Below are 288358 nucleotides of genomic sequence, written 5' to 3'. Positions count from 1 at the left end.
TTTTTGACGCACATTCTGAAACTATAGACAACTTTAAAAAATGTCTATACCTATGTGGCGGAGTCATCTCTCCAAAAAAATCCTGTATGGGTATTTCGCCACTGCCAGAAAATCTACAAAATAAAATAGTTATTTTTTGTAAACACTGCTGCGTTAATCCACCGGAAACTACTTGTCAGCAGTTAAGTTTATATATAAACAAATTTGCCTAATGAACAAAAAAATGCTTAACGTTTCGGAAAGTTTATCTCTTTCCGTCGTCGGAAGCAAACAAAAATACAAAGCATAAAGAAAAAAGCTATTTAAAACATTTAAAATTCAACTATTCGAGAACACTTTAGTTTTTTTTTAAACAGATACGTCTACAAAAACCGTTGACGTTCTGTTAAAATGGCATTATATCAAGTTAAACTTCAAAATTAACAATTATTAAGGTAAAACCAAAAAGCCTCAAACTTTTTGTATCATTATTTTTAATTTTTAGGTATGTTATGTTCTTTAAAATCAAAGAAGCGATTACCACACATTACTAACATGTACAGATGCATGAGCAATACATTTATCTTTATTAGATTGTATTAAAAAAGCCTCTTTTATTTTTCTTTTAGAGGCTAGCGCTTCTTTCATTATAATTTTGGCGTTGTTGTTTTAGGTTATAGACAACTTTATTTCTATAAACTAAATAAGCGTTTTCCTTCCGTTAAATTTATCTATGAAATTGAGGACAACGAGAGATTACCATTTCTAGATGTATTAGTTATCAGAAATATTAATAATTGCCTGGAATTTGATACACACAAATATATTCTTAATGAATCTTATCATAGTGTGGAACATAAGATGGCTAGTTTAAATTTCATAGCTCATAGATTACTTAGTTTTCCACTTACCAACCAAAAGATATGAAATAGAAAGAAATTATATTAGGAGCCGAGCTGAGTGTAATGGATTTTCCCTTTCATTAGTTGATAAAATAATTAGTTTTATTTAAGTTATCCGTGTTTTAAAAAAAAATAATTTTTAAGACTGTTAATTATACTTTGTATAGTTCAAGTATTAATGGTGCCCGGTGGCGTAGAGGTACAGGCTCTCGTCTACCAATCTCAAGGTGTGGGTTCGATTCCCACACCCGGCATTGCATCAGCCGACTTTTGTATTAAAATAAAAATAGTTTGGGTACCTAGGTCGACTCAGCCTTAAATGGGTACTTGGAATTCACAATCCTGAGGTAATAATAGGCGGTTGAAGCGTAGTGCTAGCCACATTACCTTCCTTGTATACCGAACGACTCTAGTATAGCAAGCAGTACCTTGCTACTCCCAAGGCGTTAAACGCTATATACGGGAGCTATTATTATTATATAGTTCAAGTATTATGTTAATAATTTAAGATTAATAAAACAGATCTCTAATTACTGGCCATTAGATGCATATGAGAGCGTCAAAATAAACAATAAAATAGGGTAGAGCAGATAAATTTTGAAAGATCATTGTATAGATATTCTCTCGGTCTCTAATTACAGGCAATTAGATGCAAATGAGAGCGTCAAAATAAATAAATGTATAGTAAATAAAGATAATATGAACAGTAGTTTCGGTTAAGTTGGTAGTTCAGGACAAAATCATCGAGCATGTCTCACAATTCAAATACCTGGGTATAGATCTGTCGAGCCACCATGATCCAGCGAAGGACTTAAGAAGCCAGATCAACAAAGCGACTGCCATGTTGGGCTGCTTAAGGCAAACAATATGGGCGAACGAATACATGAGATGGGATAGCAAGGTAAAGATATACAAGACTTGTATCAGACCAATCATGACATACGGAATAGAAACCAGAGAGGAAACCAACAAAACGAAGAGCATGCTACGAGTAGCCGAGATGAAAACGCTCAGGACAATAATGGGTCTTTTAGCGTCACTTTATCCCATTATTTATATATTTTTATATATGTCGATATCCTTTATATAATCCAACATAGCCTTGTTATTTTGGTAGGAAAGGGCTTCCTCAGGGTTATCCCCGATACCGTGTTGTCTTCGTTTTAACGCGTTCTTTGGGCATTCAAAGATAATGTGTTTGACAGATATTGGAAGATTACATATTTCACAAATGGGCTGATTCTGTCCTTTAAGGAGGTGTTCATGGGTAAGTTTCGTGTGTCCTAAACGAATTCTAGTGAGCACAACGAAATCTCTTCTAGATAAGTTCACTACATTATTTTCAAAATAGTCCCTTTTGATTTCATGAAGCTTATTATCATTCATGTCTAAGTCCCATTCTAGTTGGATTATATTATCGATCATATGTTTGCCATAATTTTTTAGATCTTGCACGGAGAAAACATATACAAACTAAAATATATAGGAAACGAAATGATACCGTCTGTTGGAAAATTCAGAGGCGCCATGCATCGGGTCGTTACACAACTTATGATACAATTTTATTTTATTTTACAGGAAACTATACATTTTAACTACAGGAAACTATATTGTTTTGTCCACTCTAGCGCCATCTATTAACAATTTTTGGAACGTAGGTAATTTATTTTTTTTTGTACAGAAATAGATGATTTTTGTTCTATTTCCTATTTTTTAATAAGAATAAGTTACTCTAAATGCGACATCGCTCCATTATATCATATTATTCTCAAACAGGTGACGTTTCATTAAAATTAACTTATCCTCATCAAAAAATATGAAATAGATAGAAAAAACAGCTATAGTTAATAAAATAAAATAATTAACTGTGGATATGTTTAATAATAATTATTAGTAATAACTTTATTAAACAAAATAAATAATACAAATTATACAATAAATAAAATTTCTTCTTCAGACGAAGGCTCGCGCGGCATTGCTATACTTAACTTGTTCATATAAATACAATAATAATAATAAATCAATACAATAGCATTAAATAATATAAAAAACTTATTCGAAGCGCGGCGAAAAAACGTGAATTGGGTCAATGGTATCTATGTATAAAAATGCAGACCCACGAATTAGAGCGAAGTAACGCGAAGAATCAAAATACATGCAATTAATCCAATGTAATTTTGGCCGCGCAGGCGCTTCACAAAAGTTTAAAGCATGATGCGCACTTGAGTGAAGCGCGCCGAAGTCGAAGCCATGCGAAGCACTGTTTTTCGCACGCGATGGTTAATTAAGGTTGTTTTAAGCTGACCTTTTTAGTTTTAGTATTATGCGTAGAGAAATATTATCTATGTGACGATTTGATAAAACATTGATTCATAATATTAATAAAAATGCCTTTTCTTCTGCATTTTTCCTCAATTTCTGCCGAGGTGTTGTCTCGTCTCAATTCATTATGATAATTTGGATTCTCAACTTAACTATTGGTAGCCGTCTATAATCATAATGAATGTTTCATCATCCTTGATCTCAGTAACTAAACTGAATTCACAGGTTGTACGATTCTTGTGCTATGCTTGAGATCTGAAACAAATAAATATGTATAATTATGTGACACATCAAATAAACCTCCAAACCTCGAGTATGTTTTATGGGATGAAAAAATTAAAAGTTGATGCCGTTGAAGGGCTCTAAAATCTCAACAGAGATTGGCTATGAACTTTTTATCTTAGTCTTTAAGTTAACACAGGCTTTATTTTTCATAAGAAATAATTATGGCGTTTATATGCCTTTTAATAAGCAGGATTCAAAAACAATTGCTGATAAAGCGAATTTACATTTTTGAGTAGTATGCTCCACTTATTATATTTTTTAATTCTTACCTAACTTGGAAGTAAACTTCTTAAAAAAGGGCTTACAAGAGACAGATCTTACATCACTCACAAAAACTGCATCATCTGCACTCTGGAAGATTTTTTATTTGGGTTATCTGATCCTTTCTATCATTATAGATACAATTTTTCTATCATATTAGATCCTTTCTATCATTATATCTATCATTATAGATACAATTTAAAAAATCTAAAACGATAATTTTAATAAACCAAATTCAGTTTGGCTTCGTAATACATATTAATATTTTTAATAAACTTTGGAATATCTAATAATTGAATCACTCTCTGCCAAATTAAAGTAGCCAGTGTCATAACTTTTTTATTTACAGCTGAATTAAAATATTTTTTTTTTTATAAAGTTGATATGATATTTTTTTTTAAATAATATTCATCTTCATTGCTGAATATTTTGCGACTTTAATTTGGCCCACGGTGTAGGTACCTACCCTTTTCAGTTACTGCTTTTCTCATGTAACATGTCTAATACCAATGAGAGAGTGGTCCACCAACAAGTTCTACAGCAAATGTTTGTCTTTAAATACAGGGTTTGTATCTGGATCGACTTCACTGGATACCAAATTACCAGTAGGTTGATCATCTAAAAGATTATTTTAATTTTATTAGATCAAAATATCTGAAAACGTTCTTTATTTAACTAAATGCATATACTTACCCATATGAACTGGTGTATATAAAAACTCAGTTGGAAGAGAATTAACTTCTAAACCTCTTTTTATTCCAGGTACGATCTTGATTAGAAAAATGTAAATCACAAACTCTATAAATCTTTTAAATATCTTGCTGGTGTTGTATTTTCCATTTTAAGGTTTCGCACTTGATATCACTTTTGAAATAATGTAGGATCGTTCTTCGAGAATGTATGTCTTTTGGAAAACAAATCCATGCATACGCGTACCGCAACAACATACTTATGAAAGGGTTTACGGCCTGATTCCATCATTGTTTTTAATAAAAAGGTATACCAATAAAAAGTTTAAACAATCACTAAAATTTCAGTAAAACTTTTTTCGTTTTTTGACGGTGCATATTATTTGATTAAAACTGACTTGATTTGATTTGAAAAACGCTAAAAGTCATAATATTTTTCCCTCCAGCGCGACCGGTGGTTCGTCACAGAACTAATAAATTTGTGTATAACTGGTTGCGGTGAAAAAGTCCTTTCAAAGATCTCAATTTCAGTTTCCCATATATTTTAGTTTGTATATGGGAGAAAACAAGGTTGGTTTTATGAGGGTTGGGAGTTTTTGCAGCCAAGTAGTCAGCTCTGTCATTGCCAGGAATTCCTATGTGGCTCGGAAACAAAGGAAAGTGACGCTGTAGTAGTTGATATTGGCCTTCTGTAGAAGCATTTTGATTGCCATAACTAGTGGATGGTTGGAGTAGAAAGAGGAGATACTTGAAATGGAACTCAATGAATCGGTAGCCACGACCCATCTCTTATAGCTGGAGGTCAATATATGTTGAATGGTCTTAAATATTACAAAAAGCTCTGCTGAGAATATTCCCGTTATGGGACTTAGTGAGAAACACATTTCTTTATCAAACGTATGAAAAGCCGCTCCAGTGTGCCTATAAGTTTTTGAGCCATTGGTGTAAACCAGTCGATGACTCTTATACTTCGAGTTGATGAGATCTTTGAATTGTGCTCTTATAGTGAGATGTGAGCATTCCTTTTTGTTGTGGACTTTGAGTGATTGGTCAAGCGAGAGTGGGTGCAGACTCCGTGGGGGAAACATTCGAGAGAATGGCGCAATATTGAAAGGAGGAGGCAAATCGATTGACAGTCTTTCCTTTATATCTACATAACGGTGGTGTGATGCTGATTGATACTGTTTATATCTATGTTTGATTTGGGGGTATTGGATATTTTAATAAAATAGCCAGCACTAAGGTAGGTCTCAAAATGAATTTAGCAAAAACTAAATTAATATACAACGAACTAGTAGACTGAAAAGACATTCTAATAAATAACACAAAACTGGAAATTGTAGAACAATATATTTCAGCAGAAGAAACCAACAGAAGAATTAAGTTATAATGGAGTACTTATGGAAGAAACTCAATCTTATTGAAATCTAGAATGCCACTTTATCTAGAGAAGAAAACATTCGGCCAAGGTGTACTACCATCATGACCTATGAATTACCAAGACCTGGACACTTAAGACGAACATTATAAGGAAACGGCAGGTAGAAAAACGCTCAATGGAACGAAATAAGGTGGGGCAGACAAAGAAAAAGAGGTTGGTACGCCCACGTGAGAAGAATGGATGAGAGAAGACTGCCACGAATTGCATTAGAAGGGAAACCAACAGGGAAAAGAGAACCTGGAAGACCACCTAAGAGATGGAAGGACAGCTGGCAGTCCACCTCCCAAGAACTGTTACAGAGGACCCACCAAAATTAACAGATCGCGAGATCTTAAAAATGAATAAGAAGAAGAAGAAGAAGAAGTTTCGGTTACGCTCTATTGGTTTTGTCAGTACCAACCGAGTACCTATTTAACCGCTCCATTTGTAGATAACAGTTTAGTTTTAATCAACTGCTAATGATGCTAACATGGTTAGCGAAATCCCAGTGCTAAAATTAAAGTGTATTGGTATGTTATGGTGATTTAGTGTTTTATTTTACTGTTGTAAAGGCTTCTACTCTGAAATGTTTTCTTTATTAATGTAATTTAAGAAAATATATATCTTTCTTTAATAAAATAGCCAGCACTAACGTAGGTCTCAAAATGAATTTAGCAAAAACTAAATTAATATACAACGCACTAGTAGACAGAAAAGACATTCTAATAAATAACACAAAACTGGAAAATGTAGAACAATATATTTCAGCAGAAGAAACCAACAGAAGAATTAAGTTAGATTGGAGTACTTATGGAAGAAACTCAATCTTATTGAAATCTAGAATGCCACTTTATCTAGAGAAGAAAACATTCGGCCAAGGTGTACTACTACCATTATGACCTATGAATTACCAAGACCTGGACACTTAAGACGAACATTATAAGGAAACGGCAGGTAGCAAAACGCTCAATGGAACGAAATATGTTGGGAATAACCAAGAGAGACCGTAAAAGAATAGAATGGATAAGACAAAAGACCCAGATAATAGATGTCCTAAAAAAAAGAATCAAATCCCTTAAATCCTTAAATGGGAAAGGGCAGGACACTTGGCAAGAAGGACGGACAACAGATGGACCACAAAAATTACAGCACGGTATATCTAAACATAATATAACTAAATATACTAAATATAATATAAAATTAGTACGAATAACTTGGGTCCGCATAGCTAACAATATTCAAAAATGGGCCCAACTACAAAAAGAGTATAGAAAAGTAGTATATGTGAGGGAGGCTACAACATAATTGAAAATGGTTGAATAAGCTGAAAATGATGATGATGATATTAAATTTCATTTAAACTATATATATGTTCTGCACTGAGTTTCTGGCATAATATTGTCAGACATGTAATGCTATTTCATATTATATTAATACATTTCCAAATTGCTTTCTTGACCTCCCGTCTTGATCAATAAAATCTTATTACGAGCTACATACGGTGGGTCCGCAATTACATCGACGAAGTTATCCATCGCGGTTTCCATCCCTTAATAAGGTTTCCATCTGGATGAATATTGAGTTTTGCTTCATATATCGCGACCTCAAGTGACCTCTGGTGGCTCGGAACAGGATTAGAATCTCGGGGGAGCGCGCTGGGGATCCCAGATATCAAATTGAGTTGGGATTGCGGGAAGGACGGCCGCCGGATAAAAATTAACTCCAGAAATTGATATTTTAGGAAAGTATTTTCCTCAATAGAGCTGGATTGAAACGGCACGGCGCCCGGCGTCTGTTGAAATTGGAAGTATAAAACAATTTAAAATTTGTTTGGGTAATTTTATTAAGTTTTTAGGGTAAATCGACTAAAATGTAGTAATAAAATGTTTTATCTATTACAGGTATATAATTAATCCGAAAATTTCACACCAGTACTTTTTTAAAAATTCTTTATGAACACATATTCCTTTGATGTACATACAGGGTGAGTTTTCTACGATGTTCTCTATTCCATTATAATCTTCCTAATTAGTCCCTAATTCCATTATAATCTATTTCAGACAAAAAGTTTTCAGATAAAAGTTGTAGGTAATCACATCCTTAATAAGATTGTGTCCTCCGTTTTTTTTATAAAGCCTGTCATTTTTGACATATGACACAAACTTATTTTTTTTTAAATGCAAACCATAGTTGGCGATGACTTCATAAAAAGCGCCATTTTTTAAGATTTTCAGCGATATAAACTATAATATGTATTTTTCGAAAAATTACTGAGTTATAGCCAATTCTTATCATTTTTTAAACAATTTCACTTAGCCATGGAAACAAGTACAATCGTCGTTGCACTCAGAAATGTGAAACTGTCGCATCCAAACTTATGAATTTTTCAAATGCAGAAAAGCGTGTAGGATTATTGATTCCACTTTTCTTGGCCATACATTTTCGAGGATACGTTGACCGGTGAACGTTACTTATGTTTTTTAGAGAACGGTTTTCAAGACATGTTAGAAAAGTGAAATTTAGATACTTGCGCATCAATAGAGTGGCTCCAACATTACTTTCATTATGACACCCCTACTAAAAGAAATGTTAAAAATTCTTTATATGATAATTATGCAAACTCAAGGATAGGAAGAGGTGAACCATGCAGTTGGTTCAGGCCTCCTCGATCACCTGACCTGCCCATTTTAAATTTTTTTATGCGGTATGGTTGACAACAAGGTTTACAAAAAAAAACTTACGAATTAAGGCGGTACTCGAAGAGGCGGTATGGGAGAAGTTTAATTAACTCGACTGGTCTTTCTGTGAGAATAGCTAGTAATTTAGTTTTAAAAAGATGCATTTATGTACTCAAAACAATTGCGGATTTTTTTAATATTTTCTAAAATAATTTAAAGTATATGTAGTGATATTATTTTTAAGTGTTTGTGTAATGTAAATTGCAAAGAACCTTTTAATAATATATTCTGTCTTTTTATAAGTTATAAATCATAACAAAATAAAAATACTATGCCAACTAAGTGAAATTAGTGAAGAAAGATAAGACTATAACTCAGTAATTTATCGAAAAATGGGTATTATAGCTTATATCGCTGAAAAGCTTAAAAAATAGCGTTTTTTACGAAGTCATGGCCAACTATGATTTCCATTTAAAAAAAACATATGTTTGTGAAATGTCAAAAATGACAAGTTTTAGAAAAAATCATAGAACACAAACTCATTAGGGGTGTGATTATCTACAACTTTTATTTGAAAACTTTTTATCTAAAATAGATTATAATTGAATTAGGGACAATTTTTAAAATAGCCAGTTTGTTTTTTTCGAAATATCTAGAAAGCTATGAAAAGCGCATATTTATGACCCCACAAAACTGCAATTCTTTGCCCATTTAACCGACTCTCTATCTCCAGTATTTTCCGAGATACGCATAGAGAACATCATAGGAAGCCCACCCTCTATATACAATTTACAATAAATTCTCTAACCAGTGTTTCGGTAAAATAACTGATTTTACTCTCTCCAAAGAGTTGTTTTCTTCAAATAACAACATAAACTTCTTTTAATTAGGCCAAATATGGAAAAGAAAAGTGGTTTCTTCGTGTTTTTACATAAATGATATACAACATTATTTGATTTACTTTATAAATATAAAAATGTTTGTTGTTGAATGCTAGTTTTTCGGTTTATTACAAAACTCACAGCTTTCAAATGTAAGTTAATGTTTTATTCAGTTACTAGGGTAATTGGATTACCGAGTCAGCAAAACTTTCTACGCTTAGCTGCTATATGATATACTTTATTTTAAGACTAAATGAAGATTTCGACAGACGGCGAGAGAAACAAATGCAGATAACGTCCCATTTAACCAATCCCATTTAATTTACTAAATATAGTTTCTAATATTTTTTACGTTAACTATGGATGAGTTTATCTATAAATCTATTTTTTTTGGACAGTATAATACTGAGATCACACCTTGTGAACATGTCCAGTTTATGCTATCTTCTTCAGGATTCCTTCTCAAATAGGGCAAACGAAACAAAAACGATAGAAAAAATTAAGATCAAGGTAATTTGATATCTCACACATGCAGGAAAAAAAGTAAGATATAGGAAAAATGTAAAAACATGTAAGAAAAGAGACCAAAATTAGTAACAGTAAGAACTTCAAAATATATGATCAGTTTTCATTTCCGTCATTTGCATATAATTTTTTTTCATAACAGTTTTGGATATGACAACCACTATCTATATATCAACTTTGTCAAACAAATAAGCTTTAAAATCATTAAACGTTTAAAAAATACTTATACGTTACGAGTTATTGAATACATACATATTTTCATCGATAGGTTTATAGCTTCTGAATAACGGTCTAGGTAAAGCATCTGGGATCATTTGCTAGCTCAGAATTAGAGTTATTGGAGTTAAGCAACTAGCATTTTATTGGAGAACATAGTCATATTTATTTCAAACCAATAATCAAGGAGAATATTCGTATAATTTAACAAAATTCCTGTAAATCATTGTAAATAATGAACGAAACATGTAAACAAAAATGGATCACACAAATTGTTGGATAGGTTCAAAATTTCTTCCCTTTTTTTTAAATAATTTAAAGGCCTAAGCTACTAGGACTATCCGACAATTCTCTTCTTAAGTAAATTTTAATGGGCGTGAACATTATTAGTCATTTACTACATAAAAGTGTGTAATTTGGGTGGTATTCCACAAAATTTGCTGGCTATTGAGGAAACAGAAAATGTACAGAAATAAATTGAAAATAATATTTATATTAAACAGCATTATGTCACTTTTTCAAACATCCTTCAAATCCTTCAAATTAACAGCTATTAGTAAGAAGTTTCCCTTCAAATATGAGCACATAGTGCCCATACTGTTTTTTTTAAATAAAATAACTCGATTATTTTTTTCAGATTTATTTTCATAAGATTTTAAAGTAATTGCTTGTCAGTAAAATTTAAAATATATTAATTTCATGCCTTGCATTTCAATAGAACCAACTTATTCTATATGTTTTTTGTAAAATATAATAAATTATTTTGAAATTAAAATGTCGTTGGACAGACAATATCAAACTATTCATGAGCTCAAAAAAATTTGCAAAAATATTTTAACCTCTTGTGGTATTAATATTGAAAATTTTTGAACAAAGACGTATGTCTCAATTCCCGACGTGATAAGCATTGACCAACTACAGCGTGTTTATGCACGTCTTGATTAAGACATCTGCTCTCAGCCAATTTGCCGCGGATCAACGTCCCATTACGGAAAATATACATGCAAATTCCGATCCGTAACCCCGTAGTCTACATATTTAGCTCGAGCGTCGCCATAGTTGGATTTCGCCTCCTCCGAAATCGGATTTAACCGGAAACATGATTAAGTCTTAAGTTATTAAGCGTGTCATCTGCCTGTCTGCCGGTTAATTAACTCGATCTTAACAGCGGAGCAGGTGAAATTTTAATTAATTAATACCCCGGAATAATGTCGCCTGAATTATTTAGCGTTCCGTAACGATGGGATATTGTTAACTTTCCAGACGAGGAAGGAATGAAGTTATCCTTGAGTCGGATGTTTCAGGATTTAATTCACCTTTTCGACATTTACAGAAATTAAGTTTTCTAAACGTAATTACATAATTGATTTCAAACTTTATTTTCGTTATGTTTGAAATACAAGAAAAATACAAAACTAAAAATTAAAAATGCTAGTACCAGAGCTGCAACAAGTCAGTTTTAATAAACTTAAGTCATTTCTAAAATCAAAATGATTTAAGTCTTAAGTCAAATACAACATAAAGTTCAAATTATTTAAGTCTTTGACTTATATCATTTTATTTCAAGTCATTTTTGTAAAGACTTAAATCAATTTAAAGTTATTTAAGTCGGTTTTGTGACTTATGTCTATATTTTTGACTTAAATCATGATTATCTGCAAGTTAAGTCAGAGTAAAATGAATTAAATTAATATACAGGGTGAGTTTCCTAGGATGTTCTCTATGGGTATCTCGGAAACTACTGGAGATAGAAAGTCAGTTAAATGGGGAAAGAATTGCAGTTTTGTGGGGTCATAAATATGCGCTTTTCAGACTTTCGAAAAAGTTCATGGCTTAGTAGATATTTCGAAAAAAACAAATTTTGGCTATTTTAAAAATTGTCCCTAATTCCATTATAATCTATTTTAGACAAAAAGTTTTCAGATAAAAGTTGTAGATAATCACATCCCTAATGAGACTGTGCTCTCCGATTTTTTCTAAAGCCTGTCATTTTTGACATATGACACAAACATATGTTTTTTTAAATGGAAACCATAGATGGCCATGACTTCATAAATACCATCATTTTTAAGCTTTTCAGCGATATAAGCTATAATTTGTTTCTTTCACAAAATTACTGAGTTATAGTCAATTCTTATCTTTCTTGACTAATTTCACTTAGTTAGCCATGGAAACAAGTTCAATCGTCGTTGCTCAGAAATGTGAAATTGTCACATCCAATCTTTGTAAATTAAAATAAACAAAAATTGTAAATACGAGTTTTTCAAATGAATAAAAGCATGTAGGATTATTGGTTCAACTTTTCTTGGCCATACATTTTCGAGAATACGTTGACCGGTGAACGTTACTTATGCTTTTTAGAGAACGGTTTTCAAGACATGTTAGAAAAGTTAAATTTAGATACTCGCGCATTAATAGAGTGGTTCCAACATAACTTTCATTATGACACACCAACCCTCCCCCACAATGTAAGAAATGTTTAAAATTATTTTATTATCATAATTATGTAGACTCAGGGATAGAAAGAGGTGGACCAATTGGATGGGTCTCCTCGGTCACCTGACCTATCCATTTTAATTTTTTTTATGCGGTATGGTTAACTACAAGGTTTACAAAAGAACTTATGAACTTATGAGAGGCACTCGAAGAAGCGGAACAGAAGAAGTTTAATTAAGTCGACCGGTCGTTCTGTGACGAAACCTAGAAATTTAGTTTTAAAAAGATGCATTTATGTACTCAAAACAATTGCGGATTTTTTGAACATTTTCTAAAATAACTTAAAATGTATGTATTGATTATTTTTTTAAGTTTCTAGTTTGTGTAATGTAAATTGTAAAGAGCCGTTTAATAATATATTTTGTCTTTTTATAAGTTATAAATCATAAAAAAATTAAAACACCATTGGAAACCGTTCTATAAAAAACGTAAGTAACTTTCACTGGTCAACGTATCTTGTATGGTTAAGAAAAGTCGAACCTACACGCTTTTCTTCATTTAAAAAAAATATTTACAATTTTTGTTTATTTTAATTTACAAAGATTGGATGTGACAATTTCACATTTCTGAGAGCAACGACAATTGAACTTGTTTCCATGGCTAACTAAGTGAAATTAGTCAAGAAAGATAAGAATTGGCTATAATTCAGGAATTTTGTAAAAGAAACATATTATAGCTTACATCGCTGAAAAGCTTAAAAAATGGCGCTTTTTATGAAGTCATGGCCAACTATGGTTTCCATTAAAAAAAACATATGTTTGTGTCATATGTCAAGAATAACAGGCTTTAGAAAAAATTGGAGAACACAACCTCATTAGAAATATGATTATCTACAACTTTTATCTGAACATTTTTTGTCTAAAATAGATTATAATGGAATTAGGGACAATTTTTAAAATAGCCAAAATTTGTTTTTTTCGAAATATCTAGTAAGCCATGAACTTTTTCATAAATCTAAAAGGCGCATATTTATGACCTCACAAAACTGCAAATCTTTTCCCATTTAACCGACTCTCTATCTCAAGTAGTTTCCGAGATGCCTATAGAGAACATCGTAGGAAACTCACCCTGTATTATATATTAATTATTATAAGTACCTATTTTTAAATGTTAATATTAATTTTGTTGTATTACCGATTTTCTTATTAACTACATATATTATTAATTCATTGTACCTAGATATACATATATAAAACACCTTAAAACAACTTAAAGAACATAAAAACACAACTTGTAATAAAATTAAATTTTGTGGTAATTTGTACAGGATGTCCCATTTTTGTGTTTTACACTCACTTTGACAAGATAAAAATGCATTTAAAACTAGACATGACATTTTTTACTATGACAGTAGCAAGTGTCTGTATTTTTCATCTGCTTCCCGGCTGCCGCTTGACAGTTCAAAAAGAAATGCCGCTGTTAAAAATTATGAAAATATATGAAAACTCTGACTGAAATCTTTTCTAAAATGAGTTAAATCTTTTAAAATATTTAAGCCTTTTTTTAATGACTTAAGTCTTTTTAAATTTCGTAATAAAGATTTAAATCATAAATCATTTTGAAAATGACTTAAACTTTAAGTCTTAAGTCAGCTTCCGAAATATGACTTAAAATCAAATGACATAAGTCTTTAAAATGATTTAAATCAAAACAAGACTTAAGTTTTCTATCAGCTTGCGGCTCTGGCTACTACGGTATATAACTTCGAATACCAGTACACAGTTATCTCGAATAACTAATTAATATTTGTTAAAACACGGTGGACTAGAAATATCGTATAAACGAAAAAAAAACATCATCAATCGATAATAATTTTGGCGAGGTCAATCTCTACTCGCCATTGACATAAAACTTGTCAGAATTAACACTACTATAGAAAGATTAAAAAATGCTAGAATGTTTCTAGACACCCAAACCTATTCCCAGAAAAATATTTTATCTCGAATGTCAAAGTACCTACATCATTTAGAAATAATTTTTACTCAATAAAAAGTTAATTACAACCTTCTTAAGGTCTACTGTCAGTAAGCTCCATTGAAAAACAAAGAAGAGCACGGGCCATATAATGGCGTCTAGGGCTTGACCTCGCCAAAATTATCATCGATAGTCATTCCCAAGCCATTTTTGACACCGTTTTTTTGATCTTTATAGGTAGTTCATTCTTTAAAAAAGACTAGGTATTTCGCCATTGAAACTGATCTAACAACTACAAGATATTTAATACTCTTTTGCCACGGGGTAAAATCTAAACGAAAACCAGCTTGTAATAGTTTTTTTTTCTAAAATAATGAAACGTCAATGGTTTTAATAGAAGAGTAATTACATTTAGACTTCTCTTAATTCTATGCTAGATCTTAATTTTACTTTTTCTTAGCTCACAATGTCCCTTCAGTGATTAGCGATCCAACTGGCTATGTTGGTACTAGGGTTTCCGGAACCATAGCTGTTTCATGTTCCGTTCACCTCATGATCATACCCAAAATGCTGTAGTTTCCTTTCCTTAATCATTGAGAGCAGCTCTTTATCATTGCTTATCCATCAACCTCATCATTTATTAATTTATCTATCCAGGATACATGCAGACATTAAGAAATAAATACCACGACGATACCAGCATACGACGATACCAGTGCATTTCAAAAGCGTTAATGTGGTTTTCCAATGTCTGGATGGAGTGTCCAACTCTCAGAGCCGTAGAGGAATGCTGGAAAAATGTAGCAACGCAGCATACGCATACGCAGTTCGAGGGTTAGATCTCAAATAGTTGAAGAAAATTCTCATGGAAAGGAAAGTACGTCTGGTCTGTTCGAATTAGAACATTAGCAAAGGCTCCTAGATATTTACAGACTATACTTTTTCTTGTCAATCAACTTGTTAATTCTGAGGACTACCATAATGGTGTTATTGTGTGTTATCTCTCATGAAGTCTATCGTTCATGAAATCTACGTTCTGAAGTTGTGAATGTTGCCATATCTGTTAAACGAATATTGATAATAGCCCTTCTAGACTTTAATACCCTTCTTAGCGCTCTCCAGTGCCTCACGAAATGCCGATAGTAATAACACACACACTTCTGCCTAACGCCTTTCCCAATCTCTATTTCATTAGATATTCTGCCATCCAACGTGATTTTTGCCAGCTGATTTTGTATAATTGGGTGATAATGAGCAGACCTTCCTCATCTACACCGGTGGTTCTAAAATAACCTTGGATCTATGGAGTGAAAGATGGAGGCAAAAACTTATACAAAACCTGGCTAAATAGGAGTCATAGAGAAGTGGGTTACGCCCCACGTTACGTGTTACATGAGTTACCCAAGGTTTTTCTGGTCATGGCTGCTTCAGGCATTATTCATTTCGGATGCATATCACTGATAGCCCGGAATGCATATACAATGACAACACAGCGGAACACACCATTTTTAATGCCGGAGATGGACAGCAGAGAGAAAGGAACTTGTGGCGAAGCTATATATAAAAATATAGCACTTATAAAAAATAAAACACTTACCAACCTGGTTCCAGCTATGTTTCAGTCGATCGAATACTGGGACGCTGTGCAGAACTACTTGGAGGCAGTCATACCTATAAAAGAAAAAGAAGCAAGACAGAAGAGAAATAATTAAATCATATTCATACTTACCATATTAAATTTTTTTTTAATATGTTGATTCTTCGCGATGATAGGAGCCCTTGAAGAACTTGGAGGGCAGTTTCTTGATTTACTCGCCAATACCATCTCCACAGTACATACTATATTACGTACTAAAACCGCCACCCCCAAAGTAATACCGAGAGGTGGTCCCAGGCGGAGATATCTTAGGCGGAATGTGAAGGTTTTTACTCGGTAAGGCATACCATCAACCATCCCGACAGTTCCGCATAGTGAGGCGGTCTCTGGTTTGCAGAGTTTCCTCCACAGGAAAAAAAAGTTTAGCGAAAAAATAGAGACTGAATAATGTAGATGTTTAATAGAATTTAGTGGTATTAACGGCATCATTGTTTTATAAAATATCGAAAAAACCTCGGATCTAATAATTATTATAAAAATAATTATAGCAAAATCGATAAAAACTTCCTATTTCTATCAATGCCAGCATATCTTCAAACGTTCCAGATAAAACTTGAGAAACCTTACCTGGAACGTTATTACGTTTCAACAAAGGACTCGTCGTTCTACAACAACGGAATAAAGAGGAAACTTAATAGCAGAAGCTGGCTTTTAAAATAAACATAGACACGCAGAGAACAGACATTTTCTCCTTTTTCTTTCCGGATTATTTGTATCTCACGAGTCCAATAATTCTCACTCTTTTCTTCTTCGTACGTTTCCCTAACCGAACGGTTCGCCCATTCTTGTTCCTTTAATGCAACATTACGACACAATAGAACCCGAATGCATAAATTCTATTTTGAATGTTTGTTTGAGCGCTCCATTGTAACTCTATACAGTTTTACTGATAGAATTGAAGTGAAGGGAAAAGAATACGAAAAAATATAGGGCATTTTAAGATATACCGTGTTTTGCATCCGGAACACGGGACATAGGAAATCCCATGTAAATTTTGAAAAGGACAAATATTATTTCTCCAGATGATTTTATGCAAGAATTTTATTAGACTTTTTTGAAGAGAGGTTAAAGTTGTACTTTCATCTAGAATTTTGTTCTATTTCGAATATGCATCTACTGTTCAATTTGCGAAGCTTGGAACTTTCGTCATAGATTGTCATTCCCTCTTTTATTCATGTTTATCACATTAAATGGAAATTTTGCGTCAAAACGTAAGTCCATTATATTTCTTACATCGTACGATTATTTTTTTCTTTTTACATACGGATTACCTTCATTACGTATGAAGGATCGTACTTCTTTGTCTAATGTGCACAAATAGAAGGCAAACATCGTATTTGTAATACGGATCGCCGACTCCGATAGTTTCCCGTAAATTTTTCGAAGAGGAGTTTTATCACTTTTTCATATTCTTGTGGGATTTTCTGTGATTATTTAGTCATTTGTGATTTTATTTGTGTTTAAAATACCGTTCCGTTTTAGTAAAAAAGAACAACGGCTCATATTAAAAGTTATCGAGTATTCCAAACTCGAAAAAGATGCTGGAAAATACATTTTACCTGTGTCGGCTGTTTACGATGTAATTGGACAACTAGCGAGTTAATATTTCGTAACTAAATCGAAAATATTCACATGTTTTATAGAAGACATCGGAGGCTTTAGGAATTTCATGCTCGACTGGGCAAAGAATAAGTTCCAGAGGAATCGTGAAAGATAAAGAACAAAAAGCAGCAAAACAAGTTACAACATTCGTTTGTCACGTGGAATTCCTGCTTATAAGATCCATGAAAATATTATTAGAGAACGTATTTATTCATTGTATACTGCGGGTAGGCTACAATAAATTTGTTATTGTTTAATATTTTGTTATTAAATTTGTTATTGTTAATTTACAACTCATGGACCAAGTCAGGAAATACGCGAAAAGCAATATGGCGCCGAAAATTATGACGAAAGTTTCAAACTTTGCAAATTGAATAATAGTTATTAAGTTATTTGCAAAAATCTACATTCAAATTACTAAAAAATTATAATACGGCCCAGAGAAAGCTACAATTAAATTACCAGCAAAAATATGATTTTCTTTTTGTCAAATCGATGTCACATTTTTTTTTGTTTACAAGAATTTATAGAATTTGGAAAGGATGGTTATTTTTTTCTGTATTAGAATGATCATCTACAAAAGAATTAGTTGAATGGAGAATAGTATTCGCGAAGTATGACTTGATTGCTGTTAATTCGATCACTCGGAGGTCTCGCTCATATCAGATATATCCACGCTTCACAATACAAAGCTGTTAAGGGGAGAATCTTTAGCATTCCACATATATGTCGTTTTCAGTTCATCTAAATTTCTGTATTTAATATTGTCCATTAAAACTGTTTTTTTTAAAATTCAGATATCTCAAATTGCAATTAAATTTTAATTTTATTTTAAATTTAATTGCAATCTGAGATAGTCATCATTTGTATAGACAAACGATGAAGTTTTTTAGATTAACATTTAATTCGTAGTATTTTTATAGGGCTGCTTCCTGGTCTAAATTTCCTAAATTAAATAAGTTTTGTAATTCTAAACAAAAACTTAAAGTCCTTCTGTCAGTTTGATATTTACTGATTTGTAAATTTATTTTTTACATTCACAAAATTCTTAATAAATACCCCTTTCTTGAATCAGATAAACAACTAAACTAAAATTCTATTTGGAATTATATATCTAAACTTGTGAAGTAATAAAACTTGCTTATTAATTAACCAATATATATTTTCAAAAACACTACATGTTTTGAAAGGAAAGAAGTCAAGGGACACCAAGACCCACGGACTCTTTGTCTTGCGTTGTATTTTTATTGTATTTATTGTATTTAACACGACACTATCACTATCACGACAACAGATGAGTTACATAAAGAAATCATCTTTCAATCATAAATAAATTTCAAAATCAAAAATCGAAGAATAATTCATTTTGTTTTTAAGCTATAATTTATATTTTTGATGATACAAAACTATTTCACTTTTTTCGTAAATATTTTGTTAGACTGATATGAAATTAATGAGACAGAAAAAAAGCAAGACTGTTACTTCAAAAAGAAAAATATATATTCCCTTAACGTATCCATATGATTTTATCGTCGAGCTAAATCTAAATATTTTTCTCATATGTAACGTGGCACAGACGACAGCCCGTCAATCTGGAGAGCGACGTAATTCTGCATTACAAGGAAAATCCGACTAGGACCTCCTCGTCCCAGGAGTGTTTCGCCAGGTTAACGGGCCCAGGAAATGATTAATGAATGGCAAGCATTACAAATTCGCATAATTCATGCATGGCAGCGGAGCCGTATACGCGAAAATTACAGTTCGGTCGCTCTAAGCGAGTTAAATTTGAGCGATATCGACGGCAGCTTTAATAGATTAGGTAACCGAATCTTTGATAAATCTATTAGCAGATAGTTATAGAGGAACAGTCAAAGAAAAAGTTCCATAAAGAACGACACATGACAATTAAATATTTTCAGCTAAGTACGAGTAACACTAGTTTTCCAAAATACGCTAAAAAAGGTTTATTTTGAATTTTGTTCACGCGGTTTGCTAACATAGTTCAGTCATTGTTAGCATCATCAACAGATGTTTATCCGTTACCGACGTTGTAGAATAATGTAACACTAACGATGGCGTGTGGTCCCCTGGATTCCAAGATCATCAGGCGTCATTTTCAGCTTATTCAACTATTTCCAATTATGGTGTAGTCTTCCTTACATTCTCTCTTTATAGTTGAGCCCATTGTTGTCTATTGTTAGCTATGTGGGCTCAAGTTATCCCTGCTAATTTCCTAATATCATGGTCCCATCTCAGGTTCGGTCTTCTTTTAGGTCTCTTATTTCCTCGTTGTCCGTTCTTCTTGCCATATTAGGTTAGGTTAGGTTATCCCCATTGCCATTTGGGAGATTTGACTCTGTGGACGACATCTCCCATACAGCACGTCCAAATTAAATGACGTTTCTACAAGGGAGACACATGAGAAACCAAATATGTTAAAATGACCCTAAGTGTTCATCTAGTTCTAACATATACATATGAGATACACGCAGGTTTATATTGATATAGAATTGTGTGATAGTGTTTACTAGTTGTATACCGTATGCACTCAAGATTCTAAAGAGTTTTTTGTAACGTAACAAATAATTATTAAAATGATGAAATCTGACGTCGGTATATAAGACATACAATGTATAAGTCATATGTATGTGTGATACTTCGTATCATAGTTGTGCCTATAGTACACACCTTGTAAAAATGTGACGTATACACATAATATAAATATCTATATAGACAATTTGTAATAGTTTACTGTTGTGTCTACATTCTAACATGAAATGAAGGTGTGCGCACGCGCGGAGAGCCTCAGCGTAGATACACCGACCAAGTGTATCTTATGTGTCCTCTCTCCTTTCTCGTTTCTAGGAACGGTATGTGTTAGCAGCCATTATTGTTTTATCATTCGGAAGCTCTATATAAATGTTCTGTTTGTGTGTAGTTTAAAAGAGATTTTAAGGTAAGCACAAGTTTTTAATTACCTTGTTATACCTTCCTAAGAGTATTATTAATATTATAGCAGCGACTCTTCCCTTACTCGATACCCAATTTACCAAATTTTGACTCCAATGAATGAAAACTCCAAATATTCTCGTATAATGATAAAGAGGTTAGCTCTGCAATATAATTTTTTTAATTTGGAAATAATAAAAATCTAAATGGACCAGAGAAAGAAAGATTTAAACACTTCAAAGAACTTCTTACACTGATATTCAGTAAGTTATTGATGGATCAATAAACAGATATGTTTAATATTCAATAATCAATTTCATATAAAATTTAAGGGTGAGATTGTTAATCTGGAAATAAAATACAACAAAGTCCAACAGTGCTCGTTGATGCTAACAAACCAACTGCTTGGAGGGAAAAGAAGAGAAAAAAATGACTAAACGAGGTCCACCAAATCATGGCGATATACCAGTGTTTACTATTTTAGTATGTTGTTATACTAGGTATTTATATTTTTAATACATTTTATACAAATTCTGTTCTTTTACAGTGTTTTCTTACTTCTGGTTTCTGCAGTGTAAATAATTATTATTATTGTGTTATTTGCGATATTGCGTTTCATGATATAAGGAAATATAAGAATTTTATTTTTTAACCACTTAATCCATTTTATGGAAGAAAAGTGGTTCATTTAATACAAAACAAAAATGGAACAATTTTAAGGCTACTTCTCTTGAACTTACGATCGAGATACTTTTGGAAAATACAAAGTTTTGCCTTCCTAATTTTCGTTCTAAAAAGATATAATTGGTGTCATTGAATAAATATTTCTTAAAAAAACGAAAAGTTAGGCATCAAAACTTGTATTATTTCCTAAGTTCGTTCATAAGAAGTAGTTTTATCTAGCACAAGATGTATATACGAAGCAAAATACATACGTATACACGCGGTAGTCACAACTGCAATGTGTAAACAGAGTTTAAACGTAATACAAAAGCACTGTGTATCCTACGGCACACTGTGTATCCCTTACTTTGTGTATACGTAAATGCTATACTGTGGCTACATTGTGAGGCGGACGTTTAACCTTTGTGCATACGCGTTGAACTACAATGTGTAAACGTAGCATATTTACATCGGGGGAATTGTGTCACCCTGTGTCTACATCTAATAATGTAAACACATCGTAAATGTGATTTGATGTGCTGTATGGGCTATTACCTGAGTCTTTTGTCGTATCCATTTTATTTTTTTACAATCCTTCTTGGTTATTCCCAGCATATTTCGTTCCAGTGAGCATTATGCGACCTGCATTTTCCTTATGATGTTCGTTTTAACTGTTTAGATTTCGCATGCATAGGTCATGACTGGTAGTACACATTGATTCAATGTTTTCATCTTTAGATAGAGTGGCATTCTAGATTTGAATATGATTGAGTTTCTTCCATAAGTACTCCATGCCAACTTAATTCTTCTGTTGATTTCTGGTAGTAGAGATCTCGAGTTGTGTTAAATTAGTTCTCCCAAACATATATATTCTTTTACTATTTCTATTGTTTGGTTTGCCATTTTCTTAACTTGGTCGATACATCTAACACGTGATCTGCCGCTCGGTCGTCTTCCTTCTACATTTCCCTGTACTATTAATTTTTCTTGGTTGTCTCCCTCACGTCTTGTAGTATGTCCAAAGTATTTCAGTTTTCAACGGCGACATCTTGTGGACAATCTGTCTTTCACTTTCAACTCCTTTAGTATAGATGCATTTGTGCATATTCGTAACATACGTCGCCAGCACCACATTTCAAATGTATCTATTCTTAGTATGTCTGATGTTTTCATCGTCCAGGATTCGGCTCCGTACAGGAAGATTGAGAATATGAGGGATTTACAACATAATCTTCGCGTTTCTTGTAATGTGACGATCTTTCCATATTCTTGTGAGTTTACTTGAGGCCGTCCGCCTTTTTATTTCCTTTTCACATCCTCCTTGGTTACTTAATAGGGATCCCAGGTATACAAATTCCTCTTCGTTTTTACGAGTTGATACCTCTATTGGCTACCATAAGTTTAGTCTTACTGAGATTTATTTCCAGGCCCAGGCGTTTTCTCATTACTCTATCTAACATTACTTTCATTTTTGCCTCTTCTCTCGCCAGTAACGTGGTATCATCTGCGTATAATTTTAATCTTAATGCATTACTCACATACACATGTGCACTTATTAAAGAACCTCCGCTGTAAATATGCTGCCTTAAACAAATTTTTATAATACATAATTATTGTCCAAAGGGTTTTTTATTCTTTAACGGAAAACGGAAGCAAATTTGAAAAAGGACCGAAAGCAAATAAATTACACCTTTCTCGGTCGAAAAAATTCCGTGAACCCGTTAACGGCCAATTTAGAGGCGCTAAATATGGAAAAAACGAGCCGTCGGGCAACGGGTTATCCGCGCGTATAACTGTAAATTATGATATAGGGGATGAATTATAGAAAGTGACCGGTATCCAATTTAAGTTTAGTGTAGAAAAGACGGGGCCGGACCCGTAACGGCCCTCCTGGGGCCCAACTTCATCCCCCATCATTCGAAGCTGCTTTCGGGGAGGCCGGACCGCTTATCCTCCGAGCTGACCCCCAGCTTTTATCCCTTGTTTTAGGCCTCGATATCTGTAGGAGGAAACCTGCATCGGGGTGAGGCGGTATGAAAAATCGAACGAGTTTTTTAATTAGTTTTTTTACGAAGGGTTCAGTCGAAGATTTATTTTCTGCCTGCATATTGATTTTCTGCAAATTTTTTCTCCATTTTGCTTATTTTATATATTTAGAATATCTTATTTTGAAAATTAAAATGTATTATTTCGTCCTTTTGTTACAATAACTTATGTTAACATTTATTTCTTCTTGTGCTTCTTGTAATCGGTCGACATACTGTAAATAGTATCAACTGATGATGATTTTCAGCTATCATACCACCGTACTAGATGAGTCATTCTGTTTTAGCGTTGAGCAAATGCAAGATCATGGGGGTCTTGGTCTTGGCTTAAAGCTTCATTCAGAACCTCGCAATTAGCGGAATAAATTAGTGGTTTCAATTACACTTTACACTTTATACTTTTTAGTTTAGATCATTCACAATGTCTAAAAACACAATTAAAATTAATAGAATAACCTAGCAAAAGCTTGTAGTAATCAGTTGTATCCATAGAGAAAGCCTAATATTTAGTTTATTAAACAATAAACTTGTGGTTTCTAACAACATTCTCTCTTGATCGATGATAGTCAAAAGCCAAAATGACATTCCTCGCTAAAGTATAATTAGTGGAAAAGTCAAAAGTTTCTTAACTTTTCCCACTAATTGAAAATTCCTACCACTAATTTTGACGTTCTGTATGCTTATTATTAGTTTTACTTATTCCATTAATTAAGTTTACTAATTTCTAGATTCGAAGTTCTGAATGAAGCTTAAGTCTTCCTGCAAGACTCTTGCAACAAGTCTTGTCTTACACTTATTACAAATTTTGTCTGATACTTCTTTTTAATAGATTTTGCCATGTACTCGTATAGAAAATCTTTAAAAAATTGTTTTTTCTAATAATCTACAGCAAATGAAATTAAAGAAAGAAACAATATTTGTCTGATGTTTGGTTTGGTTATGTTAGTTATTTTTATTCTTACATATGATACCTGATTACTACACTTACAAATGCTCTATTATTTTAAAATAAAAATACTGCAAAAATATGTTTAAGAAATTACTTGTTGAAGTTTCTCCGTATAATATTAAATAGTCCTGCACATTTATAGTTAATGGTGATGTTTGCACTAGAATTATTTATTTGAACGAAAATAATGGGGAAAACGCAAGACCACAAAAGTCGCAAGAATCTTGCATGTTTGGTCTTAGACTTATGTTAGTTTTGCATTGGTCGGCCTTGGATTTGGTCTTGCAGCTTTAGCGCTGGCGTTGGTCTTGGTTTTGTTTTTGACGAAGATCAAGACCACAATACTAAAACCAGCATCGCTTATCACTATTCTGTTTCGAGAATAATGAAACTTACGAGACATTAAAAGAATCCTATACCAGTAATTTAAGGTACTTACATTAAATTTTAAGTGGATTTTTTCCACACTTATAAGGGAAGGAGAGGACAATTAAACTAAGTAATGAGACATATTAAATAATACTTAGTACGTACAGTTCTTGATAATTTATGTAGGTATACTAGTGTTAAAAAAATGTTTTTTTTTAAAAAGCTAAAAACGGTTTATTTTTTCCTAGATACCCTTGAAGTCAAACCAGAGCGAATCGAAAACAGCCATTGGTATTGGTATCAGGAATTGATCCCGAATCAGGTATTTGCTTATAGTTTCATAAGAGATTTTTAGAATCCTAAGCTGATCCCTCAAAAAAATGGTATCAATGATCTTCATCTTCTTCTTACAGTGCCATGCTTATACAGAGCGTCGGCTACCTCTCGCATATACTTGTGATATGTGTGATTAGTGATTCACAAGTACACGGGACCTACAGTTTATCGCCGAACCCGACCGGCACTATTTGAGAGGCTGTACAGGGTGGGTAAAATTTGACGCTTTTAAAGGGAAACACCCTTTTCTATATGAGATAGACGAAACCTGATATGGGTGTCTGGAGTTCAATTTTTATCAAAAACATGATGGTAAAAACCGCACATCGATATCTGTTACCGTTTTGGAGTTACGAGGTGTTTTTCAAAAATGTGCATTTTTAACAAATCGCTGTAAAAAATAGAAAATTTTCCATAGCAAAAAGGGGCTATGGAAAACATTTCCAAAGCACCTTTTTACGTAGAATCTAATGGTTTAAGTATAATTTTTTAAAAATTAATAATTTAAGAGTTATCAACAGAAAAAATGATTTTTTATTTGGGATGCCCTGTCTAATAAACTAAATGAAAAGAACTTAAAATTACCTTTTCAAAAATATAGCACACTTGATATTTTGTTATAATCATCTTCGAAATACAGACTTTTTAAAAGTTTGCCACTTTTAACTAGTAGGCTTTGGACCCCTTATTGATGATCTGCCGCTAATGGAACTCGAAAACATATTTCTCCAGCAAAACGAGGCACCGCCTCAGAACACTGAAGTTATCAGCTAACTGTTGCGGCCTATTTCGGGAATAATTGATTAGATAACCAAGATCCTAGCCGTCGCGTCGGCCGTCGAGGCCACCGGATTTAGTGCCTATCTATTTTTATCTTTGCGAAAGAATAAAGGTTCTTATTTTTAAATTGCCTGTTTAATCTAGACAAGAATTATAACTACTTAGCGGTTGTGCGAGGCTATCTTTCACCCCCATTGAGTTAATGAGTTAATGAGTTCCACAAGAAATGTTCAAAAACGGTCCCGTCTCTCCATAAAAGAACACGGTCAACATGTCGAACACCTGTAGCAAAATCTCATGTCTTGGTTTGTTATTAATTTTTATTGTTATTAGATATAGTTTAATTGTGTTGATGTTGTTAAATATAGTTTAAAATCTTATAAAATTCAAATTCTCTCATTGCAAATATTATTTTCGTTTTAATTGCTGCTCACAGTTACAATTTTTTTGCATTACAGGCGCCGCGGTTCAAAGCCTACTTATTCAAAGTGGGCGAATTTTTAAAAACTCTATATCTCGAAGAGGAACCGAGCAAAATATCAAGTATGTTATATTTTTGGAAAGGTAATTTTAAATTATTTTCAATGAATTAAAAATATACAGGGTCTCCCATATAAAGAAATAAAATCTTCTGTTGATAATTCGTAAATTATTAATTTTAAAAAAAAATATACTTAAACCATTAAATACTACGTAAAAAGGTGCTTTGGAAATATTTTCATAAAAATACAAAATTTTCCATAGCAAAAAAGTTACAGCAATTTGTTAAAAATGCACATTTTTGAAAAACACCCCGTAACTCATAAACGGTAACAGATATAGACGTGCGGTCATATTGTTTTTGATAAAAATTGAGCTCCAGGCACCGATATTAGTTTTCGTCTATCTCCTGTAGAAAAGAATGTTTCCCCTTAAAAGCGTCCAATTTGACCCACCCTGTACAAGGCCAACATACTTAAGGTGGTTTGCCATTGCCTTCCTTGAGATGGAGGCTCGCTGTTTGCTTTATTTAGATAAATAAATATTGTTATTTAAATAAATAAAGCGAACTGGCTGGGGATCGAATTCAGTACCTCCCGCTCCATAAATCAACACACTACTGCTGGAGCTACGACCGGCTAAAATCATCAATCATCACTGAGTTACAACTCATGGAAGGGGGGACCCAATAGATCTATAAGGTCGCGGTAATTAACTTCCCCATCCTATGCAATTCACATATAGATCTACGTTCACAACATGCAACAATTGACATGGTAAATGTAACCTACATCTTTATGCTACCTGGTACTTATTTCTTTAAATTTATGGCAAAAATAAAAGAAAGCAGATTGCGTAAAATGCTTTCTTCTCTTATTTATACTCAGGTTTCAGACTTAAAAATCGACAAGCGTAAAAAAGAGACAGAGGTTGAAAAGTGGATGTAGCAATTGTCTCTCACGTCCAATAGTGACAGAGTTTCATATTTCCCGGACGGCTGAGGACGGCGCACACTTTCGGAATGTATAATTCGTCCGGAGAATTGCACCGCACACTCCCGGAATCGCAACTTCTGACAAATGTCAAGATTTTCTTAATTTTCCATCTTGAGATGTACGTGAGTTGGGACGGAATTTCCCGGCTGTGAATAGGAAGGCGTTTGTTCTACCTTATCTATGTAAATTTGGTTTGGAGTTTTGTTCTATTTATAAATTATAGATATATGTATAAACATTTTTTCATTTTTTTTAAATTCGTAAATAGGCAATAAAATTAGAGAAAGTAGCAGTGACTTTTTTTTACGTCACTTCCTGACCGTTGCTCCTGATACAGAATCAGTTTCCTTCCTCTACTAATTTAATGTTATTTCTTAGGAAATAAAAACAAACCTAAATTTTATCATTCCTTTCTTAATCATCTTTAGTCGTAACAGACTGGAACTTGTTACAGAAAAACTTTTTATTAAAATTAATTATCATTTCAATTTTTTTATGAATTTTAAAATTTTGATCACTCACACACTGCTGTTTAAAAGTCTAGTATTTAATATTTTACGACTCTTAAATGATTATATCCATTTACAATTTTCTTGTTGCCAAATTTTATTGATACTTTTTTTTATGTTCTGCAATGTCCTAATGTATTAATGTACTAATTTTAATGACGCAATTTTTTTTGAATTGTATGATTTGTATTGTATGATATTTTTTATTATTTGTACATTTTTTGTGCTTTTGTTTGTTTTGTAAATGCTTTGTCGATGAAGCTATTTTAGCTTTTTGTACACTAAAGCGTTGTTTATTATTATTATTTCTGATCTGGCGTTATAGCTCCATTCAGAACCTCGACATTAGTGGAACAAATTAGTGGTTCCAATTAGCGTAGAAGTTTGTTTCTTTAATTTCAATGTAAGCATTCAGAACGTCAAAAATAGTGGTAAACATTTTCAATTAGTAGAAAAAGTTATCAAACTTTTAACTTTTCCTCTAATTATATTTCAAAATTTGCGAGAAATGTCATTTTGGCCTTTGATTATCTTCCGTCAAGAGAAATTGTGGTTAGAAACCAAAAGTTTATTGTTTTATAAGCTAAATATTAGGCTTTCTCTATGGATACAACTAACCAACGCAAGCTGTTGATAGGATATTCTATTAATTATAATTGTGTTTTTTAAACAGTGTGAATGATAGTAAACTATAAAGTATAGAGTGTAATTGAAACCAGTAATTTATTCCACTAATTGCGGGGTTCTGAATGAAGCTTAATTTTCAATTAGTAGCAAAAGTTAACAAGCTTGATATAAACCCAAGTTGACCTATGTATATTTAAGACTTAACAATAAGTTGAAATTATTTCTGATTTAACTAAAAGTACTGGTGTACATTTTATAAATATTTGGTAATCTAAAAAATCAAGCTTGTATATAACAAAAATGTATATCAAGAATTTACAACTTTCAGAAACACCTCACTGTAGAATTGAGCAATAAATTCTTTCTCTCTTCCATTCTTCTTTATTGCTCAATTCTACAAGAGAAACGTTTGCTCAGCATGTAAAAAACCATACCATAACGTGGTATACTGATACTGATCCAAAACCAAAGCAGGGACAGGGATAAGAGTATTTCGTTCAAAAACTAAATACTCCGAACCAATGTGCACCTACTTCAGCATCCTTCAGGCGGAAATCTATGCTATCGAAAGATACGTACAATTTATCTTAGATAGGAACTATCGAAAACAGGAAATAGTCATCTTATCCGATCAAATAGTATTAGTCAAGCAGCACTAAAAGCGATCACAGAGCAGAACCTTTCTGCTTTCCACGCGGAAACCAGCTTAAAGCGGAACTAAAGACCAAACCAAACCTGGAGGACTTCATCCGTAATCTAAAATGGGAATCTTCCAACGGTCTAAGACTCTCGAAAAAAATCCTCAGAACTTACGACCGAGAAAAATCAAAGATTTTGCTTGATTTAAGTAAAAACAATCTTCGGATTGTCACGGAATTTCTAACAGAACACTGTTTCGTCAACACCTCATTGGATTGAAGATAAGAAAAACGGCGGATGCAGATCCTGTTCCCAGTATTTAGTCACGGTATGTGGACTTTCGCCTATAGAAAATAGTAGTTGGAGACCGAAACATATATGTCACTTTATGCCAGCGAATTGATTCAGACCATTGATAGGTTCATATTCTGCTCAAACGCGATTATGAGACTTAAAAGATATAAACTATAAAATAAAATTAAGAATCAGAATCGGTCTTTCCAAGAAAATTAGTCACCCAAGTTGCCCATCTTCAATACGTGCCGCCTAATTCAATTCGTCTCCTCTATCCTATATCCTTCGGATGTAGTGACTTTATGCTACTCGATATATGTCCATTCTTGTCTTTCTTGTGCTTGTTGCGCTGCTTCGGAAAGAAAGTAACCGGTAATGCACTCTATCTGATCTGATCTCTTGCCTTCCAGCTTGCCAAGTCAAGATTGAACGAGTCGTTCATTTAAATGAGTATTAAAAATGAATCGTGAGATTCGATACACTGCTTAGAATACGGTTCGCTCAATTGAATTGTGTCCAGCACGATGTTATATTATTTTTTAATTGAAAAACGGCAGACACACTATACAGGGTCCGGCAATAGTGCGTCGGGCATCTGTAGCTCCTAGAATAAAAAACTTGAGAATTTTGTTTAAGTGAGAACCTAAAGTATGTGCCAGGATGTATTTCAAGAAAATATTTTAACTTCCATAGGGTGGCTCAAAAAAGTGTGAGTGGACCTTGATGATTTTTTTTAAATGGAATACACTGTATATTATTGCATTTTTGGCTTCCTTTCAGATCACTTTACATAGCCCTAAGATATGAATAAATATATTTTGATAGTTTCAGAGATATTAGAAAAATAAATAAAAAATATGTATTTTTCAGCCCTTCTTAAAAAAATTATTAAAAATACAAGAACTGTCCTGAAATAAAAACTATATTAGGTATTTACTTTAGATGGTCTGTACTTACTTTGCTATAAATATGAAAATCGTAAATTATACAGAATGCTCAAAATTCTGCGCAAAACTTTCTAAAATATAAAATAATTTTTCCTCGTTTTTTTAAATGGAACACCCTGTATATTATTTTTTCAATAGACGGAGAATTAAAAAATGAACATTTTTTGTATTTAGAGTATTTCAAAATTTTTAACAGTTTCGCAGATATTTGCGGTTTTATATTTCATATGGAATTTTCCACAGTAAATTTTTATCAAAGTCACCCAATGATTTTTCTCTCGTATTTTACCATTGAAAGCGCCATATGAAATAATACTGCGCGTATCTGCGAAACCGTTCAAAATTTTAAAATACTCTAAATACAAAAAATGTTCATTTTTAACTCTCCATCTAATAAAAAAATAATATACAGGGTGTTCCATTTAAAATAACAAAGAAAAATTATTTTATATTTTAGAAAGTTTGGCGTAGAATATTGAACATCCTGTATGATATACGATTACCATATTTATAACAAAGTAAGAACAGACTAACTAAAGTAAATACCTAATATAGTTTTGATTTCAGAACAGTTCTTGTATTTTTAATAATTTTTTTAAGAAGGGCTGATAAATACATATTTTTTATTTATTTTTTAATATCTCTGAAACTATCGAAATATATTTATTCATATCTTAGTGTTTCGTAAAGTGATCTGAAAGGAAGCCAAAAATGCAATTATATACAGGGTTCCATTTAAAAAAAATCATCCAGGTCCACTCACACTTTTTTGAGCCACCCTATAGAAGTTAAAATATTTTCCTGAAATACATCCTGGTACATACTTTAGGTTTGAACTTAAACAAAATTCTCAAGTGTTTTATTCTAGGAGCTACAGATGCCTGACGCACTATTGCCGGACCCTGTAAACAGAAACTACAACTACAGATTACTATTGTTGTCACGACATATACACATAATGCAGCCAGTCATACATGCATATATACCGAATTATCTGGTTATCTACCCACGTATTCATAAAATTTGAACGAATGAGTCGTAAAAAAGATCGTTCGTTTCTACAACTTGTTCGATCAAAGAGTCGTGATAATTGATTCATTGCCTACAATACGGTTCGCTCAATTGAATCGTGGCCAGCACGGATCCATAAAATTTGAACGATGAGCACTAAAAAAAGTCGTAAGAATTGAATCGGATCACAATGGGACTAGTTCGTTTCTACGGCGCGGCGGTGATATAGGCCTAGAGAGAGTCGGGTACCAATATTTAGTCTTGACAAAAGCCTTACCTTATATTACAAACATCATGGACATAAAATGCAAACGATAAGAAAGTTATTTACAAGAAAAAAAGTTATTTATACTGTGCTTAGTACGGGAGTATCTGTAATGCATTTAATTTTCACGTTAATATTTATGTTAAAATAATATTTACCGACTCTAAACCATTAAATGTCGGACTAAACGGCGAAATCGTGTTTTTATACAACAAATAAATATTGTTGGCCTCTGCTCAATATGATTTATTTTCTTTTTCTGGTCCCCTTAAGTAATTGTCCGACTGAATTATCGCCGGTAGTGCCAGTTACAATTCTTGTTTTTATGAAACGTAAATTGTACATGTAATCGTAGGAGTCGAGAAGTTGAATCGTCTGATTCGATTCACTAAAAAGAATCGTAGTGCCCATCACTAGAGCCTAGTGATGATGTTAGTCAAAAATAAAATAGCTGGGGCTGCAAGTATAATATCATCATCAATCGACCATATTTTGTCAACTTGTAGACAAATTTTAATTTGAAGTAGATAATATGAAAACTAAAATTTTCTGAAAAGTTAAAAACAGAAAAATTGACAACCTTTTCAGTGGTTGTGATGCATCTTATAAAGCCATCATTTAATTTTTTCAAGAAAACTTCCAAAAAATAAAAAAAATTGAGCTGTATTTAAGAAATATCCTCTGAAACAATAGAAATTTCATTCCCTCAAGAAAAAAAGAACACACATCGTTGCGACGAAAGTTAAACAAGTCAAAATGTTCCCCCTTTTTGCGTATTTCAATCTATACGTTTCCCCAATGCACGTCTTTACCTACATTTATTCCATTCCTTCGCAGAGAGAAATTCGCTCAGGCAGCCCTTCGAATTTCCACGTCATTCTTTTCTTTTTCCGAGCATTATGTCAATTTGCTTAATATCGTTTGTATGGATTTTCCGATGAATTTATAACTTTAAAATCTGCAAACATTGGGGTTTTGACTTTCGGCTTTTGCCGCGTTCGCGAATGTCTCCATACGTATAAATGTTTAATAAGGTAAAAGTAGAGAATGTTATTTTTCAACGTTTTAAACTGAAATGTAACATTCTGATTACCCGAAGCATAATTACATATTAGATAGAAAAAAAATAGTGTGAGCACTATGTGCTCATATTTGAAGTGAAACTTCTTACTAACAGCTATTAGTTGAAGGATTTGAAGGATACATATATTTTATGAATGCTTTTTATAAACTTCAAAAAAATTAGATTAATATATAAAACCGTATACTATTCTAGCTTTATAATTTTATGTTTTTTTTTATTTTTATTAAAAAACGATAATTCTATCTCTCGGCCGGAGAGCCTGGCATCTATCTCTGACTACTATTAACTGCTACTAAATCAACAATTTGTTTTGTGTGGTGTGTGGTCTGTATTTGTTTAAATGTTTTATTTATTATTCATTTTGGGGATTTATTTTTAAATTAATGTTAATCGTTAGGCAAACTCATAGAATATGTATTTCTTTTGAATAATCAAAATTGTCACTCTAAATTTTACATACCCAAATTATCACTCTAAAGCGCTGGCTTTTTTAGACAGATGTCACTTGTCCTACCATTATTCAATTCACTATTTGAATTCTCAGAATCTTAAAATAAATAAAATTTTAATCAATCATAATTGTTTATCTCCATCATTTACCGGATTAATAATACAGAAATTACAGTTCAATTACAAATACTTTATTAAATATAGTGATTTACAGTAATTTTATTAAATTATACGAATATTCTCGTTGATTGGTTAGAAATAAATATGACAGTCTCCTCCATTGAAAATGTGAGTTACTAACTCTAAATCCTATTTCTGAGCTGGCAAATGAGCTAGATAAATTACCTAGAGCGTTATTCAGCAGCTACAAACCTATCGATGAAAATATGCATGAACATTTACTTACTAGCTCAAAAGGTTGGTACAATATCAAGTTTATTATAGTGATTTTCTTAGCCGCATATGGCACATATCGTTACCCAGTGTTGCCACAAGCTTATTTTTCATCGGGGTAGATTATCACGAGATAGCGGAGTTAAATTGTTTTACAAAGGTGTAGACCTACCCCGAATGAGGTAGCTGTGGCAACACTGACGCTACCACTTCATTCAGAACCGAGTGTCATGGCCTTGAATTTTTACTTCCAACGCGCGTAAAGAAGTTTCACTTCAAAAATATTAATTTAATTTAATCAAATATGTGTATTTATTGTTGATTTATTACACGTTTGATTAGTTTTTATTTACTAACATCTATGCAATGGTTCATATGAAGCAATTAAGCGAAATATCATGTTAAGAATAATTAAGGATTAATCTATATACAGCGACCAGCGACATAAACATCTTATTCGATAGTTAAGCAGCTTTAAGAGCGATCAACTCAGTAACCATCAATTGGCAGTTGGAAACCCATCCTTAACCTGGAATGGGAATTCTCCAAAGGTCTAAGACCAGGGGTGGATGGGCAATATGGGAAAACGGGAAAATTTCCTGTGGGCCGGCCGGTCCCGATCAGAGCTCAAAAAAAATTGGATTAGCAAAATTTAAATGGTTAATCTTCTAACTAAAGTGACGTAAGATTCTTAGAGACTCTATAACTAACTAATCAATTTCCATCAGTATTATCGCCAATTGCTTTGTTGTAAAATAACTATTTTGTAAGATGTCTTTCTCTGAGACACTTGAAATTTTAATAAACATCTGTTGTTTGTTTGGTTTGAAAATGTTTACTATACAAGATGACTTTATAAGTGCAAATATTTTCAGGGCTGGTAGATCTCAATAAAAGAAACATAATATATTATCTTTACCGTGTTTCAAATAAGTCCAACCGAGTTATTAAAATTTGAAAATTAAAAAAAAGACTTATTTTTTAAAAAAAAATTGAGCCACCCTAATTTTTCGGTATTCGTATCTCCTTAGTGCCGTAATATCAGAGATTAAGAAACTAAAACTATACCGTGGGAAAATTTCCGGTTAACAGGAAGTTCTAAAAAGTTTTCTAAAATATACAGGAAAATTTCAAAGAAAATGCTCGATTTTTAACATCGAAAGGTCGAAATATACCACCCCTGAAAATATTTGCACTTATTTAAGGCTCACCCTGTATAGTTTTACCACGATTCTTGTATTAATAACTGGTGACTGGCAGCAGAAAAAAGAATGAATATCATTAGGTAAATTTAAATAGTCTCGATCTAAGTGTATACTAAGAATACGGTAACGTAGATTTACAACTGGGGGCCTCGGTGCAATATTTTTTTGAAAAAGCTGCGACACGAGCTCCCCTTTGTAAAAAGATTGACGAATTTGACGCGAACTCTGCGGTTGACAGTGAAAAGTGGTGATGACTAGCTCTATGCTTGAGAACTAAAAGCCAAGTCTAAACTGTTGTTTAAAATGTTGCTAAAATTAATTTACTAAAAATTACTGGACAGAAGAGAAGAGTTAAATAAGGTTTAATCTAGATTAGATAATAAAATATTAATATGTCTGGAAAATCCAAATATTCTTATTATGGACTGTAACATAGCATTACCTCAGAACACGTATTTATATCCACTGCCTAGGTCTAGGTCTTTTTCGTATGAGTCATGGTATTGTCATACAAGATGCCAAATGTAGAAAAGTATACAGGAAAAGTGATAAGAACTAATATAATAACCTAAAAAATGCGGCTGTTTTAATGGCGACCCTGGTTCATTCAGTTAAAAACACGTATACACGACGAGGCTACTGCTCTATCAGAAAAGAGAGAATTTCTTTCTACAATGTGTAAGAAAATATATACCTGAAAAATTAAAAATAATATATTTCATAGAGGATTGGTCCAGCTGAACTGAATGAATCAGGAAGTCTTAAAGTTTCTCAAAATCGTAGCCTATTCAAGATCAAATTACCGTTATCGATAATGGAAATAAACCAGCAGAATCCTGTAAATTTTATCTTTCTGAAAATTTGACCAAGACAATTTCATTTTTTTTTTAAACCGGAGGAGGCAAAAGAGCTTTTTACGCACGAGCGAAAAACACCCTTATATATTAATAAATAAAATATGTTTCTCCTTTTGGTCATTTTGTTTTTGTGGATTTGGGCCGGTTGCCTGTTATTCCCGGGCCGGTTTCCACTTCCCCATCCACCCCTGTCTAAGACACTCGAAGATATTTCTCAGGCCGATAATAATCAACGAGAATAATCAAATATTTTTCTGGCTTTAAGTAAGAACAATATTCGAATTGTCGCCAGGTTTTATCAAGACACTGTTTCCTCAATGAACTTCTCTGTATTGAAGCTAAGAAACAACGGCGAATGCAGATTCTGTGGGGAAAAGGAGAAACACCAGAACACCTCATCACTGAGTGGGCCTGGGCGACAGCCATTCCAGCCATAAACTTTGGAAAAACTGATATCCCAGATGGACAACAAACCTCTGTAAAACCGTCTCAGATACTGCATTTTCAAATCAAAGCCTTGAAATTGTGTGATGTGTTAATACACAATATTTGTATTAGGTCCCGGTGATTAACTTCCTCCCTTCCATACAATTTACAATCTCCACATGACTAATTATTTCATTTAGCTACATTAGTATACTATTTTATTTAGTGTAAAATACTACTATTAAGTTTTCTTTAGAACTATATAACTAGACCTGGTGTATCACAACCACAATAATTATGAAGTGAAATCGGTGTGCTTATTTCTTATTTTTCCTGTTCTTATATTTTAATAATTATTAGTCATAGTTTTGGTTCGTTTTTTGTACGTCTTTTAGTCCGACATTTAATAGTCGGTAATATTATTTTAACAAAAATATTAACGTGAAAATTAAATACCTTACAGATACTCCCGTACTAAGCACAGTATACGTAAGTTTTTTCTTGTAAATAACTTTCTTATGATTTGCATTTTATACCCATGATGTTTGTTTAGGGCCGTTGTTCAAGTCTAAATATTGGTACGTGCACTTGCGTCTATATAACCGCCGCCGCCAGCGCCGCGCTGTAGAAAGGAACGATCGCATTGTGATCCGATTCAATTCTCACGATTCTTTTTTACGGCTCATCGTTCAAATCTTATGGATCCTTGCTGACCACAATTCAATTGAACGAACCATATTGTAACCAATGAATCAATTTTCATGACTCTTTGAATACACGATCACATTGTGATCCGATCGAATTCTCACGATTCTTTTTTACAGCTCATCGTTCAAATGTTATGGATCCATGCTGTCCACGATTCAATTGAACGAACCATATTGCCAGCAATGAATCGAGTCTCACGATTCATTTTGAATACTCGTTCAAGTGACCGACTCGTTCAATCTTTGCCCACCATGATTCATGGGAAATTTTGAGATCTATAGGGAAAAGGGAAATTTTAACGCAAAACATTCGTGGGAAATTCTAATTTTATGTATTATTCGTAAAAATATAGTTGTCGTATGTGCATTTGAGTAAATTATTATACACATTTTCGGTTAGCATGAGACATTATTCTTGTACCCGTTCCTCTTGAATACATGGTGAATTTTAAAAATGTGAAAATATTTCTAGGGATGGTATATTTCAATCCCAGGAATAGATGTATGAGATTGAGTTTGGAATATTTTTACATTATTAGTTAAAAGTTAAAACCCATAATATCTGTATTGTGTTAACAACACTCTAGTGGATTTTAGAACTCGTGGAAATTTTCGAAAAAGGCAAATTTTGACAATCTCCGTAGGAAATTATATTTGAAAAAAATTGCAACACAATTGCCTGAATCTCTTGAATTAATTAAAAATTTTTGTAACTTAACCTAACCATAAACTAGAATATATTGTCTTATTACTACCTATATACTACCTCATAACCATGAAATAATATTGGAACGCTCTCTTCGTCTCGAAGCAAAAAATGAATTTATAAGCGAAACTTCAGCCGAGTATAAAGGTTTATTTTAGGACCTTTTATAATGCTGTTTATGGCTTTTTTCAATGCGTTTTATTTTTCCCATTCTTTGCTTTTTTACTTTTCCTGCGAGCATTTAAATAATTGAGTCACAGCTCCCCGAGGCCGTAAACTCAGCTCGGCTTTAAATGTTTAATGGTGAAAAATATAAAAATTCGAAACTTCTTCTCCTTATTGAGTTCTATTGTTTTGTTAGCGCGCAGAATGTGGGATCAGATTTAAATATTTACGAAAAATATCGGAAAGAATTTTGTAGATGCAAATAAAGGTCATTTTGCTTCTCTGTCTTCTTTGATAAAATAATTCTTAATGATATAAAGAAATATTTTTTGTTTTTAAGAGATATAAATGTTAAATGAGTTTTTATACAACTAGAATATACAGGGTGATCCGAACTGTATTCCGCAGCTTCGGCAGCATATTTTGGAGATAAAAATGAGTAATAAATGTATGTCCTTAAATGCTTAGTTTCGGAGATACAGGGTGTTGAAATTTCATTTTTATTTCGATTTTTTCCAAATAATTTTTAAAGTAGCGTCAATATTTGGATGAAAATTGGTGTCTGGAAGTATTTTAGCATGAGAAATTTGATTTTGATGTCAATATGACTCTTACTTGTAGAGGGCGCCACCTACATATTTTTAACTGGTTTGAAGAGTAATAACTTTTCGTCCGAACCTGTATAAAACTACTGAGTAAAAAAATATACATTTACGATGTTTTTTACGTAAAAAAAGTATCTTGATAAAAATTGCTACGAGTAATAGTTTTCGAGATATTTGGAATCGAAATTATCAATACCTGTCATCGTTGACATAAAAAGTTGACTAAATAGTTATTAGACTGAAATCGTAAATTTGAAATGTTTTTGTGCCAAAAGTTCAACAGATACCGTTTTATCATCATTTTTTCGAAGAAAAATTTATGATTAATTTATGAAAAAACTAGCGTGTACCAGGGTCTTCGTTTGCGTCGAATTAATCAGTTGTAATGGTGATGAAAAAGCAAAGCAAGAATTTCCATTAACATACAAACTGAATAAAATTTTCTCACATTTATGTCAGCATGAGAAAAAAACAATATGGCGATATTATTATATAACTTGGTAATATTTGAGGGGTAGTTTCATCTCGTTGGAATTTGACTTTCGAAAAATCCACCAACCAAAAATAAGCTTTTTATGTCAAGCAGTTTAAGCAGAATCATGGTTAATCAATTACCCAACTTTTTGAAACACCCTGTATGATTTTTTAAAAAAATTCAAAATATGTAAAAAAACAAATAAACTATGCTTGTCCAAGCGTTTTCCCGAAAGACTAACCGTTTTTTAAATAACAAATATTGTAATATTTGAAGAGCGTTTTCACCCTCTTGGAATTTGAGATTCGAGAAACCCTCCTTATCGAACCTCTACACCACACAGTCAATCCGTTTGTCAAAAATCATCTTTAAACGTCAAGCAGTTTAAGCAGAATCGTGATTACTCAATGGTCATATTTTATGAAACACACTGTATAAATATATAAAAAATCTTAAAATATGTAAAACAACAAAATAAAATACACGTGTTTAAGAGTTTTTCTGAAAAACTTAGCGGTTTTTAAATAAAAAATATTTTAATATTTGAGGGATAGTTTCACCCCTTTAGAATTCGAGTTTCGAAAAATCCCTTCTTACCGAACCTCTACACCCTAAAGTCAATCTGTTTTCCAAAAATCAGCTTTTTACGTCAAGCGCTTTAAGCAGGATCGTGATTAATCAATGGCCAGATTTTTCGAAACACCCTGTATACATTTTTAAAAAATCTTAAAATATGTAAAAAACAAAATAAAATATACGTGTTTAAGCGTTTTTTCGGAAACTTGACCGTTTTTTAAAAAAAAAATATTGTAATATTTGAGAGGTGGTTTCGCCCTCTTGGAACTGGAATTTCGAAAAATCCTTTCTTATCGAACCTCTACACCCTAGAATAAACCTGTATGCCAAAATTAAGCTTCTTACATTGAGTGGTTTAAGCAGGATCGTGATTAATCAGTATGTCAGTCACTTAAGGATTTTATATATTAGTATAGATAAAAAGTTTACAAATTTATAATTTTAGTCAAATAACTATCTACTCAACATGTTTATTTTTTGTCAATAACGACATGTATTGACTGTTCTTATTCTAAATAAGTGATATTTAAGTGATTTTATACAGGAACGGACGAAAAGTTATTACACTTCAAAACAGTTGAAATACATGTAGGTGGCGCACCCTATAAACAAGTCATATTGACACCAAAATCAATTCAATCATCAGAATATGCTCTCGAAGTTTCCGGAATACAGTTCGGACCACCCTGTATATTGTATCATATTAAGGTTTCTCTACAGAACTAATAAACTATATTTGGCAAGTATGCTAAAGACCAGGCACAATCGTGGTATTTCAATTAATATTTGTGTATTTTTACATTATTACGATATTGATGAGTATAATTTATAATATACATTTTTAGAATTGAGATTTAAGATAACATAAATTGATTGCTTTATTTCATTTTTATAACATTTATAAACATTACTCAGTTGATTTCAATATGGGCTTAAAACTGCCTGTTTCGTTCATTGCGAGATAATTTATGCCTATCAGTAATATAAATTCAATTTCAACAATAATTGGTTTAAATCCAGAATTAAAAATTTAACAATAAGCTGGGATTTAATTTCTAATTTATTAATTTCGAAAGGAAAGTTAGAATAGGTGTAATATCTGTCAAATTATTTAATAGTTACTGTAATTTATGCTAAGTAACAAGTTTTAGATTAACATTATTAACCTACTATTTCTGCAATTTTGTAAACTAGGACTGAGGGGATGGAGTACAATAATTACGTTTAGCTATGTTGACATAAGATTTTAAATATAATAGATCCGGTGAATCGTATATTCACAAGTTGTGAAGATGAAAATAAATTCTGGTTTATTCTTTTCCTATTATGTATAACTTTTTTAAGCGTTTTAGAGATTCGTTGAGTCTAGTCTTTTGTATATCAATACTGTAAATGATAATGTCTAAAGCTTTGTCATTTGATCGTAAATTATCTAATGCAGCTGAACTTTTACAATATTTTTGTTTAATCCTATACACCTTTTTTTGCTAACTTCATATTGATAAATTTTAAACAAAATATTGAATTCAATAGCGTTGAAAGTCAATTATACCAAAAATTCTTTTGTAAATTTGATAGATTGTTTTCACAGTTTAATTTTACCATTATGTAATTTTTAATGAAAAATTAGATCAGCATTATATACAGGGTGAGTCTTAAATAAGTACAAATATTTTCAAGACTAGTAGATCTCGATAAAAGAAACATATTTTATCTTTACCGTTTTTAAAAAAATAACCATGATTTTTGCTCATATTTTTAGAACCACAGGTTTTTTTCTGCGTTTTATTTTTTGTAAATTTAACCTACTATCTATACTGCCATAATATCGAGATATTACTTTATTAACTAAAAATTTAAAAAATTAAAAGGTGAAAAGGTGTCCAAATCGTATTTTTAATCATATCTCAATTTTTACAAATAGAACATGGTAGTGGCTCATTAGCATATTTGGAAAAAGCATTTTTTATTAATAATTTGGTACTTATACTAATAATTAACAATTGGTATTTCGAGTTAAATTATTTTCGTCATACTATATTGTTATATTATTATAACATAAGCAAAATCAGAATGGAAAAGATGCATATAACGTCCGCCGGACGTTATCATAACGGCCGGCGGCCGTTAAGTTTCTAAGGTAATCGTAACGTCTGTCACCTGCAACAATGACTATTTATTGTCAGTTGGACTTTTCAAAAATTGGGAAAATAGACCATAGCGAGATGTCGCGAGAAATTCCGTTGGAAATACAGGAGGAAGCGGCTGCGGCTACTCAAAATTTACTTCCGACTATAACCAGAGAGAGATATCAGCAGGAATATGACAATTTTTTGAAGTGGCGGCAGGATAGAAGTATAAACAGCGTAAATGAAGCGGTATTGCTGGCTTATGCTAAATGAATGTCTGAAATGTATTCTCCTACATCACTGTGGACAAAGATATCCATGCTGAAGCTTGCGTTGAGAGTATATGAAAACATCGACATATCAAGGTAAAAAGCCATTATATTCTTCGATATTTAATCATACTCATCTAAATTATATTTGTTCATAGATTTGGTAAACTGTTCATGTTTCTGAGGCGCAAAAACGAAGGTTATTCACCAAAAAAAGCCAAAGTTCTGTCGGAGAATGACATAAATAATTTTCTACTGGATGCCGATGATTACACCTGGTTACTCGAAAAATTGTATTGGTGCTTGCTATTCTTGGAGCTTGTAGGCGCAGCGAGCTTTGGTCACTCACAGTTGATGATTTCGAAGATTCGGAGAAAAATATTCTTGTCTCATTAAGAAATACTAAAAATAAGAAAGATAGGAAATTTCTTATTCCAAAACGGGCCTTCCGTTTGATGCCTATGGTTTATACAAAAATACATCAACCTGCGTCCTCGTAACTTTGACAATCCAAAATTTTTCATTGGTTACAAGAAAGGCAAGTGTGTTAAGCAAATCGTCGGTATACATACCATCGGGAGCGTACCGCAGAAAATTGCAAAATTTTGAACTTGGAGAATCCAGAACGTTATACAGGGCATTCATTTCGTAGATCATCAGCAACCATGCTCGCCGAAAATGGTGGTGATTTACTATCGCTAAAGGAGCTAGGAGGATGGGAGTCTTCAACAGTGGCAGAAACTTACATAGAAAAAATCAGTTTCAAAAGAATGAAAATAACAAATCAACTTTTTCATGATAGCTCCAAAAATAATGTGTCTTTAGTGGATACAAATATTTGCCATTCTTCAGTAGCATCATCTTCTTCTATAAAATCTGTAAATCCCTGGGAAGGATTACAGATTTCTAAGAACAACAAGTGCACTTTTAATTTCCATGTTCATTATCATGAAAAATGAATTTTAGTATAAGACATTATGTATTTTTTATCCTTACTTGTGTTATTGTTCAATAAAATTTGTTATTAAATAGTAGTGTTTATTGCTCTAAAAAATCTGCAGTATGACGAAAAATCTAGAACGCAACACGGCCGATAACAAATAACGGCCTTGGCTGCTTATGATCCTCGGCTATCGCCTCGGATCACAAACTTCAGCCCGGCCGTTATTTGTTGTTTATCGGCCTTATTACGTTAATAACTATATTATAAACCGCATGTTACAATTTCAAATAAGCCACATGCGAAACATGATGTGTCATTCTATTCAGTGTGTCATTTTCTATCGAATAAAGTAAAAAATACCGAGGGTGCCATTTAAAAATTAAAAGTTGTAGTCATTTCCGGTGAAACAGAAAGTGATCACAAACAATTGAATACGTCAATCAATCCCAATTTATGTCATATACTATCATACCAAATCTCGTTTTTTATCTGAAAAAATAAAAATATTATAGAGGTGAGCCACTTTTGAGACGTATCTGATATATAACACCAAGGATTACAGAAAAAAATCCGCGAAGGAAAATTTACATTATGCTATACAGGATATTTTTAATATCGCTACTAAAATCGGAATATTTTAAATGCTATATCTTGATTTTTTAAAATACACAATGTATATATTATTTTTCGTTTAGATGCAGAATTAAAAAATAAAAAAAAATTGTATAAAAAAAGCGTGTTCCTAAATCTTTAGTCGTTTTGCAGATATTCGCTGTATTACATTACATATGGTGTTTTCAACGGTAAAATACCAGACAAAGATCATGTTAGGTTGCTTTGATAAAAATTCACTGTTAGAGAGGTTTGTATAACACAATTGTACTTCCTCGCACTAATGGGCCACCCTCTATAGGGAATTTCAAGAGATGAAAAAAAAAAGAAAAGAAAGGAGAGAGGTTAAAGCTAGTAATTTTAAGATTTAGATTCATCTGACCGAAGCTTGTGTAAAATTTCAAAATTAAAACAATGTCAGTGGATGGAGATATTTTATTTCGTATACATTTCACAATTAATAAATAAATCAATATGAGAGCCAAACTTAACGATATTCTTATAGTATTATTTTATATTTGACGAGCCTCGTTTGCATTGCAAATCGACTTTTAATTTTGCTATTTATCCCCTCAAAATAACGGTACAAAGTTCGTTCCGGAGAAAGAGCCAGCCGAGCAGAGCCGCGAAAGAAACAGATCAGGTTTCTTAAAAGCTGTAAGCCAATTAGGTATTTAATTGGGCAAATTGCTTAAGAGCATTACCAGAATTTCCCGTCTTGACGCTTACAAATTTACATAACCGTGTTTTAATATTACGCACTTAATGGAGACAAGATTAAACGAATTTAGTTTAATTAGAGGCGGTTTTCTATGCTTCGGAGGAAAGTGGATTATTTAATAATATTCAATTACTTGTCTAAGTAAAGTTTGATTAAATTTAGAGAATTCAGTAGAGACCTTTGAAGCAAATAATTTATTTCTCAATAAGCATATTTTATCCAACAGCTACTACTTATACAGACATTACTCACATGTATACATGCATTTAAAATAAATAATAAGACACGCGTGAGTTTTTGAAGTTATAACAAACTACTGTGTTATAACTTCAAAGCCACACCATTTTAAAGAAATTATTAAGCTTTATTCATAAATAATTCAATTATTTATTTCAATTAAAATTAACATTAAATGAAAATGATATTTTTTGTAGATTCAGAAATTGTAAAACCTTGTATGCCTCCAGATGCTGTCCCTCAACTGCTTGAAATAGGCTCTGTCATTACAACTGCTCGTTCTGGAACACTTACAGCACCTTGAATCTTTTTCGCAATCTCTATTTTATTTTTGATGGACTTTTTGATACATCCTTCCGCAACCGTTGCAGATCGCCATCCTCCGTATCTTTTTAACGTTGTCATGTTCACTCCTGCATTTGCCAGTAATGTAGCGGATGATCTTCTCATACAATGGCCAGTGTATTGCTCAGGATGTTGTATGCCCAAGTACTTGCGGAAGATCTTCCTGAATCATTTTTCTTTAAAATATGACTTGCGGGTTGATAAATCACTATTTTATCGCTAAAAAATCGCGATTTATCTAAGTGACGTCTTAATGTCAATGCTATTTATTATTTACAAAAAAACAAAACGCACATCTATATTGCATAGTAATATAAACGCACCCTGATAATTTATTAATTCGCAACAATGAAAGTAGAACTGGTAGATCCTTTTAAATCAACTATTCTTTAGAGATTGGACATGAAACAGTTCTGCTGTTGGATAAAATTTTGTATGGCACTTGCGTGTTATAACATATAAGTCACTTGAGAAAATTAGCCTAAACATTCCCCGGCGTGACTTATATGTAAAATAACACACTAATACCATAAATAACTAATTATTTTATTATTATATTTTATTTTTAATTTTTTTCTGTTTCATTGGCCACACTGTCATTCCTTTCGAGATATTTGCAGAACACAACTATTTACAGATACTTAGACTTTAGTTAGAGTGGAGCAAAACCCTTTTTGTTTTGACGCTCAGAAACTCTGTACTTTTTTTTGTTCAAATCAAAATTAAACGAGATAGGATGTTTAGAAGCTAGGGGATGAGAGTAGAAATTAAAAAAATATATATAAGCTGCTGAAAAATTCATATATTTAATATTTATATTCAATTTGTTTGGACTTGAAGTTCAATTAAGATTTTTTAAAATTCACCTCGAAAAGGAGTGAAAAATATAAGTGTTTTTTTCCAAATTTCAGAGAAACGGTAAGGACTTTGAAAAAAATGTCTCTATAAAAGCTGCCCCCTAGCTTCTATCCCTATCTCGGTTAATTTTGATTTGAGCAAAAAAGTAGACCATTTTTATGTAAAATTGGACACTCTATAATTTTTATTTGAACTTTTTTTTCTAATCCTTACTGTTTCTCCGAAATTTCGAAAAACTTGTTTTATTTATTTATTTCACCCCTTCTCAAGGGCAAATTTAAAAAAAAATCTTTCACAACTCGTTTTAGATATTTCAAAGTAACTTCAAAAATTCAAGTTCAAAACCAAAACTTCTTATTTGAAGGCCTATTTTCTTGGACTATATTCCCTTTCTTTTCTGGATATTTCGGGAAAACAACTATTTACATATACTTAGACATTAGATATACCACAGAACACTTTATGTTTTGGTCTTTAGAAAAACCATAACCGTGTTTTAATATTACACAGTTAATGGAGAAATGATTATGGAAATTGAGTTTAATGAGACGGCGTGGCAGCTTTTAGTTCTTGGTGAGAAAGTTGTTTATTTAATAATATAATATTACTTGTTTAAGTAAAGCTTGCTTCATCTAATCTATATTTCAGTTTATACAGGGTGAGTCTTAAATAAGTGCAAATATTTCTAGGGGTAGTGTATTTCGACCCCAGAAACATGATTTTGAGGTTTTTTCCCGAATTTTTTTTTTGGAAATGTGGAATTTTTTGAAAAGATTTTTGGTTTTTTTTTAGTGATAGTAGAAATTTGAAAAGTTTTTTTAGTTATGAAAACATAATTTCTTGATAATATGACAATATAGGTACTAGATTAAATTTACAAGAAAGAAAACCGAGAAAAGAACCAGTGGTTCGTAAAATTTAACCCTGCAGTACACGCGGCGGTTCTGTTAGACCCTCAGTGTTTGTTTATTTTATCTGGAGCGAACAAAAGCAGAGCCACGTCCCTTGAGCTATCTTCCCAGAAGAAGTGGCTACAGCTATCAGTATAGTATTGACCGTTGTGGTGTATAGATGTTTGCAAATGTTAATACAAATTATCTAAGTGATACCCACGTGTTGCCAGGTAACTTTTCATAAAATTAATCGTTACATTCTATAATGCAGTTGATCAAATGTGTTCTGCTGACTCTCTATAATGTGGCTTAGGGTTACTAAAAGATGGCCAATAGTCTTCAGTATCTTGAATATTGCCGGTATAAATAGTCAAATTATTAATACTGGGAATCAAATTTTCGCTTTTTTGCGTACACTCTCTAATGAGTTATTATCTGAACACCCTCAACGCAGACAGGCAAATAGAACAGGACTACTAGGTCTATTACAGATGGAATAAGCAGAATCTTCCCACTTCAAGAATGCTCTAATGCCGGGACGAACGCTGATAGAAGAAAATTATGTGATCATTGCAAAACAATCAAAAAGAAAAGACACAAAAATTTTCCTGTCATTTCTGTAATAAAAGATTATGTTTAAAACATTCTAATACTATTTGTCAAACTGATTGCTATAAACATATAACTTTAATTTTGAAAGTGATTGTGGCAGTTAATCATGTGAAAAATATAAGCTATTTGAAAATTTTTATAAACATTATATACTTACATATGAACTTAAAAATAGTGATGTTTCATTAGAATATTCTTTACTTTTTTTCACTTATTCAATAATATTTACAATATGAAATGATGTTTCAGTTTACAGTCACTCAATTTTTAATTTACAAACAATAAGTATCTCTCAGATAACCCGTTTACCTGCGGTACATTTTAGCCCGCGTGTACTGCAGGGTTTTAAGTAAATATCATTTTTTTTGGAAATATAGTAAAATAACTCAGTTATTTTGGACTCGGCAAAGAGACAATATGTCCTTTGTCGAGATCTACCAGCCCTGAAAATATTTCTATTTATTTAAGACTCATATGCAGTCTTTTTAAACTTCCTTCTCTTTCTTTGATATCGCTAGCTTTTATTATATTCTTGATTATCTCTTATGTAACTTTTATACATAAGAATAAGCAGGATACCTTTTTACCGTAACATATGGCATTTTAGCTTGACAACAGTCAGTAATTCAACCGGTCAAAACGTCGTTACAAAATTTAATAAAGATGATGCAAACTCCAAATCAAAGTCCTAATGAAATTTTAATTTAAAGGAACTGCATCAAAAATTTAACACTTTATATTTACCTATTATAATATAACCTAAAGTACTAATAATTTGTAACTATGGTAACTTCTTAGTATATTACTCTTTCTATTGACCTGTTTTCATTAATTATATCATTCAAACCGCTTGAACTTTGTGCATCTCGGAAGTAACACGACCCAGATACCGTTATGAACATATGTCGCGACAACAACTTCATTTCCACTATTCCGGCATAAACTCATAATCCGACGGAAACTTGGCTCGTTCCGGACTTCCGGTCTCCGGGCGATCGTAAAAGTTCGTCTAAACAGCGGAACTGTCATCGAGAACTCGCGAACGCGTCCATTTGTATTCTAATATTTCGTTATTTGGTTCTTGGCGAGATGGCCTCGGGGAATCCCTACGGGAGTGATGGAGGCGCGAGTTATATTTCACTATAAATATGAAAATTATTAACCCAGGGAGGCGACATATGTAAAAGAACTGTGTTTCTATGATTGAGTATTCTTGGGTTTGTTATACAGGGTGGCGCACCTCATTCGCCTCGGTTGATTATACGGAAACGGAATGATGTAGAAACAAAATATTTTATGGGTATATGTGGGGAGGCAATGTGCACAATTTAAAATTGTTTGGTGTTTCGGAACTAAGATCAATACCAAAGTTATGTTTTTTCTTATGAAACACTTGGTGTTTTATTTAATTTTTGGATTCTTGAGCCCAAAAAAAGGTATTTATTATAATGGTTAAATATGTCTAAAATCTTTGGTTTTTGAAATATTTAAATATATTTAAATTTGCATGCTACAATAGAATAGATTATTAACACCCGGTACATTACTTTTCAGGATTAATTATTGTGCTGGGTTTAAAGGTAGAGAAATAAACTTTACAGAAAAATGTTATTGCTTCCTTAAATTTATACAGGGGTATCAAAAATTGCTGGTCTATTTTAAATATTTATTTTACATAAAAACTTCGTTATTCAAATACAACACCCTGTATTTTTTTAAATAAATCGAAACAGATTCAACTGCACTTTCAAACTATATTAGGGTTAACTATACATATTTAGTTCATATTTTGAAGAAAGAGCAATTTTTCAATAAAATGGCAGCCAAGAGGGCAAGTTTCTAGTGATAGTTAGTAGCTATTTTCAAAATCGAAATTAGTTTATGTACTTATTTAAATTTTTACCAGTTTACTTTTATTTAATTTACCTACAACAGTTTAATAAATAATATTTATTAAATATGTATTCATTATTCTATTAAGAAAAACAAAGAAGTAAATCTTTGATTTATTTTACGATGACTTAGGTCCTATTTTGCTTTGTTTCGTAGCTATAGGGTGTTAAAATCTTAATAATCTTTCGATTTATTTTTTATTTCTTCCCAAGTACATTTAGTGATTCGAATGAAATTTTGAGGGTAAAAATTACTATAAGCTAAAATAGTGTCGATTAATTCATCTGGGACGCGCATAGAATTATCAATAGAATATTTAAAAAAAGCATGTGCGCGACTGATTTTTTTTTATTTTGATATCAGAATGTGTGTAATCCCTGTAATGCCAATAAAATGTTATGTCTTGATATTTTGTCGAATTCGGCTTCCTTGATGAGATAAACGCAACTTTATTAATCACAATTAATAAAATAACTCACCCTTGATAACGGTCAGTGACTCACAGGCCGAAATGTGTAAAAGTTCAAAATTAAAGAGTGCCACTCAAAAAAGATATTTTGTTTATAATTTATATCTTTATCTACTACTTTCAAGCGGGCAACCGCGCAGCTACGTAGAAACACCGGTTCTCGATAGATCACCGAAGTTAAGCGACGTAAGGCGATACTAGTGGATGGACGGGTGACCGCTTTTTTTTAGATTTAAGAGGTGAAGGGGGAAACCTGCAACAAGTACTCGCCTGGGAAAACCTACTATATGCCAGACGAGTTATGTGGGATTTTTACCTCAGTAAAACCTAACCTACACCTCTGTCCTCTCTCCAGGAACGTTCTTTCCCCGGCGGCACTCTTTGTAAATACTACTTCGCCGGGGCGTTCTTATTTGGTGTTACTGCTGTCTATTCTTCGTAGGTGGTGCGAAGATCCTTGAGTATAGTCTCAGCATACTCCGCTACCTTGTTCCATGCCGATTGACTCTTCAGCATGTAGTCCACTATATTTTCTGGGCTGATGGACAAGCCTAGATTTCTCTCGAGTTCCGTCCTTATCTCCTCGTATAGAGGGCATCGGAAGAACACGTGCTCAGCATCTTCGGTCACCACGCGGTAATGGTGACAGTTCGGGGAGTCACTTCTCTTGAATCTGTGCAAGTATGCTCGAAAGCATCCATGCCCAGTTAAGAGTTGGGTGATGTAGAATTGAACTTCCCCGTGCACACGGGTGATCCATTTGATGACATCCAGGATTAGTCGATGTGTCCACCGACCTTTAGTCGAACTGTCCCATCTCACTTGCCAGAGTCGCTGCTTGGCTTTCTTCTTATGGTGTTGCCGCTGGCGTTCTCCCGCCAAGAATTCGATAGGCAGGCATGATGCCACTACACTCACTGCATCCTGTGATACCGTCCGATATGCTGACGCCACTCTGATCGCTGAGAGTCGGTGGACTGATATCATTGTCCTGCGATATGTTTTTAGTTCCAGCGATTCTGACCACACCGGTGCTCCGTATAGTAGGACGGAGGTAACTACTGTTGCAAGTAATCGTCTGACGGTGATGGTCTCCATTTTCTTCCGGCTACTAACTAGGAGTGCTTCAGTCTTATGCTCCGCCAGCGACAGGTCTGCCGATTGCATCCACTGTCTTATCCTCCTGATGGTGATGTAGAATGCAGCTTCCAACTCCTCCAAGTATTACGCGACAAGGACTACCGCCACGTCGTCCTCGAAAGCCACGAGTGTTGTGTTCGCCAGTAATTCAAGGTGGAGCAGCCCGTCGTACATAACATTCCACAAGAGTAGCCCTAGGACAGAGCCCTGAGGGACCCCTCCCGTGACCCCATGCACCGCTGCTCCCTGCTCCGTCTCGTAAAGCAGAAGTCGATCGCTGAAATATGGTCTGACCATCCTTCGTAGGTAGTAGGGTACACCCATGTGCTCGAGAGCCTCCAAAATGCGATCCCAGCGGGCTGAGTTGAACGCGTTCTTGATGTCCAAGGTGACGATGAGGCAATAATTTTTGGAACCGCCTTTCCATCTCTTTCCTGAGATGGCTTCCTTTGCGATGTTCGTGGCGAGTTCCAGTACGGGAGACTGTCTGGAAACTCTGTCGTGCTGTTGTTCCATGGTAAGAGTGTAAAAATCTATTGACACACACTACTCATTCACGCTGGTTCAAGGTCGGATGAGATCGGATATCTCGTGACTAAAGGTGCCCATTCACATACAGTTCTCCGGCAGTTCAGAACTGTCGATTTGTATATCGTCAGTTAAAATTTCTACATACACATACAGGCCGTCGACAGGTCTGAATTTGTAGATTATTTAAATGTCACGGCCGACTGAATTGTATGGTGAAAGATCGACAGTTTTAATCGTACGTTCCCATCATTGAAAAGTTGGAAGTTTTGAATTATCAAGATGAGCGATTTAAGTAATAATACGACTCTTTTAACCGATTTTATTGATTTGTATTGACAATTACCCTGCCTGTGGAAAATTAAAAGTAAAATTTATTCAAACAGACAGGAAAAACTTAAGTATATGAAAAACTGCTGGAATTTTATAAAACTGTTGATAAAAATGTTGATAAAATGTGCCTTCCGAAAGGAACTTAAAAAAGTCAAAGCGTTCAGGTGAAGCTTTTCCTTTGATATTAAGGGCTTAACCATCATTAAAAGTTCATTAAAACATGTGTCATCCATTCAGCGTTAATTTTTAAGGTCATCTGTTGCACTAGTTGTTAATTTTTGCACTAAATTCATATGAGATACTATATCACGTTATAACAACCAATCTTTCATCCAAAAACGCTTTTTTTGTCTTTGTAATTGGCTCTTACAATAACAAAAGCACGAGAAGTGCCTGTAGCTTTTTTCTCCTAGCGTTATTATTTAAAAACATTTTTCATTTCAGAGACTGTCAAAAAGATCATTCGATTAAAACTAGTGATGGGAAAAACCGATTAATTTCAATAATCGAGTACTCGAGTATCAAGCGATTGCAATAACCGAGTGATCACTCGAGCAATATATCATTCGTATTTAAAAATATGGTTTTCACCCATCACATGTTGTAAGTACTCGTTAACGCCAAGCGCCAATCAGTAAGTTGCGTGCGCAGGGCACATATTCTTTCGGTAATGGACGGCAAGTAGTAAGCGACGAGCGATTCGCTTGATCGCTTGATTTAGTTTATTTCGAAGCATTGTCGATGTACAACGGGATTTGGTATGTTAGTATATGACATAAATTAGGATTGATTGACATATTCAACTGTTTTCGGTCACTTCCGGTTTCACCGGAAATGACTACAACTTATGATTTTTAAATGCACCCTCGGTATTTTTTTACGTTATTCGGTAGAAAATGACACTCTGAATAGAATCACATATCACATGTCAACTTTTGACATTTTCGCATATTGTTTACTTGAAATTGTAACATGCGGTTCATAACGACAATTTCACTTGAAGTACCAAGTGTGTGGTATCAAATTATTCGTAAAAAAATCTTTTTCTAAATATGCTAATGAGCTCGTTTTACTTCAATCATTTCATTTGAAAAAAATTGAGATATTATCAAAAGTACGATTTGGGTATCTTTTAACCGGCCAGGACAAGACACTAAAAATATTAGACGATAAAATCTATTTTTCCAAGACTCCTTGATTAAAAATTAGTGTTTTTAACACAGACATGGCACACTAGATTGAGATTTAAAATACAATTCGTTTTTGAGCAAATATGTCTAAAGTTGACATATGATACGTCATTCTATTTAGAATGTCATTTTCTATCGAATAACGTAAAAAATACCGAGGGTGTCATTTAAAAATCAAAAATTGTAGTCATTTCCGGTGAAACAGGAAGTGACAGAAAACAATTATTGACGTCAATCAATCCTAATTTATGTCATATACTAACATACCAAATTTCATTTTTTTATCTAAAAAAATAAAAAAGTTATAGCGTGAGCCACTTATGAGACGCACCCGGTATATACGGCGTCGTATAAATTTGCTACCTGCAATGTATGTAGAAAATTCACTAGATTTTTATCGAGTAGGTCACATTAAAATCGGGTTTCAATTTATTTCATTCCAGGATCGCTTGCGTTCGTCGCTTGGTACTCGTCACTTGCATCGCTCGTTCATAATCGAGCGATGTCGCTCATATTCTGATTTTACACCCACGAATCGAATATAAATTATTACTGGGTATAATTTCGGACAAGTCGGTTATTTCAGTAATCGAGTAGGTTAGGTTAATCGAGTAGTTATCCCATCACTAACTAAAACTGACGATATGTTTGTGCGCGTGGTGAAAGCACAGTTTTCCTGCAGTTCAAAAACTGGAAGTCCCAAAACTGAAGATCACATCGTTCGACGTAACTGCATTGTGAATGACCTGAGAAAGTTTAGATCTTCAGTTCGGATCGTACAGTCCTAGGACTGCCGGCAAACTGGATCTGAATTGCCGAGTACCGCGGTTCGGATTCCGCGTAAACAATGTAGGCCCCGCCCCGTCCAGATTAGACCTAGCAGCAAAAAGAAGACGTTACCACTTAAAATTTACTTTTACTTTGCTTTCAAACAAACCTAACGAAAATATTTTTGTATTTGGCTTTATCTTGTAGTTGGATAGATCTGATTTCTGCCGTACGGAATTTTAAAATCCGGTTGAAATAAACCAAGCCTATACACATCATACATGTATAGAATGAGATTGACGGAAGACGTTGAAAGATTAATCTGATTTGAAAGTGAAGAAAATGGCTATCCGCCCATGCAGAAAATAAAAATAAAAAACTAAAATATCTGAATATACAGGGTGTCACAGAAATGAGTGCAGATATTTTAAGGGGTGGTAGATCTGGTCAAAATAAACATATTTCCTCTTTACCATTTTTAAAATAAATTGAAAATAACCGAGTTATGTAACTTTGAAAATTTAAAAAATTAATCGCAACATTTTGAGAACCGCCGGCAGATATCGCCAACTACATACAATTACCCGGATCAAGCCCGGATTTCATTTAATTCGACGCACTGTGTTGCCATAGGGACAAGAAAGTATATGTTAAAAGTAAGTCATAAAATAACAACACCTGAGGAGTTTGCAGAGATGCAATACATTTTTATGATTGTGATATTATTACATAAAATAAATTAAAAGTTAAATGTTTAATAATGTGTTAAAAAAGTTAAATCAAAAAACTTACCCAACATTAAAAAAGATACTTATGACAGATCGATGTAACTGTGACAGTTCTCTTTTTCGATATACACTTAACTAAAATACACTTCACTGTGCTGCTTTACTTGTACATGCTATTATAATAACTACTAAAATAACAGTCCCAATTTTTAACACATTATTTTCATATAGGCCTCATCACAATTTGAACCACTGATTTACAAAACACCTTGAAAAGCACATATTACTTTGAATACCTTTCTGAATGAATAAATGTTGAGAATTATTGTCGCTTACCGCCACTTTCCGAACTATTTTCAATCTAAGAAAATTCATGTTTCACTCAACAATTTTAAATACGTATTTTGTTTTTTCGCTATTTTTTCTATGTATTTCAACAATTCCATCGACAGCCCAACCGTCGCGTCGGCCGTCAGCCAAGAGAGCGGCGCATCACTGGTAACTGCTCCTTTGTCGCGCCGCCGTGTCGAGCTTGCGTCATGCGAGGTTGCCGTAGTTTCAACAATTTCAAATTCAAGACACTCGAAGCAATCAAATTCTTATTAAATTTTAAAAATAAAACAGAAAAACATGAAAGGAAACAAACAAAACACAAATGAATTGGTTATTGATAAGGTCACAAAAAAGAAATTTCTAAAATGTTTATCGTAATTCAAAATTCAATACATCGAAAACAGCCCGACGAATAATCAATTCATTTTTGTTTTGTTTATTTCCTTTCATGTTTCTTTGTTTTATTTTTAAAATTTAATACGAATTTGATTGCTTCGAATGTCTTGAATTTGAAATTGTTGTAACTACGGCAACGTTGCTTAACATCGTCGTTTGACGCAAGCCCGCCACGACGGCGCGGCGACTCAAAGGACCAGTTCACACGCGGCAGTTCTTGGCTGACGGTTAGGCTGTCGATGGAATTGTCGAAATACATCGAAAAAATAACGAAAAAACAAAATACGTTGTCAATAATTGTTGAGCGAAACATGTATTTTCTTAGATCGAAAGTAGTTCGTAAAGTGGCGATAAGAGACAATAATTCTCAACATTTATTCATTCAGAAAGGTATTCAAAGTAATGTGCGCTTTTCAAGGTGTTTTGTAAAACAGTGGTTCAAATAAAATAGAGAAACATGAAAGAAAACAAAACAAAAATGAATCGATTATTCGTTGGGCTGTTTTCTAAATTTCTTGAATTGAATTCTAAATTACGATAAACATTTTAGGGATTTCTTTTTATGATCTGATTGTGAATAATATGAATCATTTTATTAAATTTATTCCAAAATAAAGTTATTTTGCAACATAACAAAAATTTTCGTAAACGTCATAAACATAATGTTTTAGTTAATTTTCGGTGGTTTTTGTTAAGTTTTCATTGAAAGGGTAAGTACTAAAAATAATTAATGTTTTTTTCTATAATTATTAATAATGAGCACTTATAGAAGATTAAATTTAACATTCCTAATTTTTTGAGTAGAAATTTGTCTATGAATTTATAAATGTAGAACTATGTTCCGCCGAACTATGTAGAATGTGGATAACATAGTAGATTGCAACACTGCAAGGTTTAGATACACCGTAGGGAAATCTCAGGTGAATAAACAAGTGGCACTAAAAGGTTTTTTCAAATTTCCCGGAAGATGTCAAGAAAAATTTTAAATTTTCAACATTTTTTTTTCGCAAAAAAACCTCATAGGCGTGTTTCTGGGGTTGAACTATACTACCAGTTAAAATATTTGCACTTATTTCTGGGACACCCTGTATAACTATACAGAAAATACTGTTTTTTTACAGAGAAATCTATTAAAACCATTGGACATTCCGTTAAAATTACATATTTTTATAAATTTTAATAATATGCCGTTATATACAGGAATAAAATATCATATTCTGATTTTACACCCACGAATCAAATATAAATTATTACTGGGTATAATTTCGGTAAAATAAAACCCTGATATCTGGCACATTCTCTGACATGCGGTTTTTAAAAATCGATTTTTTATTCTCCGAAGGATCTAATTCCAAACAAATAATTTTCCATTTAGACAGCTCTCTGTTTAACGTGCGTTCCCCCGAGAAAAACTGTTAAAAACTTTTTGCCTTCTGCTCTCTTCACCCAGAAAACTGTCTTATGGCAGCAAATTATATTTTTGCGTCAAATTAACGGAAGGGACGTAGCGAAAAAAAAGAACAGCGGCGGATTTAAATATTTTTAGCGATATCTTTTTGAAATAAATGGACTATATCTGTTTCGGGATTTATTTCATATTATGAATATTTTGGTTTGCTTTTAGATGTAAGTAAGAGTAATAGTAAGAGTAAGGGGGGGGTAATCACTGCGACCTTAAAGATCTATTGCTTTTAGATGCTTCTGCATTTTTATATTTGAAAAGTGTTTGATATCTCTAAATACAAATTCCGCATGGTCCAATGATAACTATGTTACAATAGACAAGACACAATTTTATATTGTCCAATATATATACATTGCGAGTGTCCTAAATAATTGCAAATATTTTCGGGGGTGGTAGATCTCGATTAAAGATTTTTCTCTTTACCGTTTTTCAAATAAGTCCAAAATAAACGAGTTATTTAAGAAATAAAAATTAAAAAAATGGTTTTAATTTTGAAAATTTTGACAGCCACCGAATTTTTTTCTGTATTTGTTCCTCTAATTTTAATCTACTACCGATGGTTGCGACGGTTTTAAGATATATTACATGCTACTCAAAGGCGCGTTTCTTGTTTAATGGTGTCTGCCAGTAGCACTTTTATCGCACACAATAAATAGAAAAAGTTTACCTCTGATATTTAAATAGGATATAATGCAATTAAGTTATTATTTATTATATTCTTACTGTGCAAGTATCTTTTCACTGCTTTATCTTTCCACAACACAGAGAATAGAAATCTTCTCATTTTTTTAAGCACTCACGAAACGTACGCACTTATTGAAAATAACTATAATAATGGCGTAACTAGTATTTCTGCACTTTACAATACAATTTATGGGTGTTTTGTTAACATCTTTTTTGAATTTTTTACCCCCTTTCTCTTGGCAATTTTTTAATTGTTTGTGGCATTTTCTCGCAAACGATTAGAAATATCATCATTATTCATGTAGTCAGTGACAATGTTGCATGACTTCTAGTGCCGTAACCATGGCAATATCATAGAATAAAAAATTACATCGTGAGAAAATTTACGATAAACAAACAAAGTTCTAAAAAGTTTTCTAAAATACACAGAAAAATTTAAAAACAACGAACGATTTTAAACATCTTTTTTGTGAAAACCCCCGAAAATATTTGCACTTATATCTCATTCTAATTGTTGATACCGGCAGACTGCAAAAAATACTGTCAAGTACCACTTTTCTTTAACGTCTTTTTATGTTTCAAGGACTAATCTGTCTGATCCCTACTCATTTTACGCCGATTTTGAACCACGAATCTGAGTCTTAATATGTATGATATCTACAAACTTGTGAAGCGAGTGTCTAAATTAACTCTTACTCCAGCCCAGACTGGAGATCCAACTCCATCCAGGCTGTAATCAAAGTGTTGTCAAATGGGTTGTAAAAAATTTAATTATATTATTTTGTCTTCAATAGCATATTAATTTAAAACTCTATTCTATGTAAAATTTAAAAAATCAATAAGTTTGTGTAAACACATTAATAAATATACAGGGTTTTATTTTCAGCCCCTTACAATAGAATTAGCATTTCGTTTTTACTATAATTAATCCTTTTTTCAGAACCAGTTTCCAATAAGTTTTACTTAAATTCAAGATATTGACATTCATTTCCATGAGAAAAAAAAAGAAAAAAAAAGAAAGTAAATACATCTGTATATTTTATGTAGTTAGATATTAATGAAAGTAACACCCTTGATTAAGGGTAACACCAAAACATCTAAAAGGCTGAGCGCTCTTTTCGCATTAGATGTAAGCAGTTGTTCACTTACAACCATTTAATTTTAATTATATTTTTAAATGTTTTATAATTTAGAAATATCTGTAATTACCTGTGGTAAAAATATTATACTTGGACGATAATTAGAACTTAGTTACAAGAATTTAATACGCAAGAAAAAGAAACTAAAAATTATCCTAAAGCTTCTAGATAAGATGGATAATATATTTAAGATGGATTTAGCAAATGGATAAAAAAATAGAATAATTTAATATATAATAAGTTTTGGAGCCTCAAGATGCTGTTCTATTTTACTTGACAGGAGAAGTCTTGGTGATCTCTTACTATATCCGAGAAAATTAGTATCTAGAAGGTGCATGACATTCTTGATAAAAGTTGTTGAATGAATATTGACGCTTGATAGACACATTGACACGTCTTTTTAGTTTATATACAATTACTTAACAATAATTATTCAAAATTAATGAGATTTCTAATAATATTAAATTTAATGTCATATAAGCACAAAACGAATAAAAACTTAGGCTTAACAGGGAAAAGCTAGTTAAAATTACACAATATAAAGTATTTTTAAATTTGAATACTTTGTATATCGAAAATTAAATTGAATAAGAGAAAATATATTACAGTTTCCTTTCTAAAACTAATTAAAAATAACCAACAACAATATTTTACAGCACCTAAGAAACACCCAGTAATATACTGTCATACGTAATTTATTTTGGGAAACTAAACCATGGTTTTCGGGAAGTTAGGCAACCTAAAGGGTATTTGTGGGCTAATGTTGGTCATGAAACTTCGTAGTTATGAAGAAAAAAGGCTAATAATTGTAACCTACATCATATATTTTTGGAGCAATTTGGAGCATTTTGTATTAGCTTACATAAAATGTGATTTTAGATTAAGGAGTTCTTAATTACATCATGGTCTTTATTGATTTTTTTATGGTACCAGGGAAGTTAAAACTAGAATTACCATGAGGGAAAACAGTTCAAAACATTGTACTTTCTCAGAGTACCATCAGTTTTTAACTAATTTATCACCAACGTTAAACGCACTAATTTTATTTAATCAAAATTTAATCAAAATATTTTAGCTTCAGCTAATAATTTTATAAGCTCGAACATTTCTTATCAGTACTCGTGCCTACTTTACCGGGTGCGGTCTCAAAAGTGGCTCATCCCCTATAACTTTTTTATATTTTCACATAAGAAAACAGATTTGGTATGTTAGTTAATGACGTAAATTAGGATTGGTTGACGTATTCAATTGTTTTTGGTCACTTCCTGTTTCACCAAAAATGACTAAAACTTTTGATTTTTAAATGTAACCGATTGATAGAAACGACAGTCTGAATAGAATGATATATCATATGTCAACTTTTGACATTTTCGCATAAGGTTTATTTGAAATTGCAACATGCGATTCATAACGACAATTTGACACGAAATACAAAGTAAGTGGTACCAAATTATTCCTAAAAAAATGTTTTTCTCCAAATATGCTCATTAGTCACCCTTGTTTCATTTGAAAAAATTGGGATATGATTAAAAAACGATTTGAACATCTTTTAACCGGCCAGGACAAGACACAAAAAATATTAGATGATAAAATCTATTTTTCTAAGACTCCTTATATCATTTACAATTTACATTTACATATCATATAGGTACATTTCCTAATAAGTAGGAAACATTTTATAGACTAAATGTTGAAATATTATTACGATAGTTATAAAATGCACGAATTTAAGTTCTGAAGATGATATTCGCTTTAAAATAATTAAATTTATTTTTAATACGGTCCTGTATTCGAAACGCTTTTAAGAGTGTCGCTGTTTACTATGTAAAGAAACGAAAAACTTTGAACAAGACGCCTTTTCTTCTTTTTTTTCTCTCTGTCTTGGAATACAATGTCCGCTTTTCTAAAGCATACTGGAAAAATATTACATTCATTATTCATGTTTTCATTTTCTTATACCGCTCGATTTTTTCTGCCTTCATTTCTCACTTTTAATAATAAGATTTAATTTTGGTTAGAACTTGATAAAAAATGTCGTTATTGTATTTATTTTGTTAATTAAATAGGAAAATGCAATTTAGAAAATACATCTCTTGGCCATTTTAGATTTAGACCAGATACTTTAAAGATAATACCTGTATAAATTATATTATTATATTATAAAAATCTTAAAATATGTAAAACAACAAAATAAAATATACGCGTTTAAGAGTTTTTCCAAAAAACTCAATGGTTTTCTCACCGATTTTAAATAAAAAATATTTTATTATTTGAGGGATAGTTTCACCTCCTTAGAATTCGAGTTTCGAAAAATCCCTTCTTATCAAACTTCTACACCCTAAAGTCAATCTGTTTTCCAAAAATCAGCTTTTTACGTCAAGCGCTTTAAGCAGGATCGTGATTAATCAATGACCAGATTTTTCGAAACACCCTGTACACATTTTTAAAAAATCTTAAAATATGTAAATCAATAAAATAAAATATACGTGTTTAAGCGTTTTTTCGAAAACTTGACCGTTTTTTAAATAAAAAAATATTGTAATAAATTATTTGTATACTTATCGAACCTCTACACCCTAGAATCAACCTGTATGCCAAAATTGAGCTTCTTCGGTTGAGTGGTTTGAGCAGGATCGTGATTAATCAGTATGTCAGTCACTTAAGGATTTTATACATATAGGATTAGTATAGACTAGTCGCCTGGTCTTCAAAGTGGCCCAAGTTGTTATTTTTTGTAAATCTAAGTTGATGGCAATCACTTTTCTTCACATTAGTGCAGCGGCAATTTTTTTTTTATTTTTGACAAATTTGGGATTTAGACGTCGCGTTGTCATGACTAATTTCCCAACTCAATTATACATTGGGGGGGCGGGAGTATCCCCCCATCACCCCCATAGCTTCACCACTGCTGGGAGAATTTTCAGGTCAGGGGCTTGGGACACCCTCAAAAAGAAAATTCCACTTCTCCAACTCCCAGTGGATGACATATCAAGAATTTTCAACTTTAAGAAACACCTCTCTGTAGTATTGAATAATAAAAAGGATTGGAAGGGAGAAACGTTTGCTCAGCATGCAAAAGACCATACCATAATGTGGTATACTGATGCTTCCAAAACCAAAGCAGGGACAGGGATAGGAGCATTTAGGCCGAAATCTAAACACTCTGAATCAATGGGCACCTACCCCAGCATCCTTCAGGTAAACCAACTAAAAGCGGAACTGAAGAACCTGAAAGACTTCATCCGTAACCTGGAATGGGAGTCTTCCTACGGTCTAAGACATTCGAAAAAGTTCCTCAGAACTTATGACCGAGAAAAAACACCAGAAGACCTTATCACTGAGTGAGCCGAGAACTTTCGTGTCATAAACTTTGATACGGCTGATGTAAAGGATGGAAAGCTGGCTTCTGTGGAACCGTCTCAGATAATGGCTTTTGTTAAAGCCCTGAGACTTTATGAGTTATAACTTATAACTCGTTATAACTCAAGAAAGGGGAACACACAATAGATCTGTAAGGTCGCGGTGGTTAACTCCACTCCTAAACATTCTACATTTTACATCTCATAACATTTCCTAGATCCCAATTGTGAGAGTCGAATTTGAAACACCTGTATAGTAAATAATTACTATTTTTTATATGTATTAGAAAATTTATTATGCATAAGTAAATTGTTTCGATACCTATTGTATGATTAAATTTTATTATCAAGAGGGCATTGTCTTTGATACCGTATTATAGAAAAAAAGGCGTCCAGTTACCTTGGGAATGACGATCGATGACATTCCCCATATAATTTTACATAAGTATAAAATCACAGCGATCTTCATTTCATAGCCATCGCCGTTTTTTTATCATATTGTAGTCAAAAATATATAATGAAACTAGCCCAGAGAATTATTGTTAACCTCTCATCATGCGCATTCCGCTTGACTATTAAACTTTTCGCTCACCCTGTATCTACTTAAATGCATCAACTGTTCTTGTTACAATGATTACTAAAATGTAAATTGTATATTTAAATAATGTAAAACGTTTATCAAAAGATAGGAGTATGATTAATATTACTAAATTTGTGGTAGCTCATCGCGCTGACTAACTAAATAAAACATTTTTAACAGTTAATGTGCTCGACAATGTCGATCACAACGCCTGTTGTTTTTGTGATTTTTATTATTGTTAAAGTAGTCAACGGAGAAGGTAAGAAATAAAAATATTAGTTAAATATACGTTTCATCCTAAAAAAACACATATATAAAATTTCACATTATATTATACAATTTGGTATGTTTATTAATTAAATGCGGTTAAGACTATTTTTAGACATCTTAAAATAACTGTTCGTTCATTAACTGTTCCCTTCATAAATAGATCTCGCATGTTTTTAAGGTTGCCTATTTAACTACACTAATATACCGGGTGAAACAACTTTGCCGGTTCCCTTATACAATTTTACATCGAGGTACGAATTGATTGTGCCTGACCATGGAATTCTGAAGTTGAGAACGAATGAAGAAATTACATTGATATGTCCAGGCGTGAGGAATTATTTTACAAATTTTTATTCAAGTAAGTTAAATCTAAATGTGTTCACTAAATTAAACAATACAGGGTGTCATTGAAATGGTGTAAAAAAATCGGGGGGTGATAGTACTCCTAGAAATAATAATAATATATAATAATAAGAATCTTTATTTCTCAAGTCATACAATTTTTTTATACATCCTATATTAAATAATATAGAATTAACCTAATTAATACAAATACTGTAAGCTGCTAGACGTAATTTGTTTAATAAATACATACCGTTTGAACTGCAGTGACTGCATTTTTTTCCAATTCTAGGACTGCATAAAATAAAGTATTTAATTAATAATAAAAAAGCAACGGTATATATTTTCATTTGCTTGTTATAGTTGTTTTTTTAAATTCACAACATTAATAAAAATATATTCATCCTAATTCCAACTCAAGAAATAAACTGAAACCCCAGAAGTCCGTAAACTTGTACGGGGGAGTCTATCAAAGTATCTGTGTCAATAAATAAATGTTTGAAATAAATAAGTATCTGTGCTAAAATACAATAATAAACGAATACTAAATATACAAGTAACGTACACGTCAGATTAAAGAAAAAATATATATGCATTTAATTACAAGTAAAGAACAACAAAAAAACAAAATGATCAACTTAATGTTATACCATAAAATATAAATACAATTTTCCATAGTACATGAGTGTTAAAATAATACAAAAAAAAATGCACAAAATACGTGGAAAAAAAAGTAATATATATATCATCAATAATTTTATCTAATTCTAGTTATACAAAAAAACAAATAAAACTTCTAGTACTTATAAATACTTGACTGAGATCCTGATCTCAAACGTCTTGCTGTTATCTGATCAGGAATTTTTTGAATAGTCTTAGATTTGTTCATAGGTGTTACACTAAAAATTACACTATTGTTTTCTTTGTTGTTTTTTTTGGTGATTGCCTCACTATGCTGTTGTGTCCTCTCGCTCTTGTATTCTTCTCCTAGTAATTCTTTTTGTAGTAGTTTTATTTCACTTATAGGAGCTGGAGTTGAGGGTGCGCTGTTGTTAGTTCTTTGTTCTAGTTATGGTTCTAGTTCCTCTGAATTTTGTTTCAAGTCCTCTACAGTATACGATCTATCTTCTATGTACAGTTTATTTCCCTTAATGTAGGATTTGTTGATAGGATTTTCTCTTGCCTTCTTTAAATGGCTTCTCAAGATTTTGTTTTCTTCTCGTTGTATTACAGTAAGGTCTTGTGAGATTGACACACCAGTGTTTTTTAATTTTCTACACTGTCTAAGAACTATATAGATAGATATAAATTCTACTTTAACTACACTCTTTGATTCATTTAAGTTATAATAATTGTTAAGGTCCGCGACTTGTAGATCTATATCTAGGAGCTCACCAAGTTTTTGGCAAGTTTCTGCTGGTGTGTTTTTGTCACTGCTTTCCAATCCAAAAACCAATATATTATTCTTCCTCGTAATACGATCAAGCATCTCTATTCTGTTCTGCAGGCTTGTATTTTCCTTTTCTAAATACTTGATTCTGTTATTTGCCGTTTCAATCTGCAACAATATTCTCGCTTCTAGGGCTTCTATAGTTGACTTTATTTCGATTCTGCTTTGTACAATTTCTTCCTTTATAACTTTTAATGCTTGCTGAATTTCATATGCCATTATAAAATTAATGCAATATGTATAATTTATACTTGTAAATAAATATTTAAAAATCGATCACTGTGTGCGACCTACTTCTTAGACTGATGACTCAACACACATCTACACTGTACGACGATACTTAATAGACTGTGTAAAAAATAGTAAAAAAAGTTCCTATAAGTATAGGGCGGAAAATGCATATTAAGGGAGTTAGGGGCACTGAAAGGGCGAATTTAAAAAACGGTTGTTTTGAAATTGTAGGCTTAAAAAATTTCGAAAAAAAAATCCTCTGTCATAAATTTTGACCCTAAATCAAATGGTGATACTGAAAAATTATTTGGAAAAGCGGAAAGGGTAGTTTTTACAAGGGTAGGGGGTTGTTTCGTAAATAACTTTTCTGAGGTTATTTTTTTTGTAACGTGGGTTTATTTTTTGAAAACTACATACTTTTTCTTACAAAAAAGGTACTCTTGTTGCACAACGCCCAGACCGATGGTTTTCGAGAAAATTGAAGGCAAAGAGTTTGCTCTGATGGGTTGCTAACTGGTTGCTTGTTTTGTTTCAACATAAACTTATGAAAGTTATGGCGGTTCAAAAGTAACCAAGTAGTTATCGAATAATTATTTGAAAAATTAAAATTTCATGATTTTTAAAACATCTTATTGCTTTAAAAAAACGAAATAATCCAATTACCAAAATTCCTTATTAAAATAATGCATTCCTTAATTCATTCATAGTAAATGTTCAAAGTGACCACCATTTATTTCAATGCAGACATCTGATCTTCTCCACGATCTGCGTACCCTGTGGAATATCCTTGGCGTTGTCCGAATTTGATTGGAACAGTCAATAATGCGTTGCCGTAGTTGCTTTTTAGTATTAATCGGCACTAAGAAAACCAAATTTTTTTTAAAACCAAAAAAAATTATTTCGTTTTTAAAGCGATAAGATGTTTTAAAAATCATGAAATTTATGATTTTCCAATTAATTATTTAATAACTACTTGGTTACTTTTGAACCGCCATAACTTTTTTTATTAACTAAGTTTATGTTGATTGACCAGTTAGCAACCCATCAGAGCAAACTCTTTGCCTTCAATTTTCTCGAAAACCATCGCTCTGGGCGATATGAAACAAGGATAGCTTTTTTTTGTACGAAAAAGTATGTAGTTTTCAAAAAATAAGCCCACGTTGCAAAAAAAATAACCTCAAAAAAGTTATTCGCGAAACAATCCCCTACCCTTGCAAAAACTACCCTTTCCGCTTTTCCGAATAATTTTCCAGTATCACCATTTGATTTAGAGTCAAAATTTATGGCAGAGGATTTTTTTTCCTAATTTTATCTCGTTTTTTAAGCCTACAATTTCAAAACAACCGTTTTTTAAATTTACCCTTTCAGTGCCCCTAACTCTTTTAATACGCATTTTCCACCCTATACTTATAGGAACTTTTTTTACTATTTTTAGGAGTACTATCACCCCCCGATTCTTTACACCATTTCAATGACACCTTGTATACAGCAGATTTATTTAAGAAAGCAAGATACAAATAAGTAGAATTATTTTATTAGATATTTTTTTATTGATAAAAAGGATATACAATCTTAGTAAACCGTAAAGCTTCCTTCAGAACCTCCCAATTAGTGGTCTCAATTAGCGTAGAAGTTTGTTTCTTTAATTTTAATGTAATCATTCGTCAAAAATGACGAATGATGAACGTCAAAATTAGTGGTAGACATTTTCAATTAGTAGAAAATGTTATCAAACTTTTAACTTTTCCTTCTTTTATACTTCAAAATTTGCGAGAAATGTCATTTTGGCCCTTGATTATTTTCCGTCAAGAGAAATTGTAATTAGAAATCAAAAGTTGATTGTTTTATAAGCTAAATATTAGGCTTTCTCTATGGATACAACTGACTAACGCAAGCTAGGATATTCTATTAATTTTAATTGTGTCTTTTAAACATTGTGAATAATCGTAAACTAAAAAGTATAAAGTGTAATTGAAACCACTAATTTATTCCACTAATTACGAGGTTCTGAATGAAGCCTTAATGTACTAGTTAATATTAAAGTATTTTTTTTACTTGTAATACAATTATTACGAATTAACAAAAATGCAGAGATTTTACCAAGAATATAAATTACATAGAAGTTGAAGTAAAGTTTTTTTTAATTTGTGTCCATATGTCTTAACTACTACTGATTATATTTATTGATTATATCTACTCATTATATTATATTTTTCAGGAAATTCAAATATAACGTCCGTAACTTGTGTTGATGGCAATACTGTTAAAATTCACAGAAATGAAGAGCACTTTCAAGATATTCGATGTAAAAAATCTGTCAAAGGAGATGTTTTGAAAACGTCTCACAAATGTAGCAATGGATATGGAAAAATTTATAAAATCGGATACCAGATAAAAAGAACAAATTTTATATCATTAATAACGTTATGTCATGTTTCTCCAATTGGTACAACCCTATATACGGAACATGTAGTGGATGGAAAAAACCTAAAATGTAAGTTTAAGTTCCATAAATAAACATAAACTGGTTTTTAGCAGTGTTTAAAAAAATGACTAAAACTTTTCGAAGTACGGTTTCCCATTTTTATACACGATGGCGCACCTCATTCCCCTCGGTTAATTCTACAAAAACGGAAAGATATGGAAGCAATAGTATATTGTTTTATTAGGAATAAAAATGACACTTTTTTGGCGAGGCTGTACATTTGACATACAGCCGAGGCACAAAAACTCGTTTTTACTCCGAATAGAACATGCTATTTTTCATTTTTCAAACGCGACAAATACTTTTTTAAGCAATTAAAATGTTCCAAATAATACAATAATATTTAAAAGTCATAGCTTGTATGTAATTATATATCGAGAAACTATGGTTAGGCTCGCTGAATTTGACACTTTATGTCAGTTTAATAATATATTTTCGTACTTTTATGCTTAGGCGTATAAGTGCCTTACTTTTATGCCTAGGCGTTAAAATGACTTTTTTATATTGTCAATCATGTCGCAAAAATTAATACTTTTGTGACGGTTGAAAAAAATATTTTATGGGTATATGTGGGAAGACAATAATGTACATAATTTAAAATTATTTTGCAATGTACAGGGTGTGTCAGAACTAAGATTCGTACCAATATTTTTTCTTATGGAACACCCGGCATTTTATTTAATTTTTGGATTCTTCGATCAAAAATAACGCATTTATTATAAGGAAGCCAAACTTTTACTAAAAAAATTGATTCCTTAAAATTTGCGTCCTTAAATGTACCTATACTGTGAATATTCATTTTACATACAATCTTCGTTATTTCAAACGCAACACTCTGTATTTTTTAAAATAAGTCGAAGCAAATTTAAATGCTCTTTCAAACTATATTAGGGTTTCCTGTACCTGTCTGGCTCAGATTTTAAATAAAGAGCGATCAGTAAAATGGCCACCAAGAGGGCTGATGTCGTCATTGAACTTTTCTAGCGACAGTACCTGTTTTCAAAATCGAAATTAGTTTGACAATTTAAATTTATAGCAGTATACTTTTATTTAAAATACCTAAAAAAGTATAAAATAATATATAATAAGTATTTACTACTTTATCAAGAAAAACGAAGAAGTAATTCTTTGATATATACTTGTATTCATTTAAAACTTCCCAATATGGCGGACTTCAGTATGGGAGGCTTAAAAAACGAAAATCTCTAGACTGGAATCGACTGTAGTTCAAATCGTTCAAATTAATAATCTGTGGTAAAGCTAATTGAAATCTGACACTTGGCTGACTGACGTTTACGGTTCCTTTTTCTAAATATTTTCATTATTTTTGGAGTTTTTATTTACAAATTCTACTTGGTTTTGTTCTTTTATTTAACCTGCAGCCTGCAGTACTAATTATATAGTTATAAATAATCTTTTCACCGATCGAGAAATGAGGAATAGGCTGGAAGATATTCAAAATGTGTAAAACGCTTAAAAACGTATTAGAAAGCATTGACTCGTCCACAAATTCGTGAAAATAAATTAGTCCAGATGTTTGTAAAAAGGTCTCTAATTATTTGGAGAAGTTTCCTCGTATCAGTAATTTTCAGGTTTGTAATATGTATATGATAATAAATAGATTAAAACTTATATTTCAGGAAACAGCGCGGGCATTACAGATTGTTGTAAATCAGTTTTAAAATATAAACAGGTTTAAAAGTTGAGTTAGTAGAGAAGATCTACTAATAACGTAATAAAGGTAAATAATGTTGGTAATGGGACCAAAGATCAAATAACACTTGAAATAGATAATATGTATATTGCATTGTTTTTATATTTCTTGAAATATATATATTTTTTACTTTACAGGATACACAAAGAATAATAAAAACTACAGTTACTCACTAAAAGTACTTAAGGTGTAAGTACTTAAGGTTTGTAATAGATGTAGTTAGAATATCAAACACCAAACCAAACCAAAAATTATGTTTTATTTTACTGGTATTCCTCACATTTGAAAGGAAAGTCATTTCATAAATAAGCAGAAGGACATCGTATAGTACACTCTATATTAATAATTCTTTTTTATCCTATATTTGTTACTTGACGCATCATTTACTAGGTATAAAATTTAGTACTGATTCCAAACCTTATAGTTGTGGTTGTGCTAAACAAACATTTCTGGCTTTCCTGACAGGAGTGTGACACAAATTTAATAAAGGTATAATGTGGATAATGTTCTGATTATTACAGTTTGCATGGATGACTGTTTTTGTATGTTGTTATTTTTAATAAAGTATATTTAATGAGTTTTTGAGTATTTCTTTTTCCCTCAGAGCATTGTGTTCTAATCTTTATATATAAATTTTCATAAATTAGGTATATCTACAAAATTTATTACCTTATAACTGTTTGCTAAAGACTTTGTAGTTGATACAGTTTAACAGTATATAAAAGAACTATTTAAATAAGATGTTTGAAAATATATAGGTAGCTGTTTTTGCACACATCAATTCAATTTGTGATTAACTGTACTGAAATAAAAACAAATTAAGAGAAATGGGGTGATCTATCAACTATAACATGAAACGCATATTATCCTATTTCCAAGTCTTCTATTAATTTTACTTTTAAACAGCTATAATTATTCAATAATCTTGATAATTCTAGGAACTCTCAGATATCGTCAAAACATGAAAACAAAAATTCACTTTCTACAGTTCTTACGCCCCTTTAACTAAAATATAAGAAACGGGAGTTAATATTCTCACTGAGAAAGTTTATAAAATACCTTTAAGTAAAATCTCTTCGGATCTGCGGTAAAATGCCTTTATTCTTATTAAATAATTTCAATAATCTATGTTTTTATTTATGATTTATGACAACCACCTAGTAATCTAACTTTAACGTCAACTTGACAATCCTGAAAAATGTTATTGTTAACCAAAGAGTAAATCAATTTCTGAATTCGCTAACGCCAACTTATTTTTCGTTAAAAAAAAATTACCAATTTTCGTAACTAGGTCGGCCATATTGAGGAACTTTTAAAAGAATTGTACTATATATTAGGATGACTTGTAGATATATTTGATTTTCTATAAAAGAGCCAATTAAGACAAATTTATTTTCTTCACTTCCAACAACACGTTTCTGCCTAATAGGTTTTTCATATACCACACATCAGTTCTGCGAAATAGGAAAAGTAGTTTTTCGAAGGAACACTTATCAAGAAAATTTCTATTTGGATATCTTAACATAACATAAACCCTTCAGGCCAACAAGCAATTTTTTTCACAAAATAAAATCACTATTAACATATTCATTCCTTCCGCCAGCAGATACTGCTTCATTTTTCTTGAAAAAATTATTGTAGATAAATTAAATAAAAGTAGGCTGTTATAAATTTAAATAAAGTCCATAAACTAATGTCGATTTAGAAAATAGCTACTGTCACTAGAAAATTGCCATGGCAACACCAGCCATCAGCCATCTTGATTGCCATTTTAATGAAAAATTGATTGAAAAATTATATTGAAAATATACTAAAGTTTTTAAACATATTTAACCCTTATAATAAGTACCTTTATAGGTCCAAGAATCCAAAAATAAAATAAAATACCGGGTGTTCCATAAGGAAAAAGATAACTTTGATATGGATCTTAATTCTGAAACACCCTGTTCATTTCAAAACCATTTTAAATTATGCAAATTGCTTCCCCGCATATACCCATATATAAAATTTGTTCTTTCCGTTTTTGTATAATCAATCGAACCGAATGACGTGTACCACCCTGTATAATAAAGATTAATTAATTTTTCTATAATATTTTTTTTTAATTTATATTGATCCGTTAATACTTGGATGTTTGTTTTATTTATTTATGTTTGTAGTAAAAATAAGATATGATGATATGTTACAATATAATATATAATATACAGGGTCCGGCAATAGTACGTCGGGCAGCTGTAGCTCCTAGAATAAAAAACTTGGGAATTTTGTTTAAGTGCAAACCTAGAGTATGTACTAGGATGTATTTCAGGAAAATATTTTAACTTCTATAGGGTGGCTCAAAAAAGTGTGAGAGGATCGGGATGATTTTTTTTAAATGGAACAAACACCCTGTATATTATTGCATTTTGGCTTCCTTTCAGATCACTTTACATAAACCTAAGACATGAGTAAATATATTTCGATAATTTCAGAGATATTAATAAATAAATAAAAATTATATATTTTTCAGCCTTTCTTAAAAAAATTATTAATAATACAAGAACTGTCCTGAAATCAAAACTGCATTAGAGATTTACTTTAAATAGTCTGTACTTACTTTGCTATAAATATGGAAATCGTAAATCATACAGGATGTTCAAAATTCTACGCCAAACTTTCCAAAATATACAATAATTTTTCTTTGTTTTTTTTTAAATGGGACACCCTGTATATTATTTTTTCAATAGATGGAGAATTAAAAAATTAACATTTCTATTTAGAGTATTTCAAAATTTTTAACAGTTTCGCAGATATTCCTGGTTTTGTATTTCATATGGCCATTTTCCACAGTAAATTTTTATCAAAGCCACCCAATGATTTTTCTCTCGTATTTTACCATTGAAAGCGCCATATGAAATAATGCTGCGTGTATCCGGAAAACTATTAAAAATTTTGAAATACTTTAAATATAAAAAATGTTCATTTTTTAATTCTTCATCAAATAAAAAAATAATATACAGGGTGTTCCATTAAAAAAAACGAAGTAAAATTATTTTATATTTTTGAAAGTTTGGCGTAAAATATTGAACATCCTGTATGATTTACTATTACTATATTTATAGCAAAGTAAGAAGAGACCATTTAAAGTAAATATCTAATATGGTTTTGATTTCAGAACGGTTCTTGTATTTTTAATATTTTTTTTAAGAGGGGTTGAAAAATATATATTTTTGATTTATTTTTTAATATCTCTGAAACTAATTGAAATAGATTTACTCATATCTTAGGATTATGTAAAGTGATCTGAAAGGAAGCCAAAAATGCAATAATATACAGGGTATTCCATTTAAAAAAAGTCATCCAGATCCACTCACACTTTTTTGAGCCACCTTATAGAAGTTTAAATATTTTCCGGAAATACATCCTGGTACATACTTTAGGTTTGCACTTAAACAAAATTCTCAAGTTTTTTATTCTAGGAGCTACAGATGCCCGACCCACTATTGCCGGACCCTGTATAATATGATAAAAAATGTTGTGTATGATATTGCAAAGTACGGACATAAGTATTTTTAATATTTTATTTATCCTATTTTGTTCTGTTGATATTTCTTCTTTAGTCTTTCATTATCTTTATATCAATTTTAGCAGCTATTATATACGAATATGATCACTAAAGAAAAACTTGTATTAATTTTTAGGGTTCCGTACCTCAAAAGTGAAAAACGGAACCCTTATAGGAACGTTTATTAATACTTATAGGATTACTTTGTTGTCTTCCCTCTGTCAATGTGTATGGCGCAAAAACGTATATTTCGACGCTCTCAAGGGAATCGAAATTCATAGGGTATTTTCCGTTGGATTTTCCTAGAACTAAATTTGTCAAGTAATACCGTCTTATACTAGAAGTATAGGGAAAAATTTGAAAAGGATACATTTGTAATTAAAACATAAAAAATATAGTCTTAACTAAAGTTCGTAATCAATAATCGAGGTTAATCAACGGTATGCGCGGTTATAATTATTGTATGGGTGACCAAATCTTTTTGTACATTTTTCTAAACTTTTACTAATTGGTACTAAAGAGGGACATCTGAAAGTAATATGTAAGATATATTTTCAATTAAATCACAAAAAAATCTGGATCTTGATGCAAGGAACGGCGGCGTTCCAAAGTTTGAATTGAGTTAATCGTGTCATGTAGGGTATCCTATGAAAGGGCACATTCTTAAAGAGATTATTAATTATTTGTATGATGTATGTATATAGTATTTTATTTATGACAAAGAAAAAAAACGGTATGGAACCCTCGGTAGGCGAGTCCAACTCGCACTTGTCATGTTTTTATAGTGTAGTATGAAACAGTACTATTTTGTTTTTAACAATAATTGATTGATGCTTCTATTTTAGATTCTTCTTTCTCTTTACGACCTGACTTCAGTACAGATGGTCTAAATGTTAGCATTCCAGCATCTCTGTCTTACAAAAAAGTGGCACAAAAATCGATGTTTAGCAAACTATTGAATTCGTCTATTCTCGCAGGACATTACATCAACGAAAATTCGTTTCTTGCCCGTGGACATTTAACACCCCAAGCGGATTTTCTACTTGCAAGTTCACAGTACTCTACCTATTTTTATATCAACGTGGCCCCGCAATGGTAAGTAAAAATGTATTATTATTTTTACTTCCGACATGCAAAATAGTTGACATGAATACTCATACTCCACACATACTCAGTTCCTATGCGTCTTTTTAGATTTTAGATTGTATGGGAGAGGGAAGTTGATTACAGAAAGGGTTCTGCATAGGCAGATTCTTGAGTGATATTTTTTCTAGCTGGGTTAGCTCTTTTTTGATAGCTATTCAATTATTATCAAATAATTTGTGTGAATGGGATGGTCTATCTGGTCCGGCGTGACTACAGGGTCGGCTCCCACTGGTGTATTTGAACCAAGTTTTCTTAAAAGGCTCTAGGCTTTCCTGCTGGAGTGTTTAAAGTCCACATTGACAACAGTTTGAGACCATCTCTCTCGTCGATTAGTATGAAAACTTCACAGAATTTCATCCGCGAGTTCTAGATCTTCATTATGGATGATTGCTTTACAGAATCGGCTGTAATTGTGCTGCTTCGGGGGACCCAGTGCAGAGTTTTATTTAGTATTTGTAGAAATTTCTCGCAATCGGCTTTGTTAAAATTCCATCTTGGATACCTATTGTAACTAGTCCTGGTCTGTGTTAGCTATGAATTCAGCCAGGACCTGTCTTTCTGAAGCAAGGGGACATTTCCTGTTTTCCTCGTAAAATAATAAAGGTTAGAATTGGAGTCTTTGCGCTATACAGCGGATCAGACTGTGCCCGGTTGCTTAGCATCGCGAACAAGATAAAGATTATTATCTTTTACCCAGTTAGTTATTTCGATTCCAGCCTCGTCATCACTATTGAGGACCCATGCTGTGCCACTGTTGAAACCGCCAATGTACACAGCAGGGTGATTTTTGTCGGTACGAGTCGAGCTGCCGCTAGCCATGTCATACTTGGTGGATTATATACACTGGTGGTTATGGTAAGAGAGTGAATATTGACGACAATCCTATGGATGTGGCCAATGCAGTCAGATGATAATAGTGAGGCATTCTTTATAGAGTTGTTAACGTATGTGGCTAATCCATAGGTTCGGTGGTATAGGTATCCGATGTATCAAGGAATGTTTCCTCTTATTTTGAAATTGCTCCTGACTATCCATGTGAGTTTCCTGCAGGGTCACAACATCGACGTCAATGTCAGTCAATAATTTAGAAAGGCATTTACATTTGCCAAATACAGAATGACAGACCGCGACGGAATGGCTAATTAATTGTGCCAGATTTTAAGCGTTAACTACGGTACACCATGAAGAGGATCTTGAACCATAAAATCACTGTTCTTTGCACTAGATGCAAAAGCAGTGATTTTTGTATGACTGTGTACTGCTATTTCTCTAACCGACAGAATCTGCACATGACTTCGTCTGCCTATACCATCAGATTTATATGATCTTGTCATGTAAAAAAGTAAACCAACTATCTTTTTGACAATTTTCCAGTCTTTGCTTATCAAATCTGCCATAACTTTTTCGTCTTCAACCTGGTTAGTTGTTTTGACATTCTAGGGAGTTGTTTTGGCCACGCACACATATTTTTTATTATGTTTGCAGCACCATAAAAGACTTCTGGTGTGACGAATAGAATTGATAGATTTATTTGGCCATTTTATCTGCCTTTCCATTACTCAGGTTACCCTAAATGTATATAAACTATATATAAGTACAAGTTTTTTTGTCTATCTGTAGAAACTATATCCGTGTTCTAACCCTAGAATATATACTGGGTGGTCCGAACTGTATTTCGGAAACTTCGGCAGCATATTCTGTAGATAAAAATAAGTAAAAAAGTTCGTATAAATGTATGTCCTAAAATACTTAGTTTCGGAGATACAGGGTGTAGAAATTTCCTTTTTATTTAGATTTTTTCTAAATAATTTCTGAAGTAACAGCAATATTTGAATGAAAACTGGTGTCTGGGAGTTTTTTGACATGAGAAATTTGATTTTGATGTCAATATGGCTCCTACTGGTAGAGGGCGCCACCTACATCTGTTCTAACTGTTTTGAAGTTTAATAACTTTTTGCCCGTACCTGTATAAAACTACCGAGAGAAAAAATATACATCTCTGTGTATTTTTACGTAAAAAATATATCTTTGTAAAAATCGCTACGAGCAACCGTTCTCAAGATATTTAGAATGGAAATAGTCAATACATACCATTAATGACGAAAAATAAACACGTTTAGTAGATAGTTATTTCACTGAAATAATAAATTTGGAAAAATTTTTATTTTTTTTCTGCAAAAAATGATGATAAAACAGTTTTTGTTGAACATTTGGTGCAAAAACATTTCAAATTTATGATCTCAGTCTAGTAACTATTTAGTCAACATGTTTAATTTATGTCAGTGATGACAGGTATTGATAATTTCGATTCCAAATATCTCTAAAACCATTACTCGTAGCGATTTTTACCAAGAGACCTTTATTACGTAAAAAGCGTTGCAAATGTATATTTTCATTACTCAATAGTTTTATACAGGTACGGACGATAAGTTATTACTCTTCAAACCAGTTAAAAAATATGTACGTGGCGCCCTCTACAAGTAGGAGTCATATTGACATCAAAATCAAATTTCTCATGTCAAAAAACTTCCAGACACCAATTTTAATCCAAATATTGACGTTACTGCAGAAATTATTTGGAAAAAATCGAAATAAAATGGAACTTCTACACCCTCTATCTCCGAAACTAAGCATTTTTGGACATATATCTATACGAACATTTTTACTTATTTTTATCTGCAGAATATACTGCCGAAGTTTTCGGAATACAGTTCGGACCACCCTGTATACTTACGTGGATGTGGATAAGTAAATCACTACGGAAACTGTTGCCAACATATCAACGACTTCCATTTATCTTTTTTTTTGTTGCGCGGTGCTTCTACTCAACTGCTCAGGACCTATCGTCCGGGCGCCAAATTTGAACATTAATTTTAAAAATTTAATTTGTAAAATGCTTATATTTGAACAATAAATTGAATGTTTAATGTCACAAAAATTAAATTATATAAAAAATACATTTAGCCACTCCGTACGAATATCAATATTCTTAGGAAATCTAACCAGAAAGTATGCATGTGCTTTAATACGAGTATAAATAAAAGAACAACTGAAAAATTTACTTGCCTATGAAAAAATAATTTCGGGACCTTTATATTAGAACTTTCACACACTAAACACTTTCTAGTCATTTTTACGAGTATTTAGAAAGTCCAACAAAAAAAAATAGAAATATAATTGCACAAACTTAACCTCTCACTGAGCACACTTGCATCCTTGGCTATATAAAAGCGGTCGATAAAAGAGTAATTAATACAATTTTTAAATTGAAAAACGCAAAAAACAAGCGTCGTTATACAATGGAAATAAGATTATGACATATGATTATGACAAGATTATGACAATATGATGACAATGAAAAGTTGGTTTCCATAACAATGTAGAATTTGTACTTTCTAAACCGTATAAAATTGTGATTATTTTGGAAATACATGCAACTGTTAATACTCATGCTCAAAGTAAGGTCCTCGAGAAAGACAAACCTATTGAACGTTTCATAAGTGCAATTAAGAAGGTTTGAAAATGGCATGCCGCTAAACTTATGGCGTTGATTTATCCACGTAAGTATATATGATCTAGGGTTCTAACAATGTTGTCGTGCATACCGATTTTGTTAAAACTTTCACAGTGCATAACTCAAGTTATTCACGAAAGATATATGAAAAATTTGAATGTTCTTTATATTTTGTTCCATAATAATATGTAGTTCAGATATTATTTATTTAATTGCTTGAATTAAAATTGTTAATAAAAATTGTTAATTAATTGTTAAAATTAAAATTATCATTTTTGTACAAACCAAACCAAATTAAATTTCAACTATTGTTTTAGGCAAACTATCAATAACGGAAATTGGAAAAGCGTAGAATCTGTTGTACGAACATTGTCACGGACTTACGGTGATTTAACAGTATATACAGGAACACACGATATCCTAACATACGAGAACAATCATAGAATTGAAACGAGAATTTATCTTGCATTAAACGAGATATTACCAGTCCCAAAATATTTTTGGAAAATTGCTTACGATCCGAAGAGTAGAAAAGGAATCGCCTTTGTGATTAAAAATGATCCATTTACAGAGATTTCCAATAATTTCTGTACAGATATTTGTACAACTGCTGGATATAGGAATTCCGCTTGGAAGAGTAGATCTGGTGGTTATGTTTGGTGTTGTGATGTGAAAGAATTTAGAAACATAGTCCATATACCTCCACTTATTCTGAGTGGAAATGGTATACTGACAAACAATCTGTTCAAGCTAGCTAAGGCATTATTCACACAGAATGACAATCAGTAGGTATAGTTATTTTTTAACATTATAATAATTATAGTATTGTATAGTATTTATACTTATATCACTTGCATAAGTAGGTATATATTTAGTTGTGTTGTTATTAGTACCATCAATTTCATTTAAAGCAGACAAGCCGTATATATTTATTTATATTTGCCGCAAATTTATATTTGAAATTATTGTTGTCTCAGTTGAATTATTTATAGTATTATCTGGTATTTTTTAAAGTGTATACTTATTTACTATAGTTTTTAACTGACAAAAAGAGTAAGGGTACAAAGTTTAGGAAGAAATAAATTGTTGGCTTTGTAGATACTAATCAGTTTCAGAAAATAAATGAATTATTGTTTATTTATTTTAATTTTTATTCAAACCAAATCAAAAACATTTTTATTTAACAAATCATTGCATTTGTATTGTTTGTTTTTTATTGCGATTTTTTTTCATTAATTTCTTGATAAATAGCAGTGATCACTGATCAGTGCATCATTGGTCGCGTTCATCAGGACGTAGCGCTACCGCAGCGATCACTAATTTTCTGCTGAACGCGCCGATTAGTTGTGAGCGCTCTGGGATCAGTCGCCATTTTTTCCATCAGATTTAAAATACGCTACGCTACCGATGCATGATGGATTAAACGTCACATACGCCAAATGTCACAAAATGTTTTGGAAAACGAAAACAAACCATTTTGTTTATTGTTCTCGGTTGACTAATCCACTCGATTTGTGCCAAAAAAGAGTGAAAACAATTTAATATGCTTTGACTTAGATTATTTAATATGACTTAGACTATATGCATTACTTATGATTTGTAGACCTTAGACAAGGAAAGAGAGTTCCTTGTCTAAGGGATGCTAAAAAGTGCGTTCAGCAGGACAACCAATCGATGGCACATCGCTCACTGATCAACTTGTCTTGATGAACGCGACCATTATTATATGAGATATCCTATTAATATTATAAACGCGAAAGTTTGATGTTTGTATGTATGCAATGGATGTTTGTTACTTTTTGACGCAAAAACTGCTGAATGGATTTTAATGAAACTTTACAATAATATAGCTTATACATCAAAATATCATAACAGGGGCCGGCAATAGTGCGTCGGGCCTCTGTAGCTCCTAGAATAAAAAACTTTAGAATTTTGTTTAAGTGCAAACCTAAAGTATGTACCAGGAGATATTTCCGGAAAATATTTTAACTTCTATAGGGTGGCTCAAAAAAGTGTGAGTGGATTTGGATGATTTTTTTTAAATAGAACACCCTGTATATTGTTGCATATTTGGCTTCCTCTCCGATCACTTTACATAATCCTAAGATATGAGTAAATCTATTTCGATGGTTCCAGAGATATTAAAAAATAAATCAAAAATATATATTTTTCAGCCCTTCTTAAAAAAATTATTAAAAATACAAGAACTGTTCTGAAATCAAAACTATAATAGGTATTTACTTTAGATGTTATGTTCTTACTTTGCTATAAATATGGTAATCGTAAATCATATAGGATGTTCAATATTCTACGCCAAACTTTCTAAAATATAAAATAATTTTTCTTCGTTTTTTTAAATGGAACGCCCTGTATATTATTTTTTTATTAGATGGAGAATTAAAAAATGAACACTTTTTGTATTTAGTTTTGCGGATACACGTATTATTGTTTCATATGGCGCTTTCAATGATAAAATACTAGAGAAAAATCATAGGGTGGCTTTGATAAAAATTTACTGTGGAAAATGCCATATGAAATATAAAACCGGGAATATCTGCGAAACCGTTAAAAATTTTGAAATACTCTAAATACAAATGTTCATTTGTTAATTCTCCATCTATTGAAAAAATAATATGCATGCAGCTATTTAAAAAAACGAGGAAAAAATATTTTATATTTTAGAAAGTTTGGCGTAGAATATTGAACATTCTGTATGATTTACGATTTCCATATTTATAGCAAAGTAAGTACAGACTATCTAAAGTAAATATCTAATATAGTTTTCATTTCAGAACAGTTCTTGTACTATTAATAATTTTTTTAAGAAATATATTTATTCATGTATTAGGATTATGTAAAGTGATCTGAAAGGAAGCCAAAAATGAAATTATATACAGTGTGTTCTATTTAAAAGAAAATCATCCCGATCCACTCACACTTTTTTGAGCCACCCTATAGAAGTTAAAATATTTTCCTGAAATACATCCTAGTACATATTTTAGGTTTGCACTTAATCAAAATTTCCAAGTTTTTTATTTTAGGAGCTACATATACCCGAGGCACTATTGCCGGACCCTGTATAGGCTATACTTTATAAAGATATTGTGTGAATTGTCCAATATATAACGATAAAGTTAAAAAATAGCATCTCATTGTCTTGTCCCCGACTGTATAGTGTCGTGGCCAAGAAATTGCACCAAGACGTATCACGATGCCGGATGGGACTACCATGTCCCTCACACCAGGAACCTCCTACTGGCTGTGGTTATGTTTCACGGGCAGAGGGTGTGGTCTTGGGTTAATCGCTCGGACCAGGAGGAGATACCTCACCAAAAACCCCTCACCAAAAATCTAAATCCTATGATGGCGGGAACAACTCAAAGGGATGCGTGGCTAGATAGAAGGCTAGCCTCTACTGGTCTCAACCTTGGGACACCAGGGGGCAACCCATTGTATTCTCGTCTTCCTTGCTTCTATATACGGGGCTCTGTAGAAGTGGACCTACTAACACTTGCGGTGCAATAAAATTGATTTCAAATCCAAGGAAGCAATAGAGAAAGTATAAAAATATCCTCTGTTTTAGATTCGGGACAATGGAGATAGATCCTCCAGCCTCCACCTTACGGGTACCTCAATTGGAGACAAGCTCCTCAACTGTGAAGGGCACGGAGGGCTAAACCCCAACCTTGGAAGGCTGTATACCCTCGTAGGAGGTAGATACTCACTCCTCGAAAGATGAACATCTGTTGTTAGAGGAGGATGGGAAATAGCCTGTCGCCCCGACAACAGGAAGATCCCCATGTATAATGAGTTATAGACTGTATGATGAGCTATAACTCAAGAAAGGGGGACACATTAGATATTTAAGGTCACGGTGATTAACTCATCCTCCTTACTCATTCTATACTGTCAAACGTCTTTACCCAAGGTGAATGCCGCTGCTTTAGAATACACAAAAAAGTATACTATAGTCGGCCCAAAGACTCTGAGAAGATTTCGACAGATGACACCTAAAAAACGACAGAAAATACAATCCTGTGAATTAAAGTGATAGACACAAAACTGTCACTGTCAGAGATCCTTAAATTATTGATATAAAAATTATTGATATAAATAACCCCTACTCTATCATAAGTTTCTGAAGTAAAAATTCGGATTAAAAATAATTCGGAAACTTAAATCAAAGTTTAATATATAGTTTGAGAAATGTTAGGGGTTCAAGTTTTCAGATACCAATCTACTTTTAAAAAATATTTTTTATTGATTAGTTTTGTGTGTTTAAAAACTTCCAGGGTCGGACTGGTTCCCAATTAAAACAGTTTATTTATTTTTAAGTAGATTGAAATGAACAGAAAACAGAAAAAGTGAAGTCATTTTTTTTTCTGAAGTTTTCCCTAAAATTATGAATGGAATTTTCGAAAAAAGAGTTAATAAAAAGAATGAGGGTAGCGATACCTCTATTAATTTTTGTCCAAAAAGGCTTCAAAAAATCCTATATGGGTTTTTCGTCACTGCAAGAAAATCTACAAAATAAAGTAGTTATTTTTTGTAAATACATCTGCGTTAATCCAAACGGAAACTACTTGTCAGAAGTTAGATATACAGATATACAAATTTGCCTAACGAACAAAAAATGCTTAACGTTTCGTAAAGTTTATCTCTTTCCGTCGTCGGAAGCAAAAAAATACAAAGAATAAAGAAAAAAACTATTTAAAATATTTAAATGCAACTATTCGAGAACACTAGTTTTTTTTATAACAGATACGTCTATAAAAACCGTTGACGTTCTGTTAAAATGACATTATATCAAGTTAAGCTTTAAAATTAACAATTACTACCTGACAACAATTACCTTAATAAGGTAAAACCAAAAAGCCCCAAACTTTCTGTATTATTATTTACAGATGCATGAGCAATACATTTATTTTTATTAGATTGTATTAAAAAAGCCTCTGTTATATTTATTTTAGAGGCTATCGCTTCTTTTATTATAATTTTGGCGTTACCCTTAAATGTTCGAATTAAAGAACATAAAGATAAGAACATAAGAAAGGGAGATTTTCACAAATCTAAGATTTGTCAGCATTCATGGGACACAGGGCACAGAATAAATTTTAATAACGCCAAAATTATAATGAAAGAAGCGATAGCCTCTAAAAGAAAAATAAAAGAGTCCTTTTTACTACAATCTAATAAAAATAAATGCATTGCTCATGCTTCTGTAGATGTTAGTAATATATGGCAATCGCTTCTTTGATTTTAAAGAATATAACATACGCAAAAATTAAAAATAATCATTATTTCATTAAAGTTAATTATTAGTTATTAGTTCATATTAATCCAATATGAACTAAATATACCTGATACCACTCAAAATAAGACAACAAAGAAGTTCATATTTTCGTTTTCCCCACGTTCCCGTTGCGAAATTCCCGACTTTCATCAAGAAAATCGGGCGACTTTTCGTCAGAGTTCTCCCTTCTCCACTTTGTGGTGTTATCCTGTCTCCTGCAATAAAGGAATAAATCGGGTTTTATGGTTTTACGGTCCTGCTGAACCGGGAGCGGTTAAATTGGCCGGAATAAAGCGTTCGTCAGTTAATCGGGCGCATTATTCATCTCGCGGCTTTTGTCAAATAAACCGTCATGATTATTTGTCAGGCGCGTTGCTTGTAAAACAGGCCTCTTTTTGGCTTTCTTTGTTTTTTTGAATAAAATTATGTACATTTTTTTACGCTGCCAGTATTTATATTACCAGAGGACTGGCCAATGTATGTTTTCTAATAATACAATTCAGTACTAGGTACGAGTCATGAAGACCTATGCATGCGAATCCTGGATACTTAAAACGGACATCATAATAAAAACTGCAGGTTGCACACTTGACGATAATATCGCTTATAGATCAGAATAACACATAGGCTATAATTTATAAAGATATTGTGTGAATTGTCCAAAATATTACGATAATGTTGAAAAATAACACACGGCTACTTAAAAACAAAGCTACTTAGTGAGATGGAGGACGGGTTTACTTGAAAGCGATAACAAACAACACTTGGTTTTTGACAATACAAAATTATTGAGTTTTTGAGCTGTCAGAGGCCCGTATTTAGGAGGAGGGGCCAAATTTTAAATTTTAATTATCATATTAAACTGAAAATTTGCATGCGTATATGGAAGCTAAGACAATGTAAATTTATCGTATTGTTGATCTGATATAGGGCCGTATTAAAAAGACGATGAACTTTATTTTTCCAAGGCTCCTTGATTAAACTAAATTTAAATTAATTTGTTTTTAACACAGCCATGGCACTTCGTATTGGAATTCTACATCCCCAGAGTCAAATCCCTCAAATGGCAATGGACAGAAGACCTGACAAGAAGAACGTATAACAGATGAACCACAAAAATTACAGCATGGTACCTATAGTGTGTACCTAGAAATTAAGAGGCCTAGAAGAACACTAAACCTGAGATGGAACCATGATATTAGGAAATTAGCAGGGATAACTTGGGCCCGCATAGCCAATAATAGTCAACAATGGGCCCAACTACGAAGAGAGTATGTAAGGGAGGCTACACCATAATTGTAAATGGTTGAATAGGCTGAAAATGATGATGATGATGATGATGATGATGATGATGATGATAAATACAATTCAAATGTTTTATCTGTGAAAGGGTATTACAATCTATTTTAATAAATTACAACTACGGGTATTACAATCGGACTTCCTAACTGGCTTGTTGGTGTATCAGCACCAGGAAGATGCTCTCCCATAAAGCAAATTTCATAAATTGACATTTGATTTATTTGACCGAACTTCATTCTGAAATTATTGCATGATCCTTATCAAACAACTTAATAAATAAAGACTTTAAAGTACTGAAAAGCAGAAAAATTGGGAAGAGAGGTCTAAGGAAGTTAATTTTAATTTCCAGATATTTAAAATCGAAATATAGTGAACTTATTCCACTATAAGGGTGGCGCCTCTCATACGCCGCGGAAGTTCCAAGGAGAACGGTAGTTTATATCGAAATTAAATTTTGGCAGCATATGTAGGTTAACTGAAAGCATTTTATAAAAATATATATAATTATACAGGGTGTCACTAAAAAAGTTACACATCAAAGTTTTTCCTAATGGAACACTCTATATATTAATTGATTTTCGGATTCTAGGAAAAAAATAAAGGTGAGTTTTATCAAAGAAGCATATACCTAAAATCTAACGATTTTGACATATTTCACATTTTGTGAAAAAAGAGTAAATTTTAAATTTCGATAATAGCGTCCTAAATTTTAGTTCACCTTGTATAGACTGATATTTAATTACAGTAACCATTGTATGCTAAACCAAATTGAAATTTGACCCGAAAAGTTATACAGGGTGAGACAAAATTAGTATGGAACGTTAGTCGCTTTTAAAAGCAATTGTAATGATGATAAAGCAAAGCAAGAATTTCCATTAACATACAAACTGGATAAAATTTTCTCACATTTATGTCAGCATGAGAAAAATTATGGCGATATTCGTTGGAATTTGATTTTCGAAAAATCCGTTTGCCAAAAATAAACTTTTTATGTCAAGCAGTTTAAGCAGAATCGTGGTTAAGAAATTACCCAACTTTTTGGAACACCCTGTATGATTTTTTTAAAAAATTTCAAAATATGTAAAAAAAAACAAATAAATTATGCTTGTTCAAGCGTTTTCCCGAAAGACTAACCGTTTTTTAAATAACAAATATTGTAATATTTGAGGGAGGTTTTTTTGGACGCTCTTGGAATTTGAGATTCGAGAAACCCCTCCTTATCGAACCTCTACATCCCACAGTCAATCCGTTTGCCAAAAATCAGCTTTAAATGTCAAGCAGTTTAAGCAGAATCGTGATAATAAATAATTTTATAAAAAATCTTAAAATATGTAAAACAACAAAATAAAACATACGTGTTTAAGAGTTTTTCCGAAAAACTCACCGGTTTTGAAATAAAAAATATTTTAATATTTCAAGGGATACTTTCACCCCCTTAGAATTCGAGTTTCGAAAAATCCCTTCTTATCGAACCTCTACACCCTAAAATCAATCTGTTTTCCAAAAATCAGCTTTTTACGTAAAGCTCTTTAAGCAGGATCGTGATTAATGAATGACCAGATTTTTCAAAACACCCTGTATACATTTTTAAAAAAATTTAAAATATGTAAAAAAAACAAAAAAAATATACGTGTTTAAGCGTTTTTTCGGAAACTTGACCGTTTTTTAAATAAAAAATATTGTAATATTTGATGGGTGGTTTCACCCTCTTGAAACTGGAATTTCGAAAAATCCCTTCTTATCGAACCTCTACACCCTAGAATCAACCTGTATGCCAAAATTGAGCTTCTTACGTTGAGTGGTTTGAGCAGGATCGTGATTAATCAGTATGTCAGTCACTTAAGGATTTTATACATATATTAGTATAGATGGAACTGGATAATATACTGGGTGTATATTATTCCGGTGTTTAATGGGAAATTTATATATTCTCAAAATATTATTAAGGTTTCCTACCCCTCAGACAAAGATTTTCCTAGATATATTTTAATTTTTATGATTTTGCGTCAGTAGATCTTTATTATTTGAAAAAATCTAGGGGTGGCTGTGATATACCTTTTGTTAATTTAACAAAAAATAAACATTGCAGAGTAAAATACTCAACGATAATAAAAAGATACACGTTTAAAAGCTATTTTAATTATTACACAATAAAAACCAGATATAAACCTATAATTATGTGACAAAAATTAGCTAGATAAAATTAAATGCTCAAAATGCTTCCTTTCCTGTGAACTGCATAAAATAATTGTCTTTTCATAAGGATCTTTTCATTTTAAAAGGCATATGTGGACGTTTACCTCCAAAAACAGCTACAATAATTTCTCTCATGTTGTCGACAATAGTTGGTCGAGCTTTTTAAACACTGTCTTTATCATATCACCAGAAAAAAACCAGCCTAGATAAAATCAGGAACTTTTAAGTAAAAAAGTAGAAAAAAGACTCAAAGTCTCGGTCTCAACGTTTATATAATGTTAAACTATTACACGTGTTTCGCTCATACGAGCATCATCAGACCTAACAAGAAAGGACCTAAATAAATAACAAATAATAAAAAGGTGGTCGTAACTTACAAATACAATTAAAATTAATCCAAACACACCTTCACATTTTACACTCACGTTCACATTTTAATTTTAATTGTATTTGTAAGTTACGACGACCTTCTTATTATTCGTTATTTATTTAGGTTCTTTCTTGTTAGGTCTGATGATGCTCGTATGAGCGAAACACATGTAACAGTTTAACAATATATAAATGTTGAGATCGAGACTTTGAGTTTTTTTTCTACTTTTTTAATTTAAACCAGGTCTCTTTGAGAAGAATGGACGCCTTCTTTAAAAAAGCTTTTAAGTATTCTATTAATTTGTGAAAGCACACTGCATTCACCAACTTATAGAATCATATCAATTCTCTCTGATGTTGGATAAGTTTGGCATTTTCGGCAAATTTCTGAGAATTTTTTTTTGTGTTTTAACTGACACAAAATGATAACTAGTTGTTAAAGTTATAAATAAAAAGATCTACCTAGATCAAATCATGTAAATAAAAATATCTAGAAAAATCTTTGTTTGAGAGATAAGCAACCTTAATAGTATTTTGAAGACATGAATTCTCCATTGAATATTGGAATAATATACTGGGTGTTCCATTTAAAATAAAAGAGTAACATGCTTTTAAAGGTGACCAATGTTCAATATTAATTTTGACTCACCCTGTATAACTTTTTGGATCAAGTTTTAATTTGATTTAAAGTAAAATAGTTAATTTAACTACATATTAGGCTATACCGGGTAAATTCCAACTTAGGTAGCTTTTATTGTAATTTAAAAATTGTTCTTTATTTCTAGAAAATGTTAAATATCTCAAAAACCTTACATTTTAGTACTATACTTCTCTTAGAAAACTCACCTTTATTTTTCTCCCAGAATCCGAAAATCAACTAATATATAGGGTGTTCCATTACAAAAAACACAACTTTGATATGTAACTTTTTTTGGGGACACCTTGTAGAACTCTCTATATTTTTAAAAAGTGCTCTGAATTAACCTACATATGCTCACAAAATTTCATTTCAATACAAACTGTCATTGTCCTTGGAGTCTCCGCCGCGTATGGGAGGCGCCACCCTGTACAGACTAAATAAAATTTCTTAGCTTTACAGTTTATTCCGCCAGCTTTTCTAACATTTTATGAAGAGGTTGGTGCTTTTGTGGATGACTTTTTAGATATTGAAAATAATGACAACTGAAATGCATTTTATGATCATTTATTAACAATACAATATATTATTTTATGCAAAAGCTTATCCACTTCAAGTTTTTCAAAAAATGTCCAAAAACTTGAAAACCGTTAAATAAACATTTGCGTCTGTTATATTTTTAGTTACATATTTTCAAACATTTTGTTGACAGGTTTTGTTCCTGACAAAAATTTAACGTTTAGTATAAAATTATGCTAAACATCAGATATTGGAAACACATCACCATTACTTAAAGGTGAAATTTATTTTGTGAAGTATATTCCACCCCATTGTGAGTTAACTAAACTTATTTAAAATGGGGTTAGATACTTTCTAATTTTATTAAAATACCATGCAAAAGGCAACAAATGCCATTTAAGTTTCTTATGTAAAAATGTATTTATAAAATTGTTACAATCTGTTAATTATTTCCAGCAGCCTGAATTCTACAATTCTAGGTGACTAAAAAAAGAGTTTTTCTACGATCATGCAAAAAGTTGTTTTTTTTACATTCTCTACTGTACTAAAAGTCAAATGTTTTACACTAGTGCAAAAAACACCTTGACATTATTAACGACGAGTTTACCTAAAGAGAAAAAAATTGTAAATTTTTGTAAAAATTTGTCAAATCCTGGAAGGCAAACCAAGAACGTACTGGACCCCTCGTAGTAACTTTCTGGAAAAGAGTTTTAACTGAAGAACAAGAACCCGAGATCTCCACGATAGAAATAAGAGAATGAGTTTGAATAAAATTCAAAAGACTACTGGAAATGAAGTTTGTCCATCAAATACCTTAGCGAATTGTTCAAACTGCTACATTAAAATTAAAATCAACTCAAAAAAAAGTTATTAAAAAAAGTAAAAATAATTTGTTGACAGTGTTGTCATTGTTAGTGGTAATATTATGCTGCAAATTACTGTAAAAACTTTTTAATAAACATTTAAATAAGAATTTCAATTCGATCGTAGAAAAAATGTCGTGTGCAACATGTGCAAAAAGCACATTTGAAGCTCTCAGCATGATTGCAGAACTGCAAAACCCATGCGTCGTGCAACAAATATGTCCTTTTTGCATTAGTTACACAAATAACTATTTTTTCTCTCTAAAAGAATGGTCTCTGTTTTGTGATTGTGGTTCGTTTGGGTGTTATAACTGATGTGTGTAATTTTCCAATATTTTGTGTGATTTTTCAATAATGTGCGTAGATCATTGATATTTTAAAAATATATTACTTTCTAAATCATGATTTATTCTGACTTAGAAACAACCTACCATTAGTTTCTATTTATGTGAAAATAATATTTGTTCCAAATAGAACATTCATTTTTGAAACAAATATTAAATTTGTTATTTATACTAAAAGACCGCGGATTAGAAATGAAAATAAAATAAATCCGCATTTTCGGTTATTTTGTTCATTTTCTTATTGAGAAAAACTAATTAAAATATACTGATAGTATTTACTGCAAATAATATTAGGTCCATATAACGATATAAAATATATTTTTGAATGTTTTTTGGAAAAATATATTTTGATGCTACGATAATTACTACTCTATTTACATTTATTTATCTCTACTGTATATCTGCAATATACATATATTATATTTAAGAATTTTTATTTTCATCTAAATAATATCGCTAAATTTTATAATAAATATTATTTAGCAAGATCAGTTATGACCTAGATATCATTTGGACCCAGAGCGGCATCTCTTACTTAAAAGCTGTACCCTAAGCCTCAATCAGAGATCCAAAAATCAATAGCTTCGTATCGACTTTGTGCTAGAATAAGCAGAAATTTACTTATTTTTCTTACAGTGGTAATATTTGTATGAAAGAAATCTTTAATATATAATAGAATTCTATAAAATTAGCTTTTACATAGCGAGCCAAATATATTTTTAAATGTTTGGAAATATATGGTATTTTGTTATTATATCCTGATTATTTGTCTTTGATTTATTATTAGTTTTAGAAGTAAATTTCAATATAAGTAATGAAGATGTAAGTTCTTTTAATATTTTAAGCAAAAATATTTTGTTACAGAAATTATTTAAATTAATATTATTTTGTCATTACTTAAGTTATAGAATTCTTATAGGTATAGAGTTAAAGAGTTAAGTTGTCCAAAAAAACTCCAATAGAACCAATAAAATCTTGAACAATTTTTCTCTTCTTACTGTAGCCGATACACACTTTTTTTGGTCTAAATGAATGTAATGTTATGACTGGATATTATTTCTATAAATAATAATAAACTGACTAGGTATAGCCTACGCAACCACTCAGATTTCAACACATGACATCTAAGAAATGACAGAAAATAAAATTACTTTTGAATTAAAATGACAGGCACAACTGCCACTATCATAGATTCTCTCGTTGGATAGACTACAGAACCCACGTTTGACAATTCCCAGTTGCTGTGGTAAGATATCAGTACTAGGTTTGTATTAGGAGATCCACTTTTGGGTATAATAACAAAAAGGAAAATTGACATGTATCCAGATCTGAATAAACCGATAAGGAGATCTCATGATGGGTAGTATCCTTGTAGTATTTTACGTTCATATACAGGGTCCGGCAATAATGCGTCGGGCATCTGTAGGTCCTAGAATAAAAAAACTTGGCAATTTTGTTTAAGGGTAAACTTAAAGTATATGCAAGCATGTATTTCAGGAAAATATTTTAACTTCTATAGGATGGCTCAAAAAAGTGTGAGTGGATCGGAATGATTTTTTTAAACGGAACACCCTGTATATTATTGCATTTTTGACTTCCTTTCAGATCACTTTACATTATCCTAAGATATGAATAAATATATTTCGATAGTTTCAGAGATATTAATAAATAAATAAAAAAATATATTTTTGAACCTTCATTAAAAAAAATATTACAAATTTAATGACTGTTCTGAAATCAAAACTATATTAGGTGGTACTACTTTAGATTATACTTAACATTGCTATAAATATCGTAATCTCTTGAATCATACAGGATGTTCAAAATTCTACGCCAAACTATCTAAAATATAAAATAATTTTTCTTTATTTTTTTAGATGGAGAATTAAAAAATGATTTTTTTTTGTATTTAAAGTACATATTTCAACATTTTTAATGGTTTCGCAGATACACGAAGTATTATTTCATATGTCTCTCTCAATGTTAAAATACGAGAGAAAAATCATTGGGTGTGGCTTTGATAAAAATTTACTATAGAAAATGAGATATGAAATATAAAACGCGAATATCTGTGAAACCGTTAAAAATTTTGAAATACTCTACAAAAAGTGTTGATTTTTTAATTCTCCATACATTGAAAAAATAATATACAGGGTGTTCCATTTAAAAAAACGAAGAAAAATTATTTTATATTTTAGAAAGTTTGGCGTAAAAGTTTGAACATCCTGTATGATATACGATTACCATATTTATAGTAAAGTAAGCACAGACCATCTAAATTAAATATCTAATATAGTTTTGATTTTAGGACAGTTCTTGTATTTTTAATAATTTTTTTAAGAAAGGCTAAAAAATATATATTTTTTATTTATTTATTAATAACTCTGAAACTATCTGATATATTTACTCATATCTTAGCTTAGGATTATGTAAAGTGATATGAAAAGAAGCCAAAAATGCAATAATATACAGGATGTTCCTTTAAAAAAATCATCCCGATCCACTCACACTTTTTTGAGACACCCTATAGAAGTTAAAATATTTTCTTGGAATACATCCTAAAACATACTTTAGATTTGCTCTTAAACAAAATTCTAAGTTTGTTATTCTAGGAGCTACAGATGCCCGACGCACTATTGCCGGACCCTGTATAAAGGATGATAAAGAAAATGAAAGCAATGTTATTATAAAAAATATATTTTTGACATATAATTTCAATAGTACATTTTTTGCCTTACAACTACAATCTACTATCAAGCAGAATGTTATAAAATCATTTTTACATAAAATTAATATCTTATCGTTGATCGAAATCTTAATCTATTTATGTCATTATTTGTTTATAGAAACCAGGTCGTGGTTGTAGCATATATCTTATTAATAAAAAATATCTTTGACAGTTGCATCAACAGTAAAATAAAACACTAATTCACTACAATACACCAAAAACACTTTACTTTTGTACTGGACGCGCGTTCTGCTGACCATGTAAGTTTTGCTAACCATGCAAAAGTAAGTTTAATCTATGATTAGGTCAGCAGTTAAGGTCTAAGTATTGTGGTGAATTAGTGTTTTATTTTGCTGTTCTAACACCAAAGGTTCCAACACTCAACTGTAATAAAGTTGCATCAATTAAAAATACCAGATTTTATTACAATACTTATTTTCATACTAGATTTTTATTAGGTTAAAGGATTAAAAAAGAGACATAAATATCCTAAATTTATCCTATTTTTTTCATACCACAGCTTATTCACTGTCAGCTAGTCATCTTCGCTAGCTTTTGAATAACCGCGTCTTCTCGTACACATAATGCAGACAGTCCGAGAACTAATTTCGATAGATTTTATAAAGGGATCTTCAATGGGGTTCAAAGTCCGACGTTACATAGCAAAAGATGAACGAATATCTAGTACTAGCTTCTAGCTGCTTTCTGTAACTTACTATCCGAAAAATTACGAAATTACAGGTAATGCATTGAAAGCAATCCAATTCGTAATGAAGTTAAAAAAGAGAATCATTAAAAAAGGTCAATTGAAACCAAATCAATTAAAACTTATTCGTGCAACTTCGTGCCGAATGAATTAGTCAGTTTGGTTAGGTTAGTGGTCCGAACTGTATTCTGGAAACTTCGGCAGCATATTCTGCAGATAAAAATAAGTAAAAAAGTTCATATAAATCTATGTCCTAAAATGCTTATTTTCGGAGATACAGGGCGTAGAAGTTTCATTGTTATTTAGTTTTTTTCCAAATAATTTCTGAAGTAACGTCAATATTTGGATGAAGGTCCAAATGATGGATGGGCATTTTTTGACATGGGAAATCTGATTTTGATGTCAATATGACTCCTACTTGTAGAGGGCGCTCCTACTTGTAGAAGGTAGAAATCGCTACGAGTAATAGTTCTCGAGATATTTGGAATCGAAATTATCAATACCCTGTCGTCATTAACATAAATTAAACATGTTGACTAAATGAAATCACAAATTTGAAATGTTTTTGTGTCAAAAGTTCCACAGAAACTGTTTTATCTTCATTTTTTTGAAGAAACATTTATGATTAATTTTAAAAAATTTAAACTTTCCAAAATTATCATTTCAGTTAAATAACTATCTACTCTCTCGACATGTTTATATTTTGTCAATAATGACATGTTTTGACTATTTCCATTCTAAATCTCTTAAAAATGGTTGCTCGTAACGATTATTACCAAAAGATATTTTTTACGTAAAAAATCACCGAAATATATATTTTTCACACAGTAGCTTTATACAGGTACGGACGAAAAGTTATTACTGTTCAAAACAGTTAAACACATGTAGGTGGCGCCCCCTATAAACTGTCAAAAAAAAACCAGACACCAATTTTCATCTAAATTTTGACGTTGCTTCAGAAATTATTTGAAAAATAATCGAAATAAAAATGAAACTTCTACACCCTGTATTTTCGAAACTAAGCATTTTAGGACATACATTAATAACTTTTTTACTTATTTTTATCTGCAGATTATGCTCCGGAATACAGTTCAGACCACCCTGTATATCTAGGTAGAAACACAACGTTATATAGTGATCGTAAGTCGACTGGCTGATCAATGAATAAGCTGTGCTTCTTAGCAAGTTTAAAATTTTATAATTTCAATATTTTTATATTTCTTAAACTTGTATTTCTACCAATAGGTATACATTATCAGTATAAAATATGCTTGCTGTTTATTATAACAACTATTTTATTACGTATTGTTTACTCCTGTTTTTTACCTTACTATTACTTTACTTACTTATGATTCTAGGTATAACACTAATTATAACACTGGCTAAAATCCTTGTTTCATTTAGCGTTTGCATTTTACGTGAAATGTTTATTTTTTAAAGAAAATAAAATTATTATTTATATAATTAAGAATAATATTTACTATAATATAAACGATGAAATTAATAGATCTTTAATGTTATCATTAAACTTAAGACATATCTTATATTCTAAACTATCAGTCAAGTATAACACCTATTTAGTTTAAAGAAAAAATAATTAAAATAATAAAAAAATCTATTCTTTACACATAAAGATTTCCGTTATTGGCGCTATTTACTTTTTGAGCTATATGTTTGGAACTCTGTAACAAAAAATATAGGAACATGGAAAACACGAAATTACAATATTTGTGAATGACAGTATTACGGGCTGAATGAAATGTTACTTCCTAGGTAATCGCCATTTTAGCAATGATTTATTGCTTAGTAATCCTGAGAATAGGATGTTCAAATGCCTATTTTTGGCATCATTATTTTAATTTAGTCCCTACTGAAAAAGAAAATGATCAACTCAGGGCTAAAAGTGTTTCTCCCATGTCTTTCTCTTTCTGTAGTAACCTGGCTTTGTGTTTCTTTTCTGGTAATAGCTTAGCTAATTTTCTTTTTGATTTGGAAATTTTCTTCTCGGGTGGAATTTCAATAACGTCTCCTTGATCGTAACTTGGTACTATTATTTTCTGTTGAGTACTGTCATTATCCAGCATTGCAAGCCTTTCCAGAATATTTCTTGGTCGACTGTTTACATCTTTTGATATATTTATTTTTTCTTGAGGAGGTTGTTCGTTGTTTTCAGTGGGATTTTCAGCCTTAGCGAGGGTACTTGTTCTAGTACCGTTTTTATTCATGTATACCACAACATATTGCGAGTATTGACGATCTGGTGTAGTATTGATATCGGCAAAGTCTTTGAAGTTCTCGAATTGTGCATGTTGACCTGTAACATAAAAAAATATATTTGAAGTAAGTTATTAAAGTAATTAGAGTAGTACTGATGTACCTGCTTTGGGATTACTTGGGTAGAAATAAGATGGACGTCCGTGACCGTTGCGGAAATACGAACTAAAGTCGTCAAAGCCATTTTCGCTGTCGTAGTTGCTTTTCTCAGCGTAGAATGTACCGCCCTGAATAACTCCAAAATTGCCATCACCTAAACAAATGTTTCAATGTTACGTTGAATGTGGTAGACAATTATTCGGTATTAAAACTAAAAGAATTTCGGACTTCCATTGTCTTTATATATTTTGCTTACACAACATTTCTCAAGGAATGTCTCTCTTTCTTTTTTCATTCTTCAAGGTTCACACTTGATAACGGTCAGTGATATTTCTGACCGAAACGTCGTGTATGCAAAATAAATAAAAACAAGGGAAGTCCCAAGTTCTTTTAGTTTTAAATGTTTCAATTCTAAAATACGAACACAAATATTCTGTATTAGAATATATTTTTTCAAGAATCTCTTTCAATATTATATTTTTATCATATACAGGGTGGCGCACCTCATTCGCCTCGGTTGATTATACGAAAACAGAAAGATGTAGAAACAACATTTTTTATGGGTATATGTGGGGAGGCAATGTGCATTATTTTGAAATGTACAGGGTGTGTCAGAACTAAGATCCATACCAAAGTTATATTTTTTCTTATGGAACACCCGGTATTTTATTTAATTTTTGGATTCTTCGGCATAAAATAAGACATTTATTATTTTAAGGTTTAATATATCTAAAAGATATTTAAACATATTTAAATATACATGCTATAATAAAAAAGTTTGTCAACACCTTGTACATTAGTTTTCAGAATTAATTCTTGTGGTGACTTTCAAGCCAGAGAAATAAACTTTACTAAAAAATTTGATTGCTTACTTAAATGTATCAAAAATTGCTTAAAAAAAGGGTATCAAAAATTGCTTCTTCTTCTTACAGTGTCATACTCTATACAGAGCGACGGCTACCTCTCGCATGTACTTGTGATGTGTCATCAGGGTTTCACAAGTACACGGGAGCTACAGTTTATCGCCGAATCCGAACGGCACTATTTGAGAGGCTGTACAAGGCAAATATACTCAAGGAGGTTTGCCATTGCCTTCCTTGAGATGGCGGCTCGTTGGTCGCTCTATTTAGATAAATCAATATTTTTATTTAAATAAATAAAGCGACAGTACTGGCTGAGGATCGAATTCAGTACCATCCCATCCTTAAATGTATAGAGGGGTATCAAAAATTGCTAATCTATTTTAAATATTTATTTTACATAAAACCTTCGTTATTTCAAATGCAATACTATGTATTTTTTTTTTAAATAAGTCGAAGCAGATTTAAATGCTCTTCCAAACTACATTAGGGTTTCCTAAAACTATCTGGTTCAGATTTTGAATAAAAAGGAATTATTCAATAAAATGGCAATCAAGATGGCTGGTGTCGCCATGGTAATTTGCTAGTGACTAATGGTAATAGTACTAATAATAAGTAAGTAGCTATTTTCAAAATCGACATTAATTTATTGACTTTATTTAAATTAAATACCATACATAGTGTTGTATTTGAAATAACGATGTTTTTATGTAAAATAAATATTTAAAATAGACCAGCAATTTTTGATACCCCTCTATACATCTAAGAAAGCAACATTTTTTAGTAAAGTTTACTTGTCTGGCTTCAAAGTCAGCACAAGAATTAACTTTGAAAAGTAATGTACAGGGTGTGAACAAACTTTTTTTATTATAGCATGCATATTTAAATATCTTTAAATATCTCAGAAACCAAGGCATTTAAACATATTAAACCCTTATAATAAATGCTTTATTTTATGCGCAAGAATCAAAAAATGACAGAAAATATCAGGGGTTCCATAAGAAAAAATATAACTTTGGTATGTATCTTAGTTCTATCACACCCTGTACGTATGAAAATAATTTTAAATTATGCACATTGCCTCTCTACATATACCCATACAACATTTTGTTTCTACATCTTTCTGTTTTCATATAATCAACCGAGGCGAATGAGGTACGCCACCCTGTATAATTTTATCACAAAAAATACCATAGAGTAGATAGATAATTCTATACTGTTTTAACCATGCTTTAACTTAAAGAGATACCGCATTTTCACTAAAACTATATTCATTGTTAAGACAAAATATATACCATTTTATATATTATATAATAGAGAAGACCCAGAAGTTCTCGTGGGAGAAGTATAAAAGGCGCTTTAAGATATGAAAAATCGAAAACACCAGGGAACGACGGAATAACAGCTGAAATACTTAAGTACGCTGGTAGGAGAACTTGGAAAATCCTAGCAAATATATACACCACTGTCTAAGGAGAAAACATATACCACAAGACTGGAATAGTGCCAACATAATTCTAATTCATAAGAAAGACATCATACACTATAGACCAATAATTCTGTAACAGTAACATACAAGATATTTACAAAAATAATAAACAACAGAATGCTAGACGCTGCACAACCGCGAGAACAAGCAGGCTTTAGAAGTTGCTTCAGCACGATTGATCACATACACACACTAAGCGAATCATCCGAATAAAAGTATACGAACTTGCACTAGCCAAAGCCTTTATAGACTTTGGGAAGGCTTTCGACTCGATATATTCTAAGGCAATAATAGAAGCCCTAGCGAAACAAGGTATTGACAGGCTTTATATATAAACTCTCGCCAATATATACAAAGAAGCCAAAGCAAGAGTAATGCTATATAAAACAACCCCGGAGTTCCCAACTGGCAAAGAAGTACGACAGGGGACGCGATATCCCCAAAGCTGTTTACACCACCACTAGAAGAAATCTTCCGTCAACTGGACTGGACCAACAAAGGATTAAAAATAGACGGACAACCTTAACCATCTAAGATTCGCTGATGACAGTCCTATTTGCTAATAGTCCTGACAAACTACAAGCCCAAATTAATGAACGAAATACAGCCAGTAATAAAGTGGGTCCCAAAATTAATTTAACAAAAACTAAAGTAATATACAAAAAGCTAGTAGACAGAAAAGTTATTCAAATAAATAACACTACAGCAGAAATAGTAGAAGAATACATATATTTGGGACAATTAATACTCTCCTCGGAATCTCTGCTACCAGATATCAATAGAAGAATTAAGTTAGCATAGAGTACTTATGGAAGAAATTAATCATATTCAAATCTAGAATGCCACTCTAACTAAAGAAGAAAACATTCAGCCAATGTGTATCACCAGTTATGACCATGCGAAACCTGGACACTTAAAACGGACATCATAAGAAAACTGCAATTCGCACAACGCTCAATGGAACGAAATATGCTGGGAATAACCAAGAGAGACCGTAAAAATAGAGTGGATATGACAAAAGACTAAGGTAATACAAGTCACCCACAGAATCAAATCCCTCAAATGACAATGGGCAGGACACCTGTCAAGAAAAACGGACAACAGATGAACCACAAAAATTACAGCATGGTACCCACGAGGAATTAAGAGACCTAGAAGAAGACCAAACCCAAACCTGAGACCGAACCTGAGATAGAATCATGATATTAGGAAATTAGCTGAGATAACTTGGGCCAGCCTAGCCAACAATAGACAACAATGGGCTCAGCTACAAAGAGAGTCTCTAAATATGTGAGGGAGGCTACACCATAATTGGAAATGGTTGAATAAGCTGAAAATTATGATGATGATATATTACATAAAATAAGAGAATATATTATGAAACCTATAGTATTATAATCCTTCAAATATAGATTAAGAGAATGATTAGGGCCGTACAATTTTGTTTTAATTGGAAACTTACCAAAAAAACATATAAGTAAAGTATGTCTACTGGATCTGTGTCTATGAAAGGAATTTACTACAAAACACATTTAAATAAACAGCAATATATTTTATAGATCGCTACCTATATACACGTGGTAGAAAGTAAAGATTTCAGTTAATGCACTGTGTAAACTGTGGCATCATCAGATTCAGATCCTACTTGAAATATGGTTTCAGACAATTGATTTTAAATAGGTTTCTTGAATTTTCACAAAACTTTAAGTACGTAATATCTAATTTACGGCGTCTAAAATTAGAAAATTCTAACAATCTTCTTTTGTGATATCCTCAAAAGTTTTCGCTATAAAGGCTACCAAAGTGCAAGCGTTTAAAACTTTACATCTTTATAACACAACATCTTTAAAAATACGAATTGACGCCTCACAGTAGTTATCGTGTCGTTTCCTCTTGTTATTACGTCATACCTGTATGAAAGCACCATTCTGATCGCCTTTTCCAAAAAATCTTAAAGTGTTGCACTGACTATTCTCACTAATTCTAGTGTTCCTATTAATTTTCTTAAATTTAAAGTCAATATTTGCACGGCACATTAGGTTTCGAGAAGTATTATTTTCGCTAGGTTTGTCACTTTTATTTAAACTTGAATATTGGCACAAAAATATTTTACGAAATTCATATCGCACAGGCTTGGAAAAGCATCGCTTTGTAATCCAATTTGTATTTGTTAATTGTGAAAACTGTTTTATTCATTCATCACATTTGCTATCGAAAGTATCTTATCGCAAAAGTTTACATTGCACAAGAACTTCGAATTTATCACTTTCAATTTGTATTTTTAACAGTTTATAATCATCGTACAAAGTATCAAGTAACTTAATTACTTCTTCTTCCTTCATTTTGTGTACTAGTAATAGCCAGTAAACATTTCTTAGCACAAAAAAATATAACCTCAAAACATTCATAAACCATGCGAACTTTAATGTGGTTAATTATTGCACTGGTATTTGGAAAGGCTTACAGCGCATATATAGGCCTACAAACTCCAGCGCGATACCAAACGCACCTTGTCTGTATTGCGCTGGTGTTTGGAAGATCTCGATATAAGAAACATATTTTTTATTTATCGTTTTTCAAATAAGTCCAGAATAACGGAGTTATTTTATTTCGAAAATGTCAAACAAAATTATTTTTGCTAAAATTTTGAACCACTGGATCTTTTCCGGATTTTCTTTCTTGTAAATTGAATCTAATACCTATGTTGTCATATTAACAAGAAATTATGTTTTTTAACTAAAAACTAAAAGAATTCCCAAAAACATTTTCAAAAAATTTCGAGTTTTCAAATTTTTTTTCGCGGAAAAAATCTCATAGGCGTGTTTCTGGAGTTGAAATATTCTACCAGTTAAAATACACTTATTTCTAGGACTCCCTGTATATACACTTATTTCTGGGAAACCCTGTATATTACACTCAGTATGTCCCCCTGTATATTACAGTCAGTATGTTATAAGAGGAAAAACTTTTTTATTATTGACTTTTTGAAAGAAATGCGTTCTTCAGAAGAATTTTTGCTTGTTGTAAAATGGCGTTTATAATTTTCTAAATATCCATACCGTTTTAGAAAAAATAAAAAAAAAACATAAAAATGTAGTTTTTTAATGTAATTTTTTCCCCAAAAAAATCCTAAAAAAATTAAAAGTCCTAAAAATTAAAAGACTATGGTAATATCATTTCGATTTCATTTTTTGATAGATTGTTATACATAATTAATTTTGATTAACGTCATATTTTTTGATGTTAAAGTATCACATTTTCCGATACTATTATCACCCTTTTCGTAGCATTGGACTAAATAAATTTTGTGCTTCTTTAACATTTTAAAACAGCAAAAAATATATTGGCGACTTATAATTGTATTTTATATAGAAATAGAACACGATTTTGAAAATGAAAATTTCAAACGGAGGTAAATTGACTTATAATGAATTGGGTTTAAACCATTGTTTTCATTTAAAACAATCACCAATCTCCACGGGAGAGAGACAATTCCCACAGATAACATCCAAAATTTGACAGAAGAAAAAACAATGAAAAGTAACTGCTACTGTCATATAAACTACTCAAAACAATTATCGCATATTTTCTAAAAAAGAATGATAATTTGGAAAGCAACTTGAAATCGAATCCGAACTCTTATCGTCGAATCCGAACGGCACTATTTGAGAGGCTGTACAAGACAAATATACTCAAGGTGGTTTGCCATTGCCTTCCTTGAGGTGGCGGCTCGTTGGGCGCTCTATTTAGATAAATCAATATTTTTATTTAAATAAAGCGACCGTACTGGCTGAGGATCGAACCCAGTACCATCCCATGTCTCGCACCGCAGATCAACACACTACTGCTTGCGCTACGGCCAGCCACCGGTTTTGGATACAGTAAAGGAAAATTCAAAACAGTAAGCCTACGAGCTGACATGCAATTTTTAGGCGACGAACTAGGTGGAAGTTGTAAAAGTGAACACAATACATACTTATGGAGCCGATCGGCAGACTATTTGATTTCATGTGAGCGTGGCTTCATAAGAATATGTTGGTTAACAATCTGCAAGTAAACAGTCGGCCTTTTTCTGGGTGCTTTTTTCAGCAGCATCCAAGGGAACGAAAAAGCCGATGAGCTAACTAGGCAAGGATCATCGGCATTCTATCTTGGTCTATCTGCGGAGAATATCCAAATGAATGGCCCGTAGTGCACTAAAACTCTGGATCAGAAAAAACCAGAATATCCACTGGAGAACGAGGCAGGGGCACAAACAGAGCAAGGCCTTTATCCAAGGACCTAGCTCTAAAACCACAAAGGGACTGCTAATGCTTAGCAGGAATAAAGTTCGGATTATAACAGGACATCTGGCTGTCAAGTGTTATGTTTATGTTATCAGCGAGGCTCTGTATTTCCGAAGTCAATTGGAAGTACTGATACTCTTAATTCCCTTGTCCCTACAATGCCGATAAAGGCGCCAACAAAGACAGTGCCGAAATTATTATTATATTTTCGAGTTCCAATCTATTCCAACTGACTTCAGGTGTACCTGAACATGCTCAACTTGTAACAATGCAATCTTTGCTGCAGACTAAAGATCCTGAAACATCGGAGCACATAATATGTCACAGCGAGGCTCTGGATCACAAGCGACATTTTTTATTGGGACAGCAAGGCTAGAACTTGAGAAACTATGCTCCCATCCTATCCGTAAGGACCTTCATAAATTGGTGTAGGTTACAGTGATAGGAGAATGGGTGTAGACAGAGAAGGGGGACAAATACAATAGGCCTCACAGGTTGCAGTGTTTCCAGAAGGGCCCCTTATTATTGAAAAAAATTGTCGGCCGACTAAAAATTGCCTGTCATCTAATTATCCCCAAAAAACTCTCAAGAGGAACACAGAAATGCATGATTCAATTAAAAATATTTAATAATAACTATTTTTCAAATATGCGACAGTAGTTTTGAGTAGTGTATTAATTATTTTCTCGTGGAACAAATAACAATATACCCCATTTACAATTTAACCTAAAATATAAATTTAACTCAGATGTAAACAACAGACATTTTGCTAAATAGTTTGCTTTAATTTCTGTGTGATTATTGCTATCCCTATAACAAGTGTGTGCTACCAGTAACTACTAATGGCTCAGAAACGTGGACCTTCACTTGGCAAATAGTGATCAAATTAAGAATCTGCCAGAGACCTAATAAAAGAATGTGTCTGTATCGCTAATCGCTATCTGATAATCAAACTAAATGTGAACATACAATATATAACTGAAGTGACAGATGTGAACGAGAGAGATGAAGAGCAAAAATGGGACTGCGATGAAGACAGTGGAACAGCAAGAGAACAAGGGGAAGACCTATTGCACGCTGGTTATGATGACATCAAAAAGGCAGCTGGATTAGCGTGGATGAGATTTGTCCAAGACAGAACAATATGGAGAGCACTAAGGGAGACCAATGCTTAACTCTGGTTAGCCTGTTTTGCGCTAAGATCAGTTTCTAAGGAGCTTAACTTATCAACCTCTAGAATAGTCTATTATGCCCTTTTTGAGTCACATCTTCGTTATGCCCTTCCATGCTGAGGTACTTGCTGCGCAACAAAATTTGATCGTATTTTCAGGCTTCAAAAGAGAGCAGTTCGATATTTATTGGGACTGAACAGTAGAACTCACTGCCAGAATATCTTTAAAAATTTCAAAATACCGACTCTTCCTTCTTTATTCATTTTTGAATCCGTTTGCTTAATCCGCAAGCACATATCTGCTATTCCCGAAAGGCCATCCCATAACTATCCACTTAGGAATGCGGAGCCCGATCTTTATCTGCCAACCCCGAGCTCAGAACTAGTTAAAGGCTCAATTCTGTACAATGCCAAAAAAATGTACAATCATCTGCCTTTGAATATCAAGTCGCTTTCATTCTTTCCCGCATTTCGCGAAGGTCTGAAATTATTGTGATTGCTTTGTCGATGAAGCTGTTTTGGCTTTTTGCACAATAAAGCGTTAATATATGCCCAGCGTATCTACAATATGGTAATCAATATTGGATGAGATCTCAAACTGGGATATTTTAAATTTTTATATCTTTAATAAGCTAGGTTGGTTAACAGGACAATGGTAATCCAGGAATCAAGGAAAGCACGTAAGATGCCTGATGGGTGTTCAATTATGTAACTTTCAAGATAGGACATCAAGATACAAATGGATGCAGAAATCTTGTTTTAGTCCTTTAATTAACAGTTAAATCGAAAAATTAGAGAGTTATAAAGGTACGACAAAACGACACAATATTTGCTTGTAATTTAACATGCATTCGTTATTTCACAAGACCGCAATAGATTAGCGATAAAAACAAGCGGTTCTCGAAGATTCTACATGCGGAAACGATTCTCCGCCGTGTTATAACACATCTTACACGAAACTAAATCGGGCGAGTAAGACGGATTAGGTAACAAATATTCTTCCAATTGATACGTGCGATAAGGGGAACGTCGTCGTCTGTTTCTAAACTGGATCGTTCGTGTCACGATTATTACATTGTCAAAACGTTTCTCGTGACTTAAAGTAAAAAAAATAATGTACGCTTTGACTAACCTAACAAAGATGCCAACTTGTCGTTCGACGCTTGAGTTGCTGGTTCCTCTTTGGCTTTGAGACCCTTGTTATAGGTGGCGTACTTGCCTTCTGGGTTAAAACGGACGTTCTGTTGGAAGGCTGGGTCATTTCTCTGACTATATGCGCCTAAAGGAAATGCGAATTAATAAGTCATGAAGTACTTAAAATAATTAGCCACTAGGGATTCCATAATCTTGTTACGGATTTTGTCAACAAAATTAAATCAGTATATAAGTAACAATCAATCTGTAACTTCATCAGTCAATTACACCAACTTAATTTGAACTTTAACAGGGTGAATGGCCATGAATAGCCACGGCCATGGTACGATAAACGTTTATGGAGAATCGGTTATAGTTTTCTTTTTAAATTTAGATTTTTGTATTAAGGTTCCTGCTCTATATTATGTGTAAATGATTTTCAACGTTACACTGTTGCCGCTTCCCACTAAAAGTAGTAGCATCTTATTGTTATTTTAAATGGAAAACTCAGTATATTATTATATTTTCTGAAACTACTGTCATATCTCATAATTTTTCTAATATATTAACCTATACCTATGTCTAATAGTTTTCGAAATATAAAATTACATGTGTAAAATTGACAAAAACATTAAAGTTCACGGAACCCTCACGTAAAACATACAGAGTGTTCCATTTAAATTAAACAAGTTATTGCCGTTTACTTCTAGTAATTATTTAATATAAATTTTTGGACATTCTGTATAAGGTAGTATAATTTTTATTGTTGCAACACAATATCTGATAAATAAATAATCTTCAGAAAATATCTAGTATTAAAAACTTTGATACCCTTGGAGAAATGAAGCCTTAAATTTTTTACTGCAATTTCACAAAATTGAAAATAATTAAAAAACGGAAAGATTTAAGTGTGATAAACCTTAATCAAATTTACCTTTATTTCAATCGTAGAATCTATAAATAGAATAATATACAGGGTGTTCCATTTAAAAGAATACTACTATAGTATTTTTTACTTATTTGGGACAATCTGTATCTTGCAAAATTATTTTTAAATTGTAGCTCTAACAGTCCTTCAACAAAACTTACAATTTGTAAAGATATAGTCATTTAGCTACAATACTCCGTGTCGTATGTGGTGAACACAGTGAATATAGTTTTTATTAAACAATATTTTCTTAAATTGAGCCATCTGTTTTTTGACACAAAATATAAAAACTATAGCAAAACTAATTGTATGACAAATATGATTTATTTCATTAGTAATTTAATCCCATTTTTATTTCAAATGAATTCGGGTCCCTAGTATACTTCAGTCAAGTATAATTGAAAATGTGATTTTTGAAAAAAAATTGAGCTGGCCGGTTTTTGCAACAAACCCGTCAATTGAAACCATGACAAATATTCAAACTTTATAAGTATCAATTAGAGTTTACTTGCTAAATTTCTAAAATTGTCATGGTAACAAAACTCTTGAAATGAAGCTATAATGATAAACTTATTAATTTATATATCGGCCCTATTTAAAAAAACGAAAATTTTAGGTATATAAGAACATGATGTATATTATTGATGGGTAGAATTTAAAATAACGAAGATTCAAGCAATTGTATAAAAAGGGAAAATAAAAATATTTTTTTACTCTCCATGTGTAATATCTGATTATAATGAAAATTAATTAATTCAAAAAATTATGAGATATGAAAGTAGTGTCCAAAAATGTAATAATATATCGAACACTCTATTTAAATTAACCATAACAAAGATGCTACCACTTTCCACATGATACGGCAACATTGTAAAGCACAAAACATTTTAAATAGAAGGAGTAGGTGCTTTTATATTGAAAATTGAAATCAAGAGTCTAGCCAGGAATTTCTTTGGGGTGCGGCAAACCCGAAGGCAACTCCAAAAATCGTAATACAAAGTACAGGGTGGGTGAAATTGGACGCTTTTAAACGGAAACACCCTTTCCTATAGGAGATAGACGAAAACTAATATCGGTGTGTGGAGCTCAATTTTTATCAAAAACATGATGCTGAAAACCGCACATCGATATCTGTTACCTGTTACCGTTTCGGAGGTACGGGGCGTTTTTCAAAAATGTGCATTTTTAACTAATGGCTGTAACTTTTTTGCTATGGAAAATTTTGTATTTTTACGAAAACATTTCCAAAGCACCTTTATACGTAGAATTTAACGGTTTAAGTATATTTTTTTTTAAATTAAGAATTTAAGAATTATCAACTGAAACTTTGTTTTTTTTTTATATGGGACGCCCTGTATATTTGTAATTCATTGAAAAGAATTTAAAATTAAGTTTCAAAAAATATAGCACTCTTGATATTTGGCTCGATTCCTATTCGAGATATAGGGTTTATAAAAATTCGCCCACTTCGAATAAGTAGGCTTTGAACGGCTCCGGCTGTAATGCAAAAAAAAATTACCGGTGAGAAGCAATTAAAGCGAAAATAATATTTGCATTGAGAAATGCGGAATTTAAACTATATTTAAACAACATCAACACATTTAAACTATATCTAATAACAATAAAAATAAATAGCAAACCGAGACATGAGATTTTGCTTCAGGTGTTCGACATATCGACCGTCTTCTGTTGTCCAGACGGGACCGTTACTGAACATTAAATAAAATAAATAAAATAAAATTTCTCGCGGCATTCATTAACTCAGTGGGAGTGAAAGATACCCTCGCATAACTGCTAAGTACATACTTCTAATTTACTTCTAATTCTTGTCTAGATTATACTTGCAATTTACAAATAAGAACCTTTATTTTTCGGCAAAGATATTCATAGGATTAGATCCATGCACTAAGTCCTGCGGCCTCGACGGCCAACGGCTGGGATCTTGGTTAGCTATTTAATTATTCTCGAAATTGGCTGCAGCGTTCCCAGGCGGTGCCTCGCTTTGCTAGAAAAATATGTTTTCGAGTTCCATTAGGAGCAGATCATCAATAAAGGGATCCAAAAGCCTACTAGTTAAAAGTGGCGAACTTTTAAAAATTCTGTATTTCGAAGGGGATTATAACAAAATATCAAGTGTGCTATATTTTTGGAAAGAAATAATTTTAAATTCTTTTCATTTAACTAAAAATATATAGGGTGTCCCAAATAAGAAATCAATTTTTCTGTTGATAACTCCTAAATTATTAATTTTAAAAAAAGTATACTTAAACCGTTAAATTCTTCGTGAAAAGTTGCTTTGAAAATGTATTCATAGAAATACAAAATTTTCCATAGCAAAAAAGTTATTGCGATTTGTTAAAAATGCACATTTTTGAAAAACACCCCGTAACTCCGAAACGGTAACAAATATCGATGTGCGGTTTCCACCATCATGTTTATAATAAAAATTGAGCTCCAGACACCAATATTAGTTTTCGCCTATCTCCTATAGAAAAGGGTATTTCCCTTTAAAAGCGTCCAATTTGACCGACCCTGTACTTATTAAATAATTGTTTTATTTAAACACTTCAATACATAGTTACAGTAATAAGCAGAATTGCTTTTGGCAGTATTAAGTTTACCGTTGACTCAACACAATATATACATATTTTCTCTTGAGGTAGGAGGCAAGTGTCCCACCCTGCCCCATGGTAGCTACGGCCACGGCCACGGTTAAAATCCAAATTTCCAAAAAAATCCTATTACAGGTTCTTCATAAACGTCTAACGTAGGTACTATCGCCGTGAATCACTCTATATAAATAACTTGTCTAACAATAAAACAAAATATATTTTACTGCAAATTAAATTCAGCCCAAGAAATCCAGAACAATGCGTCTATCAGTATTTGCAAGTTAAATTTAGACATTTATATGTGAGTTTATTTATTACCTTCTTGCTGTGGGTACGTATTGTAGACGAATGGTCTGGAATGGCCTGACGGTTGGTGATCATACGTCTCATACGATCGGGCAAAAGATGGAAACCTAAAAAGAGAATCGTTTATTACTAAACAATATCCAATTATATCGTTAGACTGTTTAGTTGCAGTTTCGTTTTGGTAGTTAGCAGAGTAAACATAGCAAAATGCATCAAATAAAAAAATAGGTATCTACCAAATAATACAACTCAAAAGACGATTGCTATGAGACGAGAATCTTTTACCGGGTGAGTCTTAAATAAGTGCAAATATTTTTTGGGGTGGTATATTTCGATCCCAGAAATACTTCTAAGAGGTTTTTTTCGTGAATTTTTTTTGAAAATTTGGAATTTTTATTTAAAAACATATCTTCATATTATGGCAACATAGATAGTAGATTAAATTTACAAAAAAGAAACCCCAGAAAAAAAAACAGTGATTCTCAAAATATGCGCAAAAAATCACTTTTCTTGAATTTTCAAATTAAAATAACTTGATTATTTTAGACTTATTTGAAAAACGGTAAAGAGAAAAATATGTTTCTTTTATGGAGATCTACTAGACCTGTAAATATTTGCACTTATTTTAGACCCACCCTGTACAGTATGTCCCCGGATTCTCTTTACACGAGGAAGCACTCTATTATTGACATTTTGAGAAATATGTATTCTTCATAAAAAAAAATTTCTTGTTTTAAAATGGTTAATCCCGCTTATACTTTTCCAAATTTCCATACCGTTTCAGAGAAAATGAAAAAAAACATGAAAATAAGATTGAATGTAGCCCTAAAAATCAAAGCGTCTTTCTATGGTAATATAATTTCTATTTCATTCTTTGATAGATGATTATTATTAATTTTGATTAACGTCATATTTTCTGCTGTTCTTAAAGTATCACATTTTCCGATAACTATGATTACCCTATCAGCAAAGCAGCATTGAACCAAATAAATTTTGTGCTTTTTTAACATTTTAAAGCAGCAAAGAATATGACGTTAATTAAAATTCTATCAATAACAATCTATGAGAGAAAGAAAACTGTTTAAAATGGACTTATATAACCACAGAAACGCGTTTTGATTTTTAGAACTTAAAAATTCAACTATATTTTCATGTTTTCTTTTAATATATAAAACGATATGGAAATTTAGAAAATTATAGAAGGAATTAACCATTTTAGAACAAACAAACATTTTTATGAAGACTGCATTTTTTTCAAAATGTGGATAAAAAAGGCTTTCCTCTTATAAAAACTATCCGGGGACATACTGTATGTTGACATAGTTAACCTGAACGATGGAAATCCCATGTGAATTTTAAAAATAATGACAAATAATTTTTTTATGAAATATGTGAAAGACGAGGTGAAAGAATTCATTATAAATAAGAAAAAATAGTTTTATAGTTACGAAAACTTAAAACTAAATAATTACGGTGTCGTGTTAACTCTGTGTTTTATCTGTGTAATTTTTATGATATTTGTCAAAACGTGACACGAGTGTTATATTTTAGATCTTCTCTAACATGTTATGGAGAACATTTATTAATCATGTATGGGGAAATTTACTTGGGATTTACTACGAGTCGCCGGTGATACACGATATATTAAAATAGTTGGCAAAAAATGCTGATTGACAAGTCTATCTTTACATTAAATTGCTCTACATAAATCTAAAAATTACATTTATGAGTCCGTAAAGAAACGTAAAACTAAAAAATATTGTAAGTGTTCTTGATCATAAAACTTTTAGATCATATTATGTTACAACTTACTATGTTTCAGTTTTACGTTGGGGCGTCCAAATATACAGGAAGGTCTAGTTGTACCGAGTGCGTCTCAAAAGTGGTTCATCCTTATACCTTTTTAATTTTTTCAGATAAAAAAACGAGATTTGGTATGTTAGTATATAACATAAATTATTATTGATTGACGTATTCAATTATTGTTTCTGATCACTTCCTGTTTCACCGGAAATTACTAAAACTTTTGATTTTTAAACGGCAACCTCGGTATATTTCTACTTTATTCAATAGAAAATGACACTCTGAATAGAATAACATATTATATGTCAACTTTAGACATTTTCGCATATGGTTTATTTGAAATTGCAACATGCGATTTCATCGATAATTTGACTCGAAATGCCAAGTCATGTGGTACTAAATTATTCATAAAAAATACTTTTTCCAATTATGTTAATGAGCCACCATCGTTCCACTTGAAAAAATTGAGATATGATTAAAAATACAATTTGGGCATCTTTTAACCGGCTAGGACAAGACACTAAAAACATTAGACGATCAAATCTATTTTCCAAGGCTCCTTGATTGAAAATTAGGGTTTTTAACACAGCCACTCTAGATTGAAATTTAAAATACAATTTTGTTTTAAGGGAAAATGTCGAAAATTGACATATGATCAGACATGATAATCACATTGTATTCAGAGTATTATTTTCTATCGAATAAAGTAAAAAAAAATCCGAGGGTTCCATTTTAAAGTTCAATCAAAAAATCTAAAGTTGTAGTCATTTCCTAATTTTTCCTAATTTAATCCTAATTTATGTCATATACTATCATACCAAATCTCGTTTTTTTTATCTTAAAAAATAAAAAAGTTATAGAAGTAGGCCACTTTTGAAACGCACCCGCTATAAACAACGCATCTTGTTTTTTAAATTGTGACAAATTCCAGTAGTGATACAAGAATATTCTAAATAATGGAACAATTCAAGGCAAAGGAAATATCCTTCTTAAAACGGAACGGATTGGTGTAAAATAAATGTCCTGTCCCAGACATACTAATTACCCGAAACTTAAAAGTTTAACCTTTGCAAATTCAGTCGCATAGTAAATTGCCATTAAAGGTTGCAAAGGAAAAAAAAACATTTGTACCACAACCGAAATGTAGGTACCAGCTGATTGCAAAAACTCGCATGTCCCAACTTTCTTGACAAAATGACGAAAGCGCATAAATTTTACAGTCGGTGAAGCGAAGAAGGAATCATGATCGGTTTGTTAATTCATACCTTGGTCTTTGGCGTACCGACCAGTTCATTCATCACGATAAATATATACTTGATGTGTAAAACAACGTCTAAAATATAGTTTTTTTTTTAATAAAAGTTACCTTCAGTCACGAAATTAATTAATATAGTATGTCTCCGGATTGTCTTTCCAAGAGGAAACACTTTTCTATTATTGACATTTTGAGAGAAAATGCCTTCTTCATAAAAAGTTTAGCTTTTTATGGAGATTATTTAGAAAGAGTAGATTCCCATACCGATTTAGAGAATTTAAAAAAAAACATGAAAATATAGTTTTATACCGGGTGCGTCTCAAAAGTGGCTCACCCCCTATAACTTTTTTATTTCTTCAGATAAAACAACGAGATTTGGTATGTTAGTATATGACATAAATTAGAATTGATTGACGTATTCAATTGTTTTTGGTCACTTCATGTTTTACCGGAAATGACTACAACTTTTGATTTTTAAATGACACCCTCGGTATTTTTTTACTTTATTCGATAGAAAATGACATTCTAAATAGAATGACATATCATATGTCAACATTTGACATTCTCGCTTAATAAAAAATAGTATTTTACAATTGAATCTAGAGTGCCATGACTATGTTAAAAACACTAAATCTTAATCAAGGAGGCTTGGAAAAACAGATTTGATGTTGAATGTTTTAGTGTCTTGTCCTGGCCAGTTAGAAAATGCTCAAATCGTATTTTTAATTATATCTCAATTTTTTCATTTTGATTGACTCATTAGCATATTTGGAGCAAATTTTCGTTACGAACTGCAAGTTATATTTTCAAATACACTATATGCGAAAATATCAGAAGTTGACATATGCTATGTCATTCTATTCAGAGTGACATTTTCTATCGAATAAAGTAAAAAAATCCTGGGGGTGCCATTTAAAAATCAAAAGTTGTAGTCATTTCCGGTGAAACAGGAAGTGACCGAAAACAATTGAATACGTCAATCAATCCTAATTTATGTCATATACTAACATATCAAATCTCGTTTTTTTGAAAAAATAAAAAAGTTATAGGGGTGAGCCACTTTTGAGACGCACCCGGTATAGAATTTGTTTCCTGATATATTGTTATTGATAGAATTTTAATTAACGTTATATTTTTTGCTGTATTAAATTTACACTCGCCGGCACGAAAAACCTTAAATGTTTGATGTATTTTGGTTTAAAATTTAATATATTTTGTTATTATTATTTATTTATTTATTTATTTATTTAGCGTATGACATATTAAGACACAAAGTACAACTTAACAAGTATAGCTAGAGACGTGAGAAATATAAAATAAGAGACGCCCCTCGATGCGCAGTGGACAGCACACAAATTTGCTTTAATCAGATTTGTCGTAGCGTAACTGCATCTCTCTTCCGCCGAATGCGGATTTTAGATTTTTCTCTCTATCGTGTGCGCGACCGGTGCTATCCCCAAGTCTCTTCCTATATTTGTCAAACTGTACGTATATGACAAAAAGAAAAAAAATTACAAACGAACATTTAACAAATTTATATTATTATATTGTATATATGTATATGTATATATTGATTCAAAAAAAGTGCAAAGCTAGTTCGCCTCCCCGTGGTGCACCCTGGATAACTCTAAATACTTTGTTACTAGTTGAAGCCTGGCGCATCCGCCACGATATCAGGAAAAAAAATACTTTTTATTTTTTTTTAATTAAACGAAAAACAAAAAATCCGGCGACGACAGTTTTTAGAAGAGCCAATTAGCTATCTTTTAGTAAAAAAAGCAACTTTCTAAAGCAAGTCGTTACTTCAGTAGAGTCGACACTGATAAACATTAGCATTTTATACAGGGTGTCCCAGAAATAAGTGCAAATATTTTAAGGGGTGGTAGATCTCGATAAAAGAAACAGATTTTGTCTTTATCGTTTTTCAAATAAGTCCAAAATAACGGAGTTATTTTACTGTAATTACTGTAACGCAGTTACTGTAAATTTACTGTAAATTACTGTAACGCAGTTACTACTTGAAAATTTCCAAAAAAAATTATTTTTTGCTAAAATTTTGAGAACCACTGGATCTTTTCTGGATTTTCTTTCTTGTAAATTTAATCTAATACCTATGTTTTCATATTATCAAGAAATTATGTTTTTAAGTAAAAATTAAAAAAAAAATCCAAAAAAATTTTCAAAAAATTTCGAATTTTCAAAATTTTTTTTTCGCGGAAAAAAAAACTCAGGCGTGTTTCTGGGGTTGTACCAGTTAAAATATTTGCACTTATTTCTGGGACACCCTGTATATGTAGATAATGGGCCAATTTTAATGAAGGCCTTTTATAAGCAATTTGTAGCTAAATTGTTTAACTTTTTGGTATCTCTTTCTAAATTGAAAATGAAAGCTTCCATCTATCAATTATACTAGGGAAAACAAAATTGATAGATTTTTTGGTGAAAGTTTAAGACACCCTGTGGAATATGTTAACAAAGCAAGGAATTTAAAAAACATTTTATCATTTAGGTACGCCCTTTTGCGATCGTTTGTTTTTTGATTCATCTCAATAGCTTTAATTTTGTTGGAGATATTCGTTTTTAAATGAGACAGTAACAAGTTACAGCAATTCTGCCATTGATTTTGGGTCCTCATCAACACACTAATAAAATAGTGTTTATTGTTTTTGTAATATCACTGTGATTGAAAAGTCGTATTATTATTGTTTATTGACGTTTACTCTAGTAGATATAGTTTTACTCTAGTAGATATAGTTCTGAAGTTTCGGCTATTGCTGCTTTAATTGATCATGGTAGGGATCAACTTTTGAACTTAACACAACATCTGCTAGAGAAACTGTCTAACAGACAATAATAAAAATACGATTTTTTAAAAATAGTGACATTACATAAATCATAAACACCATTTTATAGGTCTGTTGACTAGGACCAAAAACAAAGGAATGGTTTTAATGTAAAAAATACTAAAAAATGTAGTATTTTCTTCAAAAGCAAATATCTCCTAAAAAAATCTCAATAGCTGAATATCTGCAAGCTATTGAGATGAATAAAAAACCAACTATGGAGAAAATATGCACCTAGATGATAAAATGGTTTTAATTTAGCAGATGAAACTTGGTTAGTATATACACGGTGGGTCAAAACTAGATGCAGTGTTTTTCTGTACATGTTTCAAATAGCACACCTTGTGTTTTATGTCATGTAATATGAATACAGCTTTTATGAACAACTGTATATTTCCAAAATCGATATTTATGGAATATAATTTTTCATTTTTTAAATGGCGAAGCGAATAGGAAGTAATGTGTTTATTCCTTGCCATTCGCTGCTTTTACAAAATATGCATCTAACTAATAGAAGTGAAATACCAATTTGCTACTAAAATTGAGCATTAGCTAATAATAAGTCTTAATTAAACTCATAATTAATTTTCATTTGACGGCATTAGAAAATATTATTTATTAAGTCGATGTTGTTTTAATAGGAAAATATTGGAGAGATTAATATTTCTATAAATATTGGAGAGGAAATCTAATGTAGGAAAAGTTCTGAAAATCGCAAGAAACAAATTTGAAAAATAGATAACAATTTTATCAAAAATAAATTTTCTCTTTCTAACTAACTTTACTTTTATAAAACAGAGCATGCAACAGACATATTATATTAAATTATTTTAAAATTACCATTAGCTAACAGTGCTAAATGGATTATTTGACATTGTTAGATAAAATAAGATTAACTTATATTTAGAATCAATTTCTGGATATCACTTACCATTGCTCACTACTGTCTTGTGGTTGATAGCTGGATGAGGCACCTTCGTGATCCTCTAATGGTTCCATATACATGTCTGAATCGTCATCTGCAGCACGGGAAATTACAGATTCTGAAATATAAACAAACACTGTAAAATATTGAACTGAATTATTACTCAGTTGAATAAATTGAAATTTTTATATAATAATTCCATGCATGAATATATAATACGATTTTTAATATATTTATGAAAATACATTACACATTTTTATAATAGACAAATTAATTGATTTGTATGCCCAGTAATATTTTTTTATTAAATAATTGTTTAAATTATTATTATTTTCATAAATAATCATGAGCAACACAAAAAATTCGGGTAGCATCCTCGGGTAGCATTAAAACAATGTCATGTTAATAACGTATAAGTAATTAAAAGCATTTATGAAGTTATTTTAAAGGTCATCTGTGCTTCAGTGATATTTATTAAATAAAAATTAAAATGTTTAAGGATGATATTTTATAATCAAGAATATTCATAGTATAGCTCCCCTATCTAAAGTAGAACATACCGCGTCATCAATGGTATGACTAAATTATATAGATTTTTTCGCCACAACTTTTTTATTTAAAGTCTTTTTTTATTCATCGATTGATACATACTAATGCATGTTCTCGTATCGATAAACTTCATTCATAATATATAATAAATAATCATACACAAGTTTTCAGCTATTAAAATTCAATTTGGCAACACCATAGTTGTTCAAGATTTACAAGATAAAACATTTTTGCTTTTTATATTTTCACGTTCTGTGTCAAAAAGTCTGTGCTTTTTGGTATATCAAGTAGGATAAAAATTCTGTACGATAGAATATACAAAATCCATGATTTTTGAAATTTACATCAAAAATGATAATGTAAGCTTTTACGAGCTAGTATATTTGACATACATAATACACAGTAAATTAAGGACCTACATGATTTTGGTGTAAATAGAAATACTTTTCCACCTAACACTTTTTCTTTTTATAAGGGTTGTTCACCACATACGACACGGAATATTGTAGCTAAACGATTAGATTTTTATAAATTGTAAGTTTTGGGTTCGTTGAAGGACTATTAGAGCTACAATTTAAAAATATTTTTACAAGATACAGAGTGTACCAAATAAGTAAAAAATATTATAGTTATATTTTTTTAAATGGAACACCCTGTATATTATTCTATTTTTGGATTCTACGATTGAAATAAAGGTAAATTTCATTAAGGTTTATCACACTTAAACCTTACCGTTATTTAAATATTTTCAATTTTATGAAATTGCAGTAAAAATTTTAAGGCTTTATTTCTCCAAGGGTATCAAAGTTTTTAATACTAAATATTTACTGACGATTATTTATTGATCAGATATTGTGTTGCAATAATAAAAATTTTACTACCTTATACAGAGTGTCCAAAAAGTATATTAAATAATTACTAGCTTTAAACGGCAATAACTTGTTTAATTTAAATAGAACATCCTATATATTTTAAGTGAATCAGATGCATAATATAATTGTCTATCAAATTGTATTATACCATTTTTACCCATCTCTTCAAGTTTTCGTAGAAAATGCATTTTCTCATAATTTAGACCTCATTTATCACTATACCCATGGAATATTGACATTTCAGATTTTTTTAAAGCAACATATATGTACAAAATGTATTGCAAGCCCATTGGTATACAAAAAAAACTATTTAAATCTTTGTGAAAGAGTATACCAATTAAATATACATATCCATTATTTATTTATATATTATTAGTTTTAGTTTAATTAATAAAGTATTCTAAATAAATGTGTGTGTGAATTTGGCTCAGAATCAATATAATAATAAGTTATGAAGATGAACGTTTCTGTTTTTATAAATAAGCATTCGTCAAAAAATGAAATAAAATGTATAAAGTGTTACTTTTTACCACACTGTCTAATACACATACAAAATTGAGTTTTTGAGTATTTGGAGCAAATATTATTAATCAATGTAAACAGTCAATTAATGTAGTTTGAATGCTGGGATCATATTAATTGGTCCTTGTTAACAAAAAATATTTAAACAATTTTTTTTTATTTTTTTAATGAAATAAGCGAACTATATAGACAATATTAGTATCTATACTCTTTGAAAATTTGTTACATCTTTAAAAATAATCTAAAATGTCAATATTTCATGGGTATAGTGATAAATGAGGTCTAAATTATAAGAAAATGCATTTTCTACAAAAACTTGAAGAGATAGGTAAAAAATGGTATAATGCAATTTGATAGACAATTACATTGTGCATGTGATTCATGTAAAATATATAGGGTGTTCCATTTAAATTAAACAAGTTATTGCCGTTTAAAGCTAGTAATTATTTAATATAAATTTTTGAACACTCTGTATAAGGTAGTAAAATTTTTATTATAGCAACACAATATCTGATCAATAAATAATCTTCAGTAAATATTTAGTATTAAAAACTTTGATACCCTTGGAGAAATAAAGCCTTAAAATTTTTAGTGCAATTTCATAAAATTGAAAATATTTCAAAAACGGTAAGGTTTAAGTGTGATAAACCTTTTTAAATGGAACAGGGTGTTCCATTTAAAAAAATAAAAATATAATATTTTTAACTTATTTGGGACACTCTGTATCTCGTAAAAATATTTTTAAATTCTAGCTCTAATAGTCCTTCAACGAACCCAGAACTTACAATTTGTAAAAATCTAATCGTTTAGCTACCATACTCCGTGTCGTATGTGGTGAACAACCCTGTATAAACATCCTGAAACTACCCCAATGATATCTTCAAATTTTAAAGAATGGATTATACAGGGTGACACACGATTCTGAATTAGGATTTTCGTAGGTTTTTAAGCGACGTTTCTCAGAGTAGTGTCGATAGGATTATAAAAACACATAAGTTTCATTCTTGTAAATTGGAACTACATCAAGATCTAAATGGCTTTATCAATAGAATGAATTTCGCAATGCATATGCTGAATACAGTTCATGAAGATTGGAACATTTAACTAAAATCTTATTTTCCGATGTAGCTACCTTTAAAAGTAATGGATTAGTAAATAAACGTAATATTCATTATTGTATGACAGAAAACCTACAGCTACACTGTGTAGATATGATTGACACATTTAATGATTAATGCCTATTATTTAAATCTTATCTTATATTTTCAAAAAATTACGACTTTCTTAGTAAATATTTATTTTAGGTATTGCATGCCTTAGTTTGCTTAATAAAACAAAACTCTGTTCGAAGGATACTAAATATAGAGCGTTCCATTTAAAATAGTAAAATAGAAGAAAAGAACAAGATTGCAAAGTTTGGTAGACTGAATTTTGAAAAAGATACTATTATACAGTACTTCCTGTTAAAATTTTTAAAATTCTCCGAATTTATAATTTTGAGAGAACTTTTAATAAACAGTAAATTTAGTTTAAAAAAGGTTATATTTTAAAAAACTACTTCCGCAATAGTGTATGATATGATATTTTTGGAATGGAAACTTAATGGTAAATTCACCGAGCTAGAAAATATATAGTTTTCCATTTAAAATATACAGTTTTAGTTTAAAAATATTTTTGAATCAGCCTGTATGGTGCCAAAAATGTTTTCAAAATTGAAAAATCACAAACCAAAAACCAAATGGGATACGCATATAAATCGTTTAAAAAAAAGAAAACGCCAGAACAATTGCCACACTCCTAAAACTTAAAAACATAATACCACAAAATATGAAGAAACCAATATATCAAACAATATTTTCATCAAGAAATATATATTTAATTAATATGTGGAGTAATGCAACGGAAAACACCTAAACATGCTACAAAGATAACAAAATAAAATACTAAAAATAATATTTAACCTAGATAAACTAACACCAACAGAAGAAGTATACCAAAAAACAAAAGAACCAAACATAAGACAATTAATAAAATATCATAATATATTACTTCTACACAAAATCAAAAATAAATTATTAAAAACAAATATTTCTTTAAAAACTAACAAACACACTTACGAAACTAGTAGAAAATCAGGCATCAGAACAGCCAAGAGAATCCAAAAAAAAACTTACAACAAAACTCTAACAACAGAAACTACCACAATATATAATATGTTACCAAAAGAATTAACACAATTAAATTATAGAAAATTTAAGAAAAAAATTAAAATATAGTATAAACGTAGACGACATAGACCAATTTGTTAAAAAAGAACAATGCCTTCGATACCACCTGCCCAGGGAGAGTCTTAAAAATATTCAAACTGTTGCAGATCAAGGAGGACACAACCAACAACTGTCACGAAGATAAAGCTTACTAAATAATATTTTTGAATTGTAATATTTCAAAACAGTTGTATATATTTAATTAAATATATACTATTATTATATTATTAATACAAAACATTTTCTGAAGTCTGGGTTACCCTGTATTAGCTCTGTAATAAAATCAAACTGTAAATAAATTTAGAGTTTATTTACATTTTACCTGTATATTTTCGATCAAAACAAATCAATGTATATGGTTGCATGGTTAGTCAACCTTTTATATACAGGGTCCGGCAATAGTGCGTCGGGCATCTGTAGTTCCTAGAATAAAAAACTTGAGAATTTTGTTTAGTGCAAACCTACAGTATGTACCAAGATGTATTTCAGGAAAATATTTTAACTTCTATAGGGTGGCTCAAAAAAGTGTGAGTGGACCTGGATGATTTTTTTTAATTTGTTCCGTTTAAAAAAACAAAGAAAAAATATTTTATATTTTAGAAGGTTTGGCGTAGAATATTGAACATCCTGTATGATTTACGATTACCATATTTATAGAAAAGTAAAAACAGACCATCTAAAGTAAATACCTAATATACTTTTGATTTCAGAACAGTTCCTCTATTTTTAATAATTTTTTTAAGAAGGGCTGAAAAATATATATTTTTTATTTATTTTTTAATATCACTGAAACTATCGGAATATATTTATTCATATCTTAAGGTTATGTAAAGTGATCTGAAAGGAAGCCAAAAATGCAATAACATACAGGGTATTCCATTTAAAAAAAATCATCCAGGCCTACTCACACTTTTTTGAGCCACCCTATAGAAGTTTACATATTTTCCTGAAATACATCCTGGTACATACTTTAGGTTTGCACTTAAACAAAATTCTTAAGTTTTTTATTCTAGGAGCTACAGATGCCCGACGCACTATTGGCGGACCCTGTATATGCTACTGTAAATGTCCGAAATGCTGTGAAATCTAGGATAAGCGCGCTAAACCTACTAAAAGCATTAACTAATTAGGTTAGCCTGGTTATTTGGAGAGTTTTATGCATTGGTTAGCGTGGTTATTTGGGGGGTGTTAATGCATTGGTTAGGTGGTTACTTGGTGGGGTTGGTTGGTTTTTACTACCACTTGCTTTTGGTAAATCCTAGGTTTTACCGCATTTTGGACATTTACAGTAACATATATATAATCTATGGTTTCATCTTATGAAGTTAAAATTGTTAATCAAATTAAGAGTTAGATAAATAGATACCATGGGTAGGATTATATTTACATCAAGTTTATAAATACCACGCAGGATATTGCTACGTGCATCCATTATCAACTTTCACATCATATTTATTTTCTAGATTACTAGGATAGAGACTCGCACGAGAATTGATACACACAAAAGATAATCTCTAGAAATAAGATCAACTTGTGATTACGTAAAATTATATTAATGCACGTATATATCGTAGACATTATCATCATAAAGTTGCTCTCAACTAACAGTCTATTGTGTCGAAATTTGCTATTGTTTGTTTAAAATTATATTACTGTAACAATTGTTCCGATAATAAGAAGATTTAGAGATATATTTCAGTGGGTTTAACGAAAAAGTTTTGATAAATTAATAGCTTTACAATTTCTACAGAGTATACCATGTCATAATAAAACCGCTCCACAGAACCCCATTTAATTGTTTTCTTTTCGAATAAATTGATTCTTTTTAATATAAATTGAATGACATTTTGGTACAATAATAATATACTTTATTTTAGCAAACCTGATATTTTTCATTAAAAAACAATTTGTAGAATGTAGAATATTTGGGAGGGAGGTTAATCACTGCGACCTTCTTCAATCTGCAACCATCTTCCTTTTTTGAGTTGTAACGAGATATAACCCATCATAGAATCTCAGGGCTTTGACAAAAGCCAGTATCTGAGACGGCTTCACAGAGGCTATAGCTCTCCATATCATAACATCAAACTGTTAAGCAGAGATGTGCAAATGCAAGACCAAGACTGCATTGGTCTTGATCTTAACCTTGCAGTCTAAGAAGTAGTATAGATCTTGCAGCAAGACTCTTGCAAGTGTATGTTTGTTAATATATTTTTACTGAAGGCACCTTCTACATTGAAAATCTTTCAACAAATACCTTTTAAGTAATTTAAAGCTAATTAAATTTTAAAGATAGAAATAAACTTGATGAAAATGTTAATTATTGTCATTATTTATGTATTGAATCAACATTGCTTCCTTTAAAATTTTATAAAAATTCGAACCTTTAACAACATGTTGACCAAACAACATACGCCCATTATACAACTTAGCAAAACCTAGTTAAACCAACACACACACTATTAAACTTGCTGATCCATTGCTCCATTATCCAATAAGTCGCCCATCATGCTCTCTAGTGAGTGGCCCGCTTTAGGTGTTTTCTGTTTAAATATCAACATTCATTAAAATCAAAGTGAATAGACTTATTTACTACCAAATTGTGTAAAGTCTTCCACGAGAAGGTACACAACAGTGACAGTTGTTGTCTATCATTTTAATTCAGAAATAAATTATATTTTTTGTTGATTTTATTTGTATGGCGGACATTATTAGTAATTATAATATCAAAATTAATTAAGCTACAGGGTAAAAGAAAATTATCATGGAAAATTTTCCATTTCATATTCCTTGAGCCAAAATTGGCCTACTTTATAAATATAAAATAAAATTGCAAATAGAATTAAACCTCAATCAATGAGGTACTGTTCATGCAGAGAATGAGTTGCAAAAACACTGAACCCATTGCCAATGTTAACACCGTGTCAGTAACCTAGATAAGTCGATGAAATTTAAGCATTGCATTTTATATCTACCTAAATTCAAAGGTTCTATTCATATTTATGTTTCGTAGATAATATTTATAAATATATTTTACATTATTGTTTTTTTCTTATCTAACAGAATCATCTCCAAACTCTCCAAAACATCCTGTTAGATATAATTAAAACACATTTAACATTAACTTATATTAGCAATTTGTGTAAATAATACTTAGAAAAAGGGTTTTATGACAATCAAGAAAGATCCAGTGAATGTGAACAGCTGCTGGACAGTAGGCAGCCTGAAGAAGACACAAACACACAACAGGTCATGGATACTGTACTAAACTGTGCAAAAAAAATAGGGGGCCCACATCGGCGTAACAAAGATAATAAACTGACTGATGAGTTGAAAGTACTCCTCAAGAGAAGAAGAAAAATGAAAATCGAGAGCCCAGCATACATAGAATAGAATACACAGAATTATGTAAAATACTAAGAAAGAGGATTGCAGAAGACATTAAAAACTAGAATGAAAAACTTTTACAAGCTACAATCGAACACAGGAAAAGCTATAAGACGGCTAAGAAATCCCTCATGATCGGAAAGAGGCAGCTAATCGCATTAATACACAAGAACATCAGAATAACAGACAAAAACAAAATAATAAGCCTGGTAAAAAAGGCGCTACAAAATATAAAAAATGGAAAAGCAGCAGGGAACGACGGAATAACAGCAGAAATATTAAGTACGCCGGTAGGAGAACTTGGAAAATCCTAGCCAATACCAGCCTGTTGTTTAAGGAGCAACCAAAAAAAACCAAACCAAAACATATACCGCAAGGCAAAAATAATAAACACCAGAATGCAAAACACGTTAGAAGCTGCACAACCACGAGAAAAAGCAGGCTTTAGAAGCGACTTCTGCACTCGATTGATCACATACATACACTAAGAGAAATTATCAGCCATATCCTAAGCAATAATAGAAGCCCTAGCGAAACAAGGTATAGACAGGGGTATTGACAGGCCTTATATTGAAACTTTCGCCAATATATACAAAGAAGTCACAGCAAGAGTATAATGATCTATAAAACAACCCCAAACTTCCCAACTGGCAAAAGAGCACGACAGGGAGACGCGATATATCCAAAGCTGTTTACAGCAACACTAAAAGAAGTCTTCCGTCAACTGGACTGGACCAACAAAGGATTGAAAATAGATGGAGAATATACTAACAAACCAAGATTCGCTGATGACAGCCTTAATTGCCAATAGTCCTGAAGAACTACAAGCACAGATTAATGAACTAAATACAGCCAGCAATAAAGTAGGTCTCAAAATGAATTAGCAAAAACTAAAGTAATGTACAGGGTGAGTCAACGATAGAGTAAAGTCCATTATCTCATTTGTTTCGAGGTTTACAAAAAAATATTAAATATAAAAGTTATAGGGAAGGTTAGGATACACATATTAAAATTATTATAGAGTATACAGGGTGCTTCAAAAAAGTGTGGTGGATATAACATATGTTTTTTTAAATGCAACACCCTATTTTTTATTTTATTTTTAGATTCTGTCTAAAATTTCATAACTTTTTTATATATATATTGTTATATACTTAAAATTAATAGATTTTGTAATATTTAAATTTGTTTAAACAAATGTCAAATTGCAGTGTTATAAAAAATTGTCAGTGGTACCATTGTTTCTGAAGTTGGAATACCAAAATTTGGTATGAGAGTTTTATAAAGATGAAAAAAAAGAGATATGTAAAGATATTTTAGTTAAATGCTACAGGGTGTTCAAAATATACTTATAAATTTCAACTACTTAAAATTAAAAAATCTCAGATTTTTTAAATGGTACACCCTATATATTTTCATTTTTTCTGATAGATTTTGCAAAGCTCTTTTATTAAATATGTTATATACCTATTTTTAATAGTTTGCGATTTATTCCAATTTTTTTCTATTTTTACCATATCTTTAATACAATTAGGTACGCTATAACATCAGAGTTGCCATGACAAAAAATAATAATGATCAAAATTTCATATGTCTGTTAAGCAAGTTAAGAACAAAACGTGAATTTTAGTTTACTTTGTTGTAATAAGTATAAATGGTAGAGGTAAAGATAATAGTTTTACAGATTTTCCTGAAAATGAATTAGTCAATGTGACTGATATACACGAACAAACCAAGATAAACATATTTTTTTGGCTCAGTACTATATATTATATAGTACTTTGCTAAGTACTATAAGAATAGATGTAGATTATCTAGAAAACATTTTCATATTATATTATATTATTTTCAGTGTGTAATGGGACGGTTTCGCAGCTGTAATATTGGCTTTATGAAATGAATTATAAACCAGAATTACTACGAGAAAAATACTTTACTGTATGACTGTATGACGAAAAAAACTCCTATATCGGTAGTCGTCAATAATTAGATAATCTAGTTAGTATAACCCTAATCTGTGGCTATTAGCCCCGACGGAAAATCCAAGTGTTATCTTTCATAATATAGAAATACACCAAGAAATTCACGATTACGATTTTAGTTGATTTGAGTAAATTTAATTAATTTTAACTAATAATAACAATTATTGCAATTAATTATTAAACTACTTGTTAAAGATAAGTTGTAAATACTTTCGTTTTGTCACGGCAACTATGATGTTATAGCGTAATTGTATTAAAAATTAGTGTAAAAATAGAAAAAATTGGAATAAATCGTAAACTATTAAAAATAGTTATATGACATACTTAATAAAAGTTGAAGAGCTTTGCAAAATCTATCAGAAAAAATGAAAATATATAGGGTGTACCATTTGAAAAATTTGAGATTTTTTAATTTTAAGTAGTTGAAATTCATAAATATATTTTGAACACCCTGTAGCATTTAACTAAAATATCTTTACATATATCCCTTTTTTCATCTTTAGAAAACTCTCATACCAAATTTTGGTACTGCAACTCCAGAAACAATGGTACCACTGACAATCTTTTATCACACTACAATTTACCATTTGTTTAAACAAATTTAAATATTACAAAAACTATTAATTTTAGGTATATAACATTATATAAAAAAAAGTTATGGAATTTTACGCAGAATCTTAACCTTCCCTATAACTTTTATATTAAATAGGGTGTTGCATTTAAAAAAATATATGTTATATCCGCCACACTTTTTTGAAGCACCCTGTATACTCTACAATAATTTTAAAATGTGTATCTTAACCTTCCCTATAACTTTTATATTAAACATTTTTTTGTAAACCTCGAAACAAATGAGATAATGGACTTTACTCTATCGTTGACTCACCCTGTACAATGAACTAGTAGACAGAAAAGTCATTACAATAAATAACACAATACATCTCAAACTAATACACAGCTCGGGATTTCTACTACCAGAAATCAACCGAAGAATTAAGTTAGCATGGAGTACTTATGGAAGAAACTCAATCATATTCAAATCTAGAATGCCACTTTATTTAAAGTAGTAATCAAAACAATCGACCAATGTGTATTACCTATGCATGCGAAACCTGGGTACTTAAAACGGACATTATAAGGAAAATGCGGGTCGCACAACGCTCAATGGAACGAAATATGCTGGGAATCACCAAAAAAGACGGTAAAAGAATAGAATGGATACGACTAAAGACTCAGGTAATAGATGTCATCCACAGAATCAAATCCCTCATTTGGCAATGGCCAGGGCATCTGTCCTTCTGGACGGACAACAGATGGACCAGAAAAATTACAGCATGGTACCCACGAGGAATAGGTTCACCACTTCTAGGTCTCTTTATTGAGACCAAAACAGACCAAACCTGAGATGGGATCGTGATATAGGAAATTAGTAGGGATAACTTGGGCCCCAATAGCCAACAATAGACTACAATGGGTCAAACTACAAAGAGAGTATCTAAATATGTGAGGGACGCTACACCATAATTGGATACGGTTGAATAAGCTGAAAATGATGATGATGATGATGCAGTGAAGACTCTCATTTATATTAACTGTCTTAAATATATACGTTCCTGTGGTGCTAATTAGGGAAATAATTTTTCGTTGCCTTACGTCCAATCAAAGCAATGGAAGAAACCATTTGTGGAGTAGTTTTAAAATAAATAGTAATACAATTAAAATTAAATTAACAATCAGATCGATGTGATCAGATTCGAGTAACTTCTCAGTTACTCGAATCTGATCGACTCGAAAGGCTCAGTTCATCGCGGTCATCGCCAGGTGGTGTCACTAATGACCAGCAATGACAAGACTGATATAAAAAAGTATACAGAAGATAACGGTTAGTTAGTGAATTTGTAAGTATCAAGAGTCAGTTAGTAACACAGTTGCTTAGTTAGAGTCTTGTAGTGTTGGTTATAGTCACGTATGAAGCTTCTGTATAAATTCATAAAAACATGGGACTTGGAATTTCCGCATTTAATTTAATTGTTATTGCTTGATATTTTCTAATCAATAAATAGATGTTTTATATAACATGCTGTTTTATTATAGCGGCCTTAGCCGTAAAGTCTTAAGACTATATCGCGACAGCATAGAGTTTAGCATGTGTTACTAAGGAAATTTATTCATTAAAAAAATATTTTTGTGGCTTTGTCATATTTGCCATACAGGAGGTTATACATTTTACAATGTCTGCTCTTTAGTGTAGAAGTTAGCGCAACCAAGTAAAGTAAGAGCATCTAATGAAGAGAATTAATTTGATTTTAATATCTATGCCCCTACATATCCTTTATTATAATTTTACACCCACAAAGTAGCACGATCCTAGCATAAAATATTGTTTTGGTATGTTAATATTTCCTGTACCTCATAAAGCAAGTAAGCTTCGAGCAGTGCAGCAAATAGTACAAAAAACAGAAATAATCAAAGTTTATTGTGACGATTGAGGGCAAGGTAAATAGCATAAAGGTTTAACATGTGTGTAAACAACGCAATTTAAAATAGCGATGTAATTAATATTTTTTTAAAGGATATTATTACTGAAGAACCGCGAGACTAAATTTAAATATTACCATATTCATTTTATATGATTTATCAGATTTATATATGTGTTTATTTTATTTTATTCGTGTAACATTTTGGTTATTATTGCGTTTATGTGATTTTGTGCCTTTTAACTATATTTTTCTTGTTAGTAATATGTGTTTTAACTATATTTTTTTGTCAAATTACTGTTCTTCTAATCTCGAATATCATTTATCATATTATCATCTGTGTAAGGATGTTATTTTCATATTTTTCTAATACATGTTCTGAATCGCAATCGAATCGAATTCTAGTTGTCTCTAAATATTTTGACTGTTGAAACTATGGATGCGACATCAGTTCAAATATTGACATCTGTCTCTTATGTATTAACTATATTACTATATCTATACTTAAATCAGTTTTCAACTGTTTTGTATTTTCCTAATCTCCGGCCAGCAATGCTAGTGTTTCCATAGTTTGTCTCTCTGCCAGTGATCTTCTCTTCTTCTAATGAATCAGTACCTTTCAAGTCATATTCATGGCAGCGCTCTCCATTATAGTGGACAGCAAACTGCAGGAGAGAGGATTGGGCATTAGATACAGATACGACGGCGGTCTGTTAAACATAAAAACACTCAGGGCAAGAACACGTACAAAATTCATCACAGAACTTCAATACGCTGATGACTGTGCTCTAAATGCAAGCACGTTACACCAATTACAAGAAATGTTGAACACATATACCTGGGCATACGAGGCTTTGGGTCTTAAGCTAAACATCGACAAAACCAAAATTATGTACACTCCCCCGGAACATCACAACAATGCTATAAAAATCGAAGAAATATTGGAATATGTGGCGGAATTCAATTACCTCGGCATGCGGCAGTTTGATTTCGGAAAAGGTCAACATAGACTCTGAAATTCAGCACAGGATTAGCAGCTCCTCAAGAACATTCTGGAAATTAAAAGACAGGGTTTTCTACAATCATGACTTGAGAACAAAAACGAAACTTCAGTGTACCGAGCAATTATAATCCCGACCATATTATATGGGAGCGAAACCTAGGTGCCGTACCGCCGACACATGAACACATTAAACAAGTTGCAACAGAGACACCTTAAGAATCCGGTGGTTCCATCTTGTCTCAAACGTATCGGTCCTTGAAAAAGCTAACTTCGATAGTATTGAAGTCATGGTTACAAAATCCTGCTTAAGATGGGCTGGTCACGTATGCAGAATGCAAGAAAACTGACTATCTACAAATTCATTTACCCACTAGTAGATATAAAAAGCATTTTTGGTAAACTCTGTCTCAAATAGTTTCTGAAAAATAAAATTAATTTTCTTAAAAAGGTCCGATTAAATTAATATCTCCGAAATTAAAGTTCCAAGAAAAGTCGTAATATATCTAGAAATTCATTTACCCACTAGTAGATATAAAAAGCATTTTTGGTAAACTCTGTCTCAAATAGTTTCTGAAAAATAAAATTAATTTTCTTAAAAAGGTCCGATTAAATTAATATCTCCGAAACTAAAGTTCCAAGAAAAGTCATAATATATCTACAAATTCATTTACCTACTAGTAGATATAAAAAGCATTTTTGGTAAACTCTGTCTCAAATAGTTTCTGAAAAATAAAATTAATTTTCTTAAAAAGGTCCTTTTCTTGAAAAGGTACAAGGACATTTTCATGAGTGGGAAGAAGCAGCTCACAATGGAACTCAATGGAGAAGAATTGTAAACTCAGTTAACAGCGACAGCCAAAAAGTAAAGAGGCAACACAAAGCAATGAGATTTTTGAATGCCCGGAGTGCGGTAGGCAGATAACATTACGTATCGGGCTTTTCAGTCACAGAAAAGCTCATGAAAAAAAACGCCTTGCGTGACCATCTTCTGATGTGTGTCGAATACTCGCCAGCGAGTAATGGCAGTATGTATGTATGTACCTTTTAAGTTTCTTCTCCTTTATAAACGTTAGAACACACATCTCAATATCCATTCTTCTTTTTACCTCTTCATTTTTTATTAATCTATCCTACTTAAGATTGATTTTCATGCATCCGTTGTCCGACGATACGATTATACGATATTAATTTTATTGGTTGAATTGAAAGGCTTCGATTGGTTAACCGTTTCTAACCAATCGAAGTGTTTAAATTCAACCAATAAAATTAATGTCGTATCAACGTGTCGTCGGATAACGGATGCATGAAAATTAAGCTTTACTCCACAGCTTATTCAATATTCCATCTCGGTTGCAATGATTTGAATATTCTCGTTTGACCTGATCTATTTTGTATTTTTTCTTCTGTTGTACTTGTTTCTGTTGTAATTTTAGACTAAAAAAACTATTATTAAATACCAAGAGAAGATTTTACAAAATAGGATATATATGGCAAGAGCTAGTTTTATTTTAAAAAAATTAACTTACTGGTTAAATTATCACTGAGGGCGCCGAGACAACCATTTGTGCGATACACTTTGGTACGACTGATATCGGAGATGGACGGCTAACCTCTATAAAACCGGCTTAGATACTAGCTGTTGTCAAAGCCCTGAGACTGTATGATAAGTTATAACTCAAGAAAGGGAAGCAAAATTAGGATAGCCAACTTTCAAAATAAAAAATATAGGACGAGGGGGTAAAAAAGCGCTACAGGTGAAACATTTTTTGAAACCTTGCTCAAATATCAAGAATTTACCCAAAAATTATGTAAACATTATTCCGAATCAGAAGGTCCATAATTTATAAGTCCAAAAGTTATAAATTGATGAGTAACATTGTAAGGCACTTTATCATCTGTAGTGTAACACTAGTGTTCGAATCCACTGGTTATCACTCGCGTCCGATTTTTTATAAATGACAGACGGTGACGCGACGTGGTTCCACTCACACGCGAAAGGATAATGAATTGAAGACGGCCCGGCGTTATATATTCCGGGAAAGGGTCTGGATCGACACAATTTTTTGTTTGGCTTTAAAATGCGTGGCTCCACCTTACGGCGAGAGAGTGAACTACATAGTGATCTAAGAGGAAGAGGCGGGAAATATAATCTACAATCTACATCTGACACAAATTGAAATTATTTTTTGTAAAACTTAATTATGTTAGGACCGTTTATTCGTGCTTGCAGAATTGTCGCAGAAGACAATAGTAAAGAATAAAATTAGTTTAGTAAAATTCAAGTACTCGTAAACTGTTTTTTTGCAACCATCTTCCGCAGCCATATCTGTTAAATAATCTCCATTTTTATATTCTCTTAGTATTCTGAGTTCTGAGTATTTTTATCACCACTTATTTATTAGATTAAGTAGGTACGCCTGCCATGTGTTAATATTTTTACATTTATCTAATGCTATGCATTTTGAAAAAAAAACTACGGTAATCAGGGTCAATATTACTGACACAAAACAAACCGTATAAAGAGATGAGTCGAGCGCGGACAAGGTTACGATCTTTCGCCAGCGCCGTTTAATGTGCATTTTGCAACGAGATTCCCAAACGTAGCAGAAGGTCACAATTCCGTTTGCTCTATCCATTTGATATTATGGTAATAAGATCAAGCCACAACAACTGCATTGAATAAATCCGCATTAATCGTGCATTCGCTTTAGGTTAAAAGTCAATAATATTGACAAGTAGTTCCAGATCATTAAAAAACATATCTTCTTTTTAAAGGTTTTCTTTTTTACTTCATCGGATTAGTACTTGGATATTTTCAAATATTTTCCTTCTATTTGTATTGTATTTTCCTTTTTTTCAAATATTTTCCTTGTATTGTAGTAAGTACCATTTTTAACACCTTCACAGATTCATGTCCATACAGGGTTAATCACCTCAGCACACGATTAGATTTTTAGAAATTGTTAGTAGCGGGATCATTGGAGGATTACTAAAGCTACAATTTAAAATTATGTTCAAAAGGTACAGAGTGTCCAAAATATATAAAAAATATCAAAGTTGTATTTTTTAAACACCTTGTATATTATTACATTTTTAGTTTCTACGATTAAAATAAAAGTAATTTTGATTGAAGTTTTTAACAAATTAACACCATTTTCACCTATCCCTTCAAAATTTCGTAAACAATGCTTTTTCTTATAATTTAGACCTCATTTATATACCCATGGAATATTGACGTTTTAGATATGAGTAAAAATGAGTTCTAAATTATATAAAAATGCATTTTCTACGACCATATTATATATAACCTAGGGAGAAAGGGAGAAAAAACGTATTTTAGGCCCCAATTTTAAACATTTCATTTAAAACAATGACCCTAAATGTCATTAAAAGGAAGAAAGGTAATTTATAACTACACAACATATTATAAATATTTAATATTTGCTTCAAGAGATATACATTCTTGAGCCGGTTTCTGCACCTTATTAAATCATTTCCATGAGAGTTGTGATTCCATCAGCTGCAATTCTTTATAATGCTTTATATCTTAACCGTGTTCATAATAACGATATATTAGAAATATTAGATTTATTTTAATTGTTTTTTTTTTGTTTGGATTTGGTATAAATATTTACTTATTTAAAACAATTAATAATCTTCTTAATCAAAGTAGAAAATCAAAATCTACGTGAACATTTTTTGTGTTTAGAGTATTTCAACATTTTTAACGGTTTCGCAGAGATTCGCGGTTTTATATTTCATATGCCATTTTCCACAGTAAAATTTTATTAAAGCCACCCAATGATTTTTCTCTCGTATTATACTGTTGAGCCATATGAAATAATACTGCGTATATCAACGAAATAATTAAAAATTTTGAAATACTTTAAATACAAAAAATGTTCATTTTTCCATATAATAAAAAAATAAAATACATGGTGTTTGTGCCATTTAAAAAAAAATCAAAGAAAAATTATTTTATAATTTAGAAAGTTTGGCGTAGAATTTTGAACACCCTGTATAATTCAAGATTACGATATTTATAGAAAAGTAAGAATAGACTATGTAAAGTAAATACCTAAGATAGTTTTGATTTTAGGACAGTTCTTGTATTTGTATTTTTTTAAGGGACGTTGAAAAATATATATTTTATTTATTTATTAAATTATCGAAATATATCTACTCATATCTTAGGATTATGCAAAATGATATGAAAAGAAGCCAAAAATGCAATAATATACATAGCGTTCCATTTAAAAGAATCATCCCGATCCACTCACACTTTTTTGAGCCACCCTGTAGAAGTTAAAATATTTTCCTGAAATACATCGTCATACATACTTTAGGTGTGCATATTTTTGGTTTACACTTAAACAAAATTCCCAAGCTTTTTATTCTAGGAGCTTCAGATGCCCGATACACTATTGCTCTCTATATGATCCAAAAAATGGATCTAAGTACGTATAAAAAAAGGTCAAGGCTTGTGTTGTGAATGCTGGTGCTGGTGAAACTCGGATACTGAAAAACCAGCGAAGATGACCAGCTGGTACTGAATAAGCTGTGATTAAAAATTTTAGGTTATTCGGTAATCTGTAGATCAGAATCCTTCAAAGCTTAAAAGATTAATATATGTTAAATCCGCTATCTACAATCTTAACTTTCTTTTAATAAACGTGTTATCGGTCGATATGCGTGCGGAATGCCACCACAAGAAAGGACATTACATAATTAAGAAATTATGACAAAAATGTGATAAATAGTGCATGAAATTAGTCGGTGTCCAGGCTAACCGCAGTGTAGACAATGAGTCACTCCAAATATCGGCCGCATGCAAATTTTCCAGTAAAGCAGACGTAATTTTTCTTTTTTGTAACAGGCTGGTCAAACAAACGGATTTGGAAACGCATTCTATCTTGTGTGGGAACGCAAAAGCGTAAAACCAGCCATAAATAGGAACAATTGTATTTTATTTTATTGTGTTTTTCTTTTCAATAGCGCTATAATTTATCGGGACGAAAGTGGATAATTTTTAACGTAGGATGAAATGGAATAAATCAGCGAAACAACAGTTACTGTTTGCAAATTTCTTCGGATTTTATCGAAATAGATCAATCAAGAGTCGTTTAGTAAATAGGCAACAATTGAGTTAAAAGCCGATACTCAAACGTGGTAATAGCATTTCATTATTTACAACGCATTGCTGCACAAATTTATGCAAAATAAATTTATAACAAAACATCAATTGAATACTAATTTTGTATTAATAAATGCTAAGTAATTTTAATGTATGCAAAAGCCTATTGCGAGGAAATGTTTTCTAAATAACATAAGATTTAATTACTAATAAAACAATTAATTGTTTAAGAGTTGCTAAATAATTGATAATACATTATACAGGGTGAGTTTCCCACGATGTTCTCTATGGGTATCTCGGAAACTACTGGAGATAGAGAGTCGGTTAAATGGGGAAAGAATTGCAGTTTTGTGGGGTCATAAATATGCGCCTTTCAGATTTTTGAAAAAGTTCATGGCTTACTAGATATTTTGAAAAAAACAAATTTCGGCTATTTTAAAAATTGTCCCTAATTCCATTATAAGCTATTTTAGACAAAAAGTTTTCAGATAAAAGTTGTAGATAATCACATTCTTAATGAGACTGTATCCTCCGTTTTTTTCTAAAGCCAGTCATTTTTGACATATGACACAAACATAGGTTTTTTTAAATGGAAACCATAGTTGGCCATGGCTTCATAAAAAGCTCCATTTTTTAAGCTATTCAGCGATATAAGCTATAATATGTTTTCTTCGAAAAATTACTGAGTTATAGCCAATTCTTCTCATTTTTAAACAATTTCACTTAGTTAGCCATGGAAACAAGTTTAATCGTCTTTGCTCTCATAAATGTGAAGCTGTCACATCCAAACTTTGCAAATTAAAATAAATACAAATTGTAAATATGAATTTTTCAAATAAAGAAAAGCGTGTAGGATTATTGGTTCAATTTTTCTTGGCCATACATTTTCGAGGATATGTTGACCGGTGAATGTTAGAAAAGTTAAATTTAGTTATAGCCAATTCTTATCTTTCTTGGCTAATTTCATTTAGATTGCATGTTATTCTTATTCTGTTATGATTTATAACTTATAAAAAGTCAGAATATATTACTAAATGGTTCTTTACAATTTACATTACACAAACTAAAACTTAAAAAAATAATATCACTACATACACTTTAAGTTATTTTAAAAAGTGTTCAAAAAATCCGCCATTGTTTTGAGTTGCATGTTTTTAAAATTGAATTATTACCCATTCTCACAGAAGGACCGGTCGACTTAATCAAACTTCTCTCGTACCGCCACTTCGAGTGCCTCTCTTAATTCATAAGTTCCTTTGTAAACCTTATTGTTAACTATACCGCATAAAAAATTCTAAAATGGATAGGTCAGGTGATCGAGGAGGCCCGTGCAATTAGTCCACCTCTATTAATACATTTATTTTATTATGGGGGGTGGGGGGTGGTGTGTCATAATGAAAGTCATGTTGGAACCACTCTATTGATGCGCGATCACACGCGATCTACACGCTTTTCTTCATTTTAAAAATTCATATTTACAATATTCGTTTATTTTAACTTGCAAAGTTTGGATGTGACAGCTTCACATTTCTGAGAGCAATGTCGATTGAACTTGTTTCCATGGCTACCTAAGTGAAATTGTCTAAAATTATAAGAATTCAGAAATTATAAGAACTTCAGAAACTCAGTAATTTTTCGAAGAAAAGATATTATAGCTTATATCACTAAAAAGCTTAAAAAATGGCACTTTTTATGAAGTCGTGGCCAACTATTTAAAAGTTTCCATTTAAAAAAACCTATGTTTGTGTCATATGTCAGAAATGACAGGCTTTAGAAAAAAACGGAGAGCACAGTCTCATTAGGGATGTGATTATCTAAAACTTTTATCTGAAAACTTTTTATCTAAAATAGCTTATAATGGAATTAGGGACAATTTTTAAAATAGCCGAAATTTGTTTTTTTCGAAATATCTAGTAAGCCATGAACTTTTTCAAAAATCTGAAAGGCGCATATTTATGACCCCACAAAACTGCAATTCTTTCCCCATTTAGTCGACTTTCTATCTCCAGTAGTTTCCGAGATACCCATAGAGAGCATCGTAGGAAACTCACCCTGTATATTATATTTGTAGAAACATTTGTATTATAACATATATTTGTAGAAACTTACAATAATTATATTGTACTACACTCGAAAGAGAAGGATAGTTCTTAAGCACAGCCCAGTGGCATCATCAGGTTTTTTCTATACTTACGCTTTTTGTCAAACAATAATATTGTCAAATAATAATATTTTTTAAATGGAAATCGTAGTTGGCGAATGAATTTCAAAAAATGCCTATAAAAACACCTATTTCCAGCATTTTTAGAAATAGATACCCACAACGTATTTTTTAAGCTGCATAGCAAACTATAATTTTCATTTAATAAAAGTTATATCTACCACGCTTTTTTGGAGCACCTTGTATGTTAAAAAAACTGAATTGTGTAAGTTAATATTGCCTAAAACTTTTTTATTTAACATTTTTTTGTAAATCTTGAAACAACCGAGATAATGGACTTTATTATTGACTCACACTGTAGAGGGTGTTCCATTTTCGTGTGTTTTACTGAGTTTCTCGATTATGAGTAGGTAGAGGCGGTTTTCAACTTTAGTTTCATAAAAATGTAGCAACTTTGAAACCCTTATCTTTTTACCGCTGCTCATAAACGAGAAACCCTGTAAAACACACAAAAATCGGACAACCTGTACAGGGTGAGTCAACGATTCATTATTTTAATTAACGGTTGAACTAATACCAGTTTCGAAAAGACAACTTTCTTATACTTAGACTGGTATCTAAGAACAAAACAGATAATTTATTATTAACATCATCTTCAATGAAATCAAGTATTTTATTGGCACTATAAACCATCTAACACTTAAATTATATAAGTTGCTATATCTTTCTGAGATATACGGTAACTGGAAAGTTAGTTCTTCGATGAAAATATCTAAGGCCAAGATTTTCACGAAAGCTTTAAAAGCCTTGCTACATAAATCAAGGCATCTTCTAATAATTTATAAAATAAATGATACCTAATGGCTTTCCTTACTGGGTACTAACGGTCACTGGGTACATTGGTATTCAACGCTCAATGGAACGAAATATGCTGCGAATAATCAGAAAAGACCAGAAAAAAATAGAGCGGACAAAAGACCCTGGTAAAAGAGGTCATCCACAGAATCAACTCCCTCAAGTGGCAATGGGCAGGAAATCTTGCAAAAAGGACGGACAACAGATGGATCACAAAAATTACAGAATGGTACCCACGAGGAATTAACAGACCTAGAAGAAGACCGAACCTGAAATGGAACCATGATATTAGGAAATTAGCAGGGACAACTTGGACCAGCATAGCCAACAATAGGCAGCAAAATAAAAACACTAAATCACCACAATACACCAAAACACTTTTACTTTTACACTGGACGCGCGTTTCGCTAACCATGTTAGCATCATCAGCAGATGATTATAAACTAAAGTACAATCTACAAGTTGAGCGTTTATATACTCGCTCAGTGGACACCGAGTGGGCGTGGCAAAATCTAGCCAACCGAGTCAGAGCCCACTGAGCGTAACAGTTAGATTTCCGCCACTAGAGTAGTAGGAACAAAGAACTTGAAGGAATTGGACCGTTGTCTCTGTTCATACCATCTTTACATTTATTAATTCTGATGCTTTCATATGCATCTAATTGCCTGTAATTTGAGACTTGTTTAATTAATTCTAAATTATTAAGATCTATACAATGTTCTTTATCAACAATATGTTCGGCAACGCAAGATTTATCCGGTCTACCATATCTTATCTGAGCTAAATGTTCTTTAAATCTAGTTAATATTGATCTTCTAGTTTGCCCAACATATTTCTGATTACACGGGTATTTATGAAAAGTTTCTGATTACACGGGTATTTGTTGTAAAGAAATTTCATAAATACCCGACCTTTCCAGCGGAGGTGTTTTATCCTTTGGATTACCTAATAATTGTTGTAATTTATTATTAGCACTATAAACAAGTTTATAATTGACATTCTTAAAAATTCCTTTTAGACCACGGGATAACTCTCTATCAAACGGTATCGAAAAATATTTAGACGTATCTTTCTCCACTTGAAAAGTCGAATTTTCAGAAATCATTAACCTATACCTACGTTTTCTAATTAATTTATCAACTAGTGAAGGAGAATATCCATTACACTCAGCTACATTCCTAATGTAATCTCTTTCTATTTCATATCTTTCGTTGGACAGTGGGAAACTAAGTAATGTATGAACTAAGAAATTTAAACTAGCCATTTTATGTTCAACATTATGATGTGATTCATTAGGAATATATCTGCGTGTGGTCGTATTTTTCCTATAGATATCAAATTCCAGGCAATTATTAGTATTTCTAATAACTAATACATCTAGAAATGGTAATCTGTCGTTGTTCTAAATATCATGCGTAAATTTAATGGATGGAAAACGATTATTTAACTTAGAAATAAAATTATCTATGGTGTCTGAATGTGTGTCAAAAACAGCAAAAATATCATCCACATACCTAAACCATACTCTTGGAAAATACTCAAACTGATTCCTAGCCTCCACTTCAAACCTGCTCATGAATAAATTAGCCAAAAATGGAGACAATGGATTACCCATTGCTGTACCTTCCCGCTGTTCAAAAAAGTTGTTATTAAATTGAAAACAATTTTGTTTCATACATAACGATGTAAGCTCAATATATTCAATCACAGTTTTGTTGTCGAGACCATTTGCGTTCAGTAATTCCTTCAAGGAGCCTAAAGTATATGTGGAATTGGAACACTTGGGAACAACGAAGATACATCAAAGGAGACCAAAATTTCACCTCATGCAATGTTATATCTTTGATTTTGTTAATGAATTCAATATTATTTTTAACTGAGAAAGAAAGTTCATGATCAGGTAAATTTTCGAACTCCCTTGATAACCATTTTGCCAAATTATAAGTCGGAGAACCTACAGCTGAAACATTGGGCGCATAGACTTGCGAAATACGAACATCAATAACTCTATTTTCAGAATTATTAATTAAAAAAATTGGCGCCGGGAGGCACGTATAGCCGCCCATACTAAAATATGTTAATATCTCGAAAACTGCGACTTTGACTGATTTTGACTATTTTGTTGCTTTTGAATATATTACTAATTTTGTTGCAAATATTATTCCTAATCTTAATTTGAAAACCGCGTTTCGCTAGCTACTGTAATTTTGGAGTTACGATTATTTTAAATTTTTAACCCCCTACTATACCCCCTTACCAACCCCCACCCCCACCAAAAACTAATGGCCAGATTCTCGGGTGCCACAGTATTTCTGTGCCAAATTTAGTTAAAATCGGTTCAGCGGTTTTTGAGTTATCGTGTTACAGACGGACAGACAGACAGACAGACAGACACCACGAAAATATTTTGTATTTAGGTCATTCATGACCCAAATAACTCATTTTGAGTGAAATTAAAAAAAGCTTTTTTTTTGCCAATCCTAATAGCCTACCATACCTTGGTATGGTCGGCTAAAAATGTGCTAAGAGTATTTGTAACAGTATTTGTACTGAAGTTAATAGCTCTCATCCTGCTGTAACAGTGTATAACCAAATAGATTTGCTAACTTGTTATATATGATGCAGAAACGAATAAGCGTAAAACCAAGGAATTATGTTTATTGTCTAATTTTATTGTGTTTTAATTTCCATTTGACTGATCTGTTTGGCCTATTGTTAATTAAATGGGGATTCCCATTTTTTTAAATTTAGGAATAATTCTATTAAAATCAGCGAAACAGTTCGCAAATCAGTTATTTTTGCAATGTTCCGCGAAATATATTGAAATAAACAAATAATAACAATCGTTAGTAAAAATATAAAAAATGGAATTATTTGGTTGTATTCCCAGTAAAATTATCCTTAGCGATTTCAAACGTATTGCTTACCTGCAGATCTTCATGTCAGGAGTATTAAATTTCTTGTTTTTATATCGAAAACAACAAATTGAATAATGATTGGATATCAGGAAGGGATAAGTAATACTGAACACGCAACTTAGTTGCGATATTAAATGTAATAAAGGTATGCAAACAGGCATTACAAGATAATTGAATTTTTTTTTGGTAAAATTTTAATAAGCAGTTTGTAATTTCAGCTACAAGTTAATATTGCAGTGAAATTTGTAGGAAAAATCTACTGACATGTATTTTGCTCAGTTTTTATTATGGTAAATTTCAGAAAATGTAATGAAATTATGTTGTGGAATTTTATACCATTTTATTATAAGTGTTTCAAATTGATGTCAGAAAACAAACAAATAGTTTTAACGCTAACCATAAAATATTATGAAAAATTTTGACAGAGATTTAACATTAATTTAGAATATGTTGTTTGTGGGGATGTACCGCCAAAAACCATATCAATGTTATACAGACATTTCAAAATACGACACTTAGAAGAATAGTTGATTAACTATATTACCAACAAACAGATCTATAGGAATCTAGAAATTGATGAAGGTATGTACTAATTTACCATAAATACAGAATTAGAAAATTTGTAAAATTTTTCCAAATGGTTGGCGTTAGCACCATAAATGTATCTATATATTATACACGAAAGCTATACAAATAGATTTTTTAAACATCTAGCCAAAACTATTACAAATCCAATGATCGAAAAAAGGTTGCTCAACCAAAAAATACCAATAAAACTAAGACTTCAGGTGAATATTGAAAGAAACTCTGGTACGCTAAACAACAGCTGAAGGTGACTAGAAAAATTATGTCAAACCGCCTGCACCCATATATAGAAAAAATCCTTCCAGAATCGCAAACGGGTTTTCGTACCAACCGCGGCACCGTCGATTCCATATTTTCCATCCGCCAACTACAGGAAAAAGTAAAAGAGCAGCAGTCTAAACTTTATGTTGCATTCATCGATCTAACAAAAGCCTTCGACTCTGTAAACAGAGATGCGCTTTGGGCAATTATGGAAAAGTTCGGAGTACCCAACAAATTTCTTACAGTGTGTAAAAGCCTCCATAACAACAAGTCAAGAGTGTCACATCATGGATCACTGAGCGACCCATTCCTAACAAATGGAGGATAAATCCTATATTTGCATAACGGCCTTAGCGCCTCTCCTATTCAATATATTCATGGCAGCGCTCTCCATTATAGTGGACAGCAAACTGCAGGAGAGAGGATTGGGCATTAGACACAGATACGATGGCGGTCTGCTCAACATAAAAAAACACGTACAAAATTCATCACTTCAATACGCTGATGACTGCGCTCTAGTTGCAAACACAGTACAACAATTACAAGAAATGTTGAACACATATACCTGTGCATACGAGGCTTTGGGCCTTAAGCTAAACATCGAAAATCATGTGCACTCCCCCGGAAGATTACAGCAATGCTATAAAAATCGGAGAAGAACTATTGGAATATGTGGCGGAATTCAGTTACCTCGGCAGTTTGATTTCGGAAAAGGCCAATATTGACTCTGAAATTCAGCATAGGATTAGCAGCGCTTCAAGAGCATTCTGGAAATTAAAAGACAGGGTTTTCTACAATCATGACTTGTGTACAAAAACGAGACTTGCAGTGTACCGAGCAATTATAATCCCCACCATGTTATACGGGAGTGAAACCTGGGTGCCGTACCCCGCCGACACATGAACGCGTTAAACAAGTTGCAACAGATACACCTTAGACAACTCTTAAGAATCCGGTGGTTCCATCATGTCTCAAACGTATCGGTCCTTGGAAAAGCTAACTGCGAGAGTATTGAAGTCATGGTTACAAAATCCCGCTTAAGATGGGCTGGTCACGTATGCAAAATGCAAGAAAACCGCCTACCAAAATCTCTGCTTTACGGTGAGCTTGTAGACGGTAAGATGAGGCCGGGTGGACAACTGACAAGGTACAAGGACATTTTCCACGAAAACTTAAAGGGGATTAACATGCAGAATGAGTTGAAAGAAGCAGCTCACAATAAAACTCAATGGAGAAGAGTTGTAAATTCAGTTAACAGCGACAACCAAAAAGTAAAGAGGCAACAAAGCAATGAGATTTTTGAATATCCGAGTGCGGTAGGCAGATAACATCACGTATCGGGCTTTTCAGTCACAGAAAAGCTCATGAAAGAAAACGCCTTGTGTGACCATCTTCTGATGTGTGTCGAATACTCGTCAGCGAGTAATGGCTGTATGTATGTATGTATGTATATGTATGTATGAAGGTGACTAGAGTGACTAGAAATAAATCTTTGCTCTATGTGCTCTTGCAAAAGAAAAAGAAACTTCGAGTATCTCTGTTTAGATTAAATCCATTTGTCTACAGTTCTCAAGCAAAATATGTTTAAATTGCTGAGAGTATAAAAATATGTAAAAATATTACTTTTTTATGTTTACAACGTGTTTTTTTAAATAATGTTTGACGATACACAAATGTTTCTACTATGTATAGATATTTTTAACGAACTCACACATGTAAACTCATAATAATATACAGGGTGGTCCGAACTGTATTCCGGAAACTTCGGCAGCATATTCTGCAGATAAAAATAAGTAAAAAAGTTCGTATAAATGTATATCCTAAAATGCTTAGTTTCGGAGATACAGGCTGTAGAAGTTTCATTTTTATTTCGATTTTTTCCAAATAATTTCTAATTTCTGAAGTAATGTCAATATTTGGATGGAAATTGGTGTCTGGGAGTTTTTTAACATGAGAAATTTGATTTTGGTGTCCATATGTTTCCTACTTGTAGAGGGCGCCACCTACATATTTTTTAACTGGTTTGAAGATTAGTATCTTTTAGTCCGTACCTGTATAAAACTACTGAGTAAAAAATATACATTTACGTCGTTTTCTACATAAAAAAGGTCTCTTGGTAAAAATTACTACGAGTAATGGTTTTCGAGATATTTGGAATCATCAATATCTGTCATCATTGACATAAATTATACATGTTAACTAAATAGTTATTAGACTGAAATCATAAATTTGAAATGTTCTTGTGCTAAAAGTTCAACAGAAACTGTTTTATCGTCTTTTTTTGCAGAAAAATTTATGATTAATTTAAAAAAATAATTCCCAAATTTATTATTTTCAGTGAAATAACTATCTACTCAACGTGTTTATTTTTCGTCAATAATGACATGTCTTGACTATTTCCATTCTAAATATCTTGAAAACGGTTGCTGGTAGCGATTTTTACAAAGAGATATTTTTTTACGTTGAAAGTCACAGAGATGTATATTTTTATACTCGGTAGTTTTATACAGGTACGGGCAAAAAGTTATTACGGTTCAAAACAGTCAAAACACATGTATATGGCGCCCTCTACTAGTAGGAGTCATATTGACATCAAAATCAAATTCCTCATGTCAAAAAACTCCCAGACACCAATTTTCATCCAAATATTGATGTTACTTTAGAAATTATTTAGAAAAAATCGAAATAAAAATGAAACTTCTACACCCTGTATCTTTGAAACTAAGCACTTTAGGACATACATTTATACGAACATGCTTTATTTTTTATCATAAAAACTATTACAGGTAGGTATAGGTTAGTATAATAGAAAAATTGTGAGATACGAAAGTAGTCTCCAAAAATGTAATAGTATACTGGGTGTTCTATTTAAAATAAGAAAGATGCTACCACTTTTCGTATTACACTGTAATGCTGAAAATATTTTAAAAAGATGGAGCAGGTGTCTTTATGTAAAAATCCAAATTTTTCAAAAAAAATCTATCACCGGTTCTCCATAAACGCCTAACGTGCCCATTGCCGTGAATCACCTTATTTACACAGTGATGAATATTGTGGATAAATTTCTGATATTATACTGGTATATTCCTGGTATTAGACCGGGTATTTACACTGCATTCGTCTCCTTTTATAAAATTTAGGGTGTTTATCTAATAATAGATACCCAGATTTTATCAAACCTTTCATCATATTTTTTTCTGATCAGAATAAAGTCCATTCGATTTAACGGAACGCTTTTTTCAAACTATGAAATCATTTAGGTACACATAATAGTTATACCACTTGAAAATAACGTCAATATTCATTAAATCATTCAGAAAAATCAATAATTTAATTTAATTTGTTCAAATATTTAGTAATATATCTACTAGTAAGTAAAATCTTTTGATAGATGTTATACAGATATCCGTAGCAAGTTTATTATCAGCAATTATTCTAAATGATTTGCAACACTACAGTTAAATATTCGCGTTTTATAAAGGCCCAATAAACATCATCCGTTGCAAAACTTTTATATATTTACGCCGCCTATCCAACTAAACAGTTTTATTATGCTCACAGAGACATAAATTTCTAGTGTAGTGAATTGTCAAAGAGGTCATTCTTTGAGCGATAATAACTACCATAAGTCTTTGGTTCTTCTCCTTGAAGAAGCAACGTACCGTACGTTAACTCGTCACGATGACTTCCCAGATAATTTTCATAGGAAAATTACGAAATTAAATAACGCGTACTGTAATTTTTCACAGAGTTTTTGTTTCTATCTATCTATATTAATATATAAAATCTTTAAGTGACTGACTCACTGATTAATCACGATCCTGCTCAAATCACTCAACGTAAGAAGATTTTTTAAAAATGTATACAGGATGTTTCGAAAAATCTGGTCATTGATTAATCACGATCCTGCTTAAAGCGCTTGACGTAAAATGCTGATTTTTAGAAAACCGATTGACTTTAGGGTGTAGAGGTTCGATAAGAAGGGATTTTTCAAAACTCGAATTTTAAGGGGGTGAAACCACCCCTCAAATATTAGAATATTTTTTATTTAAAAACCGGTGAGTTTTTCGGAAAAACTCTCAAACACGTTTATTTTATTTTGTTGTTTTACATATTTTAAGATTTTTTGAAAATTTATACAGGGTGTTTCATAAAATATGACCATTGAGTAATCACGATTCTGCTTAAACTGCTTGACGTTTAAAGCTGATTTTTGGCAAACGGATTGACTGTGGGGAGTGTGGGGTCTAGAGGTTCGATAAGGAGGGGTTTCTCGAATCTCAAATTCCAAGAGGGTGAAAACGCCCCTCAAATCTATACTAATATATAAAATCCTTATCCAGTTTGTATGTTAATGGAAATTCTTGCTTTGTTTTATCATCACCATTACAAATGATTAATTCGACGCGAACGAAGTCGCGGGTACACGGTAGTATTTTTATAAATGCTAGAAAATGATAAAACATAACAGTTAAGACTGAAGATGAATGAAGAATTTTACAGTGATTACTATGGTTTTATTTATTTAATAGTTACTTATTTAACAAGCATATAGTTTTATTTTCATTACGATAATTCCAAATTATAAAAGTTTCAGTCAAGTTTTAATACATATTATTAATATACATGTGCATTTGGAACACAAACATGTAATTTAGAATTTTTCGAATTTTTGGAATTTTTCGAAAAAAAAATCCATTTTTTTTCGAAAAATTCCAAATTTTCAAAAAAAAAATTCGCGAAAAAAAACATCATAAACGTGTTTCTGGGGTCGAAACATACCATCCCTAAATATATTTGCACTTATTTAAGACCCGCCCTGTATAGTCTTTAGTGATATCATCTTTATTTTGTTAAAAACAGCTCTTCTTAATTAAAATTGTTAATCCTTAGACTAAAACAACTAAAGATAGTACCACACGTTGAGAAATCTTTGTTAAGTAAAATTTATAATTTGCTAGAGAGGATGAAGAACCTATAAAAAATAGAAGCAACGCTGGCGTGAGTAGAGTAACATTGAAGGACATTACGATCACGATTCAACTAGAACGTTTAGAAAAAATTAAAGTACTTGTCTTATTTATATACCTAGAGAATCCCGATTTTTTTATAGGAAATAGTTTAATATGTAAAAGAGTGGCTGTAAGAAATAGTATTGGGTTTCTTTATTTTAACTACAATTTAAATTAGATAATTGAAATTATGGATTGCTTGTACGTTATTAATAATGAAACATTTTGTAAATTATAGACTAATTAAGATTTCCGGATACCTAGTAGTTTGGTTGTGGTTTCTTTCAAGGTCCAATAGATCTGAAAATTCCTAACAAGGATATTGTAGGCATGCATTAGAGTTTAGATTGTAAATTATTCAAATTACGATAATTAGTCAATTAGTTATATAAATAAAAGATAATTGAATATTTTTTAGGAATACACATATGATTTTTTTGTTTTAATAAAAATAATACATTTCAGTTTTCAGAGGTTAGGGTGGAAAAAATTAGTAACCAACCAATCTCAGCGGGAATGTGTAGAAAATGATCTCCTATTTAACCCATCAAAGTCCCATTCAATCCCAATTATCTTAAATATATCCATTTTTTTGTAGAAAATGAGATGTTTCCATATCTGATATTTTCGTTATTAAATAATAATTAAAACATTTCTATTAAAATTAGAAATATATTTTTTAGCAATATTAAATATGTAGAACAAACCTACAAATTGTTGAATCTACCCTGCATATACCAGGTGCGTCTAAAAAGTTGCCCACCCCTATAACTTTTTTATTTTTATAGATAAAAAAAGAGATTTGGTATGTTAGTATATGACATAAATTAGGATTGATTGATGTTCAATTCTTTTCGGCCACTTCCTGTTTCACCGGAAATGACTACAACTTTTGATTTTTAAATGGCGCCCTCGGTATTTTTTATTTTACTTGATAAAAAATGACAATCTGAATAGAATGGCATATCATATGGCAACTTTTGATATTTTCGCTTAAAACAAAATTGTATTTTAAATTTCAATCTAGAGTGCCATGTCTGTGTTAAAAAACACTCATTTTTAATCGAGGAGCCTCCTTGGAAAAATTATTGGATTTGATCGTCTAATGTTTCGTGTCTTGTTCTGGCCGGTTAGAAAATGCCCAAATCGTATTTTTAATCGTATCTCAATTTTTTTCAAATGGAACAAGGCATTCATTAGCATATTTAGTAAAAGCATTTTTTACAAATAATTTGATATTACACACTTGGTATTTCGAGTCAAATTGTCGTTATGAACCGCATGTTTTAATTTCAAATAAACCATAGGCCAAAATGTCAAAAGTTGACATATGATATGTCAATCAATTCAGAGTGTCATTTTCTATCGAATAAATTAACAAAATACCGATGGTGCCAAAAATCAAAAGTTGTCATTTCCAGTGAAAGAGAAAGTAATCCTAAACAATTGAATACCCCGTTAATCAATCCTAATTTACGTCATAGACTACTATACCAAATCTCGTTCTGTAATCTTAAAAAATAAAAAAGTTAAGGAGTGAGCCACTTTTGAGACGCACCCGGTATTTTTACGTTTTAAAAAATTTAAACGGAATTGATGAATCGAAATTTATTAACCGGAAGCAGGGTTCGGAAAACTACATGTTACTTTTAAAAACTACATAAACTACATTACATTTAGTTAATGTAGTTTATGTAGAGGGTGTAGTTTCCCAAGTAGCATCTATCTGACTTCGAACTAAATCTGACCTGAAGCGACGTCAGACTTTGTGCAAATTTAGGTCGGGTGCTGGTGATACGACCGGTGACGTCGCTTTCCTATTAAAAGCGACGTCGTTGGATCCGAGTCGGTAAATCCAACCATCTGTCGACGTACAAAATAACAACGTACCATATTTATTAATTTCCCAACGTCGTTCCCACGTTGGCTTGCACGACGTACATATACTTGAACTAGCCCGACGTCTACCCGTTGTCCGAATAGGATACGTCTCACTGATAATCCCTACAGTAACGTCCAATTATATTTTGTTGTATTTTATGTTCATATTTATAACCTAATTTACGTATCTCTATTTACGTCCGTAAATACAACCCATTAAGTAGTATTTGCGACCTAATGAACATCATGAATATAACCTAATAACAAGTTTTTACAAAAGTAAACATACTTAATTTACGCCTAAAAAACACTAAAAAGGCAGTTAGACATTCATCTACATTTTACAGAAAGAGGTCGAGGCTTTTGCAAAATAATAATAGTAGTAGTGATGTCTTGCCTGCACCCACGAATGCTTTTTATCCGGAAGAGATGCTACATTACACTGGTGCATCTTAATTTCATTTTTTAGCTTAGGAAACCAGCAGACCCCATCCTCCTCCCACATGTGAGATACTGGTTCCAATTCTTATAAATTTTGTATATATACTATCTTAAAAAAGTGGTTGCCCATTTTTTTAAGGAGAAAACAAAAACTAAAATATAGTTGCACAAATCCACAAATCACTGATACGCAAAGTGAGGTTACGTGGCGTACGTTGGAATTATATACGTCATAATACGATTGCCGGTCGTTCTGTTTGATGACTTCGATCGTGTGAGACGACTAATGTTGGAGACCCGGTCGGAATTGGTATATTGGTAGTTCATATTAAGTTGGACACAGAAATCCGCCATTCTTAACAAGTATCAAATAGTCAGCCATTTTAAAATCGTTTTTTGTTTTTAAAATTTATATTCACATTTCGATTTCTAGTAGAATAATATTGATAAGGTTGAGTTTGGGGAGAACCACAGTACAGTTTTATGATTAAACCAGCTAGAAAATTAAAAAAATATTTTGCGAGTTACTTTTTTATAGATATTTTTATTTCATAAATCTACCTAATTTTGAAGGCGCTCGTTGTTTTCCGGAGTATTTTAATCTGATATATAAAAAAAGTGACTTCCGTTGACAAAACTGATGTCTGGATTAATGATCCAGAATTATTATAATATGAAATTAGATAGGCACTTATAGTTATATTCGAGGAGTGATTATGAATCCATTTGTAATTAGGTAGTTTGGTTAGGTTTTTATGTATTCTTGGTACCGAATATGAAACCAGACGTAACGTAAGTGCTTAGCGACGAATTTTAAGTGACTAAAGTCCAACGTAATATGACGTTGGTAATTGGTAGGATTACATTCCCTATTAGGTCAGATACCGACGTCGAAGCGACCCGAATCTGTATTCCCCATTTAGGTGCAAACAAGGATCGTCAGGCGGTCGAACCGACGTTGGTACCCGACGTCGGGTTTATTGAACGCGACGTATACCCGACGTTAGATAACGTCCAAATTCTACTTGGGTTATGTAACCTATGTATGTAACTTTCAAATATCAAAGGTTACATAAACTACACCCTCTAAACATATAATGTAAGTATTTGAGAAAACAGAAGAAATATGACTTTAAATATACCCATTCATATCATATTATTTAGACCTCTTATACAAAGGAAAATTTATACATATTACAGAGCATATTATAAATCAGATTAAAAAATATTTCTACAATGCCTTGACAAAGTATTAACTAGGCGATTAAAATCTTATAAATATTTTTCATATTTGTACTTTGGTTGTGTTAAAATGTTTTGAGTTTTCGTATTTTATAATAATAATGTGTTATCCATTATATTCTGTTTATTTTATGAATTTATAATTCTTTAATTAAATAAAAAGCCTATGCATTACATGTTTTTTTTATGTAGTTAATGAACGGGAAAAGACATAGTTTTTGAAGAAAAACTACACGTAGTTAATCAGGTAAATTACGTCTTATTAACTACTTCCGAACCCTGACCGGATGTCAGCTATATTAAGCCATCATAGCGCTCTATCTGAATTTGTTGATATGCTGCTTTCTTAATATTCTTATTCAAAAGTTCTTACTCATTCAATACTGTAAATTCTCAAGGGCAATCCAAAATTTTTTTAACGAAGTGTCGAAAAAAAACGACACATGTCAATGACGGTTATTTTATGTTATCATTTAAATTCAGAGATAAATTGAATTTTCTCTAATTTTTTACTTGATTCTAGATCCGATACTCCAGGGCATATTTTTTCCATTTTTTGCAAAGATCACAACATCACTATTCCTGAATGCATGCCACTTCGAAATGTCACCTGAGAATTAATTGCCCCATCAATGAATAATACACTCATCAAACTAGACAAAAAAAGCTCCCCTCCATCTTTAATAAAAGTGTAATTTTACGGTATTATTCAAGATCTATCTCCAGATAATATAATATACACGGACAGTTCCAAATTCTCCCAGGCAGCAGGATGGGCCGTATTACATAACAATATGTCTTATAAATATCGCTTACTTCCTACCACCAGCATCCTTTCTGCCGAACTTTTTGCTATTAAGGAATCACTAAGAATAATCTCCAACCTGCCTCCTTCCAAATGGGTGATATGTTCAGATTCACTAAATGCATTACAATGCCTAAACAAATTATTACTCTTCAATATCTAAAGGTTCAACTGTGGATCTAGTATGGATTCCTAGCCATGTGGGTATAAGAGGTAATGAAGATGCTGATAAGATTGCTAAGACAATGATGGAGATTTTATACCACTTGCATTTTCTCTGAACTTAAATTTATACATATTTCCACAATAAAAAGTGGTATCCAGGCAGAGTGGGAAGTAACCGGAGATTCAAATAAGCTATATGAATGTAAACCTCAGTTCTTTCAAGTTTCTGTAGCTCGGTCACTGTCCAGAAGTGAGGAAGTCATTTGGAATCGGCTCAGGTTGGGTCACTGCCATTTCTCCCATTCTTTCCTTTTAAAAGGCGATCCCCCGCCTAACTGCTCTCATTGTGGCAACCAATTAACAATGTACCACCTCCTAATAGAATGTCCCTCCTTCAATAACTTAAGACAATCATTTGGTCTGAATGGCGATCTGGCTTCCGTTCTTGATGCTAATAACCTACATTCTTTGTTCCAATTTAATAAGGCATCGGGTTTGGGTTCATTAATATAGTTTAATTTGACTTTAATTTGACCAATGCCGCTAAATGGCCCAGCAGCTGATGCGGCTTATATAAAATCCTTCTTCTTCTTCTTCTAATCCTCGTTGGACCACAAATACGAAAAAAAATCTCACGATTTGAGTTTTTGCAACCGTAAAAAAACTCGTTAATGAGTTTACTTAATTTTTTCACCAAAATACTTTTCTAACCGCAGGTTGCGTCTGAGGCTTGCCGTAACCCGCACCCGCAATCGAACCAACCCATCTCGCTACGATTTGTTCCCATCGTGGTTGCCTATTCATTAAATCTGAAGTATAGGGATGTCCAACAATATCGATTTATAAAAAAAGTATCGATATAAATATCAATACTTTTTTTAATGTGTAAAAATATTGTTTTATTCTCAATATGGAGTAGTAGACCCAGTTTTTAGGTATACTGGGTGTTTCAAAAAACATGTGTCATCTCTCGTGGGGAGATTCCTCACGTAAAAATAAGATTTATTTTTCATATTAACATAGGTCTGATTCTGCTTTGTTTCGTAATTACAGGGTGTTAAAGTCTTAATAATTTTTCGATTTATTATAATTTTCTTCCAAGTACTTTAAGTGACTCGAATGAAAGTTTGATTAGGTAAAAACTGCTATAAGTGCTACATATTTTAATGCTAACAAAGTGTGATAAAGGCAATTTTATTAATCACAATAAATAAAATTAAAATAAAAATAAAATTAATAAATTATATATTTTACCTAATTTATTATTAAATCTTATTACTGTTAGTTAATATTACTATTAGTCCAACCTACAGCAATTTCAAATAAAAAAGTAATGATGTTTAAGATAATTACAAAAAATTTAATTTTAAAAAGTTTTAGCATCCTGTAACTCTATGCATGTTCATACCCATATTTATAGGAGCTTTTTTTCATATTTTTTAATGAGGAATCAATGAGTACTTATTTAAAACTTTCGCAAGTTAATGATATTAATTTTTTTTAAAGGTTGCTATTAGACTTGGATCAAAGCAAATTAATAAAATTGCGTTTATCTCATCAAAGAGGCCAAAATCGACAAAATATCAAGAGACAACTTTTATTCGGCATTAAAGTGCTATTTTCGATTAAGTGTTATTTTCATATTTAAGTACACTATTTCGCTAACAAGAGAAAAAAAAGTCAGTGGCGTACAAGCTTTTTTTAGAAAATAATTCCAGTGATAACCCATATGCACGTCTTTGGTGAATGTGTTGACACTTTTTAGCTTTAAAATATGTCGCATTTATAGTAACGTTTACCCTCAAAATTTCATTCGAAACGCTAAAAGTACTTTGAAGAAAATTAAAATAAATCGAGAAAAATATTAAGACTTTAACACCATGTAGCTACGAAACAAAGCAGAATCGGACCTATGTTGATATGAAAAATAAATTTTATTTTTACGTGAGGAATGCGCACATGTCACACGAGATATGGCACATGTTTTTTGAAACACCCTGTATAATAAAATTATAAGAGAATTTCTTCAACTACTAATATAGAAATTAATTCCACACTGTGTTCGTCATAATGGGGAACAACCAGTTCTCACTATCGGTTTTGGAGCCCTACTTCATCATCAGCTGATCTTGGGTTGATTTCACAAAATAACGATCACAGCGCAGAGTATCTAAATAATTAAAGTTCACCGAAAAATAGACTAGTTTTATTAAATTAATTACATTGTTACTTGAACAACTATTTTATAAACGTTTTCTACGTAGAACCTTCGATTGAAATGTATATATAAAAGTGCAAGACCTGTAAGTCTTGTACCAAGACGAAGAATAAGACCGTACTCTGCAAGACCAAGACCAAGACCACTTCTTATCTGCAAGACCAAGACCAAGGTGAGTCTTGGTTTGTTCTTGCATTTACCCATCACTAATGCTGCACATCTTTCCACATTTGTTTTAAATCGTAGACAATTAATTGTTACATTATGAAATAAAGTATCTTCTTGATTGAACCTATATTCATCTATCGATATTTTTTTCTTAAAATGACCATTCCTTGTTCTCATCGCGTTTCTTCTATTCATTAAATCTTAAGTAACGATAACGAAGACTTTAAGATCGTTCCTGACTCGTGACGCTCAACGTGATTTTGCATCAAACAAAGAAACAGATCGAAAAATCTTGTTGCTTTGTCGTGGATCCTTTTTAAGGTGTGTGTGGATTGTGGTTGCGGGAACGTTTCCACTCAAGCCTCGATCGACAAAGAATTTATTCAGACTTTACATGCATCGGCTGCAAGTGGTTGATTATGAGTCAGCTTTTATAGATTAAAAGATATAAAGATAAATAAGATTTGATTATGTCCAGATCTGCAAGCCTGTTTTATAACTTGGAAGAATTTTATTAACAAGTAGAACTATAAATATGTAAATAAGATATTTTATTTGCTATGTTTACACATTCTACGAATATTATTAAAAATTAACTTCTGGTTATTTTCTTCACAATCCTTATACTTTTAGCGATTTTTGTACCTCCCGATATATCTCTATAGCTCCCGATTTCTAGATCTTTCGGACATATGTTGCGAACTTTCTAAAGTGTGCCTTTGTTATTGGGATTTTATACTGATTGCGTCCGCGCGCGTTTAAACGCGATATAAAAATCAACGAGCCAAACTCACCTGTTTGCGGAGAGCCATTACACCAAGAATCAGAAAATTAACAGGATATGAGAAAATACAACCACAGCTCCATCCAGTGGCGGGTACAGAGGGGGGTCCATCGAGCCCGGTCCCCCCCTAAAACCTCTAAATTGTGTTAAATATTAGGCTTTTGGGTTAAAAATGGCGCCCTAAAAAGCATATTTTACATTACTTTTTATTTTGGGTTTGGTTTGTGGGTTTGGTTAAAATAAATTCCTGTCATTTAATGCCAATAGGCGAAGGCACTTTTATAAAAGGCTGTCGTTGTAGCTACTGTGGTCGAAAAATAAACCTTCTAATAAAACTTCTTCTTATTCAACCATTTCTAATTATGGTGGAGCTTTCCTCACATATTGAGATACTCTCCTTGCTGATGAGCCCATTGTCGTCTATGGTTGCATATGCGGGCCCAAGTTATCCCTGCTAATCATGGTCCTATCTCAGATTCTCTTTTTCTAGGTCTCTTAATTTCTCGTGGATACCATGACGTAATTTTCGTGGTCTATCCTTTCTGTCAGGTGTCCTGCCCATTGCCACTTGAGGGATTTGATTCTGTGGATGACATGCGGGCCCACGTTATCCCTCCTAATTTCCTAATATCATGGTCCCATCTTAGGTCTTCTTCAAGGTCTCTTAATTCCTCTTGGGTACCATGCTGTAATCTTTGTGTCTCACTTGTTGTCCGTCCTTCTTGCCCAGTGCCCTGTCCATTGCCACTTGAGGGCAATGCTAATTGATTCTGTGGATGACATCTATTACCTGGGTCTTTTGTCATATCCACCACTTTTTTGATAACCGTCTTTCTTGGTTATTCTCAGCATATTTCGTTCCATTGACTGTTGTGCGTCTTGCAGTTTCCTTAAATCATTCTTATACTGTCCGCTTTAAGGTTTATTCTCATTCTACCTTCCATTTCTATTCCATATCCATTCCATATCCGTTCCGTATTTTTTATTGTATTGACGCTATACGTAAGCTTCCGTTCCATATCAGTTCCATACCTTTTATTGTACGATTTATATCTTTACGAAAGTTTTATTTTAAAAATTTGTATCTTTTGAAAAAGGTAATAGATTTAATTAAGAGGTGAAAGAATAAATAAATATCAGGAAAATTTTAACAAAGTTGGTACAAATGTAAGAACATAACAACGCTGTTTCCGATACGCTTCAGTCCGTACGCCAAAAAAATGTATAGAAGAAATGTATAGGGAAACGGAACGGATAGTGTGCATTGTCCTATTCATTTTCATGATATAATTGTCCTATTCATTTACATGATTTATGTAAACGGAAGGAAAACGGAAGAGAGCTGATATGGAAGGTATAGTAAGAATCAACCTTTAAGTGTCCAGGTTTTGCATACATAGCTATTCTTAATATTTACAGTGTATACCTACTTATATAAATTAGATATTATTACGTCCGGATCGATACGAATTCACGGATCACTTTCCGAAATCGATGCTGATGATGAGGATCCTGTTGAATATCGACCCTTATCCGCGAAACAGCATTGCATAACTATTATCTGAAAAACAATCTTACTATCTTAAAAATATCTGTTAAATGCCGATCATTTTGATTCTAGCATGAAGTAATCCCTATGCGGTAGTTTTGATGGAGTACCTCTTTGATAGAGTACCTCTCTCTACCAAATAAATAGAACAGCTAAGATCAGGTGATTAGTATATGGTAAAACGCAAACATCAGATTTCCTTAAACTTTTGAGCGCGGATTACTTCATGCAAAAATGTAGTTAAATTAAAATTATAGATCTGCAGAACTGAAACCTGGCAGTAGGTCCATTGAACTTGATGTAACTCTGAATCCGACTCTTTTAAAATACAGGATCTATCTATCTCTAATATAAGTAAAAATTCATCTATTAGTCTTACAAGGTATATACTGAAGATGTAATTTGCCCATATTTAAATAAATATCATCTAACACTAAGTTATGAAAATTTTCCACTATTGGCTAATTATTGGAACACAATATATGTAAAATTAGAGCAAAAGCCTAAGAAGTAATAAATATGACTGGACACTATTATATCAATGTACCTAATTTCAGTAAGCATATGCGAATAAATCAGAGCATCCTTGAAGTATATAGCGGAATTATTCATTATTCCTATAAACTACGCGATTTATAAAACAAATGTTATTTGGTTTAAATAAAACAATAGTTCAGATGCATCAGATAACAAAATCTAGAATTATTGCACATCAATGAATTTAAAATTCATTGAGCATATGGCAAACGACATACACAAAAGTGTAACGGCAAATTTAAATACAAACGCGACACTTTCCACCGGTACTACGTCACGTCCTAGTCGGAATATTTATGAAACCAGCGGTTGTCTGTAGGGATGCACGATTCTTCCAATACTATCGATCTTTTGTATCGATGTAGTTTTGTAATCTATCTACTAAAAATTCGATCTACTAGAAAAGTCGACATTTTGGCAATTTTATATTACACATATCCTTCAATTAAAGCAAAATTTTCTTTTTGTATAAAATTTCAAATTTTCATGAAATTTAAATCGATCCTATAGAACGTCTAAAAATATTTTTTTTTCAAACGTCGCAAAAGTATTAATTTTTGCGACGTTTGCGTAAAAAAGTAATTTTAATAAAAGGCATAAAAGTAAAGCACTTTTACGCCTAAGCACAAAAATACGAAAATATATTATTAAACTGGCATATAGTGTCAAATTCAACGAGCGAAACCATAGTTTCTTGATATATAATTACATACAAGGCACTACTTTTAATGTGGCCAAAGTAAACGCCAACAGTCATGGGGATCTACCAATCATAGTTGTTTCAAGAGCAAAATCGAACCCTAACCACGACTCCATAATAAAATCTACAATAATAACGTAGACATTTTTATGTACAGGGGTAATTTGTGGTACAGGGTGGCGCCTCTCATACGCCGCGGAAGCTCCAAGGAGAACGATAGTTTATATCAAAATGAAATTTTGGCAGCATTTGTAGGTTAACTAAAAACATTTTATAAAAATATATAGGTTATACAGGGTGTCCCCAAAAAAAGTTACACATCAAAGTTGTGATTTTTCTAATGGAACACTCTATATATTAATTGGTTTTTGGATTCTAGGAAAAAAATAAAGGTGAGTTTTATTAAAGAAGCATATACCTAAAATCTAAGGATTTTGACATATTTCACATTTTGTGAAAATGAAGAGTAAATTTTAAATTTCGTTAACAGCTACCTAAATTTTAGTTGACTTTGTATAGCCTAATATTTAATTACCGTAACCATTGTATGTTAAACCAAATTGAAATTTAACCCGAAAAGTTATACAGGGTGAGACAAAATTAATATGGAACATTAGTCACTTTTATAAGCAAGTTACTCCTTTATTTTAAATAGAACACCCAGTATATTTTTCCGGTGTTCAATGGGGAATTTATGTATCTTCAAAATATTATTAAGGTTGCCTACCCCTCAGATAAAGATTTTCCTAGATATTTTAATTTTTATGATTTTGCGTCAGTAGATCTTTAATATTTGAAAAAATCTAGGGTGGCTGTGTGTGACCTTTTGTTAATTAAAAAAAAATTAAAGATTAAAGAGTAAAATACTCAATGGTAATAAAAAGATACACGTTTAAACATATTTTAATTATCACAGAATTAAAACTAGATATAAATCTATAATAATGTAACAAAAATTAGCTAGATGAAATTAAATGCTCAAAATGCTTCCTTTCCTGTTTACTGCATAAAATGATTTTATTTTCAAAAGATATTTTCATATTATTTAAAAGGCATACGTGGAATTCTACTTCAAAAAACACCCACAATCATTGGTCTCATATTGTCGACAATAGTTGGTCGAGTTTTGTAAACACTATTTTGAACATATCCCCATAAAAAAGAGACTAGATAAAATCAGGAGCATTTAAGTATTCTATTAATTGGTGAATGCACACTGCATTCGCCAACTAATATAATCATATCAATTCTCTCTGAAGTTTGCATTTTCGGCAAACTTCTGAGAAATTTTTTTGTTTTAACTGACACAAAATGATAACTAGAGGTTAAGGTTGGACTAATTAGACAGCTATGTTGAAGTAACGTCAGACATATCACAGCCACCTAGATTTTATCAAATAATAAAGTTCAACTCAGATGAAATCATGTAAATGAAAATATCTAGGAAAATATTTGTTTGAGGGGTGGGCAACCTTAATAGTATTTTGAAGAGACATGAATTATCCATTGCATATCGGAATAATATACTGTGTGTTCCATTTAAAATAAAAGAGTAACATGCTTTTAAAGGTGACCAATGTTCAATATTAATTTTGTCTCACCCTGTATAACTTTTTGGATCAAGTATTAATTTGATATAAAGTACAATAGTTAATTTAACTACATATTAGGCTATACCGGGTAAATTCTAATTTAGGTAGCTTTTATTGTAATTTAAAAATTGTTCTTTATTTCTAGAAAATGTTAAATATGTCAAAAACCTTACATATTAGTCATATACTTCTCTTATAAAACTCACCTTTATTTTTCCCACAGAATCCGAAAATCAATTAATATATAGGGTGTTCCATTACAAAAAACACAACATTGATATTTTTTTTTTGGGGACACCCTGTAGAACTCTCTATATTTTTAAAAAGTGCTCTGAATTAACCTACATATGCCCACAAAATTTCATTTCAATACAAAGTGTCGTTCTCCTTGGAGCCTCCGCGGCGTATGAGAGGCGCCACCCTGTATATAGACAATTTTTAACAATAGAGTTTTTTTTTGAATTCATTTTTTAAGTGTCAAGCAGGTGACAAGATAACAGATAAACTCACAACTGACCTCAGATAAAAAAGCTTTTAATTAATTGGACTCGTGTAAAAAACGTGAGACAGTTCTGCTCGAGCCAAGAACAGGCGTACCAGTAAAACTGTCATCAGTGTAAACGACATAGTCAAGCGTAGCGCCAGTAATGAGGTGGACTACCGGTGGGACTGGCGCCAGCTACTTGATACGTGTAAATCTTCCTTAAAAATGACTTTTTGTGCCTCGTCTGTAGGTCAACCATGCCTCGCTACGAGAAGTGTCATTTTTACTCCTAATACAATAATATATTATTAAAGTCAGACATAAAAGTCAAGGCACTATAAAATAAGCACATAAGTACGAAAATGTCTTATTAAACTGACATAACGTGTGAAATTCAACGAGCGTAACCATAGTTTCTCGATATAGAATTACTTACAAGGTATTACTTTTAAATATTTTTATATTATTTGCAACGTTTGAAATTGTTAATAAATTATTTGTGACGTTTGAGAAAAATAGCATGTTCTATTCGGAGCAAAAATGAAAAAAAAAATGACTTTTCGTGCCTCTCAACAAAAACTATCAATTTTTACTCCTAATAAAACCATATACTATTATGTCTAAATACCTGTACAAAAATGATCATAACATTAAATTTGTCCACGTAGTTGGATCAATTTTATTGATACCCTATAACTCAAGTGCAAACTAAGATACCTACTAATGGATCCAGTAGATACCCAATGGCTTGAAATTTACCGTAATGAAACATCCATTGGACACTTTTCATCATCATCATCATCATTCTCAGCTTATTCAACCATTTCTAATTATGATGTAGCCTCCCTCACATATACTCTCATACACTATACACTACATACTCTCTACATATTTATTCCTTCTATACACTACATAATCTCTATGTAGTTGGACCTATTGTTGTCTATATGGGCCCAAGTTATCCCTGCTAATTTCTTAATAGAAACATTTCTGAAAACATACTTTTGGCTTTGACTTGAAAACGGACTACTTGGGCTTGGCAAAAAAATTGTCTTAATAGTCCCAAATACACATGTAGAATGTATGGGAAGGATTTAATCGGCGCGATCTTACAGATCTATTTTGTCCCCCTTCCTTAAGTTGTAACGAGTTATAACTCATCAGAAGTTAAACATACAATAGTGGACGAGATAAAGAACAGACAACTCATTTGGTACGGGTATGTCCAAAGAATGACAGAAATAAGAATTCCAAAGCAAATTTTAAACTGGAAACCTGCAGGTAGAACAAAACCGGGTAGACCCGGAAACCGGTGCATGGAGAGACAAACAGACATTGAGAGATGGCATCGGAAGGCGTAGATGAACCGTTTTAAACCGATTAATATATATAACTCATCAGACAATTTCAGGGCTTTGACAAAAGCCAGTATTTGAAACGGTTTTACAGAGGGTAGTTCTCCATTTCCGATATCGGTCGTACCAAACTTCATGGCACGAATGGTTGTCGTCTCGGCGCACTCGGTGATGAGGTGTTCTGGTGTTCCTCATAGAATCTGCATTCGCCATTGTTTCTTAGCTTCAATTTACTGAGGTGTTTATTGAGGAGTCAGTGTCTTGTTAGAAATACCATGACGATCCGAAGATTGTTCTTCCTTAAATCAAGGAAAAACTTTAAAGTTTCTCGATAGTAAGTTCTAAGAAATTTCTTTGAGTGCCTTAGACCGTTGGACGATTCCTATTCCAGGTTACGGATGGAGTCTTTCAGTTTTCTGATTTCAACTTTAAGTTCCCAAATACACATCTCTGAACCATGTTTCTTTATAAATTCCTGAATATGTCTCATTATTACAATAACTTCTCGTTTAGTATTATGTAGCAATACTAAACTGTCAAAGCTAGGTTCTTGTTTTAAAATGCCATCAATATACTGAACTAAATCATAGCGAATATTGAATTAGTATCAACAAACTAAAGTAATATACCTGGCGTCTCAAAAGTGGCTCACCCCTATAACTTTTTTTCAGATAAAAAAAACAGATTTGGTATGTTAGTATATGACATAAATTAGGATTGGTTGACGTATTCAGTTGTTTTCGGTCACTTCCTATTTCACCGGAAATGAATTGACATTTTGATTTTTAAATGGCATCTTCGGTATTTTCTTACTTTATTCGATAAAAATGACACACTGAATAGAATAACATACCATAGTCAACTTTTGACGTTCTTGTTTAAAAAATCGTATTTTAAATTTCAATCTAGAGTGTCACGGCCGTGTTAAAAACACTAATTTTTTAATCAAGAAGCCTCAAGAGATATAGGTTCGATCGTCTAATATTTATCGTCTCTTGTTCTGGCCGGTTATAAGATGCCCAAATATTAATTACTATTAATTTTTTATGATATCTCATTTTTTTCCAATGGAACGAGGGTGGCTCATTACCATATTTAGAAAAATGGCATTTCTTACGAATAATTTATTTTTCTTAAACTTGGTATTTCGAGTCAAATTGTCGTTATATTTATGGCCAGTAAATTGAAATTTAAAATGCTATTTTTTTAACTGAAAATGTCATTAATTGGCATATGACATATCACTCTATTCAGAATGTCATTCTCTATCTAACAAAGTAAAAAAAAAATGAGGGTGCCATTTAAAAATCAAAAGTTGTAGTAATTTCCGGTGAAACAGGATGTGACCGAAAATAGTTGAATACGCCAATCAATCTTACAATACATCTGCTGGATCTGTGTCTATGAAAGGAATGCGGACAAAAAACATTTAAATAAACAGCAATATATTTTATACGTCGATTTGACGAGTGCGTCACCGCAAATCGCTCCGCCCACTCATTTTATTGGCTACTTGCAAATTTGTTGAATTTTTATTGATGAGACGCGTCGTCTGTTTTTTTACGAAAAACATCGAGAGAATATCGTTTCCCCTCTCACGGATACCCCGTAGCTACAGAACAGACAGACGTACTGTATTTTATGTCATTATACTAATATACGAAATCTCGTTTTTCTATCTCAAAAAATAATTAAAGAAACCAAAGAAATATATTGGTGTGTCAGTCTATGTGTTTGTTTAATATTGAATAGATGTTTTGGTAGTTGCTGTGTTAAAATGTAAATTATAAGTTGTTTTTATTACGTCCAAGTTATAATGTAAGTTTTAAATCTTTCTATTTTTTGATGTTTACTAGTGATGTATTTTACTTTGTAGAACATGTTTTGATAAAGATCTAATATAGATCGAAACGTAAACTTTGATAATGTGTTTCACTGCAGAATAAAAAAATAAACAAATTTATATACGGACGATAACCCCAAGAACCAATTTTCAAAAAATATATGTATCTTGTCCGAAGAATGGTATATTCCAAAAAGAAAATAATTAAATAGTTATAAATATTTATAGGGGTGAGTCACTTTTGAGACGTACCCGGTATAGTATCGATACTCAGGAAAATCGTATGGTATCACGCATCTCTAGTAGTGTGTGGTGGCGTTTCATGAACTGTCCACATCTGAATTTCAATGAGGAACCGAAATGATGCAACATGGATATTTATTCCTCTTGTAATGCCTTCCATCTTCTTTTTTTAAGAAACCGATATAATGTAATAAATTCTTTTTGGTAAAGTGATAAAGAAAAATTGAAATTAAGCAACCGACGAGTGAGGACGGTTTAAAGTGAAACCAGCCAACGGAGATAACATCGTTGTATAAGAGATATTTTCGTGTTCATTGGATATTTAAATCGTATCGAGAAAAAATATGAGTTTTCGTTGGTGTTGTATGAAATATTATCACTTTCAGAGAATGTACAGGATAAAATATATTTCCACGTACGAAAAAATAATGTGACAGAGAAGCAGTGGTGCATCCAAAGATTGAGTCTGGGAGGGGTAGTGGAAGTATTTAAGTAAAGTACTTGATTTAAATTAAATTTGCGCCGAAAGGTATTGTGACTGTGCAGAATAAACTTGGATTGGTCTGGATTTACATTTTGATTGATATTATTAATTTATTTTGTGACAATTTTATTATATTTATTATACCACATTTTAACTTATTATAAATTTCTACCCGGGAAATGACACCCATTACACCTCCCATATATCCGCTCCTGCATAGATGTTATAGTATATTATAGTTAAAACAAAATGGTTTATAATATACTGCCACAATACTGAGTACATTATAATACAGACATGTTCAGAACATAAACTTAGAAATACTGTCAAATACCCCTAAAATTGTTAGCAGATATAATATGTTTTTTTAGTGGCGAATAAACATAACTTATTTTAAACATATTTTCTACATTAACAGAAAATTATATATATTCAAAATTCCCTCTTACTTTCAAATATATACCAGAGTAGTAGTATATTAGTGGTGAATTTCAAAAGCACATTTTACGTATACTTTATCTGAAAAACATTCACCACTATACACGTTTCGGCAATAGTGCGTCGGGCATCTGCTAAGCTCCTAGAAGGAAGCCAAAAATGTAAAAATATACAGGGTGTCTCATTTAAAAAAATTATCCCGATTCACTCACACTTTTTTGAGCCACTCTGTAGAAGTTAAAATATTTTCCTGAAATACAACCTAGTACATACTTTAGGTATGCACTTAAACAACATTTCCAGGTTTTTTATTGTACTAGCTACAGATGTCCGACGCACTATTGCCGGACCCTATATTTGGTATATTAAAATATACACTCCTATGTGTTCAAAATACAAATGAACTTAAAATAACTTACAAACCTATACTGGGGTAGTAATGTAGAGGGCGAATTTAATTTTGACTATATCTGAAAAGGGTTTTTTTTATAAATTTGTAATATTAAAAAGAACTTTTTTATACAGGGTCCGGCAATAGTGCGTCGGGCATCCGTAGCTCCTAGAATAAATAACTTGGGAATTTTGTTTAAGTGTTAATCTAAAGTATGTACAAGGTTGTATTTCAGGAAAATATTTTAACTTCTATATAAAGGCTCAAAAAAGTGTTAGTGGATCGGGATGATTTCTTTTAAATGGAACACCCTGTATATTATTGCATTTTTGACTTCCTTTCAGGTCACTTTACATAATCCTAAGATATGAATAAATATATTTCAATAATTTCAAAGATATTAATAAATAAATAAAAAATATATATTTTTCAATCTTCATTAAAAAAATTATTACAAATACAAGAACTGTCCTGAAATTAAAATATATACTAGGTATTTGCTTTAGATGGTGATACTTATTTTACTATAAATATCGTAATCATAAATCATACAGGATGTTCAAAATTCTATGCCAAACTTTCCAAAATGTAAAATACTTTTTCTTCGTTTTTTTTTAAATGGAACACCCTGTATATTATATTTAAAAAGAGTATTTCAGAAATGTTGACGGTTTCGCAGATATTCGCGATTTTATATTTCATATGGCATTTTTCACAGTAAATTTTTACCAAAGCCACCCAATGATTTTTCTCTCGTATTTTACCATTGAAAGCGTCAAATGAAATAATAGTGCGTGTATCTGCAAAACCATTAAAAAATTTGAAATACTTTAAATACAAAAAATGTTCGTTTTTTAACTCTCCATCTAATAAAAAAATAATATACAAGGTGTTCCATTTAAAAAAAAACAAAGAAAAATTATTTTGTATTTTAGAAAGTTTGGCGTAGAATTTTGAACATCCTGTATGATTTACGATTATCATATTTATAGCAAAGTAAGAACAGACCATCTAAAGTAAATACCTAATACAGTTTTGATTTCAGAACAGTTCTTGTATTTTTAATTATATTTTAGGAAGGGCTGAAAAATATATATTTTTTATTTATTTATTAATATCTCTGAAACTATCAAAATATATTTACTCATATCTTAGGATGATGTAAAGTGCTCTGAAAGGAAGCCAAAAAATGCAATAATATACAGGGTGTTCCATTTAAAAAAAGTCATCTAGATACACTCACACTTTTTTGAGCCACCCTATATAAGTTAAAATATTTTCCTAAAATATATCCTACTACATACTTTAGGTTTGCACTTAAGTAAAATTCTTATTTTTTTTATACTAGGAATTACAGATGCCCGACGCACTATTGCTGGACCCTCAGTGGCGGATTTAAAATTTATGAGGCCCTACGCTAATAATTTCTGGGGCCCCTACGCCTTAAGTCGAGTTATTAAAAAACATAATATTTTTTTTTCAAACTTTAACACCCTTACTAAAATACTTACCTTAAACTGTAACTGTAATTTTACTTTGAAAAGTAAAATAAAACTAATGTTCTTTTAAAATTTATTAAAATCTAAAATAAAATTAAAATGAAACAAAATAAAAAAAATACGTAAATATGTATAGGAACAATACGCGAGAACAAAATCAAAATTTTCATCAAAAAATAAAAATCATTTTTTCTAATAATAACAAATGATTGAGTTTTAAAACTACAAAAATATAAGTTACTAATGTGTGTAACATACCAACATATATAACAAATAACATACCGAATGTATAAAGATGAAATTAGAAAAAAAAATCGCTAAAACAAATTCTTTTTTCTAATTTTTATATCGGCAAATTGCCGTATCGCGTCATCGTAACTTATTTTTTATGTCAAATCACTTTCTATTGAAAGTATACCCAAATATTGTAATCTTTTTTCTGTCATTGTAGTCCTATATTTATTTTATATTATTGTTAATTTCGAGAAGGAACGCTCGGCTTTGCAACTTGTTACGGGAAGCGTTAAAAATATTTTAAGTGCGGTGTATAAATTGGGGAAAACATCTATCATTTCCTTACTATAAATGATGAATACATTGTTAAACAATTTGAAGTGGCTTCAGGGTTTGTTATTTTTAAATATTGTTTAAACCATGTCTTTGGTTTAAACTGAATGGCTTCACTAACGAGTTCGTCTTCAAGATCATCATGTTAATATTCTATAAGTTTTTTAAGGCATTCCTCATCAGTATTGTCTTTTTTTAAATATCCCCTATATCGAATAAATATTTAAACTTAATTGTCATTTTTGCATAGACAGAACTTCGACGGTGTAAGTCGGTTATTAAAAAATATAAGAGCCTGTTGATAATTTCAACTCTAAATTTTGCTTTTCCAATAAAGATAGGGGTCTGAGTTTCCTTATTGGTTAGCAATATTTTTTTTTTGTTTGTTAGATGTTAGATTCAGCAAATTCTTTTTCAACATCTTCGCTTAATTATTTTGCATTTGCTTCTAATTTATCAGTTTCTAGCTCAGATTTATTTCTAATATCTTGTAAAAACTGCTCTTAAAAAATTTAATAAATGGTTCTGGTCTTTCTTGTGGTTAATTCTTCAATAGTATGTTTATTGATCTTTCTTGAAAACCATGTTAAAATTGAAATCTTGTGACCTTTACTTTCCTGGTGCATATCCAGTATTCGCAAAATATTAGACCAATTGTTAAGTTCGGTTTTAAGCTTTGATTGTACATTTGAGAACAATTTACAAGCTATACAAAAAAACATTCCACTGCTTGGTGAGTAACAAAGCCATTTTCTTTTTATCTGTCGTCCGTTTTTTAGAGCCTTTGAAAAATAACTATTGGAAAAACGTCTTTTGTGCTTTTCACATGTAATTTCAGATTTAGGATATCTAATATTATAGTCATAATTTTGAAAATATGTAAAATCTTTAACTAGACACAGTTTAATCAAATAGGAATCAATACACTCCGGCCATAAAGCTAAGTCTTGATACTTTTCAAAAGTTGTATCCAATTCAACAAATGATTTGACGCAATGTTCCAATTTTTCTTCATTTTCGGTTGCCTTGGAAATACTAGATTGGCAGGTCTCTGTTTCAGCAGTAGGATCATTTTCATTGTGATTTTTTGTACTTGGCTGGCAAGTAGTTTTTTCCCTGGGAAAATGTTTAATGTTTTTTTTTGTAATAATACTAATAATAAATATAATATTTTTTTTGTATTGTTTATTTGGTAAGGTTTTTAGTTTAACCCTTAACTGCTAATATCTATTTTTCTTTTCCGTACGATGACATGGAGTCTTATCAGACCCCCAACCAAACTAGGTGTTTTTAATTTTTTTTCTAAAAAAAGTGTTAAAAAGTTTTTTTTAATATAAATATAATATATGAAATAAATTAATGAAAAGTAGGGCCCCTGCGGGGCCCTCAAGAATTGCGGGGCCCTACGCTACAGCGTACATAGCGTATAGGTAAATCCGCCCCTGTGGACCCTGTCTACTTTCCATATTTTTAAAAATATTAGTATACAGGGTGAGTTTCCTACGATATTCTCTATGGGTATTTCGGAAACTACTGGAGATAGAGAGTCGGTTAAATGGGGAAAGATTTGCAGTTTTGTGGGGTCATAAATATTCGCCTTTCAGATTTTTGAAAAAGTTCACGGCTTACTAGATATTTCGAAAAAAACAAATTTCGGCTATTTTAAAAATTGTCTCTAATTCCATTATAAGCTATTTTAGACAAAAAGTTTTCAGATAAAAGTTGTAGATAATCACATCCTTAATGAGACCATGTTTTCCGTTTTTTTTTCTAAAGCCTGTCATTTTTGATATATGACACAAACATATGTTTTTTTTAAATGGAAACCATAGTTGGCCATGACTTCATAAAAAGCGCCATTTTTTAAGCTTTTTAGTGATATAAGCTATAATATATTTTCTTCGAAAAATTACTGAGTTATAGCCAATTTTAATCATTTTTAAACAATTTCACTTAGTTAGCCATGGAAACAAGTTCAATCGCTGTTGCTCTCAGAAATGTTAAGCTGTCACACCCAAACTTTGTAAATTATAATAAACAAAAATTGTAAATATGAATTTTTCAAATGAAGAAAAGCGTGTAGATACCCGCGCATCAATAGAGTGGTTCCAACATGACGTTCAGTGTAATAACTAAGTAATAACTATAATATAAGAACTTATGAATTAAGAGAGGCACTCGAAGTGGCGGTACGAGAAAAGTTTATTAAGTCGACCGGTCCTTCTGTGAGAATAAGTAGTAATTCAGTTTTAAAAAGATGCAACTCAAAACAATGGCGGATTTTTGGAACATTTTCTAAAATAACTTAAAGTGTATGTAGTGATATAATTTTTTTAAGTTTTAGTTTGTGTAATGTAAATTGTTAAGAACTGTTTAGTAATATATTCTGACTTTTTATAAGTTATAAATCATAACAGAATAAGAATACCATGCAATCTAAGTGAAATTAGTCAAGAAAGATAAGAATTGGCTATAACTAAATTTAACTTTTCTAACATGTCTAGAAAACCGTTCTTTAAAAAACGTAACATTCACCGGTCAACGTATCCTCGAAAATGTATGGCCAAGAAAAGTTGAACCAATAATCCTACACGCTTTTCTTAATTTGAAAAATTCATATTTACAATTTTTGTTTATTTTAATATACAAAGATTGGATGTGACAGCTTCACATTTATGAGAGCAAAGACGATTAATCTTGTTTCCATGGCTAACTAAGTGAAATTGTTTAAAAATGATAAGAATTGGCTATAACTCAGTAATTTTTCGAAGAAAACATATTATAACTTATATCGCTAAAAAGCTTAAAAAATGGCGCTTTTTATGAAATCATGGCCAACTATGGTTTCCATTTAAAAAAAAAACGTAAAAAATATGTTTGTGTTATATATCAAAAATGACAGGCTTTAGAAAAAAAACGGAGGACACGGTCTCATTAAGAATGTGATTATCTACAACTTTTATCTGAAAACTTTTTGTCTAAAATAGCTTATAATGGAATTAGAGACAATTTTTAAAATAGCCAAAATTTGTTTTTTTCGAAATATCTAGTAAGCCATGAACTTTTTCAAAAATCTGAAAGGCGAATATTTATGACCCCACAAAACTGCAATTCTTTTCCCATTTAACCGACTCTCTAGCTCCAGTAGTTTCCGAGATACCAATAGAGAACATCGTAGGAAACTCACCCTGTATATTTTTGAACCATAAACAGCACGAAATAATAAAGCTTTGAGTTATGCTCGTACGATAAAAAATCAGTTTATGGCTTTTCCCTCTTCAAGGGACAATAGATCTGTAGGTCGCTGTGACTAACCCTCTCTCACTCATTCTACATTCTATCCATCTTTAGACTATTTTTGGTGGATCATTGACGATTTAAAAAACTCCATGAAAAGTGAACTATGTACGTAGGTGGCTATGTGTAGATACGTCACAGTTTACTTCACAGAGAAGAATTATATCAGTATTTCTATGTCAATTATATTCCCTTAACTAGATTCTTTATTGTTAAGACGCTGTATACGTGCTATTAACGCATTACTATTTTTTATTTATATGCTCTACTTCTCAATGAAAGTCGATTGTATGTAAAAACTTGCAAATTTTACCACCTCATGAAGTATGCGAGGGTAAACTGTCTTTCTTTATATGAATTATTGGATACATATGCATATTCTGTACTGCGTTGAGGTCACCCACTTAATTTATGAATAACAAGAATTACTTAATGATTTATAATTTATAACGTTTCTGATAAATATCGTGTTTTTACTGAATAAATATTTATATAAATGATACCTGATACAATGTTTCAACTATAACAGTTTTTAAAGTTCAAACCAAAGTATGATTTGAAATGGGACGCACAATAAAAAATTTTAAAATTGTAACTCCAGAATTACAGTAGCTAGCGAAACGCGGTTTTCAAATTAAGATTAGGAATAATATTTGCAACAAAATTTGTAATAACATCAAAATCAGTCAAAGTCGCAGTTTTCGAGATATTAACATATTTTAGTATGGGCGGCTATACGTGCCTCCCGGCACCAATTTTTTTAGTTAATATTCGGTGTCTTCTTTTTTTGTCAGGAACCATTTGGGACGGGTAGCATTTGGAAATATGAGTGATATTTTCAAGGATAAAAAGGTGCCCATCAACCTAAAGAAAAAGGCTTACGACAGCTGCATCCTACCTGTGCTTACGTACGGCTTAGAGACTATGGCAATTATGTCACCATGAGGGAAAAAATGCGGAACTTACGTCAAAAAACAAAACTAATAGATGTGGTTAAAAGAGGGGCAAGTCTGAAATGGCAATGGATCGGACTTGTAGCAAGGCAGGGTCCAGACCGATGGCCTCAAAAAGTCATTCTACGGAGACCTAGGGGACAACAAGAAGTGTGGGCCGACCAAAAAAGAGATGGACCGATTACGTCAGAACAGGGGCGGGAAGAGAATGGATAAGATTGGCTAGAGATCGCAAAGCATGGAAAAACCTAGAAGAGGCCTATATCCAACACCGGATGGAACCAGGCTGAGAAAGAAGATTCGGTGTCAATACCCTGCACTCAGGTTCAGGGAAAACTGGTAATTAGTCTCAGAAATAAGTTAATTGCTTTAATACAGAAATTTGTTAAAAACAGATTTCAGTTAATTCAAAAATGATTCGTTGGTATTCAAAAATTATTCGTTGGATTTCTGTTTTTGACTATTTTCAATATTGGACTGATGTACAAAAACATAGAAAAATTAGATATTAAATGCTCACTATTCATTAAAAGGAAAATTGTTATAAGCTTTAATCATCTTATAAGAAAATTCTTATAAGATGGTTAAAGAAAAACATATTAGAAGGCCAAGACAGAAAAAAATAGAATTGGATATTTTTCATTTCCGGGATTTGTTTTACAACTGAAAAAATAGTTTTATGTTAATAAATAACCTATTCCAATATTAATGTGGTGCTTTGTCTCTACCTACATTTCAGCTTATTACTATTATGCCTTTATTGACATTGACAAAAGCTTTCGGAATAAATAAATGCCTATTTTTTTAAAATAAATATGCAGTGTTCAAATATGTGTAGGTTAACTCAAGTTACCTACTTTAATATATTTTTATTTATTTTTTATTGTATATAATATTACTATGTAGGTAGACATTTAAAATATATTATAAAAAGTATACAAGAGCTGTTTTGTATTCATTGTGTGACATTTATAAATACGATGTGTGACATTAAAAGATCTAATCAATTTAAAGAATTATGGGAAAGTTAAAAAATAATACATTGGCATTAAAACACCTATACCACCTAGTAATATAGACTTTACACAATTGCAATGGTTAGTATTGTTCAGAAAAGCATTCCTTATACAGAACAATGGAATCTCCTCAATAATGAGGATGTCATTACTAAGTACCATCTTAAAGATGCCATGCAATAATTCCAAATACAGCTCGATGAAGTATTTTATAAATTACTTATCTAATTTTGAAATTTAAAGATTGTGTTAGTTGACTAGCCAGGTGTTACTTTACAGGCGTAAATAAATTTATGTGTATTATTCAACCCCATATAACAACAGCCATTTATAATTTACAAATATTCTTAAATTATTTATAGCATTTTATTCAACGGATGAAAAGTTATATAAGTTGTGGTCTTATTTTGGTCTGCCGATTTGTTCTCATAAAACATATGAATATACATGGTATGATATATATTTGTTAAAAGAAACATGAAAAACAAATATGAAATCTGAAATATTCAATTATTTATGACAATATGCATATGGTTTTCGACTATCTGTATCTCTACTTAGTATGGAATTTAATTCAATGCAAAAATGTGTTTTATTCGTTTTTGGAATAAAATTATTCTTCAATGTCAAAGGTAGATTTGAAGTAGAAGGGGCTAATTACCTAATAGATAGGCAGGTGTAACAAAAAAGTACTAAACACAAATCTAGAAAATGCCTGCAAAATGCCACAAAGCAGATTCCGATAGAAGAAACAACGAGGAAAGCAATAAATCGGTAGGAAGTCAAAAACTAACACTTTATGACGTCATAAAAACCAATTAGCAGAAAAGTTAAGAAAGGAGGTGGCAATATGATTCAGGGATGTTCTCGTTGTTTTAATCTGCTATTTGTAGGTTGGTATCCTCAGTATTGTTAGTTAGTATTTTGGCGATAAAGAGTTGGCAAGTGTCCCAGTCACTTAATCATTCTATTATCCTCAAAATTTTGTAGTCATACTAAATGCCTGATACACGACCTTGAATGACGGCCGTGAGACGGACGTGACGCGCGAGCTAGCGAGAGGAAAAGTAACCCAAAGTTGCCGTAGTAAAACGATTTAACCCTGCTATCTCGTGATAATCTACCCCGATGGACAATAAGCTTGTGGCAACACTGGGTAACGATCTGTGCTATACGCGGCTAAGAAAATCACTATAATATACTTGATACTGTACTAAACTTGATTTGTATCAGTGGTCTGGTTGTGTGCTAAGAAGTAAATTTTTATGCATATTTTTATCGATAGGTTTATTGCTTCTGAATAACGATCTAGGTAAAGCATCTAGCTCATTTGCCAGCTCAGAATTAGAATTTAGAGTTAGTAACTCGCATTTTCATTGGAGGGCACTGTCATATTTATTTCAAAGCATTATTCAACGAGAATTTTCGTATAATTTAATAAAATTACTGTAAATCACTATAAATAATTAATTGTTTGTAATTGAACTGTAATTTCTGTATTATTTATCCGGTAAATGATGGAGATAAACAATTGTGATTGATTAAAATTTTATTTTAAGATGAAAATTTTGTTAACAATATTCTGAGCTGTGATTCTGAAAATTCGAATAATGAATCGAATAATGACAAGACAACTGACACCTGTCTAAAAAAGACACCGATTTAGAGTGACAATTTAGTTATGTAAAATTTAGAGTGACAATTTTGATTATGCAAAACAAATACATATTCTATGAGTTTACTGGTTGCCTAGCGATTAACATTAATTTAAAAATAAATTCCCAACATGAATAATGAACAAAACATTTAAAGAAAAACAGACCACAGACCACACAAAAGAAATTGTTGGTTAGTAGCATTAAGTAGTAGCCAGAGATATAGATGTAATAGTATTTTGGTTTAATGGCCACAGCTGCCAGGACTATCCGGCCGGATGATAGAATTATCGTTTTTAATAAAATTAAAAAAAAACATTATAAAATTATAAAACTAGAATACTATGCGGTTTTATATTAACTAATTGAAGTTTATAAAAAGCATTCGTAAAAAAACATATATTCTTCAAATTCTTCAATTTAATAGATATTAGTAAGAAGTTTCACTTCAAAAATATGCGCACATAAGGCACACACAATTTTTTTTATAAAAATAAACAATTTTGAATAGTATGTGATATTGCCGCTATCTTAATCATCAAACAGAGCAAAAGGAAATTATTAACCATATGGACACGAAATCACGTGTGTTTGCATCGGAAACCGTCTTTAATTTTTAAAATTATATACTTATAATCCAACATGATTGTCATATTCATACACTTTGCAATAAACTCCGTATTAGCAGTGGTGACGCTAGAACTTTTTTGGGGGGGGGGGAGACAAGCAATTTTCCCAACTTCCTACTTTTTTTAGAGGCCATAATACATGTAATAATGTATCGTGATAGGAATAAAAACCCTTGTTTTAAAAAAAATGTTTTATTAATTTAAAATTTAAATGTAACATTATTGAACATTAGAACATGACAACTCTAAAATTAAGGTAAAATCGTACCATCCTTAATATTTTATTTAATAAATAGCGTGTACCAGCGACTTCGTTTGCGTCGAATTGATCATTTGTGATGGTGATGATGAAGCAAAGCAAGCATTTCCATTAACATACAAACTGGATAAAATTTTCTCACATTTATGTCAGCATGAGAAAAAACAATATGGCGATATTATTATATAACTTGGTAGTATTTGAGGGGTAGTTTCATCTCGTTGGAATTTGACTTTCGAAAAATCCGTTTGCCAAAAATAAGCTTTTTACGTCAAGCCGTTTAAGCAGAATCGTGGTTAAGAAATTACCCAACTTTTTGGAACACCCTGTATGATATTTTAAAAAATTTCAAAATATGTAAAAGAAACAAATAAATTATGCTTGTCCAAGGGTTTTCCCGAAAGACTAACCGTTTTTTAAATAACAAATATTGTAATATTTGAGGGGCGTTTTCACCCTCTTGGAATTTGAGATTCGAGAAATCCCTCCTTATCGAACCTCTACACCCCACAGTCAATCCGTTTGCCAAAAATCAGCTTTAAACGTCAAGCATTTTAAGCAGGATAGTGATTACTCAATGGTCATATTTTATGAAACACCCTGTTTAAATTATATTATTATATTATAAAAATCTTTAAATATGTAAAACAACAAAATAAAATATACGTGTTTCAGCGTTTTATCGGAAACTTGACCGTTTTTTAAATAGAAAATATTGTAATATTTGAGGGGTGGTTTCACCCTCTTGGAACTGGAATTTCGAAAAATCCCTTCTTATCGAACCTCTACACCCTAGAATCAACCTGTATGACAAAATTGAGCTTCTTACGTTGAGTGGTTTGAGCAGGATCGTGATTAATCAGTATGTCAGTCACTTAAGGATTTTATATATTAGTATATGTAGATATCGATCCAATATGTCATATTCATAGACTTTGCAATAAACTCCGTATTAGTCGATGTAAAACAATTTCATTAGGCTCATTAATTAGTCATGCATTTTAGAAAACATGGCTAAATTTTTCGTAACAAATCGATTTAAACATGCAGTATCATTATTTTACGGCCTGCATACCACTTGTAGTAAAATTTCATTTTTGAACAACCTGTGAAAACAGATGCGCGAGTATACCTAAATACTCCAAATGAATTTAACTTTCTCTTAAGAATAATAACTTAGGGTAGCAGCTACCGCTTCCTGAAATTCTTGTCATTAGACGAATGTTTTGCTTTGAACAGCTGATGCGTTTTAAACAAAAATGGTCTACTATTTTCTACTACCATCTCCGGTTAATAATATTATTGCCAACATCTGACTAATGGTTATCTAAATTTCTTGGACGGATGGAGTCAAAAATCAGAAAGTTTTAATAAGAATGTGTAATTGAATTCTCTCGAAAGCAGAAAATTGGAATTCTTGTGATAATTTTTACGTGATTGAAGATACTAGTTGATAAAACGTATCACAGAAGGCAAGTTTGTAAGCTGAAGACGAGTATGGTGAAGAATAATTTCTTGTTTGTCAAATCTTCGGGGGTGGTTTCCAAAGATAGGAGGTTTCAAAACATAGATATTATGATCAGTATCTTCCAAATTAGATGCGGATTCAGGTTATATCTAGGTTATACCTAAGTTATATCTAACTATGTTTCTGCCGTATTTTGGTTCTCTTCAGAGAACCAAGATACGGAGATCAAACGCAGGATCCATTTGGCATGGGTAGCATTTGGAAATATGAGCGATGTTTTCAAGGATAAAAAGGTGCTTATCAACCTAAAGAAAAAGGCTTACACAGCTGCATTCTACCTGTACTTACGTATGGCTTAGAGACTATGGTAATTACTCGAAAAACAGCAGAACAACTACGAGTAGCAGAAAGAGCCATGGATGAATCATGTTGGGAGTCACCATTAGGGAAAAAATACGGAACACCCACATACGTCAAAAAACAAAATTAATAGATGTCGTTAAAAGAGTGGCAAGTCTAAAGTGGCAATGGATAGGACATGTGGCAAGACAGGATCCAGACCGATGGCCCCAAAAGGTCGTCCTATGGGGGAACAACAAGAAGTGTGGGCCGACCAAAAAAGAGATGAGTCGATGACGTCAGGGCAGTGGCGGGAAGACAATGGATAAGATTGGCTAGAGATCGTGAAGCCTGGAAAAACCTAGAAGAGGCCTATATCCAACACTGGATGGAACTAAGCTGAGAAAGAAGATGTTTCTGCCCACTTGAACTTATCTAAAATTATCAAATCTTAATGGTTTGTCATAAGTAGTATTTCTTTTCTTAGCGTTGATTTTTTTAAGTTTTACTAAATATAATGAAAGATTATATATGACAAAATTCAATTCAGAAGAAATTTAATTTATATCTCACTAATACAATGATTGTAAAATAAACAAATATATTTTAATGCCTATAAGAATTTAGGATTATAAATACTAAGAGATATTTTAATCTAGATGGTGATAGTAGGAGTTCTTTTGATCTGGCTATCATTATGTAATGAGCTGCACTAATGCAGGTGTATGACAGAGAAATATGACTCTTAATTTTCAAATAGTATGCCTACAAGAAAACCGTTTAAGCTATTTTACTAAGCAATATGGTAAATGTATAGCAATTTATAAAAATGTTTAAATGTAATTATTATATAATATTTGATTAAGCAAAGCATTTCAAATTTTCATTTATCTATCATTAATTTTCCTTATTTCATATCCGTATGTCTTCAGTATCAGTTAAAAAAATGTTATATGCGTTCTGTGGGAAATTTCAATGTGTCTACTGAAAAGTTAATAAGACAACGATTTCAATAATTTATTGTCTATCAGCATGATGCGTCAAAATTTGGATTTATAAAATATGACTGAAACACATACAGTATGTCCCCGGATTGTCTTTAGAAGAGGAAAAGCTTTTTTATTATTGAGATTTTTTTGAGAAAAATGCATTCTTCATAAAATTTTTTGCAAATTTCCATACCGTTTTAGAGAAAATAAAAAAAAACATGAAAATATGGTTCAAGTCCTAATATTCAAAATGCGTTTCTATGGCAATGTAATTTCGTTTTTATTCTTTAATAGATTGTTATTGACTGAATTTTAATTAACGTCATAATTTTTGTTGTTTTAAAATGTTAAAGAAGCACCACATTTATATAGTTCAATGCTACAGAAAGTGTGACAATAGTTATCGGAGAATGTGATACTTTAACAAAAGCAAAAACTATGACTTTATACAAAATTAATAATAACCATCTTATCAAAGATTTAAATCTAAATTATGTTACCATAGAAACGCCTTTTGACTTTTAGGACTTTGAAGAGTACAAACCATTTTAGAACAAGCAAAAATTTTAATGAAGAATGCATTTTTCTCAAAATGTCAATAATTAAAATGTTTTTCCTCTCCGGGAATCCGGGAACATACAGTATATTCTGTTTTTTAAAAATCTGGTTAGAATTACTTAGGAAGAGATATTACAAAATTAAATTATTTATTTATTTTTTTCTATACTTAGTTTGTACTAAACTTCACTCTTGTCATTATAGAACATTTATTGCATGATTAATTAATCTTTCCATGTCTGTCAGACAGACAGACCACAAAAAAGACACTGAATGATATACATATCTGACAAATGAAAAAACTGACAAATGAGCCATAACAGCCAGCTTTTTTACGCTTGTCAATTTTGTGACTATGGAAGAATTAGGAAGAAATATATGTAGAAAAAGTAGTAGATGAATACATTATACAACAAAGAAATTATACACTATTTTTTATTTCAGGTAATTAACAGAATAATAGAATTTGTATAAAGAGCATTCGGGTGTAATCCCATCGTCCTGAATGCTACTCTGTCTAAAGAAAATAGTCATTGATCACTCGATACCACCAGTCATGACATATGGCTATAACTTAATACAAGAATTTATACAGAAATATACAGTCCGGTTGATATGGTACATATTGTATTTCGATCAAGTACACTTGGATGCTGTGCGTGTCTCATCAGTTCTACGCTAGTTGAATCGTATCCACTGTTTCATGAAACTCAAGTTGAAAAACCTCTCAGCATTCAATTAAGTAGTCTGGCTGCCAGCTTACTTTGTCCAAGAGTGAACCTCTCTTTTTCTCTCTGTCTTTATTTCTATAAGAGGAATGTACTGGTCAAATGATGTATGTAGTTTGTTTCCATAATTCCATGTCTTGTGCTTCGTGTACCAGCATGGGCAGTGGCTTGTGGGCGAGCTTTGATAGCTGATCTATCCATCGGGTTGGCGAGCGGCCTCTCGGTCTTTTTCCTGGAATCCTGCCCTGTATAATGGGTATTTCCATACAATCAGTATCCCTCCTCATAGTGTGACCGAAATATTTAAGCATATGTGACTTGAACTATTTAAGCAATCGTGAGAAGATGAGAGACGTTCTGTGATGTTCAGTTCTTAGATTATAGATTCGTCGCCATCTTAGTTGCGTCATTTTTTTTTCTTTCTGCCTGTATTATCGTCCAGGAAATACTAGGCAGTGAACAAGACCCTTTTTAACTGTTTTGATGTTTTTGTCTCGCCATATCTTTGAGAGTTTTCGAACTGCCACCCTAGAGAAAGTAGGCTGGCTGCCAGCTTACTTTGTCCAAGTATGAATAAAGAACAAAAAAACAGAAAATGGACTAACAGGGAGACCATTTGAAGAACAATCAGTTGCCAGGTAACGAGGAGTAATATCTAACTTCAGGGGTTCAGCTTTGTATTATGTTTCTAGATTTTAGGCTTTTTCCCATAGATTGTTCCCATAGATGAACATGCAGAGAGTATTAGCACTACGAGTATATGTATAAATTTTTTTTTTAACTTTGCATAGAAGGTTTTATAGTTTGATCAAGCTCGAAATATTTTTATATATCATCGATTACGTAAAGATTTTTTTTTATAATAAACAACGAAAACAGACTCCAGAAAGAACAACACAGCAAAATTAAACGCACGTGAATGAAAAATCCGGCTTTCTCTTATACAATCGAAGTAATAGTCGTTGCATTAAAGAAGGTAAAATTTATTGAATTTTCCTCACATTTAAATCTGAAAAAGGCAAAAACATCGGACGGTAGACTCTGTAAACGCGCACGTTTATAGGGATTAGATTTGGCGAGAGAAATGAAACGCATGTCGTACACCATTAGGCAACGATTAATTACAAACAGCTTCGTTCAGTGATAATCCATTCGCTACCGAACATAATGTACGCCTATTTGTAGTTTATGTTTACTTAACTAAATCTACACGGAACAAATTATTATTAATTTGATTGGAACAAATAATGGCAATGGTAATTGGTTGTGTGTTTCTAATCGAAAATAACTAATTGACTTTTTCTTTCAAACTAACGAACAGGCTGGGTTACAGCAGAATATTGAGATAGGCCAAATAAGTAAACTATCAATTATACAGAGTGTCAAAAAAGAGCGTATCTAACACGGTGGGTGATTCTACAGATAACAATAAAATAAAAGTTCTTATAAACCAATGACTAAAGAATCCAAGGACAAATGACACCCGAGAGCAAATTGTGACGATGACACCAAACAGTGCCGTGGCACATATTTTTCTTAACCTAGCTGTTATTATATTTTTTAATGCAATAAGGAAGCAATATTTATATTTTTTAATAATTGTTTTGACTACGCCTATGGTGTATCATCCTAATTAATTACGAAAAAAACGTATTAAAATGTTAACAAAAGGTACAAAACTAGTATCGACGTATAGCACATATCAAGTACATATAGATGTTAATTGAAATTGAAGAATAATTATCGAATTCAATTAGAAAACGCTAAAAAGTTGGAGTGGACTGTTTATTTACCTATGAAACGTAACTCCTGGCTCTTTCTTATCGCTGCTGCTTTTACACTTGAAAGCTGAACAACTAATCACCATTGTAATAAAGTTTATACAAAGTTTACTACACACAAACTATTAAAAATCGCTAAAATTGTCGCTGGTGACCAAATGATGACTCATTGTTTGCCACCAAAACAAAAAAAAAAAGGTCACAAATTCTCCTGCAGCCCGTATAGGGGCGTTACATGTCCTTATATTCTTTAGTCATTGTTATAAACATATACCCTAAAATGCTTCCTGAAAAATTTACAGCCCTCGAAAGGTTAAATAAAAATAATATATTTTGTTTATTTTTAACAACACTGGTAAACCGTTTTTCTTGAAATTTGGTACTGTTATACACATTTTAACTCCAAAGCGAATGGCGATAGTGTAAAATTCCGTAACAGCCCTGAAAAGGGTAGAGAGTACCCATCCATTAGGGTAGAGAGTACTACTGGTGGTACTTCTTTTACCCTTATAGATACAGTAATTTCAACAAATGACAATTAAAGCTAGGATTTTTTTATGTAAAAAAGGTGCTCTTACTTTCGTCAATGTTTGGATGAACATAGGTTTGGTTGTAGGAGTTTTTTGACATAAGAAATTTGATTTTGATGTGACTTTGAATTCTACTTCTAGAGTGCACCACCTACATATTTTTTAACTGGTTTGAAGAATAATAACTTTTCGTCCGTACCTGTATAAAACTGCCGAGTAAAAAAAAACTACATCTGCGACATTTTTACATAAAAAAGGTATTTTGGTAAAAATCGCTACGAGTAATGGTTCTCGAGATATTTGGAATCGAAATTATCAATACTAGTCACCATTGACATAAATTAAACATGTTGCCTAAGTAGTAATTAGACAAATGATAAATTTGAAATATTTTATGGCAAAAGTTCAACAGAAACTGTTTTATGATCATATTTTTGATGAAAAATTTATGATTAATTTAAAAAATAAAAAGTTACCAAATTTATCATTTCAGTCAAATAACTATCCACTCAACATGTTTATTTTTTGTCAATAATGAACATGAATTGACTATGTCCATTCCAAATATCTTGAGAACGGTTGCTCGTAGCAATATTTACCAAGAGGAATTTTTACGTAAAAAATTACGAAAATGTATATTTTTTCACTCTATAATTTTATACAGGTACGGACGAGAGAGAAAAGTTATTACTCTTCAAAACAGTTAAAACACATGTAAGTGGCGCCTCCTACAAATAGGAGTACTTATTTTGGAGTCATATTGACATCAAAATAAAATTTCTTATGTCAAAAAACTACTAGGTAACAATTTTCATCCAAATATTGACATTGATATTGTTACTTCAGAAACTATTTGGACAAAATCGAAATACAAAATGAAATTTCTACACCCTGTATCTCCGAAACTAAGCATTTTAGGACATACATTTATACGAACTTGTTTACTTATTTTTATCTGCAAGATATGCTTGTATACAGGGAGAGTTTTAAAGAAGTGCAAATATTTTTAGGGGTAATATATTTCGACCCCAGAAACACGATTATGAGTTTTTTTTTTCGCGAAATTCTTTTTTGAAAATTTGGAATTTAAAAAAAAATCATTTTCTTTTTAATTTTTAGTTAAAAAATACTATTTGTTGATAATATGGCAACGTAGGTAGTAGATTAAAGTTACAAGAAAGAAAACCCAGAAAAGATCCAGTGGTTTTCAAAATTTTAAGATTTTTTTTTAAGTAAAACAACTCGGTTATTTTGGAATTTGCACTTATTTAAGACCGACCCTGTATTTTCTATTCAATTTATACATACCAGTTTGTAGATATTGAATTTAGAGAGACTCACCTGAAATAAGAAAAAATAATTAATAAAAAATTCAATAGATTTCAAGAAAAAGTAATAATTAAAAATTAGTAAATAATTTGATTCACTATCACAAAATTTTCATAAACATGACTGTCTGTCCGTCTGTATAGTAATTATCGTAGCGTATCCAACTTTGAAGGGTGGGACTGTGTGCACCGTCGCTCACATAGCTTACCCAACAAATTTGTTCGCGATCGGACTACATCAAGTTTTGACGTTTCTTACGTCAAAATCAACTGTCACAGAGAGACGTGTCGTACACGGTCAAGTTGGCCTTGGTCCAGTCTATCGACATACCAAATTTTATTTAAATCGGATGATTTTTTCGCCATTGACGATGGATTTTCATAGTACAAGGAACTAGTGATGGGAATACCGGTTCCACATGAGTCGCGTTACAATAGCGACCGTTCCAGAAAAATACCGCGATTTTGTAACCGAGGTTACAAACTTCCAAAATGTTGCGGTCTAACCTAACTAAATGTTTATTGGTCTAACCTAACCTTAAAAATAGATATAAACAATAAGACTTATATAAATGTATAAAAGCAAATAAAATATTTTTATTTTATTTTATTTCCTTTTGCGTTTCATCTTTCAAACAACACTGTTTTATACCATGCCTAGTACATACTAAAAATCGCTATTCCGAAAGTAACGTAGCGACGGACGGGAGCACCAACGCCAATAGTAACCTACCAAATCGCAACAGGCAAAACCGAAACCCTAGAAGCGCTCCAGCGACTGCTGGAACGAAGTACGTGGCCGCCGAGGTCGAGCGTCGATAATCAGTTACAGCAGTTCTTCTGTTCGCGACAGGGAACTAAAACTCTAGGAGCGCGACGGCTGGAGCGAAGTAGGACGCCGCCGAGGTCGACCGTCGATGCCCAGTTACAGCAGTTACTTCTGTTCGCGACAGGGAACTACAACTCTAGGAGCGCGACGGCTGGAGCGAACACGTCCCGATCGAGATCGCGCGGCTCTACGAACATACCAGTTCCAGATACTACTGGTGGCGACCGACGAAATCGCGACGGCTGGAGCTAAACACGTCGCTATGCTATGCGGTTACTACGGTTCGAGCTAACTTCAATTGCGATTATAAATAGTTTATTTGCAAATTATAAATAATTTATAATTTTGTCGTCATTATGATCGTCGTTCTTCAGTAACAGGTTCCTGATTCGTTGTGGAGCGCGACACGACGTTACAAAAAAATACGGCTCCAAAATCGCGTTACTCAAATACCGACACATCACTACAAGGAACGTCGTCAAAATATCACGAAAAGATATCTCTTCGAGCCTTAATATAAATATCGGTGTAACTTCCTTAATTTCTCTCAAGCTGTGCAAAAATAACATATTTAAATTTATATTAAGAGAGGCACTTTTTCGCACTTAATTAATACCAAGATCATATCATAATTGTAGCAATCGAGATTCCAATCTTACAATATTAGCCTTGTTATGGCTTAATTATCGTAGCAATATAGTAGTTAAAACGTCTAGTAATCGAATGCTTAATTATAATATTTAATAAATTATTGATAATTATGGTTAATAAAACTGAAACATTATACATTATCACTGTCAAGAAGAAAGAATGCTTAAAATTGTTTATAGGTACTAATTGAGATATAATAAGAGTAGTTGAAAGTATAAAACAAAATGATTTCAAGCTTTCCTATCCAGCAAAATTGAACATGTAACGCGAAATTAATAATTATTGCTTTATAATTAGTACTGCTTTTACGTATGTACTATACCAATATTAAAGAATGATGCCAAGAACCTGACTTATGTAGATTGCATAAGGAACAGGAAGTGGTATCATCAAGAATAATACCTAGTTGTGATATCTTAAAGCTATAATAGGAAAGCGAATTACGTTTTAACTAATAGGTATGGCCGATTTAAGTTGTATGCAATCAATTTACTTTAGTTTTAACTAGCGGTTATCGGGAATAAAATCTAGCCAATCAGGAACTGAACTGACTAGATTTAACTAGCCTGATTGCCTGTTTGTGTAGCATAGATACCATAAAAAACGAACTTAACCAAATCACAACAAATTCTTCGAAATTATTCTATGCAATAAAGATAAGACTATGCATCTACAAATACATCTACAGCTGTTACTGGTTTGAAGCTCTTTTCCTTAATTATTTTATTTCAAGACTTAGCCGACATAAGAAAGTAAAAAACAATAAATGGCCGAATCAACATAAGTGGTACGTCTAATTGAAATATCGTGTACATATCTTTAAACTATTTGAAGAAATAATTGGGAATAAGGAAATATTCGTTAAAAACAAGTACAGATTTAATGGATGCATTAAAGCAAACAATGACTTTCACAATTGCATATTTTCTGTTGCAGAAACCCTTAAGGTCCAATTATATGATACTATTGCTTTGCGTTCCCATATTTATAAGCTTTAAAGGCGTACACCTTCTATAAACGGTTATTTGACAAGACCATCTGTAGGTACATAAGGAAGAGGAAGTGCCATCTGGTTAAAATGCCTTGAAGATATGGAATGCTTAATGTAACCTATTCGGTATTGTTAAGTACTAGTTATGTTCTCTCATCTTCAATAATATAATTGTTTTTGTGTGCCAAACTATGAAATATAAATCTTAATGTGCACATTGTTTTTTACTTGTTAAAGTAAATGGTTCTAAAGATTTACGCAAAAGCTTATGCTTACTAAGTTATACGTACTTGATTAGAAAAAATAGCAGCTTAAAAGTGAGTGAATATTATTTTTAATTTATTTATTGTTATATTTTGATTATATCTTATTTCATAAAATTAATATCTATTCCAGGTTTGATCATAAGAAATGTTAAAGTAATTTTACATTATAATAAAATGTTAATAATTAATAATTGATATATTTTACCAATACTATCAATGTTATATTTGTCATTTTGAATTCTTTCTGATAGTCCTCCTCCTTCCTATTACTCTATAAGATTATGGTGACATTATCATATACGTATTACTTTTTACAAATATACTCAGCCTAATCTCCAAAAAGTGAAGCCCAAACAGTGAAAGAACAATATGGAATTCTGCATAAGTCTATTTCACTCGGATATTCATTTAACTGAGCATGCCTCACCTGAAGAAGTTTTCATTGGTCGATGTTTTTAAAGGGAAGTCGTTGACTGACATTTCCCCTAACCTTCAATTTTATTTATATTTTTATTATTTATAACACATTATCATGGAGTTGGAAAAATATCAAAAAATAGTTGGAAACAATAAACTAAACAAAATCACTCTTTTACGCGCACAAATAAAAAGTAATACAAACAGAACTAAAACAACAATCAATCGGAGTTTGGCGCAATCGCAGTTCAATCCATATCCGGGTGAAATAGACTTATGCAGTTTTAATATGGAGCTGGGTTATGTTGTCTTTTTCTTACGGCACAGAAATTGCACACGGGGTTAAATAGGGAACCCTGAGTATATTTGTAAAAAGTAATACGTATATGGACATTATGATATCGCATTTATTGTGTCCCTCCATGTTGTTCTGTCTTGCGTAGCTGTACTGGCTTCGTGCAGACTTTGACCTATTATCGTCTTCATTTGGTCCACCCAACGGTTTGGGATCTCCCTCAAGGACGTTTCCCGTTCACTTTTCCCTCCACAATTAGATTTTCTAGGCCATTGGTGTTCCTGTAGTGTTGCCCAAGACAAGAATTCTTGTCTTGAAAATCAATTTCTTGTCTTGTCTTGAAATTCAAGACAAGAAATTTTTAAAGTCTTGTCTTGCAGATTTCTTGAATGGCAAAGTTTTGTCTTGTCTTGCAAGACCCTTGAAATTTCTTGTCTTGAAAAATTTTACATTCTAACAAAAAGTAATAATATTTCTATATTTTATTTCATAGAAAGCGTCGTGTACAAAATGTAATACGGAAAAATGAACAACGATGCTAATTTTAGCAAAAAAAATCTTAACGGACCGCAAACGAACTACGTCAACCAGGGTTCGGAAGTAGTTAATTAAGACGAAATTTACCTGATTAACTACGTGTAGTTTTTCTTCAAAAACTACGTCTTTTCCCGTTCATTAACTACATGAAAACTACGTTAATAAACATGTATTGATATTATGAATAATTTTCATTTGTATGAGGTGTAATAGAGATAAAATGATGTAAATATTATATTTAAAGCCATATTTCTTCTTTTCTCAAACCTTTGATATTTGAAAGTTACATACATAGGTTACATAAACTACACCCTCTACATAAACTACATGTAATGTAGTTTATGTAGTTTTTAAAAGTAACATGTAGTTTTCCGAACCCTGACGTCAACTCGCCCGTTTGACGAAACAGGAGCCATTACCAAATAAAAGCTGAATAAGAATAAGTAAGGTGATTTATGGGTTTTGGGTTATTATTTCGTACCTAAACTTCTGCTTTAACTAAAATAATACCAATTACCAATATACGGTTTGTTGCCTCGACTTTATTTCATTTCATTCTCAACTTTAAAACACTGGTTATGATGAACGCTGGTCAATATTAATGCCGGGTTTATACAACATTTGTATAAGTCGTAATCATAATCACAATCTTAATCATCGTCATAATCACAACGCAATTTTGATGTGCGTTTATAAAACGTTTTCATAATTATAATTTTTATATCAGTGAAGTTAGGTAACATAATTAAAGACTAAGTTCATAGTAGATGTCAACAGGTTTAGATATAAGAAGTGGATAGTTTAACTTTTATGATTATGACTATGATTGTGATTACGAATATGTAAATGTTGTATAAACCCGGCATAACTTGCACAAAGACCTAATTATCACTTAAAAAAAATGTATCATTTTTAACTTTCAAGAAATCTTGAATTCAAGAAATCTTGCAAGACTCTTGAAATTTCTTGCATATTAAAGTCTTGTCTTGTCTTGAAATTCAAAACAAGAAATTTTGATAGTCTTGTCTTGAATTTCTTGCAAGAGTCTTGGTCTTGCAAGACTTTTTCAAGACTCTTGTGGAACACTAATTTTAAGTATGACTGATTTATTGATATCGACAGTCTAGATTCGATATTCAGTTGTTCGAGTATTGAAATGTTTGTACGGTGAGCTGTGTACGGTATTCGCGGCATCCGTAAAATTCTGATAAGCACGACAAGAAAAATAAATGTTAAATATAAAGGGTGACCCAGGTTTCCGAAAAAGCTCTACAGGGTGTTTCAAAGAACATGTGCCATACCTTGTGGGGAGATTCCTCACGTAAAAATAAGATTTATTTTTCATATCAACATAGGTCTGATTTTGGTTTGTTTCGTAGCTACAGGGTGTTAAAATCCTAGTTTTTTCCATTTATTCTAATATTTTTCCATGTGCCTTTAGTGGTTCGAATGATATTTTGAGGGTAAAAGTTACTATAACTGCTACATATTTTGATGCTAAAAAAGTATCCACAGATTCATCAGAGACGTCCATATGGGTTATCACTGGAATATATTTCGAAAAAAAAACATGTACACCATTGACTTTCTTTTCTTTTGATAGCAAAATGCCAATTAAAAGTTGAATTTTAATATTTTGTCGATTTCGATCTCCTGGATGAGATAAATGCAATTTTATTAATCACAATTAATAAAATTGAAATAAAAATATTAATAAATAATTTATTTTATCTAATTTATTATAACATATTATTACTATTAGCTATTATTGGGTATTCCAGCCTACTGCAAATTCAAATAAAAGTATAATGGTATTTAATCATCAACCTAATTTTAAAATTCCTTCCTATACCAATGTTTATAGAAACTTTTTTTCATATTTTTTATGAGAAATCAATGAGTACTTATTTAAAACTTTCGCAAGTTAATGTTATTAAAAGTTTTTAAAAGTTGCTATAAGACTTGGAATAAGACAAATTAGTAAAATTGCGTTTAGCTTATCAAGGTAGCCGAAATCAACAAAATATCAAGGGACAATTTTTAATCGGCTTTAAACGGTCACTATTTCGCTAACAAAAAAAATGTCAGCGGGGTAACTGATTTATTTAGAAAAATAATCCATTGTTAACTCATATGCACGTCCCTGGTGAATATGTCGACACTTTTTAGCATTCAAATATATCGCATACACAGTAACTTTTGTCCTCAAAATGTCATTCGAATCGCTAAAAGTACCTGAAAGAAAATTATAATAAATGGAAAAAGTATTAATACTTTAACACCCTGTAGCTACGAAAAATGGAGAATCGGATCTATGTTGATATGAAACAAAAATATTTTTTGTGAGGATCTCCCCACGAGAGATGGCACAGGTTTCTGGAAACACCCTGTATAATAGGTTTTTGGTTTGTGATTTTCATTTCAATTTTTTACATATTTTTACAACGGTTATATTTCAAAAACCACTCGGTATAGTATATAACATTTTGATATTTTTGGAACAGAAATTTAATAGGAAATCACACTAAGCTAAAAAAATATTATAGTATTCCATTTAAAAATATATAACTTTAGTTTGAAAATATGTTTGAAACACCATGTATGAATTTTTTTTAATTGAAAATTAGTAAATTGCGATAAAAGAAGTGAATAATCTACATTTTTTTATTAAATAAGTATTATTTTTTAGATTTACGCATATAAGGCAGAGCAAGAACGATTGTAACAGCTCACACAAGACTGTTTGAATGACGATGACGAATTAACTACTTAACATGACGATGACAAGGAAGAAGGAAAAGTGGATATTATAGAAAAACAAGGGCCGGAGATAAATTCTGATTGTGATAGGTGGAAAAACAGACTACTAGGTGGAACTCCTTACTCTCGTGTAGAGTGTCACAATTTCGTATGTTTTGAGCACACGCAAATGTTCTGTAATCACTGTTCTACGGATTGATTTTTTCATTATTATTATTTTTTTGAATAATATCTATTACTAGCATGTACTAGCGACTTCGTTCGCGTCGAATTAATCATTAGTATTTATATGGTGATGATAAAGCAAAGCAAGAATTTCTATTAACATACAAACTGGATAAAATTTTCTCACATTTATGTCAGCATGAGAAAAAACAATATGGCGATATTATTATATAACTTGGTAATATTTGAGGGGTAGTTTCATCTCGTTGGAATTTGACTTTCGAAAAATCCGTTTGCCAAAAATAAGCTTTTTACGTCAAGCAGTTTAAGCAGAATCGTGGTTAAGAAATTACCCAACTTTTTGGAACACCCTGTATATTTTTTTAAAAAATTTCAAAATATGTAAAAAAACTGAATAAATTATTCTTGTCCAAGCGTTTTCCCGACAGACTAACCGTTTTTTAAATAACAAATATTGTAATATTTGAGGGGCGTTTTCACCCTCTTGGAATTTGAGATTCGAGAAACTTCCCCTTATCGAATCTCTACACCCCACAGTTAATAAGTTTGCCAAAAATCAGCTTTAAACGTTAAGCAGTTTAAGCAGAATCGTGATTACTCAATGGTCATATTTTATGAAACACCCTGTATAAAGTTATAAAAATCTTAAAATATGTAAAACAACAAAATAAAATATACGTATTTAAGAGTTTTTCCGAAAAACTCACCGGTTTTTAAATAAAAAATATTTTAATATTTTAGGGATAGTTTCACCCCTTAGAATTCGAATTTCGAAAAATCCCTTCTTTTTGAACCTCTACACCCTATCAATCTGTTTTCCAAAAATCAGCTTTTTACGTCAAGAGCTTTAAGTAGGATCGTATTTCTGATTAATCAATGACCAGATTTTTCAAAACACCCTGTATACATTTTTAAAAAATCTTAAAATATGTAAAAAAACAAAATAAAATATACGTGTTTAAGCGTTTTTTTGGAAACTTGACCGTTTTTTAAATAAAAAATATTGTAATATTTGAGGGGTGGTTTCACCCTCTTGGAACCGGAATTTCGAAAAATCCCTTCTTATCGAACCTCTACACCCTGGAATCAACCTGTATGCCAAAACTGAGCTTCTTACGTTGAGTGCTTTGAGCAGGATCGTGATTAATCAGTATGTCAGTCACTTAAGGATTTTATATATTAGTATAGATTTCGTCTTTTTGTGTGTTTTATATATTATATACTTTATGTTTGCTATGTGTAATGAAGCAAGTCAATAAATAATTTTAAATTTGTCATATTATTTTACGTCTTTATAGCACTAGCAATGCTTAAGACCTCTTGAAATTCGCATGCGGACTCAGAGTCCGCGCGCGGCCTTTCATGTAAAAAATAAAGCGCGACCGCCGAAAGGAAAAAATTAAACAAAGCAACTTCGAAGACTTTACTTGTAAAAATAATTAATTAAACTTTGTAAGCTGAAAACAGCGGGTATCTATATCGTTTTTATTTTGTTATGATGAGATATGCTATTATGAATTATAGATATAGAAATAAAAAAACATTGCATTTTCATAAATAAAAATCTATAAATCTTTAAATAAATTAAATTTAGCGAATAAATCTTTCTAATTTATTGATTTATTATAATAATTAACATTATATCATTTGTTATATTGTAATATTTGCCTAGTTATATTATGCTTTTATGCTTTTCCCAAATATTTTTTTTTTGAGGAAGAGGGAAAAAATCTTGCATAAGACACCGTTGGGTAGTGTCGGATTCCTACCGACTAAAAAAACCCTCCTCGCATTCCAACGCTCTATCCAGCTGGAAACCGCTTGCGCATTACTTCAGCTGGAAGGCCGTCTATGCGGTTAGGCCCCGCATTCTATTTCCTTTGGTTTCTATTATTTCTCGAATGCATCTCTATGTAATTTTCCATGATGTTTCACCGCTTAGCAGCCCTTGCATCATATGTTTAGCATTAGAGACTTGTCTACCACTGTCCCGTTGGAATGACTCTCTAAACTGCTTCCATTCATTGCAGAGGAATAGTGTGTGTTCGACACTGTCAACTTCCTTGTAATACATACACAAATTTGAGGTGGATCTCTCCCTTTTATACAAAGAGTTGTTAAAGCCGTGCCCTGTCAATGCCTGAGTTAGGAAATAGTCCGTCTCTCCAAAGCTTCTGTCTAACCAGGTATTAATGTCTGGTATGAGATCATGTGTCCATCTACCATATCTATCTAGATCATCCTTTTACCATTCAATCATCAGTATGCTTCTTACCTCCAGTTTTGGTGTCTTTTTGCATCTCTCTCTTCTCTCCTCTACAAGTAGGTGAATAGGCGGCACCTCGGATATGACATTTAATGCTTCAGCGGTTCTATATGCACTGCAGATCTTGAGGTTCAGTTTACGGTGTATAGCTTTAAGTTTTTGCCTTATATATACTGGTGCGGCATATAACAGTTAAGAGTGTGCTACACAGGCTAGGATTCTATGTTTGAAAACAAGTGGCCCTCCTATATAGGCATCAGCCTACCCAGTGCGGTCAAAGTTCTTTCCGCCTTTCGTATAACTTGATTTATATGCTCGCCGAATGTAAGCTTTGAATCAAGCCAAACTCCAAGGTATCTTATTGCATTCTTTGGTGAAATTGTTGTACCGAGAAGCTTAAATGTTGTTCGCAAATATATAGACACTGATTTGTCTGTGGATAAAATCATTTCATGGTTGGATAAAGTGTACCTTTAGATAATTTAGATAAGAAAAACGGAAAAAATTGCAAGCTATATCTCAAATCACTCCAAGTCTGTCAAATTGGTAAATAATCACATTAAGTAACGGATATTTACAGTATCTTAAATAATGTTTTTTTTCTAGAGCATAGCTAATTTATATAAATGAAGGTATATCAAGTGCTATCGAAAAGAGAGACACATTTTGAAACATACCAGAATGAGGAAATTTTGAAAGTGTTTGCTTAAATAATAACTACATGTTTGTTTATGTTAAGTTACAAATTGTAAGGCCTTAATACCATTAAATACTTGAATGTACGTGATTATACGTAGCTATTATATTCATTAATAATAAGCAGCACCAATTATGATATAATATTAGATAGGAAAGCGAACTGAATGCGAAAATTGCAAACACAAAGGAAGTTGTTCTTTCGGTCATCGATAATTTTCAGTTAATAATCGTTGCAAAATATTATAGTCCAGGAGGCAGTGATTTTTTTGTACTTATTTACGCAGTCGGTAAATGTACAGGGTGGTCCGAACTGTATTCCGGAAACTTCGGCAGCATATTCTGCAGATAAAAATAAGTAAAAATTTCGTATAAATGTATGTCCTAAAATGCGTAGTTTAGGAGATACAGGTAGAAGTTTCATATTTATTTCGATTTTTTCGAATCATTTCGGAAGTAACGTCAATATTTGGATGAAAATTGGTGTCTGGGAGTTTTTTGGCATGAGAAATTTGATTTTAATGTCAGTATGACTCCTACTTGTAGAGGGCGCCACCTACATATTTTTTAACTGGTTTTAAAAGTAGTAACTTTTCGTCCGTACTTGTATAAAATTACTGAGCAAAAAAATATACATTTCAGACGTCTTTTACGTAAGAAAAGTCTCTTGGTAAAAATTGCTACGAGTAATCGTTCTCGAGATATTTGGAATCGAAATTATCAATACCTGTCATCATTGACATAAATTAAGCATGTTGACTCAACAGTTATTACAATGAAATCATAAATTTGAAATGTTTTTATGCCAAATGTTCAACAAAAACTGTTTTATCATAATTTTTTCGTAGAAAAATTTATGATAATTTTTTTTATCATTTCTACGAAAAAATTATGATTCATTTAAAAAAATAAAAAAATTCCCAAATTTATTATTTCAGTCAAGTAATTATCTACTCAACATTTTTATTTTTTGTCAATATAATGACATGTATTGACTATTTCCATTCTAAATATCTTGAGAACGGATACTCGTAGCTATTTTTACCAAGTATATTTTTTCACTCAGTGGTTTTATACAGGTACGCACGAAAAGTTATTATTCTTTAAAACAGTTAAAACACATGTATGTGGCGCCCCTTACAAATTGGAGTCATATTGGTGACATTAAATGACAATTTGTGAGTCTGACTAAAATTTTCGGATGGGTTTACTAGATAAAAAGTGAATCATTATTATGAATTAATGGAAATAACAATCTGGTACATTCCAATTGAAGGAAGGTAAGTCTGGCTGAAAATTTGCGGTAGAAAAATTTGACTGATTTTTGAAACCTAACCTTTATTTCCCCATGCTTCTTCTTCTTCTTTCTTCTCAAACTCTCCTTTTCAGGAGAGAGTTGCGTTGCCTAGGCTACCAGGGCCATTCTGGCAAAGTACTTTTCTGCTTTTCTTTTTTCTGTGTAGTCACGTTTTATGGACCTTCACTGATTTATCTTTCTTAACGACTAACTTGCGGTTAGTTTTTCTCTTGATTATAAGGTTAATGTTAGGCTTGTTATTAGTAAATATTTAGAGTTTTTTAATTACTTACTAAATTACTAACATTCAAAAACAAAGCGATTTGTTTTATGTGTTCTGTCTTGTTGAATTTGAAAAGGATGTCGTGCAGGGAAATCGGTTTTTGCTCTATCTCATTTTTGAAATCGATAACCCTTATTTTCCCCATGCTTAAAATTTAACGTATCATATAATACTATCATAAACTATAATCAAAAGCAAGTGTGGCTGATTTAGGAAATTGGCAAATGAGTCTGGCGGTATCTGGAAAATAGCAAAAATTAAGAAATTTTTGCTCTTATTTTCCCGGACTTTAAAATCTATCACATGTAAATAATACTATAATTTTATAGAAAATACACCTCTACCATTTACAATCACGAAAGCCCCGTCAGACTCACAAGTCAGGTTGTACATTTCGTATTGTTAAATGTGAAAATTTTTGACACTCTGCAATTTCGGGATTTTCAATACAGCAAAATCGAAAAACTTTACTCTTAATTTCAAAAATTGCTCTAGATCCAAACAAATGCATGTAATGAAAAGTTTAGGACAAGTCACCTTGACCAGATTTTTATTGTTATAACTATTTGAAAAACTAAGGGACATATAAAAGAATGTCAAGAGTTGTCGATTCTGTACAGAATTAAATTTCCTACAACAAATATTTGACATTTATTAATACAACTTTCTTATATCTCTAATAATTACAAAGTTATTAGCGAATGATGTTTTTTGATGGACGGACGGACTAAAACCTTGTTTTTGAATTACTGGTGTCAAAACGTTGAGAATAGTGTTTTTGGTCATAGTCAATTTTCGCTTTAAACCAATATTTTTTTTACCATAAATTATGAAAAGTAAAAACATGTAGAGATGAATTGAACATGCCCAATTTAGCGCGCCTGACGAGCGTTGGACGAGTCTAGCAAGGCTTTCGGGATGTTCCATATGAGCCAGACTATTATTATTTGCAGCAGTAATCTATACTGATATATAAAATCCTTAGGTAACCTCACTGATTAATCACGATCCTGCTCAAACCACTCAACGTAAGAAGCTCAGTTTTGGCATACAGGTTGATTCTAGGGTGTAGAGGTTCGATAAGAAGGGATTTTTCGAAATTCCAGTTCCAATGGGGTGAAACCACCCCTCAAATATTACAATATTACAATATTTTTTATTTAAAAAACGGTCAAGTTTCCAAAACCGCTCAAACGCGTATATTTTATTTTGTTTTTTACATATTTTAAGATTTTTTAAAAATGTATACAGGGTGTTTCGAAAAATCTGGTCATTGATTAATCACGATCCTGTTTAAAGCGCTTGACGTAAAAAGCTGATTTTTGGAAAACGGATTGACTTTAGGGTGTAGAGGTTCGATAAGAAGGGATTTTTTGAAACTCGAATTTTAAGGGGGTGAAACCACCCCTCAAATATTAGAATATTTTTTATTTAACCGGTGAGTTTTTCGGAAAAACTCTTAAACACGTATATGTTATTTTGTAGTTTTACATATTTTAAGATTTTTTAAACATTTATACAGGGTCTTTCATAAAATATGACCATTGAGTAATCACGATTCTGCTTAAACTGTTTGACGTTTAAAGCTCATTTTTGGTAAACGGATTAACTGTGGGGTGTAGAGGTTCAATAAGGGGAGGTTTCTCGAATCTCAAATTCCAAGAGGGTGAAAACGCCCCTCAAATATTACAATATTTGTTATTTAAACTATAATATGTTACATTATATATAATACGGTTAGTCTTTCGGGAAAATGCTTGGACACGCATAATTTATTTTGTTTTTTTTTACATGTTTTGATTTTTTTTAAAAAAAATTCTACAGGGTGTTTTCATGTATGGTGTATCATCTGACAAATTTTAGGAATACGAAAATAAGGACAATGGTTTCAATCATTTTCATTCAATTTTTTACCTGGCAGGCATATTACCGTTTCTCACAAATTAGCCAGACTATTTTTTTTTAACTACACGACATCTCCTACAAATAGAACTATTTTTATAGCTTGAAAAAAAGGGCAATATATTTGTACTTTCTAACGCATTCGGAAACCTTCCCCCTCCTGCATATGTATATAAAATTTGCTCACCAAATAATTCTATCGGTGTTTGCTGACTGGAAAAATTAGTACAGAAAATATTCACTGCCTCCTGGACTATTAGTACACTGACCTCGTTGTAATTTACATTGCAATTTTTATTTTCGTAATTAATTAAATTTTTCACAAAAGAACATATTTAGTGTAAATTAATTGTAATTAAACAGAGAGAGTTATTTTATATTCAATTGAATCTGACGAAAGGAAAAAATCAAGCTCCGTAGTTCGTGAAAGGTCTGCTCTTATTATCCGGTTCTTTTTATTTAGAATTAGTTTTCAATAATATTTCAGGTGGAAAAATGTTTTGTAATAAATTATGGAACGGCAGAGTGTATAATTTGAATTAAATAAGATCAAAAACACTTTTGCGAATAAGATCACTTTTACCATGTTAATTATTGCCAGTTAGATAATGTGATGTAGAACGTACGTAAGCGATATTAAGTCTTCAAATAATGAAAGGCATAAACGATTTATTACACTCCATTTCTTATCCTAAATTATATTTATCATTATGCTTGTAAGATTCATATGATATTTATATTATGTAATAGACCCGCATCAATATTAAAACATAAATAGATTACCTTATATGGGAGAAAATTTTCCATGTATAATATATTTTATGCAGAAAACGGTGGCTAATAATAAAAGAGGGAACGCCGAATGTAACTCGGCAACTGTTAATGGTAGAGCTTAAGGGCTCGAACTCACTGACAACCAGGTCGTAACGACCTGGCCGTCGGCTGGCCGGATGTATTGCGTTTTTAGCTGCAGCCAGATGAACGACCAGTTTCAACAGAGTTGTCAAATCTAACAATTTTTTACGTTTTACCAATTAGAAAATATTGTTTCAGAAATGTTAAAATATCCGAGTTAACTAAAAAGCGAAGTTGCTATTCACAACAAACAAAAAGCGTTGTGTACGCACGACCGACAAAAAGGGAGATATTCTGTTTCTTTTTTCTACTGATATGGCGCCCTTATCGACTTTAGAAGTAAACATATTAGGGCCATCGTAAAAAAAGATCGTCAGACACTGGCTCTAAATATAAGCAGGTAGAAAGTTTAGCTTCCAGTTATTTCAATGTTTACAATATAACGAAGAATCTACAACAGTAATTACTTCTATTTTTATGAACGTTTAAGTTACTTTCTTAATTTTTTTTTCAAAACAATTTACCTAGTAGAAATATAGTCTAATGAACCCTGTTAAGTTACAGTCGTCCTCCTTGTACATGACTACAATACAACTAAAAAAAAACTAATTTAATAAAAAAAACAAGTGGTTGTAGAAAAACTTTAAATATTATTTTTTTTTAATTTTTTAAACATCGAAACTTAAAGGTATAATAACAGGTATCATACCAACCATAAATAGAAGGTATGTCATATAAAAATGTTTTGAGTTTTTACTAGAATCGACCCTTGATAAAAAAAAGGGATTAGATTTAAGTTTACCTTTGATCCAGTCTGTATACTATTTCTTTGGATTTTCTACACGTGTGCAAAAACTACACTAAAACACTATATCTTATAGAAAATAAAATATTGTGCCTTGAATTTGAGGGATTTCATCTGAAAAATTATTAATTTGGAAGAAAACCGGCAACAAGCGGCAGAAAATAATAATATTTCCGTGCAGTCTTCTGGTCGCAACGACCAACGGACGGCCAGGACGTTAGTGTGCGCTATATCATTTGATTTAATAGTTTTAGAGGTAGCTGCGGCCTGGCCGGTGCGACCTGGTCGTCAGTGTGTTCGACCCCTAAGAGTCCATTTCACTAGTACGAAAAAGTAGCAAAATAAGTGTTCGGCATTTAACGTTTTATGTAAAATTGGCTTGGTATCTTTATACAATTGTAGAAGGAAATTAAAGATAAAGGACTCTACTATAAATGTATTATAGCATATTTTTAGAGAACTTCTTTATTTTTAAGATTTTGATGATCAAACATCAACAAAATATTCCTTATGTTGGGACCAAATTTTCTTAAAAATGAAGACATAATTTAAAATTCTGTTACAATACGGAAATAGATTCAAGTTTTTTGATTGCAGTGATATATAATTTATATGGTTTTGTAACAAATTGCTCGCTATTTTATGGTAAATTCTGAAGCTCTGCAAACCTTAATGAAGCCTTAACCAAAGCACGTGTGTTTGGAATTTTGGGTGTGGCTTAACACGACAGGATCGGGCTGAGCCTTCGGCAGATTTCTGAAATATAATATATATTTCCTTCGGCCACACACCCGCTTTACCCGACCGCCGAGAGCGACACCAAAGTACAGCGTAATAAACTTTTAAGTTGTCAACTTATGATTTTATAAACGTCAAATTGTATTTTCTGTACATTAGTATTTTGCCTATTCGAACAAATTTTTGGAGATACAAACCGTAGGTACTATAACGTGCTGGTGTAAATAGCACAATAAATAACATTTGCCTGATTTTGTATTGTTACCTGTTCAGTTTTAATTTAAAAATATATGCAATTTTTTTTAAAATAAAAATTGGCTTGTCCAAAATTGTCCAAATTTGGCATATGTATTCAGAATACCTTTAAAAAATCTAATCTCGACTTTGTTGTAAACTAACAATAGGGGAGCCAATATTTGGACATTTAAAAATAAAAAAAAAAGTTTTTCGAAAAATGTGCCATCAGCAGTTTACCAATAGCTGAAGAAGTGTGATACTGGGATGGAAGGCACATATTTCTTATGGAATATAAAATTACTAGCGTGTACCAGCGACTTCGTTCGCGTCGAACTAATCATTTGTAATTTGTAATGGTGATGATAAAGCAAAGCAAGAATTTCCATTAACATACAAACTGGATAAAATTTTCTCACATTTATGTCAGCATTAGAAAAACAATATGGCTATATTATTATATAACTTGGGAATATTTGAGAGGTAGTTTCGTCTCGTTGGAATTTGACTTTCGAAAAATTTTTTGTTTGTCAAAAATAAGCTTTTTACGTCAAGCAGTTTAAGCAGAATCGTGGTTAAGAAATTACCCAACTTTTTGAAACACCCTGTATGATTTTTTAAAAAATTTCAAAATATTTAAAAAAACAAAATAAATTATGCGTGTCTTCCCGAAAGACTAACCCCGAAAGACTAACCCCGAAAACGTTTTCCCGAAAGGCTAACCGTTTTTTAAATAACAAATATTGTAATATTTGAGGGGTGGTTTCACCCTCTTGGAACTAGAATATCGAAAAATCCCTTCTTATCCAACCTCTACACCCTAGAATCAACCTGTATGCCAAAATTGAGCTTTTTACGTTTGAGCAGGATCGTGATTAATCAGTATATTAGTCACTTAAGGATTTTGTATATCAGTATAGATTTATGCTAAAAAATACTTAAATTATCAAGATGAAACAATAACAAACACATTTTATTGCAATTTTTGAAGGTGAAAGAATGTGTTCATCGGCAGTTTACTTATAGCTGAAGAATGATACTAGGGTCCAAGCCGTAATTTTTTTTATGAATTATGATTATTTATATTAAAAAAGTTAAACTACGAAAATCAAAACACATACCATCAAAGTTGATGGTATGTGTTTTGAAGTTGTGCATTTACACTTCACCAACAGTTGGAGAAATGTGATACTGGGGTGGAAGTTGCTCCGAACTACTTTATTTTAAATGGAACTGAAACCACCTATAAACAAATACTAAAATTTATCCTTAATAGATCTTAGTATCCTACGTTATTTAAACATTAACAATAGGTAACAGTAAGTGCTTTGTGTCTCTTGTACTCTCTGTATTCTTTCACCGCAACTCATACGTAAATGTTAGGGAGATTGCATGTCCGATAACAATACGCAGGATGACACGAATTATGGTAGAAAGTTTAAAAATTTATCACTTATTCCCAATATATTTCTGCCTTACAGAATACGTTTACGTAAGTTGTTTTTAAAAAGATTAAACGAATTGTTCTTTGATTTAGTGTAGTTTTAAAAATGCAGTTTCAGTTTAAACTACAGCTTATTCAGAACCAGCTGGCTATCTCCGCTTCTAGCGTCGGATTAAGTGGCCGATATGTAACATATACATATGTTACATAGAATATATTATGTCACATAGATTATATTATGTCACATAGAATATGTCGCATTTTTTTCTCCTCGACTTATGGTTAGCGATTCACTCCTAGTATAAACACCGACAGAAGACTTCGTTTTCCGCTGGGGTATTACTGTTAATTACTGAGAACAATTGTCATAATGTTATATCTAGACATATTAAATCATTTTATCTTTCTTTTTGTTTTTCTCCATCTCGCGATGGAGGGAGATAGAGGGTACTGACCACGGACGCATACGAATATACGGAAGGGTAATGGAGTTAATTAACCCTCTTAGGGTATTAACCCCATTGTGATGGTTTTATTTTAATTCATGATTGATTTTACGATATATATGTGGCATAAAATAAAACTATTATAGAAGAAATTAATAATACCCATAAAAATAGACAATCCAGGCCAATTCAAGTTTATTTTTTTCCCAAAATCACAATATTACAATTCTGTCAACGTAAATTTAATCTAAATCTGGTACTTTACTTAAATAATACTTTTTTTAGTTTTTTTTTTCAAGAAATATTCAATTATATTTATACCGATAATTGAGGCTACAAGCGCAAAAACGGCCTAATCCCAAAAACCCTGTTTTGAGAAAACTTAGAATAAAGTTTAGTGACAATAACGCCGTCCCGACTGTTCTTAGGGAACCCTAGAAAAAAACACAGGACTTGGTCCTAATGCACAAAGAAGAAGAAGAAGAAGACAATAACGCTATTAATTTAATTTTCAAACAATATCTTGATATTTTGCTGCAAATATTTGCCTAAAGAACTAATGAATTAAATTTAGACATAAGTATATTATGTATAATAAAATATCGATTACTAAAAAAAATCTGGATTAGTCCGTTTTTCTTTATGAATTTATTCTCAAAGGTAGAAGGCCAATATTAACAATTGCATGGAAACTATTAATGAAGCAAATTTTGTAGTTTAAAACTTTTATTTTTATTTAGATACAAAATAAATATCATAAGCTGAATACACACGAACAGCTTTATCAGCCGAATTGCAGAAATTGTAACGAAAAATCTGCTAGAAATTTTAATTTTGGCAGATAAATTGCTGACAAATAATTTGGGACGATAAAATTTCGTCTAGTACACTAACACAGCGATTAAAATGGCAGACAAGTCTTTTGCGAATTATCAACAACCTCACAACGATAGTTAGGGTTGCTATCTTTCAAAATAAAAAATAGAGGACGAGAGGGTAAAAAAGAGGCACAGACGAAACATTTTTTGAAACCTCGCCCAAATGTCTAGATTTCCTAAAAAGATATGTAAACGGTATGCGATTGATGGACTTTCTTAAATTTTTAAAAATATTTATACTCAAAAGCTGTTAAAACAAACCCCGAAACAAACCATTTTCAACAAAACATTTTTTTCAGAACAAGCTAAAAAAATTAAGTAAACATAAAATAGTTAAACATGTTTATCGGTTCCACAAATATTTATTATTCGTAAATATTTCTCCATTTTCTTTTCTGTACAGGGTGGGTCAAATTCGACGCTTTTAAATGGAAACACCCTTTTCTATAGGAGATAGACAAAAACTAATATCGGTGTCTGGAGCTCAATTTTTATCAAAAACATGATGGTGAAAACCGCACATCGATATCTGTTACCGTTTCGGAGTTACGGGGTGTTTTTCAAAACTATGCATTTTTAACAAATCGCTGTAACTTTTTTGCTATGGAAAATTTTGTATTTCTATGAAAACATTTCCAAAGCACCTTTTTACGTAGAATTTAATGGTTTAAGTCTAATTTTTTTTTAAATTAATAATTTAAGAGTTATCAACAGAAATAATGATTTTTTATTTGGGACACCCTCTATATTTTTAATTAACTGAAAATAATTTAAAATTACCTTTCCAAAAATATAGCACACTTGATATTTTGTTATAATGCCCTTCAAAATACAGAATTTTTAAAAGTTCGCCACTTTTAACTAGTAGGCTTTGGACCCCTTATTGATGATATGCCCTTAATGGAACTCGAAAACATATTTTTCCAGCAAGATACACCGCCTCTGAACGCTGAAGTTATCAGCAAATTTTTGCAGCCAATTTCAAAAATAATTGAATAACTAACCAAGATCCCAGCCGTTGGCCGTCGAGGCCGCCTGACTTAATGCCCATGGATCTAATCCTATGGATATATTTGCGGAATAATAAAGGTTCCTTATTCTTCCGTATAATCTAGACAAGAATTAGAAATACTTAGCAGTTATGAGAGAGTTTCTTTCACCCCCACTGAGTTAATGAATTCCGTCTGTCCATAACAGAAGACGGTCGATATGTTGAACACCTGTAGCAAAATCTCATATCTTGGTTTGCTATTTATTTTTATTGTTATTAGATATAGTTTAAATGCGTTGGTGTTGGGTAAGTATATTTTAAATTGTTATAAAATTCTGCATCTCTTATAGCAAATATTATTATTTTCGTTTTAATTGATGCTCGCAGCTAGAATTTTTTTGCATTACAGCCCGTGCCCTTCAAAGCCTACTTATTTAAAGCGAGCGAATTTTTATATACTCTATTTCTCGAAGAGGAATCGAGCAAAATATCAAGTGTGTTATATTTTTGGAAAGGTAATTTTAAATTCTTTTCAATAAATTAAAGATATACAGGGTGTCCCATATAAAAAATCAAATTTTCTGTTGATAATTCGTAAATTATTAATTTAAAAAAAATTATACTGAAACCATTAAATTCTACGTAAAAAGGTGCTTTGGAAATGTTTTCATAAAAATACAAAATTTTCCATCACAAAAAAGTTACAGCGATTTGTTAGAAATGCATATTTTTGAAAAACACCCCGTAACTCCGAAACGGTAACAGATATCGATATGCGGTTTTCACCATCATAGTTTTGATGAAAATTAAGCTACAGACACCGATATTAGTTTTCGTCTATCTCCTATAGAAAAGGGTGTTTCCATTTAAAAGCGTCGAATTTGACCCACCCTGTACAAACGAGTGGGAGTAGCCAAAGAGACAAATTTACAATTTTTAAAGTACTGTGGCGATAGACGAATGTTCTTTAGATCTTGAGTTTGGTATGTAAAAAACAGGACTTTTTCAAAACGTGAGAGAAAAGAAGACAGTGAGATTAAAAAGAGGACTGTCCTCTGGAATAGAGGATGACAACCCTAACGATAATAAATGTTGAAAAGTATCTTCATCCATGCATAGGTAGTTATTTGAAATCATCAAGCTCATCTTTTTGCAGCTGCTTTATAAGCGGCATAAGGTGTAATTTTTTTCTCAGTAACTATGTTTTAACCCATTTGGTCTGTTTTTTATTCCCTCGGCATCATTTTATAACAACTTAACCAATCATTCCAATAAATACAACGTTTTATAAATCAATTTTTCATTCATTGTAGACTGATTGAAAATATAGTACATCTACAAGTAACAATTAAAACGCTCAGATTTTTTGAAATTCCGAAAGATCAACGATTACCTACAGATAAATCGTACCAAATTTAAGGATAAATCTTTGAACGACACAGACGCAACGAATAAACACTCAGATTAAACTTTGCATTAGTGTCATCCCTGTCTGATTTTGTCATTTGTCATTTGTCTGATTGATTTGTCTTAACGATTTATCTAACAACTATTTGGTACAATTTATTACTCCCAATAAGTGTGTATTCAGCTATTCAGCTCAAATTTGCGAGTTTGTGAAATAGGCCGTTTTTGCGCTGGTAGCCTCAATTAAAATCTGCATATCTTCGTCGTAACTTTTGACATAAATGTTTCTACGCAAAATGTAAAAATTCTCGAAACATAGTCTGAACTATTAGGTGAAACTTGGAACGATAGAACAAAGACTCGCATATACCATCGAAACACAATAGATTTAAATCTCAACAAATTTGTAATTATAATGATTACTTATTTGAATGTAGGTCAATGCAAAATAACGATTTTTTGCAACGGCGGCACTGGAAATCGGGCACTTCGTACGGGAGCCGAGACGTTTTGAAATTTTGTTTACAAAATTACCTTTTTTTTCAGCGCGTTTCACGCCGAGTAATTCTAATTTGTAGAACAAAGCGGGGAGGTTGCCGAATTTACGCGGCTTACTTAACGCATTGTTGATTAATATTCCGAATTATTTGTTTTAGAATTTACCAGACGTGTAGAAACCGCACAAATTGCGCGGAAGAATTGAAGCGTGAGACGGAGATGATAAGTAATGTTTGTATTGTCTATACCATTATTTTATTAGTTTAATTTACTATGAAAAATAATTTAAAAAAGACATAGTAACTGATACTGTAGAGCACAACCGCAAAATAAGTGACCAACATTCAAGACTGCAATAACCAGGCAGCTCCATTTTAATAAATTTGTGAGAAATCGAAAAAGAGCTGCTCGATTGTTGCTGCAAACCCAGAGCAAGGCAGCTACAACTAACGTCGCTGTTGAGAGAACTGATTGTAGGAGGAAACGATCGGTCAATTTTTTAAAGGGTAATTCATTAAAAATCTCATTTTCGAAAAAAAAAGAGGAGCTGTCTGGTTATTGCAGCCACCCTTCAATTGTGACCAAAAGTTGCAGGAATCATACTGGGGTAGCTAGAGAGAGCTAGAACGAGAATTGAAACTACAGTGTTTAAAATTATTCCTCGGCATAAAAATAAATAACAATCTTTCAAAGGTCAACTGGCAGTATAGGCGCCATTAGAAAAAAAAAGAAGATTACGGACTTGTGTGTCTGGAAACGTTCCCTCCTGTTTTAATCTTCCTTTAATAAAGTTTATGTCACTTTTTAGTAAATGACGTCTAGACATTGACATCATCAAAATTATCATAGATTGTCATTCCCCAGCCGTCTTTGAAGCCGTTTTTTTTCGATCATACAGTATTTAACATAAAACTGTGTCAACATTTTATAAACCGGCGTGTTTGCTCCAGTGTAATTTATATAATATAATGTAGCAAATAAGTAGTTTCAAAATAAGGAAAAAATATTACAACAAAACAGTGCTAAATTTAACATGATAATCCTTAAATCGTGCTATCTGTTTTATTTTGAAACATATCTAATCCGCTTTCAAGAAATTAGTTAAAACATATCGTAATATTAAAAAACAATTTGATCTATACATAGTTAAAAGGATTAATTTTTATATACATTTTAAGATACCAATAAATAATTTATTGAATATTTATGAACAACACTGTTCTTAATCAGTATTACTTAAAGTTACTTAAGATTTTTGCCAGGCTTCTTCGTTTAAATTATATCATTCTATTTTTACGTGATAATTATTAGGTTCTGGTAAATTTCGTAATTATCTTTATCCAATGACACTTCCAGAACGTTAAAAATACAAATATTGCCTTATAAAACCTTAAGAAGTAGTGATATGGAGCAGATAATTGGAAAATCGACTAAGGAATTTGCTATTCCCGAACATCGAGACGTACCTGTGCGTCGTGGACTACTCCAAGGCGTCAGATAAGGTAAAATGGAATAAACTCTGGATTATTTTACTATAAATGGGCACTCTACATCGCCTCATTTATTTGGCCAAAACGAGAACAACAATGCTAAAATCAGAGCTAATAACACGATATCGAGTAATTTCAAAAGCACCGCAGGTGTGAGACAAAGATGTATACTCTCTATACTGAATATATCATGCGTCCAGTACGAGAAGAATGGAACGGTAGAATATCCGTGGGGGGCAGGAGGATAAATAATTGTAATCTGAGATACGAGGATGATACTGTTATTATAGCCGCCAGCAAAGGAGAATTGCAGGAAGTCATGGCTGTACTATGTTCTCTTAGTGAAGAATACGACTAGGGACTAAACATATGGAAAACCAAGAAGATGATTGTTGATCGCCACCGCAACAACCAGCCTGATGTCCGAACCGTTGCTGGATACGAGGTTGTGAGCCAGTTCAATTATTTAGGTTCCATGATAGCAAACTCTTGAGGATACGAGGCTGAAATCAGGCGCACCATTGATTGGTGAGGAATTCAACAACAAAACTGACTAAAATATGGAAGGCTACAGCAATCATACGAGAAACTAAACTGCGTATTGCGAACTCCCTCATTTTCCCCACAGCTATGTATGGCTCTGAAACCTGGACACTAAAGGAAAGTGATAAACAAAGAATAAACTCCTTGGAGATATACCCATATCGACGACTGCTGCGAATACCATGGACGGCTCATCGAACAAGCATTTCCATTATTGAAGAATTATAAATTGAGACACGTCTGGACACAAAATTAAATCAGTAAATCCTGCGATATTTTGGTAATATTGCCAGGAGTGGCACTTGGAGAGACTAGACAATGGAGAGACTAGACTGATAGTGGAGGGGAAGGTAGAGGGAAGACGATCACGTGGAAGGTCACCTAAGAGGTGGGTAGACCAAGTCAAAACCTCAATCTCTCACCGTATCAATCAGAGATTCCATTCTAGGATTAAACCTGGCCTACCATAACCAATTCACTGGAGACACCTTATCAGAGAGAGCTATTGCCATCCTTTCTCACAATTGGGTTAGCTGGTGGTTAGACAAGGTTTTTTCATTTGCGAATAGAGATATCTATCGATTTAATAGAGATGCAACTTATAAGAAGTTATCGACTAAATCACAACTAATTTCAATATTTGCTAATACATAACAGTATGTACTTAGTATGATAATAAAATTCACTTTTGCTCTCTAGACAAATGAGCAACTTTTGTATTATTATTTTTTCTCTCGTTGAGTCGTATTGACAAAGATGAAATAACCTACTTTTCACTTACGTTATGCAAATCGAAAAATTCGAATTAGTAATACCGCAGCATAATATACTGTAGCAATAGCTTGGAGTTATCAATTTCACCGCGTGTTATCTTGAAATAGCCAACCGCAAAAAATCAAATTAGAAAAAATTACGTACTATTCAGTTAGCATTGTCTGTTATACATATTAATCATGATTCTACTGTGCTTATGACGGATTAATATGGAGAACGTATTACATAACGAAAGAAGAAATTAACAACTTTCTTTTTATTGTATTGAAAATAAGAGTAGTTCCGCGCGTAGCCGGTTTTTCGAGATACCGGAGGTTAGTTCCAGCGAGTTCGGACGTATAGAGAATGCGTGTATATTTTATATTAAATATAGGGTAACGCTTGAGGGTGCATCCACACTATCCTAAAAACGGCGTATCGGCGTAACGACCTTGAATCGATTTCCAGTAATTCTATTGGCTGAAAAAATCATCTGTCAGAAATTTTATCTGTCATATTCATCTGTCAAAAATTTCAGCCAATAGAATTACTGGAAATCAATTCAAGGTCGTTACGCAATTACGCCGATACGCCTTTTTTAGGATAGTGTGGATGCACCCTGAATGAACTTATATTGTATTATTATAAAATTAGACTCAAAAATATACCATCTAACTATACGAATTTCAAAGGAACATATTTTCTCATAATATCTATATTATTAATCATTTATGATTTGTTCATTACTGATTCATTATCCAAGGTTTATCGACACTAAGTGAAAACTCAGAAATTTAATGTAACAAGCCAATTTGTATTATGCCACTGTGCCAACATCTTTATAGAGAGTTATGTAATATCATTGTTCATATTAGATTTACAGTCTGTCAAGAAATCCCTCATGACCAGAAAGAAGGAAGAAGTGTTAACATATAACATCAGAATAACAGACAAAAACGAAATAATAAGCTAACAAAGTTCTACAGCGACCTATATAAAGCCCCAGAAAACGTACACGAAGAAGAAATACTGCCATTACCACAAGACGACGACCCAGAGGTTTTCGTGGGAGAAGTAGAAAAGGCGCTTCAAGATATGAAAAATAGAAAAGCAGCAGGGAACGACGGAATAACAACTAAAATAATTTAAGAACGCTGGCGCTGGTAGGAGAACTTGGAAAATTCTAGCAAATAAACCAACGCTGTCTAAGGAGAACGGACATCATAAGGAAACTGCATGTCTCACAACGGTCAATGGAACTGTTGGTCTATGGAATATGCTGGGAATAACCAAGAGAGACCGTAAAAAATAGAGTGGATACGACAAAAGACCCAGGAAATAGATATCATCCACAGATTGAAATCCCTCAAAAGGCAATGGGCAGGACACCTGGTGAGAAGAACGGACACCAGATGCACCACAAAAATTACAGCATTGTACCCACGAGAAATTAAGAGACCTAGAAAAAGACCGAACCTGAGATGGGACCATGCTGTTAGGAAATTAACAGGGATAACTTGGGTCCGCATAGCCAACAATAGACTACAATGGGCCTAACTACAAAGAGAGTATGTGAGCTGAAAATAATGATAATGATAATGACAGTCTGTCAAATAATAATAATCTTTCATAAAAATTTTAGTCTTCAGTCTTCAGTTCTTCTTCTTCAGCCTCTTCTTAACGAAGATTCGCGTTATCTACAGCAAATTCTTCCAGTCCTTCTACTATCCTGACTAGTGCACATAGTGTTTTTGAAAAAACTGCAGTTTAGTGTTTATTTAGGGTTTTTTTGCACTTTTCAAAGCTTTCAAATATACGAATTATTGAATTGAAAAAAAAAATACTCTCAGATAGATTTTTTAGTAAATTTTATGCTCTACTGTAAAATTTATTCTATCGTAAACCGTGTCAAAGTTATGGTATTTTTAATGGAAAAATATTTTTTTACGTGTTACTTAAATGGAAAACTTTGAATTTTCATCGACACCTTTTAAAATTGAGCTAAAAATCCTGCTTTCCGGGGATATTTTTTTCTCGGTTATTAGGTTCATTTTAACCCATAAATTCGATAGGTTAGTTTTTTGGCTCACCCTAATATATCTTTATGTATATTTTTAGCCGACCATACCAACAGGTATGGTAGGCTATTAAGATCGACAAAAAAAGTTTTTTTTAATTTCACTCAAAATGAGTTATTTGGGTTATAAATGACCTAAATACAAAATATTTACATGGTGTATGTCTGTCTGTCCGTCTGTAACACGATAACTCTAAAACGGCTAAACCGATTTTAACCAAATTTGGCACAAAACTACTGTGGCACCCGAGAATCTGGCCATTAGTTTTTGGTGGGGGTGGGGGGTTGGTAAGAGGGTATGGGAAGGGGTTAAACATTTTAAAAAATCGTAACTCCAAAATTACAGTAGCTAGCGAAACGCGGTTTTCAATTTAAGATTAGGAATAATATTTGGAACAAAATTTGTAATAACATCAAAATCAGTCAAAGTCGCAGTTTTTGAGACAAAAAAAAAATGGAAAAATTCCTTTACTTTGAAACTAAAAGAACTGCCTACCAACTTTTTATTAACATATTTTAGTATGGGCGGCTATACGTGCCTCCCGGCGCCAATTTTTTAATTTAATGTAGATTTTCTCATTGAATAGAACTGGTATAGTTCAAAATATCAGAAAAATATATTATTTTCGAAATAGGATCTGGAAACTTCCTATTCTTTTATAGTTTTTCTTCATATTAGCTATTCATTTTCGACGTTGGAAATTTCATGTCTAATTAAACTAATGAAAAAGAAGAAATTTAGTTTTAAAAAAAGAAAAAGAAGGCATTTAGTTTAAACTAATTGAAATAAATTTAATTTACTTTTAAATAATGACGTCTACGGCTTGGCATTGCAAAATTATCAACGATTGTCATTCCCCAACTGTCTCTATTTTTGATGGAATGATATTTATGTAACTTGGTGATACCTATTTATCAGTTATTTGTCCAACTCTAAACTAAATTAACAAAATTAATTTTTCATTCAGAACATCGCAATTAGTGGAATAAATTCGTGGTTTCAATTACACTTTATACATTTTAGTTTACGATCATTCACAATGCCTAAAAGACACAATTAATGCTGTATTCCGTTGCAGAACCAGACCTGTAAACTACGATAAAGAGCGGTTCCTTAAAAACATCGGTTTGATACATAACGGTTTGGTAAAATACTGGAAAAGTCAAATGTTGACGTTTTCTAAATTTCAATACCTCTATTATAAAATTTATCTTTTATGCATTTTTAATGTACCTATTCTCTGCTTTTACGTTTGCTTCTTCTTTTCAATGGAGTTTAATATTGAAAAGTACTTTATTAGTAGACTGTTAAACTCGTTAGACAGCTCAAGTGAAGAGTTGCTGGTCCAATATTAAAACAGATCAATAATAAATAAACAAATCTAATGAATATTTATATGTTTATGGCTTACAAAACATTCACGATTACTTGTTGTCTTGTTTTTCATGTTTTGTTTAAATGTTCCTGACTTTAAGAAACAATGGCTGCATTAAATAGTCCTAAAAAATCATTCTATTGAGTTAATGAAATGTATTTACCTTTACTGCCTACCTCCATTGTTTTTGGATGTAAATACAAAATATTATTACAAATTTTAGAAATTAAATGAGAATTTCACTCGAACTTCCAATATTTGCTTGATTTCAGTCACATAAATGACATTGATTGACAAACAACGTTGTGACAAACAATTGATTGACAGTTATAACCGAATTTTTCAGAAACCGTGTTCCGTAATATGAAAACTTTCAGGAAACCGATAGAAACGGAAGATAAAACCATAACCAAGGTAAGCAACGGAATACAACCTAAAATTAACAGGATATCCTAGCAACAGCTTGCGGTAATCAGTTGTATCCATGATACAAAGAATACAAGGTATGATATTGCGCAGGTTGGTCACTACGTCACAGGTGATAAACGACACCATTGGTCGCCAAGCTCCGCGCGCCAATTTCAAATTGTCAAACAGATGACACAATAGCTTTATTCGGGTTCTTGTTATTACCGATTCTGAACCGTCCTAGAACTGTGATGCGTATGCGCAGAAAGAAATATGAAGACGTTATTTCATTTGCGCATGCGCTGCAGAGTTGTAGGACGGTTCAGAATCGGTAATAACAAGAACCCGAAAATAAACGTAAAAATAATTTTTCAAATGTCAAGCTCGTTTACTTGACCTAACTTTTGGGGTTATGTCCTAATTTTTCCATATTTTAGGTCTTTTTTTATTAGTGGCAATTGAACAATATGGATATATTTTGTGGCGTATATATATGGCGTATGACGTCACAGGTGGTATGCGCAAACTTACCGAAATTGGAGCCACTATCGATCATACCTTGTTTTCTTTGTACCATGAGTTGTATCCATAGAGAAAGCCTAATATTTGACTTATAAAATAATAAACTTTTGATATCTAACTACATTTTCTCTTGACGAATGGTAATCGAAGGCAAAAAATACATTATAAGTATAATTAGTGGAAAAGTCAAAAATTTGTTAACTTTTTGCACTAATTGAAAATTCCTACCACTAATTTTGACGTTCTTTGAGGAACAAACTTCTACGCTAATTGAAACCACTAATTGCGAGTTTCTGAATGAAACTTAACACTAAATAAACAATAATTTATTTAATTGTTATTTCCACACATTTTATGTGATTTAAATTAGAATTTTAACCTTATAAAACAAAACAAAATAAACCTGAAAACTATAGGTACTAAGTGCGAGAATAAATTTTAATTAACAAGCACCTAACAAAATAAATGTCAAGTTTATTAATGTACATTACAGTTTCACCTATACGGTAACTAACGTAAGTTAAAATAGAACCAAACTCCGAGTAAAGTAATGGTCTAGCAGTAAAAATATTTCTTTCAAGAATATAAATCTTTCTATATTAGTATATAATGTGATGTTAGAGGTGACTTGGTAATTAAAGAGGTTAATTATTATTATTACTAACTGAAATTAGGTATATTTTTTATGCTTAATGACACACATTTTTTCCAGTTCATGCCAGCAGTTGTTGTAATCCTCTGTGAACTTATATCAATTGCAGCACTTTTACTGGTTATTTTATATTTTTTTAATCTACGACAATGTCATTATGACACATTTAACATTGTCACTTGGATGTCATTATGGCTTTCATAATAGCACTAGTGCTATTATGAATTCATAATAACACGCAAATTTTAAAATAAGAAACAAGCAAAAAAAAGTACCTAAATACGTTTATTTATTGTAAACATTAATTATAATATCAGTACAATTGGTTAAATTAATTCCAGACGATGACAGGTGAGTTGAATTTTTAGAAAGTAAATTTATTTCCTGAGTGCTTGAACTTGTTGAAGACCCATCATTGCCAGAAATGTTACACAAAATATTACATGACACTTTTTTTTGAAACATTTTTTGTATTTTTTTTAATTTTGAGTTAGAAAACACAATAGCTTTATAATATGGCAACATAGGTAGTAGATTCAATTTACCAGAAAGATAACCCAGAAAAGATCCAGTTGTTCTCAAAATTTCCACAGTAAACTTTTATCAAAGCCACCCAATAGTTTTTCTCTCGTACCTATTTTACCGTTGAAAGACCCATACGGTGAGTATATGTGACACCGTAAAAAAATTTGGAATATTTTAAATACAAAAAATGTTTATTTTAATTCTCCATTTAAAAAATATACAGCGTGTTCTATTTAGAAAAAACGAAGTAAAATTATTTTATATTTTAGAAAGTTTGCCGTAGAATTTTGAATACTCTGTATGATTTAAGATTACGATATTTATAGCAAAGTAAGTATAGACCATCTAAAGTCTATTAGATGGTCTATACTTACTTTTTTAAACTATTGTAGGTTACAAACTACAATAGTTTTGATTCCAAGACAGTTCTTGTATTTGTAAAAAAAAAATTAAGAAAAGCTGAGAAATATACAGGGTTGTCCGAACTGTATTCCGGAAACTTCGGCAGCATATAAAAACAAGTAAAAAAGTTCGTATAAATGTAGGTCCTAAAATACTTAGATAGAGGGATACAGGGTGTTGATGAGCGATATAGGGAGGATATACAGGGTCTTGAAGTTTCATTTTTATTTCGATTTTTTTCAAATAATTTCTTAAATAATGTCAATATTTGTATGAAAATTGGTGTCTGGGAGTTTTTGACATAATAAATTTGATTTTGATGTCATTATGACACCTACTTGTAGAGGGTGCCACCTACATATATTTAACTGGTTTGAACAGTAATAACTTTTCGTCCGTACCTGTATAAAACTACTGAGTAAAAAAATATTTATTTACGACGTTTTTTACGTAAAAAAGTCTCTTGGTAAAAATCGCTACGAGTAATGGTTTTCGAGATATTAGGAATCGAAATTATCAATACCTGTCATCATTGACATAAATTAAACACGTTGACTAAATAGTTATTAGAGTGAAATCATAAATTCTAGTTTTTGTGTCAAAAGTTCAACAGAAACTGTTTTATAATCACTTTTTCGAAGAAAAAAAACTATTAATTTAAGAAAATAAAAATTTCCCAAATTTATCATTTCAGTCAAATAACTATCTACACAACATGTTTATTTTTTGTCAATAATGAGATGTATTGACTGTTCCCATTCTAAATATCTTGAGAACGGTTGCTCATAGCGATTTTTACCAAGAAACATTTTTACGTTGAAAATCACGGAAATATATATTTTTTCACTCAGTAGTTTTATACAGGTACGGACGAAAAGTTATTACTCTTCAAAACAGTTAAAATACATGTAGGTGGCGCCCCCTACAAAGAGGAGGCATATTGACATCAAAATCAAATTTCTCATGTCAAAAAACTCCCAGACACCAATTTTCATCCAAATATTGACGTTACTTCAGAAATTATTTAAAAAAAATCGAAATAAAAATGAAACTTCTACACCCTGTATCTCCGAAACTAAGCATTTTAGGACATACATTTATACGAACTTTTACATATTTTTATCTGCAGAATATGCTGCCGAAAGTTTCCGAAATACAATTCGGACCACTGCCTGTATTTTTTTATTTTTAATATCTCCGAAACTATTGAAATATATTTACTCATACCTTAAGATTATGTAAGTTGATCTGAAAAGAAGCCAAAAATGCAACAATATACAGGTTGTTCCATTTAGAAAAAATCATCCCGATCCAGTCACACTTTTTTGAGCCACCCTGTCGAAGTTAAAATATTTTCCTGAAATACATCCTAGTAGGTACATACTTTAGCTTTTCACTTAAAGAAAATTCCCAAGTTTTTTATTCTAGGAGATACAGTTGCCCGACGCACTATTGCCGAACCCTGTATAACATTATATACAAAAAAAGTTAAAGAATTTTACGTAGAATCTAAAAATAAAATAAAAAATAGGGGATTGTATTTAAAAAATATACGTTATATCCCCTACACGTTTTTTGGAGCACTCTGTATACTTAAAAATAATATTAAATTGTGTATCTCAACATTCCATAAAACTTTTCTATTTTTAACATTTCTTTCTAATTTTCCAAATAAACGAGATAAAACACTTTATGCTATCGTTAACTCACCCTATACAATAAGTAGTTTTCTTATAAGTTAATATTAATTTAAATTTTATTATGTAACTGCGATATCAGTCCAAACCTAGCCTTAGCTTGGAATCTCCTTCAGCTATGGACGGCAGCCGGTTCACAAATTTTGAAAAGTTGGCCAGCCCTTGTTTTCGTGTCTTAGCAACGGAGACAAATGAAAATCGGGACCTGTCAGTTTTCGATGCAACAGTTTAATAAGTGCGGCTTTTCGGTCTTTTTATCGTGGATTATTTTATTGTTTAGTGTAGAAAACTTCGCGGGCGGTGGTGAAATTTTGTGAAATATGAATTTAGGTGAACTGCTTTTGACTTTTTTTTACTTATCGTGTTGTGCGTGTTTCAGTATGGATGCTGTTACTAAAAAAATGTGAGTAATTTAGAGATATTATTTATTATACAATTTTCGATATTGAGGGTATATTTTTGTAGTTTTTTAATCAGTTGTAAAGCCATTTTTATATAGTAATCAGTAGTAAAGCCAGTAAAAAAAAGCTTGATTGTTTACGTAATAGATTTTTATATACATAGGTATTTTATTTATTCTTAGGCCTAGATTTTTATATACATTTTTATGTATTTTTGATGGTTTCTATTACTTTACCAAACTTTAGATAATGAAAATTCAGTAAAATATTGAGGTTTAGTCAACATTACTTATACAAGGTATATATACAGGATGACAAAATGGCCATTGTTCAGAAAAGAAAATAAATTTTATATTTGAGATTTTAACTATTTTTTTACTAAAATTGCAGGCAATATATTTCGTATATTTTAAAAAGATTTTTATAGATGTACAGGGTGTCCCATTTTCGTATGTTTTGTACTAAAATTTTGCACCTAGAGGAATATAAAAAATACGTTTTATGTATTCTATTCCAGTAACAATACATACCTAGCTGTTTAATAAAAGATTTAGGTAGCTACTCTGTTTTTTACACAATTACACTATACAGAGTATTCCAGGGTGTTAAAAATTTAAGAAGAAATTAGTTTTTCCTAATATCTTCGAGAACCATTCCAGATATTTTTTATGAAATTTGGTACCTGTCTTTTTACCATTAAGGTACATTTTTCGATGAAAAATATATCTACAAATTTTCACCAGTGGCGTTCATACCCCGTGTCGACTTTTTTAAGGAAGCAATAGTATACCAAGATTTTTATTAAAATAATTTTTTTTTCAAGGTGCCTGGTGGCGTAGAGGTACAGCTCTCGTTTACCAATATCAAGGTTATAGGTTCGAATCCTACAGCCGGAATTTGATCAGCCGACTGTTTTTTAATAAAATAAAAATAGTTTGGGTACCTAGGTCGACACAGCCTTAGATGAGTACTTGGGATTCACAATCCTGAGGTAAATAATAGGCAGTTGAAGCGTAGTGGTAGCCACATGCCACATTACCTTCCTTGTATACCGAACGGCTCTAGCATGGTAAGCTGTACCTTGCTACTCCCAAGGCGTTAAATGCTATATACGGGAGCTATTATTATTAATATTATAAAAAATATTTTTAAAGTCCCCATTCATTATAGAATAAATTATATTTCTTGGCATTTAAAATCAGCCAGATAAAAACCTTTTTAATGTATGGCAAAGTTTCTAAAATCTGCTATGTGGCTTTTTGTAGGTATGTAAAATTTGTTTTGTCTTTTTTCGTACAAACGCCACTGGTAAAAATTTTAAAAAATATTTTTCATCGAAAAATGGGCTCAACTTTCGTTTAGCTGAAACCTGTTATATAAAAAATGAGTTTATATATGCGTTCTAGAAGGCGTTAGGAGTACAAATATACAAAAAATTTCCTGCGGAAATGCGTCATTTTCATTTTTCGGACTTTAGTATAGCCGAAATCTGTTACATCAAAACTAGTCTTCGGGGTGTGTTTTAGACATTTTTCTAAACATAAAACCGCAAAAAAGTGGCTGCGGAAATTTTTTATTTTTATTTTACATAAAAAAATGCTTTGACTTGAAAAAATCATTGGATCATGCAGTTTTCTTTTAATAATTAACTGTGATTTTGCAAAAATATTAGATTGGTTAGCATTTGGGTTGCTTTGGTTAGATTTTCTTTGTGGAGGGTGTTAAGCTGTGGTTTTTATATTTTAATAATTAACTGTGATTTTGCAAAAATATTATTAGATTGGTTAGGATTTGGGTTGTTTTGGTTAGCCTTCCTTTGTGGAGGGTGCTAAGCTGTGGTTTTTATATTTTAATAATTAACTGTGATGTTGCAAAAATATTATTAGATTGGTTAGGATTTGGGTTGTTTTGGTTAGCCTTCCTTTGTGGAGGGTGCTAAGCTGTGGTTTTTATATTTTAATAATTAACTGTGATTTTGTAAAAATATTATTACGTTGGTTAGCATTTTAGACACTTCTAAATGATTTTTTTTATTCAAAAGTGATAAAAAGATAATTTTTTATGTATTTATGCTTACAAAAATGGAAAATGAAAAATCAAGCATTTCCGCAGGAAATTTTTTATTTTTCTGAGTGTGTAAACGCTTCTAAAAGGCAAAAATATATTTATTTTACTGATTTCAGCTATTCTAAAATCTATTAAATTTCCTCAGAAAATGGATACAGTTGATTTCCGCAGGAAAATTTTTGTGTTTATTTGTTCAGATTTAATTATGTAATAAAAAATGGGGGCATCCATTTAAAATAAGAAAGTTGCTGTCAACTTCCGGTATTTCCGGAAGTGCCGCCATATTGAAAATATTTTTAATCGATAGATCTCGTTGTGAAACAATGATGTGCAAAAAATCTCCGATCTAGATATTATAGTTCTCTAGAAACTTCTAATGCACGCTGAGTCTAGGACACCCTGTATACCATAAATATGTGTATACACCATATGTATGAAAATTATTACAAATAGCTTCATTTAATTTAACGGTTGTCAAATAAAAGTTAAAACGATTTTGCACGATCCAAATCGGTTTCCGGCTACTGTTGGCTACTTGCATGGTCTTTATAACGTCGTATTAAAAACATGATTACATAAAAACGCATAATTATAGTGATTATTACCATTAAGTCATATAGAGTTATTATAGTTATTAGTAAAACGAATGGCAAATGCATATTGCCTAATCGATTAAACCATCCAGCTTGAATTAAATTTATAGGTACTATAATTCAACTATTAAGGAATAAATACGCAGTTCTTCCGCTACAAAAAAGTTTTAAGATCTCATTTAAATGTCAGTGATTTTAGTTAGTATCTATGGAGGCACCTAGTTGGGATTTTTCATATTTTGGGGATTTTTCATTTTTTACTCATTTCATATAAATTGAAATACAACAATTATTGATGCTTTTGAGACTGCCAGAACTGCATTGATCGGAATTTTGATGATCGGTGAGGGTGTCACTCTTAAAAAGAAGAAGAAGAAGAAATTTGAGTAGCTAATTTGACTAACTTTGAAGTCAATAATCTATAAGTCATAATTATTCGATATGTTGGCACTAAAAAGTAAAAGTCATGCTTTATCTACAACGAAGATACAGGAGTCTAAAACTGCCATGAATTGCTTCGAGAAAAGGATAAAGGATGGTACGGCTGTGCTCCACTTGGCGGAGGCACTACCGTACCCTCAGATCATCATTGTTATCATCATCATTCTACTCCTAAAGTCCGATGCTTGCCAGAGGCTTTTTTAAACCTTTGAAATTTTTTTAAACCTTTGAATTTTTTTAAACCTTTGAAATGTTTTACCATCATTTCAATCATAACCTTCTCTTTAAAAAGAAGAAATATCGTAACATTCACGATACGATTGTGGTGAGGTGATCTTCACGAAGTGCCTCAAGATTCGGTTAATGTTACATTGCATACCATAGATTAAAAGTTTTTTCATAAAGGGCCTTGACATATTCTCTCGCTCTATTATTTTACACATAATTGTTTAAGTTTTGTAATATGATCAAGATTTTCATATACAGATCAGCCGGTTGATCAGCCATTACAGCAAAAACGCGACAATAACAGTTTTTTAAGGGTCTTTAGTTAAAACTCTAAATAATAATACCTCCTAGTAATAATAGTTAATACTAAGTATCATGTATCCGCTGTTATTTACTATTAAAATATAAAGCAGATTTTCAACTGAATGTATTGCTTTGCAAAATAAACGACTGTATTTTTAGCGACTAATTTATTTTACTTTCTAAGTCCGTTCATAATTTCTTCTTTCTAAATTCCGCAATATGTTTTTGTTTGGAATGAATGGAGTATAACAAATTTTATACACCTTTCTCTACGATTTGAACTTGATATGAATCCTGTATTACAGAAAAACACTTAAAAAGCATAAGGAACGTGTTTATTCATTTTTATTTTCGGAGTTAATATCCACTTACAAACTATTATTTCGGTAAAGATGTTATATTTTATTTTTCTTTATAATTAATAGAGTTGAGGTTGGAACCTTTGGCGTTACAACAAAGCAATGTAAAACACTAGTTCACCACATACAGCAATTTATTTCGCTAATCATGTTGATGATGCTAAAATGGTTTGCAAAACATGCGTCCTGTTTTCAAAATAAAGTACTCTGACGTAAAATAGTAAATTAGTGTTTTCTTTAATTAATCTACTTACAAGTAGGTATGTTTTTTTCTAACATTTTAAGGGTTTCTCGAATTTTAAACTTTTAGGATGATAAAATTAAATCATTACTGCTACTAAATACATAAAGGGAAATTAAAACAACTTTCGGTGCACGTCATCAATGACACCATGCGTCGTCTTATGGAGTTTGCTGGTGGTCGTATTATGATGTGCAATCAAAGTTATTTTAATTTCCCATCAGTAAAAATGGTGGAGCTTAAAATTCGAGATTTTTTTTTTCAAACGTTACAAAAGTATTAATTTTTGCGACGTGAATGACAATATAAAAAAGTAATTTTAACGCCTAGCCATAAAAGTAAAGCACTTTTACGCCTAAGCATAAAAGTACGAAAATATATTATTAAATTGACATAAAGTGTCAGATTCAACGAGCGTAACCATAGTTTCTCGATATATAATTACATACAAGGCATGACTTTTAAATATTTTTATATTATTTGGAATGTTTGAAATTGTTTAAAAAAATATTTGTGGCGTTTGATGATTTTTTGTGCCTCGGCTGTATGTCAAACATATAGCCTCGCCGCAAAAAGTGTCATTTTTACTCCTAATATAACAATATACTATTTTTTGGAAAAAAATTGTATGTCTGGAGACGGTTCTATCCTTTTTTAATCTTTCTAATCTAATTACTGTTTGATTTTGAAATTTTATGTCAATTGTCAATTGTTAGTAAGTGACGTCTAAAGATTAACTTCTCCAAAATTATCATCGATTGGCATTGCCAGCCGTGTTTGACGCCGTTTTTTTCGATCATACGGTATTAACAGAGAGATGAGTATTTATTTTATTATGATGGTAACGGAGGAGAACGTGCCATTACTCTCTTAATTAAATTTTTGAAATAGAACCGTAAAGCACAAAAGTTCAAAATATTCAATAACCCCGCATGATTTATCTGTAATTAGCTATTTTTGTACAAGAATAAATTCATTAAAAATAATTGCTATTTTTAATTAAAAAATAAATGGCTTAGCTTATTACTAGTACCATGCCAATAAGAATATTGATATTAAGTTAGTTATGATATTTCTATTTTTTTTTTCATTAAAAGAAACTAACAAAGAAAAATCTCTTTAAAAAATGCAAAAGATAATCATAGGATCATAAATAAAGATAAAATAATTTATAAATAAGATAATTTTCTGATCGGTTTTTCCGAACATAATTTAAATTATTTTAATATGCCCTGTATTTCTCCAGTGGCTCACCTCTATAACTCTTTATATTTTCAGATAAAAAAACGAGATTGGATATTTTTATATATGACATAAATTAGGATTGATTGACGTATTCAATTGCTTACAGTCATTTCCTGTTTCATCGGAAATGCCTACAAATTTTGATTTTTAAATGGCACCCTCGGTATTTTTTTATTTTATTCGATAGAAAATGACACTGAATTTCATGACATAGTTGACATCATATGCCAACTTTTGACACTTTTGCTTGTACTTTAAATTCCAATCTTGAGTTCCATGGCTGTGTATATATAAAATATACTAGCGTGTACCAGCGACTTCGTTCGCGTCGAATTAATCATTTGTAATGGTGATGATAAAGCAAAGCAAGAATTTCCATTATCATACAAACTGGATAAAATTTTCTCACATTATGTCAGCATAACTTGGTAATAATTGAGGGGTAGTTTCATCTCGTTGGAATTTGACTTTCGAAAAATCCGTTTGCCAAAAATAAGTTTTTTACGTCAAGCAGTTTAAGCAGAATCGTGGTTAAGAAATTACCCAACTTTTTGGAACACCCTGTATGATTTTTTAAAAAATTTCAACATATAAATTATGCTTGCCCAAGCGTTTTCCCGAAAGACTAACCGTTTTTTAAAAAACAAATATTGTAATATTTGAGGGGCGTTTTAACCGTCTTGGAATTTGAGATTCGAGAAACCCCTCCTTATCGAACCTCTACACCTTACAGTCAATCCGTTTTCCAAAAATCAGCTTTTTACGTCAAGCGCTTTAAGCAGGATCGTGATTAATCAATGATCAGATTTTTTCGGAACACCCTGTATACATTTTTAAAAAATCTTAAAATATGTAAAAAAAACAAAACAAAATATACGTGTTTAAGCGTCTTGTCGGAAAATTAACTGTTTTTTAAATAAAAAAATATCGTAATATTTGAGGGGTGGTTTCACCCCCTTGGAACTAAAATTTCGAAAAATCCATTCTTATCGAACCTCTACACCCTAGAATTAACATGTATGACAAAATTGAGCTTCTTACGTTGAGTAGTTTGAACAGGATCATGATTAATCAGTGAGTCAGTCACTTAAGGATTTTGTATATTAGTATAGATTTTATCGCAAAATAAAAACACTAAATCACCACAATACACCAAAACACTTTTACTTTTACACTGGACGCGCGTTTCGCTAACCATGTTAGCATCATCAGCAGATGATTACAAACTAAGTTATAATATATACTAGTTTATAATCATCTGCTGATGATGTTAACATGGTTAGCGAAACGCGCGTCCAGTGTAAAAGTAAAAGTGTTTTGGTGTATTGTGGTGATTTAGTGTTTTTATTTTGCTGTATAACACCAAAGGTTCCAACCCTCAACTGTAATAGATTTTATCGTCTAATGATTTTCGTGTCTTGTCCTGGACGGTTAAAAGATACCCAAATCGTATTTTTAATCATATCTCAATTTTTTCAAATGGATCGAGGGTGGGCTCAGTAGCATATTTGGTAAAAGCATTTTTACGAATAATTTGGTACCAGACACATGGTATTTCGAGTCAAATTGTCGTTATGAATCGTATGGTACAATTTCAAATAAACCATATGCGAAAATTTTAAAAGTTGACATGATATGTCATTCTATTCAGTGTGTCATTTTCTATCGAATAAAATAGAAAAGAGTTTTCTATGGAATCAGTCTTGATTTATGTCATATTATAAGGTACTAAATGTGATTTTTTTATCTGAAAAAATAAAAAAAGTTTTTGGATTGAGTCACTTTTGAGATACTCCGAATCAATGAGCACCTACCCCAGCATCATTCAGGCAGAAATCTACACTATCGAAGGATGCGTACAATTTATCTTAGATAGGAATTATCGAAAACGGTAAATGGCCATCTTATCCGATAGTTAAGCAGCACTAAACGCGATCAACTCAGTAACCATCAATTCGAAGTTGGTCAAACAATGCCTAAAGAAGCTGAACAAATTAGGCAAACTACAGATTGGTTTTTAGTGGGTATGACTCGGGTGAGAGGTGACTCTGGCTGTAAATGGCTTTTCCCATCTTTAAAAAAATTAGGCAAAGTCCTCCTACTCTGTGTACCCGGTCACCAAGGCATAGAAGGCAAAGAAAAAACAAATGATCTAGCTAGAAAAGGAGCGAACACACCACTAACTGGACCAGAACCGTTCTGTTTTCCAAGCGGAAACTAACTAAAAGCGGAACTGAAGAAACTGGAAGACTCCATTCGTAACCTGGAATGGAAGTCCTCCAACGGTCTAAGGCACTCGAAAAAGTTCCTCAGAAATTACGACCGAGAAAAATCAAAGATTTTCCTTCTTTTAAGTAAACAAAATTTTCGGATTGTCAAGGGGTTTCTAACAGGACACTGTCTCCTCAACGAACACCTCAGTAGGCTGAAGCTGAGAAACAACGACGAATGCAGATTCGGTGGAGAAAATGGGGAAACACCAGAACACCTTATCACTGAGTGCGCCGAGACGACGACCGTTCGTGCCATGAATTTTGGTACGGCTGATGTCGAGGAGCTAGCCTCTGTGGAGCCGTCTAAGATACTGGCTTTTGTTAAAGCCCTGAGACTGTATGATGGTACACTATCTATTGCACAGATCTATTGTACACAATAGATCTATAAGGTCGCAGTGATTAACCCCCCTCCTAAACATTCAACATTCTACATCCGGAATATTTTTAAATAACCAAAATGTTTTATCTCAAGTTTTTGTTTTCTCTGAACCACACAACGAAAACACCAGGTTTTCTCTTTCAAAATTCCCACAAATATATTTTATTAACAGATTTTTTCTATAAATAAATATAATACCTATTAAATTAATTCAGTATGATACATTAAATATCCTTTAATCGCAAAGTCAGTCTATTAATTTTCATTTTACGCATGAAACGTTTGCGTTAGCAACCTGTTGCACTATCGGAAGGTTTAATTTCTGCATATATTTCCTTTATTGTTACGTTATACGCACTGCGGAATGTTAGTGAGCTATAAAGTAATAATTGTTAGAGCAACTCAAGCATAGTAGGCAAGTTCGAAACAGTAGTATATTAAAAGAAACGTACTTTTTATTCTAATTAGCGATCATATACGTTTATATTAGCCCATAAAAAATCATTTGCGCATATTTCATTGGCTCGTGCTACGTTTTCCTTTTTAGGTTATTAAATGAGGTACTAGTGTACTAATTGTTTGAATTAAATTTCTTGTATAGAATTAAACTCTCACATTAAATACCTCAATGTTCTAGAACAGTTTAGTATTAATACCGTATGATCGAGAAAAAAAACGGCGTCAAAGACCAGAGGTCAATCTCCAGGCGTCAATTTTTACTTTATATGATAAAAATTCACATAAGACTTGTCAAAAATTAACTTTTATAAAATAAAAAAAAAACTATGGAAAAATTAAAATAGGATAGAACGTTTCCAGACACACAAATCTATTTCTAATTTCCTTTCCTCGAATTTTAAACTACACCACTTAAAAATAATAATGTTTACTCTACTACTTATAAATTACAACCTTCTTAAGTTGTTATAACTGAGATAGTTAGGTTGTGGTATAAGAAGAAATTAAAGATCAAATACCATACGATGGAAAAAACGGCGTCAGAGTTCCCATATAAATTTATATATAAATATAAATCCATATTTCAAAACTTTGAATAAAAACATGATAATAATAATAGCTCCCGTATATAGCGTTTAACGCCTTGGGAGTAGCAAGGTACAGCTTGCTATACTAGAGCCGTTCGGTATACAAGGAAGGTAATGTGGCTAGGACTATGCTTCAACCGCCTATTATTACCTCAGGATTGTGAATCCCAAGTACTCATTTAAGGCTGAGTCGACCTAGGTACCCAAACTATTTTTATTTTAATAAAAATAGTTGGCTGATGAAATGCCGGGTGTGGGAATCGAACCCACACCTTGAGATTGGTAGACGATAGCCTGTACCTCCACGCCACCGGGCACCAGAATATGCCTTATATGACCGGAAAAGAAGTGAGGATATAAGGGAAACATATGAAGTACAGGATGTAGTAAGATCAGCCCCGGATCTACAATTTTTTTGAACCGGGGCAAAAAATCGTCAGTAGCGCCCCCGCTCTCCAGCGTTTGCAATAAATTAATTTAAAAACTTACAAATATCTAGATATAGGTAGGCATTTTTCGTAAACGGGTCAGAATGAGTCGTTAAGCTTCATTCAGAACTTCCGAATTAGTGGAATAAATTAGTTGTGTCAATCATCGTAGAAGTTTGTTCCTTTAATTTCAATGTAAGCATTCAGTACGTCTAAATTAGTGGTAGTCATTTTCAATTAGTAGAAAAAGTAAACAAACTTTTGACTTTTCCACTAATTATACTTCAAATTTTGCGGGAAATGTCATTTTGGCCATTGATTAGCATCCGTCAAGAGAAATCGTGGTTAGAAATCAAAAGTTTATTGTTTTATAAGCTAAACATTTGGCTTTCTTTATGGATACAACTGACTACCGCAAGCTGTTGCTAGGATATTATATTAATTTTAATTGTATTTTTTAAACATTGTGAATGATCGTAGACTAAAAAGTAAAATGTGTAATTAATTGAAATCGCTAATTTATTCCACTAATTGCGAATGAAACTTTAGAATGTGTTCAAAAACTAACTGGGCGTTTTAAAATAAAATGAATACTTGATAGAAAAACGTCAGGTACATACTAGGCGCTTTGTGGAGCAATTTTTTTGATTTTCAACCATATTATATTATGATTTTGGCGCCCCCTGGCACTGGCGCCCGGGGCAGGTGCCCCGGTTGGCCCCCCTCTTAAATCCGGGGCTGAGTAAGATGGGTAAGAAACAGGAGAAGAGAGTGGGGAGACCATGTGGATAGGATGCCAAACGATCGGTAAGCTAAAATTGCTAAGGAGAAGATACCCAACACGCCTCGACCGCCGGGACGACCACCTATAAGATGTATGAAAGCTGGTCTTCATCATCCCAACTGTTCTTAGTGAAAAAGCCAGAACTTGGTCCTAACGTACGAAGAAGAAGAAGAATAAAAACATATCAAAAAACTTAAGTGTAGCACGATGGGGACCTAATATGGCTGACTTAAATTCCGATTTGTCAGTGCCATTCTAATTTTATTTCAAACGTTTATAAATATAATGTAGGACTAAATATATGGTTATTTTATTTTACGTTGTCAATAAATGTTATAGTAGTTGTTAAAATTGTTATAAAAATACAGTGTGTCCACGGATTGTCTTAACTATACTTAAACTTGTTTATTTTCGATTTTTCGAAATAAAAAGTCATTCTTCGTAACTTTTTTTGCTTGAAATAAAAAAATCCGTTTTGAAATAAAATTCGTTGAATTAAAAAAAAATCCGTTTTAAGTTTATTTTTAATATCAAATATTTTAGTTACTAAAACTCGTATAAAAAAATTATTTAGCATTTCAAATTGTTTTTTAATGCTCTTTCATTTTAATGTTTCAAAAAAGTCTGATCGGGAATTTTAAATTTTTCATATCTCCAATTTTACTTTTTTTAAGCTCCCTGTATATTAAAATTTATATTTCGCAACTTCAATCATATCTAAATAACATGCAAAAAAAGTTACGAAGAATGATTTTTTTTCGAAAAATCGAAAATGAACAAGTTTACAAATATAGTTAAGACAATCCGTGGACACACTGTATACTGTGTATACATACTGTGTATTTCTAGAAGAAATTAATATGTTACAATAAAAGGCGTTATAAAAATGACGTTATAATACAAATATCAGATAAAATACCGTATAATCGAAAAAATATGGCGTCAGCGATGGCTATGAAATGAACATCGCTGTCATTTTATATGTAAAATTATTTGGGGAATGTCATCAGTAGTCATTTCCAAGCCAACTGGACGCCGTTTTTTTCCTATCATACGGTAGAATTAGTGAATTCTTATTGAATTTCAGGAGCAATTAGTTTCCTACCACATAACGTGTCATATTATTTCCCTAAATTTTGACCGATACGCAACACTACACAATTGCACAACCAACTGTTTTACAGTCTTTTTCTTTAATGCTCAGTAATGTCACTGTTAATTTAAATTCTGACATAATATTCTTCTAGATTTATGATCATAAATAAAACGAATTGTGTATAATAAATAATAAATATCATAAAATAAAACTCACTGAAGGTTAATAATTCCACAAAATTTCAAATCGAATTCACATACAACTGTCAAAGACGTGTCATCTATGAATACATGGTTAAGATGAAAAAAAAAAAATTTAAAATTCAAAATTGTTCATGATTAAACATCAACAAAAAAGTCGTTTACCGCATATAGGGCTCTCTCCAGTAAGTATAATTTCAGAGCTTTGCGAAATGCGGGAATGAATGAAACTGACTTGATATTCAAAGGCAAATGATTGTACATTTTTTTGGCATTGTACAGTATTGAGCCCTTAACTACTTCTGAGCTCGGGGTTGGCAGATAAAGATCGTGCTCCGCATTCCCAAGTGGATAGTTGTGAGATGGCCTTTCCGGAATAGCAGATATGTGCTGATATATTATTTTTTACAAAGTTACTATTATTTACAATTACTACTATTTATTACAATTTTATTCTTTTTAGTTAAAGTCGTCATTAATAATGTCAAGGCGTTTTTTGCACTAGTACAAGAAGTAAGTTACTTTGTGCACTAGTCAAAAATTTGACTTTTAAAACAGTAAAAAATAGCCACTTTTTGCACGATCGTAGAAATAAGTAGTTGACTATTATATAAAATCCGCAGCTAATGTAAAATAAAGTTGTAAACAAAACGTAATTTTATGATCAATCAATTTAAGTGTATTTTTATGTGCATTATTGTGCATACCCTTTATCCATATTTTATCTATTTCTTCAGTTCAGTAACTGGTTTTATATATTTTTAAACTAACTATTCTCGTTAAACTAATTCGATGCGCTGCAATAAATACCACTTATTGATAGGCTTAGGATCGGCCAACATTATACCAAGTCATCAATTGATTTAATTTTACGCATGAACAGTTAGTATTGGCAACCTGTTACCCAATCGGAAGGTTTTTCTGTATCTATTTCCTTTATTGTTACGCGAGATGCAATGTGGAATGTTAGTTAGGTATAAAATAAAAACTATAAACTTATTTGCCACAAATTAGATCAAACTGTGCTTTTTTATTTTAACGAAAAAGCAGTCCTAGAGGAAGGTTTGCTCTATTGGTTTACATAAAAAGCATTTTCACCATAATGAGCTAGGTCGTGCGACAATTTACGTTTCAAGGAAACAAATGAGATGCTAATTATCAATTTGTTCAATGACTATTCACCGACTGGCATAGAATTAAACTATGATATAACATGACGATATCTGTGACGTATTTAATGCAGCCAGTATTTCTAATAGTTACAATTGATAAGTCAATTTTCTTAAAGAATTATTCGTAAATGAATTATAAAGATTTTTGTACCAAATCCATGGAGTTGGATTCACTTTCTCTTTGAAGTCATGAGAATACTCTATATGTGAATGTTCGGATATCACAGTCGTATGTTATGACTGATAGTATCAACTAATAGAAAACTCTTTGATTGAAATTGCATTCTCAACTTAATAATGATCGAATTCTATTCGAGTGCTCTCCATTCCCATTTTAGTCTTCTCTATTTTCCGAAAGTAGTGATCAAGGGTTGGGCAAATTGCCTCAAGTATATGTAGTCATCTACTTCTAAGATGAGATATTACTGATTGCAATTTTCTGAATGACAAAATAAAAACTAAATCACCATAATACACCAAAACACTTTTACTTTTACGCTGGACCTGCGTTTTGCTAATCAGGTTGGCATCATCAACAGATGATTAAAACTAAACTAATATCTACAAATTGAGTGTCTATGTACAATCAAGCGTAACAGTTAATTAGCGAAAATAGAGCAGTATGAACAAAGAACTGGAAGGAATGGTGCCATTATCTTCTGTTCATATTATCTTTACATTTATTAATTTTGATGTTCTCATATGCATCTATTTGCCTGTAATTTGAGACTTGTTTAATTAATTTTAAATTATTAATATCTATACAATGTTGTTTATCAATAATATGTTCAGAAACGCAAGATTTATCCTGTCTACCATATCTTATCTGAGCTATATGATTTTTAAATCTAGTCAATATTGATCTTCTAGTTTGCTCAACATATTTTTGATTACAATCTTTACACGAAATATCAAAAATACCCGACCAGATGTGTTTTATCTTTAGGATTACCTAATAATTGTTGTAATTTATTGTTAGCACTATACACAAGTTTATAACATATATATTTATAGTTTTAAAAATTCTTTTTCAACCACGGGATAACTCTTTATCGAACGGTATTGAAAAATATTTTGTGGTATCTTTCTTCACTTGAAAAGTCGAATTTTCAGCAATGGCAAACTTATACCTACGTTTTCTAATTATTTTTTCTATTTTATACCTTTCGTTGATAAGTGGAAAACTAAGTAATCTATGAACTAAGAAATTTAAACTAGCCATCTTATGTTCAACACTATGATATGACTATACTGGGTGCTACAAATTCGAGGTACGAGCATTGGTATCTCGGAAACCGTAATAGATATGAAGATGGTTAAATTGGGGCAAAGTTGCACCTTGGGATGTTTACCAAGATGCCATCAAAAAAGTTTTAAAAATTTCAGGGATTGCTAAGTTTTTTGGAAAAAACTGATTTTTTTTAAAATCAATTTTATTTTTTCCTGTCGTTATTTTTAGAAAATCAAAAAACTAATTGCACATTCTCATAGCCACTTTATTAGGGATACCTGATAGTATTTTTAGATTTTCAAATAAGCTGATAGTTTGAGATACAGAAGCTAACGTAATTTTTTTAAATACGTATCTGCATTTTTTATTTCAGGTTTGGAAAGAACTCGGTCTCCTGAATACTATGATTTGCCACACTTAATATTTATTTGTTTCGGACATTTAAACACAATTTATTTAAACTAATTTCAAGTCCGGCTCTAAATTCAATCTATTCATCGTTACAATATTGATAAGCTTTCAAACTTAACAATGACGTGAGGTAAAACATTGAATACGGAAACTCAAATGCAATAAAATAATAAAAAATTATATAAAATAAATAATATAAATATAATATAAACAATCAAAACATTTACAATAAATATTATAAAATTGTAACGTTTTTAGTTCGTTACATGATTTTTTTATATATAATATATGATGTCTGGCCTATCATCACCGGATTCCCTCTCGTTCAGGCCGGATAGTTTATTTGACGCGTAATTTTTAGTGCGGCGTTACATGGTCCGTTTTTGCGGCATCCCGTTGCAGGATGCCGCAGAAACGGATCGTGGCCTCCAATTATACGATCCTGCAAAAACGGATTGCGGGACCTTCGTGCAGCTACTACGCACATTTTGATATTGTGTGGCAGAGGCGAAGGAACTATGTCCCTTTCAAAATTAAACATTGTTCTATTACTTGAAGCTGTACATTTATTACGAGAGCCGAAATGCCGTAAAACCTGGGTTCATCCTCTTAATTCCGTACGCGAAAGAAGACGAAGATTTGAAAATTTTATTCTAAAATTCGAAAGTAGGTACAATGATAAATTCTTTGGCTACTATCGGATATCTCAAAAATCTTTTGATGTATTGCTTGAAATATTGAGACCCAGCATCACGAAACAAAACACGACAATGAGGATTCACCCATGCCCTTTGTCGTGCATCTTTGTTGGAATATTCAGGGTTTGATTTGTCCCAAGGGGCAGGTAGCCCACGAATTACCTTGATAAATTGGTCCGTATCAAACATATTTTGCTTTTCGCGATCAAAGCTGCATACCGCAGAAACGTACCGTGCTACAGTTTACATTCAACTGACTGTGCCGTCACCAAGGTTCCCGCATCCCGCAATCCTGCATTGCGGCAGCATGTCGCCGCACATCCCGCAAAAACGGATGGTGTTACATCTGCCATGCCATCTCATGCGATATTGCCATACCGCAAAACGGGACCCGCAGTGCGGGACCTGCAAAAACGAACCGTGTAACGCCGCACTTACGTTCCCTAGTCGCCAACCCTGTTATCGCTCGACACAACCCTGTTATCGCTCTGAGGAGGCGCTGTCAACATCGCTTCTGTCAACTCTCTCCGTGCTTAACCTCACTTTGTTTTGACGCTCTGTTGTATCCCAGCTTTTAGAAATGGTGATTATTTAAATCTTGCTGTATAATTTGAATCAGCTTCTATTTCGAGGCTACAGGTAAAGATGAGTTATTACCTTTTATAGATTCGATATTATTATTGAATATTTTTAGGGTAGTATTTCGAGGTAGGTTTATTTTGTTTATTAGACCTTGTTTGGTTTTAAACAAGAGTTTCATATTTTTAAGGTCCAAGGTACGGACTGTGTCCAAGATACGGACTGTGTCCAAGGTACGGACTGTGTCCAAGGTACGGGTAGTGTCTTATGTACGGACATTATCTTATGTACGGATGTCCTGTGGACGAGTGTCCCCAGTAAGAACGATTTTTTCTTACATATAAGTGCCACAGCGTGGATGTGCTTGAGTCCCATGCTGCTTCGTTCCCAGCTGTAAGCTAGTTAGTTACGGCTGTACCAATTCATGGTGCCCTCATTCTGGCCCCTTTGGTTGTGTTGGATGGCTGAGTACAGAGATGCGAGACGACCTCACGCTGTTACTGTTTAAAGCAGGATTGCATAAAGAACAGCTAAGTGTAGATTTAAGTTATAGTTTTGCATTTAACATTCAAAACATTTACAGTCTTAAACAATAACGTACATCTTAAATAATATCGTATAGACTATGTTGAGTGGTTAGATTGTTAAGAACATTCATGTCGATTTAGTAGTTAAAATATAATTTAGATCTTAGGTTTCATTGCATTATGTCTTGTAATAGTATTACTTTTTTATAGATATTATTATTGCACTAACATCATATAAAATATATCAAATTAATTAAAGTAATGCTACATTTCATATATTCTCTTAAACTTTACATGTCTTGTATTTTATCATTGTTGTTTTCATAGATATTTAGTACTCTTACCACCACTTTCTTTGACATATAACCACTACATATTCACTAGAACTCTACAATGTCATGTATCAGCAACGAACATCATGAATAAATATAAGCTTTAAGTAATATACAACTATGTTTTCTTTCTCTGTACATGCCTGGCGCCCAATATCTGTATTTTTTTTGTATATAGTTATTGATTAGTTTTCTCTCTAGTGAAATACCTTACCCACGACTGCTCTCCGATGAAAAGCCGCCGTTCGCAGTGGTAGTTCTAAAAAAACGCTACAAAATTCATTCAGAAGTATAAGAAGATATATGTTCAAAGTTCTATAAATAAGATTGAACGAAAAATAATTTTGTGCATTAAGGCAGGGCGGCCATTGCGAGCGTAACTAAACTAAGCTAAGAATATGAAAAAAAAACGGTAATTAAATGGGAACTCCACTGAGAACGATTTTCGCTCAGTAGTCAGCTAAGTTTTCGTATTGTATCTCTGCTATCATAGAACTAACCGCTGCGAAAAATTCGCTGGAACCTGTCATGAACTAAAACGAGCGAAACTAAACTACGATTCGAATCTTCGTTCATACATTTTCGTTTTGTTTCGCTCAAGTAGCCGCTGACGCATTAAAAAGTATGGAAGCTGATTTTTACAAATCTTATCTTCGCTTAGTTTAGTTTCGCTCGCAGTGGCCGCCCGCCTTTAGGGAGAATGGCAAAACCCTTTCGAACATGTAGAGCATTAGAAACTAGTTTATAAAAGTTTATTTTTTTATAATTACTACGATTAATATTATGCATATTATTAGATTAAATTAGACATTGAGATTTCAAATTCACAATAAAAAGAGTTAAAAATAATATCTTTATATTGCTGACCTCGATATTATTTATTCGCTTCTTTCAATTGGTTCAATTTTCCTTATTCAGTATTAATTAGCGCTGATCAATATTGTTGCAATGAATATAATCAGATCGGTTATTTTTAAGGTACCAGAAACGAAAAAAGCATATCATTATACTTTCAAAACGTGAAATATAAAATGCAGGTCCGTATTTAAAAAAATTAAGTTGGCCTCTGAATTTCACAAATTGTCAGAATACATCTAGAAATGGTAATCTATCGTTCTTCTCAATTTCATAGGTAAATTTAAGGAAGGAATAGGATTATTTATTTTGTAATTTATAAAAATTAGCTATGGTGTCAGAATGTGTGTAAAAAATAGCAAAAATATCATCCAAATACCTAAACCACATTCTTAGAAAATACTCAAACTGACTTTTACTAGCGTCAACTTCAAAATCTACTTTTACTTAAATTACTTAAAATCGGCTTAAGTATCCAAAATTGTTCAAATTTGGCATGTGAATCAGCATAAGCAGACAGTTCAAAATTTGCATGGGATTTCCTATGTTTCCAAAGACGATGCACCACCCGGTATGCAGAACCATAAATAACCCATGCCATAAATGTCATGTCTAATCTATAAAACGATTTATAAAAACAAACCAAGTAACGACCTATTTCATCAACATACTTAATTAGATAATTTATGCTACTACTAATAGAGTCATTGAAAGTTTTTTATCTAAAAAAACGTCGGAATTTTTGCTTATGGCTTGACCTATGTAGCAACGCCACTCCCGATGGTCCTAGGTCAATGCTATTTTGACACGACTCGCGTTGTGAGTAACGACCGGTGTCTCGGCTGACCTTTATATTCGACTCGCTGACATTTAGAAAGATGGGAGTGCAACGCCGCGAAATGGGAAAAACGAAATCGAATCAGAATTATGGGATACCAGATAAAAATCAGTAGAGGTACTCGTGAGAATATAATTAGCTGTTGTTCCCTTCTTTGACTATTCCGCTCAGGAATTATAAAAAAAAAGCAATAACGAAATCATTTGTTTTCTTGTGTTTCTAGATAATTCAAGAGTACCAACCTATAATTTTAAATATTCAGATGTACAATAGATATTTATGTGACAAGAGGATCATGAGTAGTTTAATTAGCGGGCCGGCCATAGGCCGTTCAGGACAATAACTGCTCGTGGTTATTAACATTTTATAATTCCTATGGTAATTCAAAAAAATCCCAAAACAATTTGCGCAACGTGATCAACTTTGAGTGACAAGAGATAGCGACAGCGCTGCCAGATTGTGATGGATTGATGAGATGAATATTAATGTAAAATTGGGAAACAATATATTATTATATAATTTTTTGAAGATATTTAGTTTAATAATTAATATTTTAGTAATTAATTTATTTATTAACAGTAGTCACTAACAGTCACAGTAGAAATATTTAAATTTAAGGCAGTAGCTACTAGCTACAAAGCGAAATAAGTAGAAACAACTTTGAAAGGGGTATAATATGCTTATGCTGCAGTCAAGGGTAATAAGGGACCTTTATTGTCATGTACTCGTTCAAAATAGTTTATCAGGAAAGCTACAAGCTCTTTGCACCGACTGTTTAAATGCTTCAGCATACTTTCAACACAAAATTTCAACAAATGCAATACAAAAACTCCAAAATTTAGTTCTTAAAAAAACTGTTTATGCTTAAATGTACAATTTAAAAAAAAATATCGGCAAAAAACGAGAGTTACTCCCAAAGATTCAACAACACGATATTATATAAAATAATACGAACAAAATAATAAATTATGATAGTGAGGAAGATGCATATATTTTATTTTTCGCCAGAAACTGTTCAATTTATTAGAATAAATATGTGTAAATGCAAAAAAAAAAACTTTTTTCTTGAAAGCAGTACCACAATTTTATAAAACGGGCCATTAAAATACTATGGATAACGCAAACGACGCCTCGCGAATTGAAACGATATTCTATTGGTCTGACGTCACCCGCCGTTCTCGTCGACGCGCGATGGCCAGCAGCAGCCAGACGTGTTCCGTTTATGTACGTATTTAGGTGGCGTACTAAGACAATTTTGTTGCTTTTAGCGTTGATTGAAGGAGCTTTTTATGTGCAGTTATTATTTGTATGTGTTGTGTTCTGAGAATTTTTTAAGTAATGGCAGATTCCAGGTTTGTAAAAGCACAATCAGATAACTTGCTAAAAGTGGATGCTTTTATGTTGGCTGCTTTTATAAATACAAATTCCCAATTTATTGGTGCTGAATTACGAGGAAAAAAACAGAAAGGTATGTAACATTTATTCTTTGTAGTACTGAGGCATATTTAAGTATAAGTAGGTACCTACTGTTACGAACTTTATATAGTTATAAATATTAATGTTATAAACTTATTTTCAGATCAGGTAGGGAGACGTATGGAGATAATGCTGTAGATTATGTAGAAGTGAAAAGAGACAAAAATATTTGTTTAGTACGTGGAAAAATAACTCCAGAGCATAGCGTGAAAAAAGAAAGTTTTTTTTTTATATATTGACTTACCCTTGTTTTTTTTAAACCTATATATTGATATATATTGACTTACCCTTGTTTTTTTTAAAGATTGTTTTTTACGAAATTATAGGAAATAAATTGTTTATCAGTAATGAAAATATTATACAAGGTGTCCCATAAGCAAACGCCAAAATTAAGTTACTTTTTTAAGTGAAACACCCTATATATTTTTGGATTCTACGGAAATTTCTAGATATTCTAGATATATTTCATGTCAAGCGAAAAATACCTACAATTTTCTGGACCACTTTTTTTGAAACACCCTGTATAACTAGAATTAATTTTAAAAGAGAGTATATGAAAAACCATGCAACTTTTTTATTTAATGTTTTCTTCTAAAACTTGCAGTTAAGGCTGTATGTGGGTGTCAAAATATAATGAATAACCCTGTACATTCAAATTTCATATACCTTTGTAAGACAATATACATAAATATATGAATTTACATCAAAATGATCTTCACAACAATAAATCGTAAAAATAGAGGATAATTTAACGTTTTTCTTTTCATCTCATCTCATGGCCTTGGACCATTTTTTTCTGTTTTCGCTCATCAATTACTATTTATAAATATCACTGATTACTAATTATGTATTAATTAACACAAATAACTAAAATTTTGACTCGGATTCAACAGCGTTTAAAAGCAAACTGTGTAAAATAAACACGCGTCTGGCTCCACTCAACCAGAAGAACGGCGGGTGACGTCACAGCGGCAAGGCGCGGTAGAGAGCGTTTGCCCGGCCATTTAAATTAACAGTATTTAATTGTTTTATATTAGAGGCATTTCTTAACCGATATCAAAAAAATTTTTTTTGTTCAATTTGTAATTATATGAACTATTTTTTAAAACCATTATTTAAAAACATGCATTTTCCTCATTGTCAAATACTAAACGACAACGTTGCTGATCGCGGCGCAATGTGACCAACATGGTGATAATAAAAAGCGCTTTAAAATAATTTTTGCAGCTTTAATTTAAATAAAATATCTGTTACAATCATTTGCTCTATAAGGTCAAATGAGGAATTGCTTGGTATCTTAAATTATACAACAAATTTAAACATTTCTGCCAAAATTTTATTTAGTCAGGTTTATAGGCTTTATAGTGTCAATTTCGATATGATTAATGACGTGTATCTCAGAAAATGTTTTACGATTAACATAGGTAATATTATTTCTTACTGAATTTAGTATATTTTGTTCTATTTTCAAAAAGACATAAATGTTGCATTTATTAATCGTCCGGTATATTTGTATTAACTTTGCTGGTAGGAAATTTGTTTGTTGCCATGTTACTATTGTATTAAATGGCTTGTTCATAAATTGACGGTTCGTGTCAATTGAGTTCAATTTTTTTTATCAAAAAACGCATTTTTCACGAATTTGGCACATGTTCGAGTACGTTTCCATTAAAATGGAGGAAATATTAAAAAAAAGCTGAAGAATAACGACAAGCGTTACTTCCACCTAAAAGTGAATCCATTTACTAAAAGGAATATAAAAAACCTAGTGGTTGGGACAGAAAAATATTGTAGCAGGGGGTTGGAAATAATTTTCAGGGAACATTTAATAATTGTAAATTAATTATACGTGACACTAATAGTCTAAGAACTAGCAACGTTTTCGAGAAAGTATTTTAAGACGTCTGGCCCTTTGATATATTTTTTACAATGCTTTCTGGAACAGTATGCGGCCCGTCTGGCTACCGATACCCGTTGCGTTTACTACTGCGCATCGAAAGAAGATCCTATATTTTTTATTAGTTTAGTCCTATAAATTCTAGTATTGAATTATAAATCGAACACGTCTCCATAGCGCAGTGCGTAGAGTTTCCGACCACGAACCGAAGATTCAGAGTTCAAATCCGGGTCAGGTCAAAGACTTTTTTATTTTATTTTCTTTTATATTCTGATAGTAAAGTATTAAATAATTCTGGTAATTAAAAAAAAAACAAATATTTAATACTTTACTATCAGAATATAAACAAAAATAAAAATAAAAAAGTCGTTGACCTGACCCGGATTTGAACTCTGAATCTTCGGTTCGTGGTCGGAAACTCTACGCACTGCGCTATGGAGACATGTCCGATTTATATTCAATACTAGAATTTAATGGACTAATAAAAATATAGGATCTTCTTTCAATGCGCAGTAGGGAACGCAACGTTTACCGGCAGCCAGACGAGCCGCATGCTGTTCTAGAGAGCATAGTAAAAGATGTATCAAAGAGCCAGACGTCTTAAAATACTGGTTTTTCCGACGTTGCTAGCTCTCGCACTATAACGATGTACATAAATTATTAGAGTAGTTAGATGAGTGTCCATTTTATATTATTACTCATAATATTTATTGTATTTCATGGTTGTTACCTATAAAAGGTAGAGGGAAATATGACATTTCTTCCCGTTAAAGGTCGATTCTTACTACACATTCCGTTTCCGTCTCATGTCCGTTACGTATAATTTGGTTGTATTCACACTATAAAACGCAATCATGGAAACGGTACGGAAACGGAACGTATAGTATTCATTTACATGATATCCTTTGATCGAAAAAAAAAAACGGCGTCGGCGATGGCTATGAAATGAAGATCGCTGTCATTTTATATGTAGGTACCTAAATTTATATGGTAAATTTCATCGATCGATATTTCCCAGCCAACTGGACTCCGCTTATTTGTTAATGTTAAATCCGTAATTGTTAATTTTGAAGTTTAAATATCATGTTAAAAAAATGTCTTTTTAACAGAACGTCAACGGTTTCTTGTAGACGTATCTGTTTTAAAAAAGTAAAGTGTTCTCGAATAGTTGAATTTAAATATTTTAAATAGTTTTTTTTCTTTATTCTTTGTATTTTTTTGGTTCCGACGACGGAAAGAGATAACTTTCCGAAACGTTAAGCATTTTTTTCTTTGTTAGGCAAATTTGTATTACTATAAACATAACTTCTGACAAGCAGCGTCCGTTTAGGTTTAACGCAGAAGTGTTTACAAAAAGTAATTATTTTATTTTGTAGATAATACCTATAAAGGATTTTTTTGGAAAGTTAAATTAGGTTATAATAAATAAAACAATACAGTTATAAGTTCTTAAACATCTAAATCAATCTAAATTTTTCAAATCTGGAATTTAATTCGGCATTCACTGCAAATTATATTCGCTTTCGCTTCCTGATATATTTCATTTAGACACTAGTGTTGCCATTCACAGTGATAAATATCGAAATAAAAGAAAACTATTGTCAATATTTCAACTGTAAATAAACAAGCTATCAAAACCATTGTAAATCACTTAATAGTACATTATTTTTAGTTAGTAATAAACTTCAATATAATATGTCTGAGAGAAAATGGTAATTTAAGTAATAATGAACATTTTATACCCATTGCTTTAAAACCTTCCGGTATTAAAAATAATAATAAAATGTATTAATTCACTCTAGAGTCTAGAGACCTCACTTTTAGCACCTGTAATTTTGTAACATAAATTATTATTAATATGTATTTCGAAATCTAATTATGCTACTTCTTCTACAACGCTTATTTTTATTTTTTTTATTTATAATGACAGATAATCTGGGCAATACGGATAATTGATAGACATCACTGATGTTTTTTAAGTGCAAAATGCCAATTAAAAACTTTCTCTTAAGAACGCTTACGTCATATATATTAAGTCAGAGTGGAAAAAATAAATTTTGGATTTAAGTTTAATTAACGACATAACTTTTATTTAGGATGATAAACTTTTATATTTAATGTCATTTTTATGATGCCGCGTATTTTCTTTTTACTGTAGAATTAAAAATTTACGGTAAACCGTAAGTTGTTATTAAGTAAGTTTCATTTAGCGTTTTATTAATAATATGGCAAGGCATTTTTAAAATCAACGTAAAGACTGAAGTATTTGGTAATAAAAAATAATTTTATTTTTTTGAAAAAAATAACTAATCATAAAACTTGTTTTAAATGAGGGAACACCCAGTGCGAATCAAATGTTAAATGAGTAATCAGAAAATAGTTTCATAAATGGCTTTTGGTTTTGAAAAAAAAAACTGGATTTTGTTTCTATTATATTAATGGATAATTTCGAAAAGATTAAAAATTGTATTAACAATAAAAAAAAAACTGTGAAAAATATGATGAACTTATACCATCAGATAGTCCATTGTGAGGTGTCGTTTTAGTGTGTAATAAATATTTTCTTTCTACTTCTTTTATTATTCTGATTTTTAATTTCCTTGTACCTATTACTTTTTATTTTGTTCATTTACATATCATGATCTAAAGTTTAACTATTCATTTTATTGCTTACATCTTTTTATAATTATTATAATATGTTATAACAATTATAGAACTTTTATTTCCAACCATTTGTGTAAATATGATTAAATAAAATAAATGTTTTATAGTGAAAGTCAGACTTTTGAATTTATTCAGTTTTGACAACTATTTCTTATTCAATTATTAATATAAAATCAAATTAAAACTAATATAGTATGTAAATAATAAAGAAAAGATGTGTGTTTTTATTTTTAATTTGTGTGCAATATTCTGTGCAACCACTTCCATATTTATATATTATATAATATAGCTTAATTTTTTTCGCTTTAAAATTCTTTTAAATATTATCTATTTCTTTAGACTTTCTAACTTGTTTTAGTTTAGAAGTTTTAGTACATTAGTACATAGTACAACAATAGTACATTCTAAATTTTTGGCATAATATTTAGGAAGTATTTTTTTTTCGGGAGATGCAACGGAGGTAATGGCAGTTCGACAGTTAGCGAAATCGAGTAATGCGATTGTTGAATGTGTTATTGACAGACGGGCGATCCTGGATCGACTTACCTAAACCATGAGAAGGCAGCGATTTCAAATTAACGTTGTCTTACCTAAAACAGAACAAGAAACTCAATTATTCTATATTTTCAAACATATTTTTTTGTTAATTAGTTTATATAACATGACATCTCTAAATATTTCCAATGTATAGCGCTCGTCTATTTAATTATTTAAAAAGAGATACACATAACACATAAAAATAGAGTAGCTATACAGGGTGTTTCAAAAAACTTGTGCCATCTCTCGTGGAGAGATTCTTCAGGTAAAAGTCTGGTTTATTTTTTATATCAACATAGGTTCGATTCTGCTTTGTTTCGTAGCTACAGGGGCTTAATTTTTTTTTTCGATTTACGAAAATTTTCTTCCAAATACCACTGGAATATTTTTATATATGTATTTACCCTTTTATTTGATACAATGTTATTTCATTTTACATTTGATTTAGTCTTTTCTTTATACAGTATCCCAACAATAAATAGAAAAATGATATTAGGTATATAATTATCGAAAAAAAAATGTTCATATGGAAACAATTCGATATGACAAAGAACAAACATTATTTTTTTATATGTCACGTGTTATCTCTCAGGCTGACAATTTTACATAACTGCCCTATAATTATTAAAAACGGGGTCAGATGGCAAAAAATTGCGCGAAAAAAAAGAATAGTTGTTCAGAATTCGATTTTATTTGTTGTATGTGTCACTGCGACCTTTTCAAATCTATTGTGGTCTTCCTCTGACCTCTAGCTTACGTTCTCGATTCCTATCCTTTTCAAAGGGTCTAATAACTTGCAGACTGGACTCTTCATATAGTTCCTTACCAATGGTTTAAGTAAAAATACCTAATACCGTTGATTGAAGAAATAAGAAGATGTGCAAGCTTATGGGCGATTTCGTGGCACAAAATCTGTCCGAGATGTAGCTGGGTTACCGTCAGCCTGTCCGAGAATTCCGAGATTTAGTTTAGCTCTGCGCCGCTGCGCGCTGATACAGGGCGGATGATAAAGAATACTGTACCGTAGTTCTGCTTTCAGTCGACAGAGTGAGTGGTTTCTGGAGACAGTGTTGCCAGAATTACTGATAAATCCGTACATTTATGGATTTTGTGTACAGTACGTTAATAATACAGATTTTCTGCCATTAAACAATTTAATATAATATTATATGATTAACAGAGAACAGCGTCAGAGTTGGCTTGGAAATGAAAATCGCTGTTATCTCATATTATGTAAAATATTATGGTAAATGCCAATAATTTCCAAGCCAAATAAACGACTTTTTTCGATCATACAACATATTCAGTACCTAAAAAAGAATTTTTATTTTGTTGTTTATTCTATGTTTAACACGAAAAAATTTTCGATACACAAACGCTGATTTTTCATCCAAAGTTATTTTCGTCAAACCCATTACAGATATTGTACCGGGTGACCAACTAAGAATGGACGCCTGCGCCGGCTGTATCTCAGAAACTACTTGTCGTATAACTTTGGGAGAAAAATTCTAATGAGTAAACCGACCAAGAGAAATCGCTGGAAATTATTTTCAAGTTCGAAAAATGTCCGCTAGGGGGCGTTTCTCCGATAACCAATCAGAAAACAGGGTTTTTCTCAAAAATATGCAGGTGAACAGGTATTTTAAATATTACTATTGTAATCATCGAGAAATTTGTAATTTTTAATATATAGAGTCTTTTGCTCTATGCTAGCCTCCTATTTAAATTTCTTATGAAAAAGCGCAATATTTGTTATGATTCCAAAAAAATCCTGTACGGGTATTTCGCCACTGCACTGCAAGAAAATCTACAAAATAAAATAATTATTTTTTGTAAACATTTCTGCGTTAAACCTAAACGGACGCTGCTTGTCAGAAGTTATGTTTACGGTAATACAAATTTGCCTAACAAAGCAAAAAAATGCTTAACGTTTCGGAAAGTTATCTCTTTCCGTCGTCGGAAGCAAAAAAATACAAAGAATAAAGAAAAAAAGTATTTAAAATATTTAAATTCAACTATTCGAGAACGCTTTACTTTTTTAAAACAGATACTACAAGAAAGCGTTGACGTTCTGTTTCCGACGACGGAAAGAGAAACGTTAAGAATTTTTTTGCTTTGTTAGGCAAATTTGTATTACCTTAAACATAACTTCTGACAAGCAGCGTCCGTTTAGATTTAACGCAGAAGTGTTTACAAAAAATAATTATTTTATTTTGTAGATTTTCTTGCAGTGCAGTGGCGAAATACCCATACAGGATTTATTTGGAAAGGTGAATCCGCCACATAGGTATAGACATTTTTTATCTGTTACGATGTCAAACAGCACCCTCTAGCTACCACGAAAAAAATTATGGAAACAAAATTTATACTGAATATCATTAAGGAAGAAGAGCTCTATTAAACGAGCCCTAGTTTATTTAAATCGGTTAACCTAAACCAGAGTTATCCTTCTTTTAATAAAAGCTAGTTTAACCTTCCCCCACCACTTTATTTTATGAGATAGAGCAAAACACTCTATATCAAAAAAATTACAAATTTCTCGATGATTACAGTAGTAATATTTAAAATACCTGTTCACCTGCATAATTTTGAGAAAAACCCTGTTTTCTGATTGGGTATCAGAGAAACGCCCCCTAGCGGACATTTTTCGAACTTGAGAATAATCTCCAGCGATTTCTCTTGGTCGATTTACTTATTGGAATTTTTTTTCCCAAAGTTATACGATAAGTAGTTTCTGAGATACAGCCGGCGTCCATTCTTAGTTAGCCACCCGGTACATTGTAATATGGCAACACTGTCATTTTCAGATCCACACCGTGTTCGATATGCTTTCGCTGTCCGAATTAGAAAAAAATAAGTGTTATATGCGTTGAGCGCAGAGCAATTGGTGTCACCACCCTACAGCACTTGAGACGTAAGGGGAAATCAAATCAGCCTTGTCACGAATTCACCCATTAGGTTGCGTATCTTCCCAATTCTTTCAATCAACGGTTGTACATTGTTAATATTAAAATTACTAAAGGCAATGCAAATCAAAAAATATTTTTTGTTTACAACCATATATAATTAAAAAATTTGAAAGTGTCAAATTATCTACATTTCTTCCCTCTTCCATTTCCCTCACTCGGTTTTTCTTATTTCTCGCCTCATTTAATTAAGCAAAATATTCTTGTAATATCTTTATTAAATACTTATCTAACATCAACAAAAATGAACAAGAATATTAACAATAATAATTGAAGATTTTAATATATTTATTTGCTAGGTAAAAATGCCAGACTTCTTTGGCTCAAAACCTGCATTCTGGTGTTTTAAAAAAGCGACGAGTTTGTGATATTTTGATATGTCAGTCTTTTCCCTTAATTCTAGCATTATACGTATCATGCTGTACGTAGCCCTAGTCGCTAGTCATCAAGACTGCAGGGGTGGATGGGCCATATGGGAAAACGGGAAAATTCCCGGTGGGCCGGTGGAAAGATAACGGTGGGCCGGTCCCGATCAGAGCTCAAAAAAGATTGGATTAGCAAAAAGTAAATGGTTAATCTTCTAACTAAAGTGACGTAAGATCCTTAGTGACTCCATAACTAACTAATCAATTTGCGTCAGTATAATCGTCAGTTGCTTTTAAACATAAACACCAATTTGTAAAATAACTATTGTAAAATGTCTTTCTCTGGGACACTCATAATTTTAATAATCATCTGTTGTTTGTTCGGTTTGAACATTTTTATTATACAAGGTGAGTCTATAAGTGCAAATATTTTCAGGGCTGGTAGATCTCAATAAAATAAACATAATATATTCTCTTTATCGAGTTTCAAATAAGTCCAATTATCAATAGGTTATTAAAGTTTGGAAATTTAAAAAAAAAGATTTATTTTAAAAAAAATTTAAGCCACCTAAATTTTTCGGTATTTGCATCTCTTTTAGTGCCGTAATATCAGAGATTAAGAAACTATACCGTGGGAAAATTTGCGGTGAACAGGAAGTTCTAAAAAGTTTTCTAAAATATACAGAAAAATTTAAAAGAAAATGCTCGATTTTTATATTTTTTTGCAAAAAAAGCTCATAGACGTGTTCCTGGGGTCGCAATATACCACCCCTGAAAATATTTGCACTTATTTAAGACTCACCCTGTATAGTTTTACTCACTATTCTTTTATTAATAACTAGTAAATATGACTGACAGGCAGCAAAAAAAAGAATGAATAGCATTAGGTAAATTTAAATAGCCTCGATCTAACTGTTTACTAAGAATACGGTAGCGTAGATTGACAACTGGGGGCCTCGGTGCAATATTTTTCGAGCTCCCCTTTGTAAAAAGCTAGAGGAATTTGACGCGAACTCTGCGGTTGACGGAGAAAACATATCTATGTTTGGCTTGAATTGGGGACGGACTAAAAGCCAAGTCTGAGAACTACAAGCCAAGTCTAAATTGTTGTTTAAAATGTTGCTAAAATGAATTTGCTAAAAGTTACTGAGACAGCAGAGAAGAGTTAAATAAGGTTTAAACTAGATTAGATAATAAAATATTAATATGTCTCGAAAATCCAAATATTCTTATTATGGACTGTGGACTGTAACATAGCATTACATCAGCATCAGAACACATTTATATCCACTGCCTAGGTTTTTTTCGTTTGAGTCATGGCATTATCATACAAGCTGCCAAATGTAGAAAAGTATAGAGGAAAAGTTCTGTGATAAGAACTATATAATAACCTAAAAAATGCTGCAGTTTTAATGGCGACCGCGGTTCATTCAGTTAAAAACACGTGTACACGAGGAGGCTGCTGCTGTAGCAGAAAAGAGAGAATTTCTTTCTACAATGTGTCAGAAAGTAGATACCCGAAAAGCTAAAAGTAATGTATTTTACAGAGGATTGGGTCAGCTGAACTGAATGAAACAGGAAATCTTAAGGTTTTTCAAAATCGTAGCCTATTCAAGATCAAATTACCGTTATCGATAATGGAAATAAAGCAGTAGAACCCTGTAAAACTGAGCCATTTTGTAGTAAAAATTCAGATGTCCGACCCAATATTGGTCTTTACGAAAATTTTGATCAAGACAATTTATTTTTTTTAACCGGAGGGAAAAGAGCTTTTTCGCACAAGCGAAAAACACCCTTACTTATACATTAATAAATAAAATATGTTTCTTCGTTATGGTCATTTTGTTTTTGTGGATTTGGGCCGGTTGCCTATTTTTCCCGGGCCGGTTTCCACTTTCCCATCCACCCCTGCAAGACTGTCTCTGAAGCAATATTCTTAGCATTTCTTTCGGTACACCATTTATCCTATACTTTCAATGCTATTTCATATCGCCCCCTACTTATCTCTGGAAGTAAACTGACTTCTGCTCTTTATGCAGCTTCTCTAAGTTCTGGTGGAGTACCAATATTAAAGTAGTCTTCATTATCAGAACTTTCCGACAACATTCTGGCTTTCTATGTTATATAAATTCGAAAAAGCAAACGAGAACTTCAAAACTGTCACTTAGTTGTACCGGTAACTATAGATATGGAAATGCGAAAACAGAAAACGACAAATTTTCGCATATTTATTTATTTTTTCAATATAAAATACTGTCCCTATTTTTTTAATTAATGATGTGGTTGTAAATAAAATAGTATACAAACCTCGGAGGAAAGTTTTCATTATTGTCTCGAGATGTAGTTAATCTCGACGCTACGCGTCTCAATTAACAATATCGGTCTCTCGACAGTAATGAAATACTTCCCTCCTCGGTATGTAATATACTATTATTATCCGTGAATAGTTTTTGACTTCTACCTTGGCTTTCCAAAAATTCTGAATAAAAACACCATATTAGTACCGAATACCCTAATTATTTAAGATGTTACCATGCAATAATTAAAGTAACCTTTATAAATAACATAATTTAGATGATATTCTTGAACTTCAGTAATTTGACTATGACCTTTCATAGACAAAATAAAATAAAAATCTAAAAGGTCAAAATAATAAAAACAATACAAAGGAATTCTTCAAAGCCGATTTGTGGAGAATGCGAATAGATTTCGAGTAGGATGGGATAGGAGACAAGCCTTTTTCATTATTATCGTAATGAAATCTCGACAATCCTCCAACACGGAATAATAAAACATTACAAATTATAGAGTATGAAAGTGCAAATTAGAGACATTTTTCAATTTAATCGTCCGTCGTAGAATAAATATTAATGAATTGTTATTAAAACTGAATAAAATGCATTATTCAGTGTTGGGAAATGTTAAATTTAATTGCAATGGCTTAACCCAAGAAATATTATTGCGATCTGTCATACATTATATATTGGTATTTATTGTGTCTTCAATTCATTAATTATTTTTAAACTTAGTTTTTTTTATTTCGTTATTCGGACTACGACTATTTTTCAATTTGTACAATAGCAAAATAGTAAATGTAGTTTTCTAGTAGTACCTTTCTTTATTTTTTTAATGGTGCTTATACTGCCAGTTGCCCTTTAAAAGTTTGTAACGCGGTCCGCGGTTATTTCCCCTATCCGCCACCTGGGGTCGCGTCCGATGGGAGTTTGGAGTTCTCCACACGGATTTTCTCAAAAACGGACTACGAAAACACGGAATATATCAAAAACTGCGACTTTGACTGATTTTGATATTATTAAAAATTTTGTTGTAAATATTATTCCTAATCTTAAATTGAAAACCGGGTACTGTAATTTTGGAATTACGATTTTTTTATATTTTTAACCCCCTCCCATACCCCCTTACCAACCCCCACCCCCACCAAAAACTAATGGCCAGATTCTCGAACGCCACAGTATTTTTGTGCCAAATTTGGCTAAAATCGGTTTAGCGGTTTTTGAGTTATCGTGTTACAGACGGACAGACGGACAGACACCATGAAAATATTTTGTATTTAGGTCATTTATAACCCAAATAACTCATTCTGAGTGAAATTAAAAAACTTTTTTTTTTGCCGATCTTAATAGCCTACCATATCTGTTGGTATGGTCGGCTAATAATTTCTTGGAAATAGATTTGTGTGCCTGAAAACGGGGGTTCTATATGTGATATGTTCTGGATTACATGAATAATACAATTTATTGTATTAACAACGAACTTTTAATAATTCCAAAATATGCTAATTTATTAATGATTATTTTTAATGACATGACATCTATCAAAAACTGTCTGTCGTTATAGGGATGGATGGCTACACTAGATTCTAATAAAACTACATTTATTACATTATGTATACTTGTGTTAATTTGTGACAAGTTTTATGTCAATTTTTAGTAAATGACGTCTAGAGAGTGATCTCGCTAAAATTATTATCGATTGTCATTTCCCAACCGCCTGTGACTCGTTTTTTTTTCGGTCATGCGGTACTTTTATATATTTATTTAACATAATTACACACTATGGATTTATAATTTAAAGTTTAAAGCAGATTTTTTTGTCAGTTATTATTGAATTTATAATCTTTCATTCTTAGAAAAAGGGTAGGAACATAATAGAATATTTTATTGTAAAACTTAATCTACTGTTATAGTCTAAGAGCTAGCAACGTTTTCGAGAAAGTATTTTAAGACGTCTGGCTCTTTGATATATCTTTTATTATGCTCTCTGGAACAGCGTGCAGGCCGTCTGGCTGCCGATACACGTTGCGTTCACTACTGCGCATCCAAAGAAGATCCTCTATATTTTACTTAGCGCTTTAAATTCTAGCATTGAATAAAAATCCACCAAGTCTCCATTAGCTCGGCGCGTACAGCTTTCGCCTATGAAGCGAAGGTCAGTGGTTTGATACCGGCTGGGGGTGCAACTTTTTTATTTTTTTTTTCGTTTATATTCTGATAGCAAAGTATTAAATATTTGCTTTTTTATCACCAGAACGGATAGCGTTTATGGGTTTATGTATATCCGTAGTGTATATAAGTAGAATTTGATACTTTCATTTGTTTTGAAGGATTATTGTGGTAATTAATTATTAGATAGGTTTAGGATGGTCTGGCTGCCGCGCCTGTAGGTTGCGTTCACTACTGCGCATCACATGGGTACAGGGTGTCTCATTTTCGTGCGTTTTTTTGGGATATCTGGGATTTCTCGTTTATGAGTGGAGATACAATGATGCATTTTTTTTCACATTACTTTGCTAGTTTTTTATATAACTAAATGTTCTACCCCTAGATTTGCGCATTCTCTACACATTAACATTAATAAATCTTATTTAAAAAGTAATATTATTTTATTTCATTTAATTTAACCAGATAATTTTGTTTTCCATCCTTATCTTAACAAACTGAACTGAAAATAAACTTGTGTAGCTTTTAGATAACAATCTGTTAAAAAAAGTATTATTAAAATGATTATTAAAATAATAAACAACAGCTGAAAAAAATATTTTGAAGCAAGACAGGCAGAAATTACCTTAATAAAGCATTAAAATGTTAATTTTTATATATTATGTTTAAATCCTTAAAATGAAATTATAAACGAGAAATCCCAAAAAACGCACAAAAATGGGACACCCTGTACACATGTGATGCGCAGTAGTGAACGGAACCTACCGGCGCGGCAGTCAGACCATCCTAAACCTGCCTAATAATTAATTACCACAATAGTCCTTCAAAACAAATCAAAAGTATCAAATTCTAGTTATATACACTACCGATCATAAACCCATAAGCGCCATCCGTTTGGTGATAAAAAAACAAATATTTAATACTTGACTATCAGAATATAAATGAAAAAAAAAATAAACAAGTTGCACCCCCAGCCGGTATCGAACCACTGACCTTCGCTTAATAGGCGAAAGCTCTACGCGCCGAGCTAATGGAGACTTGCTCGATTTTTATTCAATACTAGAATTTAAAGCGCTAAGTAAAGAATTGAGGATCTTCTTTGGATGCGCAGTAGTGAACGTAACGGGTATCGGTAGCCAGACGGGCGCATGCTGTTCCAGAGAGCATAATAAAAGATATATCAAAAACCAGACGTCTTAAAATATTTGTTTTCCCGACGTTACTAGCTCTAGTACTATTAGTAGTTATACTAGGAGAAGTAAATAAAAGTGTTAATAATAAATCATTTAATAGTTCATATAAATCATGCAGTGATATTATTTATAATTTATTTTATAAAAATTATTAAGTAATGTATTATTCACACTTACATTAATAAATATGTATTATTTCTATATTTTTCTACATAAATTTCTAACATTCCTCATATTGATAAAAAAATCATAGATATGATATGTGCGCATTTTTCAGCAGGGCTATATGTATAGTCCGTCGAGATATTAAAACCCGTGCGCTTTTTTAGTGGAAATTAACTGTGGAAATTACTTCGAAAATGTTGGCATTTGGTCGCTACATTAAATTTTTACTATTTGACAAACTGTGTATACTAAAATCTTAACTAATCAATCTGCATCGATCCACGCCCAAAAATCTTTCAAATCGGAATAAGTGAAAAAAGCTCGATTTTGATAAATTTTTGGAAATTTTACTTTTTTCAATCTTTTTTAGCGGCTTTATCAAACCCTTTAATTCTAAGAAACCATTTTAGCACCGTCGGATAGACGACTGATGGCGCCTTCCCATGGCCTATTTCTCGTTTCTTTAATTTTCATAAGGACACGTACAAAACGATTTAAAGTTGACATTTGGCCAATATCGAAAAACGCAAATATTTCGGAAACGGTAAGTAGCTAAATGACCAGTGAAGCTCTACGGATAGAGCTAGTGGATCCCTATAATCGCCCCATTTAAATTATGTTTTGGAAATTTCCAAAAATTGTCCCGGTCAAAATCGAGCTTTTTTCACTTATTACGATTTGAAAGATCATTGGGCGTGAATCGATGCATTACAAGAGGGTCAAATTGCATTTAGAATTCTTATATTAACGTCTTCTAACCGTACCAGGTAAGAAAAGTGAAAACCAGAAAAGCAACAATGGAAATATTTCAAATTAAATATCTCGGAAACTATGCATTTTAGAAACACAGTTTAAATGGGGTGAATCTCTATTAGCTCTATCCTTAGAGGCCTCATTGGTCGCTTAGCTACTTACCGTTTCCGAGAGGAAACATCTTATTTTTATCTACACCTTTATTTTTTTTCTGCTGATATTTTTTTTGTATTTTTTGTATTTGACTAAGAGTGGGTCGCAGGTGGGACCCTCTACTGCGGCCGCGAGGGCCTATTATGGTTCAGTTTCTAGAAGCTCTTTAATAGAAAAAGGGCATTAAAGTTCACCCTCAAGACCCAGCCTTTTAACATAGGCCGTTATGTCCGAGGGTGATATGTCTTCTAGGTCTGATATGTCTAGCGTGGGTTTGCCAAACACCTCAAACCTGGTCCTGCCCCCACCGGGGTAGGTACACATAACGTGCTTCATTGTTTCGTCATCTTCCATACAGAATCGGCATTCGGCGTCTTCCACCAGTCCCATCCTCTGTAGGTGTGATCTCAGTCGGCAGTGGCCCGTGTATACTGCAGTAAGAGTACGCGCTCCGTTCCTATACCAGCTTTTAGGAGTTCATCTGTTCTACGTTTGGATGACCCTGCTAGGATTGTCTTGGCATGTTCCATTCCGGGACCATTTCGGGTCATACCAGTCCCGAAACGTCGCACCCCTAACCCATTCACAGAGCCTGTCTCTTGCGAGATTTTTTAGTATGCTAAGTGTCAGTTCTGGGTCCACTAATGGCGAGCCTGCACCAGTTTTGACGAGGGAATCAGCACGTTCATTTCTCTCTAGGCCGACATGTCCCAGTACCCATATTAGCGACCCTTTGTTCCTATCTCCTAATATATTGAGTAGTTTCTTACAATGAAGAATCGTCATAGACGTGATTTTCGTTGCCTCAAGTTCTTTCAACGCGGCTTGACTATCCGAAAATATGCTTATTGTTTTCCCGGTCCATTGCTGTTCTACCAGCAGTTGCACATAAGTTTCAATAGCATAGCTCAGCTTGGAAAATTGTCGTGTGTTTTCCAAGACTGTGGTAGATCTCAGTCTTTGGACTGCTGCAGTAAATTCCTGCCCCAGATCTTTTATCGTTTTTGGATCCGTCCGTGTACCAACACATTTCCGCAAGTAATAAGCCGTTTCTCGGCTTATCCAATTTGTCCCTATTCGGAAACAGGACGTTGTAGGTGCGCGTCAAGAGTTGGATTGGTGGTGTGAGATCCGAGACCATTCCCGGAATCTCATCCGATTGTAGTTCGTCTACTAGTCGGTTTTGTATGAACATGATTGTTCCTTGGCTCTCTCGTGCCATATTTAGAAACCTATATGTAGCCCATCTCGCCTCTCTCTCCAAAAGAATTTGAAGAGGAGGTAAGTCGAGTAGGGTTTCCATAGCTTTTGACGGCGTAGAATGGAAGGCACCAGTTTCTGCTGGTATAATTTAATGTAGCGACTAAGTGCCAACATTTTCGAGGTGACTTCCACGCTTAATTTCCCTTAAAAATTATTTAGAATCATAAAAAAATGTCTCATAAAAACACACGGATTTAAGTGACCTTCCCCTAGGAGATGCAGCTTCCCCTAGGAGATGCAAGACCTTGTCGTTGGTGGGGAAGCTCCTGGTCAGGTGCTGGGGGGAATCCCCCCTAGCACTTGGCTTGGTCTAAGAAGCATCTCACTCATCGTCTTGTCCCTGACTGTAGTGTCGTGGCCAGGGAATTGCACCAAGACATACGATACCGGGCGGGGCTACGACAGCCCTCAACCTTGGGGCACCCATTGTATTTTACCCCTTACTTCTACATGCGGGGCTCTGTAGAAGTGGACCGACTGTCCCTAGCGACTCATAGGAACACTATGAGATCTGGTAATAATAGTAATAAAAACATCACCGGTGAAGCTGTGGGGAAACCCCCTAGCGACACTGGGAACAGTAACAATGAAAGTTCCAAAGGGCCAAACCCAAAGAGTTAGGAGAGTAGAAAACTACAGGAGAGGTGGCTGACACTTGCGTGAGACCATCCTCCGCAAGTGGCATACAAGCTACCACCTCCTCCAAGGGTCGGGAGCCTACCTCCTACCTCTAAACCCAACAGGCGACACAAGCTACCGTTTCGTCTACCCGGCCTGGGTCGTAGCTCCTCGACTGTGAGGGACACGGGTCTCCGTAGGAAGTCCTGGGACTGTATGATGAGTTATAACTCAAGAAAGGGGAACACAATAGATCTCTAAGGTCGCAGAGATTAACCCCCCTCCCACTTATTCTAAAAATTCTAAAAGTAGCTGACACAAAAAAGTAAAAGCACAAAGTTTTAACAGCCGTACACCTGCTTTTGTGCGAATTCTCTGTTTAAGTTAATAAATAGATATATTTCTACTTTGTATAGAAAATATCCCAAAATATACAAGTATAAATTGTTTGATATAACTACAGATTGAACATATTCCTTGTCAACATTTTTCAGCATCATTGGTGTAGTTTAACGATCTTCATAAACAAGTGTTTAATGTGTCTTTGTCACTTAAACGGTGTGATATCAGGATATAATGAAAAAAAATAATCAGAACACAGCACAATACTGGGTCGTCCAAACTGTATTCCTTAAACTTCGGCAGCATATTCTGCAGATAAAAATAAGTAAAAAAGTTCGTATAAATGTATGCCCTAAAATGTTTTTTTTTTCGGAGATACACGGTGTAGAAATTTAATTTTTATTTCGATTTTTTCCGAGGCGCAAACCGCTGGTGGTATTTTTTGTACAAGCACTTGGTAATACTGGTATTTTTTTGGTAAAAAGTTTTTATATTTAGTGTCCAAGGTAAGTATCTGTTTAACAATAAAATATACCTCGTAATATACATACTTAAGAATAATTACTTGCGTTTCGAGGTTAGGTTGCTTGCCTATTTGAAAAATAGGTTATTTTTACCCGATATTAATTGCCAAGCTTGCAATTTTTCAATGCATAAAAATGGTTTTTACGCAAAAACGGTACATAGCGTCATACGAGAAAATGTCAAGAAATTAAGGACCTCGCATCATGGAAACATAATATGGATCTCGTTAGAATTTTTCATTTTTCTTAAATTTTTGAATTATCGATGTTGGAACCGTTAAAATTACTTTTTAAACGTGTCATGGCAGTAGCTTTATTCGAGTTCCCAAAAAGTACTGTTCTAGAACGGTTCAAAACACTGGCACAATATGATTTTTTGCTATATTTGACATGAATGATTGTCGTAATTAGACTGTGCGATTGTTTTAAACCATTCTAGAACCGTACTTTTTTGGAACTCGAATTAAGCTTATATGTTTTTCTGACCTAATTATTGTAGTTTGACATGAATAGGCCCTAAAGCTCCAAATATCTTAAATTCTTTAGATATTGAAAAGAATAATACTAATTTGGTATTTTTTTGGAAATAATTTGGTATTTTTGGTACTTTTTTCCCAAAATTGGTATTTATTGTATACCATTTTTGGCAGCGGTTTGCCCATCGATTTTTTCCAAATAAGTTATGAAGTAACGTAAATATTCGAATGAAAATTGGTGTTTGGGAGTTTTTTGACATGAGAAATTTGATTTTCATGTCAATATGACACTTGTATAGGGCGCCACCTACATATTATTTAACTGGTTTGAAGAGTAATAACTTTTTGTCCGTACCTGTATAAAACTACTGAGTAAAAAAATATACATTTACGACATTTATTACGTAAAAAAGGTCTCTTGGGAAAAAACGATACGAATAATGGTTCTCGAGATAATTGAAATTATTAATACCTGTCATCATTGACATAAATTTAACATGTTGACTAAATAGTTATTGGACTGAAATCAAATACATTTAGATTAGATTCCAATAAAGTATGCCAAAATATAACTTAAAGCTCATAAATTTGTCATTATTGAATTTATAATCAAGATCAGTCTTCTCAAATCAAATCTACTGTTACCAATTATACAAGGAAGAAGTTAAAAAAAGTGTTAAAAAATTATTTAATAATTCTCATATCTTATGTTATAAATAATGCAGTGACGTGACGTTATTTATAATTTACTACATAAAAATCGTTAAATAATAATACATTATTCATACTAACGTTAATAAATATGTATTGAAATGTATGAATAATTTCTACAAAATTTCTCTTCGTAACTAAAAAAAAAACTTTAGGAAGAGTCGTATAGTGCTTTTTTTCTCATTGCGGAAGGTTATGTAGAAAATTTCCTTGGTTACGCCTCTGATTTATCGGGAGGAATGTGCTTCTTGCATTTGGGATTATCGGCCTCTTTCAGGTTCACTGTTCTATACAGATTTTTTTCTCTTTTTGGTGTAAAACTTGCTGCAACTTCAGAGCAGCGAACTTTCTTTGAGTATTTGAGCGTTCTTTACGCACAGAAATAAAACTAGGCTGTATAAAATAAATAGAGTAATCGTAAATTAATATGTAGATGTAACATAGTTGAAATTAAATTCACTTTGCATATAAAGGGTGATTCAGGCTGCCGAAAGAGTCTCAATTTAGCAAAATATGGGGACAATGTTAAGGGGGGAAGCAGTTATTTAGCAATATGGGGACAAATAAAGTTGTATATTTTTAAATGGAATACTATATTTTTTAGCTCAGTGGATTTGCTACCAAATTTCCGTTCCAAAAATACCCTAATGTCATGTGCTATATTGAGTGGTTTTTCAAATATAATTATTTAAACCGTTTTTAAACTAAATTGACTGCTTATTTAGCGCCCTCTTAAAATTCTAAATTCGAAGAATTTTAGTTTTTTAACAGGAGATACTGTATAATACTGTCTTCTTGAAAATTAATAATTTGCAATCTTGTTTGATATATACAGGGCGAGTCAAACCTGGATTTGAGAAAATGTTGTATTTTCTTCACTATTTCCAATGGAACACGAAGTGGATGGAACAATGGGTTTTGTATCATAACTAAACATGATTTTGTTTAATCATTTTGCTTTACGAAGCATTCTCTATACATAAACTCGATATTTAATGACAAAATTGTGTTTTTGTGATAATATAGAATATGATCTGATTCTCGATCTTCTGGATCATGCTGGTAAAATGCTTCGTAAAACAAAAATATTAAACAAAACCTTGTTCGAGTCAAATTGTCGATTATTTGGATATACAGGGTACTACAAATTCGAATTACGAGCATTGATATCTCGGTAACCGTAATAGATACGAACATGGTTAAATTGGGGCAAAGTTGCGTATTGGGATGTTCACCAAGATGCCATCAAAAAAGTTTTAAAAATTTCAAGGATTGCTGAGTTTTTTGGAAAAAACTATTTTTTTTGAAAATCAATTTTATTTTTTCCTGTCATTACTTTTTAGAAAATCGCAAAACTAATTGCACATTCTCATGCACATCTGATAGTATATTTAGATTTTCAAATTAGCTGATAATTTGTGAGATACAGAGGCCGACTTAATTTTTTTTTAAATACGGACCTGCATTTTTTATTTCAGGTTTTGAAAGAACTCGGTCTCCTGAATACAATGATATGCACACTTTATACATTTTTTTGTTTTGGGTGCCTCGACAGCATTTTGTACTGTTTATTGTAAATGTTGAGATGAATTGATTTGACACTTTTACAAATGACGTCAAGAAATGTAGCCCCTTGGCGATAGGTCCAGGAACCTCGCTGGACATTATACTGCTCTACCATTTCCAATTCATTTTCCGGGAAAATGATTTGATTGTTTATATTATACTAGCGTGTACCAGCGACTTCGTTCGCGTCGAATTAATCATTTGTAATGGTGATGATAAAGCAAAGCAAGAATTTACATACCAAATGGATAAAATTTTCTCACATTTATGTCAGCATGAGGAAAAACAATATGGCGATATTATGGTATAACTTGGTAATATTTGAGGGGTAGTTTCATCTCGTTGGAATTTGAGTTTCGAAAAATCCGTTTGCCAAAAATAAGCTTTATACGTCAAGCAGTTTAAGCAGAATCGTGGTTAAGAAATTACCCAACTTTTTGGAACACCCTGTATGATTTTATTTTATTTATATGAAAGATTTCAAAAAAAAAAAAAATTATGCTTGTTCAAGCGTTTTCCCAAATGACTAACCGTTTTTAAAATAACAAATATTGATCAGATATACCTAATAAAGTGGCTGTGAGAATGTGCAATTAGTTTTTAAAAAGTAACGACAGAAAAAGATAAAATTAATTTTCCAAAAAATCAGATTTTTCCAAAAAACTCAGCAATCCTTGAAATTTTTAAAAATTTTTTGATGGCATCTTGGTGAACATCCCAATACGGCAACTTTGCCCCAATTTAACCATGTTCGTATCTATTACGGTTACCGAGATACCAATGCTCGTACCTCGAGTTTGTAGCACCCTGTATACTGCCCACTATTGTCCTACAGTGAGACCACAATTTGCTTAGAGTATTTAATATTTCCGAACTAAAAAAAGTGACAAGAATTCTGTGCAGAATCTAAAAAATTGTAATATATAAGGTGTTGTATGATATAATAAAGTTGGTATAGGGGGTCCATAGGGTTATTATACAGTTATATTTATACAGTGTATATATACAGGGTTGTTCACCACATACGACACGGAGTATTGTAGCTAAACGATGAGATTTTTACAAATTGTAAGTTTGGGGTTCGTTGAAGGACTATTAGAGCTACAATTTAAAAATATTTTTACAAGATACAGAGTGTCCCAAATAAATAAAAAATATCAAAGTTGTATTTTTTTAAATGGAACACCCTGTATATTATTACATTTTTAGTTTCTACGATTAAAATAAAGGTAAATTTGATTAAGGTTTATTATACTTAAACATTACGTTTTTGAAATATTTTCAATTTTGTGAAATTGCAGTAAAAATTTTAAAGCTTTATTTCTCCAAGGGTATCAATGTTTTTAATACTAAATATTTAATGAAGTTTATTTATTGATCAGTTATTGTGTTGCAATAATAAAAATAATACTACTTTATAGAGAGTGTCTAAAAATTTACTTTAAATAATTATTAACTTCAAACGGCAACAACTTCTTTAATTTAAATAGAATGCCCTGTATATTTTAGGAGAATCAGATGCACAATTAAATTGTCTATCAAATTGTATTATGCCATTTTTTATCTATCCCTTCAAGTTTTCGTAGAAAATGCATTTTCTTATAATTTAGACTTCATTTATCAATATATCCATGGAATATTGACATTTTAGATTGTTTTTAAAGCAGCAAATGTACAAAATGTACAGACTAGTAATATTATCGTTTTTAGCAAAACGATAATATTACTAGCCCATTTGTATGCAAAAAGAAAACTATTTAAATCTTTATCAAAGAGTATACCATTAATTAAATATAACACCATTATTTCCGCCCATATACTAATTAATTACATACTTAATTGTGTTCGTTAATAAATTATTATAAATAAATGTGGATTTGAGTCAGAAATCAATATAATAATAAGTTATCAAATTAAAGTCTCTGTTGTTATAAATAAGTATTTATGAAAAATGAAATATCATTTTTAAGGTGTTACGTTTTATCACACTGTCTAATGCCCATACAAAATTCAGTTTTTTAGTAATTGGAGCTATTATTATTAATCAACGCAAACAGTCAGTTAATGTAGTTTGAATACTGGAATCATATTAATTGGTCCTGTTTAACAAATATTTAAACAGTTTTTTTTTTATTTTTTAATGAAATAATATACGAATTATATCGACAATATTAGTATCTGTACTCTTTAAAAATTTGGTACATCTTTAAAAATAATCTAAAATGTCAATAGTCCATGGGTATATTGATAAATAAGTTCTAAATTACAAGAAAATGCATTTTCTACGGAAACTTAAAGAGATAGGTAAAAAATGGTATAATATAATTTGATAGACAATTAAATTGTGCATCTGATTCGTAAAATATACAGGGTGTTCCATTTAAATTAAACAAGTTATTGCCGTTTGAAGCTCATAATTATTTAAAATAAATTTTTAGACACTCTGTATAAGGTAGTATTATTTTATTATTGCAACACAATAACTGATCAGTAAATAAACTTCAGTAAATATTTAGTATTAAAAACTTTGATACCCTTGGAGAAATGAAGCCTTAAAATATTTACTGCAATTTCACAAAATTGAAAATATTTCAAAAACGGTAAGGTTTAAGTATAATAAATCTTAATCAAATTTACCTTTATTTTAATCGTAGAAACTAAAAATGTAATAATATACAGGGTGTTCCATTTAAAAAAATACAACTTTGATATTTTTTACTTATTTGGCACACTCTGTATCTTGTAAAATTATTTTTAAATTGTACCTCTAATAGTCCTTCATCGAACCCAAAACTTACAATTTGTAAAAATCTCATCGTTTAGCTACAATACTCCGTGTCGTATGTGGTGAACAACCCTGTATAAATATATATTTTTAAGAAAACGCTGCTATTTATTTACCAAGCATTCAGGTATTCAATGGGATTAAAAAATTGTATAAGACATTGCAATACAGTAGCTTTAATATCATTTAACAAGCAAAAGCATTACTGCTGGACTTGTTCAGTTTAATGCTGCAGTCTTATTACATAAAGACATAATTTAATTTTGCCGTTGCTTTATGATTGCAAATTCATTGTTTAAGTGTGCAAACAGAAATCGTTACAGAATCGTTTGTTCTGCTAAATTTTCTTATTATTATAGTGTTAAGAAACACAGACCACAAAAGTTTGAAGTGATAGGATTATTTTCTATGGAAAAATAATAATATAATATCATCGCTCAGTAAGTTAAGCTTTTTATAAAGTAGCATTATAGTAGTGGTAAGGTATTGAGTTAGATAACGTTATTAGTTAGTCAAGATAACGTTATTTTTTCATTCAGTACACATTAAAAAGTTTTACATTTTGAAAACGAATATACAGGGTGGTCCGAACTGCATTCCGGAAACTTCGGTAGATTATTCTGCAGATAAAGAATAAGTTAAAAAGTTCGTATAAATGTATGTCCTAAATTGCTTAGTTTCGGAGATACAGGGTGTAGAAGTTTCATTTTCATTTCGATTTTGTCCAAATAATTTATGAAATAACGTAAATATTTGAATGAAAATTAGTGCCTGGGAGTTTATTAACATGGGAAATTTGATTCTAGGAAAAATCGCTAGGAGTAATGGTTCTCTAGATATTTGGAAGCAAAATTATCAATACCTGTCATCATTGACATAAATTAAATATGATTACTAAATAGTTATTAGCCTGAAATCATAAATTTGAAATGTTTTTGTGCAAAAAGTTTGACAGAAACTGTTTTATCGTCATTTCTTCCCAGGAAAATTTATAATTAATTTAGAGAAATAAACATTTTCCGAATTTATTATTTCAGTCAAATAACTATCAACTCAACGTGTTTATTTTTTGTCAATAATGACATGTATTGACTGTTTCCATTCTAAATATCTTGAAAACGGTTACTCGTAGCGATTTTTACCAAGAGACATTTTTTACGTAAAAAGTCACGGAAATATATAATTTTCCACTCAGTACTTTTATACAGGTGCAGAGGAAAAGTTATTACTCAAAACAGTTAAAACACATGCCCCCCACAAATAGGAGTCATATTGACATCAAAATCAAATTTATCATGTCAAAAAACTCCCAAACACCAACTTTCATCCAAATACTGACGTTACTTCTGAAATTATTTGGAAAAATTCGAAGTGAAAATTCTATACCCTGTATCTCCGAAACTAAGCATTTTAAGACATACATTTATACGAACTTTTGTACTTATTTTATATCTAGAATATGCTGCACCCTGTATATCATACCCTGAATAGTGAAGAAATACAAAACTTGCTCATATAATATGGAAATACTATATAATAAATTATATAGAAATACCCCAAAATACTCCAAAAATATGGAAAAAAGCAAGGTTTTCAGGTTTCTATAAAATTGTTAGATTAACTCAAATGGTGGTCGAAGGATGGTAAAGGATCTCAAGGAGATACTCCAATGTCGAGTAGGAGTATTTTATCAAAAATTGAGAAATGTCCACTGTTAAGAAGCTCTGCCAGCAAGTCCTATTTCCTACGTCCTCGAAGGCTCATAAGAGCCGCGTGACCACTGGTAATTATTTCACTGGTAATGTATGGCATCCAATGAATGGGTGTTATGCAGCTAACAGGAAAAGGGCGAAGGCGAGATTCCGGCGCCTCAGAACCGGTTCTCTCGGCTAAGGATGGGCATCCCTACAGAAAGGCCCCTGGTCCTCCAGGTTGGGGGTTGAGGCAACGGGCTAGCGACCTGTTACTCGAAAAAAAAAACTTAATTGCTCAAAGAACCCTAAAAACGCCTCGGAATTTGGACAGATTTTCTTTACGTCGACAATTGGCTATGAAACGGACTATGCGAATAGGAACTTGGAATGTCTACAGCTTTGTCAACAAGACCTCAGAAGTTACATCAGAGTTAGCTAGGTTCAACCTAGATATAGCGGTTCTCTCTGAAACGAAGAAGAAAGGGAGAGGAAGTGAACATCTCGATAATTTCCTTGACTTCTGGTCTGGGATAGATAAGGCAAAACGAGCTCAAGCGAGTGTATCGGTACTGATAGCGAAAAAGTTATCTAAATTCTACAAGAATTACAAAGCTGTCAGCGAAAGAATAGTAAATGTCACCTTGACTATTTTCGGTTTGGAAACAGTAATAATAGGTACGTATGCGCCCACAGATGATTCAAATCAAGCAGAAAAAGACTCTTATTATGCCACACTCTCAAAAGTTTTTACAGAAATAAAACCGAATCAAGAAGTTCTAATCATGACCTTAACGCAAGAATAGGCAAGACAGAAGAAAGTAAAGTGGTTGGAAAACACGGAGAGGATGTCCTTAACGATTCCGGAGAGAGGTTAATTGACTTTTGCGAACTGAATGGTCTGAGGATACTTAACGGCTTCTTTCCACATAAATTGATTCATCGATACACCCGAGAAAGGCCCTCTCTGCAACAAAAATCTATAATTGATTACGTAATTGCTAAATAAATATCGAAACTGAAATTCAAAGACTGCAGAGTTAAGAGAGGAGCAAATTGTGGATCCGACCACCGGTTGGTTGTTGCAGAATTAGTAGTACCATTCCAAATCAGAGCCAGGAGTATTGAACATACAGAATCACAAGAACTGGAAATCAAGGAATCTGAACGTGTTAAGTACAAGCTTCACTTAGTACACGATGCCAGTATTAAATGGCTGTACCAAAGAAGATTAGATGGAGCCCTAGAGGAAGTGATTGCCTGTAGTGATGTAGAAATAGAGTATACTAACTTAAAAACCTTAGTCAAAAAAGTAGCCTTTCAAGTGTTAGGTGAAAAGAACATGCAGAAGAAAAGGGATGAACCAGCCTGGATAAGTGACAACATAAAGACCTTAATAAATGAAAAACAAAAATTCTATCAAAAATGGCTCTCAGACAGAACAGAGACTAACTGGGGTCATTACAAGCAAAAAACAGAGAGGTACGAGCCGCTATTAAGGTAGGAAAAACGGATATGTGGGAAAGAAGATGTCAGCAAGTGGAAAGTTTACTAGGGGGTGCACGGAGTACTGAGGTCTGGCGAACAATCCGACAAATGAAAACCAATCAAACGGACAAGCTCTTGAATAAAATTGGTATAGAAAAATGGCGCAACTACTATGCAGAATTACTAACAGAAAACCGACCAGAATTCCAATCTGCAGAAGAGGAAGACAACCTTGCGGGCACTTTAACGATCAGCGAAAGAGAAGTACATCTAAGTCTCAAAAAAATGAAAAATGGACGGTCACCAGGTCCTGGTAACATTGCAGTAGAATTGTTAAAGTGTGGGACCGAGAAATTGCGCTGGCGCCTGGCTGTTCAACCAGTGCTATCTGCTAAATAAACTACGCCAAGAATGGAGAGTGGCTCATATAGTGTCTATCTTTAAAAAGGGAAATCGCAACGACCCCGGTTGTTATAGAGGCCTGAGCATTAACAGTTCATTGAGCAGGCTTTTTGGAAAAGTTCTGCAGGGTAAGCTCAGGGATAATATTGGTGACAAAATCTCGGAAGATCAAAACGGATTCACACCGGGGAAATCTTGCACAGATAACCTCTTTGTCCTACAGCAGGTGATGGAAAAAAAGATAGCAGTAGATCAAGAAGTCCATCGAGCGTTTATTGATTTGGAGAAAGCGTACGACTCTATTTTTCGCAACAAGATATGGGAAGCCTTGAATATTTTAGAAGTAGATAGACCCCTACTTAAGATAATAAAAGAGCTCTATAAAGAAAATAAAGCGTACGTTAAGATAGGACACAGGCTATCCAATCCAATAAATACCACAAAAGGGTTGCGACAAGGATGCAGCTTATCACCTCTAATCTTCAATGCTTACGTTGAAGTAGCCCTTAGGGAATGGAAGAGGAGATGCCAAGGCATGGGAATACCCATTGAGGAAGATACACTGTTTACTCTAAGCTTTGCAGACGATCAGGTCGTGATTGCGCAGGACTCTTTCGATCTGGAGTTCATGACTAAGAGGCTTTACCAAGAATATAACAAATGGGGACTTCAGGTTAGTCTAAAAAAGACAGAATACGTAGCTGTCAATTCCAACGCTTGTTTTGAAGTCTTCATAGATGATAACGTCCAGATTCAACAAGTAGACAAATTTAAATACCTGGGTGCTACTATCAACAACGAGGGTTTGGGCAAAGAAGAAATACAAACCCGAATTCAGAAAAGCAAACAAGTTATTGGTTGTCTTAATAGCCTCTGTTGGGACCGAAACTTGTCTGCAACAACTAAAAAGAGACTTGGACGAACATTGGTGGAGTCAGTTCTTTGCTATGGTTCAGAGCTATGGACTTTGAGTGCAGATACGAAGCGCAAAATCCAAGTTGTTGAAATGGACTATCTTAGAAGGAGCGCAGGTATATCTAGGATGGAAAAAAGGACAAACATCGAGGTCAGGCGTATCATGAATGCATCGGAGGAGACAGTGCTAGATCGAATTGAAAAATCCAGCTTAAAGTGGTTTGGACATGTTCTACGTATGCCGGAGAATAGGTGGCCAAGAAAAGTTTTTCAATGGACTCCCCAGGGTAGAAGAAAGAGAGGCAGCCCTAAAAAATCCTGGAACGGAACAGTTAAGGAAGCAATGGAAGCTCGTAACCTAGAAGCTGATGACGCACTAAATCGAGACGTGTGGCATAGGGTAACGGGAAGGCAGCAATAGGCTGTAGTTGGAAAAAAGTATCAAATACTTCTACCAAATCCCGTTTATATATATATTAACTCAAATGCCAGATAAAAATGGGGTTAAGTTAGGGTTGCCAACTTTCAAAATAAAAAATAGAGGACTAGAGGGTAAAAAAGCGGCGCGCCGCAGGCGTATATGAAGGCGTTCAGTTGGCTTGAAAATGAACATCTATGATATTCCCATATAATTTTACACGCGATTTTACATATAAAATGACAGCGATTTTCATTTCATAGCTATCGCTGACGCCGTTTTTTTCGATCATATTGTATTTCTTGTACGTAAATATTGCTTTTCTGTACGAACGAGTGGGAGTAAATTAACAATTTTATTAAGTATTTTGGCGATAGATGAATATTTTCAATATTTTGAGTTGGGTGTGAAAAAAAGAGGACTTTTTCAATAGGGGAGAGAAAAGAGGACAATACGATCAAAAAGAGGAATGTTGTCTGGAATAGAGAACGGTTGGCAACCCTAGGTTGAGTGGTAGAGCACTTAATGGTGGACTTCCCCTTTGATTTTCTCCGGCTAAAAAAGTATATTTTTTTGTTATATTTATTAACTTAATAATTCTGTTTTGTAAAGAAATAAAGGCACTTAAATAATTTATACTTTGCCATTTTTATTTATACTTTCATTATCTCTCTCAGTTTCAGTACGAAACTGGCTTTTTCATTTCACTGTTCAAATTTTTATTTTCAATACATAAAATCATAATTCATAAATTAAGAGTTACGTCTGGTAAAGGTATACATGAAAGTAAATTTCTAATTCCAGTATGAGACAAAGAATACGAAAATCAAGGTAGCTCACACTATAAAGACATTTTTTTGCAGTAGTTCAGTTTATGCACTTGAGAATTTGCTAAGTTCAAACTAGTATCGAGCATTTTATCTATAATCGCCATATGTCCAGCTGAAACCTTGACCTTAAAACTAACACAAATGCAGAAAATAAATGAATGTTATTTATTTGTGAGGTTTCTAAGTTTAAGTTATTGATATTATATAGTTATAGAAGAAGTTTTGCCGTACAAAAATATACCTAGGTTAAAATTAAGGACATTTAAAAGAATTATAAAAGTAACTTAAATAAATAAGTAATGATTCACAAGAAGAGAAAAAAAGATTTGATTTTTTTAATTATCTCAATAACATTCTACCCATTAGCATTGAGATAATTAAACTATTTCATCTAATTTACTAAAAAAACATCTTAAAACATCACTATAAATTATTACAACAGGCTGTTAAAATACCAAAGTATAAAAGTAACTACATAATATTTGATTTTTCAACTGTGAAATGACATGAGAGTCTGGCAATTTCTTGTTTCGTTAAATTGGTAGTTCGTAAAATGTTAATTAACTTGGTGTAAATTTATTGTAAACGGTTATGAGGAAAAGCACAACAGGAACTATTAGAAGTTGTTTATTGCCCATTAAACAACAATTATTAATTATTACATCAATAAAAATTCGGTAACTCAGAAATCTTTTCAACGAATATCACTATTGATGACAAAAGCAAATCATAATAAAAGTTTTTTAGGAAATATTATTTTCCGATTTACTAAAGAAGTTCTCTTCAACTATTGCGTAAAGAAAATTACTCAAAGACGGTGAAAAAATGTTTTATTTGTTAGGCAAGCTTTTATGTAAAAAATATTGAGAAATTAATTTTCGTAAATATTGTAGAAAAAATTCCATGGTTATAAAGCAGAGAGAGTGTGTAGGCCTCGGGTATTATAGAGTCAAAACTAATAAAATACTTTTATAACAAGCGATTGTTATAATTTCAATATTCCTCCGACTGATACAAAAATGTATGGGAACTGCATTGCGTGTTTGTGTGGAAGGGAGGAATCGCATTTGTCTTGATTATTTACTATAATTTCTCTGCCTACAGGCTTGGAAAAATCTCAAAATCGATTGTGTCGTTTAGCAATATATTTTGTCCAAAATTGCGTACAGGCAAAAATTTTAAAAACTTGACTTTGGTACTGAAGTTACTGAAAATCTGCTGACGATATACATAAACTAAAACTTTGAATTGTTCACAAGCTGATTAACTTTATACAGGTAGTGAGCCTATCTTGTTTTTTTAGTTAATATCTATCATAGCTATCATTATCATCATCATCATCATCATTTTCAGCTTATTCAACCATTTCCAATTATGGTGTAGCTTCCTTAACATATTTAGATACCCTCTTTGTAGTTGGGCCCATTGTTGTCTATTGTTAGCTATGCGGGCTCAAGTTATCCCTGCTAATTTCCTAATATCATGGTCCCATCTCAGATTCGGTCTTCTTCTAGGTCTCTTAATTCATCGTACCCACGAGGAATTAGAGCATGGTACCCATCATGCTCTAATTTTTGTGGTCCATCTATTATCTATTCTTCTTGCCAGATGTCCTGTCCATGGTTATTTGAGGGATCTGACTCTGTGTATGGCATCTATTCTTTTACGGCCTCTCTTGGTTATTCCTAGCGTATTTCGTTCCATTGAACGTTGTGCGACCTGCAGTTTTCTTATGATGTCCGTTTTAAGTTTCGCATGCATAAGTCATGACTGGTAGTACACATTGGTTGAATGATTTCTTCTTTAGATAGAGTGGCATTCTATCTATAAGATTTGAATATAATTGAGTTTCTTCCATAAGTACTCCATGCTAACTTAATACTTCTGTTGATTTTTGGTAGTAGAGATCACGAGCTGTGTATTAGTTGTCCCAAATATCTTCAACCCTAAAAATGGGTATTAGTTGTCCCAAATATCAAATTATTCTACTATTTGTAGAGTTGGTTTGCATAGGTCATGACTGTAACCTATGCAAAACTTATTAAAAAAATAGTAGTTTGACATATTACTGTTTGAAATCTTATGCCATAATTTTCTTTCTTTTAAACAAATATTTAATGACTCAAGGAAAAAATACAAATATTGGTATGTTAGTCTTCTACTTCCATGGTAAAATTCTTCGAACATCTCCACACGCAGTGGTTAGCAAATGCAAGACTCACATTTACTTGCAAGACTCACAAGACTTGCAAGTCTTGGCATTTTTTGGAATATTTTTACTAGTGACACAAAAAAAATCTTTAAATAATTATTATTTTTAAGTAATAATTTATTGCAAATAAAACTTATAAATGGAAATTATTAGACTATGTATGTTTTTTTATTTGAAGAAAATTTTCATATTGAAAATATTATATTGTATCAGCATTTCTTTCTTTAACATTGTATGCAATGGTGGGGACAATACTATATAGTTCTAATGAACTAAAACAATAATTTTGAACAAATAAGTATTTTTTATATATTATATAAACATGAAAAAAGTGCAAGATCGCAAGAGCCTTGCATGCTTGGCCTTAGTCTTGCAGAAGTCTTGCACTGCCCGGTCTTGGCCTTGCATATCAAACGTTAGTCTTGGTCTTGCTTTTTGTGCAAGACCACGGCTAACCAAGACCAGTATCACTCATTACAATCGACAATTGGAGATACTGTCACAAAAAATCCTCCAACTATAATTTCTACATTAAAGATAATATCTGTCCAAGAAAGTTTATTATTTCAAAATTCAGAAATTTCAAACCAACAGTTTATAGTACATCAATGAATAAAGTTAAAATAGTCATAAAACTAATTATTTATTATCAACTTTTAGGGTGTACAAGAAAATAACAATGCTCCAATAGAACATATATAGAAATGTCTGTAAATTTATATACGAAAATATTTAATAATCTATTTTTAGTTCAAATAGTGGAAATATTGAATTGATTGCCTGGCCTTGTTACACAGCTTTTTTTCAATCTCTATAAAATATATATCATTGTATTATCAGTTGAGCAGGATAGCAACGTTAATAAATCTAAATAATTTTCATTCATATAAATTTTATAAGATCGAGTTTAGACTAGTTGTGTCGCTCAAGGTTAATGCTACGATACACCCAACACCTTTGTAATTATAGGTTCACCAAGGAAAAATGAAAAATAAGAAATTGAAACAAAGAAAGTCCGCGTTTCAAACTATAATCGTCTGTTGTTTCTAAATAGGAGTCCTTCATGGTTATAGCTAGCTTACAATAAGCTTTTTTTAATACTAAAATAATTTTACAGGAAATTCGATGTATTATGGCAATTAGGCAGATAGTTATTAATTTTTTGAACAGTGACATACAAAGATTTTTGTCTATTGTTTAGGTTATTAAAATTTAATAGACAATTTTTGTACTTATATTGTGCTCAAAATTCAATTAACCATGTAATTGTAATTTAAGTTTTTTTTCTTCATGATATTAAATAATTTTAGAACGTTTATGTCAGAGTTTCCTGTTGAAACAAAAAATAGAATAATTGAATTATATCTAATTTTTCTAACGGTTATATTGATAAAAAAAGAACTATATTACGTATTATATCTGGAGGCGTGGCAATGTCCACGTCAATACACGGCATTTTTTCACCCCCACCCCCGTAATTTCATTGGACTGGATAAAGTAATAATCTTAATTTTTAGCGATCAAAAGGACATACTAGAAGTGATTATTTTATCAATAAAATATCGAATAAGCCATAATTCTTTGCCAGAGTCCCAGCTGGCAAAGAAGTACAACAGGGAGACACTATATCAACTACATTAACACTAGAAGAAAATTTGTAATCCTTTGTTGGTTCAGTCGAGTTAAAGGAAGACTTCTTTGATGTAAACAGCTTTAGGGATATGGCGTGACGATATATCAACTATATCAACACTAGAAGAAAATGTTTAATCCTTTGTTGGTCCAGACCATTTGAAGGCATACCTCCTTGATGTAAACAGCTTTGGGGATATGGCGTGACGATATATCAACTACATCAACACTAGAAGAAAATTTTTAATCCTTTGTTGGTCCAGTCCAGTTGAAGGAAGACTTCCTTAATGTAAACAGCTTTGGAGATCTAGCGTCTCCCTGTAGTCCCTGTCGTACTTCTTTGCCAGTTGGGACTCTGAACCAACTGGACTGGACGAACAAAGGATTAAAAATAGATGGAGAATATCTTATCCATTTACGATTCGCTGAAGACATATTCCTTATTGCTAATAGTCATGAAGAACCAGCAGCACAAATTAACGAACTAATAAAAGGTCTCAAAATGAATTAAGCAAAAACTAAAGTAATGTACAATGGACTAGTAAACAGTATTTGGGACAACTAATCTCGGGACAGAAATTAGTAGAACAAAAGTTAGCATGGAGTACTTATGGAAGAAACTCAATCATATTCAAATCTAGAATGAACATTGATCTAAAAAAGAAAACATCCGACCGATATGTACTACCAGTCATGACCTATATGCATGCGAAACCTGGACACTTAAACGAACATTATAAGGAAATTGCAGGTCACACAACGCCCAAATGGAACGAAATATGGTGGGAATAACCAAGAAAAACCGAAAAAGGATAGAGTTGATACGACAAAAGACCCAGGTATAAAATGTCATCCACAGAATCAAATCCCTCAATCAAAGTAGCAATGTACAGGAAAACTTGCAAGATGGACCACAAAAATTACAGCATGGAAATAAACGAGGAATTAAGTTAAATATCATAAACGAGGAATTAAGAGACCAAGAAGAAGACCAAACCTGAGATGAGACCATGATATTAGGAAATTGGCAGGGATAACTTGGGCTCGCATAGGCAACAATAGACAACAATGGGTCCAACTACACAGAGATTATCTAAATTTGTGAGGGAGGCATCTCTGACTAGCTATAGGCTGAGGCATTTTTGACTAGCTAAAATCATAATTGGATTATAGCGATCATTATAGCTAGTCAATATTTTTAAATTTCGACAGTGACACACTTAGTGATAATCAAAATTCTAAGGTACTTCTAGAAGTGTAGTTAGCACCAAAGGATTGTAGCTGCTTTTAGAAGTACCTATAACTCTATATGTACAAAGGGTGGAGCGAAAAATATTTTTTTTTCAAAATATTTTCACACAAGCCTCAAAATGTGCCTTTAGATAAGTAATTTTTTTTTCTCAAAAGCTGAGCGCCCTGCCTTTGTATCTTCAGGTTCCTCACGGGCCTTAATAGCTGAGGTATTTTGAAAAATATTTGTGTTTTTGCTCGTCAACATATTTGATAATTATTTATCTTTTACCTTTAATACACTGCTTAACATGACTATAAAATATAACCCAATAATGTTATCCAAACTAAATCACTTAAATTATTGTTTTCCGGTTCCTCAATATATTTGAAACTTGCCCACCAGCATGATAAACTACCATCCGTGGCACTTGCCTGTGACAAAACTGGAGTTTCGGATCACGCTGCCGCTATAATCACAAATGCTGTTTTAGAGGATATTGTAGTGTCTAAAAGCAGTTCTACACAGATAGTAGATAGAATGAAGATCAGGAGGGCCAGAATGTCTCAACGTAACGTTTGTACTAGTGTATTAGGTGAAATGTCGAAAAGGTTATTAGGCGTGTTTTATTAGACAATTTTAGTTTCAATTCTGTGTTATTAAGTAGTTTCAATTCTGTGTTATTAAGTAGTTTCAATTCTGTGTTATTAAACAGTTTCAATTCTTCTGAATTTTACAACAGCTAGGGTTTCACAGTTATCTAGTTTCTGTCCAATAACACCTTTGAGTCCACCGGGACCCGAAGTTTCACCATCTAGTTTTTTTACTAAATGTCGCAAAGGAAGTTCATTTAAATGTAAGGGACGTTTTAATTCTTTTTCCAACAAACGAATAACGTCATTTTTCACTCCCGTATTCACAACAGTTCCATCTGTCCCAACTGCTACTAAATCAGAAAGTTCGGCCAAGTCAAACTTTTCTTTCAAGAAATTAACCAAAGACCGTATTATATGACATGCAGATCCGCTTTCCGGTGTGACATGGCCCAAATACTTAGAACCGGGTTCACTTAGAATAGAAATATGTTCTTCCACAACGCGTTTTCTCTTTCTTTTATTCTTATCGTAAATAATAGTCGAGTCCTTTCGACCATCAAAAAACACGCCTAATAACGACATTTCACCTAATACACTAGTACAAACGTTACGTTGAGACATTCTGGCCCTCCTGATCTTCATGCTATCTACTATCTGTGTAGAACTGCTTTTAGACACTACTCCAATATCCTCTAAAAGAGCATTTGCGATTATAACGGCAGCGTGATCTGAAACTCCAGTTTTGTCACAGGCAAGTGCCACGGATGGTAGTTTATCATGCAGGTGGACAAGTTTCAAATATATTGAGGAACCGGAAAACAATAATTTAAGTGATTTAGTTTGGACAACATTATTGGGTTATATTTTATAGTCATATTAAGCAGTGTGTTAAAGGTAAAAAGATAAATAATTATCAAATATGTTGACGGGTAAAAAACAAATATTTTTCGAAATATCTCAGCTTTTAAGGCCCGTGAGGAACCTGAAGATAAAAAGGCAGGGCGCTCAGCTTTTGAAAAAAAAATTACTTATCTAAAGGCCCATTTTGAGGCTTTGTGTGAAAATATTTTGGAAAAAAAGTTTTTTCGTTCCACTCTAAATATACATGCCTCTTAATGTGAAAAGATTTTTTGAAAAGAGAATCATTTTATGCAGTAAACAAGGAGGAAACATTTTGAGCATTTGATTTCAACTAGCTAATTTTTGCCATAAACTTATTCGTTTACATATCGAGTTCTAATTTTGTGTAATATTTAAAATATGTTTTAAATGTGTACTTTTTTCATTAACGTCGAATATTTTACTCTAAATATTTTAATTTTATTAAATTAACGTTTTAGAGTCCAATTTGGTTTTAAAGTGTTTAATGATCAATTTGTCAGCGGTGTTTTACTAATAAAACATTTGTCCAACCGACAAAAAATGTTAAACATTTTTTTTTTTTCGTTTACATTATTTAAAACTATTTTTTCTCAAAAAAATTACAACAAACTGTGCTATTAAAGTACCTGCTAACTCGAATTATTTTAATATACAGTATGTCCCGGATTGTCTTTACAAGAGGTAAAACTTTATTATTGACATTTTGAGAAAAATACATTCTTCATAAAAGTTTTTGCTTGTCTTAAAATGGTTAATCGGTTTATACTTTTCCGAATTTTCATACAAAAAAAACAGGAAAATATAGTTGATTTTTTTCCCTAAAAATCAAAATGCTATGGTAATATAATTTAGATTTAATTCTTTGATAGATGGTTATTATTAATTTCATATTTTTCGCTGTTGTTAAAGTATCACATTTTGCGATAACTATTATCACCCTTTCCGTAGAAATGAACTAAATAAATTTTGTAGTGCTTTAACATTTTAAAACAGCAAAAATATGACGTTAATTAAAATTCTATTAATACAATCTGTCCAAGAATGGGATCGAAATGATATTACTATAGAAACACCTATTGATTTTAGGACTTTATTCAACTATGTTTTCATGTATTTCAAAACTTTCTCTAAAACGGTATGGAAATTTGGAGAAGTATAAACAGGATTACCTATTTTAGAACAAGCAAAACTTTTATGAAGAATGCATTTTTCTCAAAATGTTATTAATAAAAAGATTTTCTCTTGTAAAGACAATCCGTGAACATACTGTAGATCTCACCACTAGACAACTTATTTACAGCTTATTACTTCATCTGTCTAAAAATAGTTATTTTCATACAAGCCGATAAAATACCATTTTATCGGAAAAGATTCCGAAAAGATTAATTCACGGGCGATGAAATCGCGAGTGAATTAATTTCGAGACGATAATGCAATTTTATTGTCGTGTATATAACAATATTTTTTTTTATAGCGAGTTACGTTTTAAAAATATTCAGAAATTATTATTTCAAGGAATTTATTACGAGTAGAAAAAATATTGTGCTGGGTTGGCGTTGGTTTCTATGTAATTTGACAAATAAATAAAGCTGTCTCTTTAGTTGTCAGTTTTGAGTCAATATTTTTTAATTCTCTTTCGTGTCGATTGCTGATTGAATTGGAGCCAGAAATGGCTCAAACGAAATAAATAAATTACCAACAGATATTCAGGCTGAGGCGACAAACGCCATATCCAAACTACTTCCATTTAAATCCCGAATAACTTATGAAAAGGAATAAAAAAAATTTCAAAAATGGAAGCAATTAAAAAACGTGCGAGAAGGAAGATCAAGTGAAAACATACTTTTAGCATATTTTTCCGAAAAATCAAAGAAAATGCAGCCGTCCAGTTTATGGTCGTACTATTCATTGCTAAAAAGTACAATACTGGTCAATGAAAACATTGATATTTCAAGGTTTAAGGATAAGCTATACCGTTTACATTTTCCGTAGTAGTATAGTAACATCTAAAGGTTGTAGATATAGCAAGCTCATAGCTTTCTTGAAGCAGTCATGTAGGGGTTGCTAAAACCTAAAGTTGCTAAAACCGAAAAAGTCAAAAATTTTAAACCCAGAAAATGTCGTGAAATTTATTTCCACTGCTTTTTTTTGCATTTAATTTACCCTTGCGGTTAAAGTACTATTTTGTCTACTATTTTGATAGATATAAGGCAATTTTAACAGTTGCTATGGAAAAAAGTAAATAAATATGTCACCTTAAATTACTTTATATCTCCAAGAATGTAAATACAGGTCATCCCAATTAAGTTTAATTTTAGTTTCAGCGCTGTTCAAGTTTAACATATTTCTGCATGTCTATTGTCGAATAGCCGGTGTTGTTCACCTTGCCCTTGCTTTATCTTTTTTCTTCGAGCGAAACAACCCACAAATACGCGCGTTGTAGGAGAAATCTCATTGCATAAATGAAAAAGGCGTTTTGTAATAGGAACAGTTGTTAATAACACTTTTTTCGTATTTCCGACATACATATACACCAGCATTTATATAATAAGTAAGTGTTATAAAATATGTTTTATGCTGTGCGTATTTTTTTATTTACTTCTAACGCTTCGATTGGTTTGGGTTGAAAAATTGGTTCTTGTACCATTAGCTCTTGGGTGAAAAAAATCACCAACGCTGATGATGCAGGCCAAATAGTTAATAGTAAAATACCCGCCAAAATTTACGATAGATTTGATAATATAATAAAGACAAAAAATGTCTATACCTCTGTGACGGATTCGTCTCTCCAAAAAAGTCCTATGGGTATTTTGCAACTGTAAGAAAATCTACAAAATAAAATAGTTATTTTCTGTAAACAATGCTGCGTTAATCCAACGGAGACTAATTGTCAGCAGTGGATTACTAATAAACAAATTTGCCTAACGGACAAAAAAAATGCTTAACATTTCGGAAAGTATATCTCTTTCCGTCGTCGGAAGCAAAAAAATACAAAAATAACTATTTAAGATTCTAGAACACTTTAGTAAAAGTATTCGAGAACGCTTTAGTTTTTTTAAAACGTCTACAAAAACCGTTGAAGTTCGGTTAATATGACATTATATCAAGTTTTTTAAATCATTTGTTTTTAAATTTTAACAGATGTTATGTTCTTTAAACTCAAAGAAGCGATTGCCATACAATAAGCAATACATTTATTTTTATTAGATTGTATTAAAAAAGTTTCTTTTATTTTTCTTTTAGAGGCTATCGTTTCTTTCATTATAATTTTTGCATTGTTAAAATCTATTCTGTGCCCTGTGTCCCATGAATGCTGACAAATCTTAGATGTATGAAAATCGCCATTTCTTAAATATCTTTGTGTTCTTTAATTGGAACATATAAGGGTCTAGATGTTTCACCAATATAAGATTTATCACATTCACATGGTATTTGTATTGCTCATGTGTCTGTAGATGTTAGTAATGTATGGCAAGCGCTTCTTTGATTTTAAAGAACATATCATAAATAAATATTACATACCTTAAAATTTCAAAATAAATTAAAGTAATCATACAGAAAGTTTGAAGATTTTTGCTTTTACCTTATTAAGTAATTGTTATCAGGTGGTAATTATTAATTTTGAAGTTTAATTTGATAAAATGTCATTTTAACAGAACGTCAACGGTTTTTGTAGACGTATCTGTTTAAAAAAAATATAGTGTTATTGAATAATTACAATTAGACATTTTAAATAGTTTTTTTTCTTTGTTCTTTGTATTTTTTTGCTTCCGACGATGGAAAGAGATCTACTTTCCGAAACTTTAAGCATTTTTTTTTATAATAATAAATATATAAAAATAATTATTATATTTTATATATTATATATATATTATTATAATTATATTTATTTTGTAGATTTTCTTACAGTGGAAAAATACCCATAGGACTTTTTGGAGAAATAATAAAGACAAAAAAACGGTCAAAAATATAATGGCTGAACGAGTTTGGCATTGCAAGCTCAATAAACATTTAAAGCGAATGGGAGTAACAGCCAAAGCTACATAAAATTTCTTTCTTAACTTCTTATCATTGCTAGAGATCTAATTGCTAAGAGATAATAAGACATTGGCAAAGTGTGGAAGAGTAAATCCTGGATTATTCGTAATTAACCAATAAAATCTCTGGATACTGTCGTTTCCTGGAGAGAGTATATTATTAGAAATAAGGGTGCTGAACTTTTCAAATTATTCTGCACAAAGTTGCCTTAGTATAAATTATATTTGATAGATGTTTTTTTCAGCGTTCTTTCAGGCAAATAATAAAAAATGAAGTTAAAGAAAAATTAAATAGTTATTGTAAAGTGTGTCTATAAATTTTGGACTGATTGTGCATTGTGCCGCTATTTTTATTTTTTTGCAATGGTTAAAGCCGGTGAAGTTACCAACAAATATCCAAGCCTTCATTATAAAAAATATTCTGTATATCAAGTTATTAAAAACTTTTTAATTAATTAAGTTTACTGTTAGTGGTCTATAAGGAATTAATCCTAGCAATGAATGTAAAAGAAACAAAGTTTTTTGTGATAAATTTTCCAAAATATCGCGTGAGTGGTGCTGCAGTTGAAAAAGTACCTCTTGTACTATTAGCTCTAATTCACTTACCTTTATCATTATTTTCTGCAATAGCAAAAGCCAATAAAGTACAAGATATAAGTCCAATCAGCGTCCAGGTCTTCATCTTAAATAATAGTCTTTTTTAAAAGTTCGTTTTTTATTAAATAAAACTTTGTAGCACTCTAGGGAATTAATCCCTTCAAAGAACAGTTAATAAGAACAAAGTTTTCTGTTAGAAATCTTCCAAAATATCGCGGGATTACTATAACGCCGAAGAAATATATCGAGTCGTACTACTAGCAAAGTCTACCACTCGGTACCGCCGCTATCGGACATCGGCAACAGACTCGCAGCGCCGCTGTACTTTCTACAACATATAAAGTCGCGGGTCATTTGCAGGCTCAAGAAGTACCTGGGTCGATCGTACGCGGTAGTTCAGTAAATCAGAGTGAGAGGGGAATCCTGAGTGGTGGCTTAAGGGGCGATGTCTCGTTATAATTTTATCGCGAATCATTATTCAGGGTTGTTAAGAGTGTGTTCAAGAGGAGAGAAAGAGCGATTCCCATAGAGAGGACAAAGAATATACAATAATTTACTTTTGAATTAAAATGGCCACTGGTAAACTTCTCTTGTTGCACCGACTATGTACAAAATATGAGAATGATCCCTGGGATCTCGAAAACCATAAATGATACGGATACTTTTGATAATTTTGCGATATTCACCGATTGCGATACCCAGATTTGCGATATTCTATAACCATAATATCATTTTAGAAATTAAAAGTAACCGAATACTTATAATAATACTGTAATAATTTTAATAAATATATATTATTTTTTTATAAAAATTGTTTTATTTCATCGAAGGACTTACTTGTAAAGCCATACAGAACTACTAATGCTCAGCAGTAATAAAGTGTGTTAAATAAAACACGTCTCTTAGCAGGGTATGTGGCTGTCAAGTGCTTTCTGAACAAACTCAACTTGAATCAAAAAAGTATTTGCTGTAGAAACTCCGATAAAAAACCTGAAACAGCAGAGTGCATAATGCGAGGCTCTAGGTCGCAAAAAACAGTATGTATTTGGGAAAGTAAGACTCGAACCAAAGGAAATATGCTCCTATCCTATCAAGGACCAGCACAAGCTGGTATAGAGCACAGGGAAAAGAGACCGGGTGCAGACATAAACACAATAGACTGTACAGGTTGCAGTGCTTCCGGCTTCTTCATATTGAGGGAATCCGATCTGTGCGTTTTGTAAATTTGGATGCTAAATAAAATGGTATATATGTATAAAAAATATTTACGTGATACGAGTATGTTCACATAAATCTCATTGATTCACAATAACCATGAGAATGGGCACGTAAAGGAGGTGATTTATTAACTCACCAGATTATCATTATTTTTTATAGGATTATCATAATTTTTTAATTAATTAAAATACAATTAAGATTTTAATTAATATGGAGATATTTGCAGTAGGAAATATAACAAGCAATTGCGTCCATCTATGCATGGGGATGCATGGTTAACGAAACGTGGGATCCAGATCAGGAAATCAAATGCAGGATCGAACAAGCAAGATCTACTTTTCTGAAACTTCGAAGATTTCTCACAGATAGGAACTTGAACTTCGGTCTTAGATACAGAATGGTGAAGTGCTATATCTGGTCCGTTTTGTTATATGGTGTGGAAGCATGGACACTGAAGGTAGCAACAATAAACCGAATTGAAGCCTTCGAAATGTGGACCCTAGGACGAATGCTAAGAGTGCCCTGGGTCGACCATGTGAGGAGTGAAAATATTTTCAGAAGAGCTGGTCTAGAAGAACGTGAACTCTTCGAAATCATCAAGAAGAGGAACATAGCCTATTTGGGACACATACCACGTGGACAACGCTATCACTTTCAGAGTCTGATTCTCCAGGGTAAAATAGAGGGGGGGGGGCAAAAGGGGAATAGGCCGAAGGAAGCTATCCTGGATGAGAAATATTCGTCAAAAAGATGAACGCCTACGCAGGAATCTGCACTGCACCTTAAGAAGAAGAAGCGTCCATCTAAAATAAAGTAAAACTTCTTGTTAATTCCGTCTGACCGCTTGTCCGTCTGAGAACGCCATTCGGGTACCTCTATCCGCAGGCCGAGTTTGGTTCCAGTCGATCCATAATTAAGAAAAATACTGATGATTTCGCATCAGAGGCATCATTTCGCATTAGAGGCATCATCGGGATCGGGGCGAACCGCAGAGGGCGCCATCCTGTAGCCCTTCCCCAATTATGCCGAAATCGACTCACATTTTTCCTCAATATGAAATCCTTAGTCCCACCTTAATGGAGATATAAACGAAACGTCGTATTTCCGTCTAAAATCCGGTCGTAAAAGAAATTTACCAAATGTCGTAAACATGTACTAGTGTCACATATTATTGAAGCTCATTAGCCTATCCATCCAACCCGATTGACTTATGCCACCCAGCTTGTCGAAATTTGTTGCAGAGGCCGTGGAAACCCAGCCATTTTTTAGCCACATTTGTTTATTCCTGGCGCTTTTATTTATTTTCTATATTTGTGTTATAATTACCTGTTGGTGTAATTAATAGTGAAAAATTAAAATTGTCACTATGGGAGTTCAAGATATTATGTAGCTCATTATAAAATAGAAATTCATTTATTTTATATTGCATGAGTACGTGTAAAAAAATAAAATTAAAATGGAACCGAAAAATTCAGATTAATTTGTTTAATATACATATATAACAGCGGCGTGCAAGCATGGAAGCAAGGGAAGCATGGAAGCAAGGGAAGCAGTGCTTCCCCTAAACAAATTACAAAACATTATTTTCTAATTTTAGAAAAGATTACATTTGTAATCTAATTTTTGAAATATGGGCCAGTACTACAGTAAAAATGCTAAAACATTACCTTAATTATCAAGCCCATAACGAATGCGGCCTAAATATATTTAACGGTTTAAATGATTTTAAATTCCGCGAACTCTGCAATTTTGATGGATTTAAAGGAAAAAACTTTTCCAGAAGATGCAATTTTTGGCGTTTCTTACGTCAAAACTAACTGTCACATTGACACGTCTCATACACGGTCAGGTTGGCCTTGGTTCAATCTATCGATTTACCAAATTTCATTTAAATCGGACAATTTTTTTGCCATTGATGATGGGGTTTCACAGTGCACGAAACATCGTCAAAATATGATGAGAAGATGGGGCTATTCAAACACCATCTACATTCCGAGTTTCTGCCCCCGTGAACACGTAGGGCTCGAGTTACGACGTTCCAAAGACCCATCTCAACTTTCTTATTGGCTTACCACTTTTTGTGTTACGCTGAGGGGCAAAAATAGTGTACAATAAATACCAATTTGGGGACCTTAGTGTACAATAAATACCAATTTGGGGACCAAAAATACCAAATAAGTACTATTATTCTTTTTAGTATCTAAAGAATTTAAGACATTTGGAGCTTTAGGGCCTATTCATGTCAAACTACGATAACTAGGTCAGATAAACATATAAATTCGAGTTCAAAAAAGTACGGTTCTAGAACGGTTTAAAACCATCGCACAGTCTAATTACGACAATCATTCACGTCAAAAGTTGCAAAAAATCATATTGTGCCAGAGTTTTGACCCGTTCTAGAACCGTACTTTTTGGGAACTCGAATGAAGCTACTCGCATGACACGTTTAAAAAGTCATTTTAACGGTTGCATTAACATCGATGCTTCAAAAATTTATAAAATAAAACTAGACATAAAAAGTAATTGTTTTTTTTTGTTATTTGCGCTATTTATTTCTTATAAGCTCAAAAATATAATTATATGCACAAGAAAAATAAGAAATTCTAACGAGATCCATATTATGTTTCTATGATACGAGTTCTTTAATTTCTTTACATTTTTTCGTATGACGCTATGTACCGTTTTTGCGTAAAAACCATTTTTATGCATTGAAAAATTGCAAGCTTGGCAATTAATATCGGGTAAAAATAACCTATTTTTCAAATAGGCCAGCAAACTAACCTCGAAGCACAAGTAATTATTCCCAAGTATGTATATTACGAGGTATAATTTATTGTTAAGTAGGTACTTACCTTGGACACTAAATACAACAACTTTAAAATACTTCATACAAAATAGGTCAGCACCAAAAAGTTTTGATCGTGTAAAAAGCGCGAAGGCGGCTCATTTTCAATGCAGATGCGCTAGAAATGATGCAATCAGCTTCCCGGCCGTCGCCACATGCGTCTAATCCACATCCACCGATGCCAGATGTCCAACAAAATACCTGTTTAATACCAATTTAATACCAAATAAAATCAGTTTATTACCAAATCATACCAGTTTATTACTAAATATTACCAAATTAGTACCGAAAATACCAAATTAGTACCAAAAATATCAAATTAGTATCAAAAGTACCAAAAATACCAGTATTACCAAGTGCTTGTACAATAAATACCATCAGCAGTTTGCCCCTCGTGCTACGCGTGTCGTGTCGTGACGCTAGTTGGTGTGTCGCGTCCTTGAATTTTGATTTCCAGCGCGCGGAAAGAAGTTTCACTTCAAAAATATACATACGATTTGGATTAATCAATATATAAGAGCAAACTGGACTTTAAAAAATAGTTGTTAAATTGAAAAAGAATGAGTGTTAATTAGAGAAATATTATTACCTAATATAACGTATCGACTGACATAATTTTCAAAAGTCGTAAGTGATTGGTGAAAATAATCAAGCTTCTTTAAATCTTGTTCCACACATAAACGCATTTAATGACAAGAAACAACTTTGATGAATCTCGACAAGAATTTAACTTGTCAATACCAATTTAAATAACAAAGCGCTAAAGAATCTCCGCTTATGTAACTGCTACCCGGAATTTGGAGCTATCAAAATTGTTTACCATATTAAAAAATAGGTTATACGCTTTCTTTATTTTGTACACGAAGAAAACATGTTGTGTTAATAAATATTTTATTTTCCAATCTAAATGTAATCAGTAAATTTAATGGAGTATCAGTATTAAGCCACAGCTAGAGCATGTAAATGAACAGAGAAACTACTTATCGTTATACGCTTCAGACGTCAAGTAGGTATCCACCAAAAGAATAAATGATTTTTCTGAGGAATTACGAAGAAATAAAAATTCAAAATGAATTATGAAATAATTGTTTAAAAATTTAATTGATTTAACCGATATTTGATGGAAATGTGTAATTATGTTTATAAGAAATGAGAAAATAAATTTGGTGTATATTTTTTCTTTCCCCTATATCCTATATAATCTAATCTAGTATACAGCATGTCCCCGAGCGATGAAATCGTGAGTGAATTAATTTCGGGAGACGATAATGCAATTTTATCGTCGTGTATAAAATATATTTTTTTCCATAGCGAGTTACGTTTTAAAAAATATTCAGAAATTATTATTTCAAGGAATTTATTACGAGTAGAAAAAATATTGTGCTGGGTTGGCGTTGGTTTCTATGTAATTTGATAAATAAGTAAAGCTGTTTCTTTAGTTGTCACCAGGGGGGTGACAGTGAAATAGGAAAATTGGAAACAGTCATTAGTGTCATTCCTGTCATTCTCCTCACGACAAGTATGGCCGCCTAGACAAGGACAGCATTGTTTTTGTCTAACTATTATCTAACTTCACAGTTTAGAATTGACAGATTTCAGTTTCAGAGACAACTTGAGATTTGTTCTAGAACAAATTCGAAAATATTCGACGCCATTTTAATTCATTCCGTTTAGTTTCGTCAGGTTTCGTTTTGGAAGTTCAATTTAATATTTCGGCTGAAGAATCCTGGAGAAAATGACGTTTCTGCAGTAGTAGGTATGTCCCATGTATATGAAAAATAGGTAGTAAATAAACACTGTTTTTTAGATGCAAGAAAATGGTGTTAATCTTTGATCGGCGATTTTTTTGAAAATGGAAACAATTTACAGCAAGGTAAGATCATTTTTAACTATAGCCAACATTAGTTATCTCCAATATGGGTATACCCCAATATGTGCGCTTTATTGTCAATAATACAATAAATCGGACTGATAATCTGATTATGTTATCCGACTAAAAGTCTTTTTTGCATCTTTTTGATTTATAAGCCAGGTTCTTTGGGAATAATGGACGCTTTTTTTAAACAGTATATTTATATTTTATACCTATTGATATTTTTACATTGTTAATTTTAGTATAAAAAAATTGTTTTTCTGTTTTCAGGTTTTTGTATAAGGCTCCCGTTTTCATATTCCTGTGTCCGTTTTCTGTCCTTGAAGTTTGCGAATGCGTGTGTTTATTTACAAATTACTGTAAGTCATGCTTATACCTTAACTAATTTACGTTAAAAGTGCATATAATTAACTAATTGGTATTGAAACAATACAATCCTCTATATTTTTATATTTATTTAGTCACGTTGTTCCATATTTCAAATAAATATATGTGAATAAATTATTTTTTGGTTTTATTTATGAAAAGAAAAAATACAAAATACATTTGAACTGAAAGAGGGCCCGCTATTGAATAACCGGAAACGGAAATGAAAATTAAGCCATCATGTCCTTATCATGTCAACCTGTCAATTGGAAAGTTAGTTCTCCAGACGACAACGAAGGCTTTCGGTGGCGTATCGTGTTTCCACGATTTAACACAGAGTTGACACTTCTTTCTAGTTAATTATTTTATGGTTGTCACTTTTGAGTCAATATTTTTTAATTCTCTTTCTTGTCGATTGCTGATTGAATTGGAGCCAGAAATGGCTCAAAACGAAATAAGTAAATTACCAAAAGATATTCAGGCTGAGGCGACAAACGGCTCGTTATGAGCAATGAGCAATTTTATAGTGTGGATACGCAAAAAGTTTTACTATTGTCTAAAATGTCGACCAAAAATTCGTTCTTTCTCTCAAGGTAAGGTGTTTCTACTAAAATGTATACTCGTAGATATAACTAACCTAACCTAACCTAACCATATCCAAAATACTTCCATTTAAATCCCGAATAACTTATGAAAAGGAATACAAAAATTTTCAAAAATGGAAGCAATTAAAAAACGTGCGAGAAGAAATAAAGATTTTAACCTATTAGCTGTTAAAGTATCATTTAATCTACCCTTGCGGTTAAAGTACTATTTTATCTACAATTTTTGATAGATATAAGGCAATTTTAACAGTTGCTATGGAAAAAACAAATTATTTATACTTAAAAGCCACTATGTATAACTTGTTGTGCAGGGCGTCCCATTTAGGTTGAAATCATACCTGTCCAACTTTTTTGTCAAACGGAAGATGCCTTAACAAAATTTTCATAGCCCTCTTCGTTTCTGTTTTTGAACTACAGGATCTTTTTGAAAATGAAAAAGTCTTGTCTCTGTTATTGTTAAAGGTATCGAGAAGGTAAAAACTGTTTGCTGGAGAACTTATGGAACACCCTGTATGTTTATAAATTATATGATCTGGCTTGCCATACGCTTCACAAAAATATATCGCTCTATATTTATTTCCAATATTTATTGCAATATTTAATTTTTTTTATTAAAACATCATATTTATTAGTAAGCTATGATTGACAATAAAAGAAACTAAAGGTATTATTAAAAGTATACTGCTATCTGCCTCTTGTTTTATTTTGGGAGCCACTAATATATTCTTTATATAATAAGGAAACTTAACTCTCTACCGCTATTTGTAAATCTTGAAAGCTATCGTACCGGAACTTTTAGATATTCCTTTAGCTAATTTACGTGAAATATCCTTTCAGCAAGACCCTTTTACCCACAATTTTGTTAAATTATTATTTCCCAAATCAATGAATTGGAACCAATGCAGTGGACTCATATGGGTCCATTGATTTTCGGATTAGTCCGTTCTCGATTTCTGATTTTGGGGATGTTTGAAATATGAAATATATCGTGGCAACTACAACAATGTCGTACTCCTGGAAAATGCTTTAATAATGCAAGCTTTTAAAAATTTGCACACCCATCCCGTTATAATAAATTCCGTTATAAAAAAGAAAAATATATTAAGAGATTCAGTTGTAACAGTTCAAAAGTAAAATATATCAATCCCAAATAAAATTTTAATATGTGTATATGACTATTTTAGTAATACCATTTTGATTTTTTTGTTATTTTCACTGCCTACTAATAAGAAAATTATATATTTTAAATATTGCAGTAAATAGTGAAAATAAATATAGAGTGATATATTATGTCTTACTTGTCCAAATAACGTCAGAAAGAAATAAAATCGAAATTTTTCTCGAATATCTCTGGAACTACTCGGAATTTTATGTGCTTCTAAACGGCATATTATTAGGCACATTGATGCACAACTTTTTTCTAATGTCACTGTTTGACATATTCTACATATTCTGTACACTTTAAATTATTTCTTTTATTATTGATACAGTCAAAAATCCGGTATGCGTTAAGAATTTTAGAAACTCCATTAATATTCATGCAAAAAACGCGTAACGCATATTATTACGAAGATGGTACTTTAGTATTCTTAATACAGAGATTAACCTAGAAAAATTGTTTATACGGTTTGTAGATTATACAAAAGTGTCATGTCAATTATGCAACAGCTGTTTTTTTCCTCGTAACCTACTGTTGCAGTGAGCCATTGGATAGATAAATTATGCACCTAGAAAATTAAATTTTCATTTGCTATTACAACCTCCCTTTAAGACGGACAATGGGAATGGCGGAATTTCAATTCATTATTTTATAAAATTGACATAGAGTGGGACAGAAATCTGCATTATATCAAATTTGTGTCTAAAAAGAGAGAAACCCTTGTTTCGAAAATGAATCGACAATAAATGGAAACCCTAAATATGTTTCCAAAATGTTTCCAAAATGTTTCGATTTAGTTTCCGTACTTTGCTGAACAAGAATCGAAAGCAAATAGCGCTATCTATATAGAAATTTTGAACTGTTCATCTGTCAATAACACCAATCAAAACTTGATTAAAATAAAACATTTTTTATTTTCTTATTATAACACAATTAAAACATAAAAAGATGTATTCCATTGTGGAAACATGACAAAATAACGTTTGTTGGTAATATTCGTCTTCAGTCTCCTGTTATAGGTACTTCGGGCTATAATACGGTCCTAAAATAAATCAACTCTGTAATGCCTATAATATACAGGGTGGTCCGAACTGTATTCCGGAAGCTTCGGCAGCATATATTGTGCAGATAAAAATAAGTAAAAAAGTTTGTATAAATGTATGTCCTAAAATGCTTAGTTTTGGAGATACAGAGTGTTGAAATTTCATTTTTATTTCGATTTTTTCCAAATAATTTCTGAGTAACGTCAATATTTGGATGAAAATTGGTGTCTGGTAGTTTTTTTACATGAGAAATTTGATTTTGATGTCAATATGACTTCTACCAGTAGAGGGAGCTACCTACATATTTTTTAACCGGTTTGAAGAGTAATAACTTTTCGTCCGTACTTGTATAAAACTACCGAGTAAAAAATACGACGTTTTTTATGTAAAACATGTTTCTTGGTAAAAATCGCTAAGAGTATTAGTTTTCGAGATATTTGGAATCGAAATTATCAATACATCTCATCATTGACATAAATTAAACAAGATGGCTAAATAGTTATTAGACTGAGATCATAAATTTGAAATTTTTGGTGCCAAAAGTTCAACAGAAACTGTTTTTTCATCATTTTTTTGCAGAAAAATTTATGATTAATTTAAAAATATAAATTTCTAAATTTATCATTTCAGTCAAATATCTATCTACTCAACATATGTTTATTTTTTGTCAGTAAAGACATGTATTGACTATTCCCATTCTAAATATCTTGAGAACGGTTGTTCGTAGCGATTTTTACCAAGATACACCTTTTATGTAAAAATTACGGACATGTATATTGTGTATTGTTTATTATATTTTTTTACCCAGTAGTTTGATACAGGTACGGACGAAATGTTATTACTCTTTAAAACAGTTAAAACGCATGTAGGGGGCGCCCTCTACAAATAGGAATCGTATTGACATCGAAATCAAACTTCTCATGTCAAAAAACTACCAGACGCCAATTTTCATGTAAATATAGACGTTACTTCAGAAATTATTTGGAAAAAATCGAAATAAAAATGTAACTTCTACACCCTGTATCTCTGAAACTAAACATTTTAAGACATACATTTATACGAACTTTTTTACTTAGTTTTATCTCCAGAATATGCTGCCGAAGTTCCCGGAATACAGTTCGGACCACCCTGTATAATTATAAAATTGCGTAACAAAAATATCTGTATTTGTACTCATCATATGTCCTTCCTTCTGCTTTTTAATTATAGTACTATAAAAACTTGAAGTCTTTTCCATTTTGCAAAAACGGCGGAAAAAAATCCAAACAATCGCTATTGCCCAGTAGCAAAACCAAAACCGAGACAAGACAAAGTAGGGGTTATGTTCTCATATTTGACAGAATATCAAATAAATTATAAAAAATGTTCAGGAACAAAACGGGTACGAAACCTGTAAATAATGTGAGCAACATCTGTTTCTTAAATGTATCGAAAAATTTGTGACACTAAGATATTTATTGTTATAGCTTATGTAGCGAAACCATATTTGGTTTCGAGACAAAAAGCGATTTATGTTACGAAACGTATGTATCAAAAATGTTTCGAATTAATTCCAGAACTTTTGTGTCTTGACATAAACACCATCATTGTTTCTAAACTGTTTCGCAATGTTTCTCAGCAATGATTTTGTATCGATTTTGTTTCTAAAAATGCTACTTGAGTGTTATCGATTGTCATAAAACAAAGAAAATCTAAGACCTCATACGTAATCGAAAAATTAAGAGTACTCTAGACGATGGCAGATACGGTTGGTTGGTGCAGATGAAATAAAAAATCTTTTAATTTATAGCATTAAATCTCGTCAAAGGAAAAAAAAGTCGTATTACATACTAAATATGCGTTATTAGCAGTAAAGTACATATAGATTTAATAGCAATAACGACACTCATTTTGAATTTATAGTTTTGTACAAGGTGTAAACGTGCTGTATTCGTACATACGAACAGCTGCAGATTGATCTGCACCTCTTGTTTATGGCTACGGGACCAGAAATATCTTGATGCAACTGCGACGAAGTAATTTGTTTTATTACAAAATATATAATAGTACGTTTATATAGACAAGGAACATTGGCTCAACGATCATGATTTGTGCGGAACGGCATTTTTAAGCGCATAAAAATATGTTCCTTATGCATTTTACAACGATTTTACATCGTCTCGTTATTAGATTACGGGTAATTGCAACAGAACATTAACATAAAAAAAATAATGTAACCTTGCAGGTTTGCTCGTTAAAGAAAATTCTCGTTAAAGAAGTAAAATTCTTGTATTTCATCAGTCTTGCTTTTTTTCTGTGAACATAATATCCTGAGGTGTTTCCTAAGGAAGGTGCAGCCCTTGAAACTTAAAAAAAATAATATCATACTGAAGAACAGTCACTGAAACATAAAATAAGAAGGAACCAATATAACAATAAACTAAAAATATTGATACAAAATACCATGCGAATGCGAGAAATTTTATATAGGATAAACATGTAGACCTTTAAATGTTTGATATAAAACAGAAAGGACATAAACGTTATTTTTTATAAAAGGATATTTTGAAAATCTAAAATTTGTCAACATTCATGGGACACTGGTCATAAAATAGGCACGAATGAAAGAATCGATAATATTTAAACGAAATGCTTGCTCTTATTTTCCCAGATTTGAAAATTTGTTTAGGAATACTATAACATAATATGATATACAGGGTGGTCTGAACTGTATTCCGGAATCTTCGGCAGCGTATTCTGCTAATAAAAGCAAGTAAAAAAGTTCGTATATATGTATGTCCTAAAATGCTTAGTTTCGGAGATACAGGGTGTAGAAGTTTAATTTTTATTTGGATTTTTTCCAAATAATTTCTGAAGTAACCTTAATATTTGGATGAAAATTGATGTCTGGGAGTTTTTTGGCATGATAAATTTGATTTTGATGTCAATATGACTCCTATTTGTAGGGGGCGCCACCCCCATTCTTATTTTAACTGTTTTGAAGAATAATAACTTTTCCTCCGTACCTGTGTAAAACTACTCTGTGAACAAATCTGTCGAACTTGCACAAAAACATTTGAAATTTATAATTTTGGTCAAATAACTATTTAGTTAACGTGTTTAATTTATGTCAATGATGACAGGTATTGTTAATTTCGATTCCAAATATCTCGAGAACCCTTACCCGTTGCGATTTTTACCAAGAGACCTTTTTTACGTAAATAACCTCGAAAATGCATCTTTTCTACTCACTAGTTTTATACAGGTACGGATGAAAAGTTATTACTCTATAAACCAGTTAAAAATATGTAGGTGGTGGCCTCTACAAGTAGGAGTCATATTAACATCAAAATCAAATTTCTCATGCCAAAAAACTCTCAAACACCAATTTTCATGCAAATATTAACGTCCCAGACACTAATTTTTATCCAAATATTGACGTTACTTCAGAAATTATTTGGAAAATATCGAAATAAACATGAAACATCTGCACCCTGTATCTCCAAAATTAAGCATTTTAGGACATATATTTATATGAACTTTTTTACTTATTTTTATCTGCAGAATTTTCTTCCGAAGTTTCCGGAATACAGTTTGGACCACTCTGTATAATACCATAATTTCATAGAAAATACATGTCTGGCTGTTATTTATAATCACGAAAGCCACCATGTTTTTTAGATTCTTGGGGTCTCAAAACTTCGAAAAATGTGTTTTTAGCTATTGTCAAATTTTGCCCTAAACCAATACTTTTCTTAACATAAATTATGAAAAGTAAAAACATGTAGAGATGACAACAATCACCTGTATAATGCTAAATTTAGTGCGCCTGGCGAGCGTCGCACGAGTTTAGCAATGCTTTCGTGATGTTCCACATTAGTCAGACTATATTTGCAGCTGTAATTATAATATGAACTATTATCTGACAAATTTGTAGGACTGCGAAAATAAGGGTAATGGTTTCAATAATTATTTTTATCCAATTTTTCACCTGCCAGACATATTAGGTACCCATTCTCACAGATTAGCTAGATTACTTTTTTTTTCTTAATTGCACATTTCTCACCAATACTCAGTAGTTCCCCTTAATTAGCTGCGCGATCATATTTTTTTATTATTATATTAGCTGCTCGACTGCACCTTTTTTAATAGAAATTGATAACAAATCCTAAATAAATGTATATAAAAAAACTTAATGTAATATGTATTAAAAAAATTGGGCCCAGTTCGTGTGATATGCATTTTAAGTTCTAACTATTCGGAAAGGTATACAGATTATGTTTGCACATATTATGTACATGTTTTTTCATATTGAAGAGGTCAAATTTATTTTAAATGGTGAAAAAATAAAAGAGACTGTTGCTTTATTTTATAAATACAATTTTATTGTCAATTGATATACAGTGTGTCCACGAAATAAGTTGACACGAAGAGGAAAAAATAAGTTACTTTTATTTTAAGACAAAAAGTCAATCTTTCACCACCCAGTATAAGATCCAGCGGCAATTCGCGGCAGTCAGTGACAATTAATTTATATGCAATATACTTTAAGCAACAAGTATCATCATGCCGTTTAAGATGATTTGAAAGGGAAAGTAGTAAAAAGTCTTAAAGAGTGACAAGCAAAAATGTAAAAATACTATTTTTGTTGCCTTCAAATAAATTGCCATAAACTAATATTACTTAGGTTTAATTAAGTGCAACAAAGAAAAAAACAGTTCTTCTTACCTTCTTTTCGAACGCCTTACAGAAAAGGCAACAGCTTTTATCAATTTTAATAAAATAAGTAATTAATTGGCGTTATCTGAAAACTGTTTATGTCAGCTTGATACCAGTTGCAAAAATGTGACATTTCTAATAAAAAAAGCGCTAAGCTCGGCTTACTTGATTTTCTTATTTATTATGTATCGTTTACAGGGGAATATAAGAAAAGTATTAGCAACAGTTTCATGCAAACATTTTGAAATTAATATTTCTAAGTAATGATCTATCTGGGAACCACTATGCAATAGTATTATTTTTATAGCTGGAAAAAAAGTGCAGTATATTTTTACTTTCTAACGCATTTTCCGCTTCAACCCATCGGAAAACCCCTTACATATTATACAGGGTGGTCCGAACTATATTCCGGAAACTTCGGCAGCACATTCTGTAGATAAACATAAGTAAAAAAGTTCGTATAAATGTATGTCCTAAAATGCTTAGTTTCGGAGATACAAGATATAGAAGTTTCATTTTTATTTGGATTTTCTCCAAATAATTTCTGAAGTAACGTCAGGGTAATGTCTGGGAGTTTTTTGACATGAGAAATTTGATTTTGATGTTAATATAACACCTATTTGTAGGGGGCGCCACCAACATATGTTTTATCTGGTTTGAAGAGTAATAACTTTTCGTCCATACCTGTATAAAACTACTGGGTGAAAAATATACATTTCCGTGACTTCTTACGCTCAAATAGTCGCTTGGTAACAATCGCTACGAGCAACTGGTCCCAAGATATTTAGAATGAAAATAATTACCTACATTGACAAAAAATAAACGCGTTGATTAGATAGTTATTTGACTGAAATAATAAATTTGGGAATATTTAATTTTTTTTAACTAATCATAATTTTTTCTGCAAAAAAATGATGATAAAACAGTTTCTGTTGAATTTTTGGTGCAAAAACATTTCAAATTTATGATTAATCAGTCTAATAACTATTTAGTCAACATGTTTAATTTATGTCAATGATGATAGGTATTGATAATTTCGATTCCAAATATCTCTTTTTTTACGTAAAAAACATCGTAAATCTATAGTTTTTTTTACTTAGTAGTTTTATACAGGTACGGACGAAAAGTTATTACTCAAACCAGTTAAAAAATATGTAGGTGGCGCATTCTACAACTAGGAGTCATATTGACATCAAAATCAAATTTCTTATATCCAATCTCCCAGACAATTTTCATTCTATATTGACGTTACTTTATAAATTATTTGGAGAAAATCTCGAAATAGATATGAAACTTCAACACCCTGTATCTCCGAAACTAAGCGTAATAGGACATACATTTATACGAACATTTTTACTTATTTTTATCTGCAGAATATGCTACCGAAGTTTCCGGAATACAGTTCGGAACACTCTGTATGTGAAATTTGCCTAGAATAACGTACCGAATAATTTTATCGGTGTTTGCTGAATGAGAAAATAAGTACCGAAAATTTTCATTGCCCAGCAGACTAAAAGTGTTTTGGTGTATTGTGGGGAATTGGTGTTTCCTGTTGCTGTTTTATCAAAAGCTCCAACCCCCAACTTTACTATTTGATCTAGATATTTGGTCCATCTCAAATAAGGTGACGTTTAATCATTTGGAATGAAAGTAAATATTTTCTAGTTTCTAGTGAAATACAATACGGCAAATATTTATTCTATCTAAATTATTAAAGAAAGCTTGACCAAAGTGTATTAATTCTAGTCCAAACCCTTCCGACTGCAACCTCACTAATTCCTAGATTTTCTTACTCACTAGTCAGTCGATACTACTGTCTGCTAAATTATTAAATCCTCGATTAAATCTATTTAAATTAAGTTTTGTAGTATTGATAAGTTTTAAATATTATTGTTTGAACAAAAGTTAATCAGTAAAAATTAGGCTTAGAATTAACTTTCTCTTCCAATATTCAAATATTCGAATATTCACTTCGACGTATAGATGATTACTATAATATCTATAATTATCTAATACGGCCCACGTAACAATCAAGATAAGCCAACACGTACATAATTTATTGTTTCCACCAGTCAATATTTTAGGCTTAGAGTAAAGAAACACATTTTCCTTTGCGATACGCATCTGATGGCACCCATTACACTTTAAGCGAATATTTTTTTACGTAATTGAAAATCAAATGATCGCACTAAATTATTCTAATACTAATCTCCTGTGTTTCAGTGTGTCGTTGCAAAATGTTGCTGGTCAGGACCTTAATTAATTGCATTTGTGACCAAAACGTTCGTTTTTAATGATAGGCTGGCCTATGACCCGGGAACTTTCACTGATGTCAGGATTCAGAGAGATGCGTAATCTTGCTTTGTGAAAAAATATGATTTATCGAATTGCTAAACTTATTATTTTTCTAGCGTAGGTTGAATAATCGAAGTTTTTATATAGATAGTATAAAAATTCAATGGGTGTTTAATTTACAATGAATGGTGTTGAACAATCTTTCTGCAAAACGTTTGAAAGAAAATGCTTGTGTGATACAATATTTTGGTTCTATTGCTCTTTCTTCTATTTTTGCTAGTTTTTTTCCATACATCCCGATTTATCCGGACATGTCCGGGTTTGGTTTGGTTTTTTAAGGTGTCCAGGGTGGTCCGGCCGGAATTGGAAAAAAAAATCCGGACAAAACAACTTAATTGTGGAGGAAAAATTTGCAAACTAGAGACCGGTATGCGGTACTGTCTTGGTAGTTGAGGTACTTTACCAACTAAAAACCCATCTACAAACCGCTTTGAGTATCTCCCAGAGGAACTACCTTTCAGCATTACTTCTGGAGGAGGCGGTTTTACTGTGATGGTACTTGCTCTAGATAGGTACTTGCTCTATACATTACAAACACAATGCTCACGATAATAAACGAAATAGTAATTAAAGTAATTAGATGTTAACCAGGAACATAGGTGGTCGGTTATATTGCCTGGTTGATATCCATTTGTCTAGTTCCTTTCTGTTTTAAATCTATTAGTGACTCCATAAAAGTGTGAACCCCATATGAATTTTCTGGAGATCGAAGCATTTCTGGAACAATATCTTAATTTCATAGACTCTTAGTTTTTTGTATAGCACTCTTCGTTCAGCTGTCCATAGGTTACATTCCAAAAGGGTATGCTCCACCGTATAATCGTACTGGAGTCGCCATAAAAATATCTCGAATATCTCGAGCTATCAATTAACTTTTTTTTATATACCTAGGTAATTCCTGAAACTATCGTGGCCAGAAAGAAATTGACTCATGGAATAGCTCAGCTCTCCATATTTCGACTTTTTTCCGCCGTTCTTCCTGAATGTTCTTGCCTCCCCTCACCTCC

General features: G+C 32.0%; 2 protein-coding genes and 1 long non-coding RNA gene across 3 annotated transcripts; 2 read left to right on the top strand and 1 right to left on the bottom strand.

Moving 5' to 3' along the window:
* The first annotated feature begins 62008 nt into the window (after nt 1–62008).
* Nucleotides 62009–77791, top strand: LOC115877381. The gene is made up of 5 exons (XM_030893532.1): nt 62009–62217; nt 62407–62586; nt 66470–66745; nt 72840–73089; nt 76972–77791. Exons 1-5 carry the CDS (start codon nt 62142–62144, stop codon nt 77441–77443), a joined length of 1254 nt encoding a protein of 417 aa, XP_030749392.1. The 5' UTR covers nt 62009–62141; the 3' UTR covers nt 77444–77791.
* Nucleotides 68276–68647, top strand: LOC115877382. The gene is made up of 3 exons (XR_004049344.1): nt 68276–68328; nt 68377–68477; nt 68588–68647. It is a non-coding gene; the product is annotated as an uncharacterized LOC115877382 (long non-coding RNA).
* A 14858-nt stretch (nt 77792–92649) lies between the features above and the next one.
* LOC115877380 lies at nt 92650–271542 on the bottom strand. The gene is made up of 6 exons (XM_030893531.1): nt 271199–271542; nt 113603–113714; nt 106783–106877; nt 102923–103069; nt 93989–94138; nt 92650–93925 (listed from the first exon to the last, which is right to left on the bottom strand). The coding sequence occupies exons 1-6, from the start codon at nt 271272–271274 to the stop codon at nt 93498–93500; spliced, it is 1008 nt and encodes a 335-aa protein (XP_030749391.1). The 5' UTR covers nt 271275–271542; the 3' UTR covers nt 92650–93497.
* Between the last annotated feature and the right edge of the window lie 16816 nt (nt 271543–288358).

The sequence above is a fragment of the Sitophilus oryzae genome, unplaced genomic scaffold (genome assembly GCF_002938485.1).
Source record: "Sitophilus oryzae breed Bouriz unplaced genomic scaffold, Soryzae_2.0 scaffold_1449_pilon_pilon, whole genome shotgun sequence".
Lineage (NCBI taxonomy): Eukaryota > Metazoa > Arthropoda > Insecta > Coleoptera > Curculionidae > Sitophilus > Sitophilus oryzae.
This window is presented reverse-complemented; position numbering and strand designations above follow the sequence as displayed.

What these genes read in the sequence shown, in the direction of transcription:
- LOC115877380 (XM_030893531.1), bottom strand. Translation starts at nt 271,274, where the DNA reads ATGAAGACCTGGACGCTGATTGGACTTATATCTTGTACTTTATTGGCT. An exon ending in TACGTACCCACAGCAAGAAG is followed by an intron (nt 103,070 to 106,782) that starts GTAATAAATAAA and finishes CATTTCCTTTAG; the next exon opens with GCGCATATAGTCAGAGAAAT. An exon ending in CAAGTTGGCATCTTTGTTAG is followed by an intron (nt 94,139 to 102,922) that starts GTTAGTCAAAGC and finishes ACATTTGTTTAG; the next exon opens with GTGATGGCAATTTTGGAGTT.
- LOC115877381 (XM_030893532.1), top strand. Translation starts at nt 62,142, where the DNA reads ATGTGCTCGACAATGTCGATCACAACGCCTGTTGTTTTTGTGATTTTT. An exon ending in TAAAGTAGTCAACGGAGAAG is followed by an intron (nt 62,218 to 62,406) that starts GTAAGAAATAAA and finishes CATGTTTTTAAG; the next exon opens with GTTGCCTATTTAACTACACT. An exon ending in TTTTACAAATTTTTATTCAA is followed by an intron (nt 62,587 to 66,469) that starts GTAAGTTAAATC and finishes TATATTTTTCAG; the next exon opens with GAAATTCAAATATAACGTCC.